Here is a 258,335-nt window from a genome sequence, read left to right as displayed (position 1 = left end):
TAACGTTTCAGGTTGAACATCCTTCGTCTTCCCTTCCTGGTAACCATAGCTGTCGTTAACGAGTATTCATTACCCTCTCTAAGCTGGCACGAAAGGCAATTATGTCACCTGAACAACCTTCATCTCCACTCCATTCATAGGCATTTCCCTTGTTCTCTCTACCCTTCCCTTTCCCTGCAACTTGAAACCCACCTGTTTTCTCATTCTTACAGCTCTAATAAAGCATAATTGACCTGAAACGTTAACTCTGCTTATCTCTCAACAGATGCTGTCTGACCCACTAGGAATCCCCAATATCTTCTCCAAAAAAGAAAGATCACACTGAAGCTGCAAATTATCAGTACCTATCATCACTGCAAGATCTTTTAATAATCATTATATGCATTTCTCCTAGTATAAACATCCAGAGAACTTGCAGCAGTCAGAACTCTTGATGATTTAAACAAATTACAACGCAACCTCGGTTTGCTATGAAAATGGGCATACATCTAGTAGATAACATTTGAAATGATTGGATGTAGTCCTGTGTAAATGGATAGGGATAACTCCTAGTATGTGTATAATGTACAAGGCTCTGAACAAATTCCATTAAGAGCAACTGGTGTTATAGTCTCTAAGGATTATAAAATGCTCAGAAGTTCAGTAAAACCTAATAGAATGTATAATAATGGAATGTTTATATTTTTTTCACCTATCATAAGAGCTGACACAATGAAGGTCAAGAAATTGGATTCAACTTGAACCACCCATCATGGCTGGTGGACCAGCTGGTCTTCTTGCTACCTTTCTTATATATGTTTAGCATTTCTATAGTTGGTCCTGATAAAGGATGTGGTGACTGCTTGATGTACTCTTAGATTTACTGAAGAATTTGGGAAAAATGGCATGAAAAACCTTGCAGTACAGAGTAAAATATAATAGGAAAGAAATGTAAAGAGAACAAGCAAAACATGCTAAAAATAACAATGAGAGCAAAGCAGAAACAGATTGCAAATCACAAGATCACAAGACAAGGGAGCAGAAGTAGGCCTTTCAGCCCATCGAGTCTGCTCCAAGGAAAAGGGAAAAAAGAAAAAGAAATGAGAAATGGGGGGGGGGGGGAACCTAACCCCAGTTTCGGGCTTATCCCCATATCCCTTGATACCCCGACTATTTAGATATCTATCTATCTCTTCATTAAACGCCTCCAGTGACCTGGCTTCCACTGCTGTACATGGCAAGGAATTCCACAAATTCACCACCCTCTGGCTAAAGAAATTTCTCCTCATCTCTGTTTTAAACCTGTACCCTCTAATTCTAAGATTGTGCCCTCTGGTCCTGGACTCGTCCACCAAGGGAAACAGCTTGACCGCATCTACTCTATCCAGTCCTTCCAACATCTTAAATGTCTCTATGAGGTCCGCTCTCATTCTTCTGTACTCCAGTGAGTACAGTCCAAGAGCCGACAAATGCTCATCATATGTAAGCCTTTTCATTCCGGGAATCATCCTCGTAAATCTACTCTGAACCCTCTCCAAAATCAACACGTCTTTCCTAAGATATGGGGCCCAAAACTGTGCACAGTTTTGAAGAAGTTCAGAAATGAAGAAGAGGTAAATAATCCATGGAAAGCCTTGCATGGATGGAGGGGGAGGGTTGATGATGTGTGAAGGGAGGGGTGATGGAAGGGAGCCATAGAGAATGCATATGAGGAGCTCAAACAAAGTTTGTATGTATCTTCCAGGGATCTTTTCACAGACTATCTCTCTGGAAGCTTTTACAAAATGCTGTTGTAACCCAAAGAGCAGCCACAAGGCACAATCCTAAATGGAGTGACAGTTTTAAAGTAGCAATCACTGTCCACAACCACTTACTACAAATTCAGTGTAACTACTGGAAATGGCATCTGGAACCTTAAGTGAAAGACAAAATCAACTATTTTCCTTCCTAACCCATCCATTTTAAGGATTGAGAAATGTCTAGAGGAATGACAAAGGAGGGAGAGTTGAGGTCAAATCAGAAAGAAATCAAGAGAGGGGAAGAAATATTGTCATAATAGTGAGAGGGAAAGAAATGGTACCGAAAGAAAAATAAGTTAAAAAGATTAACTGTGTGTTTTTATAATCACCAACATCAATTTATTACATGCAAAAATTAGACTAAATGGTTTATCCTTGTTCGGTTTCTGAGCCAGTGAGGTTGAATGGGCATTACATTAAGAATTAACCATTAAAATGTTGCAGGCTGTTTAATTAACTTCCTATGGCTAAATTACTCCCAATGAACTGTCATTTGTCTTTCAGTGTTGTTTTTGGTTTACATCATTAATATTTATTCATAGATCACAGAATGATCTTCACAGCATGCCAAGGTGTAAACATAAGGCATGAGATTGCAAATCACATAAATATACCATTTAAACAAAACCATAATTCTTTATCACTTGTACTCCAGATGGAAGATAAACAGTACCCTTTTATTCATTTTCAGAATCTGGGAATCACTGGCAAAGGACAGCATTTATTGCCCATCACTAATTGGCCTTTAGAAGATAGTAGTGCTCCACCTTTTCAAAATGCTGCAGTCCTTGTGCAGTACTCCCATGGTGTAATTGGGTAGAGTGTTCCAGGATTTAGACCCTGTGACAATGAAGCACCAATGATATATTTCTAATTCAGCATGGTATGTGATGTGGAGGGGTAACCGCAGGTAATAGTGATCTCATGCCATGCTACCTTCATCCTTCTTGGTAGCAGAGGTCATGCTGCTGGAGTAGTCTCAATGAATAACTGCAGTGTATTTTGTTGATGGTACAAACCGCAGCCACTGTGCACCAGTAGTGGAGAGATTGAATGTTTCTCCTTTATAGGGTTGAGCTTCTTGAGAATTTTTGGTGCTGGACTCATTCCTTGAAAATGGAGAGCATTCTATCACACTTCGTACATGTGAGTTGTAGAGCGTGCAAAGGCCTTGGGTGTCAGGAATTAAATTATGCACCATAGCGTTCCCAGCTTCTGACTTGCTCCGCGAGCCATGGATGAGTTTCTGTTTAATGGCGATCTGGTGGGTGACTCAATGATAGTAATGCCAATGAATGTCAAGGGTAGTTGGATAGACTCTCTCTTGTTGGAGATTGTCTGATGCATGGGTTTTTTTCTTTGACGGGGATTTTTGAATAGAACTGAACAATCATCAGCAAACATCTCCACTTCTGACCTTGTCACTTTTAAAGCAGCTGAGGATAGTTGGGCCTTGGGGACTAGACTGAGGATTTCTTGCAGTGAGGTCCTGGCACTGGAATGATTGACCTCCAACAACCACAACTATCTACCTTCTTGCAAGGTATAACTCCAATTCCTTTGGTATCCATTGACATTAGATTTACTTGGGTATCTGGCTGGCAAATTCAGTCAAATGCTGCTTTAATGTTTCTCTTACTCCACCTCTGGAGTTCAGCTCTTGGCTCCACATTTGGACCAAGGTCATGATGATGTCTGGAGCTGAATAGTCCTGGCAAAACTCAACCTGGGCATTGGTGGGCAAGCTATTGGCTGATAAGTGCAATTTATTAATACTATTGATAACAATTTCCATTACTTTGTTGATGATTGAGAGCAGAACTTGGTTCTGATCTGATCAGTTGGTTCTTACGTCAGATACAGACTGACAACTAAACCCCATTGTTTAATACAGGGGTAACATGTCCTTGGTATTCTTGTTTACTAAGGTTCAATCGGATAATCCTTTTTGTCACTTAACCACTGAAGCAGTTTATTGACTCCTCCCAGCTCTCCTTTAGCCAGCATGTCTCTGTGAATGCACATATCACATTGCTTCACAGGGATACATATGAGCCTTTCAGAAAAGAAAACAACATTCCTACCAGTGTAACAGACAACACTTTGGGTTTGTACATGTGACCCATTTTCCACTGTCTGCTAATTTTCCACAGTTGGTCCATAAGCTTTATATTGGGCAATTTCAAAGATTCCACCTTAAAGCAACCTAGTGTCTTCACTTCACGTATTATGTCAATGGTCAATTTATGAACAAGTCCAGGAAAAATAACATGGAAGTTAAGGCGAGTAGCTGACCATGCAACATAAAAAGACAGGCAGTGTAAATTGGCCAGAAATTTATGGCAGTTTTGCAAAAGGGAAGAGACTTTCATTAATATATTATCTTTCACATCTTCACAGATTAACATAGCAGATAATGAAGTAAAGTATTGGCATTGTTGTAAAATAGGAACAATGGCAGTCAAATTGTCCACAGCTGACTCCCACAAACAACAATGAGATACAAGCTAGTAAGGTAAACACCTCAGCTATAATAGCAGGATGTGACCAGTGGTGTCCCATAAGTTCTGTGTTAATGCTGCATGTATTCACAACATATCCAAATTTATGGTGCAATGATAATAGCTCTGTAGATAGTGAAAACAGAAGGCTTAAATTACAAAGAGATTCTAACAGATTAACAGTGTGGGCAAAGCTGTCGTAAATGGGTTTTGGTGTGGGCTAAAATGAAGTCATCCACTTTAGACCCAAGAATGGAAGGGACTACCATCTGGGTGGTGAAAATCCAGAAACTGTGGAGCTCCAGAGAGACTTAGGAGTCAGTAAACACAACTGATTAAAATGTCTTGGGCAACTGCAAAAAGGAATCAAACTGCATAATGGAATGCAATTATCTTTATAGAAGATTGGAGTATGGGTGAATGGAAATTCTGTTACAGCTTTACAAAGCTTTGACCACATTTGCAGATTGTGAGCAGCTCTGGACTTCACTGTTTCAGAAGGAAATATTAAATTTGGAGTGAATTCAGCATAAATTTTCCAGATTGACCCTAAAGGTTAAATTATGACAAGGCACTATACGATCTTGGTTTGGAATTTAGATTAAGGCCTAAAAAGGATATTCCTGTTTTTCTGTTCCTAAGTGCTCTTAAGTGCTCTGGCCAAAGGCCACCACACTTTAGAAGAATATGAAGATCTTTGAGATGTTCAGAGGAGATTTATGGGAATGGTTCCAGTAATGAGCAACTTCAGCTACGAAGATAGACTGGAGAATAAAATTTTGGAAACACTCAGCAGGTCAGGCAGAAACTGTGGAAAGAGAAACAGAGTTAATGTTTCAGGCTGAAAACCGTTCATCAGAACTTAGAAAGTGAAGTTTGTTTTAAATTAATAGAGATGGTGGTGGAGGGAAAGATAAAAAAAAAGAAATAACATTGATAGGGTGAGGCGAGGGTTGCCACTGATTGTGCTATTTCCAGAGCCAGCGATTGATAATGAGGAAAGTTAGAGACTGAGTAAACAAACAGAAAGAACATGTCAGATTTCCAGCATTTGGTTTATTTTGGTTTTCAATTATTGAGAAGCTGCGTTTGTTTTCCTTGAAGCAAATGAGGGGAGTTTTGGAGAGGTGTGCAAGATTATGACAAGGTTAGATAGAAGGTACAAGCACTAGGGGATATAGATTTAAATGATTTAAGCAAGAGATACAGAGGAATATGAGAAAGGACATTTTTACACAATGAATGGCAACAACCTAGAACTTGCTGCCTAGGAGGGTAGTAGAAGTGGAGACAATAAATGATTTCCAAAGGAAATTGTATGGGCACTTGAGGGAAAAAACTTGCAGGACTGTGGGAATATGGTGGGGCAATGGTCAATTGGTTTATTATTGTCACATGTTCTGAGTTATGGTGAAAAACTTTGTTTCGTATGCCATCCATAAAGATCATTTCATTACAACAGTGCGTGGAAGTAGTACAAGGGAAAACAATAACAGAATGCAGAATAAATTGTTACAGTTACAGAGAAAGTGCAGTGCAGGCAGTCAATAAGGTGCAAGGCCACAACGGAGTAGATTGTGAGGTCAAGAATCCATCTTATCGTACTAGGGGACCGTTCAGTAGTCTTATAATAATGGGATTAATTTAGTTACTCTACAGAGAGCTGTTATGGATAAGTGGGGCAGAATGGCCTCCATTTGTGCCACAATGACTGTATGTCCAATATATTTTTTTTATTTGTTCTCAGGATATAGAGACTGTTGTTTTGATCATGGCTTATTAACCATTCCAGAATTTTATTGTTGCTTGAATATTAATTCCCCTACTACCATGGTGGGATTGTAACTGACCAATAATCCAGGCCACTGAATGTGAATTCAGTAACCAAACCACCACGTTACTGTACCTATCGGGGATTATAGCTCACTATTTTAAACTAGTGAAACTCAGTTATGGAAATAATTATTATAAATCCAAAACAGAAAATGCTGCAAATACTCAGCAGGTGAGACGGCATCTGTGTGAAGAGAAACAAAGTCTACGTTACAGGTCAGAGACCTTGTTGAGAACTGAAAATGGACAAACAAAGCTTGGAAAGCTGCAGGAAGGGTGAAAGAGGGGAATGCCTCTGAGGAGCAAATTGGGGTGACCATGGGGATAAACTGTAAACAAGGTTATCTGGTCAATGAGTGAATGGGAGCAGTTGAGAGTGAGAATATAAATAAATGAAGATAGGCAAAAGAATGTGAAAGTTGTAAAAATGCAGAGCAGGAAGACATGCCCAGAAGGTCAGTCTTTTATTTTTGTTTGGGTTTTATATGGGATAGACAAACCACTCTGCTGATTTATCATCAAATCACAAAATCATTTATTACCTTGTAAACCACCAAACACTGTCAATGGTTTATGAGCTCCTGGGTATAATTGTGATCGTTTCTCAATTCTTTCCCCTTGTGCATCTTCCTTTTAATTTTCACATCATTAATTTATTGCAATACACCTTGCAATTCAGTCTTCATTGATAAGATTTATTTTCACAAAGCCACATGGAGAAATTGTAATATTTTCTGCATTTCTTAAATTAGAAAACAAATGACCATCCAAATTGATTGTGTTTTTATGCCTGTGATGGAAAAATGCATGCAGTTCCCTTCCTTACCAGTCTGTGTCAGTATAATGCTTCCTAAAGTTTGTGGAACAAGTAATTCCTATCTCAACACCCTTCACTGAATGAAAAACACTATGATGCTGGAGGAACTCAGCAGGCCAGGCATCATCTGTGGAGAAAAGCAGGTGGTCATTTCGGGTCAGGACCCTTCTTCAGGACTGAAGAAGGAAAAAGGGGAAGCCCAATATATAGGGGGGAAAAGAAGAGCAGTGAGAAGTGGACAAAAGAGGGGAGGTGGGGTGGGCACAAGGTGGTGATAGGTAGATGCAGGTAAGAGATAGTGATAGACAGGTGCTGGGGAGGAGGGGAGAGCAGATCCACCAGGGGATTGGTCAAAGGTAAGGAGGAAAAAAGCGGGTAGAGAAAAGAGAGATAGGCTGGGAAAGGGAAGAAAAGAAGAGGCATGGTTGGGGGTGGGTGTGGGGGAAAGGGGAGTTGTGGGGATTACTTCAAGTGGGAGAATTCAATGTTCATGCTGTTAGGCTGCAAGGACCAAGACAGAAAATGAGGTGCTATTCCTCCACTTTGCACTTTGAATTCTCTTGGCAGTGGAAGAGGCCGATGACTGACATTTCAGTGATGGAGTGGGAGGGACTTGAAGTGACTGGCAATGAGGAGATGCAGACCACAGTTACGGACGGAGCGCAGGTGTTTTGTGAAACGGTTACCTAGTCTGTGTTTGGTCTCACCAACATAGAGGAAGCCACGCTTGGAGCACCGAATACAGTAGATGATATTAAGGGAGGTGCGGTAAATCTCTGTCTCACCTGAAAAGACCATTTGGGTCTCTGGATGGAGGTGATGGTGGTGGTGTAGGGGCAGGTGTTGGACCTGTGGCAGGGGCAGTGGAAAGTTCCCGAGGTGGGAGCGAGATGGGTGGGGGGGTGGGAGGAGTGAACTAGGGAGTCGCAGAGAGACCGGTCCCTGCGAAATGCAGAAAGAGGTGGGAAAAGGAAGGTATGCTTGATGATGGGGTTCCATTGGAGATAGCAGAAGTGGCAGAGAATGACATGTTGGATACGTAGGCTAGCAGGATGAAATGTGAGGACAAGGGGGACCCTATCCCTGTTGAGTCTGGGACGGGTGGGGGTGAAAGCGGAGGTGTGGGAAATGGCAGAGATGAGGGTACGAGCTCTCTCGACCACAGTGGGGGGGAAGCCATTGTTAGTAAAGAAGTCGGACATCTCGGATGTCCTGGAGTGGAAAGCCTCATCATGGGATCAGATGCGGCGGAGGCAGAGAAATTGAGACAAAGGGATAGCGTCCTTGCAAGAGACAGGATGGGAGGAGCTGTAAATGAGGTAGCTGTGGGCATCAGTGCATTTGTAGAAGATGTCGGTGGATAAGAAATCTCCTGAGATGGAGGTAGAAAGATCAAGGAAGGAGAGAGAGGTATCAGAGATATGATCTCTGATATGATGATATGATGAGAGTTGATGAGAGATGCCCCAACCATGCCTCTTCTTTCCTTCCCTTTCTTATCCTATTTCTCTTTTTTCTACCCCCCTTTTCCTCCTTACCTTTAACCCATCCCCCGGTGGATCTGCTCTCCCCTCCTCCTCCACACCTGCCTATCACTATCTGCTACCTGCATCCACCTATCACCACCTTGTGCCCACCCCGCCTCCCTCTTTTGTCCACCTATCACTGCTCTTCTTTTCCCTCCTATATATTGGGCTTCCCCTTTTCCTATCTTCAGTCCTGAAGAAGGGTCCTGACCGGAAACATTGACCGCCTGCTTTTCTCCACGGAGGCCACCTGGCCTGTTGAGTTCCTCCAGCGTCATCGTGTTTTTCATCTAGATTCCAGCATCTGCAGTCCTTTGTTTCTCTACTCTTCACTGAATGCACAATACCAGATGCTAGATGCATTTTGGTTGTTTATGGTTAGGGTTAGGGTTAGTTTATATATTCTCCATGTTATAGCATGTAATGGCATATGCAATCACTTCTGAGTAATATATTATAGTATTTTCCTGCTTGCCCATGACATAACATTGTTCTAGGTTTGCATGCCAGTTTTATAACATAAACAGTATACATTATCTATGTCTAATAACATCTCATGGTGATTCAGAAAATGAGCATTTTTAGTATATCGGTAGGTTAATACATCTAAACTTTAATGTATTATCCACAATATAGGATATGCAGAACTGTATTTAATGACCTTTTCCTTCAAGGCCACAAAGATTAAAATCAAAAAGGCACACAAGTGAGGTTTTTTTGTTTAGTCATTTATGAGATGAGGGCATTGCTATGAAGGCCCGAATTTATTGCCCATTGAATTTAGCCTTGTAAAGGTAGTGGTGAGCCACCCACTTGAGCAGTTGCCATCCTTCTGGAAAAGGTTATTGAACTGAATATTCCAGGATTTTGATCCAGCAACAATGAAAGAATGGTGATCTATTCCACATACAGGCTGGTGTGTGACCTGGAGGGGAATCTTCAGGTGGTGGTGTTCCCATGAACCTGTTGCCTTATTGTTTATGGTGATAGAGTTCTGGGTTTTAGAAAGTAACTATAATGTACTTTGTAAGTGGAGTACACTCCAAGCCTACAATGGAGTGAATGTTTAGGGTGGTGGATGAGGTGCAAATGAAAGGGTTTGTTTTGAAGTTGTTGAGTGTTGCTAGAGATACCATCACACTCTTGACTCCCCAAACCCTATGACATAACATTGGTCTATGTTTGCATTGATATCCCTAGACCTCCCTAGGCTTTGGGGAGTCAGGCATTGTGTCACTTACCACAGGATACACAGCCTCTGATTGCTATAGTATCCAAAGTCTTCATGTGCCTCATCCGGTTAAGATTCTGGTCAATGGTGACCCCTGAACTTTATGCTGGGAAACTTATTTTTGATAAACCATTGAATGTAAAGGTGGGTATATAGACTCTATTGATGATGGTCATTGCCTGGTACTTATGTGCAGGACATGTTGTTTGAGTTCAAAGGGATCAGGTATGCGTTTTCGTGTGAGTTAGAGATCCCTATCTTCTATAGTTATGGACTTTTGGGTTTTACTACAGTCCAACTCACTCTGAGCAATGGCAAGGGAGAGTCAATAGTCAAGGGTGAAAGTCCTCAGACATCACACATTACTCAATTCAAATTGTTAAACATAGAAGAGAGCAACACAGGCAGGCTCCATCTGAACCAGGGTAGAGAGTTTATAATCAATTGCCAATCCCCAAACTTCTCTCAGATATATTTACATTAACAGGGCAGTCACCTATGTTTTAAATTAAATCTTTGTTTTATTTCCATTATAGACTGTAGCTCACAAAAAAAATACTGCTATAGATTTCCTATGTAGTCCTATTTTGCATTAAGATAGCAGGTTACATTATCAGCTCAGGAACCGGCTGCAACCAGGCAGCATATCCCCTAATCAGATTTAGATTGTTGTGCCAAAACAGCTTTCTCTTTGTCAGAGTTTATGAATATGCAGGGATCTTTCAACAAGCTGGTGTTTAATATTTAGTGGGAGCAGGTTACAGTGCCTGCACTGTCTAAACATAATAGTTAACTCCAGCTGAATTGAATATTATCCATGAAAGCCAAGAGGCCCTGTGGGCAATTCCAAAACCAGTTTGAACTTTACTAGCCTTACACTGTTACATCTTATTATGGTTGACAAAAGACAAATGTGCAGAAAACAGAACTTAGATAAGTCAGACCTCCAGCATTCTCTTCACCATTTTGAAACTCTTCCAAGATTGGGAGCCTGACTTTTGTCTAACCCACTCCCACACCCCCACAGAGCCTCCATATGGACAACACTCTAGATACAATGTCTGCTATGACTCAACTGGTAGCACTCTCACTTCTGAGTCAGATGTTTATGGGTTCAACTCACACTCTAGAGACAAGATAGAAATCCAGACCGACACTTCAGTATTGCAGGTTGGAGTGTGCCTTTTGTGTGAGATGTTAAAGCAAACCTCTCTGTCCTCTCTGATGGACATAAAAGAATCCATTGTGCTATCTTGAAGAAGAACAAGGGAGTTCTTCCCAACATCCTGCTCAGTACTTATCCTATAATCACAAAATTAGATTATCTGGTTTTAATGTGTTGCTTACTGCAGGTGCTTGTGGTGTACAATAGGCTACTGTACTTCATATATTACAACGCTAACTGCTCTGCTGACTGTAAAATGCTTTGGGGTGAACTGGGGTGATGAAAGGCCCTACATGAAAGCAAAGCTTTCTTTTGACTTTTTATTGTTATGACATGGACCATATAGCATTCTATCAGCCCCCGTTTCATTGCCCCTGATGAAGGCAGAAATCAAGTGCATCAGGACTGGATTCAAGTTGCAGTGGAATCCAACATTATCTAAAATGCTACTTTTTCCAAAGCAATTTACTGCAGAGCAATCAATGGAAAGAACATTTGGAATGGCGTCTTTTAATTATATTAAAAGTTCTTCATCTGGTGCCATTTTCTCATTTATTGTAGCAGGGGATTAGCAGTTGGCATTGGTGCTTGCTCCCTGTATTTAATAAAGCCCTCACATCACAAAGCTGCAACAAGCTGTTCCTGAAGAGTTTCCTTTTCCACTAATGGAATTAAACCCTATATTGCCTCCTTGAAGTTAGAGTTAAATTTGCAACATCTTCCCATCAGTAACATTCTGAGAGCTTAGTAACATATAAAAAAGAGTAGGATGGAAATTTCCTTTCTGAACTCAGGAGAGGAATCTGGACTCGGGCCAACATCTTTGTCCCATGGATTTACCCTGACTTCATTGGAAACCCAGGGTTTGAGCTAGTGGAATAGGTGACGAGACTTGGCCTCAGTACAGGAAAGAGCCATTACTTCAGCTGGTCTTGGATCAAACCATTCCATGTTAGCTCATGGAATGTGTCTGCAGTCTTTGCTGAAACTAAATTGCAATAACTTTAATTAAATCTAAGCAGATTAACCAGTCAGCAATAGGTGGAACATGTTTATGGAATTCTATTGTGTCTGTAAGAAAAATAAATCATTCAATGGGAAAGGAAAGATAAATAGAGTGATGGAAATATTGGCCAGATGCTAACACTGGCCACTGTGTTCAGATCACAGAGTGGATTTTCCTTTTTGGTGCTTTTGGGAATTGTCATTCTTCATGAAGCAGAAAAAGTTCCCAGCACGTCAATTTTCAGACTCCTTGCCTCAGCCTGGGACTTCCTAATAAATCATTGAACCCAGGTCTGTTTCTTCCCTGAATTTCAAGTGTAAGGCTTTTGTTATAGAACTATGCAAATAACATAGGTCAATGATCCTGGACACTACTTCAACAAAACTGAAAATTATTGGTCCTTTTCTGTTGCATCAGCTTCAATATGATTGCAGTACAAATTGGATTTTAAAAGTTTAAACCTCTGTCAAGACCCTTGAATTCTCTTTGATACGGCATATAAATGGCGTGCAACCTATCAATATTGAAAACCCAACATACACAATTGGCTTTTAATGAGACTGTCATCCCCTATACTCTTCTTGGTAGGAATGTGAATGATTGGATCAGGGATTTAAGTGGCCCCAGACTATATAGTATCTACTCCAGTTTCTGCTACCAATATATGGCATAAATAGCTATGTCCTAATTTTGGAGAAAAAATTTGGGTCCCTTTCTGAAAATAATGAATACTGTTTCAATGTGAGGCTTTTATGATTTAAAATGCAACATGCAAGTACTTGTTTGTTTGATGTGCCAGTGAACTGAGAGGGATGCTTATCCCCAGCCTGTCTCTGCATCTGACAATAACAAGTAATAAAACCAGAATATACTGGCAACATGCAGCAAGCCAGGCAATTACTGTGAAGAGAAAAAAATAAGTTAACAATTCAGGTTATACATTCAGGTTCATGCAAGATTATTAATCTTTCTCCCCACAGGTGTTGCCTGACCTGCTGAGTATTTCAAGTATTTTCTATTTCCATTTCAGTATACTTTAATGCTGCAAATATAAATGTAATGGATGTCTTTATTTCATTATGAACCAAGCTACCTGCATTATGTTGTGACAGTAAGTGTTGAGTTTATGCATTTTAAGCATGCCAGGGAATATAATGTGAAATTAAGAATTTGTGTCAACAGCTCTTTTAATGCATAGAGTCTGCACACCATATCAAAAAACATAGATTTTCTAGTCTACATTGTCTAATGCCAGGTTTAATCCACTTTTTCATGTGAGTTAATAACAATGTTGCTACCAGTTAACATTTTGATACCAAGATCTAAGCCACATATCAAAAATATTATGACAAAAAGCCATTAGCTTAGCTAGTTGCTGTTTATCAACTAGCTAATAACTAACATCTCAAAATCAGGTAAGACAATTGGCTGTTAAGTTCAGTTCTTCATGGAAGAATCAAAGGGTAAACACTGTACAATTCCTTGAATATGTTAAATGCATAATTTATTTTTGTTTTCATATTACATATTATAGAAATGCGTAATGAAATAGAATGTGTCCTGGACTACCTAGTCCTTGCCCTGGACTACCACCAAAGGAACTCACTTTTTCAGGCTTTGGAATTTGATTAAGATTACTTCAGAAGCTGACATTCTATACTTATGTAAGAAATAAGAGGATAACGAGGGAAAGGGTAGGACCACTTAAGGATAAAGAAGGGAATCAATGTTTGGATGCAGTGGATGTGGGTGAGGTTTTGAATGAGTATTTCTCTTCAGTATTTACCCAGGAAAGGGACATGCAGGATGCAGAAATTGGAATTGAGGGCGTAAACATGTTAGGGTATTTGGAGGTCAAGGAGGAGGTAGTGTTATGTCTCCTAAACTGTATTAAGGTAGATAAGTATCCAGGGCCTGTTGGGATATACCCCAGGTTACTGAGGGAGGCGAGAGCAGAAATTGCTGGGGCCTTGACCAGTATCTTTGTGTCCTCTTTGACTATGGGTGAGGTCCCGGAGGATTGGCGAGTGGCTATTTAAGAAAGGAACAAGGGAAAATCCAGGGAACTATAGACCGATAAGTCTCACATCAGTTGTAGGGAAATTGCTGGAGAAAATTCTTAGAGATAGGATATACGAGCATTTGGAATCCAATGGCTTGATTAGGGAAAGCCAGCATGGTCGTGTATTACTAACCTGGTTGAGTTTTTTGACGAGATGACAAGAGAGATTCATGAAGGTAGAGCTGTGGATGTCATCTATATGGTCTTCAGTAAGGCATTTGACAAGGTCCCACATAATAGGTTAATCAAGAAAGTTTGGACGCATGGGGTCAGTGGAGAATTGGCTGTGTGCATTCAGAACTGGCCTGCCCATAGAAGACAGTGGGTGGTGGTTGAAGGGACTTATTCGGGCTGGAGGCCTGTGAGTAGTGGTGTTCCACAGGGATCTGTACTGGGGCCTCTGCTGTTTGACCCGGATGAATATGTTGATGGGTGGGTTAATAAGTTTGCAGACGATAGCAAGATTGGTGGAGTTGTGAATAGTGTAGAAGACTGGCGATGGATACGGCGAGATATAGATCAGTTGCAGATGTGAGCAGAGAAATGGCAGATGGAGTTTAACCCAGATAAATGTGAGGTGTTGCACCTTGGTGGATTAATGTCAAGAGGCAGTACATTCTTAAGGGCAAGATCCTTAACAGTGTTGAAGCGCAGAGAGACCTTGGGGTGCAAGTCCATGGTTCATTGAAAGTGGCTACACAGGTAGATAGGATGGTTAAGAAGGCTTATGGAATGCTTGCTTTCATTAATCGAGGTATTGAGTATAGGAGTCAAGAAATTATGATGCATCTCTATAGAACTCTGGTTAGGCCGCATTTAGAGTATTGCATACAATTCTGGTCACCTCACTATAGGAAAGATGTCAAGGCTTGAGAGGGTGCAGAGGAGGTTTACTAGGATGCCCCCTGGATTAGAAGGCATGTGCTATCAGGAGAGACTGGGCAAACTTGGGCTCTTTTCTCTGGAGCGGCGGAGGCTGAGGGGTGATCTGTTGGAAGTGTATAAAATTACGAGGGGCATAGATAGGGTGGACAAGCAATATCTTTTTCCCATTACTGAGCAATCCAGTACCAGAGGGCATGCATTTAAGGGGAGAGGGGGTAGGTTCAGAAGAGACGTGAGGGATACATTTTTTACTCAGAGAGTGGTGGATGCCTGGAATGTGTTGCCTGATAGGGTGGTGGAGGCAAGTTCATTGGGGGCTTTTAAGAGGGGTTTGGATGGGCACATGAATGAGAGGAAAATAGAGGGATATGGGCATTCTGTAGGCAGGAGAGATTAGCTATGTCGGCACAACATTGTGGGCCGAAGGGCCTGTTCTGTGCTGTACTGTTCTATGTTCTATGACATCACATTATATTACGATATGAGCTTAGCCTTATACCTTTATATGAAACTATTCATCCCTGAAACCACATGCAATCTATTCTGTGATGTGCCTTTCTTAAGCTATACTATAATTGAGTTAGCTTCAAAATTAATTCCTCAGCATAAAGTTTCAGTAACGATATATCATCTGGTTGTTCCGCTCCATGGAAGTTGTTCCTCAGCTTTGTTTTCCCACTGTGTATTTTTATTCAACAGTCAAATCAACAGATGACCAAGCCAAGAAAGATTTCTAGTTTCAATCTTTCCAGTGGAGTAGATACTCCTGTTCTGGTGGCCTGCTATGCCTCCAGTCACTTACTGATCATTGTAATAGATCATATTTTCCTGACAAATATTTGGACAACTTAGATTGCTTTAATTGCATCTCAGAGCAAACATACAAAGTGCTATATAATTTCCTATCTGCTTTCTCTTCACACTCTTGGTACATTTGAATCAAATTTACAAAATGTTTCTGGAAATCAAGTAACATTTTTTGAGAAGAATCTCGTGTGTGAAATCAGCACCCTGCTGAGCTGAACTGTGTCATAGGCTAGGACAATGCAAGCTGTAGAAAAGTAGGCACAGTTCTCAGGAAAAGAGATTCCTTTATAATCCTTTAGAGATGACTCTCATATGATCCAGGAACATGTGGCCAAAAATGTAAGTTTATGCATTTTCTCTTTCTGTTGTTCGATAGGGAGAAAGGAGCACTGAGTACTCCTTGTTGTGAATACTTGCTGCTAAAATTGATTTAATTCACAATTTGAATTAAAGTTGGAAGAAGTTTATGATTATGAAGCTGTCCCAATATTTCACCTTCATCAAGAAGAGGAGAGAAGCAGATGAACTCAGTCCTTTGATATTCAAGGTATTAATTTAAGTTAGAATTACCACATAAAAATGGTTTTAAAATGTGATTTTGTCCCATTGCTGTGTGATTCCAGAGTATTGTTTTATACAAGGTTAGTAACAAATTATCATCTAATAACAGTCAAACAAAACACATGAACAGAAAGTTTAGAGGGATAAAAGTACAGTATCTTTGGTTTAAAATATGACCATTACTGAGCTAGTAGATGCAATATATGGTGACCAATATATTTACTGTACCTATGATTTAACAAATGAGTACTCTCTGGAGAAGGGAAACAGTACATTTAACTGATTCAGAATAGTTCACCCTCTGAATCTTCTATGCACAACTGAGTTGTTGGTAGCAAGAACTTAAATTAATGTCTAGTTGTCTCAGTGAGTTATGAATGAAATATCCACGTATTAGGCACAAGTGAATTATTAAGCAGCAATTAACTAAACTAAAAATATTTATAGCACTGTGATTTAGAATTTGTCATCAAAATTTGAACTGGTAGCAGTGCTGCTGTTTATTGATTTGAAATAAATAAATTAAACAGAACATTAAAACATTGGCAACTTTAAAATCCAGGCTTGTTTATCCTTGTGTGGTATGCAGAATATGTGCATTAATAACTTGTGACATCAAGTTCTTAATTTAATGTTAAATCTCCTGGCCTGGCATATCTTAAGCATGAAACCTGTCACAAAAGCAAAATATTGCAATCCAAAATAGTATGTTCATCCAAACAGTTGCAATCTGATTACAACATTGTGCTAAGCAATTCTGTATCTACATTTGAAGATTAGCTGTGTAGAGGTCATTTCAGGACTTGAAAATGTTTTTTCATTATTGGAATATTTTGAAAATGGGGAGAGATTTAGCTCAGTGTATTGGATTGAAATTCACATTTGACTAATAAGTGAACCCAAGTGAAGTGAAAATAAAATCTCAACCTTTTCTTTGCCTGTTTTTATCAGAATGAGTCAAAAGGCTAAGAATTCAAGCTCCTTCAAGTCCTCAAAAATATTCACTAGACTGACTGGCAGTATACTACAAAGGAAGTTCCACTTTGTAGCCGATAATTAATTCTAAAAATTGCCCCTGAAAACAGTCACTAAATTTCAAAGTAATTAATTGTCATTGGAAAGTTTGAGGTATTTCTGAGGTTTACAATGAAATATTTCTTTTATTCTTTATATTTTAGTTTGTTGTCAATTGTAGCCAAAATTCTATTCATTGGTTGCATGCTCTTCATTACCAATGTAGTTTCAATACAAATCAAACTTAAGTGTCGACATGAAAGACTATGTCAGAAAAATTTTCAGATAATAACAAAACAATGTAAATGAGAGTAATTATTTCTTAAGACGATTAAGTATATAAGTTCTCTACTCCCTCTGCTCATTAGACTTTACTTGTGTGGATGCCAGTGCTCGAATTTTTTTGCCTTACAACTGATAACGTGTTAACTTGTGAAATTCTCAGCATTTTATTTGATTTTTTTTCCTCTGAGGAACGTTAGTGTTTCAGTCCACTGTACTGGCTGAAGTAAAGAGCAAACAAAACCCTCGCATCCCCTCCTCCACAAAACATAATAAATGGTTGTCTGTTTCCCACATTTACATTTTAATTTATCACTGGCAGTTCCCCAGTCTTACAATTTATCAGTTTGTTAAATATTTCAGATTCTTTGAAAGAGCACGATTCAAGCCGTTGCAACAACATGCATTTATCTTTTATTTCAAAAATATATTTTATTCATATTATATAAAGTAAATGCAATATACATATTGTCCTTTTAATGTTGAAAACTTGGTTCCTAATTTGAAGATCAGGAAAGGGAGCAGAGTGGGAGGGGGGTGATCAAGAGCCTTGCATTTTGAATACAACATCTAAGGGGGGAAGCTGATGATCATTTTGAAAGGAATTCCAAAGCATGGATAGAAGTATCAATGAGTGATGGAAGTAAAAGTAGAACTGGAATTGCACCATGGGGCAGAATTGGAAGAATAAAGTATGGTGAGTGTTTCAAAGAAATTGAAGGGCTGGAGCAAAATAGAGATAGTGAGGGATTAATATAATTCCATATCTTAGGGTGATGTGGCAAAGGACTAATGTGCACATGAAGAGAATAGAAGTCAAGAAAAATTCTTGAGTGTCACTTGAAAAAAGAAGTTATTCCTAGAGCTTCACTGGCTTATGAATCAAGTATGGGCTACCCCGTGGGCTGGATAACAGGTAAAGATGAAGACTGATTGTGTCAAAATTGCAGAAAGGATTATTGGTTGTTAAAGAACGTTGTTATAGAAACCATAACTTGTGACTGTGGTTATGACTAATTCACTGCCACAAGAGGGCAAGAAAACTGAGTAATAGAAAGGAAGCTCTTGAAGGAAAAATTGGCCTATATCTGGACAATGAACAACACGTTCAAGGAGCTTGGGGAAGTTTGCAAGATTAAAAGGTTCAAAGGTGAGTTTTTATGGAAATTTGATGACCATCATTTTGAGAGGAAAGGTGAAAATGTCTGAGGGAGAGACAACATCAGCCACCGTGAGAACCATAAGGGGAATTCAAATTATTGTGAGTATGTTACAATTACAGGTATAAGAGCAGAAGTTAGACCTCATTCATTAGAAATAATAGGAGAGAACTTTTGGAAGATGGAGAGAAACTAGAAAGAGATGAATTTTCAATGTAAATAATCTGAAGAAAATATAATGATGTATTTAGGATGAATCATGCTTATCTACAGCCGGCTCTCCATAGGGAGCCACTAGCTATCAGATCTTTGATAAACAAAGGACTGCAGATGCTGGAATCTAGATGAAAAAAACAGCAAGACGCAGGAGAAACTCAACAAGTCAGACAGCATCCGTGGAGAAAAGCAGACGGTCAACGCTTCGGGTCAGGACCCTTCTTCAAGACTGAAGATAGGAAAAGGTGAAGCACAATATATAGGAGGTTCTATATATTGAGCTTCCCCTTTTCCTATCTTCAGTCCTGAAGAATGGTCCTGACCCAAAACATTGCCCATCTGCTTTTCTCCACGGATGTTGCCTGACCTGCTGAGTTCCTCCCGCATCTTGTTGTTTTTTCATCAGCACTTTGATGTTCAGGCCATCTCAGAACTTCATGCATTCACAATGAAATATTTCAGTCAGAAACTTTCTTAAGATCAGATGCCAGCATACTTAATCTTTTGCTCCACTGCTAGACCTACCATTAGGAAAGGGGAGGAGAGGATCTGGATGCACTTTGGATCTGGCCTCTCAGCTTTACACCAGGAGAACTGGTGCTGGAATGATGACCCCATTGATTTAGATAATTTCAGGTAAAAGTTGACTTTTTAAAGTCTTTTTGGTTGCATGTTTTTACTTATTTGTTGTTCTTTTAAAGTGTATTGATTATCTTTTTTAATAATGTTATTTATTTTTGCTTTTTTATTTAATTAACTTTATTTGAATAAATGGAGACCATAGGCTTTTCACAGCTGCAACCTTTACACTATCAGGGATTTCCAGGGAGGGCCTTAGCAGTAGGCCATGTGAAGCATAAGCACTGCTTAAGGGTATGGAGTATTGTTTATCCCTCCAGATCCAGAATATAATTCCAGGTGGGCCCTAAGCCTAGGAAGCAGGATGATTGGGCGCACCAGAGATTAAATGTGGATAGTGGTAAATGTGTGCTCAAGTCTCTGTTGCTGCTGGTACCTACCCCACACATACAGTTCCACTGAGGCTAATGTGTCAAAGATGAGTACAAGCTACAGCTGACACTTGCATGTATATTTAATGCAGGCAACACAAGGCAAGTTTTCCCTGTTATGTTTGTGACTTTGATATTAGAAGTAGTGTTCTGAATGTTCCATCCTACAGTAGATTTTCAGTTTATCATTATGCAAATGACATTTAACATTACTGTACTAAGAGACGCCATAAGATCAGATCCTGTGATTTGCCTGCAAGGTATTATGTGGAAATGACTGATACAGGGAATGTTTTGTTGCATTTGTCTGGAACACACATAGCAATTGCATAGTAGAATAATGCAACATCACTCTATTCATGAGCATGATTCAGGTTTAATATACCAAAGTATTTGTTTTTAAGGAGAAATAATCAAAAAATGGAGAAAGCTGTTGTACATCAACTAATATGGTGCTTTTCACACTCTCAACGCTGAAGGATTTTGCTGTGGGTGAATCAGCAGTACATTCACTCTACATCTGACTCTGACTCAGCAATGATCGGGACAACTGATGCATGCTTTTCACATTGAACGATCAAGGAGCCTTGGAGTTCATTATTGAAGAGGTGTTAAAAGTATTCTTTTAAAGTCACTCAATCAGGGAAAAAAAAATGACCTGATGCAATAATAAACGTTCTTGGCTGCTTTCCCAATGTGACAGTTAGGACATTGGACTTCAGATTAAAGTGCAACATATGGTGCAAGGATTTCACAACAGTGATGGTAAATGAATATGTCAGGTTGTAAAGTTTACAGAATCTGGCAGAGTAGGAGAGATGGCCTCAGTGATTAAAGATGAAATTACTTTAATGATGAGAGAGATATAATGAAAGGTAAGCAGGTAGTAGTTAGAGGACATAAGAAAGGATTTAAAACTGGAGTGGGAGTTGTCTCCTGGTCTGATGTGAGTGGCAAGATGTATAAGTATAGAGGCAATGGTAGAGTGGAGTCAATGGAGAACTTAAACTCATTTAGATTGGGATAATCAAAAAAACTCTTGAATGAGTTCAGCATTCTCTTCAGGAAGAGTATATCTAAGAAGCAGTCGGTAAGCAGTCCATTTTAAAATCTATTTTTTAATGACTTAAAAGATGGAAGCTGTGGCAACATAAAGTAAAAGAAACAGGACCAGAAATAGACCAGTCAGCTCCTTGAATCTGCTCCGCCATTCAATGAGACCATGAATGATCTAATCCGTCATCTATGCCACCTCCCTCCCCCCATCCCCATATCCATTTTTCCCCTCTAGTTTAAATGTCTGCCTTGATTAGTTTCAATGTCATCACCTTGGCAGCTCTCTGTAGTAGAGAATTCCAAAGACTCACAGCCCTCTGAGAGAAAATAAAATCATCTCATCTCCACCTGAAAAAGGGTAGCTGTTTACTCTGAAAGCATGTTTCCTCGTTCTATAATTCCCTCTAGGGTACAGACAATTAGAAACAGTGCCTCAGCTATGAATACAATGAATTGAATAGCAGATCCAAGGACTAACTGATCCCCTCTTGTTTCTATCTTCATAATTGCCTGGGAAAAAGCTTGAGGACGACCCAATAGAAATCCAAGGAAGAATGTTAGTTCAGTAAGAATTCATCACAACATCAGACGTTTATTTAAAATTATTTAAGTATAATTGGCAAAACTAGGAGAAATGGATTGTGCAATATGGATAATATCACTGTTTAATCAAAATAGATTAAGTGTTAGGCGTGATTATTCCTTTAAATGTTCCAACTCAAGCAGATCCCTGGGGACGTGGAGACCTGATAATTTCCTCCCTTAACATCTCCATCCCTTTACTTTCTCTCTGAGGCTCCTTAAGTGAGTGTCCAAAAGAGACTTCTTAAAACTTAACCTTATAACTGAGACTTATATCATGTTCTATCTTGTCTTTGCTTAGCTTGTCAAAATGTGTTTATAAATGAATGAAAAGATCTTGCATCCACAGGAACATATATTGTTCTTATTCTGTTCATTTATTTTGGACTTCAGCTAAAATCTTCACTTTTTCCATTTCTGACTGCTGAGAGCTTGCTTTTATTCATGATTTCTAATAATCCTTCTACAGGACCTGCGTTATGAAGTTGCGCAAAATATTATGACTTTGGCATTGCTGTTGATATCCCCTCAGGGCTAGACACAAGGCATGGATACAGAGCAGGTTGACTCTGTGCTCTTTAGTGTTTGCTCCTGCAAGAATGAGAGCTTCTGTGGAAAGTTACCAGAGAGGAAGTAAACCAGAAGGCATGTAAACTAGCTTCCCCACAGCTGCTCAGTCAGGGTTGTATTTTCCAGTAATTAGTGATAGAATGAATCTCATGGAATCAAACTAATCCTTAAATGTCTGAGAAAGAACCATTGAAATGCTTCCTGTGAAATGTTGTCTGTCATTCTTTGTTATTTGGTACCTTCAAAGCCTGAACCCTTCATTCAGTAGCTCTGTATGGAGTTGACTGTCTTGAATAGATTTTTCATGAAGATGGAATTTTCAATGTTTGCAAAGCTATTTCTACCTCCACTTCTTGGAAAAAGGCAGGGCATAATTTCAGTGCATTTTTGATGCAGATTCTGAATTGAATAAAGAAGGAAATTGGCAGCTGATGGAATCTGAATTTTGAGTATTTTATTGGTAGTTGCATCTGCAGAGAAAGGAGCTTTTTGGATGGTTTTACAGAATTGGCGTTGATTCCTACTCTGACTTAACTTGCATTTGACTAATCAGATATTTTAGTCAAGTGATATGTTAGTACGTTAGTTTTAAAGGAAGTTTTTTTTTGTTTTATATTCACGTGAAGTATGCAAATCTCAAATGTACGTTTTTGGAAATAGCAGCGATCTGCTGCAGTTGACTGATGCAACAAAATCAATTTCTATTGGAATCATCTCAGCCTAATCTTAAAATGACACTTACATCATACCCTAATCAGAACGCTTCAACATGTTGGAGGAGACGAACGAAATTACGGTTTGTTAGCCACATTGTTTCTCATGCTGTAATTGTTCTTTTTTTAAAAAATAAATGCGGGAAGGAGAGATAAAACACCAGCTGGCAGACAATCAGAAACACTCGAAAAAACAGACCCACTTGTGTTTTTTGTTTGTTGGAGAATAAAAGCCTACAAGAACAGTCAAATCCTTTTTACGATTTTCAAATTCAATTAGTCTAATTCGTTTATCTGCAAACCTGGCTCTCCTAAATAGCACTCGAGCTTTAATAAACCCACGTTAGAATGAAGTGACACAAAGCGGACTTGAGTGTGTTCAATTCAAATTGTGTCACTGGTAGAGTGAAAACAAGTCTCATTCTGGCGGCAAGTATATGATTCACGAGACTGGTGGTCTACTGTTTAAGTGTGAGATGGCGAATGTGTGTGTGTGTGTGTGTGTGTGTGTGTGCGTGCGTGCGTGTGTGTGTGTGTGCGTGTGTGCGTGTGTGTGTGTGAGTGAGTGAGTGACTGGTGAAGCCGCGTGAATGCTTGGGTGAACGCGTGAAGGCAGATTTTTGCCAAATTGGACTGAGTGCATGAGGGCGGGAGTTCATTTTACTGGATTCAATGGGCACAGCGGTGTGGTCCACTCGGTATTGTTCAGTGCGCGTTTCCATTGGCTTCCTGTCAATTTTTGACTAGAATTTTTTTTATTCCAATTTACTTGAAACATAACTGCCTACAAAAGTATATTCTAAATATGATTTTTAATGTGTTGCATCCGTTTGACAGATATTCACAACAAGCCACTGGAATCCGCTCAGTATAATTTTAACACTATATGCACAAAATTGTTAATCAGATAATCAAAATTCCACTTTGCTCACTGTAATATTTCGCTCGATAGAAGCTGGAAGGGTAAAGGATTGCTTCCAGATAATCACATTGTGCAAATGACTTTTTGGCAATTTAGTTTGTTGGATGCGATCAGTGAGACTGCAATGAGTGGTTAATCCCAAGGATCGCCTGGGCTGGGCTCTTTTTGGTTACTGCTTTCTGACGGTCTCCGGTGACAAAACTAATTCTAAATGTTCGACTTGCGGTGCGTCTGATCTTTCAGTGTGCCACTTCTGATATTTGCTCCCCATCTCCATTCTAGCCGGAGGGTAGGCGCGACAATGGCGGGATGGCGCCGGCGAGTTCTAGTCGCTGTCCTCTGGCGGACGGTGCTGAAACGGAGAGCGGTCTGGGGCCGGAGCGCCACCAAAAACTGGCCTACCTCTACCATCAACACCATGTGGTCAACAAAGTCAACGTCTGCATCAAGTACACAATGATACTGTTCAACTTCATGTTCACCGTCCTGGGCTCTCTGATACTGGGGATTGGGATCTGGGGACTCATTGACAAGGAATCTCTGGACTTGGATAACATCAACAATCTCAGTACAGACCCCATGCTGGCTTTCGTGATCGTGGGACTAATGGTTGGCACCATGTCCTTCTCGGGATGTGTTGGGGCGCTGAGAGAGAACCAATGCTTGCTGAAATTCTTCACGGCGGGGATTCTGATATTAGTGACCTTGGAGATAATCGGCGGGATGGCGGTTTACGTCCTGAGAGATAGGATAGAACAGTACCTGGAGAATGGAATGATTCTGGGTGTTAAGAGATACCAGGATGATCTAGACCTTCGTTTTATAATAAACGAAATCCAAAGAGGGTTAAAATGCTGCGGGGTCGAGTCCTACCACGACTGGGAGCTCAACCTGTAAGTACTTACTAAATCTTCTGATTCACATTATAAAGCTGCAACTGGTCTGGGCTTCGGGGTATTTGGATAATCTCACACCTGCATTACAATTTCCAAAGAAACCAATCTTTTTGGTGACATTTATTAAGTGTCGACTGCTGATTCCATCCAACAATAGGTGTCTGGTCCACGTAGCACCTTTTGTCGTGTCAAGCCGCCACAAAATACCCAATAACTGTCTGAAGGTCGATTGGGAACAAAATGAAAACATCTCTGGGAAATGAACAGGCCAAATCAAACAACTCCCACTATTCACAACATGCAATTCGCTTGGATACAGATGTCATTTAAATTATTTGTTTTACCAGCCCATTACCATTTAACTTTTCTGCCCCTTAAGTACGTTTCATGAGGCACTTTGCTGTTCCCTTCGCGGCGCACGCACCACCCTCAGGGTGACAAAGAGGCAACATCTCTGGGAGAAGAATTCTCAGTAATTCACCTTGTAGATATGACGAGTTAGAAGTTGAGGATCTGGGACCGAGTTCAAGCAACTTCTCATGTTATGCCTAAAACATTGATGTTATTGTTTTTAAAGTATATTTTGAATTTTGAATCCCTCCCCCTGTACATCTCACGCACGCACACACGGTCTCCGCCAGCACTGTGAATTATAATCCTTTGCCTGGGTTGGGAGGAACACTCTACAACCTATAGGTGAAGGAAATTGGTATTTGAGTGAGTGGTTCTGGCAGAGATTATCTGGGGATCTGTAGCTTTGTTTTTTTGTTTCACAATTGCCGCAGACTTAAATACATAATACACAAATTACCCGTTTGCAAATTGAGGGAAATCAAAATTCTACCAACAAAATGATATACTGGTGTTAATTACGATCATGTATTTAACTGACTATTTAAAATGAACAATTTGACATGAAACTGGCAGATTAAAGCTGGCAATGAAGCCATTGAAAAGGGGTTTTAAAAGATTTATCAGATGTAACAATGCCACGACAGGAAAGGTACACACTCGGCCTCACTCACAGTCACGTGTTTGATTCACTTAGATTGGCTGTTACTCGCATCACCGTGTTCGCCGTAATAGCTTCTGTCATCTTCCTTATCTGCAAGTCAATGGTACATTTTATAAGAACAGACAGTTCCAATGACGTTGGTCATCTCAAAGCACAAGAAGTTTTCTTCCTGATAACCCACTGCATATCACCATTGACAGCAGCTGTGGAACACGCTGAACCATAAATCTTCATGCAGTGCTCCATTGAAAGAGGCAGATGAGGACAAATGATCTTTTGTTGAAATTGGAGAGGAAATCAAGTCATTCATTTTTCTGTTTTAAAAAGACCTTGTAAAATATTTCTGCCCTGCTGATGTGTTTTCCTTTGCAGGTATTTTAACTGTAGCTCCCCCGGCATCCATGCTTGTGGAGCTCCTGCTTCATGTTGCATCAACCCACAAGAGAACGGCACAGTCATGAACTCTCAGTGTGGCTTTGGCACTTTACATATGGAGGAAGTGACAGCCCAGAATTATATCTATCTCCGAGGGTGCATGTCACGTCTCACCAGCTGGCTAACTAGTAATGCGGGCTCGATTGGTGCTTTCGGAGTCGTTCTTATGATTGTTCAAGTACTTGGGCTCACTTTTGCAACAAAGATACTGAGTGACATCGAACTAATCAAAGCACGTTGGTAGCAGAGAGATACAAAAGGTATCAAACAGCCAGCAATAGAGGGAGAAATGTGTTGAAAACATGATTGACCATTTATATTTTTGTTTGCAATGCATAGCATGCATCTTAGATGAAGTTTACATGTAAAGTCTAGACATTGTTGCCCTTGGCTAAGCCAATATCTGAAATCAATTCTAAGTTTTGTTGAAATATTACTTAGCTAATTAATGATTATTATAAATGGAATTAAGTATGCCAAGGAGAATTAAGTATGTGCAAATTGAGAGAAATTAAACTTATTGAACATTTTCTCAACTATTGGGTATGCTTCAGCTTTGTATATACAGCATAGCTTTACTCACCTTTATTTAAAAAAAATGCATGTTTTATCACAACGCCTAAGGCAAACAAGGATTTGCTTTAGAATAATACCGTACTGTCCATGTCCAATAATATTGTCTATTATTAAAATTTCTAACTGCCTTCACAATTCAACATGTAGCTTGTAATGAGAAGATTGAATTATTTTTGAAGGCTGTTGTCTCAGGAGAGTGCTTTAACAGTTACTTATATAAGTGAAATGAAGGGGTGAAACGAACCTGCTAATAATCTCGTTACGTTATTTGAGTTCACAGACTATCTAAAATTCTACTAATCAGATTAAGATTAAAGAACATCTGGTGAGATTTCTCAATCAGTTTTAATTAGGTGATGGCCTATGTCAAAATGCATCAGAGCTGAATTCAATTCTCCCCAAAACAGACAGGAGGAGTGTGATATGCGATTAGCGTGCATGCCTTTGATGGCCAGCCACTTCCTGCTGACATGTTATTACAATGACCTCAGCCTCTGGTCAGAATGAACCATGTTGTTGATTAGCTGGACATAACAGTTGGCAGACAGCCTGACCACCTCCATTTGAAGGCATGTTTGAATAACTGTCATTGTGAACAAGGTTTGAGATATGAATATTAAGCCCAGCAGTACTAAATCATTGAGTCATAGAGTCACAGAACCATACAGCACACAACAAACTCTTTGGCCCATGTATCTGTGCTGGCTATCAAGTACCCATCTATTCTAATCCCATTTTTCAGCACTTGGGCCCCTAGCCTTCAAAACCAGGGCCCTTCAGCTCTCATCTAAACAATGCTTAAATGTTGTGGGAGAAACTGCCTCTACCTCCCCATCAGGTAGTGCATTCCAGATTTCAATCACCTTCAGGGCGAAAACATTCAGCCTCAAATCCTCTCTGAATTTCCTACCCTTTATTCCTAAACCTGTGCCTTCTGGTTATAGGCACCTCTGTTAGGGGAACATTTTCTTTCATATAAACCCTATCTATGCCCCTAGTTTTATTTATCTCAATTAAATATCCCCTCATCCTTCTCATCCAAGGAAAACAAATGCAGATTATATCTTCTCTCTCCTTGGCTTAAATGCTCCATCCCAGGTAGTATTTTTCCCGTGGCAGAGAAATAAGTTGCTTCTAAATGTTTATAGTTGGCATATAGTCCATTGGCCAGAGGTTATCTAGAGTGTGTTCATCCACACTAATAACTCACTTCAATCAACGTCATCCAGCAGAAATCAATATTTAAATTTTTTTCAGTGGTGTCAGACATCTACAGAAACCACTATCATGTTCAAAGGTTTACCAGTGGAGCAGGGAAATCCACAGCTGTACTTTCCATTTAAATGACAAGTATATTTCTCTCCCCCAAAGAACATCCACTTCAATTATTAGCCTAGAAAGCATGACAGTGACTTAGCAAGGCACAACTAACTGTTCATAAGGATATTTCAAACTCGTTAAAACTGGCTTATTAACTGGAGAGAATTTTGCCCACAAAAAACACATACTTAAGACTTGCAAGGTTAATGGAATATAAATCATGTTGAATTCTAGCAGCAGTGACAGGTCCAGTTCTGCAGGTTCCATTGGTTAGTAGATTGATGTGTCAACATCAATAATGCTCCTGATGACTTTACGTTCAGATATCAAATTATCAACGATTTGAATTAAGCCCATTGGTTGTAGAATCACAGAAAGGTTACAGCATGAAAGGAGGCCATTCAGCTCATCAAGCCACTGTTGGCATCTTACAGCCAACAAAATGCAAAACAGATGATACTTATCCCTCAGTTAACCAATAGGCCATTATATGTCCACATCAGAGACTTTGCTGGATAGGGAGTAGCTGGCCAATAGGCAAATAGCTTCTACCTTAAATTAATGCAGGAAAATAGCAAAACTGTGGAGCTGCTCATTCTGTTCTTTAAAGGAAAAATCAAACTCACCTCCAGTACTTTCAATGAAGATCCAAATATTTTATAGAACTTCATTTATTGTATTTGCATCTCAGTTATATTCCTTTATTGCAGCTGCAATATTTAACAGTTTGAATCAAAGGAAAACAGGGTAAAGCAAATCTGAATTATGTTTCATAATATACTCTGAGCAAGTCTAGTATAATAACAACCATAACAGTTTCAAGAAAATGAATTTGAATGTAGTGAATTTATTACTCACATGCAAAGATGGAGACTCTTGTGGGCTACATATTAACTGTAACATTGATTTTAAACAAGTTAGCTATATTCTTCCCTCCCTTTTCAATCAGAGGTTCTTACTCTAGAATGACCTAGTGCTTCACTGAAAATGAACAGAAAATCCTTCTCAAGCATCAAGCTAAAGTGCAGTTATCAGCCAGTGAATGGTGAAGGAATTTTAGATTACTATGTACACTGAAATAGATCTGGATGAAGTGCTTCATGTGGCAGGTTGGCCCATTTCTTGTCAAGAGGGAGAAATCAAATTGGCGTGAAGTCGGCAGTGCATCCATTGTGGCCAACTGAACACCTTAGAGAGAGGCCGCCTTGCCAAACTACATCGTGAAAAACCATGAGCAAGGCGAGCTAGCAGTAAATTAAAAGAACAGGTGGGAAAAGCAGATGGTAACAGGCTGCAATATTTTCGCCACTGTGTATAAACATGACTCAAAATATGTTCTAGGTCATTTTTGCTGAAGATTGATTGGACTGAGTTTGCAGAATAAATGCACATCCATGCATACAGTAATATGCCTATCTTCACCTCTCAGTGAACTCAGCCCTTCTGATTTTCCTTATTTGTTTGCAAAAGCTCTTGCTAGTCTTACTGTATACTCCATCTCAGCACTGCTGTGTCTCATCTTCCTCCCTCTCCTGTAAAGGAAGAAATAAAAGGGTGTTGTGTGAAAAAGGTTCTTTTGGGATCTTAAAGATGAAGGACTCTGGACACAGGCTTTGGATCTTAAAAATAGTTTAATCGCAAAGGCAGAATGAATGGGAACGAATGCACACTCACACATGCACACACACACACCCACCCACACTCACACACCCACACACACACACACACACACACACACACACACACACACACACACACAGAGGGGACCACAAACGTGAGGGGGGAATCGCAATGAGGATGAGGTACACACACACACACACACACACACACACTCACACAACAAACAAGGTACAGCTTATCAAGGGATAAACACTTCAATGCCTGAACACCTTAACACTCCCTGGAATCTGACTAAGACACTCCCAAACCACATGGTGGTGCACATTCTTACCAGTGGTCTCTGCAGCGTTGTCTCACTATTCCTGGGGCAGTCAAAAGAGGAAGAGCCAGGAATGTGCAGCACTCTTTATAGTGCTGGAGGGCTGGGTGGAGCCCGGCCAGGTAATTTAGACAGGCCAATGGCTTGGGGGTCAAGGACAAAGGTGTTTACCAAGGTCAATGGTCAGACAGGTTCAGGAACAAAGGTGCTCTCCAAGGCCAATCCCTATGCCCACACCTGATGGGTGGGGAGGAGCCAAACCTTGATTGACAGTGGTGTCACTTCTGATCAGACAAGCAATGCTGTCCTCTGAACAGAGGGGTCAGTGTTGTCACTGTCACAGGACAGCCATGTACTTTCATACTGCAAAAGGTAATAGCTGAAGATATGGAAAAGAAACATGACATATATCCCATGACTCAGGCTGATCTTGTATGACCCTGAACAGCTAGTTTAAAATTAGCTATCAGGGACAAAGAGCAGTCAGCCACATATTCTGAGGGAAAGTATTGTTTTGCTGGGCAAAGTATCAAAAGATAAAAAAATCTTTTATAAAAGGATTTTATTTTTGTTCAGAGTGGCAGCTGTGTGATGATTATTCTCCTTTAAACCTCCACTACAATGACTTTTCCCTCTCATAGATTGAATGAACTTCAATTCTTAACATTCTAGCCAAGTATATTAGCAAAAGTTGCATTTTATAATTGTAATAACTCTACAACCCATTCAATTTTTCACTGTCAAAGTTGAACGTGCTCCTAAGAAAATGTATTTTTGTTTTGAGATCGGTCAGTCCTGCTTCTATTTTACTTCCTGAACTGTCAAGGCCATTGATTTAGTTCAAATGTACAAATCCATTAATACTAAGAATTTTATTTATGTGAGAATCGTACTTTTGTTCCTTATCCAAAACTGTGATACCTCCAATACCCAATGACTGACTGCAAAAAAACAAAAGAAGCTGTTTTACAGATATTTATCTTGCCAATAGTTGCCATTTCTTCATATTCATTATTACACTTTCATTTCGATATTAATGTTTTCAAATAATTTTAACATTCTTATTTCCAGCCTCACATGAAGAACTAACAAACAAGAAAGCTGGAGGAACTCAGTGGGTCAGGTCCCATCCGTGAGGGGTCTCGACCTGAAACCAACTGTCCATTTCCTTCCACTGCCTGACCCGCTGAGTTCCTCCAGTTTCTTGTTTTTTTTGCTCCAGATCCCAGCATCTGCAGTCCCTTGTGTCTCCAGCAACTCTGTTGTTACTGTTCTGAATCCCTTCCCTATTCTGTATTTATCTGTATGTCAAAGTCTATGCCATTTACCTCTCCAGCTCCTTCCTTTCTTTGGAGCTGCACAGTTTAATCCCATCTGGTCCATATAATCCTTCCCTCCTCGACATTCCCCTTCACTGAAGGCTAAGGTACCCATCCTGGTTTTTCTCTCCCTCTGCAATATGACACGCATCTCCCCTTGCACCGACTACAAGTTGCTGAATGGACTTTAGATAATTAGAACAAAAAAGGTAAAGTCAAAAGGAAATTAGAAGCAGAGCTAATAGGGAACTGAGGGAATCAAACTACAATCAGAAACAATAAGAAAAACAAATTTGAAAAGTAAAAGGTAAAACAGAAAAAGCATGAAGTATTAAAGCAAACGCAGTTGGGAATTACAGATGTCTTTACTTATAGAAAGAGTGCCTAGAGTCATATAGTGCTTTTGAAATCAATTTAACCTGGCATAAATCACATTTGCAATCACTTCCAGGTGGAATTGTGCTGATTGAGAAAATGAACAAGGCACTTCCGGCTGAGATCCATGTGAGCATACCTGACATTTTCCCCACACAAGATGCTGTAATGACATAGATTTTTGTACAATGCATGTTTCAGCCTGCACCAACACAAGTTAGAGCTCAAAGCTCCAGACAAGGACAGTTGTGGAACAATCTCAAGAGAACTAATAGCACAGCATTTTACATTCTTGATAAACTTGCAAATTCAAGAGACGTTCTGCTGATACCTGGAGACTTACAGGGCAGCTTCAGAATGGACTGCAGGCTGAACAGACACCTCCCAAAATCCACAGAGTACATACTTTTTGCATAGTTTAGCTGTTCAGCTACTTATTTAATGAACTTCAGTGGTAACACCTCTACCAGCACTCCATTATTGGAATCATTGAGAAAGGTGCAGCAGGACACACAGGGAGAGCTGGGAACCTTGGAGTAGAAGGCTTGGATTTGTCCATCTGGCGAGCCTGTTTCCAGACGGTCTTCGGAGACACCACATTGTAGCTGGAACTATCCCTCAGACAACGTATTCGCATGCACACTTGTAAATCTGCAATAACAGAGATATGTGAAATATGGGACAATTGAAAGCCACACTCTCATGCCTAGACTGCTCTGGTCAAGGAGATGAAGATACAGCCACACTGAATTTCCAGGGCACTGGATCTTTCCAGGCTACTGCAGCAGGTTTTTGCCACATTTGTCAATTCACTGCTTGTTGCATCATCTGAGAGAGTACCAAGACTCTCTCCTCACAAAGGACTGGTTGTATCTTTATTGATTTCATTAAGAAGGAAGTGACTTCATGTGCACTGGGATTGGCCAGTGGGATATTAGTTTAAAGTTTAGAGCTCTTCCCATACGTTAGAGATAAGTCAAGCTGGATCAGGGCATGACTGCACAGAGGCAGAAAGTTGTTCCCTGGCCTCCATCTGTGCTTCCAGGACACTTCTCGCCCGAATTACAGGTGCTGCATAATGGGATTGTTAGTGAGGTCATGCAAAGAGTCCAGACATCCAGAGTGGACCTTTGGGCTCCACATAACCTTCCGCGAGAGCTTGGAGATGGAGTCCTCCATGCCCTTTGTCATCTCCTGCATTTGGAGAACTATTTATCTGCTGTGCATCGCCATCAACCTAGTCACAAAGGTATCCAAATTGTAGTCTTTCATCTGAGTCCTCTGGGACCATTCCTCCAGCCAACCCTTACAGAAATTGTCCTTTGCCTTGGGCCATACTGCAGCTCACTTGTGCACCATGCCCGCTTCCTTCCAGGCTATGTTGTTCATACATTGCAGTGCAGCCTCTGAGGTGGTGCTGTGAGGTGTCAGGATGGTCATCATCACCATCCTCTCCCTTCACTCCTGCTCCTTCATGTCCTGCTCCACCTGCTCAGTCTTGAGCAGGAGACTTCTCTTTTGTACCCTGCAAAGACAAAACAGAGAAATGCACATACACGATGCACCCAAAACACCTTTACAGGGATGCAGCAGCAACAGACAAGAAGATATATTCTGCAAATCTGTTCAAAAGGAACTTAGTAATCACATTGATATATTGTGAGGAAAATTATCTGGAGATCTCCTGAGGTGCCTTGCACTCAGAGACCCTTCTGCTCTGAGGTGCAGAATGGTGCACCCTCCTGTCAGGTGACCCTATTCCTATGTTTTAGTCGAAATGGAGCAGATGAAGGACATTGAATCGCCATGTGTGTATGACAGGTGATGAGGAAATTTGTAGCACAGGTGGATCTCTTCAATTACTTCTCTGGCTCTCCCTCTCCCCAGCAGCTTCTCTCTCCTCTACAGCAGAGTCTGTTGTTACAGAGAGGTATAGTGTATAAAAGTAGGGAGGTGCTGATGAGGCTCTACAGGGCACTAGTGAGGCCTCATTTGGAATACTGTGTGCAGTTTTGGGCCCCATATCTTAGGAAGGATGTGCTGATGTTGGAGAGGGTTCAGAGGAGATTTACGAGGATGATTCCCGGAATGATAGGGCTTACATATGATGAGCGTTTGTTGGCTCTTGGACTGTACCCACTGGAGTACAGAAGAATGAGAGGGGTCCTCATAGAAACATTTCGAATGTTGAAAGGAATGGACAGAGTAGATGTGGCCAAGCTGTTTCCCTCAGTGGGTGAGTCCAGGACCAGAGGGCACAATCTTAGAGTTAGAGGATACAGGTTTAAAAGTTGAGGAGAAATTTCTTTAGCCAGAGGGTAGTGAATTTATGGAATTCTTTGCCACGTACAGCAGTGGAGGCCCGATCATTGGAGGCGTTTAAGGGGGAGATAGATAGTTATCTAATTAGTCAAGGTGTCAAGGGATATGGCGAAAAGGCCGGAAATTGGGGCTAGAAAGGAATAGTTTTTTTTTCTCTCATGGACGTTCCCCCATTTCTCATTTCTTTTTTCTTTTTCTTTTTCCCTTTCTTTTCCTTGGAGCAGACTTGATGGGCCGAATGGCCTATTTCTGCTCCCTTGTCTTGTGATCTTGTGATCTAGCTGCCACGGGGAATGTGCCCTTAAGGGCCGTTGCTCTTCTTTGTTGCACAACAATGTGTTGGCAGCTGTTCCATATTGGTTGACATATGTAGATGGCATTTAATCCATCTGTGTGTAGAACAATCTCTTGGTTTTGCATACTTGACCAGTTTCACAATTGGCCTGATCTAGCCCTACTGTTAAACTCAAGGGTATATTTGTGCTGTAAAATAATAAACGAAATCCAGTTTCTGTGCAGAAATGTTCAAGGACAGGTGGATACAGAGCGATAATGTGCGAGACGCACCCACATTTGGAGATAATGTCAAGGATAGAGTGGATGGAATGAAATAATGACTTGCATTAAGGCAGTGACACTGATTGACACAAGCAACATAAAGGGTCCCATTAGACCTATAACAAATAGAAAGAGAAATGAAACACTACTGGTGACGAGGAAATTTGTAGAGCAGGTGGATCTCTTCAATTTATCATCGAAAGGCTGAGTAAGGAGGCTTCAAGCTTCCTTAACATGGTTTAAACCAAACACCATTTTGAACTAAACTTAATTATGCTGTTTTGTGATTTATCAAGCTGCCAAAAATCACATTCAACCAAATAGGGAATTGAATGTGAAGGCCATTGACATCCTTCAAAAAATGTTTCCAGAATCTTCACTTAAACTTTTCATTACTTCTTTTGATAATCTATAAATCAAAAGAAAGTTGTCTAGAATTTTGAAAATCAGAGTCAAAGCATCACCCTCTGGTTTCAAAGAGAAGGATAAAAACTTGTTTAAATTCTTTTTTCAGAGTGTGTGCTTCACTAGCCAAGAATGAAAATATACTGTAAAACCAAAAATTCTGGAAATACTCGCTAAGTCACGCAGCATCAATGGAGAGTTAAAAAAAAAATTAACTCTCCATCCAGGTCCCTCTGTGAGTATTTCCAGCATTTTCTAATTTCAAATGTCACATTTAGTTCAACACACAACAAGAATCTTTGTTTCATTTGGGAAAGAATTTATTGCTCAGTGAATAAATCAGTGCTGCTTATTTGGGAAGTTGACAGTCTGCTCTGGTAAAAATCTGCCAACACTGATATGATTTAATAACCTAGCAATTCATCTACATAACAGTCTGACTGAGAATTGATAAGCTCATCTGGCAGATGCCTCATGCTGATGAGCAAAGGTCTATGGGTCTGTCCTCGGCAGATAATTGCTCTCCTTTGAGCATGCGTTTGTGACTGGACAGTTGAATTAGTAAATGCAAATGAGCACACCACAGGTTTCAGATATTGAAGCCAACATGCAGCATGCAAAGATACACAAGAAAAAATGAACTAGAAACAGGAGTTGGCCACTCATCCCCTCTGGCCTTCTCTGCCTTGTTACCTCAGCTCTGCATTCCCATCTACCCATGGTAACATTTCATCCTCTTGCTTATCTATCTACTTTGCCTTAAAAATATACTCTTCCATCGACCTTTGAGAAAGAGAATTTCAATATGACCCTCCGAGAGAAAAATTTCACTGCACTTCAGTCTTAAATGGATGACCTTTACTTTTAAGTTCTAGATGCTCCCTCAACAGAAAAAAATCCTCTCCACATCAACACCTCAGGATCTTATATGTTACAATCAAGTCCCCTCTCACTCTACTAGACTCCAGTGGATACAAGCCTAGCCTGTCCAACCTTCTCTCACAAGGTCTGTCCCCTCACCCACCATTCCAGTTACAAATCTAGTAAGTATTCTTTGGACTGCTCCTCATGCATTGACATCCTTCCTTAAACATCACCATACATGCTACTCTATATCTGGCCTCACTAATACAATTTCTGGCTACAATGGGAATTCAGAGCTTATGCAGTGGTGAATTCTGGAGACTAACCTACAAATCACCCATGCCAAGAGTAAATTACGTTGATACTTTATCACTTCAGGATTATCTTGTAAAATTTTTCACATCCCGATTTGCATCTCTTTTTTTTGGCAGTCATTTCCGATTTGTACTCTGTCACACTAAGCTATTATTGAGCCTTCCTAAAAGGAATACTTTGGCTGCATTTTCTACTGAGGCAGCAACTTTTAAGACTTGTATTGACAGCATCATTTTCAGTTGGTGCATTTTATGTTGAGGCAGTGGGTTTCTCTATTGGAAACCCCCAAAAATGTGTTACTTGGAGGAAGTTGAAAGGCAGGATGCCAGGTAAGTGATGATCCACTTTGCAGAAAGTCTGCTGTTTCTATTACTCCTTACCCTGATCTACAAGCAGATGAATGCCTCCCATCTTGTGGAAGGGATTTAAGTTTTATGGAATATTATTCACTGGAGAATCTGAAACAGGGTCAAGCTCTTAAATATTAAACACAACAGTGTGTTAAAAACTGACAGTATGCAATTGGTGAATTCTGGAGACTAACCTATAAATTACCCATGCCAGAAGTAAATTAAGCTGATACTCTGTCACTTCAGGATTATTTTGTAAAAATGTTCACTTCCTGATTTGCATTTTATTTGGCAGTCACTTCTGATGTGGTGCACTGTCACACTAAGCAGATCGCAATGTGTGATGTCAACATGCTTTGTTCCAGTTATTAAACCCCATTCCCATCAAGAAAATGCACCATCATTCAGATCAATAAGATAAATCCCAGAAACCCCAAGGTCAACAGGGTTATCCTGGACTCTAGCGTAGCAACAGGCTACTGTTAAACTAGGCAACTGCATGTAATGACCACCTGGCATGACGAATGAAGAAGCTATGGCTTTTAACAAGGTATGCAAGCTCTGGAAACAAGTTAAGATTAGGGCTCTAATTGCAATGATATAGCCAGAAATTATTCCTCATAGTAACAAGGAATGATAGATCGAAAGAGTCATGGCCAGATATTGGAAAAATCTTGGCCAGAGCCAATCAAATGAGATAATCTGATTGGAACCAATAAATTGTTCAATAGAGACAATGCAGTAATGTCAAAGCTTTCTTCTGGGTTTGTGTGGTGCCCAGTCTGGCAGGAATGATGAATGAGTAAAAAGTGGGAAGTGTGGTCATCTCTAATGGGAAAAAGAAGACAGTCACAGACTTGCCACTGTCCTTGGAAAATCTGTTACCTGTTGAGGTACATTTCTGTCAATCACATGTAATCGTACCATAAATTATCTGTCTGCTCAATAAAGTTGTGATCAATAATCTCCTACTGAGGTTTGCAGGTAATTCATTTTAAAATCTAACACCAGTGAAGGTTAGAACAGCCTTCAATGTCTGACAGTGTACTGGCTGCTCTATAATGGGCCAAATCTTGCTGCTAGTGGCCTATGATTCCAAAGGGAACTGCTGGCATTCAACCATTTGAACTGAAGCAAGTCCTGAACTGATGTGCACTTGCTGGAAGTCTGAGACTTACAGATTCAGGAAGCTGTAAGGAGGTGGACCTCTGTCAAGTCACACCTGGTGCAGTATCTAAAACCCTCTGATTTCAAGGAACTCTGGGTTAGGATGAAAAGGGGAATTACTTTGCTTCAGTTTAATATTTTTAATTATTTCTAAGAACTTTAATGTGCTTTAATTAACTTTTTATTTATAATCATATTTTTAATAATTTGGTGTTATTTATTTCAGTTTTGATGACTTTTAAATGTCTTTTAAAAGATGACTTTTAAAGGCCCTACACACCTAACCCAGGAAAATGCAAAGTTCCCAAGCAGTGAAGCTGGGTGGCAGGTCTAATCCAGCACATTGCTGCTCAGTAAATGTTGCATGAGATTTCCAGGCTGCATCACCATGTGGCTCAGTTTAAAGTTCCTGACTGGAAATAGTCTATCTTGAGTTGACTCTACAAGAACTACCTTTCCTATTTCGTTCTCTCTCAATTACTATCTATAAAAATAGGAGAGGGTGAAAGGCTGTAGCCTCCAGAGGAAATCAAATTTGCCTTTCGGTGAGGGGGGAGAAAATAAACAGAAGAAACACCCCAGAAAATACACATCTGCTATAGAGGAATGAAGGTGTAAACTTACTGAGGCAGATTCAGTCTTTGACTGAACATAAAACAGTACAGCACAGGAATAGACCCTTCAGCCCACGATGTCTGTGCTGTATACAATGCCAAGTTAAACTAAATCTCTTCTGCCTGCACATGATCCATATCCCTTCATTTCCTGTATATTCATGTGTCTATCTAAAAGCCTCTTGAACACCACCATCGTATCTGCTTCCATCACCACCCTTGGCAGCACGTTCCAGGCACCCAGCACTCTCCATGTATATAAAAAAATCTAGCCCCGCACATCTCCTTTAAACTTCCCCCTCTCACCTTAAATGCAAGTCCTCTAGTATTTATCATTTATACACCGGGATTCAAACATATGCGTTAGTCATTGCTTTACAAAAGCCACACAACTGCAGATATTGGAAATCCAAAACAAAAGCAGAAACTGCTGAAAACACTCAGAAATGAGGAAGGGCCTGCACAAAGGGTCATTGACCAGAAATGTTGATTCAGTTTCTTTCTCTGCAAATGCTGCCAGATCTGCTGACACTTTGTTTTCATTCCACACAAGCAGAATTAGATTACATAGAACATTACAGCACAGTACAGATCCATGATATTGTGCCGACATTTAATCCTGCTCTAAGATCTATCTAACCCTTCCCTCCCACATAGCCCTCCATTTTTCTGTCATTCCTGTGGCCATCTAAGAGGCTCTTAAATGTCCCTAATGTATCTGCTCCCACAATCTCTGCCGGCAACGTGTGCCACGCACCCACCACTTTCTGTGTAAAAAAACAACCTCTGACATCCCCCTTATACCTTCCTCCAATCACCTTAAAATTATGCCCCCTTGTGTTAGCCATTTTCATCCTGGGAAAAAGTCTCTGACTGTCCACTCGATCTATGCCTCTTATCATCTTGTACACCTCTATCAAGTCACCTCTCATCCTCTTTCTCTCCAAAGAGAAAAGCCCTAGCTCACTCAACCTATCCTCATAAGATATGCTCTCCAGTCCAGGCAGCATCCTGGTAAATCTCCTCTGCACCCTCTCTAAAGCTTCCACATCCTTCCTACAATGAGGCAACCAGAACTGAACACAATGCTCCAAGTGTGGTCTAACCAGATTGTTCTTAATGCTGTCATCCTGAGCTGAACTTATAGGAGACTAGATCTTCTTCTGTTTGTGTAGCTGGGAAATTGAGGCTGAAATGCCCTTGGAATTCTTTGGTTCAGATATTGACTAACCTCACACGATGACAAAAGCAAAATCTTCAATGGGCTAGTTCAAGCAGGCAGTGCAATATATTGCAATACCTTTTCTATTAACTTTCTAGTGAAATAAATTATTTACTGTATTTCAGAGTGTTCATCATGTCCCATTTAATAATGCAGCTAATAATGGCCAAAAACAAGCTTTGTCCATCTGTGTTTACCCAAAGTAAAAAAACATTCAAAACAACATCAGAATTACACTCAACCATTTAAAAGCTCCAGCAGAGATGAAGTAACATTCTTTTAAAATATGTCTCCTTGTGTCTGTGCACCTGAGAAAATTAGTTTTATTAAGAGCCTGCCCTAACCAGCACAATTAGTAGAGTCTTGCAGTTCATGGGTGGGGCTGATTCAAGCTAATTAAAGCATCAAAATTAGATTGCATACATGGTTTGCAGTGTATCTTAAAAGCCCTGATGTCTTGCAAGGAGTCTTCAGGAACCTGACTAGAAAACTAGTACAAACAAGTAGAAACACTCACTACCGCTGCGTCAATGTATATAAGGCTTCTTTTCCACAAACTCGGTTGACTCCAGGCTGGCTGCAGCATGGCTGGTAGTAATTGGTCACATTGAATACAATTCAGCTGTAGCCAGGCAACCCATGTACTAAATTCCTCCCTTCCTTCTGCTGGGTGTGTTCCATGAGGTCTCAACCTATCATGGAAGACCTTTTGTCCACATCCCTCGGAAAAGAGAGTAAATGTGGTTTAATTGTTTAAAACTTCCTTTGGGGTTAGGGAACTAGTGTGTTGATGGAGGAGGAAAATTGGTATCACAGTTCCTACAGTCTAAAGTTTGAGAGAGTGGCTAAGACCTTTACACAGGATATCCTTTTTATGTAGTGAGTAGTCATGATTGAGAATGCCTGAACATATGGTGGATCCAGATTCAATTGTGACTTTCAAAGGGAATTAGATAAATATTTCATGGGTGAACTTATCAAAAGCACGATGGGTGTAGAGCAGGGAGGGGATAGAAGAATGAAATTGATCGGGTTAGTTTACAAGAGGTATTGACTCTGGACCAAGAGGCTGCCTCCTAAGCTGTAATAATTCAAAATGGCAAAACAAACTTTGGCCAATATGCCTTTTGCAGTTAAGCTTTTCTTTGGAGAAAGCAAGCAGCTGGACACAAAACTGGGCTGTATTGAGCTATGGAGACATTAGCAACTTTGTGTATTTGTTTAAAACAAGATCTTGCAGCTTAAACATACAGGCAGCCTTGAATTACCAGTGAAACCCCCTATGGGGATTTTCATAATTTTTGATCCATCAAAGACTTTGTAGTGTAATCATTTTGTCTTGGATGGGGTACCTTTTTGATCTGGAAATGTTAGGCTATGGATGTGGGCACTGATCTGCTAATTAAAACTGGTGCCAATGAGCACATACAGTGAAGTATGAGACGTATATTTTGGGATATAATTACAGACCTGGCAACTGCCACATTTATCAGATCCTCTGTATTTATTCCAACTTCAGTATATTTTGGGCAATGTTTCCTTGCAGTCTCTCACTGAAGACCTCTAATGTACTAAAGTGGACACTGCTTGTTTTGCAAATATTTTCACCTTATGCCTTATCTCAATTCACTTGAAACTCTTCTTTGAGCTGTCTTGATCGTAGTATAACCAATGGTGCTGAAACTTTCTTTCCAAAAAAGTGGTTAAAGTCAGAAATCAGAATAAAATGTTCATCATAACTTCTGAAAATAAAAACTTTATTTCCCAGAAAGTATTTCCATAAAAAAAATTGTACAAACGCAGGCAACATTTTACAGTCAATATATTCGCACCCTATTCTATTTAAACATCATTTTGTGGTTGATAGAGTGTCAGCTTTGGTTCAGTGGTGATGCTCTTGCCTTTCAGTCAGAAGGTTGTGGGTTCAAGCACCACTGTGGAAACTGAAGAACTTGGTTTAGGCTAGGACTTCCAACCACTGTGAAAGAAGTGCTACATTGGTGATGGAACTATATTCCTGGATGAGTTTTAAATCACATGTGTCTAAATCTTTGGGATCGGAAGAAAAGACTGCAGACAAAATAGTTGCTAGTACTTCTATGTGCACAATACACTAGCTCATGGATGCCCCCAGGCATGTGCAGGGGTGCCAAACATTTCACGGCCCTTGACTGATACCATTTACAAATTTCTACTGTACAATTGAGCCCATGAGGTCTTAACTGGAGGATCATGGCCTGCTTCAGCATGGGTTACAGGGCCCTGCTCTACCTCAGCTACTACAGGAGAGTCCAGCAGTTATCCTCTTTAATTTTCTATCCTTTTTAATGGCCCCCACACCCTAGCCTTCTATGTCGCCAGCAACCACCCCCCCCAACATGATGTACACTGACCCTTTTATCGCCAACCCCCTTTCATCATCCCAACCCCATTTGCCGGGTCCACCTCCACCATCTGCCCAAACACCACTAATTATCTGCCAGACAGCCCTGCCTCTGCAATCCCTTTCTTGACATCCACCTTGCCTATCACTGCCAGACCCCTGATGATATCTTTCCTGACTCTCCCATTCCCCCACCCGTGAGATCCACTCCCCAATTCACTTAATCTTCAATCTCTATTCTCCCCTTTGGTGGGAGATCACCAAGGTAAACCCATGGCTCCCTGTGGCTTGTATACCAGAGCATCCTGTTCAACTGCAAAGCCAAGAATTGGAAGGAACCATATTTGGGCGAAAAACATTTGGGGTCCCTGCTTTAAACAAGGCCTTGTCTTTTCTTTCATGAACTTCAAAGATACTATATTACTATTTGAAGAAGCAGCGGCCTGAGGTCCTGGAAGGAACAACATACATACGAGATTTCTTTCTCCTTTGCATAAATGGAAATTCTAAATGTCATTGCTGATGAAAATAGGAGGTGGGGAATGCTTGCTGAGAGCCATCTGAAGATAGTCACCCTTCAAAATCATATTTACAACAGTTTACATTTATACAAAGCCTTTAAAATAGGAAAAAATGTGCAAATGTAATCAAATGGTGGACACTTGATATTAGAAGTGGTGATTATCAGCTTAGTCAAAGAGGTGAGTTTCAGAGTGTTAAAGGGATAGTGGAGCTGACATGGAATAGGGAAGGAATTGGGAAGGACATAAGGCCTAAGTAACTGAAGGCATAGCAACTGATGTGGAGTGAATGAACCACTAGAATGAGCTCACCTCTATATTTGCTAGAAGGTCAATGCACTGAGATACTGAAAGTGAGGTATTTCAATATTTGTTTTAAAACATGGCATATGATTCTGCCTGAACAAGTCATGTTTGCTTTAATTTTAGAAGCATTTCAATTGTACGAAAGCTGAAGCTAATAACTTCCATCTATATACTATTAAAATGATGGTGATGCATGCTTATAAGCTTTAATGCACACAGTGCTTTTAAACAACCTTGATTTCTAACCTCTCTCTGTAGTTCTGAAGAGCTGATTCACTACTGTAGTTGATTATAGTAGTCTAATGAGATAATAAACTAAGGCTCTTCCTGCAATCCCAAATGGATCAAAAAAATATCAAGGCATTATTTCAAAGAATAGCACAGAAAATCTCCTCAGTAACCTCACTATCTCTGCATTTGACCTCCTGTACTCCAAAGATGTCCGAAGTAAACGAGGAGCAGCATTATGTCTATTGTCTCGGCATAGTGCAGTCTTTGGGATCCAATATTTAACTATTTCAGGCAACCAGCCTTTCCTGTTTGTGTCAAAACAGGCCAGTTTTCCCCTCTCCACAGATGCTGTCTGATCTGTTGAGTATTTGCAGAATTTCCTTTGTTTTCTGTAACCATGGGTGTTCTGCATCTCACAGTTTCAACATATTTGTTTGTTTCTCTTTCTCTCTAATTGCCCCCTTTTATTTATTAACTTTGCGGCACTGAAAACAATTATGTTACCTTGACAGACTTGATCTCCACCCTATCATAAACATTCCTTTTGTTCTGTCCACTCCTCCCCCTCTGCAAAATATGCTTGTCTTCTCGCTTTCCCAGCACTGATGAGGGTTTCTTGATCTGAAGTGTTAGCTTTGTTTCTCTCTCCACAAATGCTGCCTGACTTGCTGAGTGTTTCTGCTATTTTCTGTTTTTGTTTTAGATTTTACAGCATCTGCAGTTTTTCTGCTTTGATCCTCGATATCCCTTAACTGATAACCATGAAAAAAGTTATCCATTTGTAGTCTTAATAAAGTGAGGAATATTACTATGCATGAACTGGTTGCTGTGTTCCTGACATTGCAATATTAACTAGATGTCAAAATGACATAATTGGCAGTAAGCTCCTTCGGGTTATCCTGTTATATATAAAAAAAGGTCTTTTTTATTTCATGACTTAATCAGTTGCAGCTGCTGACATCCTTTATCTGTCTAGGAAGAGATTCCTTAATTCTGTCCCCTTGATAAAAATGATTTATTTGGTTTCACATCAAGAAAGTTGGATGAGAACCAATTCAAGCTTAAGCCAATTGCCTGGCTCTGGTATGTCCCTGAACTAACAAAAGTGGAAGCAGCTGAATGACCTCAGCTACAGAGTTCAGTTATGGATGATATAATTCTTTATAAATATTTTTAATGGATCTCCTTGAGAATGAACTGCATATATTGGAAGGAAGAACTCAAATTGAGTCACTCAGTAGGCGTCCTTGTACAACTGTTGCAGAAGCAATGCTGGTCATTCATAACAATTAATGCCTTAGCAACAACTTTCTGCATTGCGTACAGTGGGCCTGTGGGAATATTGTTACCCCAAACTTTGAATCATAATTCCACTTAGTGGGTACTTAGTGAGATTGTCAATCAAATGAATTGGGTAATTTTAGTTTCAAACATTTGGGTGTAACTAATTTAAAAGTTACCAAATTTGTAGGAATCATTTACGGCCTATTTAGATTCCATGCATCCAGTAAGTGGTTCTGGAACTCAATTTTTAGATTAGGGGCCTCACACAAATGGATAAATTTCATCAGAGCTTGTGGGAATTTTTGGTGTGAGATTGTCACAATGAATGCAAGCAAAACAGTGCAACTTGAAATCATCATCCTTCCTTGTTAAATTGTTAAAATTTGCTGGTGTATGACTTTTAACATTCCTTTTTCTTTCTAAACTTCATACTTTAAGCTGTGAACTTCTGATGAACTTGTTTACAAAAGAGATCTGCAGCTCATTTTTGAAATCACCAAATGCTGGGGTTAAAGGCTCAGCTTAGACAAGTCCAGCTATAATTTCCACATCATCGGCCCTGCTTGAGTGCCATCCTTATTAGCATATGAGGTTCAGTTTTTCAATGATACTTATGTGATATGTGAATTCATCCAGAATCTAAATGAATATGTGGAGCATCTCACTGGTGCTAATTGCATTTTTCTTGCATTATGCAGAGTTGCCAAAGCCCAAAATTCCCAATAGGGCCTCTCATTTATAGAATTTGTCACACATTGGGTATTCTATATCCTACTGAGTTCTGGAAAAGTTGAATATGCTTAAAGGCCTTTGAATTGCACCATAACATTGAGCAAAAGGATGAAAGTGAGCTTTGAATTTACAAATTAATATCTGAATGCTCTGGTGTCCCTCTATCTTTCACTATAGTCTTTTGAGGCCCTAACTTGACTCTGCTTTCAATGACTGTCACTATTCCTTCTATTTTTAGTACTACCATTGTCTGTAGCTTTCAAGCAGTTGGATATGAGCAGAAAAATCATGAATGAGAATAAGCACTGTAAATTATAATCCTGATTTCAACAAAATACTACTATCATTGAATTATAAAAATTGCAAAACCACATTACTGCAACTGCTCTGCTTTTGAAATCACCAAATGTTAAGTGGTAATGTGCAGTGGTGGCCATAATTGTTCAGCCTTGATCTTTCTATCTGAAAACTCATTCCTAATATAATTTGCTGCCTAGTGCTTTTGAAGGAAACTATTGCTGGGTTATCCAGGGACTGATTCTACTCCGATAATGTACTATTACTTTTCTGTATTTCTGCAGAGATTCTGTATAAACATTAAATAAGATCTTTACATAAAGTAAAAGGAGTGTAAATGGAGGGGAGAAACATTGTAAGAAGCAGCTGATGGAGTGAGTAATTGAGTCAATCCTGTGCTATATCCAACATTATGCACAATCTTTATGGGGAACTTTAAACTTCATATAGACTGGGTGAACCAAATTAGCAGGAATATTGTGGGTATGTAATTCATCGAAGGGTACAAAAGATGGATTTCTAGAACCCCATATTGGGGAGCCAACAAGAGAACAGGTACTTTGGATATAGTATTGTGAAATGAGAAAGTGTTAATCAGTGATCTGGCAGTGAAGGGGCCTTTAGAGAAGTAGGATGATAATAGGATGGAATTTCATATATAAATTGAAAGTGCATTCATTCATTATGAAGTCAAGTTCTTAAATCTGAATAAGCAAACTATGAAAGCATGAGATGTTAGTTGTTGAAAATCAAAAAAAACTGCAGATGTTGGAAATCTGAAACAAAAACAGAAAATGCTGGAAAATCCAGCAGGTCAGACTGCATCTGTGGAAAGAGAAACAGTCAATGTTTTGGTTCTGTGACCCTTCATCAGAACTGAACTCTGACATAAGGTTGCAGACATTAAGTTTTGTTTCTCATTCCACAAATGCTGTCTGACTTGCTGAGTTTTCCCACATATTCTGTTTTTTGTGTGAGTTGTCTATTTTAGATTGTGAAATGACATTGAAAGGAATGATAGTGAACAAGCAATGGCTAACCTTTAGAGAATGAATACATAATTTACAAAAATATGTACTGTATGCTCTTATGACTAAAAATTCAACAGGTCGGTAGTCCAGCCATGGTTAGCAAAAGAGGTTAAAGATGGCATTAGATCAAAAGGAAAGACAAGACATAGCAAAAAAAAGCAGCATGCCTTAGGAATGGGGAATTTCTGGTTTAGAAAAGAATGGCCAAGCAGGCCTAGCAGGAAACATTTGTTATGACCGTAAAATCCTCTATAGCTATGTAAAAAGGAAAAGATTAGATAATATTAACCTGGTCTCCCCCATAGACTGAAAACTGAGAAATTATTTTGGGTAATAATGGGCAGAGAAATTAAACAAATATTTTGTGTCAGTCTTTATGGAAGACAAAACCTCTCGGAAATAATGGAGAACTGCAGACCTAGAGTACACATGGGGCTTAAAGAAATTAACGTTAATAAAATATTAGCATTGGAGAGATTAATGAGACCAAAAGGTGATAAATCCCAAGGACCTACTTCATGGGGTTTTGAAGGAATTGACTATGATTGACTATGTTTGTCATCTTCCAAAATTCCATTGATTCCAGAATGGTTACCACAGAATGGAAGGGAACAAACATAATCCTGCAATTTAAAAAAGGTGGGAGAGAGAAAGCAAGGAAATAGAGGAGAGTTAGCCTAACATCAATATCAGAGAAAGTGCTCTAAGCAATGGTTAAGAATGTAGTAGAAAATAGTTATGAGGATTGGGCAGAATCAACATGAATTTATGAAAGAGAAATCATGTTTAATTTATTGTCACAGTTTTTTGAAGTTGTAATTTGCAGTATAGATAGGGGTGAACTAGTTGATATGGTGTATTTGGACTTCCAAAAGATCTTCAATAATGTACCACTCAAGAGACTATTAAACAAAATTAAAAATTGGGATTGATATACCAGTGCGGATTGAAGATTACTTAATGGACAAAAAGCAGAGAATAGGAATAAGTGCATCATCTTGGGTTGGCAGTCTGTGACCAGTTGGGTGTTGCAGAGATCAGTGCTGGAGACCCAGCTATTCACAGTTTATATCAATGATTTGAGTGAGGTGATCAGGTGTAATATATCCAAGTTTGCTAATGATACAAGGCTGTTTAGCAATACGGCCTTTGAGGAGAATGCACAGTCTTTAGGGAATGTAGACAGGTTAAATGAATAGATATGGACAAGGCAGATGAAATATATGGTGGAAAAATTTGAGGCCACCTACTTTGGTAGGAAACAATAGAGTCGCAGAGTACTTTTTTAAATGGTGAGAAATGGAAAGGCATTGGTGTCCAAATGTCTACTCCTGCTTCTATTTCTTATATTTCTTTTTCCTATCCAATACTGAGTTCTTGACTCAGCCATTAAATAAACATGTTTATACATTTTATTTTTCCTTCCATACAAATTCATGGATTTGTATTCACTTATGCGCTGTTGAGAGTTAATGATTGAACATAAAACTCAAACATTTGTATTTCATTTTAGACATATATGCAACAAAATAAAAGGAATATATACATCAATTCAGCCAAAGCTGCACATTTACAATCTGAAGGATCGAAAACTGCAGTCAATTATTTGGAGACAACAATATTTAACCTAGAGTGGAAAAGGCAGAACAGAGGAAATGCTATGGGTTTCCTGTACAGACAAAGCAAGCTTTCTCAGTGGATGCGTCCACATACACAGTCAGTGAGGAAAGTTGTATGTCATCTTCAAAAATCACTTGTCAGCCATAAAATTTGAGAACTCTCCTGAGCTTGACAGTGCTCTTAATAATCTTTCAATCTCAGTGTTAGCTCTTTAAATATAATTCTCATGTTTTGACATACATTATTTATTTTGCATTGTAACATAACTTATTTTTGGCAAAAGGCAGCCTCTTTTAATCCCTAAGTCTTATGTCAAGAGTAGGTGCTGAGTTTCCATCACTTTGAACAGCTTTTCCTGGCTCAGCTACAGTTTAAGGGACTGTAGGGAATCCAATTCCAACAGTTCAAACAACAGTCATAAAGCTTTAAAGCTTTAATGCTTTAATGCAACTCATACACCATAAGTTGTTAGAATAATGTGGGAAAAAGGTAACAGCTGAAAAATGGAAATGATGCCTGGTTAATGCAACGTTATTTTCTGTCTCTGGTTTCAAGTCTCAATCTTGGGTTTTTATCCAGGTGAGATTTTGATCAAATAAGAACAAAATGGCTGAAATGGGTCATAGTAATTATGTTAAACTTAATATTCTTCATAGGTGAAATTATGGTGGAAAGTATAACTGCACATTGAATTGGAAATATGCCATTGTACAATATCAGTATCTTCAAAGTATGCCAACAAATCAATTAACTTATTTTCTCTGCCTATGCACGCTGCTTGAATGTTGCCTTTAATGCAAAAGGCCTGCAATATATTTGCACAAAGGTTTGATTTGCAAATTGCGTACCACCTTCCCTCTCATTCCGGCCACCATATGGAGCTAAAGAATCAGCTTAGAAATTTCAGCACAGCAGCACAATTTCCCCCTCATGCATTTTATTTTACTGCATCCACAGCTCTAAGGAACGCAAGGCTACATTGGGTATTGCAGCACATGTTAGGCCCAAATCCATCACTGAACATGAAATTCAAGCATCTCCAGCGGTTAGCCTGATTAATTCTTTGCTGTCAGAGAGAACCCTTTGTAAAAGCCCCATTTAGGAAGATTCTGGAGATCTATTCTGCTTCATCAAGCACATCTGCTGAAATGCAGTAACTTTGATGGGAGCTGTCAGTGTCTTCAAAATATTTAAGAGTTGTATTGACTTTAAACTTCTCAGTGCTAACAATCTAAAAAATACATTAGCAGTGTTGTATTTTGAACACTGACAAATGCAGCAGCTCTGCTTGATATTTACTATTGATTTCTGTAATGTTTTCACAAAAGCATGAAAGCAGAGTTGCCCAGAAATTTTACTTTAGCCATTTTTGATGGGTTAAATTGGTGCTGCATGTGGCGTTAATGCCAAGTCAGAAGTCACAGCAAAATGTGGACATTGTTGCTTTCAGAAATTGTTATTGTGGTTTGTTCCCCTTTAAAGAGCATTGAAGGCCAACCTGTACATTTCAGAAATGGTAGCTGAAAGTGAGGCAGCATTCTCACTGGGATCTCTCTGGGTTAGCCACAGACTGCCACAGAGATGGGAGAGAAAAATGTGAGAGATGAAGGGATGGTGGAGGTGAAGGGGCAATTGTGGAGAGCAGGAGGGGAAGTAGGAAGCCTGAAGTGGAAGAGGGGCTCCTGGATGTCCTGGGGGAAAGTGTTCAGGACTATGGGTCATGGCACAACACGGCCGCAGATGATCCCAAGCCCTCACAACGATTGGCAGTTTGCAGTTCATGGATTACAGCACCAATTACTTTAAATAAAAATTATAGGAAAATTTTTAATTATAAAAATAATGTCATGAATGGGCTACTTTAACACATGCAAAGATAGCAGCTTTCAGCATATTGCACTTGTTTTATTGTGAGTTATTTACAAAGGTCATAAGACATGACTTTTTGGTCCAATTTCTGTTGTTAAGTAATTAAAACATTAGGTGCATGTTGATGGCATTATCACGTATTCAGAACATAGAACATAGAACAGTACAGCACAGAAACAGGCCTTTTGGCCCACGATATTTGCGTTAAACATGATGCCAAATTAAACTAAATCACTTCTGCATGTAGATGATCCATATCCATCCATTCCCTGCATATTCATATGTCCTCCAGTACTTGACATTTCTACCCTGGGAAATAGACTCTATGACTATCTACCCCATCTATACCTCTCATAATTTTATAAACTTCTATCAGATCTCCCCTCAGCCTCCATCGCTCCAGAGAAAACAACCCAAGTTTGCCAAGCTTCGTCTCGTAGCTCATACCCTCTAATCTAGGCAGCATCCAGGTAAACCTCTTCTGCACTCTTTCCAAAGCCTCCACATCCTTCCTGTAATGGGGCGACCAGAAATGACAGGGAATTGACACCTGCATCATGCATATCATGAACCAATTTTCTGATTGGTGGAACATCAACACGAAATAGGCACAAAACATTTTTATGCCAAATGGCTCAAGTATCTATTTAAAAATTTCTAAAAGAGTTAGTGGTTTATTGCAGAGGGGAACTATATACATGATGCGATCTGAAACTCTATATTGCAGATCAAGTAAGTGTGATGTTGTTATGTTGTCGCAACAGAAGTACATGATAGAGTATGACCATTATCCAACAGGATCTCAGCATGAATGCGTACATACATACACAGAAAGTAGTGTGCTTAAAGATATAATAAATATTCTACTATTCCCTGTAGAAGAAATGATCACACTTTGTAAGGAACAAAGGAATGGTGTTACAAATCTAGCATGCAAAAGAAATTGAGACCAAAATAAACCTCAAAGGAAATCTGTTGACTTTCTGACTTGTTGGAGTGGTCTTGATATTATTTTAATAATTTTTGTTAATCAGTTTCAAAGTGAACAATTTAAAATGGGGAGACATAGAAAGGGGGTGTCATGGGTGCTAGTGGGAATTTAGACATTATGAACATTATTCACTTCACTCTGTGTATGCCCAGACTTATCATTGTTTAACCACAAAGTGAATCACCTGTACAGAATTTATCTTCATTTTAGCATTTTAATGAATGCGTGAATGGACTTTTCCAGGTTGTGGCTTCAATAGTGAGGAAACTGGGTTATTTGTCAGGTCAGTGGCAAACCTCCTTGTGAAAATCAAAATTCCATAGCTAAGTGCGCTATTTGATGTGCTACAGAGCCATACAACCTAATAGGTTTCAAATTTCATCCAAGGTTTGCAACCTTAGCCAGCACCGCAGGGCATCCTTTATAGGGGCCTCATCTCTGAGCTAATAGAGATGCATGGTTTACCCTATTCCTCTGTAGTGAGGTTACCTAATACAAGTATAAGTTGTGTATACAGTAACTATGTTGACTTATTGATAGTGCTTCCCACGTGTGATTAAACTACTGCACCAGCCCACTACATGGCTTGGAACAAATAGGTATCTGATTTGGAATGCTGTACAGCACATGTAACAAGATGAACTGAAAGCTATATTGTCATTTTCTGGCAATTGTTACATGTCATGACTTTGCTAACACACACTCCTTCCCTAATATTTTTTATAAGTGAATTGTGAGCACTTTGATCTGAAATCTATGTAATGTTTACTGTGCCGAATATGTGTAACCAGTGTCTATTAGTTTATCTATTTAGCAGCAAAATACCTCACTGGCTTCCTGTCAATCCAGAATGGGGAGTATCAAACTGTTGGTCCATTGTATATGGGCTAAGAATTCTTGGTTATATTTTACAATTAAATAATTTATCAAAGAATAAATGTTGACAGGTACCCACATTGTGGGGAGTAACAATTTACATACACCACATAACGGTTGTAAAATTTTTGCTTCCAATTGTTTCAGACTAACTCTCATGTGGCAGTGAAGCACCTAATCTTGATTCCTGCTGTAGGAGGACTTCTAACCACAAAAAATATTGTTTTGTATAATTATCTTTATGGTACTGAGCAGAATTCCTTTGAAAAAGCCACTGAATTTTAACTGCCTTATACCTTCAGATGATGATGCCCTGTGAGAGCCTCTCTTCCCCCGTTTGTCGCATATAATGGATCTATTTTTCCAAATAACAGCATTACAAATAATGTATTTATAAAATTTAAAAAAGCCATGTTGCAATTATTATGATAATCCAGCATTGACATTTTGAGCAGTGTGAATTGCCATTAGAACATAGAACATAAAACATAGAACGCTACAGCACAGTACAGGCCCTTCGGCCCACAATGTTGTGCTGACATTTTATCCTGCTCTAAGATCTATCTAACCTTTCCATCTCACATAGCACCTATTTCTCTATCATTCATGTGTCTATCTAAGAGTCTCTTAAATGTCCCTAATATATCTGTCCCCACAACCTCTGCCGGCAGTGTGTACCACGCATCCACCACTCTCTGTGTAAAAAAACTTACCCCTGACATCCCCCTTATACCTTCCTCCAATCACCTTAAAATTATGTCCCCTCATCTTAGCCATTGTCGCCCTGGGAAAAAGTCTCAAGTCTCTATAGGAGAGAACTTCAAAAAGAAATTAAGATGGCAAAAAGGGACCATGAAATGACTTTGGCAAGCAGAATTGAGAGGAATCCTAAAACCTTTTTTAAAGTTTATTAAAAGCAAGAGCTAGTTGCTTTAACTAGGCACCCTATCCAGTACTCATGGTACACTATTTGCATTTACTTGATAAATCTAACCTTTAACAGGACACATTGAATCTCCTCCCCTCCTCCATCCTTTATTCCACGGTCCACTGCCCCCACCTACTGGATTCTTTCTCCTTTAGCCCTTTGCTTCTTCTACCTATCACCTCTCAGCTTATTACATCTACCCCCCCCCCCACCTACCTTCCCCCTCTCACCTGGACTTGCCTATCACCTAAACTCACCCATCACCTGCCTGCGTGTGCTCCTCCCCCTCCTCCCACCTTCTTATTCTGGCTTCTGCCCTCTTCCCTTCCAGTCCTGATGAAGGATCTCGGCCCGAAACGTCAGCTGCTCATTTCCCTCCATGGATGCTGCCTGACCTGCTGAGTTCCTCCAGCACCTTTTGTGTATTGCTCCAGATTCCATCATCTGCAGGATTTTTTGTGTCTACACTGAATTGTATTATTTGCTTTTCATGGCGCACTTTGAGGGCCTGGCTATCTCATCAACTCATGGCACAGGTGATAGATGAGTATTTGGCAATCACTTTGGATGTGAGGAAGAATTATTATGAACTTTCTTGTAACTTGAGTTATTGCCTCTAATGAGCAAGGAGCAGTAATGCAAACAAAGAACAGAAAGATGAGCTGAGTTTGATAAAACAGGTCATCATTTATGCACAGGAATTAAGTCTAACACTGATAGATGTAGATTGTGATCAGGGGGATTTATGAGATAAAGGTGAAATATCCTCTAATGGAAACATGATGATGACTAACATGCCTAGGATGCTCCAGGATATATGCAGCAGGCCAATGGCTCCCCGGCTCAGTCAGGGGACATGAAAGGATTATTCAAATTTTTTTTTGCAATAAGAAATAAGCTGTTCCATTGACCTGCATCCCAGATTCTCACACCATGCAAGTCTATATCACAGGAGTCCATTTAGCCCACGATGTCTGGGACAATTATTTGCAAAAGTCCTGCTCTGCTCTTCTCCATAGCAATCCCCCTGCCCCACACCCACAGTATTGAAACTTCTTATTCAAATATTTATCCATTCTTGCCTCAGCTGCTGCCTGTGGTAAAGCATTCCTTGCAGCTAACACTAACATTGACAGAGTAAGAGCCTCTTACACTCCTGCTCTGTGGATACAGGAAATTATTAAAGTGCATCACCAAGACTTTTTTGCTTAATATATGGAAAGAAATTAAAGCTGCCCATTGCAATGATGAGTAATTACTGTGGAAGTACAGACATTGTGATCACGCCGTCTATTTTCTCACTAGCTTCAGTCTGGAAAGAAATTCTGTCCTTGGCATAGTGAGCTTCTACTTCCAATGGCTTTAAAGCTGAATCTGAACTGCTCCATCTTGGGGCTCAATAGCTAAGTGAAAGCTTGACTCTGTTCCAGCAATCCACTTCATTTAAAAACAAAATAAACATTTTAGTGAGCCAAGCTTAGTCTCCATTGCTGGTTTATACTTTTGCCCATTCATGGTCAATCAGTGGAAAATCTAATGTATCTTTCTTACTACTGAGTGAAATCATATCCCACTCATACATAGGGTAAAATTCTGCAGCGATACTTTTAACGATATTTTCACCAATATTACCAATGCTGGAACAGTCTGAATGGGATCCAACAAGGAAAGCAACAGTTGTAATGGAATGAGTTTATAGATAATAATGGCAGAGTAACAATGATTTGAAGATTGTATTGAATGAATGTTAAGAATTAACAACTGCAAGAAGCATTTACTAGAGAAATACAGTGTTAACGGTAATTCACAGTAAGCACTTTTCTGTTGCTGGTAAGAATCATACACTGTTCCATACACTGTTGGGAAATTGAGTATCCTATTTATTGGACTGACTTGTACTGAGTTCCTAGAACTAGGAGACAATATTTCTTCTATTGAGCAGTAATAATTCCTGCTCAGACTGGATTTCTATCAATCTGGAATGGGAAAATCAAACATTAGATACAATTTGTAACAGCTAAAAACTCCTAATACATTTTGGAAATAAGTTATTTACAGAAGTGAAAATATAGCCAGATATGACTGTATTCCATTTCCATGATTTTTTTAAATGGAATTAAATGATTTACTATTGGTGCTTGAGAAAAATCATTTCCTTGGGCAGGAATAACCTGGTATTCACTTCATTTAAGCATCAAGAAACTGCTAGACTAGCAAACACATGAGTTGATAACATAATTTCCATCCAAATTACAAGTACTGCCATTAAGACAAAAACTGTCACAAAGTTCTTCCCTTGTCTCTCTCCTAAAACAAAGGAAACAGTTACCAATATTTGTCCATTAGATGACGTCACTTTAACAGACATGTAACATTCGACATTACTGTGATATTAATTATCATTTTAATACAGGAATAAACCAATTAATTTTAAATGGACAATGCTTTCCCAATGTAGTGGACAGAGGGATCTCCCATAGCGTATTAAATTTCAACTGTTAATGTCAGCTGTTCCTAGGGTCTAATTTATATTTTGTTTTGGGCATAAGTCTTATTCATTTTCCTCTACAATATTGCTAACTGGAATAAAAATAAAACAATTCAACCTCAGTTGGCTGTTTAGTGGTCAAACTTATATTTTACATTTTGCACAGCTTGATTGTAGTAACATTAAGCATAGAAAACAGCCACTGCTTGCTAAACTCCTATACAGCATTGAAGCAGAATCCCACAGAATGGGATCCTGTCAGATGAGAAAGTTGAGGCAAATATAGAAATTAAAGTGAGCAAGTCCAATAGGCAGGACAGGGAGGGGCAGGACAGAGAATGAGGAAGGTCTGATGGGCTAAACTGCATTTATTTTAATGCAAGAAACATGACAAGTAAGGCAGATAAGCACAGGGCATGCTTAGGCACATGGGATTGTGATATTATAGCTATTTACAGAAACATAGTTGAGGGGTGGGCAGGGCTGGTAGCTTGATGTTCCAGGGTACAGATGCTACATGCGTGGTAAAGTTGGAGGTAAGGGAAAAGGGGGAGTTGTGTTTTTGATTAGGGAGAACATCAAGCAGTACTTGGACAGGATATTCCTGTGGCAATATCCAGTGAGGCTATTTGAGTGGAACTTAGAAATGAGAAGGGAGTGATCACTTTGATGGCATTGTACTATAGGCCCCCCAGTAGTCAGTGGGAATAAGAGGGACAAATACGTGGGGAGATTGCGGTTGGTGTAGGCATAATAGGATTGTAATAGTAGGTGCTTTTAATTTCCCTGATGCTGACTGGGACTGCCATGGTGCTAAGGGAATAGATGGGAGCATAATTTTTTATGTGTATTCAGAAAAGCTTTCTCAAGCAATATGTAGATGGCCCTACTAGAGAGGAGGCAACAGTCAACTTCTTGGGAAATAAGGCTGGGCAAGTGGCAAATGTGTCAGTGGGGGAGCACTTTGGGACCAGTGACCATAATTCTATTTGTTTTAAAGTAGCTCTGGAAAAAGTTAGGAGTGGTCCACAAATCAAAGTCCTAAATTAGGGCAAGGTTAATTTTTATTGCATTAGACAGGAAGCTGCAAAGGTTAATTGGGAGAGGCTGTAAGCAGGTAAAGGGATGTCTGGCAAGTGGGAGGCTTTTAAAAATGAGATGGGGAGAACTCAGGGCCAACATGTTCCTTTTAGAGTGAAGGAAAAGGCTGGCAGGATTAGGGAATATTGGTTGATGAGCATATTGAGGCTCTGGTCAGGAAAACAAAGGAGGCATATGTCAGGTAAAGGCAGCTGGGATCAAGTGAATCCATTGAAGAGTATTAGTGATGTAGGAGTACACTTAAGGAAATTAGGAGGGCAAAAACAGGCTATGAGATATCCTTGACAGATAAGATAAAGGAGAATCCTAAGAGATTCTGTAAGTATATTAAGAGCAAAAGGATAACAAGGGAGAGAATAGGTCCCCTTAAAAATCAATGTGCTCATCTACGTGTGGATGGGAGATGGGCAAGGTCTTAAATGAATACTTCTTGCTGTACTAGGTGTTGGTGGTCTTGAGGTGCATAAAGATGGATTCATCCCAGGGCCTGACCAAGTGAATCCAATGACATTGTAGGAAGCAAGGGAAGAAATTGCTGGGACCCTGGCTGAGATTTTTGTATCTTCCTTAGCCACAGGTAAGGCACTGGAAGACTGGAGGGTGGCTAATGTCATGCCTTTATCCAAGAAGGGCTACAAGGACAAAGCAGGGAACTACTGGCTGGTGAGCTGAACATCAGCGTTGGAAAAGTTACTGGAGGGGATTCTGAGAGACGGGATTTATCTGCATTTGGAAAGACCAGGGCTGTTTAAAGATAGTCAGCGTGGCATTGTGCATGGGAAATTGTGCCTCACAAACTTAATTGAGTGTCATGAAGAGCTAATGAAGAGAATTGATGAGGACAGTGTGGTAACTGTTAACTTCATTGACTTTATCAAGGCTTTTGACAAGATTCTGTGTGGTAGGCTGGTCCAGAAGTTGAGATTGCACGGGATCCATGCTGACCAAGCCAATTCCATATAAAATTGGCTTAGTGGAAGGACTCAGAGGGTTGTAGTGCACGGTTTTTCAGATTGGTGTGCCATAGGGATCGGTGCTGGGTCCCCTGTTGTTTGTCATATATATTAATGATTTGGATGAGAATATAGGTGGCCTGATTAGTAAGTTTGTGGATGACTCCAAAATTAGCGGTGTGCTGGTGAATAAGATTGTCTAAGGTTACAGTAGGATCTAAACCAACTGGGAAAGTGGGCAAAGAAATGGCACATGGAATTCAACTCAGACAAGTGCGAAGTGATGCAGTTTGGGAAGTTAAGCCAGAGCAGGATATACACAATGAACGACAGAGCCTTGGGGAGCATTGCGGAACAGAGAGACCTAGGAGTACAGGTGCTTATTTCTCTGAAACTGGTGAAACAGGTAGGCAAGGTGGTGAAGAAGGCATATGGCATGCTTGCCTTCATCATATTGGGCACTGAGTACAATAGTTGGGGCACTATGTTTCTTCTGTACAAGATATTGGTGAGACCTGGAATATTGTGTGCAGTTCTGAGCACCATACTATAGGAAGGATGTGATTAAGCTAGAGAGACAGCAGAAAAGATTCACAAGGATATTGCCAGGACTGGAAGGCTTGAGTTATAAGGTAAGATTGGATTGGATGGAACTGTTTTCCCTGGAGAGTAGGAGACTGAGAGGTGACCATACAGAGTTTTATAAACTTGTGAGGGGTGTAGATAAGGTGATGGTCACTGTCTTTTTCCCAGGGTAGGGGAGTGTAAGCCTAGAGGTCATAGCTTTAAAGTGAGTGGGAAAAGATTTAAAGGGGACCTGAGGGGTATGTTTTTCACACAGGGGGTGGTGAATATATGAAAGGAGCTTCCAGAGGAAGTGGTAGATACGGGTACAAGTACAACATTTAAAAGATGTTTGGACAGGTTTATGCATAGGAAAAGTTCAGAAGATTATGGGCCAAATGCAGGCAAACAGGATTATCTCAGGGGCACCTTGGTTGGCATGGATGAGATGGGCCGACAGCCTGTTTCCATGCTGCGTGACTCTATGACTAGTTGAACAAAGGGAGAAAAAAACTAAGTCGACAGCTAAGTGTGCGTGGGAGGAGAGCATCAGAGGTGTGGGTCACCTGAAATTGGAAAAGTCAAGGTGCAGTAAAGAGAACTGTCAGAGATCCTGCCCATTGGATGAGACTTTAGAATGAGGTGGGGCACAATTTCACAGAGCAACAGGGTGTTATTCTTTATGTCCTTGTCGATGTTTATCCCTCAGTCAACATCAAAAAGAAAAACAGGTTAACTAGTTATTATTAGATTGTTTTTTCTAAGAGTTTGCTGTGTCCCAAATTTCCTGCTGTGTCAATGACTGCACCTTCAGAAGTATTTCATTAAGGACAGAGTACTTTGTGACAACCTGTGATCATGAAGGGGACTATATAATTACAAGTCTTCTTAAGTCTTGGGCAGAAAGTAAAACAGTGCTGGTATTCTGCACTACACCTCCTACCATGATCAGACAATTTGAAATAATGAAAACTAAACCTGACGCTATTTTCGAATGTGAAAGGAATTGGATGACAGTGCACAAGCAACCTTTGGTCCTGGCCGTCAGTCAACCACCATATTCCCAGTGTGGCTAGCATTTCGTCTTTCTCTTGGTATCATTTAAACATCCATAATATTTTTCTTTGTGTTTTGAAACGTATTGATTCACAACATTGAATACTCATGTTGACAAATTTACTACCTGCATGAGAGATAATAACGAAATGAAAGGATTTAAAATGATTTTTTTATAATCGACTATTTTATTGGCTTTCAGCAGAGTAAACCTGGATGGAGGTCAAATGCTTCCAAGAATTTTAGTTGCATTGCCAGGACACAATGACATTTTCACTGGCAAGATGACACAATTCAAACAGAACAGTTCATGGTTTGTTCAATAGTTTGCATCTTATTTATTGCATTGATCAAAAATTAATATATGGCATGTAAGAGTTAGATGGCAGTGTTGATATAAAGCCAAGGTCATTGTTAATAGAAGTGCATGATTTATTTCATTTATTTTAAATAATTTAAATAATTTCCTATTTTAAGTAATTGTGTAGCCATTAAAGATTTGCTATGATTTTATAATGTACCTCATTTTAATATTATCTTTGACCACAATATTACTTTCCTTAATATGGTAATATCAAATTATATATGAACTACACAAATTTGTTTGCAGCATTTGTTTAAACTTTACCCACAGATAGATATCTTGATTATATCTCCTTTCACCATAGGTTGTCTGAAATGATAGGACTTGTAGAAACAACTCCAACGTTATGATGTTCTTTAAAAAAATGGTCCATTAGACTGAAGTGACTTGAGACCTGACACAGCATTTAAAAGCTAACAATTTAATTACAGGCAGGTCAAATTGAATTTTCTTGGCCACATGATTGGTCTATTCTTTACTTTCCTCTCATCTTTTCTTTCCATGAAAAGATAAGAGGAATGCTTCTGACTCAGTTAAATATTCTTTGTGGCATGCGGACTAACAGTCCCTAGATGGGGTGTCTCAAAGCTCAGTATATTATGTACTAGTCTCATAACAAATCATACAGTCAAATCCTTGTTCTACGTGTGGTCCCACTCATTGAAATTCATAGCACGAAGGGACAATGGATATTCAAATTAAATTATGTTTGTGGCCAAATTTTTCAACTCTGCAAATTCTTTTGATCTGCTAATATTCTATGGGTACATCCAGTTACTGCTCCTAAATTTTAGCAAGTATTTTCTAAATCATTTAACAATGCCCCACTGTATATGATACAAACATAACTTCATAAAAAGCTGACAAACAAATCTCTTCTTTTCACGCATGCCTTATGATCGGTGACAAGTCTGTAGTCATGTTATGATCGTGAATTGTTAACCAGCTGTAACTCACAAAGTTAACTGTTTGCCAATTTTTTGTACTTGATTCCATTTGTCACTCTTTTCCAGCTAAAGTGTGTATTTATATAGTACCCTTAATATAGAAAAACATCCCAAATTGTTTCATAGCAGAGTCATCAAACAAAATTTGAGAAAAAATCACATGAGATGCTAGAACATTAAGCCCTGTCAAATTACATTAAGCCCTGTCAATAAAATTTTGAAAACTTGCAGATATTATAAATGAAAAATATTACACTATCCTTTAACCTTCATTGCCTTCAGGAAGGAACCTAGCATCTCTGAATACCATTTCACGCGGGAGTGGCAAAATGACTGCATTATGTAAATTTCTGTGTGTCTTATTATGTAAATTTAAACACAGTACTTAAAAAGAACTCCCAGCTCCTACCTCACAACTAATTACCCTGGTGTGTATTATGGATAGGATTTGGTGCAATCTTCACTTTAATCTCCAGTCTCTCCTGCCATAGACTATCAGAAGATTCAGCTAAGTCCACATTCATTCAGTACTCTTATCAAAAGCTAAGTTTACTGGTGAGTTAACAGTGAATAAGTGAGTTGCCATTTCCTCTAATGGGAATATGAATGTGTCTTAAGTTCTCTAAAGTGACTCACTCATTTGATTACAGTGTTGTGGGCCAAAAAGCCCATGTTGGTATTGACCCCCTGAACAACTTGTTGCTATTATTAAATTTTGATTGGGAAGTGCTTCTTTCCTGACTGTTTAATCATCATTATTTCTTAGTTTGAAAATTTAAGTGCAGTGTTGATTGAACATCTCAGTGACCCTGCTAATTGGCTTTCATTGTTTGATTAATATGTATGTATGTATCCATATATTAAACATGCATACATGACATGCTATGTTGGCGCCAGAAGCATGGCGACACTTGCTTGTATTTCACTGTGTGTTTCGATGTACATGTGACTAATAAAGATATCTTAGACATTACATCTGGTGCCATGTCTCAAATTTCAATCTGCTGGGTTATCTTGATCATTTTAGGATGAAAATGGGAAAATGTGCTGATTATTTTCAAAGGAGGTTAGTTGATTATTAATTTGAAGGAAACCAGGAGTTGGTTCAACATTGATTGATTATGCCCTGTGTAAATAATGATAAAGGTTGCAGTGTGCTTTTTTTATTTAAAGAGGAACAGATTCACATAAAGTTGCATTAAAAATCCTAGAATTTCGTTCAGGTACTATTAAAAAAAACACAAAATGGCAGAATATTTTTGATCTACTTATGGCTGCCCAGTGGAATTGGTCAGAGAAAAGGCTGACAAAAACTTGCAACATCAGCCTAATAATAATCTCCAAAGAGATTTATTGTTGCATAAATGATTCATTTAAATTATTGGTATTTAGTATTTCTAAAAGAAAGCAGCTCTGGTAGATATGATATTCATAATATTTACTTGACTGTCAAAACAAACTCAAGAAATAAGAGTTGTTTATTCTTCTCTTTCCCTTTCCAAAGTCTATTATTCACATTTTAAATTTACTTTGATTGATAAATGATATACAGCATCATAGTTTTTTACTGCTCGGTTCCTGTAGGAGGTTTGGTAGTTTTCACAGCAGAACCAATTTAGCAGCGGCATATTATAAACAACTAGAAACTCCTGGGACAAGTCCTCTAATACATTCCTGTACATTTCTTAGAATGGCGTTGGCGAGACTTCATGGAGGAGGGAAGATGTCTGCCTCCAAACCTGACTTGACCATGGCCAATCCGAGAGCATCCTGAACCTGGGTGCATCTAATGTCTTCCATAACCACCCGATCTGAGTGTTGTGGTGAAGAAAACAACCTCAAACATGCAAATGATCTGATGAAACAGCAAATTACCTAGGAGGTTAAACAAGTAGAGTTGTCAGAAAGTCCACTGAAATCTAGCTGCAATGCTGAAATTAATGCATACAATCCTTGTTACCAGGAATCAGATGTGACGCATTTCCTAACGTATAATTAAATAGCAAAAAAAAGCCAAAAGTGTTTTTGCTCTGGTTGATCGGTTCTCCAATATACACCTTGCCATCATTATTGCACAAGAGTATAAAATGACTCAGGAGTTCCAAGAAATTTTGGAGGAGCAGATGAGCAGAAATCCTCAGGATAAAGGGCCTCTGCATTTATTTATGTGTTGAAGGGGGTGTGGGCGTGTAAGATTTTCCCAAGGGCAGAAACGATGTAGTGTCACTTTAAGAAGGTTCTGCGTCTCAGCTGATGAAGCGTGGGTCGTGTTGTGACAGACACTCTCTGGCAGGCAAAGCACTCACCGGCTGAGACAAAGCATGTGGACTAGAAGGAACAGATTCCTGATCGTCTTGTTTCTCTCGACGGCCTTCACGGTCGACCTGCTCTTCAACATTTTACCCAAGTTGCAGCAGCAGCGGCTCAGCCGCGGCCAGTGTCCGTGCGCTGAGCTGCGGGGCACACGCCCGAACCCGGCCAACGGCAGCAGCGGAGCCCAGGCACGTTGGCAGCTCAGCCCAACTCTCTCCAAACTCCGCCAACTCTTCTCGCACCCCTTGTACCGAGTGCAGTCCCTGACCCGGGGGCTAGGCGACCTCCTCTTGGAAAAAGCCGCTGCTGTCAAATACTACGATTACAAAGCTAAACGGGCCAACAGGTAAGCTGTGGGAAACGCGTTATCAATGCCTGGAGACGGTGAGAAATTGTAAATGTAAAGAAAGTCAGCGACTTCTCAACGCCGCCAGCCACTCCTGTTCATGGATGGTTTGGTTTAGGTGCTGTGCTTACATTGAGAAGGTAAACTGTCACTGTATGAGTAATGTGTTTTAATACAAGTACTCTAAGATGTGTTTTTGTAGTAGTTTAAAAGGTTGGAAATTGCCATTCAGAGAAAGTAATTCCCGGTCCCGTTCAATGAGTATGAGGCTCAGGTTTGACGATAACCCCCCTAGACCTCAAACTGCCTTCGTGTGTGTATGTAAGACGATTTCAAGTGTGCCTCTGTGTGTGGGTAACACTAATGTGCAGCTCGCCATTCAATTTCAAATGGCCCAGTTGCCAGCGTGTGACAAAGGTCATTCTGTTGAGCCACAAATGCACAGGATACAGGAAGAACTCAGCGAGTCAGGCAGCATGTGTGGAGGGAAATGCACAGTCGACGTTTCGGGTCCGGACCCTGAACCGGTCACCACACATGCTGCCTGATCCGCTGAGTTCCTGCAGCAGTTTGTTGCTCCAGATTCCAGCGCCTGCAGTCTCCTGTGTCTCCATTCTGTTGAGCCGGTGGGATTCATTTTTGTTTCATGGATGTTGATCTCACGGTAGACCACAAAGGTGGCGCAACAGCTCACTGCTGCTCACCTCGAGTGAGTTAATCGGTGTTCCAGAGAGAATCAGTTCCAGTGAAACAATTGACGTGAGGGGATTGGTGTAACTGCTCTGAGAACTGATGGAAGTTTATAAAATTCTGAGAGGCATAGATGGGGTAGCAAGTTAGAATCTTTTTCCCAGGACAGAAACGTCAAGTACCAGAGGACATGCATTTAAAGTGAGAGGGGAAAATTTTAAAGGAGATGTGCTGGGCAAGTTTTTTTACACAGAGAGTGTTAGGTGTCTGAAACAGGCTGGAAGGGGTGGAGGTGGAAGCAGATAGGATGGTGGTGTTTAAAAAGCTATTAGACACCCAAGTATGCAGGGAATGGAGGGACTATGGATCATGTACAGGCAGAAGAGATTTAGTTTAATTCGACGTCATGTTTGGCGTAGACATCCTGGGCTGAAGGGCCTGTTCCTGTGCTGTATTGTTCTATGTTCTGTCATAGACTTTATGGGCTGAATGGTCTTGTATGTTGTTGTGAAAAGCTGTTTGCCCAGAGATTGAGGTGTGACCTGTGCTGGGACATAAAACCTGAGTACTTTAGATGGTGTGGCTTTTGAAACTTGCCTGTAGGAGACCCAAGCTGGGATCATCAGCCTCACCGAGGAGAAGGCTTCCTTTCCTCCACCAATCAACCAACCCCTTTCATACCTCAGTCTATACACCATGTCAGTGACGATTGAAGACTGGCCAGTGGAGATGGGCTGATGTTGGGGAACCACTGCTTTTCGAGGAAGCTACCTTATTAGTCATTTTTACAACACATTTGGCCAAACTCAAAAAATACATAATGTCCATAGATCTCCCTGAAGCTTATGTGTGTGAAATTGATTAATGCCACCTGGTTACTTTTCCCAAATATGATAGATGGCAATGAGCAAACCCAGCCAGTCAGTTATGTCACAAGTTCAAATAACTTCTGCACAATGCACTTTCAGAACTTGGTAAACCAGTTTGAAGCATAATTGTAACGCAGGATGGAGGTATTTCGCCATTGGCTCATTACACTGGAAAATACGGTTTAATTTAGCAGAGTTGACTTCTTAATTCTCCCGTGATAACTTGCAAATTTATGAGACAGTATGTACAAAAAGTCACTGTTCATAGTGCAGTACAGAATATATTCTTTATGTACTGTACGTGGCAGTCCAGGGTGCCTCATTACACTTACATGGAACACAGTACAGCACAAGAACAGGCCTTTCAGCCTACAACATCTGTGCTGACCATTATGCCAATTTAAACTAAACCCATCTGCCTGCACATGGTCTATATCTCTCCATCTCCTGTCTGTTCACCTGCCTGTCTAAATGTCTCTTAATTGTTGCTATTGTAACTTACCTAAAAGATTATATTATGTCAGCATCATTATATGAATTACATTCAGCACTGATGGTCCAAGGATGTTTTGTCTGGGTTCCAGCCCCTCAATGTGTGATGGTGGGAGAGGCTGAACTTAAGGCCTTTCCCCATAGAGCCTCTTGTGACAACTCAACAAAGACTTAGTGTGTCCCAAGTACCTTGGAGTGTGCCAGCCTACAGTCTGAGTTCATGGACAGTTTCTGGCACTGGAAGACTGGGAAACTTTGTGCAGATCTAAGGGTGCCTTTCACTGAGATGATGGTCTTCCTGCAGCAGCTGGTGTTTGTTTCATTCTGAATCTTATAACGTGGAGTCCTGTGTTACACAGTTGTTTAAGATAGACCTGCACAAAAATCACTGCATCTCTTTACTAACCTCCTTTGCAAACGCAGAAGGAGATGCCACCAAATGCTGAGTCTGCAAATCCTCCAGATTCACTGGAAGTATAAACAAACCAAAGTCAGTGTCAACATCCCCAGCACTGAAATCCTAATTACACTCAGTCAGCTCCATTGAGCTAACTACATCCTTCGCGTACCCAGCACCACACTCCTGAAATGGACACCCTCCTCTGAGCTCAATGATCACTAGAAAGACAGAGGAAAAGATTCAAGGATGCGCTCAAAGCCTTCCTAAAAAAGAAGCAACATCCCCACTGACTCTTGGGAATAACCATTCAAAGTGGAGAAGGAGCATTCGGGATGGTGTTGAGAACCATGCGTCGATGTCCTGGGAGCTACTGAAGCCCTGCATGTGCAGCAGAAGGAGTGCACCACCTCACCCACGACCCACTCACCTGCCTCATCGGGCACCTTTTGCCTCATCTGTAGAAGAGTGTGAGTTCCCAAAATGGCTACATCAGTGGACTGCCTATGAGGGAGTTGTACAGAAAGAAGAAGTACAGATCACTGCAACAAGACCAGACCCATGCTTCCCAACTCCAGGGAAAGGTAAAGCCTCAGCACATAGTGACACCTGGTGTTTGCAGACTGAGGGCCTGTGCACAACCTGAGTCAATCACACAGAAAGATCGTCACCAGGATAAGGATCACATTGAATAGATAATCTGGAGATTTATATATCACATCTCTGTGAATTGATTCTTTTTCAACCTTTAAATGAAGTGGAAAATGTATCAGATAACCAACTGGTACAGCATGGGAGCTAGGTCAACATATTGTTTCCAAAATTAATGTACTAGCCATCGTCAATATAGTGATTTTGAAAGACTCGATAGTCATTACTGTGACAATCAACTCCATCTGGGTTTCAGAAGATAGATTTAATCTCCTTGCTGCAACTTATAGCATGCATGTATCAAATCCACTTCAGTGGTCTCATTCTCCACTTGCACATATATTACATTGGAATAGTAGTAAAGCAGCATGCTAACAGCATCCTTGGTAAGGGAAAGGTGTAATTTGTGTTATATTAAAGAAGATTATTGAGCAGGTTATTTCAAGGGTGCAAACTTTTATCTGCTGGAAATTGACTTCTTTAACTTTTTTTCTCACAAACTCCTGTTGGGGGCAAAACTCACCTCATTTGAAACATTGAGCATTGATAACTGGAAGTTAATCACCCGCATAAAAATGCATTCTCTTTGTTTCTTTTTACTTAAACAATATTTTAACAACACTTACTAATATGGGCAGCGGTGAAATTAAGAGCAATATTACTTCCTTGCCCAATCAAAACTTGGTGTCTAATTCTTAAACCATATTCGGGAACAATAAACAAATAATAACCTTTCACCCTCATAAAAAAATGTCATTTATTCCTCAATTGCCAATCTGTGTAACAATTCAGCAAGCAAAACTGATTTCTATTCCCAGATTCTTAACACAAAATGAAAGCTAATTTGGTCTCTCTTGCTTTGTTCAGCCCAACAGCCTGATTTTTTTCCCCTCCAGTTTCTCCAATCAGAAGTCATTGTTTATGACTGACAGCAGTAAATACTGACTAGAATTTTACTGAGGTCATCAACAGTGCATCTTAAAGCTGAGGACAGTGTAGCATATATATTTTGTGAGCAATTATAGTTGAAAACAAACCGTTGCCAAAATTTGTTTCATTATACCCTTGAGCTGAAGTATTTTCAAAGCAGGAAACATTTTTACCTTTTCTGCACAAGCATGTATTTTGTGATGGCAACTGTAGACTTTGTTCTGGATTCTGATTTAAATCACAGGAAGCACTTGGCCACTCATGCCTATCGATTGACTTTTAAAGAGGTTTTTCACAAGTGCTGGTTCTTCAATCAACAATATCCTTTCAGACCAATAACAAAAGATATTCATCAGAAGGAATCATGAGAGGTTCAAATGATATCATAAATTGTCAGACTGAAGTTTAAGAGGCAGATAATATTTATTTAGCACCTTTTCTAACCTCAGGTGGTCCCCAAGCAATTTACAGACAATTTTTAAACAACAGTCACTGTTGTAACTTAAGATTTGCAGTCAATTTTCTCACTATCCAGGCCAATACTTAACCCACAACCAACTGACTGACACCTGAGACAGATTTTCTGGTTATATTACAATCAGTGGAATAAGAAGTTTTTGCTTTTCTTTGACAAGTGTCTTTGACCCTGAAATACCATTTATTTTTATGATCGATTTTGTATTGTTTCTTAAACATAAGAGGAACAGTGTGTTACCCCTCTGTGATCTCTGCTGCTCTCCAGCTCTTCAACCATGTGCTCAACCAGACACACAGACCTTTGTCATTTCACCCCTCACCTCCCAGCCTCTCACATCATTCCCACTTTCCCTCCTCCTTCACCTGCCTATCACCTCCCTCACCTGGATCCGCCTATCACCCGCCAGCTCTTGCTCCACCCCTCCACCCCAACCTTTTTTATGCTGGCTATCTTCCCTCTTTCTTTCCAGTCCTGAGGAAGGGTCTTGACCTGAAACGTCAACTGTCCATTTCCCTCCATAGATGCTGCCTGACCTGCTGAGTTCCTCCAGCTTTTTGTGTGTTGCTCCAGATTTCCAGCATCTGCAGTCTCTTGTGTCTCCAGTCATTACAATTGCTTTCTTGGACACATCTCCCCCATCCCCTTCACTCTTACCACCAACAAGTGCATGGATCTCATGGGTTTCTTTGTTGCTAAGGTTGAAGACATCTGGTTATCTCTATCTGGCACTTCACCTCCTGAACCCCCTTCTGCTGCCCACCAGATCAAATGTCCACCCTCCACCTTGGCTCCATCTATCTCTCCTCAGCCCTCTTCACCACAAACTGATACCACCCAACATTCCATCCTGCTCCCCATGTTTGCTGATGTTGTTAATAGTTCCCTCTCCTCTGATACTGCCCCTCTCCTTTATATCTGCTGTCTTCACATCTCTCCTCAAATGATTTGGCCCACCAACACTTCATCCATCCTTGAACCATTCAACCTTGCAAGCTACATGTTATCTTGTAGCAAAAATAAATAGGGATCTGTTGGTTAATTGCTAAAGGCTCAACTTTACCATATTTGTACTTATGGTTCAGCTCTCATCACAGATGCACAATGACTCTGTGTAGAAAACACATAATGCATCTCCCAGCAGCTTGCAGCCTGAAGTGTGTAATAAACACAATGAAAGCCATAGGTTGGAGCTTTCAGTGTAATTAAGAAACAAAGATGAAGCATGGTGACAATAGTCAACGGAGTAAAATTCCACACCACAGGAGTGATGCAAATACTGGTTTTAACTCTAAACAAATCTACACATGCCTCTAGCAATTGTGTGTAACAAGTACGTGAACTGGGGCTGGCGGCCATCAATGTGACATAGGCATCAAGAAAAGTTCAGCCAAGGTCTAAGCTCACATTCGAAGGTTTTCTAAAAGGTATGCACGATGAAGAGAAGGTCAGATATTGTGGATAGGAAGAGGAGATTAGATCTTTTCAACAATGGGGAAATAATTGAGTCATTGAATAAAATTTTTGAAAAGACTTTCAAATATTTCAGACATAGCTCAAGCCAAGAACGTGTCACCAGATGCAAAGATACGAGTTCCAAAGCCAAGGCAGGAAGGAGATGAGCTGTTGTTACTTTCCTTGCAAGGCTCAGAACTCAGCTGAAATGTGTGAGTCCAAGAAAATGGGTGAAAGGTTGATGAACCAAATCATTTGGGGCTCACCATATCCAGGCATGCAGAAAGCTTAGAATGGGAAGTATGACCTAATGATTGCTCAAGCTATGGATCCAGCCAGAGCACCAGACACTGCAAGTATACAGGTGACAACTCAAACAGTCAACCTTGAGATCAGTCCTGGGAAAAGAAGAAGAGTTGATGCAGTTGATCAGCAGGAACAAAGGATTGGACATCAGATGGCAAGACAGCGTGCTGGAGCTCTGGATGACCACATGGATTCTCTGAAAGGAAATTGCCTTGCGTATGGATTAAGCTGCAGATGATGTGGCAAGCTCAACCACTGGGAAGAAAATATGCAGATCACACAAATGAAATATATAGAAGAAACACCAATGAAAGAATAAAAGCAATGGAAAAAGAATGAAATGAAAACATATCAAGGAAAGTGAGAGAGAGTTTGAGGACACTTTGGATATTGGAATCATATATCTGCAATGGAAAAACCAGACGTGGAAATTCACACTACCATTCCGATCAGAAGAAGGGTGAGAAACAAACACATGATCGTCAACCTCAAGCTAAAACTGGATATGGTAAATTGGTTTATTATTGTCACATGTACTGAGGTACAGTGAAAAATTTTGTTTTGCATGCCATCCATACAGATCATTTCATTACAACAGTGGATTGAGGTAGTACAGGGGAAAAAAAAAACAGAATGCAGAATAAAGTGTTACAGTAACAGAGAAAGTGCAGTGCAGGTAGACAATAAGGTGCAAGGCATAACGAGGTAGATTGTGAGGTCAAGAATCCATCTTATCATATTAGGGGACCATTCAATAGTCTTATAACAGCGGAACAGAAGCTGTCCTTGAGCCTGGTGGTACGTGCTTTCAGGCTTTTGTGTCTTCTACCTGATGGGAGGGGGGAGAAGAGAAGATGTCCGGGTTGGGTGTGGTCTTTGATTATGTTGGCTGATTCACTGAGGCAGTGAGAAGTGTAGACAGAGTTCATGGAGGGGAGGCGGGTTTCCGTGATGTGCTGAGCTGTGTCCCCAACTCTCTGCAGTCTCTTGTGGTCACGGGCAGAGCAGTTGCCACACCAAACCATGATGCATCTAGATAGGATGCTTTCTGTGGTGCATCAATAAAAATTGGTGAGGGTCAAAGGGGACATACCAAATTTCTTTAACCTCCTGAGGAAGTAGAGGTGCCGGTGAGCTTTTTTGGCCATGGCATCTACGTGGTTGGACCAGGACAGGCTATTGGTGATGTTTACTCCTAGGAACTTGAGGCCCTCAACCCTCTCGACCTCAGGACTGTCGATGTAGACAACTGCATGTGCACTGCCCGCTTCCTGAAGTCAATGACCAACTCTTTTGTTTAGCTGACATTGAGGGAAAGGTTGTTATCATGACACCATGTCACTAGGCTCTATATCTCCTTCCTGTACTTTGACTCACTGCTATCTGAGATATAGCCTGCCACTGCGGTATCATCTGCAAACTTGTAGATGGAGTTAGAGCAGAATCTGGCCACAGAGTCATGAATGTATAGGTAGTAGAGTAAGGGGCTGAGGACGCAGCCTTGTGGGGCACCAGTGTTAAGAATAATCGTGGCAGGAGTGCTCCTGCCTATCTTCACTGATTGTGGTCTGTTGGTCAGGAAGTCAAGGATCCAGTTGCAAAGGGAGTTGTTGAGTCCCAGTTCCAGGAGTTTGGAGATGAGTTTGCTTGGAAATGAAAAATATTTATACCACTCAGGTTATAGCAACAAATATTCCCTGCAAATTTGGAGGATGTACAGTCAAAGGAAAATATCTTGAACCAAAGCAATAAAGTAATAATGGGATATGGAGGAGGTAAAAATTGTAATGAGCCAAATCAGACGAATGCAAAAATGTTAAAGAAATGATCGGCACGTTCTGTGTCACAGAAATGGAAGGAGCCGCTCTTCTAAGCCTAAGAGTTATAAGGAACCACAGCCAACCTCAGTAAAACACAAAGTGGAGGGGAAAACACTGAGAAAGCAACGCATCAATCAAGAAGTGCAGTGCTGTATGCATGAGACTGAGTTTAGTCAATCCCAGAAATTGTCACAACTGTTGTTGAGATGAGAGCACAAAAGGGCAAGAAGGAACTGATAAGCTTTCTAAGACTGATCAATATATGAGATCTCTCATTCTGTACATGTCAAAACAGTGAGATTTAATGCCAAACAGCAGTGGTCACAAATCAAGCTTTACCAACTTAACGAGGTGGTGTGCACCAAGACAAGTCTGTTGTGCTGCAGTAAAGCAAATCCTGTCATTTTACAGATAGTACCTCAAAGCATCTACAAACAGTCCTAACATAAAACAGCAAACAAAAGTATTCACACATAAACCATCAGGGGTAGGGACAAGATTCACCAACACGGAAAGTGAGCTGCTGGCAGCTGTCATATGGATGCAAGAAGCTCTGCTCTTATCTCTTCAGAAGGGAGTCAGTAGTACAGAGTGATCACCGACCCTTAAGGCAAAACTCCAGGAAAAATCTATGTAGAGCAACATCAAGACTACAGGGATTGCTCCTGGGCTTCAGATGTCATGATTTCACTCTGAAATACAAAGCAGGAAAGGAGGTGGTGCCAACAGATCCAAGATCTCATATGAACTTATGGGAGAAGTATGAGATGAGAGACCTAGGTGTTAAGGTTACCTAGTAAATGTGACATCAACAAAGCTAAGATCAGAGGAGGGACAGAAAATGCTGAGGAATTACAGATGTTTTCTCAGCAAATAATTTAGGGGTGGCATGAAAAACACTGCCAGCAGTAAGACATCATTGGCCGTTCAGTGATGACATCTCACTGGAAGATGTTGTTCCATTGGCTGCATCCAGAATAATTTTATCAAAAAGGTGCAAAGAGAAGTTACACTCGAAGTTACACAAAGGCCATATATGCATAAAGAAATGCAAACTGAGAGCTAGGTCAGTTGTATACTGGATTAATATCCACTGCAGCAGAGAGAGGATGGTGCTGGCATGCTGTGTATGCCAGATGTAGAGAAACACTAATGAATAATGGTATCTCATAGCTGTAGACAGGTACTTCATGATCATGTTCATTAAAAGGCTGAAATACTTTAGAACTACAACAGTAACCAATGCAAATTCTGCTTACAGTACAAGGGCTGCTTGAGAATCAGGTATGTGACAATAGAATCCAATTCCCTTCCTAGCGATTTTAAAACTTTTGCAAAGCGATGTGGGCTCAACATTGTGACCGCATCCCAACACTATTCCATAGGACATGGTTTTGTAGAGCAACATGCCCAGCAGTTAAGAGCATCCGTCACTGTTTGACAGCAGGTGTAATTTCAACAACGGGGGTAACAGGCACCATATCAACACAAGGGCCCAACACATCAGAGAGGGATGACATCTAAGTCCACAAAGTGGAGACACATCTTACCATCTGAGTGATACTATAGGTGTTGTATTAAGAGACATAACAATTATAATAGGGTGTACGTTAAGTTTCAAAACATACTATCAAAGTTAAAAGTTAAAGAAAGACATAAAGAAAAAGATGTTATGTTGTTACAACAATGATTAGAGCTCTATATTGTACCTTAGTACACATTAGTGCGTTTTACCTTCTGCAGAAAGCAAATTGTATTTCTTGGTAGCATGGGGCCTGTGTGTTGTCAATAACACAGTGTAATACATAGATCTGATTCTTTAGTTTAATTAAGAAATAACACTCTGGGAGCAACAAGGAGTATGAAGATATAATATTATGTTTTGGTTTTCCCAGAGCTCTGTTTCTGAATTACAATTGAAGACTCACTTTAAGATTTGGATCATAAAGTGTAATTAAGAGCACCAATGTCCCTTTCCTCTCCTAAATCTTTGAATCACAGATTCACTCCCATCTTTCCCAGAATTTGTTGTTTTAAAGCCTTCCTAGCATGTGTCCATCATTCCATAGTACCAATACAACTTCCATCGTCACAAATACCAATTCTATATCATTGTGGCACAGGTAATCCATCTTTCCTTGTCCTTCTTGACCTGAGCACAGTTGATCTCTTCTACTCTCTACCATCGTCCAGCTGGCTGGGAGTGCACCCATCCAGTTCAACCCTTGTCTCTACAGCCACGTGAGAGAATCACCAAGTGGTTTTCCTTTCTGGGCTTGCAATGTTATCTCTGGTTTCCCTCAGGTCTACCTTTGGCTCTTTCTGTACATTTGGGGCTTGAATTTCTCAGTTTTTATTTTTGTTTCAGTTCAAAGATGAGTTTTTAGTATTTATTAATCATTAACAACATCAGTTAATTTCAGCCATTAAAAATTTCAATCGATAAGATGCATTGACTTTCAGTTTCTTCAGTTATTATAAGCACAAATAAGTTAAAATAATGACGAAGCCCTGGCTGAAGTGATGTCTGTGTCAGCTACATGTTGAAGCCATTCTGTGATTTGAAATCTATGCCCTGATGGTATAGGAACATACATGCAGAATCTCTGCCACTTACTAGTCACTGTGACGAAGGCTAGCCTTTCTTTTAAGGAGACAGTGGATTTCATCATTCATGTTAGTGCTTTATTCAAACATGTAAAGAGGTTCTGTGCACTTTGCAATCTACTAGCAATTGGGTATTGCATGAAATGTGATCCAGTCAATCAAAAGATATTGTTGGATTTCTTTCACCAAAGCTGTTAGCTGCCTGGCTGAGCACTAGAGGTGATCACATTTCTGCAGGGCACCACAACTGCTGCCACACTATTTTTCAACTTTGGCAAAGCCTTTGTTTTCTTTTGCATAATCACACACATTTATACCTCATGTATATTTTCACTACATCACGTCACTGACCAGTGCATCCCACAAACAAATGAGATTGGTCATGTAGTATATTGGGTGTGTATATACTTTTAAGAACTCTGTGCACCGTGTGGTATGACTTTTGATATATTGCATCAGCCACTGCTGCTGTTAGCCACAATAATGGATGATGGGAACACAGTTCTCTCCTTTTTTCCTGATTTACTTATCAAAAATGTGCAGAAGAATCTCTGGATATTACAGATCAGTAGTTTTAATGCATGTTTTGAAAGCCATGTGCATTAGCCAACTTTAAATCCTGCGTGGTTGCCATTTGTTGCCAGCACACACATTTATCAGGTGGGAAAATAAACAAATTTCCAAGTCGGCTTTCAGAGATGGTTCTTCAGTTTTCATCAACTTAAACCCAAAGCTTCAAACTCTTCCTGTATGTTATCAGCATGCTGACACTCAACATCATCTGTGGTTTCGCATGAACAATAATTACCACACCTCTACATCATCACCACTTCTCTTGACTTCTCCCCTGACACTAGCTTGTCTGACACACAGCATTGCATGAATAAAATTCTATTCAAACTAAAAATTGGGAAGACTAAAGTCATGTAGTTTCTGCCTTGGACTCCGTACCATTGTCACCAACTCTTCCCCTCTCTCCACCATCCGTCTAAAACTGAGCTGGTTATTCGTTATTCTCAACATTGATACTCTATATGAGCTTGAGATGACCTCAGGCCTACGTATCCACGCCCCCCATTTACATCTTCAAAGCTTCACTTGACTCCTCTTCTGTATCATCTCATCTGGTGCAGAAACACTCTTTCATTCCTTTTGTTACCTTGGCCTCTATTTTGCCTGTGCACTCCTAGATTGCCTTTCTCATTTTGCTCTCTATAAGCAAAATTATCCAAAATCCCACTGCCTGTGTTCTAACTCATGCCAAATCCCGTTGACCCATTACCACAATGCTTGATTCAGAGTTGAACAGTGCCTTGATTTTAAAATTATCATCCTTGTTTTCAAGTCCCTCATGACACCATTCCTGCCCATCTGCAGTCTCCTCCAATTCTAGAGGTATCTGCGCTTCTTCAGCTCTAGCTTTCTGATCATCCTGGTGGCTGTGCCCTCAGTAGCCTTGGCCCCAAGCTCTGGAATTTCTTTCCTAAACCTTTCAACCTCTTTACCCTTCTTTCCTCCTTTAAGGCAGTCTTTAAAATCTACTTTTTTGAGCAAACATAGTCACCTGCTTTAGGAGGTCTTTATGTGGCTTGATGTCAAATACTGTTTGATGACATTTCAGTGATGTGCCATGAGACATTTTGTTAAGTTAAAATCAACACATAAGAAGTTATATTTATTTTTCTCTGCTTTCCTGTTCTCTTCTTAATATTGCAATTGTGTAAAACGCATAGACAGAAGTAGTCTATTGTAAAGACATAATTTGATGCTTACTAACTCAATTTTCCCATTTGAAGTTGTTTGGTTTTACACTTCCAATGATTTACCATGGGGAAAATTCAAGCTAGTACATACTGTAGATACTCTTTTCTAAGCTGTCATTTCACATTGTGAATGCGTGGAGCTAGAGGAAGCTGGTTTAAGGTATTAAACAGATATCAGATGGACTGAGACTTTATGCTATTAATTAGAAATTGGCTGCCAAATCTTTTACAACTTGGTTTTAATGGATTGACTTTGTAAGATTTTTTTTAAGGAGGCAAACTGATGACCTCTTTGTTGTGATCTTATTGTGTAATCAACATTAGACTTTTTTTATATAAACTGAATGCAGCTTTATAAATAAGTTGAAAGTATAAAAAGAGTCTCAAAATAGATAGAAATATTTTTTAATGTAGGGGCAGGAATTTTGCAATGCGTAGGAATTATTTTCTGAAGAAAATGGCAATCCATACATGGGACTATAGTATTGTTCGGTTATTTGCTGTAATACTGCAATCTCTGTGTTGATTCTGCATTGAAGTTCTGGAGATAGTATCTACAGCTGTAGTGAAGCAAAAGACTCTGTGTAAGAATCACAAGATTCATTATACCTAACCTATCAGGTGTGGAGATAGTGAATACATTAGGCTTGAACAGGTAACCAGATCTCTCCCTTCACTAAACTGTAGAAGGAGCAAGATTCGGGAACCATGACTATGTGAAAGAAACCAAGAGAAAAGAAACAAAAGACTGGTAGAAATCCACAAACAAAATCAAGACCTATCAATAAACTTTCATTATCTCATTTTCTCAACACTTATTTCCAAAATATCCATGTATTGCTCTCAATAACTTGTACTGATATAACACCTTTAGTGTAATTAAGCATTCCAAACCCTTCACCATTGTCAAAGCAAAATATTTGACTCCAGGCCACATTAGCACAGGTAGCCAAAAAGTCCAGCCAAAGAAGCACTTTAAAGAGCCTCTTAAAGGAGGAGGACAAAGTAGAGTGGAGGTGAGGCCTAAGTGAGGAACTCCAGAGCTTGGGGTCCATGCAGCACCAAGAGGGAGGGATTAAATTTGGGAAGTGCAGAAGACTAAGAAACAGTACAGTGACTTTATAGGGTTATGGAGCTGCAGGTGGTTGCAGAGGTAGAGAGGGATGAAGCATGAGAGGACCATTTTTGATTAATTTTGATGAGTGTGCTTTGAAATGCTCATGTGAATTCTTTGCTCATTAGCCATCCAGGACATTTTATGAACATACACACAGGCATGTATGTGGGTTTTTTTGTTGTTGGATGGTGCCACAGATGGTGTCGTACTGTATCACACCTTTCCTCTCATATTCAACTGGCAATACCTCAAACTCCCAACAATAATGAAAATCAAAATTCTACAGTTGATGGAAATTTGAAATGCAAACAGAAAGTGCTGGAAACACTCAGCAGATCAGGCAGCATCTATGGAAATAGAAACAGAATTGATGTTTGAAGTTGAAGACCTGCCATTAGAATTGTTAACTCTGTTTCCCTTTCCACAGATTCTGCCTGACCTGCCGAGTGTTTGCAGCATTTTCTCTTTGCACCTCTACGATAATGATTGCTGTTCTTAACTTTCCCAGTACCATTCAATCAGCTTTAAAAAGGATTATGTACTGATTAAAATATCAATCTCAAAATGATTGAAGTGGACCTCATTTGAATGAAATGGTTATAAATTGTTGCACTTTTCCAATGCTAACTTTAATATTACAATAAAATCTGAAGCAATGTCATTAGTTATAATTTTCTCACCCTGATATCTACTCACAGAAAAGACATGTATTTTGCATATACACGGATTTGCTATGTAATCAAACTATCAGCCGATACAACATAAGGAATTTTAAGCCTGTTGATCAACAGGTTAATCCAACAATATACAATATATGAAGTAAAAGAGCACAATCGCTTCATTTTTCCATCCTAGGCAAGCCAACTTCCACATAGATCAGTTATGGAAATCAGGACCCAAAGGATATAATAGGATGTGATGGCACAGTATGTTCCAGAACATCTCAGAAACTGGAAGTACTGAACAGGGGATGACGTGGGAAAAGGCACAGACAGAGATAAAAATAAAGACAATTGCTCTCCCAGGACAGTTAGTGACAATGTAAGTAATTTTGACTCTGCGCTATTGTAAAAAGGGATCAGCAGCTTGTTTAAAATGGCTGTAGACATTATCCACTATTTTGTGTGAGCTCACAAAGACAACATTATCCCAGATGTTTTTGATGTGAAATTGGAGCCAATCATTTCCATTCCAGGAGAGGGTTTCAGGGGGATAAATGGAGAAAACCTGAAGGCCCTGAATGCCCTCACTATCATTATTACATAACTATTATGTTAAACCAGTTGATGAAATTTGTGTTGAGGAACTAATCATACTTTATTTGTTGTTAGCACACTAATTATACATTTCTGCAGTCTCCATAAATCATTGATGCTCCACCCAAGCTTCATGGGGCTCAATTATGCAGGGACAAAATTCATCCATTGGCTTAATGCCTGGGAATTTTCTACTTTTACACCACTTTTGCACCTGGAAGAAGTTATGCCACATAAACTAGGCAGCCCTCTGATTCAAACCCTGAGAACTTGGAAAAACCTCCAAACTTTGATTGATGATCGCTGCTTACACAGGTGTTTTTTAAGAAACATTCCTAACATTTTTTATACTCCCTCACTCCCCACACATACACTCAACTACACACATACTCTGCACGTCTCTAAAGAAGGCAGGTCGTGTCCCATTGGAAGACCTCCCAGAAGCAGTTGGAATGGTAACACATTGAAGTGAGTAGAATATTAGTCAGTATGGCAAAAGAAGTTGGCAACGAGCTTCAGAACGTCCTTCTTCCAGATGACTAAGCTGGCACTTCTGGATGGTTTGTTGGCTGGATCACCCAGGAGTATTTCACTGATTCCAGCAAGATTAACAGCTCTTCCTATGAAAACTTTACAGTCCCACTGTGAGATGCTGCCTTTGACAAGTCTGCCTTCAACTGGATGTAAAGTTTACAGGCACCTTGAGGTTGTGACATCTGCTTTATAAACGCAATTTCTTTCTTTTGAACATCAAATACATCTTCAGAAACTTGATATGAACTTGAGGTCAGCCCAGAGAGCCTGCAATTTAACAGGACTTGCCAATCATGAATAGAGTATCATTAATGACAAGTGTCCACGTGAGCTTGTAAAGGTTTTTTTTGACAAATCAACCAATATCAAAGTGCTGTTCACAGTTAGATTCTACAATAGTTAAAATGATTAAAATCTTTCCCATTAAATATATAGTGGGAATCTGATGATGAAAATATATTTGTCTGAGCAAACATGATGCATACTTCACAAGATTATTGTTCAAATGCCTTGCAATATTTTATCTTCAATCTGTTTATAGTGAATTGTATTATATTTGCATAATTGATTCCCAATAATCACAATCAGTGTTAGGACAGGATCTTTTATTGATATGCTAGCACTAAATTCTGGCATATATAATTCAGATCTATTTTCCACTTCCATCCATAACCATAACAATTAGACACACTAACAACAATGAGAAACATTAAAGAAAGGGTAAGACAGTGACACAGCTAGTAGTGTTGATGTCTCACAGCTCTAGTTCAATCCTGACGCCTCTGGTGCTGTCTGTGTAAAGTTTGCACATTTTTTCTGTGACTGCATGGGATTCTTCCGGGCACTCCAGTTTCTTCCCACATCCCAAAAATGTGTGGGTTGATAGATTAATAGGCCACTAGAAATCACCCCTAGTGTGTAAATGAGGGGGAATGTGAGGAGAATCAAATGGATTAAATGGATTATGACAGGATTAGTGTAAAGATGGGTGTTTGATGGTTGATGTGGACACAATGGGTGAAAAGGCCTGTGTCTGTGCTGTATCCCTCTATGACTCCATACAAATCTATATTCTGTGACCAAAATTGCCAAAATGAACATGTTTGCTGATTAACAATGGATGCAAAGAATAACTGTGACCTACTATTTGTTCTTTGAAGGTGTTGAAGTTAAGGCAACAGCTCTTGCATTGGAACTTGCCAGTAAGGAGTTCATCTTGCAGCAATGTTGTTGAGGCTATATGGCACATTGGTCACCATTCAGTGCTAACCTGGTGCTCAGCACATCTGAGGATGAGCAGGATAGGGCTAATCGGGGTAATACAGTGGGTCCAAGGGACTCTGTATCTGCTCAAGGCTATCCCGCAACTCCTTCAGATCCAGCTGTTGAAGTCAGAACATCAATGTCTCGATACACAAATCTATGCAGGTCCTGAAGCAAAGGGTTCCATCCTAGTAATGTGCAGATGATCAGTGACATCAGTCACGATCCCTGCATCCTGGGAGGGCTCTGGTTGCTCCACCATTTGAAGGAGAAGATCATTAGCCAGGATAGTGCAAAGCCCACTACCATCTCCAGCCCTATATTTGAGCTTGGAGCAGAGTATATTTTTGTGTGTGTGGACACTAGCCTTATATTCCCTGTTCCCGTTGGCAGTGACATGGCTGTTTTCGGTTAGGCTGTCGGAATGGGGAGCTATCATCTTCCTTAGCCAAGTCTGGCACATCTGAATCTGACCCACTATCTGGCTTAGGTTTAGCCATTTGACAGGACATGAGGTTCTAGATACACTGATATTGGTATTATCCGAGATGCAGAAACTTCAATTGTGCCTGGTCTAGCTACACTACTGCTGCCGAGTGTTTCCTCAGCACACCCACCAATCTGCGAGCAAGCAGATGTCTAAGCAGCCATGCAATCTATGCCTTCAAAATGGATTTTGCCATATTGAAGCCAGAAAAAGACATTCAGATCCAACAGAAACCTGAGTGTTTACAGGAGGCACTTTTGCTGGCATAGTTTCTCAGAGCCTGCTAGCTCTGATGTGGTGTTAGCACTAACCCAGACTGCCAGAGCCTTAGAAGGTTATGTACAGTTGCTAGTCGTGAATTCCTCGTGCTTGTAGTCGGTCCCTACAGGCTGCCAGGCAACCCTTCTAATGACAACAAAACAATTAGAATCCCTTGAAATCTGAACCCCAGCTAGAAAAGTGCAGAAACAGTGACATTATATTTTTGCATGCCATGGGTGAACTGCTGACAGATTTATTTCAGACCAGGATCATGCAGTACATCAGCAATAAAGCAAGCTTTTTAATTAGAGACACAAAAATATCTGCAGATGCTGGAATCTGGAGCAATACACAGAAAGTGCTGGAGGAACTCAGCAGGTCGGGCAGCATCCATGGAGGGAAATAAACAGTCGACGTTTCAGGCCCAGTCCCTTCATCAGGACCGGAAAGAAAGAGGGCAGAAGCCAGAATAAGGATATTTTTAATTATTTGTTCACAGGATGTGGATGCCACTGGCAATGGCAGCATTAAATGTACATCCCTAATTACCTCTGATAAGAGTCAACCACATTGGAGTTATATGTGGTTCAGGCAGGAAGAATGGGATATTTCCTTCCCTAAAGGACATTAGTGAACCTGATGGGTTTTTACAACAATCCAATGGTCTCCTATTTTCTGCTACTAAGATTAGCTTTTATTTTATTTAACTATTTCAGTTTAAATTCCCCAGCCACCACTCATCCTTATGATTAATGGTCAGAACTCTGAGTTAATCACTATATTTCCATAGTCCTATCACCAAGATATCTTGTGAGCTTGGCCCAGTTCAAGGTTTAGAGGCAAGTGGGACTAGCTTAGGTAGGTACCTTGGACAGCATGGACAAGTTGGGCTGAAGGGCCTGGTTCTGTGCTGTATGACTCTCTATAGCACTGTGGCTGCCAGCTTCAAACTAATGTATGCAAAAGTATCTGAGACTCAAAAACTGAGTTTCACATTTTCTTCTATTTCATAAGATTTCATTCAAAATCTAATCTACAGAAAGTAGAAGGAGAGTTTTCCTCTGGGCTTAGCCTAAATCTGAGAATTATATTTCTCAAAAAGAACATTTAGCATAAATTTCTGTCAGGTTTTTATCCTAGGCCATTATTGAGCAATTTCTTTTGGTATTTGTGGTCTTTTCACTCCAGCTCAGTTTCAATGATCTTAAATGATGGGAGGATTTGAAAGTATCATAGCAATAAGAGAAGAGAAGGATATGAGGTTATCCAAACTTAAGGAGGAAATGCTTTCCATGTTCTTGCCCTTAAAACATGGAATGTAGAAGAACACAGCACAGGAACAGATCCTTTGGCCCACAGTGTCTTTGCGGACCATGATGCCAAATTAAACTGATCCCATCTGCCTGCATATGGTCCATTTTTTTCCTTTCCCTGCCTGTTTATGTGCCTGTCTAAATGCCCTCTTAAACGTTACCATTGTATCGGCTTCTACCATCTTCTCTGGCAGCACATTCCAGGCACCTAGAACTCTCTATGTAGAAGAAACTTGCCTTGAAAATCTCCTTTAAACTTTCCCCCTCTCGCCTTAAACCTATGCCCTCTAGTGTTTGACATTTCTACCCTGGGATAAAGACGCTGACTATCTGATAGAAATACTTCTATCAGGTCACCCCTCAGCCTCAGATACTCCAGAGAAAACAATCCAAGTTTGTCCAACTTCTCCTTGTAGCTAATACACACCAATCCAGGCAACATGCTGCTGAACCTCTCTGCGCTCTCTCCAAAGCCTCCACAATGTTCTTACAGTGTGGCAACCAGAACTGCACACAATATTCCAAATTGGGTCTAATCAATGTTTCGTACAGCTACAACATGATTTCTCAACTTTTATACTCAAGGCCCCGACCGATGAAGGCAAACATACTGTACACCTACTTTACCGCCCTATCCACTTGTGTTACCACTCTCAGGGAACTATGGACCTACACCTGCAGAAACTCTGGGACAGATAAACCAAAGAATTTCTCATTATAAAATTCAGCCTTGCTGTTTACCGCAAGAACTTCCCATAAAACATTTCCTTGCTGCTTATTAGTCTTTGTTTCACCTGGAAGAAAACATCCTACTACCAACACGGTAGTGTAGTGGTTAGCGTAACGCTATACAGCGCCAGAGACCCGGGTTCAATTCTGGCCACTGACTGTAAGGAGTTTGTACGTTCTCCCCGTGTCTGCGTGGGTTTCTTCCGGGTGCTCCAGTTTCCTCCCACATTCCAAAGACATATGGGTTAGGAAGTTATGGGCATGCTATGTTGGCACCAGAAACGTGGTGACACTTGCGGGCTGCCCCCGGAACGCTACACAAAAGATGCATTTCACTGTGTGTTTTGATGTACGTGTGACTAATAAAGATATCTTATCTTACTTTTCAGCTAGAGTTCTGCTTATGCCTCTGGGTTACTCATCTATTTGTCATTACATTTTAATCTTCCAAATCCTAATTGCTGATCCCTGATGCAGGCTTGTTTCCACAGCAATGTGAAACCAGTGATAAAAATACAAGCCCATGAACAGTGAGATAAGGGCCAGTTTGTGGTTTTATGCAGTTTTGGGCACTGTCAGACCAGTACTGTCATTACGTTCATTAACTTAATGTGCTTTCTTTTACATGCTGTACACAAAGGAAAAGAGCACGAACTGGGAATGTCACAGGTGCATGGTACAGCTCTCAGGCTTACCAGTCTTCCAACTGGCTGAAGTTCCACTTAACGATAGATCGTTATGCACTGTATCCACGAGCTGACCCCTTTCTGGATCTTCTGCTTGAAGATTTGGCCATTCTTGGTATCAGTGAAGTTGGTAAGGAGTCCAAGTACTGCTACTGATAGAGAAAGATATTTTCTGACTGCAGTTGATCTGAGTTGGTGCAAACAGTGACTCACACCTCAAGAGTGAATGCACAACACCAAATCATGTGATCTACCTGATTTATACTCCACACAAGCCACTTCCTAACCTGCAGTTGATTTCAATGTTATGTTGCCAGTGTATAAATGGTACAAGCTTTGGTAAAATCAGGATACATCTTTTGCTTAGCCTGTTAGTATTTAGTCACCTACATTCGAGAGGTTGCTCCAACTCTCTATGGATCAGACCAGGAAGACATGACGTGACACACTCACCCATCCTCCCCCATCTCTCCTTCCCCCACCCAACCACATTCCCTTTGGAGAGACTGAGTACTACTCTGACCTTGCTTTGGGCACTCTGGGCAAACATTTTGCCCCTGCCCACGCAGTCAAATAGCAGGATACTGCTCAAGCTTTATTGGGTGCTCAGTGTGAGCATCTTGAATCAGCACAGCCATTGCGAACCATCTCACCAGTCAAAACATGAAAATGTGACCTTGCTCAATCAACACCCTCTTATGTGGAAATACATATAATTTCATTGTTAGACTGACTTTCCACCCTGATCATCACTCTGTTAAATTACTTATTCACTGGGTGTGTGTGTGTCTATGCTGCAAGTGGAAAGTTCCACCGTTTCTATGAGTCACATTTCAGTGGCAGCTGTGAGTTCAATAGACTGAGGGAGGATGAGTGAGTATATTATGAGACCAGCTCATCACAAAGACTTGCTGTGAGGTTTGTGCAAGTTGTACAGTAAACCTTTGGTTACTGTAAAACTTGCAGTTAGAAATTAAGCAATAATCAGGTTTTGTTACAACTATTACATGACATTTAAAAGATATTGTTTCCACAAATAACCATTTAACAGGCAATATTAAATCACATTATAAATAGCAATAAACATCACTGGCATAGCTATTCTGTGAATTAATAACAGCTCATTCGGAAACTGTCAGACCTCCATTCTAATCCATAACATTGTGAGAGTCTTTGGAGATGAATTGGGTCTCAGTGATAATGTAATCATCAATTGTGATCTTTGGAATGACTTCACCTCAGTAGAAGAGTAATTACTGTTGAGTGAATAAAATTATTGATTGTTTGATGAGTGCAGACTTAAACAAGTTGGTCTGAGCTGAGTTCAACCAAAACAAATAAACTGATTACTAATAAGCTAAATAGCCCATGAATTTGTGTGCTGTTTAATATAAAAAAAAGTTCTGACTAGCCTTCTTAGTATGTCAATATTTTAATGCCTGCTCAGTGGCTTGTCAATGCTAAACAGTTCATTGATTATTTTAAATTCTAATACCAAAAACTGCAGATTCTTGGAATCTGAAATAAAACAGAAAATGCTGGAAATACTTAGCAAGTCAGGTATATCTGTAAAGAGCGAAACAGAGTTAGCATTCCTAAATGATGACCTTTTTATCAGAAGTAAAGATACACTGATAAAAGGTTGCTGACCTGAAAATTTACCTCAGTTCCTCTCACCACAGATGCTGTCTGACCTCCTGAGTTTTTCCAGCAATTTAAGTTTAAAGTTTTACTATAAATTCTATTTACTCATGTGTGTAATGGATCCTAAAATGGATTATTAAAGTAACAAATATATTCATGGAATGAACGACATTGGTATTGGCTTGAAGTAAAGACACCAGTTTTTTCTGTCTTCAAGTCGCTGAGCCAAGAGCACAGAACCAAGTCTTTTGTCCTCCCATGTTAATGCCAACTATAAAGCACCCATCTATACTAACCCCAATTACCAAGATTCAATCTGTAGCTGGCCATGCCTTAGTGAGTCATGTGCTCATCTGGATTGTTTAAATGTTGTGAGAGTAGCTGCTTTCACCTCCCACTTAGGTAGTGTGATCCACATTTCAACCACCCTCTGGGTGAAAATGTTCTTCAACAGAACCCCTCTAAACCTCCCTTACCCCAAACCAATCTCCGTTAGTTTTAGGTACTTCTCTCAATGGAAAAAGTTACCTATAATCTACCTTATCTGTGCCCTTCATAATTTTGTATACCTCCGTCAGCTCTCCCCCTCAACTTCCTCTGTTCCAAGGAAAATAAACTAGAATACCCAGGCTCTTCTCATAACTGAAACACCCATCCCAGGCAACATCCCAGTCAATCTTTGCACCCTCTCCAGTCCAATCATGTCCTGCCTTAGTATGATGGACAGAACTTCTCACAGTACTCCAGCTGTGGCCTAATCAGTGTTTTATAAATGTGCACCGTAATCTCCTTGCTCTTATGTTCTATATGTCAGCTAATGAAGGCAGGCATTCCATATGTCTTCTTCACCACCTTATCTACCTGTGCTGCCACCTTCAGGGATCCTTGGACTTGTACACTGAGGTCCCTCTGTTACTCAATACTCCCTAGGGTATGTCCTCCCAAAGTCCTCACACTTACCAGGATTAAATTCCATCTGCCGTTGCTCTGCCCATCTTACCAACTGATTAATTTCATCCTGTAGCCTCCTCACTATCAACAACACCATCAATTTTTGTGTCATCTGCAAACTTACTGATCATACCTCTGACATACCTCTGGAATTGATAAACAAACAATAAGGGTTCCAGCAGTGTTACACCACTGATCAGAGGCTTTCAATCACAAAAACATTTCTCTACCATCACCCCTCCCTCCTATTACCAAATCAAATTTGGACCCAAGTTACTAATTTGCCCTGGATACAAAGGGCTCTAACCTTTTGGGCCTGTCTCCATGTGGGACTTCTCAAATTTCTCAGTAAAGTCATATAGACTACATCAACTGGAATGCCCTGTCAATACATATTGTTATCTGCTCTCAAAATTCAATTGATCAGATAGGATCTCCCCTTAATAAAGCCATGCTGACAATCTTTGATTAATCCCTGCCTTTCCAAATGTAGATTAATCTCGAGCCTTAGAATTGTTTCAATAATTTCCCTACCACCGATGTCAGAGTCAATGTAATAATTTGTCTTATCCCTGCTGCCCTTTTTGAGTAAAGGTACCACAATTTGCTGTCCTCCAATCATTTTGCACCTCATATGTGGCCAGTAAGGATTTAACAATCTCTGTCAGAGCCCCAGCAATTTCCTTCCTTGTCTCCCATAGCAGCCTGAGATGTATCTCATAAGTCCTGGGGATTTATCCACCTTTAAGTTTCCAGAGACAAGCAACACCTCCTCCTTTTTAATGATTACATGTTCTAAAATTTCACCAACCCTCTCCCTGAATTCTCCAATGACAATATCCTTCCCCTTAGTGAATACCGAGGAGAAGCATTCATTTAAACCCTACCTCTGTTGTCTGGCTCCACAAACTTGTCACTTTTAGGACATTAATTGGGTTTTAGCCAATGGGGCTGAAACTCTTCTCTGCAGGCGTTCTACACAAAGTATGGAGGGGCTAAAATATTAATGAATGGTACCAGTAAGTTGATGATAAGAGTTATTGCCAGTAACACAGAAGTCAGTGGTCAGCTGTGGAGTTTGGTGGTGGCAATGCATAAACTCAAATGTTGATTTTCCTTTTCAGTCTATTTACTTATTCGGAACAGAAGCAGCTTTCATCAAACTTTGTCACAAGCTTGCACCAATCAGATATTTTTAAAGTTCTAAATTCTTGTATATCTCTGTTTGGAAGCTTTTCTCTTAAATTAAGGGGAATAGTTATCCATATTCCCATATAATCTATGTAAAAATCAAACTTCTGAAAATCGTATAATGCCACAACACTGCAGCAACCAATCTGAACCAATCAGCTACACTACAGATTTATGGCTGGCAGCACCCTATCGTACTGCTTGGTGACAAAGCTTACCCATCAAAAGAGCGAGAGTTCTGCTCAACTGCACTCAGATGTGGTACATGCATGGGATTGGCAACTTTCTTCAAAAACTTAAATATGCTCCATTTTAGTTAAGAATCCAGGAGGTCAAAATGACGCAATGGGCATTTTTTGAGCTGGAATTACAAGCTGTGTGTTGATAGGCTTGAGTGGTATGAGATGCCACCCCTACCCAAGGAGTCTTGCTTTGCTGTGGTGTGGAAACAGACTTGTCTTGTACTATGAATCCGTCCTGTCACTTCTTCGAGTACTCCAAGATGTAAACTGCTTCACTGTATCCACAATGATAGTCTATTTACCCTTGGGATTACAGCTTTCATTTAATAAATAAGTTTTTTTTTACATATTTTGCAGATTATACATATGATGAAAAAGCTCTGAAGGGGAGGTGCAACTGTAAAGAAGGTAGGAGAGCATTTAACTTTCTTCATCCTGAACAGTTTTCTTTCATTTCTAGAAGGAATGTTGACCTTGCTGTGACCTCACATTCCTGTTTGATTTCAGGTTTAGCATAAGATCTAAAATAATTAAATTTTAATCATTTTAGATCCTTTACAGTCATGGGCTAAATGAGGTGACTTTGCATTTCATTTTAAACCTCAGAACTAGGTGAGGTAACTGAGAGAGTGGTTGATGATGTTTTGGAATTTGGACACTCTCCCTCACTCTTTTCCTTGTGCAATAATTGGAGTGTTTGTGCTGGTTTAAAGTAAACTTTGCAGCTGCTCAGACCAAGGGAAGGGCAAGTATGAATCGATAGAAGAGCAACTTGACTTTGTGTTGTTTGTGGTTGGAGTTCTCTGGTACAATTAGTACTGCTATAACTTTTTCACATTCAGCTATGGTAAGAAAGTCTGCTGACAATTTGTTCAACCAGCTCCTTTTTATGAATGGGCTTTTGTTTGAAGCATTTGGCTCTGTGGCCCTTGATCACTGCTAGCATTGCAGATTGCGTCAAATCAGTTTAACTGGAGTCTATAGTATGGATGTTTACTATAAATACATGACATTTCTTTCCACCCACACAAGTATGGTTTTCTCCTTGGCAGAAGGATGTAAACACTTTTGCAGCTGATAAAGTGGTGTTTGTCTCTAAGAAAAGTGGAGAAGTGGACCTTGTGCCCAAATGTGCCCATATCAGATGTTTGATTTGATATGGAGCAGAAGGATAAAGGCTGGAGCCAAAACTGCCTGTGTGGGTCTGTGTATTACCCAGTATAGGGTGAATTAAATTCACTAAGTGGACTGTCACTTCCTTATCTGATATTTAACCAGTAGTAGGTTACCATTGTGGCTGAATCTTACAGAGCAATAGCCTGGAGTAGAGCCAGCTACTGTTCTGGGCGAGATGAGGTTTCCTGTACTCTGTTCTATTTTGCCACGACATAGTCTTTTTTTTACAAAACTGTGTGACATTTGTTTCTTACATGGGAAATGGTTTAAATTCAGATTAAAATTTCATTCCATTGGAAGATAAAATTTAGAAAAATTATTGAAGCAATTTTGTTGAACAGCCATTTAGAAAAAAATAGCCAATCCTAATAATCTTACATGTTTCAATAAAGCGATCTCTCATTCTTCTAAACTCTAGACTTTATTGGTTCAATCTGCTTTAGCTTTAATCTAAATAATCTCTTTGTATTTGGAATCCAACTAATGAACCTCCTCCATGATGCCTGAGAAGGCAACGATTTCTTTCCTTCAGTAAAGACCAAAACTTACTTTTATACCATGCCTCTCATAATAATGACCAACATCCCATTATCCTTCATAATTAATTGCAATGCCTGCATGCTAACTTTCTGTGTTTCTTCTGCTAGGACACCCAGATATTTCTGAACTCCATGATTTAAAAGCGTTACACCATTTAAGTAATATTCTGTTTTTCGATTCTTCCTACCAAAGTTGGTGTCTCACATCATGCTCCACCTGTCGTGGTTTTGCCCACTAAGTTAATCAATTAATGTCCTTTGTAAAGTTTTGTGTCCTCCTCACTACTAACGTTCCCAACTATTTTTGTATCTGCAACAAACATTGATACAATACACCTGTCCATTTCTCCAAAACCTTGTACTGTATATCCTTGAGGCCCAGCTCTACTCCCTGTGGCACCTGAAAACTGACCATTTATCCCTGCTATCTGCTTTTCATTGGTTAACTAATTCTCTATCCACACCAAAATATTACTCTCCGTACCATGAACCCATATCTTTCTATGTGGATCTTTATTGCAAGCCTCTTGGAAATCTAAATACATGGCACCTGCTGGTTGCCCACCCCACCCTACACTGGTTCCGCATCCTCAATGAAATCTACTAAATTGTTCAAACATGATTTCGCTCTCATAAAACAGAAGGATGTGAGGGCTTTGGAAGGGGTGAGAAGAGGTTTACCAGGATGCTACCTGAATTCGAGGGCATGTGCTATCAGGAGAGGTTGGACAAACTTGGGTTGTTTTCTCTGGAGTGGTGGAGGCTGAAGGGAGACCTGATAGAAGTTTATAAGATTATGAGGGGAATAGACATAGTAGATAGCTGGTATCTTTTCCAAGGGTTAAATGTCTAATACTAAAGGGTACACATTTAAGGTGAGAGGGGTAATTTCAAAGGAGATGTGTGGGGTAATGTTTTACACAGAGAGTGGTGGGTGCCTGGAATGCACTGCCAGGGGTGGAAGTGGAGGCAAACATGGTAGAGGCATTTAGTAAGCTCTAAGATAGGCACATGAATGTGTAGAGAATGGAGGGGTATGCACATTGTATAGGCAGAAGGGATTAGTTTAGTTAGGCATTTAATTACTAGTTCAATTAGTTTGGCACAACACTGTGGGCCAAAGGGCCTGTTCCTGTACTGTTCTGTTCTATGTAACTGGTGATATGATTCAGACCGTTCCTGGCAATATCACCTGTCTCACCTGCCGAAAAGTGAACAGATCTCTTGTTCTAATGTAAGCCCAACTCAATAGAGTGTTGAACTTGTCTCTCAGTGTGCTTTTGCGTATGATATTCAGCATGCATTTTTCGCATTATTTCCCCCCACTGTGTATTTGACCTCAGTTCTATTGCGTATTCTAGTTTTAAGACTGATGCAAAGGTCATTTTGCAAGTGAAATCTTGCCTTTGCCTTTGTGTTGAATCAAATTGTATTAGTGGGCACAAAGATAGCGGTTTTAGGGCAATAGGTGCCTATATATCAAGATCTAAAGATCCACATAAAGCAATATATAGGTTGAGCATATCCAAGGTTGATATCCTTCCACTCTGAAACAAAAGGTCATGATATAACCATACAGCTATCTGTAACCTGATTTGTATGGCGCCAGTTGGGAATTTTTTCCATTCCGAAATGCAAAAACAGACTCCACTTAGCTTAATTGTTTGGGATTCATTCCGCAGAAGGCTGCACTTTTCCCTCAATGTAAGAATTATAGTTATAATCAAAGGATGAGAGATGTGGGGAGAAAATGTAGATGTCTCACTAAAATAGAGTGCCTCCTCTCATTATAAAACCCAAAGCAGTACCTCTGTTAGAAAGCAACAAAACTTGCCAACATTTTCATTCTGAGTTATGATTTGACGTGGATAGCGTGTTGCATCTGAAGTTGCTGTTCTAGTGAGACTTGTATATGTTATATGAACACAATTTCATCTGTTAGAAGTTACCTTATGTTTTTCTCCACAAGTTGTGAAACCAAGTGGAGCCCATCTGAAAGTACTGTTAAAATTTCAGAACTTTGGAAAAGCAATCTTCAAACCTATGAGGTAAGTTAAGTTACCAACACCCATCAATAGAGAATATATTCACTTCAGTGCCTCAGCTGAAAAACAGCACCTCCATATGTGGAGGACTCCTGCTGTACTGCTTTAGAATGTTAACCAAGAATTTTGTGCTCAAGTCTCTATCAGTCTCTTATGAGTTTTCATAATGGCAGTAGACTTTGCAACTACTCCCAAGTTTAATAAAAAGATTCCACCGCCTCTTTATAATGCAGAAGTAAGCAATAGTGTTGGAGTCAATTGCATACACTGCTACATAGGCTCAGGATTTAAAAGATGTGCGCAAAGTACAAAACAACTCACAACAAACGACGACTCCAGTATGTTCCAGCACATGACACACTCAAGCCCATCTGCGGTGGGCATCTTCAGCTGCTGGCCACACAGCAGTCTGCACAAGGTCAGGAGTAGCTGAGGAAAGAGATAGGAAGGAGCAACTGGAGAACTAAGGATAGCGAGGTGGGCACCATTATGCATCACCCTTTCATTTATTGTAGGATGAAGGATCCACGACACTAAGAAGGGTTTTGTTCATTTTCTCAGGCAGAAGCGAGAAGAGGAGACTCCAGCGGATGTTTTTTATTTTGTTGACATTCAAAGACATAATGCTGAAATCGCTGCATTTCACCTGGACAGGTAAGGCCCTGGTTTACCCTGTGTAAGAAATCTAATGTCCTAACTTGGGAAAAGGATGAATTTTATGCTAAATTTCTAGGATTCTGTGTACTTAAAAAAATAAGTGATCCACAAAACACATCCACCCATGAAAACAACTGGATGGAAAGGTGATTTTAATTCAAATTCACGTTATTTCCAAAACCGTATCTGTGGAATGAGAAGTTCACTAAATTGCTGCATTATCTGTTCCACATTATCCATTTACCTACATCCCCTTCTGCTCCTACAGCAGTGAATTGAAGCAGCGTTCTTCCCTGACAGAAAGTGTACTTGGAGGAGTACAGCTGGTCTTTTACTTCCTCTGTCCAATGTCAGTTTACAACATTGCAATCCTCCTACTCCAGCATGGGCCTTGTATTCAGTCTAGAGATCAAGAAGGTAAAATTTAATTTTAGTAGAGTCACTGGAATGAAAATTCAGTCAATGCTTGCAATGGGCAGCTTATTGCCTGTTTTGTGTCTGTGCCAAAAGTGCATTTTACACTTCCCCCACACCCATCCCTGATTGACTCAGTCCAAGGAATCAGAGTGCTCTCAAGTCTGACACAGTTTGGCACTAATTTAGCTGTGAACCTTAAATTGTCCAGTGGCAGAGACTGATAGATTGTATGTATGAAATGGTGCAATGTTGGACAGGGCTGGCACTATTGTGAGCTCTGAGTTAAGATAATAATCTGCATAGTAGTGAGGCGAGAAAGGGGAGATTTCCACACTTTATCATTGCCATTGGCTAACCATAAAGCTCTAATGGTACTCTTGTCAATGACATGTAGAAGGGCATGTTGCAGTGAGGATATTGTAACCCTGCAATGGGACATAGAAAGACAAGTTGAGTGAGTGGGCAAAATCTTGCTAAATGGAGTTTAGTGTGGGAAAACATGAGGTCATGCACTTTGTAGGTCGAATCAAAGGCAGACTAATTTCAAATGGAAATGAGTGAAGTTCAGAGGGATCTAGGTGTTCTTCTGCATGAACCACAAAAAGTTAGCAGGCAGGTGCAAAAGATAGTTAAGATGGCAAATGACATTTCAGCTTTTATTCAAAGGGGTCAGAGTTTAAAATAGGGATCTTTTGTTACATTTGTACTGGGTGTTGGTGAAGCCATACCTGGAGTACTGGCACAATTTTCTTCCCTTTCACTTGAAGAGCCAGGTGCCTACTCCTGCTGCTAATTTGTTGTGTTCTTGTCATGGTTTATACAGAGACCATAAGCTATAGGAGCAGAATTAGGCCATTCGGCCCACTGAGTCTGCTCCAGCATTCAATCATGGCTGATTTTGTCAACCCCATTGTCCTGCCTTCTCCCTGCAACCCCTAACCCCTAACCCCCTTACCAGAGAATTTCAATCACAAGCACCGTCAAGAGGCCCTTAGAGTTATTCATCACGAACAACAGTGCAGTTGTTCAGAATTCTAAGAGTTCTTCCAAAACCAAATGGATGCAAAACAGCAGATGGACTGGAGTAGACACACACACACACACACACACACACACACACACACACACACACTGAGGCGCGCACACACACACACACACGCACGCACACACACATGGCACACTCACACAAAGCATACACACACAAACATACATGGACACATGTGTGCACACATACAGACACACACACACACACGCAAACTTGGCACACATACACAGACATGTGCACTCTGGCAGTCACATGCACACACTTGGCAGAGACACACACATGCACAGACAAAAGCAGGCATGTACACACATATGAAAGCAGATACACAATTACATCCTAAGCTTGCATTCCCAAAGACACATATTTCTGCATCAAAGGTTCATCTTTCAGACATGCCATTTGTTGTATTTGTTGATGAATTTGTACTTTCTTTTAAAGAATTCTCGATTTCCGCCGAGTTCCCCCAGTGGCTGGTAGAAGAGTTCACCTAAGTAAAGAAATTCAAGACCTGACCCAAAATGAGGATTTGAAAGGGAGTTTTTTCACCTCACCAGGTAATGAAGCAAGAGGCCAAACTCTGCCCTCTGTAGATCAAGGCAGAATATTTATGTACAAGGCAGAAGCTCAATAGCTCTTTTGTTTGCTTCTAACAGATGAGTTAAAAATAATTTAGTCATCATGCCATATTTTGGCCATAATTTCTAACCTGAATCAGGAGGCACAAAGGAAGGGAGGACAGCCTATAACTAGGAAGGAAGTGTAGGTTTCACGTTGTGGTGAGGCAATAACTTTTAGTGGCAACGTTTAAACAGTTGAACATTTACACTACAAACATGGATGTGACATCACACTGTTGAAGCACATTCAAAATATATAAACAAACAATAATGTTATTCTGGTATCCCTCTCATATGTGATGAGCAGTGCAGGCACTTACTTGCAGACGATGCTGGGAATTGGTTCAGAAGTCTAGTCAGACTAGTTGATTGCTTTGTTTTGTCCTCAACTCCTTCACCCATGTTCTGATTTCCTTTCCCTCATTTAAATCTCATAATCCCTCTCCCTGCCCCCCCACAGGCACTGATCCCAGCCTTCTCCCTCCACTTGTGTCCGCCAACATCTGCTCAACCACTTGTCCTCTCCCCATTTCTGTTCTCTGCCCAATCCTCTTTGGCTTTTGTCCCCGCCCTCACTCTCCTCCCACACTCTCCCTTTGATCCTATAGCATTCACCCCTTTTGATTTTGTCTCCTTGCTCAGATTATCCGATAAGAAGCACACTGATTTCAAAAATTTTATCTCTAACTTTTCCCTGTTCTGAATGTCTTCAATCTGTGATGATACAAAGGTATTTGTGCTCTGCGCACATGCACAGAAGGAGAGCGGGGGAAGGTTTAAAGGACATGTGTGGGGCAAGATTTTTTACACAGAGTGTGGGGGGTGCCTGGAACAGGCCACCAGGGGTAATGGCGGAAGCAGATATGAGATGGGTGTTTAAGAGGCTTTTAGATAGACACGTGAATTGGCAGAGAATGGAGGGATATGGATCGTGTGCAGGCTGAAGATATTTAGTTTAATTTGGCATCATGTGAGGTGCAGACATTGTGGGCCAAAGGGTCTGTTCCTGTGCTTTACTGTTCTATCTTCTATGTTCTATGACTCTTGTGCTTTGTACCACCACTAAGTCCTGGCACTTACACCTCCCCAAAACACATGCTCACTGAATCAGAGACTTTTCCAGGGACATTGTTTGCCTGGGAACAAGGGACCTCCTCTGGAGGACTCATCCTTATGTTAGGTATTAACTGTAGAATTGGACAGAACCAATCAACCTCTGTGGGAAAAAAACCATGCCATACCTACATCATAAACTTTTCTTCATAATGTACCCCAGTTGTTAGTCTGAATGAACGATTATTTTTCTAGTACTTTAAAGAGAGATGCTGAAACACTAGCCTATTCTGAAATCTTCACTAAGACAGTCAAATTGTAAGGTCGTCAGACCTCTGCTCTCAATGTCTAAATTCAGAAATAGTTTCTTTAGTGTAACAGCCAACTTACATCAACTTTGTACTGTGCAAGTACTCTGTTCTGGTATTCTTTAATTTTATGTTCTCTTGATAAACGCTTGATGCATTTCATCATCTTTCTATAATGCAAAACTATTTCACCATCTGAGAGGAGTTCTACACAGCAAAAATGGATATTCAGACAACCTTGTAACATCTTAAATTTGGCAACTCAACTAAATAGATTACCTAAATGACTGAAGCAAGATATTTGAACCATCAATACTCTCCTTTCACATGCCAACTACTTTCCTATTATTTAATCTCTGAAGGACAACCAAATTACAACAAAGCCAAGATACTAACTCTCTAACTCTCCTCAATAATTTATGAACCAGATGGCTCTGTAAACATCAGAATCATCTGGCTGCCTCTGGCCCCACCCCATCAGAGATATTGCCTCTGTCCCATTCCTCCCTCATCCACCCTTATAACAAGCTTGTTTTCTCTCTTTCTGGGTTCTAATGAAGAGTCTTCGATCTGAAACATTAATTCTGTTTTTCTTTCCGCAGATGCTGCCTGACTAGCTGAGTTTTCAACATTTTCTGCTTTTATTTCAGAATTTCTATCAGTTTTTTTGAGTACAAACTATCTTTCCATGCCTGCACCATACACACCATTCAAAGTTGGCCAATGCCAATGAACAATATACCCATCCAAAGACGATTCTTAAAAGAGGGAACGATTGCTCAGACACATTTTTAAGAATCCTTTACAGCACCTTCCTGCTTGGTAACACAGGCATAAGGTGTTTATTTCTCCTCTGCCTTGTCCTGTGTGTCTAATAGATTTCCTTTTTGGTCCCTCAATGCTCCCCCTAACAACCATTTCTGAAGTGACAGAACCTCCCAGATTCCATTCCAGCAGAACTGATGATCCTTTTTATTTCTCCACTCAAAGGTTTAAACCCGTATGTGGTCATCAGGACCTAAGGAAATGAATAATTATGATGTTTCTGTTCTTTTACAGACCACAATGTTTGTTTCTATTCAAAATGCCTTTATTCCTGTAAGACTGAGTATGCAGTGTGCGGGAGACCACACCAGGTGGAAGGGTCTGTGTCTGCCTTCCTGCCCGACCTCTACATTGCCCAGCGAGAACTCATCAAGAACCCATGGAGCAGGTCCTACACATTTGCAGATAAAGCAGAGTAAGGCTTTAGGTTTATTGTTATGCTTGATTTGGCTTCAGGGAGATACAACAGCCTTTCTATTCAGATGTTTGCAGCAGAAATGAAACAGGTTTAGTTAGTGCCAGTAACAGGAGGATCATAAGAAAAACAACCCAGCTTGGCCCTTTTCCATCAGCTCAGTGCACAGGTTGCAGCTTGCATGTTTTCTCCTCAATTTTTTTAAATTACCTAAGAATATGGACTTGAAATATTTGCATTGCATTGGTAAATAAGCAAGCATCTACATCAATGACAGCAGACATAACTTAAGGACAATATAAAGGCCGCCTCACCCTCACCAAACCACTGATGAAAAGCGTCTTTATTTTCCGATTGTATCCATTATCGTGGGGTGTAGCTGAGAATGCTCTGGCATCTGCTGACATTGTGGCATGGGCTGCTGTGCCTCATTTCAGAAGCTTGATAAATGAATGCCTGTGACAGTGCTTCAGGGTTCGCTCATTACATTGATGCATTCCTGCTGTGGATTATACTGAATGGAGCTGCCCACTTTATTAGGAGATTATATACTCATGCCGTTGGTACCCTGCTGGACTGCCAGTAATTACATCTGAGCCCCAATGCCAAGTTATTTCCATGCTCATGTTTCATCCCTGCTTGTTCTGCATTCCTTCCAGTTACTTGAGTTAGGGAATCGTGTGAAAGACAGGAAAGTATGAGAGAGATTGCTCATAGTAAACCTTCTGTTGAGTGTCCTTTCTGTTGTCAGCCACCATCATGGAGGGGAACTAAATGACGTGCTCACATGAGGGAGCTGCAGTGTGAAGCAATAGATAGTGCAGGGAAGTGGTGCAGTGCATTGATCGGATCATCTTGCTGAGAGCTGTGTTAAACACAGAGCTTTTAGCAGTTAGAATCAGTAATCGGTGCCCATTTACAGTCTGCCCATAGAGTTATGCATCTGTGCAATGGAGTTATATTGCTCTCAGCTGGAATCACATAGGATTGTTCTGATTGATGAGTGATGTTGGACATGAGTGGCTGGAAATGCTAACCCCTGCACGCCCTTTGAATGCCAATCAGTTTATCTCTCTCAGCTGATGCGACTACTCTGCTTCCCACTGCACCTTCATGTTAACCAGCAGTACAAAGGGCTAGAAAGTTGAAGTAGTGATTACACCAGCAGGGAGGAACAGAGACAAGGAGAAAGTGGAGGGTATTAGCCACATGATAGCTTCCAGGTTGACGGATGGTAAAGAAGGTGTATGGTATGCTTGCTTTTATTAGTTGAGGCATTGAGTTCGAGAGTTAGGAAGTTATGTTGCAACTTTGTAAAATTCTGCTTAGGCCACAACTGGAGTATTGTATTCAGTAGTGGTCGGCCCATTATAGGAAGGATGTGGAGGCTTTGGAGAGGGTGCAAAAGAGGTTTACCAGGATGCTGCCTGGGTTAGAGAGCAAGTGCTATAAGAGGAGGTTGGACAAACTTGGGTTGTTTAATCTGGAGCAGCAGAGACTGAGGGGAGACCTGATAGAAGTTTATAAGATTATGAGGGCATAGATAGACTAGACAGCCAGTACTTTTTTCCCAGGGTTGAAATGTCTAATACTAGAGGGCATGCATTTAAGGTGGGTAAGTTCAAAGGAGGTGTGCGGGGAAAGAGAGTGGTGGGTGTCTGGAATGTGCTGCCAGGAGTGGTGGTGGAGGGAAATACAATAGAGGCATTTCAGAGGCTCTCAGATATGTGAGTGCACATGAATGTGCAGAGAGTGGAGGGATATGGACGTTGTGTCGGCAGAAGGGACTAGTTTGGTTAGGCATTTAATTACCAGTTTACTTAGTTTGGCAAAACATCATGGGCCGAAGGGCCTGTTCCTGTGCTGTACTGTTCTATGTTCAGTCTGTAGATGATCCAGATTCTGCAGCAAGCCGTTACAGTGAGTGGGTAGTGGAGCTTTTCAGTGATATGTACAGAACAGTGCCTATGCCCCTGTAAAGGAGAAAGTGAAACGTGTAGAGGGAGCATTTATATTATCTGATATGTCAGCAAGATTCTAGACAATTCACTGTTTACATTGGTTTTGTATATGTTTGGAACTTTGACTATGCAATGTGATGACGCAAGCCTCTCTATTCTCTCTGTAAGGGTTCCTTCTCACCCTTGCAGTGGCAGCCTCCCTCATACCCACTGTTGGTAGATTATATTGTGGGTGCTTATCTAGGTTTCTCCTCCAGTGCCTCTTCCTCTGACTTCTGCTCCTCTCCATGCTGATCTAAAGGTTCCAGGGCTCCATCCTCCAGATCATGTCACTGCCTGTGTATGGCTGGATTGAGCAGTATCCAGCACATAATTATGAAAGCTGTACACCTGCACAATCACTTGGAGTATATTGGAGGGGGCTCCCAGACTGATGGAGACCTTTTATGGGACAATGCAATTCTTCACAATGATCCTTGTACCTGCGTGGCTTTCATTATAGTGGTGTTCCACATCAGTGTGAGGGAACCATGCATGAACAAGGGGCCAGGGAAAGAGAAGGTCATCCTTGTTCCCCAGGATCCATTCACATGCACACTGGCGGTCTTGGAAGACGTCAGGCAGTTCACTGTCCTTAAGGATGATTATGTCATGGGTATTTACCATGAGGAACAGCTTCTAATGATCCAATACAACCTGTGCATTCAGTGAGTGGCAGCCTTTTCTGTTAATGGAAAGGTTGAGGTTATTGAGTGGGCCTCATGTAGGCACATGAGGGCAGTTCAATGGCTGTCTGCACTTGTGTGAAGCCAGCAATTCATGTGTATCCCACTGCGTGACCTCTTCCTCACGGAAATCAAAATAGGAAAGGTCATCCTCTGTAAATAAAGTGCGAGTGAGCAGCAAATTGGGTGACAAACCAGCAGTCTCCTATGACTGCTTGACCGTGCAACAAAGGTAAGCTTGACTTCAATGGAGAGAACAGTCCTGGCAATGAGAGTTTAACATAACGTCTTCCCTGAATAGGTCACATATTTCCAGCATGACTGCCCTTCAGAACCTGAGGCTGTAAAGATATTGTTCTAGATATGAAAAGACTCTGTGAGAATAGAGTCTTTTCTGTGGATGTGTGTGTGTCTTGGGGCGAGATGTCATCCCACCCTACGTTGCTAGTCAACTTATTCATTCCCTCAGTAAAAGATGGTTCCCGTTCCCCATTGCCTGAGTATTTGAGCTTTTAAGTGCAAGAACAAGCCCTCATAATGGCTTTCAGCAGGGTCTGTGAGCTTTGCGTGATGCTTGAACAACCTAAGGTGATTTGTAAAGGTGGCTGCTCTGATGTCCCACTGCCTTTAAATCACAAACAAAGCTGCAAAGTAGTACAATGTACTCCGAACTGAACTGCGAGTGAATCTCAAAACTGGAGCTCTGCTCCCAGAAAGTCCCATTGGTAGTGTTGAAGCTGGAAGAGAGAATCATGGTCAGCAAAGATGTTCCATCCTGTGCTAGTTTTCTTTGCTAGGGTGTTGTTCATATTTATGCATAAACAGAGGCACAGTGGGTCCAATTTCTAGAACTTATTTGCATAATCAATGACTACTGACTCAGTTAATATCGTGATGTGTGATTAACAATATCTTTGAGCATGAGTTCAAACACTATTCTAATTGCTTGCTATTTTTTCCCTTTAGGTGGGAAACCAATCCAAACTATTGTAAAAAGATCAAAAGAACTCCTCCATACAATGAAGGCAGTAGACTGTTGAACATCATCGATATGGCTATTTTTGACTTTTTAACAGGTAAATGTTTGAAAGGAAAGAAATCTCCAGTGATGGGGTTGAGTTCCATGAACTGGGCAAAGGTGTTTGGCTTGCTAACTCAAGGATATAGTTGATGCCAGAAACAGTCTGTGTTTAGATTTGCATTTGTAAAGCACACAGTCTGTCACTCTCCTAGAAATTACAACATGGAACTGAGCTAGGAATGCCCTTTTTGTATTTCCCTGCCTGTGATGAGCTCCAAGGATTGCTATAATTGTCCACAGCACCCTTTATCAGTGTCCTTTCACTTCTGTTGGCCTGTGCATTAGGAGGACATTAAGCTGTAGCAAGCTAACCAGGCACAGTCATTAGCTCTGAGGTGGAATCTTGTTCCTTCTTGAGATTTAAGGAATTTCCTTTGGGTCACCTACACCTTTATTGCAGTCAATGGAAAGTTGCCTTGCCCTTCACCAATCTTCTCACTTCCTCATGTCCAAAGCAACTTGCTTGGTTTTATCAGGAATTGGGAAGGGTTTCAGGAAGATCAGAAAAGCCTGCCGAGTGCCTCCATCTCTCAGAGATAATATTTCACTGATGGATCCAATTCAGCAGTTTACATAAGCCAAGATAAATGTCACCTGATGCCAAATTTAATTCTCCACCTTAAAGTGACTGCTTTCGGCCCAAATCTGAATAAAAGTGTGTGCATGGTTATAGAAACTCCCAAGGCATTGTAAGGAAATGAATATAAGTAAAAAAATTCAATAGAATCAAGGCATGTTATTTCAGCTTGTAATAAAATAGAAAGTGATGAAGAAACACAATGTTCAGAGGACTGGTCCACTGCTTAATTTCATGACTTATCCCTGCATTCAAATTTTTTCAGGAAAAGAAATATCTGTTGCCATTGTGCACAACTCCTCTTTGAGTCTGCTTTCTTCATCTCTATTCCAAGCCCCACTCTTTGCCCAGGTAACTGGATCTAACCCTCCCCAAAACAGTTTCTTTTCAACTATGTTATTGCTCTTCATTTTAGACCCCTTCACTGAGGTTTGGCAGCTTCTTATTTTGCTCATGAGTCTGTTGCTGCAGCCTTCAGTGGCAAACAACAAGGCCTCAACCAATTTTACTCTTGTTCCTTCACACATGTTAGAGAAAGAGAAAGACAACGTGAAATCCAGAACTGAGGCCGAGGTGGGGAGGTGAGAGAACCTGGCAGTATTTGATATCGTTTAAGAAGTTGTCCATTCAGGACAGAGATGAGAAGAAATGTCTTCACCCATTCAATCATGAGTCCTGGAGTTCAAGAGGACTGTAGAAGCTTAGTTGCTGAGTCAAAAGGTTTTTGAATATGAAAGGAGTTGTGGGTTAGTGCAGGAAAGTGGTGCCAAGGTAAAGGTATGATCTTGTTGCATGTTGGAAGAGGCACGAGGGATCGATTGGTCTCCTCCTGCTTCTGCTTCTTTCATCCTCATGTACATTGTATTAGTCATGCACGTGCAACCTATGCTTTAAAGAACCCAAGAAAAAATTCTAGTGTAATGGCATGGAAATGGTTATAATCACACTGCATTCTTGGGAAAGTCCTTTTTCAAGCACAAAACCCTGACTAAACAGTGGTATATCATTGAATTTCTAGGATATTCTTTTTTAATTGTTGACAGAAGGAAAGGCAAACTGCCATAGGACTTAAGAGCATTGCTGCATCCAAGAGAAAAGACCTTGGAGCAATTCCGAGGATTCAGCTTAGATTCAGTGATGAATATTTGGAATTAATGATGATCTCTTTTTATCAGAAATTGTGTTAAGTTTATTAAACTGCTCAGCTCAAAGTGAATATTTCAAGAAAGGATCTTGGAATATAAAGACAATTCTGGTGAACTCCTTTTCCTGCAGTCAATGCTTCTAAATTTGCTTCCAGGAAATATGGATCGACATCACTTTGAGGTCTTCACAAAGTTTGGAAAGGATGGCTATATCATTCACTTCGACAATGCCAGAGGGTAATAGCTTTAACAATTTATATTTAAGTATAAAATGTTATTAATATAATCTTAGTGCAGAATCCAAAGAGAGCAAGTAAAATATTATTATAACAGTGAAGAAGGTTATCTAAGATTTCAATAGTATCAACTGGGAAAGTGAGCCAATGAATGGCAGATGGAATTTATCTCGGACAAGTGTGAAATGTTGCATTTTGGGAATTTAAAGCAGGGCAGGACTTAAACAGTGAACGACAGAGCCCTGGAAAGTGTTGAAGAAGAGAGTCCTAGGAGCACAAATACACTATTGCCTGAAAATGGCGACACAGGTAGCCAGGGCGGTGCATTAGGCATTTGGCACATTTGCCTTCATCAGTCAAAGCACTGAGTAGAAGAGTTGGGACGTCATGTTACTGCTGTGCAAGACATTAGGATAGAGGTCAAAAGACCGTACATGGAGTACTGTGTGCAGTCCTGGTCACCCTGCTAGAGAAAGGATGTCGTTAAGCTGGAAAGGGTGCAAAAAAGATTCACGAGGATATTACCGAGACTGGACAGCTTAAGTTATAAGGAGAGATTGGATAGGCTGGGGCTTTTTTCCCTGGAGTGTAGGAGGCTGAGAGATGACCTTATGGAGGTATATTAAATCATGTGGGGCGTAGATAAGGTGAATGGTCACAATCTTTTTCCCAGGGTACGGGAGTCTAAAACTAGATGTGAAAGGAAAGATTTAAAGGGGACCTGAGAGGCAACTTTTTCACACAGAGGGTGATGACTGTATGGAACGAGCTGCCAGAGGAAGTAGTAGAGGCAGGTACAATTACAACATTTAAAGGGCATTTAGACAGGTACATGGATAGGAACGGTTTAGAGGGCTATGGGCCAAACTCAGACAGCTCAGGTAGGCAACTTGGTCAGCATGAATGAGTTGGCTGAAATGCTTCTATAACCCTTTTCAGTAAAGGACTCCATTTTAGAATCTGAATTCTCAGATAATATAAATATACCCTGAGAAAGGATAACAGTGGAAGACTACAACCAAGGCTTACTTTATCCAGGTTTTGCGCTGTGATTTGTTCTTTTTGATCCCCTTGTTTACCTTCAGCTCAAACAATCTGCATTAGTAATCACTGAATTCAGTAGACTTCCTATAACTTTTGATCAGAGGTGCTAGACTCAGAATTGAAATCCAGTCTTCTGTGTTGTGTTCTAATATTGATAAACATAGAAAGAAATATGATGGATCAGGCTTTAAAAAGGATCAATATTGAGGCATTTATTATCATTAAGGCACGGTAGCGTAGTGGTTAGTGCGATGCTTTTACAGCGCCAGCGATCGGTGTTCGATCCCCGTCGCTGTCTGTAAGGAGTTTGTACGTTCTCCCGTGTAAGTGTGGGTTTCCTCCAGGTGCTCCGGTTTCCTCCCACATTGCAAAGACGTATGGGTAGGTTAATTTGGGTTCAAAATGGGCGGCGCGGACTCATTGGGCCGGAAGGGCCTGTTACCACGCTGTAAATAAAATTTTAAAAATTAAAAAAAAAATTTCAAAACAATTTCTCTTAACATGAAGGGATCAGGTTTTTCTATACACAGGAAAATGACACTTGATCTTATGCTTATTTTTGGACCCAGACAGAAAAACCTCATGTACACAGGTAAACATAATTACTTACACACACAAAATTTGGCTTCAAAGTTCTGTAGGGAAGTTCCAATCTTTTATGTCAGTGGAAAGTCAGCAAAGCTGCAGAAAAGTTTTAAATTAATAAAATAAATGAATACTCATACTGTTTCAGCAGAGATTTTGTCAATGTTAGAGCATAAGGTTGTGAGATTTATGCAGAAATTCTCCCCATTCCTTTCTACATTTACAGTTAACTCTCACTGTTTTGTGTGCTATGCAAATATGGGAAAGAGCAGGAATATGTGTTAAGTCAGAGGATGTGCTGTGATTGTATTGAATAGCAGAGTAAGGTAGAATAGTCTGCTCCTATTTTTCTGTGTTTCTATGTTTCTATATTACTTTAATTTTGAAGTCCCCAGAAACTCGATGTTGATCATGCTTTAGACCAAGAAACCAAGCACAGAACTAGAGACCTGCCCATTGAGCTGCAATTCCAGTTATGCCAAAGGAAATATTTTAGAAACTGTTGGAAGTGGCCTCCTTTCTCATTGGTTGTAATCATGCCACTGCTTCTTTACTGGAAAACTAGGTCAACTGTGCTTTTCTGATTGGGATATGAACAGGACACTTGGGTAAATCAATTTGTTCAGTCCATCATCCCACAGATTTCTACCTTTGCCACCAGCAATGATAGACTCTGCCCAAGTCCCATGATATACTCCAAACTGCATGAAGGAACTTATTTCCTGGTTGAAATAATACAAACTCACCTACTGGATCAAATCTCACCCATTCCACCTGGTGTTGGGATCATTGGAAATTGACAAGATTGGCAAGAGGCTGTTAGCATTGGGTAGTTACAATTGTCTGTGTCTCAGTTGCTAGCACTCTTGCCCCTGAGTCAGGCAGTATTTATCCCTCGATCAATATCATTTGCTATTATCACATTGCTGTTTTGGCAAGTTTACTGTTTGGGCATTGGCTGGCATGTTTCTTATGTTACAACATGACTACACCTCAAATTTCAAAAGTACAACGTTGACCATAAATAGCTTTGAAGCATCTTGAAAGGGACAGGAAAGATGCGCTGTCATTACAAGACATTATCTCAGTGCTTTGCTGCACTTTGGAGAGAGCTTTCATGAAAATGTTACAGAGAAGCTGACAAGATACGGCGATCGTTGCTGATCAGGACTGGAAACCAGAATCAGAAAATAAATATAGAGGTGTCACAGAATCTCAGTGCAGGTTATTGCTATGCAGTCTAAACCGAAAACGCTTCTGCTGACAATTATCAGGCTGAATGTTGCCCAGTTGTGCTGCATGCAGACACAGAATGTTTCATGGTTTAAGGAATTGCAAAAGAAACTGAACACTGTGTGACCATTTGCAAAGATCCCCACTTCTGACCTTACAACAGAAAGCAAGCCATTGAAAAAGCAGGTAAAAGTATTTGGGCCTACGACACGACTCTGGAGAGAGCTGCTGTTGTGATATCTTGGGGCTGGAGTAATTGGGTTCCAACAACTGCAACAATCTTCCTTTGTGCTCAATGATTCTAAACAGCGGAGAGATTTTCCTGCTTCCAGCTGACTTCACTTTCATTAGGATTCTTAAATATCTCACTTCAGCATTCCAGCTTTGTTGTCAAGAGCAGTCACTATCAAATCACCCAAGGCATTCAGCTCTTTTCCCCATGTTTGGCCTAAGACTGTAAGCTTGGAGTCATTTCATTCTGGTGGAAGCCATAATGGAGTATTGGTTGTGGTTATTTGTGACTAAGTACCAGGTGATAATACTATCAAAGGTATCTTTCTTCACTTTACTGAAAATTGGTAGTTGATTGTTAGGCAGACATTTCTGATCATAGAACAGCCAGTTTAAAAATAATGAGGTTTTTTTTAAAGTGATCAATTTAAAATGTATCAGGTTATTTCGAATCTAAAAGCTTTGCTGATCATATTCTATACACAGCTAGAATATGGCAGCATCCAAGCACTGCTTTCCACTCACTGTTTTATTACCCTGCTGTATCCCTCATTATAATCAGCACTTGGCTAGGTCACTCTAGTCACTAACAAATATTACCTGAGTCATTTATAGTGGAATTTACAAAGATTTCTTGCAGATCGGCACTGCACCATGTAGTATTGTTGCGTCTATCCTGTCACAAAGCTACCTTTCATATAACACTACTACTCTGTATTTATATAGCACCTTCACTATGGTGAAGTGTTTTACGGTACTTCCCAGGTGCACCTTTGAACAAGGTTCGACATCAACTCACATCAGAAAATATAAGGGCAGATGAGCTTAAGCCGAGGTAGGTTTTAAGGAGCGTTTTTGAAGAGAGAGGTTTCGGGGGAATACTAGATTTCAGGGGTTGACAACTGAAGACATGTCTACGTGACCTAAATAAAATTGGAGATGTCTCAGAGGCCAGAAATGGAGGAGTATGGGTAACTCTAAGGATTGTTAGAGGTTACAGGTAGAGAGGTGAGACTACAGAAGGATTTGAATGTTAATTTTAGAACTAAGGCATTGCTGGACCAGGAGCCAATATGAGCCACCAAGGACAGGAGTGATGGATGAACAGGATGCTGGAAGTTAAGATGTGGGCAAGGGAGTTTTGAATAATTTTAAACGTCCAGGGTGAAGTATGGGAGGCTGGCTAGTTAAGTCTAGAGGGACAAAGACATGGAAGAGGTTTGCCACTGCAGATGAGCTGAGGCAGGACAGAATCATATAATTGATTAGCCATTCATTAAAATGTGTGCTTATTTTAGCAAGGCAGCAGCCAGTCTAATGAATCACTGAGAACTTGTACAGTAGACACCTATTAACATCAAACAATTTCTGACTGTGTGTCACGCTGATCAGAACATCTGAATGTCAGTACTCTCCTGTCAACTTTGACAAAGCAGTCCATAACACATTTCTTTCTTTCTCTTAGGTTTGGGAAACACTCACATGATGAACTCTCCATCCTCGCCCCCCTGACCCAGTGTTGCAGGTAAAGTCATGCTGTCAGCATGATATATAAATGATGGAAATTGATAAGATAAGATATATTTAATTATTAGTCACATTACATCAAAACACACAGTGAAATGCTTCTTTTTGCATTACTGAGAATGTTCTGGGGGCAGCCCACAAGTGTTGCCACTCTTCCAACACCAACATAGCATGCCCACAGCTCCTAACCTGTACGTCTATGGAATATGGGAGGAAACCGGAGCACCCGGAAGAAACCCACGCAGACACGGGGAGAACGTACAAACTCCTTACAGACAGCAGCGGGAATTGAACCTGGGTCGCTGGCACTGTAATAGTGTTACGCTAACCGCTACACTACCATGCCGTGAAATGAGATCAAAATGATGTGTCTATGCTTCAGGCACAATTTGGACTGATTTAGCAGAGGGCCAGTCTGCATTATATGGGTGTAAACTGCACCATTGCTAATTTTACTCCCCAAGAACAGTGATGAGGCACAGTGCATATTTTCAATGTTAGACATACTTCTTGGGCCTTATAAAGACAATGAATGGACACACTCCAACTTCTTCTGATTGAGTCTAATGGCTTAGTACAGCAAGTGTGAACTCTTCATGTGTTTGAATGTGAAATCTTTCACTGTGATAGCATAGCTTGTGTAGGAGTCGTGAAATCCAGGCAGGAATGTCCTGACTTCTATATTTAACTGCATAGGTGCAGATGATGGGTGTTACTCTCCCACTTACTTGGTAACAGTGTTGTTTGCAGAGAACCTCACTATTGTTCTTGCCACCAAATCTGGGCCCTCATGTTCCAACTGGTAGCACTAATCATTGTATTGTCTGTTTTATAGAATAAAGAAGTCAACGCTCTTGCGTTTGAATCTTCTGTCACAGCCGGGGTATCAATTAAGTGACGTCATGCGGGAGTCCCTACTTCTCGATACCCTCAGTCCAGTTTTAACAGAGCCTCACCTACTTGCACTCGACAGACGTCTGCAGGTAATACTGAAGGCAGTTCGTGAATGTGTGCACCAGCATGGAGGTGCTGATGTAATCATGGACGATGTGGGAGATGAATTTGATGGCATGGACTTCAACTCCAGTGTGCTGGCCAGGTAACAGGCCACAAATGTCAAGGAAAGGGAGTTCTATGAAGGCAAGGACTGCAACTTGAGTGAGGATAGAATGCTCCCCATATTTAAAAAGCAAGCTCTCTATTGCTGTAGACACAGGAGCCTGCAGATGCTGGAATTTGGAGCAACAAACAAGATACTGGAGTAACAGAGTGGGTCAGGCAGTGTCTTTGGAGGGGAACAGGCAATTAATGTTTTGGGTCAAGACCCTTCATCCAGTCCTAATGAAGGGTCTCGACCCGAAACATTGACCGTCCACATCCCTCCACAGATGCTGCCTGACCCGCTGAGTTCCTCCAGTATCTTGTTTGTTGCTCTCCATTGATGTGTTTGTATCAAATTCTCAGGCCAGTTTCAGCTCATCCCAAAGCTGTACTAATGCTGACTGATTTGCCTCAATAAGTTTTCCCCTCCAGTTTCAGAGTGTAGCCTGCTGAGTCACCTGGCACTTGCTGTGCTTTGCTGCATTGGTTCAGTTCTTGCCAGAACCATTAGGTGGAGCACCTGATCATTGGTTGAGTGTTGCACTCAACTGGGTGAATGAGTCACACTGCCTGTCTTGCCTGGTGAGTGTGGACTTCCCTGCTGAAGTTGGCATATCAAAGCTGCAACCCTACCCTGTCCACCTGGTGTAATTCCACCCATAGGGCTATGACCTCAACAGTTACAAATCTATAAACTGGAGGTGGGTGAGAGGAGTTCCAGAGTGACATACGTACTTTGCTTTGCACTGGTGAAAACTTATTGGAAGCTCCCATCTGCATGATGGGAAGGGTTAGCCTGGGCAAATGAGCTTTGGTCTGGGCAAGAGGATTAGTCTGAGCAGAGGTTTGTCCTGTCCATTACAAATGCTGGAAATCAGAAATAATAATGGAGAATGCAAAGGAACAAGATAACAGAAGGTCAGATGACATCTGTGGAGAGAGGAAAACAGATTTAATGTTGCAGATGGATGACCTTTTATCAGAGCTGATGAAAATCATTGACCTGAACTGGAGACAAAAGAGACTGCAGACGATCGAATCTGGAGCAAAAGGCAACCTGCTTTAGGAACTCAGCAGGTCAAGCAGCATCTGTGGAGGGAAGTGGACAGTCGACGTTTCAGGGTGAGACTCTTCATCTGGTCTGGGAGGGTAGAGGGGAGATAGCCGGTATAAAGAGGTGAGGTGAAGTGGCGGGGCCAGAGCTGGCAAGCGATAGGTGGGTCCAGGTGAAGAGGGGTGATAGATGAAGGAGGGAAGAGTGGAAACGGCAACAGAGGCTGGGAGGAGATCGGTGGAGGCAACAAAGGGCTGCGGATGATGGAATCTGATAAGAAAGGAAGGTGGAGCTTGGAGCCAATAGGGGAGGTGAGGTGTGTAGTTGGGAACAGTTGGGGGGAGGGAATCCTGTGGGACGATGTGTGGGTAATAGGCAGATGGAGTAGCTGAAGGAAGGGAAAGAAACAGGGAGATCGGGGGCTGGGGGGAGGTGAAGTTGGGTGTGTTTAGGGGAAACTCTTGCCACAGCGGGTCAGCTGACCTGCTGAATATTTCCACCATTTTCATCAGGACTGGTGAAGGGTCTCGACCCGAAATGTCGCCTGTTTATTTCCCTCCATAGATGCTGCCTGACCTGCTGAGTTCCTCCAGCAACTTGTAAGTGTTGCTTCATGTCCCAGCATTAGGTCTGTGGCCCTGCAGATCGCGGTTCTCCAAGTTTACATGGAAGTACCTTTTAAACGTGATGAGAGTTTCCATCTCTATCAACTCTTCAGCCTGTGAATTCCAGACACCTACTGCCCTCTAGGTGAAATATCTATTCTCCTCATCCTGCCAATTATTTAGAAATAACTTAGAGTTGTGATACATCTAAAACTGGAAATTTTCTAAGTGTACCACCCCAAGACTGGGCCAGAGGTGGGGCAGAGGAGTTGGGCCAGTTCAAAGGAAATTCTTAACTAAAATGTTGTTAAATGAAGGAATGGAAGACATTTCTTTAGCTTCCTTAGCAGATACGAAAGTAAGCAGGTACTGCATGCCAGAAAGAAAGAGCCTTTTGAAATATACAGATGGGTTAAATTTACAGTATTAGCAATACAACTGTACTGGTTAGAAATCACCCCTGGATTATAATTATTTTAATAGCTGTTCTATTCTCAAGGACCCAGAAATTCTAAGGTAGGACCAATCAAGAGAAAAATAATTCAGCCAGTAACTGGCTTCAAAATGTATCTGAACTCACAAAGGGATTCCTAAAGGCAACCTTTAATGGCTGTTTAATCACTGAGTTTAATTGTAGTTCCAGTTTAGCAGTTCAAACTCGCAACCATGCCCCTGTGCATGCTTTCCATTGGTGATGTCAGTGAAAGTTCAGGTAGCAATACGTTGGAAGTTTTCTGCTGTATTCACATCACATCTTAAACATGTCCTTGACATAATATAAGCCTGTCATTCTTTTCTGCTTCAATCAGTCAGAAGCCCTGATACTTCCTTTACATGATCTGAGCAAATTTTTCTCAGGTAGATTTCTCAGGTCGAGACCCTTCACCAGTCCTGATGAAAATGGTGGAAATATTCAGCAGGTCCGCTGACCACTGTGGCAAGAGTTTCCCCTAAACACACCCAACTTCACCTCCCCCCAGCCCCCGATCTCCCCGTTTCTTTCCCTTCCTCCAAATCACACACCCGCATGACCTCACTGGATACAATTTACAGCATAGCAAATCTCCCAGAAATTCAAAAGCATAAGATTTACCAGGACACAGCTGTCCACCTTTCCGAATTGTGGTTTATGATGCACGGTTTATCCACAGTCTTTCACTTTGTGGGAGGTGTTGAGGAGGTTTCTCCTTTTGTTTCCAAAATTTCCAAAGTAGCCTTAAGTTCCAATCTTTTGTGAGACTCCTAGCGTCCATCAAGCCATTAGCCTTTTTCTCACATAGCTGCCTTCCACTGTGTTACAAGCACCCAAGGATTTTCCCATCCTGACTGGAGACAATCTTGGCAACTTGATCACATGTTATGACATCTGACCACATGATATCTGATCACATGCTCTGATCATGTGATATCCGAACATGGGTCATCTGATCACACAACATCTACCTAAGGTTGTATTTACCTTAAGGCAGTTGGATCTTAGGCCTGTTGTTGGGTATCTTTGCTTTTGGTTTTGCACCACAGATCATGCGCAAGACATCCTAATATCATGCATGATGAGCAAAGAGGAGAGGAAAAAGGAGATTTCAGGGAGAGGGTAAGGGTTGAAGGATGGGGAAAATAGGCTTTGATGTCCTACCTGTCACTAGTAGTAACCTATAACCCACTGAGATTCACCCTGCCACTATATTGCATTAAGGCGGGGTCAGACTATTCAGATGATGCACTTTCCCACTTCCACTGAGGAACATAAGAAATCAAAGCAGGAGTTGGCCATTTACCCCCTCATGCCTGCTCTGCCAGTCAATGAGATCATGACTGATCTTTTACCTCAGTGCCATTCTCCTGCACTAATCCCATATCCTTGATTCTCTTCATATTTAAAAATCTGTTGACTGAATTGTATGTACTCGGTAAGTAAGGCTCACCAACTGCCATGTGGAGAGAATTCCAAAGATTCACTACGCTGTCCTCTGCCTGAAGAAATCGCTCCTCATCACTGTCATGAATGGCTGACTTTTATTTTGAGACTCTGACCCCTGATTCTACACACCTATTCTGAGTAAGAGTGTCAGCAATGAACTTGAAGCTTCAATCCCAGCCAATCTGAACTTGGACTTCAGAGGTTAAAGCAAGGCAGCATAAACCAACGTCCCCATAGTCCACTCTCTCCCTGTTCTGCAGGCCACTGATACACAATTCTTCAGACTTTGTCTTCTTCCTGATCATCAATCCCAGCCCTCAGCAGGATGTGGCCTTGAGCTGTGCTCCTCTGATCCACAGCACCTCTACCTGATGTTCTAACTGTGCCTGTTCCTGACATACTGGCACCACTTACCTACAGCACACACATCTGGATGCAGCAAGCAGCAGTGGTCTATGGGGTGGGCGAGGCAATGACTGTGAGCAAATGACTGACTTGTCAAGGCACCAATGCACAAGTGCAAATTGACAATACACAATTTTTTCTGCTGAGTTACCAACACTAGAGCTTGGGGAGATGAAGCAGTGAGTTCCATGGACTCCAGATGAAACTTGAAGCATTGGGTACCCTTTATGTGGGGTAAGTCACTGACAGAAAAATGCACTGCCCTGCATACTCATGGTCACAGCAACTACACTTCTTTCAGGTTCAGAGTTCACACCCATCATCCAGCTTGCACACGTCAGAGCACAGTCATTGGAAACTAGAGTTACCTTTTCTCCTCATCAGCAACCTTTGTCTCCATCAAGTGAAACGTACAATATCCTTGGATTCACCCTGTAACAGGGAGGCTTGTAATATATAATTTGTAATTGTAATATATAATAATAATTAAGCATTTTATGCATTGAAAATGTACTATTTATTTTTAGAGTGAACTAAATGTTCTTTTGATTGTAGGAGGATGACAATCTCTCATGAGGGAATTAAAAAGTATCTTTTATTCACTGATTCTTGTTGCCTCTGGGAATCATTCTGCTGATTGAACTTCTTTCAATGTCTAATCAGTAACGTTTGAAAGTTGTCTTATAAATGAAGATGTTGTGTCAATTAGTTTTTATCCAATTGCTGTATATTTTTTCATGTCTTGCTGTGTGTTGAATGAAGGCTGCCGAATCTGAATGGTGAAAATGTTCAACTTTCCTGTATGGGGGAGAAAGCTGGTGGAAATCTCCATCGCAACCCCAATTAATAAATGTGGGAACAGGCATTGGCATGCACTGTGCAGAGCAGACTTGTCATCTGTGTAAAACAACTGAAGATGGTTCAAAATCATTGGCCTGGAATTAGTCTCCCAGGTTGGAAATTTTTGTTCTAAACTATGATCAGTTCAATAATCAAAACACTAATTCAGGCAAACCCGCAGCTTGCACAGAATTTGCCACATTGTAAGTGGATACAATCGTACATCGGCAATTACATGCAGTTTACAGAGGAGACTCCTCATCTGTGCAAACCAATGAAAGGTAGTTTTAAAACACTGACTTTGAATCACAGTGATGCTGTCAACATTCACCATCATACTTACTGTACTTGCATGATAAGAAGTTGATACCAGTTCATATTTCAAAATGATTTGGATAATTAATCATTTCTAATAATTCCATTTTTCACAATGTCAAAAGATGTGCTTGAATTACCTGAATAATTCGGAACTTAATACCAACAACAACTTCCATTAATACAGAGCAAAACATTGTAAGTCACTTCCCAGGATTGTAGTCTAAAAAAACCTTGGGTTGGACGAAAAAAGGAGATAATGCAAAAGACTAAAAGCTCAGTCAAAGAGGTAGGTCTGGAGAAGCACGTGCAAGAGACGCAAAGAGGTTCAGAGAGGGAATCCCAAAGTTTAGGACTCTGGTACCTAAAGACCCAGCCACTGATGGCAGAGCAATTAAAATGGGAAATGATCAAGGGGTCAGAATTGGAGAAATACAGATACCTTGGATGTTTTCAGTTCAAAATTAATATCTAGGTGAGTTGCCAGAATACTTTGTCTGTTGCTCTCATGATACCTTCCTCATCAGTTGCTTTGTAGAGTAACTTAATTGAGTAAAATTATTTATACTTGCTTTGCAGAAAAGAAGACCAGAACAAAAATAAGTTTTGTTTGTTTTATTATACACATGTTTAAAGTTTTTTGTTATAAATCTTCATTGTGAACCATAAGCCCCTTACCAGCTAAATGAAAGTTTAGAAATTAAACAAATTGTCTCTCTTATCCACAGTTCCTAGTCTGAGGATCACTCCTCTCCATGCTGTGGAACTGTTGCATGTCACTGAATTGAGAAGTGTAGAAAAGACAAGGAAGCTCCTCTCTGTTATTGCACATCACAAGTGGACCCGGCAGGGTCCCCAGTGATCAAGAATCCATAGCGCAAAATATCCCACCAGTCCCAGCCCCAACTGGTCTTCATTGGGCCGGCTTAAGGGAAGGATGCTTGCATAGTCCAGAAAGAGTGAGAGAGAATACTGCCTCTTTAATGCATGCAATATATTAGTTTTTTTCATTTACGTGCTTTGTAGTCTTGTGTGCCAGCTGTGAGGTTGCCTCTCAGTTGTCAGTTGAGTGTTTGTAATATTTTGAGGGAAACCTAGAAAAGAAACGATGTGTTTATTATATTCTGGATTAACTGCTTGATTGAGTTGTACTACTTGTTCAGAGATCTGAGCATCAAGTGTTGGCTCTTCACCCATGGAAATGGGTTGACTGCTGCTAAGGTTGATATCACCTTCTCTCTGTTGACTAAAACAGTCCTAAAATGAAAGGTTGATAGCTAGTCTCGACCATTCCTGGGACTCGCACATATTAAGCATAAAACATTAAAGTCCCCATTCCCATTTCTGTAAGTTAAAGGTTTGACAGCATGAAATCTGACACAATTCAGTCTGAAAGAATAGGTAGCTCTTGCCACAGGTTGAGGCTATGGGCTTTGTCGGTCAAGGGTAGGGGAACATTCACTCTGCAACCAGACCTGAACAGAGAGTGATAGCCGCTGACGGAGAAACCCATGTGAATTTTTCACAGGTCCTGGTGAACAGGAGAGGTATTTTTTTCAATCACATGATACATGAGGTGGTATAGAAGCTAATGAAAATGCATACAAGGTTTTACAATGATGGCATGTTGGAATTTTAGCACAGTGTCAGGTGTTGCCTATTACATGTTTGGCCTCCACACTGTAAAAGATACCACATCGTTAGCTGAGGATTCATTGGAACAAAAAGCTATTCCTCTTGTCACCACTAGGTGAAGCACTACTCCTTTCCAGAATCTGAGTGCCAATTGATATTTGTGTCAATACCGAGTGTTCCATTCAGCGGTGACCAAGTTAAACAATTTACTGTTCTTACGTTTGATTATAACACAGATCATGGATAGGTTGAGTGAGTGGCCAAAGATCTGACAAATGTAGTATAATGTGGAAAAATGTGAAATTTTGCACTAAGGCAGTAAAAGTATAAAAATAGTTACCTATATGGTGAGAATACTAAGATGCTGAGTGATCTGGGTGTCCTAGTGTGTGATTTGCAAAAGGCTAGTACACAGGCACTCAAGTGATGAGGAAAACCAATAGAATGTTATCATTTATTGCTGGGGGAAATGAATCAAATAAGTAGGAAAATTATGTGTCAGTCATATAGGGCTTTGGTGAGGCAACATTTAGAGTACGCTGTGAAGTACTAGTCTCCCTACTTAAGGAAGGATGTTAATACATTGGAAGCAGTTTAGAGAAAGATGGCTAGACTAATGCCTGGAATAGTGGATTGTTTTATGAGGAAAGGTTGGACAGGCTAGGCTTGTAACCACTGGAGTTGAAAGTGTGTTTGAAACATCTGAGATCCTGAAGGGTCTTCACATGGTGATTGTGGAGAGGAAGTTTCCTCCTGAGGAAGAACCTAGAACTAGGAGTCACTGTCTAAAAATAAGTATAACTTATTTAAGACAGCGGAGGTGAATATTTTTCTTTCTGAGGCTCCTGAGTCATTGGAACTCTCTTCCTCAAAGGACGATGGAAGTAGAGTCATTGAATATTTTGAAGGCAGAGGTGTATAGATACTGAATAAGCAACAAGTGGGGGGATACTACAGGTAGATGGGAATGCAGAGCTGAGGTTACAATCAGATTGACCATGATCTTATTAAATGGCAGAGCAGGCTTGAGGGCCCAACTGGTCTAATTCATCAGTTTATATAAAAATATCAATTGGGAATAGCCAAGTGGCTGAGAGTTTGCAATCACAAGTGTAGAATTTGACTGCTTTGAGACTTAGCATCTCAGGATGCTTTAAAGTGGGACTCAACCCTTGGGTGGATCACAGGTAATTAAAAAAATTGGGTCACTATCTTCACTCCTTTAAATAAACCCTGGTCCACAGACCAGAGAATTTAATGTTATAGCATTGGATGGATGAACCACTTGGTTACAGTTTGTCACCCAAAAAATTGTTTGAAAACCATTGTTTTAAAGGATGGTTAAGCCTTGGTTTGGTGACAGGAACACACACAATGAAGAAGAGATTACCACAGCAACACATTAAGTTTTACATGATCCCATATGCAGGATCCTGCAGAACCAAAAGCAAGTACTGAATTGAAAAGTTTCACAAAAGGGTGAGGACAGCAGATGTTTGTTCAGCAGTATTTAAACAGAAAGCAATCGGGATATCTTTAATAAAGGCACGATGTATTATTTGCATGATAAGCCCTCTACTCAGAACAACAAAAATAGGCTCCTGGATGAATGAATAGAAAATAAGGAATATTCTTCATAAATCATTCAGGAGGAAGGGTGAAGGTGGTAACTCAGATGAGTGTAGAAACACTTGTAGGATCACGTTAGATAGATGGTCAAAAGGCCAAATGGAGATTGGAATAAAGCAAAACAACTGATGCAAATATGATTGTAGAAATATTTGCATTACTTTGAGGTTGGCCAGAGAAGAGGTAGATCCAGCAGCTCAAGACAATTGGAGAAATTTATGGATGGTGCCAAATTAGGAGCCAATTGACTCTGTGGAGAGAGCTCAGTTTGTACAAGAGGATTAGACCAATTTTGTGAATAAGTTGAACAATGGTACCTGCAAATTGATAATAAACAGAACAGAAATGGGTGATGTGTGTGCTCCATGAATGGTGCTAAAATAAACCTTTAATGATAACTTCATTGTTCAATCTACACTGGTAACAAAGTTCACTTTATACACCACCTATTTATAGGGGCAATCATGAATGAATTCCATGGTCACACATACTGCAGAATACCAGTTTATCAAAATAAATCAAGATTTGTGCCAGGAGTATGCAATAGATCTGCTAGGTGATGTACACTGCCACACACCCGCCAAAACGACTGCAGGTTTGTTTGCACTTGTCTACTGCGAGCAAGTCAGAGAAGGAACATTATGAGTTGTCTCGGTATTCCAGGGGTGATCTCACCAAGACACCTGCTTCCCATTGCACCCCAATGACTCCTGTTGGAACATGTGCATTGTGAGGGATACCTTCTGTGACCAAAGAGCAGATTGACACTCACTGCCCAAGGCCATCCTCCTAAGGGTGATATCTAGGGTGAGGTATGACAGCTATCACCACTTCTGGGTTTGTATATCTACGGCAATTCACTAAGCTCAGAAGAAGAGCAAAATTGTATACAATAGAAAGCATGCTTATATCTGTAACAAAAATCATCCTCGCAAGATTTATTAATGAATCCACTCTGTGGGTATTCAAATACTAAAAGATGTTAAATTCAGTCAAAAATTCCTCAGAATACTCATCAGAGAGATCATAAAAAAATTAGTAATCTGTGATTCTAAGCTCAAACAGTGGATTCTGAACTAACCATGACCAGAAGTGAACCGATTGAACCTTTAAATGTTTTGATTTAACCAGTGGGAATGATTGGTTTCTCACGTGCAGCTTGTTTTTTTGCCTACCAGCATTCTTTAACTCTTGCTTGTGGAACTTCCTCTGAATCTGCCAAAGATAATGCAATAGCTCCACTGGTAAACAAGGCAGAATTACTAAGATCTGCCAGAGAAATAGCAGAAGAATTCTGGACCAAACAACATTTTTTTGCTCCTGATTAAGCTACTGTGAGTTCTCAGATTCTGTCAGGTTAATCCAGGGAGCAGCTGATCCAGGGAGCAGCTGATCCAGGGAGCAGCTGATCCGGCTTCAGACAAGCCTTGGTGGAGAAGGAAGCAAAAACCAGGTGGTGGGCCCAGCAAGTACTTGTTCATCTCCTAACATCAGAAGGAACAGTCAATGGTAATCCACAACTACTGTGCCGTGTGGATTTCTGTGTTAAATGACACTTGATCTGAAACATTGGAGGGTGGAATCATTTTGCCTGGCAACTGTCATTTTTGCAGGGAATTACCAGTTGGCAGCTGTTGACATCTTAGCTCGGTTCAGATTTCCACACAGGCTTAGCCAAATGCAGAATTCTGAGAGGAAATGGAAGTCAAAGGCCAGCATATCAAATATCCTGCTCTGCCTCTAGATTTCTTCGATAGCACCTCCCAAACCTGTGATCCTATCACCTAGGAGGGTGAGAACAACGGGGGAATGGGAACACCACCACCAAGTCACACACAATGCTCTCTTGGAAATATCATCATTTCTACATCATCCTAGAGCTTCATTCTATCGGCACTGAACAGGAGAGTTTGTATGGTATCCTGGCCGATAGTTATTCCCCATTAAAGAGAGGTGATCTGGTTGTTTGTTTCATTGATTTTATGGCGGCTCATTTACACAATTTGGTTAACGCACTCCCTGTATTACAACAGTTATCCTTAATGGCAATAGCTTTGGATGTTCTGAGGTTACGAATAATGGTATATGAATGATTTTCTTATTGTTAGTGTGCTTGAAGAATCCAGTGTTATGCTGAAAAGCAACGAGATGCCATGTGTTCTTTACATCACTTCTCAGTTCTTTTGTTTGCCTGACACATTTGGTTTAATCAACTGTTTGCTTAAAATTGGTGTTATCATATCAATTCTAGCATCATCCTGTATAATAAATATTGGGCATGGATTGGAAAATTATATGAGTCTTCTGACATCTAAAAGTGTGTTCTGCGCTGATTGTTTTCAAAACACTTTGACGCATAGCACCCTAGAGTATAGGCTGCACAGCATTGACTCCATTAGACATTTCAAGTGGTCTCTCACCTTGGATGATGTAACTTTGCTAGCTCTGTGCAGTTACAGCTTAGATGCTCTCTGATGCTTACAGTGTGAACAGTGAGCTCTTTCCGACCATATCGATAAGTTATCTTTGCTATCTGTGCAAATGAAGAACAGTACTATTCAGTCCATTGGGCTTCTATCAATATTTCCTTAGAGCATAAATGTAAAAAAACACAAGAGATGACATCAGCAGTGAAATAAATATTCCTCTAATAAAACCTTTGAAGAATACATATATGATTCACTTCCGGTGCTACACTACATATGTCCTGCTTTTTACTTATGTTAGATATATGACACTTGTTTTACATCTTCTTAGGCAGTGCATGCCAGATCTCACAACTCAATGAATTAAAAATCCTTTTGATAATCATCTTAACATTGGTGTACATTGTATGTGAGCTAGTTGTAACAGAAGCAGCTGCTGTGTTCCGTATTCCACAGCAACACAGGGAGAAGTGAATCTCAAAGCAAAGGCTAAACGGAGTGCAGACGGGAACTTGGTGAGGGTGGAAAACTAGGTACATGGGAAGCAGGTGTGAAGTACTTGAACTAGGAATAACCATAAGTAACTAAACATATAAATAAATGATCAGAATGATTAATTACATTCAAGAGAATAAAATTAACAAAGTAAAGGATGCCAACTTTAAAGGGAACTGAATTATATTACAGTAGATGAAAACTTTTTGTACATTAATACTAAATAGGAATTAGGGAAATACTAATGAAATGTATGCATATAATTCATATATTAAAGTATATACATAATACAAATGAGAAATACAATATATATTGTACATGTGAAACAAGTGGAATGATGGAACATGTTCCTCAGTAATTGTTGTTCCGAGTGGGAACTTCAAGCTACTCCATTTGTAGGAAATACATGCAGCAACTTCAGTTCAATCTCAGTTTTTGAGCTTGGGTAATGGCTGGAGGCTGCAGGGAATGATGTCTGGCACTCCGAGTATCAGGGAGTCAGACATCATTGAACAGGGCAGACGGATTTGTTGGGAAAAGCACATCAAGGGACAAACCACACTAATAAGAGTAAGGTTGAAGTCCAGCAGGCAGTTTCAGGAGTTAAAGAACAGACTGAAAAGATTGTATAGTCAGGTTCTGGTGTGCATAAATTCAGTAAGTTAAGACAGGTTAACCATGGGTGGGGAAATAGTGCAGGAGATAACACTTCAGATTCTTGGGTATTGAAGCTGATAACAGATGGGTGGATTGGGCTTCAATGGAATAAAATCTAAGCTGAGACACTCCAACGTCTCATGATTATTTTAGATATCTTTTATTAGTCACATGTACATCAAAACACACAGTGAAATGCATCTTTTACATAGAGTGTTCTGGGGGCAGCCCGCAAGTGTCGCCACGCCTCTAGCACCAACATAGCATAGCCACAACTTCCTAACCCGTACGTCTTTGGAATGTGGGAGGAAACTGGAGCACCCGGAGGAAACCCACGCAGACACGGGGAGAACGTACAGACTCCTTACAGACAGCGGCTAGAATTGAACCCAGGTCATTGACGCTGTAATAGCGTTACGCTAACTGCTAACATTTGAAGAAAATTTTCCATAAACCCCAGTCTGCCCACTCTTTTTCCAGGTGCTCTGGTTTCCTCCCACATTCCAAAGATGTACGGGTTAGGAAGTTGTGGGCATGCTATGTTGGCGTTGGACATGTGGCGACACTTGCGGGCTGTGCCCAGAACACTCTACGTAAAAGATGCATTTCACTGTGTGTTTCGATATACATGTGACTAATAAAGATATCTTACCTTTAAATGGCATTGCTGGTTATTATTTACTAGTTCTATGTGCTAAAAGAGTGTAATTCCAGCAAAAGGATATATTTTTTGATTCCAGTTATTGGATCTAAATTAGGAAGTTAAATTTGCCTTTATGTATGTCCAATGTAAGCATATTCATTAGACAAGGACATGTTTCAATACGTGCCAGGTTGCCTAAGCTTGGTCAATACTGAGTAGGTGTTGTGCACAAATGTGGTTAGGACAAGTTCCTTTCTTGCTTTCTGTCCCAGACCCTGTAGGGCTTACAAACTGAACTATCCAAACACAAAAGCAAAATATTGTGGATGCTGAAAATATGAAATAAAAACAGAATACTGGAAATAATTAGCAGGTCAGGCAGCAACTATTGAGAGAAAACCGAATTAGTATTTCATGTTGATGACCATTCATTTGACCTGGGAGGAAAAATCAACTTTAAATATTAACTCTGTTTCTCTCTCCACAGATGGTGTCTCACCTGCAGATTACTTCTAGCACTTTCTGTTTTTACTACCCAAATACAAATCTATTTTCTAGTGGAAACAAGTTATTCAATTCTTCTTTATACTTCAAATTTCTCCACATGTCTCTTTTCCTTTAGTGTCTCCCCCGTAGAAATCCCAGCCACTAACGAGTTGAATTGAATACTCCTTACTGTGACCACAATCATATACACACAGTTTACGCGCCCCCCCCCCCCACTCCTTCTCAGGGCTGAAATTTAGGTTGTTGCATTAGCCACCCATGTGTCTTCATGAGTTCAAGTACCAATTCTTTGTACCTTTCCGAATCTCCAAGCAAGTAATGACGTCAGTCTGGTCAGTTGGGGCAACTCTCTCTCTGCATTCTCAAAACCGGAACAGAATACCCCATTCTTTGCCCCCTATCTTTCAATCAAAATATTCAAAGAGTTGTAAAATATCTCATGAAAATGTTTGAATGAAGGAGTGAGAGTTGTCCTCCTTCAGCAAACACCAGCACAACACATTAACTTGTCATTGATTGAATTTAATGTTTGTGGAGTCTTTCTGTGACAAAATGGCTGAAATGTTCACCCATGCATCAATTGTAACACCTCTTCAATTATTGATAAGGTAAGAGGAGGACAAGCTAATGTATTATATAAATGTAAGTGCCCTCTCTCTAATCTCCCGCCAATCCAGAAGCAAGATAATGCATTCTAAGTAAAGAACTGACATACTTAACACCCAGATATTGGATTTCAAGACATTGGGGCATGCTCTTTGCTGAATACCTTAGATGTGGCTATTAGGTAGTTCTGTTCTATTTCATTATGGTCTCAAGGTTTTGACTTTACAAAGCTAAAAGCAAAGTGGACTAGAATCGGGATGGGAATCAAAAAACTGCAGATGCTGGAAATCTGAAATTTAAAAAAAATGTTTCCCTGGAAAGACAAACAGAGTTAACGTTTCAGGTTGGCTGCATCTGTGCACTGGAACGGCAACAACAAACAGTTTTGACTTTTAAGGTAGAACTATCTCAGGAAGAAATTTTCAGGCTACTGAGCAGTTTTTCAAAACCTTATAAAAAGCTCCAGTTACTGAATATAAAAAAAAACATCTCACTACGTACCTGAAAGGGCCTGTAACTTGCATGAGATGGAATGCATTTATACGTTTTGGTGTTACAACAACCAGAGCAGCGCTGTATTTCAACACACGATGGCCACAGAAAGAATCCCACTGAAGTGGGGTCCACTTTGTACCGAGGAACGTCAACCGTAACTGCTCTTGTTTTGCATCCAGCTGCTTTTGTCCTGAAGTGTACTTTGATTATGAAAAAAGAAAATGGAAAAATTACTGCTTTCACAGTACAATCTCACCTTAAATTTCCAACTCCCAGCCTACCAATGCTGATACCATAAGTCGAATGTTGCAATGGTTACGACAACAGATGCTTTTTCTTCCAGGGGACAGACATACAATTTGCACACATCAGCCTCCACCAAACCCTACTGTTCCCAGAGAAAAAATACACAAGTGTACCTGTTATTTCTGCCTCATCCAGAAGTGGTGCTGTTTTATCTCACTGCCTGTTCCAACAAACATCTCTATGACCAATTGATAACCATTTCCTTATGGAACCATGTCTTTTAATAAAACCAGGAGGTCTGCTTTAAAAGAAGTCCTGCCCTTTTATATTTGATAAAATTACTCTAACTTACTTCTCTGGAATGGAGTTGAATTTTATCTGTTACTTAAGAAAGTAATTTGCTAACTTCGAATTCCCAGTGACACACATCAGATGTTTTCAAGAGTAGTAGAAATACAGCACGGAAACACACCCTTTAGGCCATCAAGTCCACGCCAACCATCAAATACCCATTTACATTAGTCCTACATTAACTCTTTTTTGTTATTCTCCCCACATTCTCATCAGCTCTCCCAGATTCTACCACTCACTTACACATTTTACAGTGGCCAATTAACCTACCAACTCACATGTCTTTGGAATGTGGGAGGAGACTGGAGAACAAGCAGACTCCACACAGACAAGACTGGACGGGTCAGGACCGGACAAAGGAACATAGTCAAAGTACAATATTTTTCAATTTCCATGAAGGTAAAGACTTAACAAAAGTTTGAGTTGACATCTTTCAGGAAGGACGACATAGATCTCCCTGGAGATGACAGTAATATATATTTGCTAATACAGTATCAAAATGGAAGAAATCCACAAGGCCCATCAAGCCACTGCCCGCTCTCTGCAAAAGCATTTGTATCAGCCCTCTTCCCTTTTTCCCAGCAGCCCTGCAATTTTTTCTCCCCTTTCCATCACTCTTTCAGTCCGTAAGTTCCGGATCATGACTACTCGATTACAGAAAAATAGTTTCTTCATATCAGCTCTTCTGCCCTTTGCCTTAAATCGGTGTCCTTCAATAATTGGCCCTTCTTCCTAAGGGAACTCTTTCATCTCCTTCACTCTGTTTCAGTCCTTGACAAATCTCAACACTTCTTTCACGTCACCCCACACCTTTTTTGCACCAAGGATGACAATCACAATTTCTCCAAACTGACCCCCTACCCTGTGACAATTCTACTAAATCTTTTCTGCACCCTCGAAGGATCTTCACATCCTTCATATAGTACAGTGATCAGACTGGATACAATATGTCATTGTTTTGTAGAGGGTTCAACATTACCTCAATGTTTTTGGTCTTTACACCTCCAATTAAAATCACTTTCTGGCCTACCAGCATCAAATATTCATGCATATATATATCAAGGTCTCTGTCTATACTCTCCTCTTCATTTGAACCATTTATATTGCTGTCTTTCCTCATTCTTCCTGCCAATATATATCACTTTGCAGTTTGCTCCATTAAAGTTCAGAAATCAACTTAGTGAATTTTCTCTGAACTGTTTCCTTGAAAGTATAACCTTTCTTAAATAAAGAGAATGAAACTGCACACAGGCTCCAGGGATGGCCTCACCAATACCCTTTACCAACAAAGCAAAACTTCCCTTCCTTTGTACTCATGCTTTTTTCAATAATTCGCTTTCAAATCCTTAATTGTCCTCCTAATTACTTGCTGTATCTGTAAGGTAACTCTCTGCTTTACATAGGAGGACATCCAGACCCCTCTGTTCAGTAACATTCAGCAGTTTCTCTGTGTTTGAATGTTATTTTTCTTTTTCATTCTTTCCGTTAAACATCACATTTCCCCACATTATACTCCACATGGCAAATATTTCCCCACTTATGTAACCTGTCTATATCTCTCTGCAGACTCGATGTGTTCTCCTCACAACTTGCTTTTCCATCTATCTTGTAACGTCAGCAAATTTGGCCTCAACGCACTCAGTTCCTTCATTTGAGTTGTTAGTTGTTACAGTCTAAATATAGATTGTAAATAGTCAAGGCCCTAGAAATGATCCCCATGACACCCGTAGTTGCATCTTGCCAACTGAAATCAACCCATATATCCTGACTTTCTGTTTGCTGTTAGTTAATAGAAAATTAATATATATCAAGTGGTGGTTAGGGAAGTGACTCTTAGGAACTGCAAATGCATACATCCTCCAGACCAAAGAATAACTGTTCACAACTCACTGTTGCCTAACCTAAGTTTTAATGCCACTGCCCCCTTTTATTCCATGGGCTTCAATTTTACTAATCTTATTGTGTTATCCATCATCTTTTCAAGATCCATATAAAAAACATAACACATTACCCTCATTAATCCTTTGCTCCATCATTAAAAAAAAAGCAATCAAGGTAGTTCTTCCATAATTTGGCTTTAACAAATCTATGATGGCTTTCCTTTATTAATTAGTTTTTATCCAAATGACTATTTCAGAATGACGAATGACAACTAATAAAACATTAGTTTTGTCTCATAATGAGCAACTGTTTCTGAATCTGCTTCCAATAACTGCGAACAGTGCTTTAACATTTAAAAGTATTCCTCAGCTAGCCTGCATGATACTATGCAGTTGCCACAAGCAAGTTGAACATTACATCCCTAATTCTAGTCTTACCTTATTTTCACTCTTGGTTGAGGGTATTGCACTCAGTGTCTAGCGATGATATGTTCTGCTTTTACTGGATCATTTACCCTAAAGCTGAACTTACCTAATTTGAATCAATACCACTATATTTGGATCTCTTTTAGACTTTAATTAAATGCTTCTCATCCATTTTATGTAAATCACAGTAGTGCTGCTTTTAACTACTGCCAGCATTCTTCTCGAAACATTCTCTAGCAACAACATGGGATGTTACTGAATGACACTGTTTCAGTTTGAAAATCCAGATGTTGAGGAGGAAGTGTCTGATTTTGCTAACTTTCTTTAAACTGTGCTGTGTTTATGTGGCTTAGCCACCAACTGAATTACAGCCCTTTGGATGCAGATGCCCTTGTTATTATCCTATTTATAATTAGTACACTGTTTTTAACTCAGTTGGTCATCTTGATAATGTACAATTCTCACTAGTATCATGTTACAGCTTCCTATTTTCAATCACCAAATTGTGTTCAACTATATTTCTTAGTCAGAATTAAAAATTGATTATAGGTTTAATGGACTGGTTTTCAATCTGGTAAACCATAATTCTTTAAGGACCGATCTCTATAAATCTAACTTTGGTCTTTGTAAAGACAGGCCAACCATAAGCAGATGCATGGAATTTGGCTACAGACTAGTTTCAAACCTGGAACCAGTGTAACGCAGCCCAAGGATCACTAGAAATCAGACTGCCTTTGCTTAACGTGGCCAGGCTGATTGTATCTGTCAGATCTCTCATTGCAGCTTGGCCATTGTGCCTGCCCAAATGTCAGCCCAATGTAAGGTAGTTCCCAGGGAAGGGAGGTGGGAACAAAGTCAGGGTGAGGAACAGAGCCTGTCTGCTTCCCCTAATTGAAACAAAGCCCAGCTTTCTGTTGGCAAGTGTTGCTTAAATGGTAGCAGATGCTGAAAAACCATGAGGGTCACAGGCTCAAGGGAAACTAATTTCTGCATGCCTGCCTCCAACAACGATAATTTGCATTTGAAAGGGATATTAAATCTGCACACGGCAGATTGAAAAATATCCTATTGCAAAAACAGATGCAACAAGCCCAATGTTCACTGCATGGAATCACAGTCACCTGCAAGTTACCGCTGCTACTCCAATCAAGTGAACTCTTTATTTGGTTCTGTTCAGTTTAGCCCTTGCTTAATTTTTGCAGTTTCAACAATAGTATATTATGTGTATCAGTTTCTGTAGAAACTCTGTTCTGCTGCAAGATGACAGACACATCGTGTCTGTAATCATGTACAAACAGGAGCAACCTTTCAAAGTGTATTTTGTTGTTGAATCACATTGGAAGTGCATTGGAAGGGTCCCTAGGAGCTGGGTATTCTTCCCTATTTCAATTATAAAACATGATGTATTTGGCATAACCAGCTATAGCCAAGAGATGATACAGACCTGGAAAGTAGTGGTGTCTATTCTGGTACAAACTAGATTAGGTTAGGTAAAGTTCTAATTCCTTTGTGGAAGTTCCAACATCGACTTGCAATTCTGCCAATTTTTCTAAACTACTGCACTCTCTCAAAGAACCTACCCTGGCATCCATATTGCCAACCTCATAAACATGCTCGTTTCAGAGAAACCTCAAATGTTACATCTGAAAGTGTGTCCATTGCTGAGGATTCAGAAACTTGTTCTTGCGATGAAGTAATTCTGACCCAAGCATTAGCTATCACGGGAATACTCCTGCTTTTAATAAGAATAAAGTTGGCTTTGAAATTGTAGCCAAGTACACTGATTATTTGTTTTGATAGAAAATGGATAAAAAAACAATCTTATACGTTGAATTAAAGTCCTCCAAGTTATATATATTAAAGGCAGATTTGGCTCTATGCAGTCGGTGGCTTTGTCAATTGCCCATAGAGCTTCTCACAGGTCTACTTATTTAAGCTCTTCAAGGTCTGCTCCTTGTTCACCTCCAGAACCATGTCCTCTAGATTTATGCTAATTGAGTAGGATCAGAAAAGAGGACTGTCCCTTGAACTCTGTTGCAAACAGATAAGAATAATATTAAGTTGCAGATCTGGAATCAGAAATATAGGATGTACTTCCTAGAATCAAACGACCATACAGTCTTGACAGATGGAAAAATGCAGCTTCTGAATAAAATGGTTAATTGTCCATTAAGTTTGCGGCTGAAGCCAACATGTTTTCAATTCTAAACTCATGTAAAAGGTCAAAAGAAAGACAGAATGAGGCCCCAGAAAGTGGAAATAGTGCCTGGCTTACTCTCATCCAACAGTACTCGAGGAGAGAGATGCTCCAGTTAATGTGCTCTTGCTGTTAAGCAGGAAATGGAAGCTGAGCATGAACTGGTAGGAATACTAGCAGACCTGCTTTAAATGATGGCTGTTGGTTCTGTGGTGAAGACTCTTGTGGTGCTACTGGGTGATGCAACGGGGGCGAGTGTTCATCATTGCGGGCCATTTGTCGAAGGTATTCGTGAGAAGTTTTGTATGAATCCAGCCAATGTGACACACCTTAAAAAACACAAAGCACAAAAAAACCTGCTCAGTTCAACTAGCATGTAATGCCAAGTCCAAATTTGCCACGAGACATCATGTGGCTGTGAAAATTGCTCAGCTGGTGAAATCATAGCCCTGGGCTTGCAATCACAGTCAGCGGTGAGGTAAGAAGATTCCAGACGTTGTTGAATTTGATGCAACTTGAATCGTTAACAGCATCAAGGAACCACTTTTCATCTAACATTATTCTATAATACTACAAAAGCATCAAAGTTAGGAGTTCTGGCATCAACAAGTCAGTCTTCTCTATTTTGTATGTAAAATTCATGGCACAGTATCAGTGTCTGTGAAAGGACTTTTGACTTTCACACGTTTGATCGTTCTCCACAAATTGAGTGCTTTGTTGATTATTAAAGGAAATGCAATTGTTAAGAGTCTATGATCTGGATCAAAGAGTTTATGGCACTAGTTACTGGTAGGCCCTGCCTAAGTTGTGGGATAAACTTCAAATACTGAAGCTGAGCTGCAGAGAAGAGAGGCAAAATTGTGGAAAAGTAATAATCAATTTCTAATAATTGTAGTAATTTGCAAAAAGTCAGTGGGCATGTTCACTTCTAAGGAGGAAACAGCTTAAATTCTTTTTTATAATTTTTAAAAGACTTAAATTACACCATTAAATCATGGCTGTCAAGTGCTTTACTTTAGTAATTGTTGTTTTTATCAAAGCACATACCTCGGTGCTTTGTTGTTCATTGCTCCAATCCAGGGACCTGACTGGTTTGGTTTATGGACACCACTGCACCTCCTGGTCTGGACTCTGGGATTGGGTGGGCAGGTGGTTAGCCCAGGGAGTGATCGAGAAGAAGGTCAGTAGAGCAGTGGAGCTGTGTTGCTATGCAAGATCGCAATGTAAGTAGGGCCTTATATATGTCACTTAACAGGAGGGATGATTGTTGTTAAAAGGCTAAGAGCAACACGTGAATGCCTCACAGCTTCAGGTATCCAGATTCGATCCTGATCTTGGGTGCTCCCTCTATTGAGTTTACGTGCTCTCCTCCTGACCATGTGGTTTTTGTCTGGGTTCTCTGGTTTCCTCCCACATGCTGTGAATGTGCTGGTTGGTAGGTTAACTGTTTATATAAATTCCCATACAGTGTGAGTGAATGGCAAGAGAATCCGTGGGAATTGATGGGCACATGAGAGAGAACAGGTTACAGAGAAATAGGTAAGGAAACAGGACCAATGTGAATGCTCAGAAAGGCAGCATGGAGTTAATGGACTGAATAGCCTCCTTTAATGATGTATGGAACAAGATGATAAACATGCATTGGGTCACACCTCCTTTAATCCTTATTTGATCGGACAACAATAGATGTTAAAGATCTCAAAATGAGAACATTTATGACATTTCCAAAATGACTGGAAAGTCAATGGGAATCTAAGTGTAAAGTAATATAACTTTACTACAATATATGAAATACTTAGTGAGGGAAGAACAGGGCCTTGAAATTCTGCAATAGAGGTATGAGCACACAAACACATAGTGCACTCTTAGTGAATTCTTTTATGTTAACACGTGTTAAATGTTTATTTAAAATTATTTAATTTCTCTGTGAAAATGTCATAATCTCAATGCTCAAATGTCAATCTAATTGAAAATTGGTGACATTTTTTCATTAATAGATCTTTGCACATACAGGGAACCACAATACAAATTTTAAAAAAATCAGTTTCCAAGTCTTTGGAGATCATTCAAATAGTTCATTCAGCTAATATAAAATGCTTTCTTCTGAAGCATCTTCAAGGGGATGAGATTACACCTGATCAAATACATGAGGGTGAAAAATGTAAAGGGTGGGGAATCATCTGTGATCAATGGTGGTAATGCAATTAGATTCAGTATGTGAGAAGATTGTAAGATAAAAAAATAAATCGAATATGGCAGATTTTTACAACTGCTTATAGTCAGGATATTCAAAATTAGAAGTAGTTTAAGCAATTAATAAATAATGATGGTACAGCTAACAGGAGTACTCATTTTAGACAAAAAAAAGATGAACTTCCTTGGTGCACATTTGGCTTCAAGTTAGCACAATGGCAATCCTAATAACAAGCTGCATCATCTGACCCCTAACTGAGACATATAAGGCAGGGTAGATGTTGAGATGTTCTCACTATTGGAAGAGTCTCAAATAGGGGAACATAGTCACAAGATAAAGAGGGCATTCATTTTAAATGGAGGTGGGTAAAAAATATCTTTTCAGAGAGTGATGAATCCCTGGAGTTCCCTGCCCCAGAGAGTTGTGGAGGCTAGATGATTAGAAATATTGAAAGTGGAGGGAGATAAGTTTTTGACAGATTGGGGAATTAAGGGCTATGGGGAACTGGCACAGAAGAGGAGTTGAGGCTAGTGTGGCTCAGCCATGATCATATTGAATGGAGAGGCAGGCTTGAGGGGCTTGGTGGCCTATTCCATTCCTACTTGTATTTTCTTGTGATACCTGAACAAAGATAATTCACTGCACCTTTGCCACACTGTTGACAGTTGGCCTGCCATGCTGAACCACTGAAAGGACCTGGATACAGGCACTTAATGCAAGACAATCCTGCAAGGCAGTACTTAAACTGGCAGGGCAGAGCTAGTTAACTAGGGATATAGTACTGAAAGTTGTTCTGGTGAGGTATACAGTTTCAGCTAAGTTTCAGCAGTACTTGAAATATACTTCAGGGTCTTTTGGTTTCCTGCCAACCTTCAGCTCAATGGTGAGAGGCATGAGGTAGAAGGATCCCATTGGAGAATGAATGCACATTCCAGAAGAGGCAAACAGGAACTCTGTTTATGTGTATTTCTTTGTTTGTTTTAGAGATTCTTAAGCATAGTGATGAATTGTTGGGTGTTTCAGGTGCCCAGCTGACCATAACACAGAAGCAGGAGCACCTAAATACATGAAGATATGGTGCGGCTGCAGTGGGGTTTGCTAAACAATGGGTGGGCAGAATTAATGGATGTTGTACCAGAGCTTCCTTCACATTTGACTGGATGCAGTATATAATGATGGAAAATAAATTTTAATTGTTAATACTGTTCCAAAATGTAGGAAGGTCAAGAACTATTTTTAGACTTGTTTCCTTGGCACTGAGAGTTGAAAATATTTGTGTCTGTAAAATAGAAGCAAGCCAAGTATATTCAATGTTTCATTTGTTTAACTTAGTCTGAACTCCTGGCATTTGGTTTCCATCCCAGTTTTACTTTTCTCAATCAGACATTTATATGGAATTTGCTTGAGCATGGAGCTAATGGGAAAAAGAGATAAGTAAAGGTATATATATATTTCCCTCTCCTTAGTTGGCTCCTTTACTTGATAACTAATGCTCCATTTCTTTTGGTCTTGCTTGCTCCATTCTCCAAGCCAACACTATCTTCTGACAGAACCATTTTCCACTTTATCAGTTTGCTTTTCATTCATTTTCTCCCATTTCTTCAGTGATGCTGCTGGTGGGAAGATTGAGCAAGATAAGGTCGAGAGAGCAGTCTCCTCCAGGCAAAAGGGCTAAGCAAGTTTAGGCAGGAAGCATAGACCCAGCAAGAGAAAGAACTCGACAAGACCAGGCAGAAAGGGGAACAAAAACAAGCAACCAGCTAAACAAAGGGAAAGTCCTAGGAAGCCTTCTATTAACACGGGGTGGGTTGGGGGCAGAAGGGGGTGAATAACACAAACCCAAACCCAAACCCAAACAAGTCTTACCCTGGCCAGGGTGATTTTTGGTAACATTTTGATTCTGAAGAGCAGAAACACAAAGATTAAGAAATCCGATGTGCCCCAGCTGAAACATAGCTGAAGAAAGAGTAGCTCTCTGAAGCTATGCAGCATCTTTGAATTAGTGGGTCTGATAATGAGTGCATAGATCTTTTTATTAACTAAATTCCCTGCTGCAGCAGCTTGTTAAAAGCTTAAATTGTTACTTGAGAGCTCAAGATCAAAGTGGTCATTAGCAACAAACTGAACCAGACCACAAAGGCTCCAGAAGATAAAGATCCATTAAAATATTTGCAGAGAAAGCACCCAGTATAAAACCATATAGAAATAAAGAACACATCAGTGTAGTTCTCAATAGCAATAATTAAGTTCAAACACCATCATTGGATCTTTTATGCAGAGCCTTTTTCCTAGAACTGCTAGCTTTTCTGTGGTTTACTGAAGACTTTGTAAAGAATTCCCAATCCATTTAGGATCTCTTGGACATAACCAGGAAGCTGCTGCGGAAGAATGTATAATAAAGAGGAAGAATAGATGGCAGTAAGGAAAAAGAGGTGGTATTGATGTTGGAGCTTGTACATCTCGATACAACATACTCCAATCAGGGAAACCCATAGAGATTTAAATCCAGATCAACTCAAGTGCTTCTGACCACTTTCATTTTTGCAAAGTTGCCTCTCTTTGTTCTGGATTGTGAAGTTGTGGTGGTACAGAAAGTTGCAAGTTAGATAGATGGACAGTACTCTCTCATGGGTTTCATTCAAGTGTTTTACACATGCAATAATATTGTGCTTATTCCCTGCATGCAAAGAATACCTGGTATTCCATATTTATAGAGTTAGTCTGCACAATCATGATAATGAAATTACCATGAGTAGGAGTTTTGCTGAGATTTAAAATTAAAACTTGGCCATAGCCAGTGCAAACCCAACCCAAGTCTGCATATTTATCATTTATTTTATACCCACTTATACAGAAGTATGAAAAGACACCTGCTACACTGCACACAAATTGCTGTCGATCAGGAACAGTAAAAAATGCTGCAATACTAATTAAGTCATCCTGACACTGACGTGGGTAAAGTATTAAGCTGAGCTGATATAGCATGGTCAACCTGTCTGACCCAGAGCAAATACATCAACCTCGGACTGGGTAGCCAGATTCAAGCAGTAATGTCTTCATTGTTGTTGGTTGAGAGATAAACACGAGCATATGAAAGTAACAGGCAGGAAAAGACCAGGGTGACCACAGTCACAGTGGCTGAAGCATCCTAGTTAAACAATTTTTGCTCCCATTCACCCATGAAATCACCTGGATGTGTAAAAAACAGAATTTCAAATGGGCCCATTAAGGGGAAAATATGAAAAACTTGTGACTCATTTCAACAAAAAGATAAAGCTGCTTGTTTAGGTCAACTGATCAAGCAGGGAACAGATACAAATGCTTTAAAAATAGCATACTTTTGCAAATCTCTATCACCACAGAATATCCAAATATCTTTGCCTGACAGTAAAACCACATGGAAGACAGGAAATCTCAGCAACATGATCACCAAACACTGTACTCATCCAGTAGTTTTCCTTGCACCATTGTCTAAAAGCTGACATTTCTCATTTCACTCACTAGTTGGTCCCATTATACATGCATTACAGCATTTTACTGAAGAAATTGCAACAATTTATTCTCAATGAAGCATTTCAAAACCTTGCAGACTTCAGTAAAATGGTAAGAAACCATGCCATTTGCATCAACATGATTTAGTTACAGTTTAACAGAATATCAACATTAATGTCCATAAGAACACAATATATATTGTTTATTGCCAACAACATAATCCATATACCCTATACAATGTGAAAATAGAAAGACCAGTCTGTGCCTCTAATGAACCAAATGTCTGAGAAAAGCACGTCTTTCACTAGGTTCCATACAGACCACAGATAAGCTTAGCTCTCTTGGCAGGAGTTAATGGTTACTTTCAGAAATTTTCAGCTGAAGAGTTATTTTAAAATATGTTTTCAGCCAAATCAATAGTTCAGCAGTCATGGGTTCACTTTCCCACCATGTAAGGTATATAATCGACTTCAATCACCCTGGGAAACTCTAGGCTAGCCACAGAAAGTGATCGTAAAAGCTGCCAGCTAAAATCCAACCGTTTCATTCGTGTCCTTTGGGGAAGGAAGCCTGCCAACTGTACTTAGTCTCACCTACACGTGATTCCAGTTGCAGAGCAAGTGGGAAAATAGGAATGGGTAATAAATACTGGCACTGGAATTTTTTGAAAGCAGATAAGGAAAAAAGCTCTTAATTTAAATAGACAAACAGCAGTTGGGGGTGATCAGTCTGCATCAAAGATATTACACCACATAATGCCTGGATAATTCTGTGCCAAGTGTTTTCATTTTCTCTGCTCTCTTTGGCATTCCCTTGGGATGACTTGCTTCCACTCCAATTCTGTGGGTTCTGGGTCACTGATGAGGCCATTGTGGAAACTGCAGAGACTTCGACAAAGGGGCAGGCGGTTTCTGATGGGATGGCTGGGTGGGTAGTTTTTGAGATGGTGTGCTTCTTCAATCATTTATACTGGACTTCCATCTGTTCCTATTGCATAAAATTGAGATTCTCAATGCCAGCCTGAATGTTCTTTCTCCACTTTGAGCAGTGTGAGTCCCAGCTATGGTGAGGATGTTGCATTTTACCAGGAGACTTTAAGCACATCCTTGAACCTGTATGCCTGGTAGTCTCTTCCCATGACAGAGCTCAGAAAAGAGGGACTGTTTCGGGAATCTGATGCCAGGCATGCATATAAGGTGGACTACCCTAGTGAGTTGAATTAGCACCTCAAGGGTGGGGACATAGGCCTGGGAGGATTTGAATTTTGCAAGGAAGTGTTGGTGGTATCTTTCCAGTGCCAAAGAAGAATTTGTCAACGATGTCTGCCTTCACTGATATTAATTCCTGAATAATTAAACTCCTGAGGTACTAGAGCAGCTTATATCTTTGAGTAAATCAATGTTTCCTGTGTTATGTATAACAACAGTCATTTAGTAATGCTGCATGAGATCTTTGAAGTTCAGTTAAACAAACTCATTGAGTCAGAGGCTTTGCTTCACATTTGAAAGACCTTTGTCCAGATTTGTTCATGTAATAGATCAGTTCACAAAATCAGGAGGACTGACTTCAGCCAGCACAACTTCACTTCTCCTGTCTTAGATTCTTCAGGTTGTTTACATGTCCCCTGTCTTTAATTTAACCACTTAGCATATCCCAACACCAAATCATCTATTCCTGAACAGACTATTTTGACAGGTTCTCCTTTCCTCAGAACACTGTCTTCCCTGGAGCCTGGGTATTTATCAATTACTTTGTTTCTGCATAAATATGAGCTTACTCCTCTTTCTACCTCCCTCTCTCTAATCTTACACCATCCTTTTTTTCACAACCAGTGTGTAATTAACTGTACAAATTTATTGTGTTGCCACTCCAGCCTTTTGGTTTGCTCTGTTGGCAGCAGAATGCTCAGTATAGCAGCTCGACCATTGATTTGTCAATTAAAAAGGTGCAATTTCAAATCAGTTAAGTAGATTTGTGATGCTACAACTGCAGGAGAGGCTCAACCAACACTCAGAGACAAAAATCAATGTACAATATTATTTTTTAATAAGTAAATATAATCTCACATTATGCCTTCGTCATACTTCCAGTGCTTTTTCTGTCTGTGTCTGCATATCACCCATGAATGCAGGTTTAAATATGAATATGCATTGTTCACCTTGCTATTCATTGCATTTAAACACACAAGGGTCCATACATTAGGCTTACCTGTTCTGGATCTAGATGTGAAACGAGCAGAGTCTGTTGAAAGAGTATTAAAAAAGGCAATATAAATAATTGGGATATATTTGTGAAACATTCGTATAGTTGAATAGAAGTGTCAATTTGTGGAGATGTCACTTCGCTATGTAATGATCATCAGCCATTAATACAAGATTTTATTCACCTACCCCAACATAAGCTGAACAATGACACAATGCTAAACTTCCATTCTTATAAAAATTCCCACAAGATTAATCCCAATAAAAAGCAAGTATCAGCATCTTTGAAACCACACATAATACAGTTTTTTTTAAATAGTCAAAGCACACCTTGAAGGATTTAATATTAGAGAAATGAAATAAAAGAACTCAGAGGCATTTTCAAATGGCATAGTGTGTATAAGTTTAAAAAGTACGTTTAAAAGGACTGAATTCATGTACCTCAGTGATGCACCTCTTCACATGCGAAAGGCTGAAGCAAAGAAGGAATTTTAATGTTTCAGCAAATTACACATCTAATGTCTCAGCAATGTTACAGTTCGGCTGCTCTGTGTTACTTAGATTTATTGCCTAATCCATTACTCCCTCACTAAGGCAGGTGATTTCACACTAGACATTAATTATTAATCATTGATGTAGTGTTGACACAAACACCTACTATATTTAATACATCAAGTATGATAATTCAAAATTTGTCAAAAATCCCCTTGGATGGTGAGCACTTTCTAAAGGAACCACATGTATCTGTGAGGACTATACGTATTATTTAAAATAAAAGGATGAGTCTGATTTAACTCCATGCCAAGTCTACTCATATATGGTGAGCCTAAGCCAAAATGTTGTTTAATGGTTCAGGCCAATGGGATTATTTCACTCTTTAATCGCAATAGGAGATTGGAATTCAGCCAAGTTGCTCCTTTCACTGAATGAAAGGGGACAACAGAGATTTTATGGTTTGGATTTACCAACAAACTGTCTTGATGAAAAAAATATTTAACAAAGAAAGTACCACAGGTTGAAATTCAACAATTCTTACTTTGCATAAGTTTTGCCACAGTGATATTCCTTCTGCTCAAAACACGTGGAATGTTCAAATCTTATAAGAAAGCTGCTGCTGAATATCCTGCTCTTTTCCCTTGGGGTAACTTTAGTCCTCCCTGTTCGTGTCAGGATTTGCTATCAGAAAGTCTCAGAATCTTGGGCTGAAGTTACGTTGGATAAAATAGGTACAGAAGTTCGTAATATATCCACAACAAAGGCAGTACCTGCATAGAAATTCCAGTGCAGCCTAAAGGTTGGACCAGAAAGGTGCAGATGCAGAGGGACTGCAACCTTTTTTGGTCGTAGCCAAACCCAGTTGTAACTGAGGCCTGCAAAATATTGAACATTGCTATGATCTCCCTCGTCACCAATCATTGGAAGTGATTGCATCCATCTCTCTGCCGACACAGCTCTCCTGGCCTGGAGAGGGGGAAACGGCAATTTCCCTCACATCCAAGAGGAGATGATGAGAGAGACTGTAGGATTAGGACAGGGGTCTGACAACACATGGAGCAGGTGCTGCCTGTCCCAAGCAATGGCCTGCGCACACTGTGCTGGCCAGGGTGCAGCCTGAGCCCCACATCTCGGCACTGAGCAGCTGCATCATTCCTCTGGCCCAATCAATACAAGCTCTCATGGGTAGCATCTCCACACCAAGATGGTAGGCTATTCATTGCTGGGGGAGTGCCAGAAGAGGGCAGGGATTGGCAGCAGGTTCCCAGTATATCAGCACACTGGCTGAGCAGATGGATTTCTTTTACAGAGGGGTGTGAGTGTTCAGACTGGAGAACCAGAAGCACAATTATGAATCAGCGCTCTGCAAGGTAGCACCAAGAGTAGCACCGGTGTAGTTACTCAGCCAGACAGTATTTGTTCCTTTCAGACTATAATTTATACCCCATTTCAAGAACATTCAAATAAATTCAAAATACTACTTTCAGAATAAGCATTTCCTAAAAAAGGTAACCCACATCCATATATGGATTTTCATTGTATACAAATTACTGACATTTCTTAAAAGGTTTTCTTTAAAGCTCCAGTGGATTTGTAGGATAATTCATGTGAAATTATTAATTTAACAGTATGAAGTATTTTCAAATATTCCTGTTTGTGAGAAAGACTGTTTTTGGTCTAAAAGTTAAAATGAATTATTCAGATTTTTTAAAAAACTAATACTTATTTTGTGATACTGTCAACTCTAATTTTCTCAACATATTGGAACCACAGCAATTATCCCAATTTATATTTGTCAGCCCAAGTGCAGTTAAGTTAAGAAAAGGGAGGGAGAATATCAGCCAATGTACCAAGTTCCTCGCCAAACTGGGTTCTGCACTGAGCAACCACTTCTTCTGTGGATCCAACCTCATGTTCAGGAATTGCCAACCAAAATTTCCCTGCCTCTCTACCTCTCCATCCTCTTTTAAGACTCTTCCCAATAACTGCCTCTTTAATCCTGTTTGATCTACCCTGATATCACTCGAAATGCCTCTATGTCAATACCTTTGCTTGATAACAATGCTGTGAAGTGCTTATGGATGTTTATTTGCAACAGTAAAGGCACTCTACAAATGGTCAGTGTTGTTGTTGCTCCTCAAATCCTCTAACCCTCACTCTGCTGACTGGAACACTGCACCAATTGGGGATTGAGGGTGAGAGGGATTAAGGGTGAGAGGAAGAAAGAAGGAGGCAATGGGAAAGTGCAAGGGTGCTGGGCAGCTGAGGAAGGCAGTCTCAGGGTGGGTGATAGGAGCTGTGGAAAACACTAGGATAAAGCAGTTAGCTCCTTTCCCTTCTGTCTGACCCTTCCCCCCTCCTTTTCCTTTCAGTTCTCTGAATCTCTTGCTAATTTCCAGGCATCAACCGCTCAGCCTGTGGGAAAGCACAAATACCAGAACCTCTGCCAGGCAGAGTCCAAGACCCATAAGCTTCAATAGCCATCCACTTCATCATTTCATGCGCTCTCTAAGCCCAGAATCTCCTGAATATCTTAATAAACCCCAGTCTTTGTCTACCCATCCTTTCTCATGCCTCCCCCACTCTAAACTTCCATTCCTCTGGAAGGTCTTTGAACATGTCATAGCTCCATTTCCATTTATCCCAAAACCCTTGTGTGAACTCCTTCAATCCACCTTCTCTGCTGTTAGACTAACTTGTTTCCTCTCTCAGTTCTGACGAAGGGTCTCTGACCTGAAACATTAACTGATTCTCCTTCTGCAGGTGCTGCCTGAACAGATGAGTGCCTCCAACATTTTCTGTTTTTATTTCAGGTTTCAGCATCTGCAGATTTTTAAAAAAATCCTAATTACACTCAGTTGGCTCCAATGGGCAGGCCATGTTGTACACTTGCCCAACACCAGACTCTCAAAACAGACACTCTGTTCCAAGCTCTTTCGTGGCAAGAAGTTCCAAGGTGAACAGATGAAATGATTCAAGGGTGTTCTCAAAGCCTCCTTGAAAAATGTGGTACACTCCACGCCAATTCCTTCCAATATGCAGAAAATCAAATCATATTTTCTATATTCCTGTCTGGTTTATGTAATCTTTACTCATAATATAAACTTTGGGGTCCAGCTAATACTTTGCTGACTCTGAACTACACTTCATCCTAATATATCTTTGGCGATGACCTGTGATCAAGACTAGTTGGAGCATTGGAGCAAGCCACAGGAGGAAACCACAGTGACTAAGTGAGGGAGTATTCCTTTTCCTCTTGCTTGCACATAAAGGTTTTTCTGTAAAGTCATGTTTTATATTGGTGGCCACTGGCTAGGTGGCAGCAGCACTGAACATTTGGAGTGGAGGAGCCTGAAACTTGCCCCATTCATCACTGTGCAAGTTTTGTGAGGTTCTAAGGCAGACATTAGGTAATTCATTTACATATTAAAAGGAACGTACACCTGACACATACCAAGGATGTCTGGCTCAATAAATTTTTGGGTCAGATATTTATCAGGCAAAATTATCCTTGTTTGTACTTATTTCATGTGCAAAATAGGTAGAAAATGGTCTACAGCTGACCTGGTTAGATGCAGCACTGAATGTGTGCTAGGTTGTTATATTAAGCTAAGTTAGGCTGGACCAAATGGCATTCCTGACCTGTAACTACCTTGTGATTTGTAAATACAAACTGATCTTCCCATCCAATCAAGTATAATTCTTGTGGAGGGAAATGGCCATCCCGACCCAAAATATCAACTGTTCATTTCCCTCCGTAGATGCTGCCTGACCCACTGAGTTCCTCCAGCTGCTTGGAGTTTTGCTCCAGATTCCAGCATCTGCAGTGTGTTATGTCTCTGAATATAATGTATTTTTTAGGACTTAGAGACGAAAACATGGCTTTCATTTCAGTTTGTTGCTTAAGTTAGAATGTGGTGTAACTTTAATCACTTCAGGGGAATGTAAGAAGAGTAAGCAGTGAAAAATTATATAAGTCAGATCATTGAATTCCTAAATGTTGAGCAGATCATCACTTTGTTGGACGTATCCATTTATGCATTTGAACACAAGGTGGATCTCAAAAGTAAGAAAAAATGATAATTAGCTCTTCAGTAAATTTGATCAGAACGATGAAGTTCATTGAGGACATTCAAAATAAAATGTTAATATTAATAACAGTGTTAAATGCATGTTTCCTGCTTTAGCTTCTTTAGGCAGTGTTATAAGCTGGAATCAGTAAAAAAAGTAGATTTACTACAAATAGTACACTCTTTTAAACTCTTCCACTGGCTTAGAAGCAAAAGATCCCATTGGTCTTATGCAATCATGTTAAAAAGGTCAATCTTCCACGTAAGCTTCAATGAATAAAGTATTCCCCCATGTCACAGTAGTTTGGGTAACGGAAATTCACCCTAATGGAATTCACAAATCACTACCAAAAATATTGAGGTATAGAATAAAAATTCACTCCTATAGAAATTATGTGAGAAAAAAAATTACTAAATAAACACAAAATAGAAAGAAACAACAGATTTTGTCAACTTTTTTCAAGGGTTCACATTAAAATTTCAACATAGTTGGTTTTCTTGGAATGCAGCCCTTCCATAACAAAGGGGTGCACTGTGTTCTCTTAATTATTCACAACTAGACGGAGAAAAGCTTAATGATGACAAGAGCATGGAAAAAAAACTGCCAATAGATACTCTAATGTTGTTTTAAAAACAATGTGGTGAACCTTGCCTATCAAAGCAGATATTAATAGCTGTTTTAGACACAGTTTTAATGAAATGACCTGTTTGTTGTTCTAAATTAAAGACTGAGCTAAACTGACCAAGTTAAAGAATCATAGAGTCATAGAATCATCAAGAGTCACAGAGTCATACAGCATGGAAACAGGCCCTTTGGCCCAACCGATCCATGCCGACCAAGATTCTCAGCTAAGTTAGTCCCATTTACCCACATTTGGCCCATATCCGTCTAAACCTTTCCTATCCTTGTGCCTTTCCAAGTACCTTTTAAATGTTGTTAATGTACCTCCCTCAACCACTTCCTCTTGTTCGTCCATTTTTTACAAGACATGTTTGCCAGTTTGGTTTTAGTCAGGCCTGAATGAACAGGCAAGTTTCCCTCAGGAGGCAAAACTAGAAGTGTTACTTTTATAGATCAATGAGGATTATGGAATGGCCACGCTGAGAGAGATAGAAGTATTCCAGCCTCCCAGTGGAAGTCACATGGAAGAGGATGACACTGGAAAAGGAGGGAAAGAGAGGAGCAGCATTAGATCTTCCCAATCCCTCACCCCTTCCCTCTCCCTCCCTTTCTTTCTAAGATGGATGATGTCTCAGTGCTAACTGGGAAAGATCCTAGCGCAGAGCAGCTTAATGTTGAGGTGGCCTTGATGGCCATGGGATGAACTTTACAGGGCCTGTACTTCATTGGTATGGCTCAGCCATTAGTTATTCAGTGAAGTATAAATGCTGACAGCTGGTTTTCTCTGACGTGCCCCAGATGGGAGCCATGTTGCCTGAGTACATTGGACTGAGACTGGTGTACATTAGCTCTCATGTTCACAGATCATTTCCCATCACGAGTGCTCATTCTCAGGCAAGTCACAGAAGGGAAGTTGACAGGGTGAGCCCTATTGTCATACACTCCATTCTTGCTCCTTTCAGCAGGCCTGGAGTCAGAAAATCCACAGCAAAATTAGCTTCAGGAAAAAGGAAGCATCAGGAAACCAAATAAAACAGGAGGCCGGTCATTCATTGCTGATATACTGACATATTCCTAACTCCAAAACAGAAACTTCCTTTAAAAAGCATTACTAATGAGCCTCAACTGCTCAGTGGTCATGCACAGATATTATACGGATGAGGCTAACTCTGAACCCATAGAAGTCATTCCACCTGGGAATGTGGCCTGTGAATGCTAAAACAACAGTCTCAGGTTCCAAACCCCAGAATTAAATCTGCAAAGCTATGAACCAGAAACTCCAGGTCTCACCACCAAGGTTAGCACAAGACCCTGAAATTTGCTGCAACGTGTTTCTTTATCACAGCAAGTACAATATTCTTCACCAGCCTTTTTCTCTGAATGGGCATAGCACATCAGGAGTCTGGGCTGCCCTTCTATAGTTGTGAAGAGTTCAGCACAACAGATTATCATTTGCTCTGCAGAACATTTTGTTCATTCACTGAGAACCCAGCTTCTAGACTTTGAACCCACCATGACCAATGATTCAAATGCGCAGAAACATAAGAAGGTGCAAAGAGTAGTGGACTCAGCCCAATACATCACTGGCACATCCCAACCCACCATTGGTACTATCTAGGTGAGGCACTGCCTCAAGAAGGCAACATCTAACATCAAAGATCCCCACCATCTGGACCATGCCGTCTTCTCACAGCTACTATCTGGCAAGAGGTACAGAAGCCTGAAATCCCACACCTTTAGGTTCAAGAACAGATACTTCTCTTCAACCATGCAGTTCTTGAACCAACCTGCACAACCCTAATCACTACTTCAGTATAGCAACACTATGACCACTTTGCATTACAATGGACTTCTTTGTCCTAATTATATTCTTTCTTGTATAGTTTTTGTGTAATATAAATAAAATTTATGTTTTTCTTGTGAATGTTGTGTACCTGATGCTATGTGATGCTGATGCAAGTAAATTTCTCATTGCACCTGTGCATACATGTATTTGTGCATATGACAATAAGCTTGACTTTGATTTTGACTTGTATTTGTTTAAGGACACCTCAGCTTTGTTTTTCTGTGTCTTGGGAATGACTGAAAGACAAACTCATGCAGTTCAGTTGTCCCATTGTGGGGAATCCCATGTATCTTTGTGAGGCAGAGAGTTCCTCATCCAGGTGGATTTTTAACCTGGGGGCAAACATAAAGAGATGTTCTGATTACACTGCATAGACCATTACAAAACAACTCATCAGTCAGGCCTCCATTCCAAGTATAGTATTATCAGCAGTTGGTATGTCATTTGGGAAGATGTTGTGTAGAGAATAAACATGGGTTAAAAGTTCTGAAAATGGTGTAAATAGTCTTACTATTAAATCATCTGTGGCTTCTATGATTCAAGGAATCTGAAAGATTTAGATCCAAATCCAAACTATCAGGTTAAAGGCCTATTCATTCTGACACTTGCTATTGTAAACAATGACGAAGCAATTCAAACACTATCTTCGATACAGATCCTCCAAAAACATTTACCTTGAAACAGATTCAAAAGGTGCATATTTAGTAACATTAAAAGATTTAAAACTTCCTAAACAGATTAGTTATCAAAAGAAGGTTTAGAAAATGCACTTCAGATAATAAACGTTGAATGCAGGAAGGCTTTCCCATGCAAAGTCTCCAATTGGACAACACAGAGGCACAGCAAGAATAGAAGCTGCCTCACAACTCCAGCAACCCAGGTTCAATCCTGACCTCCAGTGCTGTCTGTGTGGAGCTTGCACATTCTCCCTATGGTCACATGGGTTTCCACTGGTTGCTCCAGTCTCCTCCACATCCCAAAAGTATGCAGGTTGGCCACTGTAAATTGCCCCCTAGTGAGCAGGTGAATGGTATAATCTGCGGGGAGTTGATGGAAATGTGGGGAGAACAAAATGGACTTGGTATAGGATTGGTGTAAATTGGTGCCTGATGGTCAGTGCAGATTTAGTGGGCCAGACAGTATATTTCTGTGCTGTAGGACACTGTACGACTCTATCTATCATTCTAAAGGACAGCAGTATTAATTTAAATTGTCACTTAGTCTTTAAACTATAAAATGCTTTGAATAGGATTCACATTCATTATAAAATGTATCCTATACGTGTGAGTAATTGAGTAATGCCTTGGGCACGAGCAGTAAGTTGTTCTGACAACGAATTAGGCTCAGCAGCTGATCGTGCTGCTCAGATTTTGGAATGGCCCTGGTGTGGTGAAAGGAGACTGCTTCTGAAATAATTTTTACATAACACCATGGAATTTTCTTGGTATGTTATTGTCTGGAGAGATTGTTAGTGGGTGAGAAGTAATGTTGCAGCAAAGAATCCTCTGTGTGTGCCATTCTGACTGTGTGGGTCATAGCAGCTGTAACTTCTGAAGGAATGTGAGCTGAGGAATGATTAAATGGCCTGTCCATGATTGTAAATGTATGGAAGGAATGTGCAGCCTATTCGGTTAGAGATTTGAGGCACTTTTTACTCCAATAAAGATGACATGATCAAAAATATTATTTAACGGTGAATAAAAGCAAGAGCTGAAATTTCATTAAAATATATAAACTTTACAAGTGCAACTACTGTCACCTGTCTTGGCTATACTGTAACTGTAACAGCAGAACTAGAGCTTTATCAAACTAAAAGAAAGAGTCTAATGAGGAAGACCAGAAATATTTGCATGCCCATTAAGTTTGCAGCAAGTGTCAACATATTGATAGTGAAGTGGTTTTATCTGGGAGTATTCTTCATTTGGTTTTATTGCTGGTTGATGGCAGAAAGTTTATCATAAACATTTTCATGGACAATAACTTTGACATGAAGCACAGGGCACAGAATGGTGTGGTAATTCAATGATAGGGCGGCACAGTGGTGTGGCTGGTGGTGCTGCCAGACAGATCCAGGGATCCAGGTTCAAATCTGATCTTGGGTACTGTCTTTGCAGAGTTTGCAAGTTCTCCCTGTGACCCTGTTTCCCTTGGATATCCTGGTTTCCTCTCACATCCCAAATATGTGCTGGGAGGTTAATTGGCTACTGTAAATTATCTGTAGTGTAGGGTGACAGTGGGAGAACTGGGGGCAGTTGATGGGTTTGTAAGAGAGAACAGGCTATTAGTTGGGGGATTGAATCAATGACACCACTCTGATAGCCAGCATATACTAATAGGAAGAATGGCCCTTTTCCATACTATAAAATATATGCGAGAAATATATACGATGGTTGCTTACTGAGAGGAATTAGTTGTGAATAGTAAAGGGTTATTAGGCTATTGTGTCTTGCATGGGAATTAATATTCAGTGTTTTTTAAGTAATTAACTTTTTTAGCTTCTTAAGTAATTTGTTCTTAATGCCTGCCTATCTTAATTCATCAGCACCTTTCAGAAGAAAACTGACAAGTCAAAAACAGTACAGAATATCAATTCTCTCTGTAATGTCTCCATCAAACATGGAACTCTCTCCTGTCTACGTCAGAGAGATAACAGACATTGCTATCTTGTCTGATCATGATGCAAAGTCAAATAGCACTCTTATTTAATTCTTTTAAATGCATTATAATGAATAATTAGAGGTCTTTCATCTGTTCAGAGGGTCACCTCCTCCCCCTTCCCTCGATTACCTGTCTGTTCCATTTAAGCACCTCAAAACAGTGATCATATTGAATTAACTCCCTCAGCTGTCTCTGAAAGAAATTTCATGGTCTGGATTTATGATCAATGTCTGCTTTTAATTGTGAGGTGTGTTTAGATTTTTACAGAGAATAGACATTCCAATGTGTTGATGTTAAAATTCCCACCACACTGGTGGTTTCCCTTGTAGAAATTTCCTGCTGTGCTGTGTAGTTCTTCCACAAACTTTGACAAGTAGAAGTTGCTCTATGAGAGTGGAATTCCCCTTCAGTAATATGTTGCTACTGAGACAAAAGGTAATAACCTACTTATGCTTAACATCTGTTCCCAAGCAACCTTTAATTATAAAACAGAAAACTTAAGCAAGAGGCAAATAAGAGTTTGCATCATCTGGAGTTAGACATATCAATGTCAGTGGATTTGGTAAATTGATATTCAGACTGATTGCAACAAAAATAACAGCTTGATTTCTTGCTGAGAGGTTTCTAATCAATACCGTTTTGAAAAATCATCATTATTTGGTATAAATTATTCATCAATTTTTACAGATAGTTTGCATAAAAATACATATTTATAGTTTCTGGAAGTATATAAGAGTTAGAGAGGTAACACAGGGGAACAGCATAGTGGCACAGCTGGTAGAGCTGTTGCCTCACAGCTCCAGAGACCCAGGTTCAATCCTGACCTCTGGCAGTGTCTGTGTGGAGTTTGCACATTCTTCCTGTGATCATGTGGGTCTCCTCTGGTTAATAGGTCACCGTAAATTTCCCCCAGTGGGATTTGTGTAAATTGGTGCTTGATGGATGGGCACAGACTTGGTGGGCTGAACGGCCTATTTCTGTACTCTATGATTCTTTGACTGTATTGGAATATTTCTGTTTTTATTTCAGATTTCCAGTATCTGCATTTTGTTAATTTTTGTAATATTTTTCACTTTCAGTCACGATTGTGCAGTTGGATTACACAACTGAATGTTCAAAATTTATTTTCTGGAATGTTGTTCTAATGCATTGGATGTTATTTGTTAAATTCCATGGCTGGCTTCTCTACAGTTAAAGGATGATTGAAAGTCCAACACTAGCTTTTTCTTTTCTCTTAGAATCCTGCTCTAATAGCTGACTTGTTCCTAGAAACTGGATTATTGTGTACAAGTGCAAGACTGAAATACACACACCCTTCCTGCTCACTGTCCCCACCTCTACTCCGCAAAAGAAAATTCTATTATCGGTTGAAAACAAATGTGAAACAGCATTAACCTGACTTCCTCCTCAAAACCTAGTGCGAAATGGACTCTGTATGTGTCCTGACAGGAGCAGTATCATTTTAATGCAGTTACCACCACTCTGTTGTCTAGTTCTTGTTTAAGATTTTCAGACCTTAAAGACACAATCACCACAGTGGCCAAAAACCATTAAGATGTAAGCTGGAATAGTGGAGAGGACAGCTGCTTGGGACATCTTCATAATTCTGCATGTTTGCTCCCAGGTCAGATCCCATCTCCTGTCACACCCGTTTCCATACTTGTGCAACACACGGGGTGATCATTGAGCTACACATAATATTATCTCAATTTTTACGTTTTCCAAAATGCACTTGTTATTTTGAACACAGACTAAGCAATTTGGAACGTTTATGAGCAGTCTTCAATGAATTTCTGGGGCTGTCCTGATATCTCATCTAAAGCAAGACACGAGCGTGATGCGCTCCTGGTTCTCTAGGGAGGGTTCTGCAGAAGTTATTGTGCAGAACTTTGAGCTCTACTTCATGTCAATTCCATCTATAAATTCAACGATGACACCACTGTTGTTGGCAGAATGTCAGATGGCGACAAGGAGGTGTACAGGAGTGAGGTAGATCAGCTGGTTCTGTGATGTTGCAACAACAACCTCATACTCATTGTGAGCAAGACCAAGGAATTGATTGTGGACTTCAGGAAGGGGAAGTCGGGAGAACACACACAAGTCCTCATTGAGGGGTCAGCGGTGGAAAGGGTGAGCAGCTTCAAGTTCCTGGGCGTCAACATCTCAGACCATCTATCCTGGGCCCAATACTTTGATGCAATCATGAAGAAGGCATGCCAGCAACTCTACTTTATTAGGAGTTGGAGGAGATTTGGTACGTCACCATAGACTCTTGAAAATTTCTACGGATATACAGTGGGGAGCATTCTGACTGGATGCATTACAGCCTGGTATGGAGGCTCCAATGTGCAGGATTGCAAGAGGCTGCAGAGGGTTATAGACTCAGCCAGCTCCATCACGGGCACAACCCTCCCCACCATCAAGGACATCTTCAAGAGGCAATGCCTCAAGAAGGCGGCATCCATCAATAAGAATCCTCACAATCCGGGACATGCCCTCTTCTCATTACTACCATCGGGGAGGAGGTACAGAAGCCTGAAGACCCCCACTTCACATTTCAGGAACAGCTTCTTCCCCTCCGCCATCAGATTTCTGAACCGTCCATGAACCCATGAACACTACCTCATTATTCCTCTTTTGCACTATTTTGATTTGTAACTTATAGTAATTTTTATATCTCGCACTGTACTGCTGCCAGAAAACAACAAATTTCAGAACATATGGCAGTGATAATAAACCTGATTCTGATTCTGATTTTGAAACTTGTATTGCACTATGATTGACGTCATTCGAAGCATAAAAATGTCGAGTGTGCTAATGGGGAATCCAACCAGAGCAATTTTGCAATTGGCTCAATTTTGGAATTTTAGAAATAATCTCTATCCCAGTTTACTCCAGGTGAAATCAATCATGAGTCACCTAGTACTGATGAAAGCAATGCTATGTGATAGAATGTCAAGACTTCAGTTCTTTATCCAGGGTGAGGAAGTATAACCCTTGCTGTCAAAGAAACTCATCAAAGGGAGTGTAATTTCACCCTCTTTTTGGACCCTGCTCAAACAGAATACATTGTGGTAATCTGTAATTAATGGCAACCAGACAAGAATATTGCAAATGAATTTGTTTTCAGTGTTTTGTACAGTTCCTGCTCCTAATGATGAATTCTGTGAGTGCAACAGCATCTTGCTCTATTAAGTACTGGGCATTCATGTTATGCATAATAAGTATTTTAAGGCAATGCCGTATAAATATAGTTATATCCACAATTCACTACTAAAGGGCTTGTCCTCCTATGGCTATCTTGATAAAACTATCAAACCTTTCAGTATTGTTCCCACAGGCATCATACGGTGCCCATGAAATTGATGTTAGTTACCACTTTATGCCAATGTGTTGAAAATAGAAGTTGGTCACCACAACCACACCACACTACTCAACACTTTCTGCATGAGAGTTTAGAAAAGCTTTTGCAGCTGATTACACTCTTCACAGATATCAAACCCAAGAACTTTACTGCTTTCAAAACAGGAAAACCACAGCACCTGCTTCTAAGCTGCTGGGAACCTATAAATCCAGTAGTAGCACCAGATTTCTCAACTTCCAACAGACAAACTCCCAGCCACCGATGCTTCAAAGCCTCAAGTTTACCTACATGTTGTTAATAAGATATACCACCTAAGTACATTTGGGGTCAGTCCCCTGTAACATTCTTTCCACACCAGCCAATCTCTAGTCAAGTGTTTTCCACACAACCACTGTAAAATGGACTTGGGATATTGAGATGCTTTAATCTCATTTTGGCAGCAGATCCTTACTGATTTCTATGGCTAGACTCTCACAAATGAAGGATAGTGCTTTCAACTGTACCATTCAAAAAATATCTACCATTATGGATTACATTTCATTGCTTAGAATTTTGCAATACAGTAATCTGCCATCTGGCCCACTTGCACTATGTTGCTGATTACAATCCATGAAATTACTTCTATCTTAATGTCTCCTGAGAACATATCCTTCTATATCCTTTTCCCCTCATCTAACTTGCTCTTAAATACAACCATATGCTTCACTTCATCCACATTATGTGGTAACAAGAGCCACATTCATATTCCTCCCTCAGTAAATAAACTATCCCTGAACTGCTTACAGAAATTATTAGCAACTAATATGGACTTTAGATTGGGCCCCACCAGAATCTAAAATTGGAAACATCTTCCCTTTGTCTATTCTATCAATATTTTTCCTAATTTATAAAGACTTCTACCAGATCATCTCTCCCTTCCACAGAAAAGCATCATGGCTGGTTCAGTATCCTGATAGCTTCATCCTCTCAGTTCTGCTGTCATCTTTGTAAATTCTTGGTAATATTTCTGTAGACCACTGACCTTTGGCCTCGACACCCAAGAGAGTTTCTAGATCACTGATACTTCGGATGTCTGCTTGTGCAATCATCTTCAGGACATCTTCTGGGAGACCTTCCTCTTTGTTCATATTTTTTGGCATTTCCTGTTTGAGAAAAAAACTGTTACAAATCCAAAGATAAATAAATGTTAGACGTGGATCAGGCACTATTGCATTTAGAAAGCACTGGGTGTCGGTGATTTAATGTTTAGAAATCAAAAGAGAAAGGGAGGACAAAGGTTGCTACCTATGATACCTAACAAAATGAACCAATGAGCAGGACGTTTAACTACCTATAAGTTAATGTAAGTCAAAAAGCTTTGTGCTGCAAACATATAATAAATGAAAGACAAAGACTAGCTGGTTTGCTGAATCTTTCTGCATGCTGCAGCTAAGCATCATGAAGCAACTTCTCCAATCATTAGCAGCATTGTAATATCTGGGATCTAAATGTCATAGGGAGAAATAACATTCTTGGAAAAACTTCTCTGGCTCTCTGACGATCAGACTGAGCTTGAGGACATTACAGCCACAATAGGCACAAATCCCTGCATTATATCTGTCTTCTGTGGGAAATGATATCAGCCACAAAAAGGAACTTTACCGGCTTCTTTCTGAATTTGTGCAGTAAATTGTGAAGCTTTTTGCTCGGTAATTAGCAACTTCTGTACAATCCTTTGGCCTGCAATGAAAAGAAAAGCCTTCTGCACCCAACCTGGTTCCATCTTAATGCAGCTTGTATACCTTCACCAACCTGAGCAATTCAAATAGTCTATCCGCAAAGACAGCGTCTAATTAATTACCTGCATTTAAAAGCTTAAATCAAATACCCCCACTTTTCCAGAATGAAAAGATAAGACTCTCCAAGCTAATTTTGCTTTCAATGGTGTATAAACTAGATGTTATTCCAGCTATCTTCCTATCAATGTTTTCCGGAGTCTTCATAACACCCAACTTGTGAGATCAAAACAGGAAATGCATTCTAGATAAGGACTACCTAAGGTTTTGTTAAAGAACATCACAACAATTTTTGTGTCATTGGATGTATCTATTTTTTTACTAGTATTGTTGTTGTTCCAAGATATTTCTTACAAATCTTTAGAGATTCATATAATATACCAAGGCTCTTTCTTATTAAACTGGCTTTACTTTGGAAGTCTGTTTGGCACACCTGCATGCGGAGTTGGTTTTGCCTTGTGGATTTCTGTTACATAAAATACAATCTGGAGGACGTGGCTCTTGCTTCATCATAAACAGATATAATTTGTGATTATTGTTTTCTCATCCAAGATTATATAATTAGCACAAATTACTTTGTCATTCACGAACTGGCAGACTCTTTCCCGAACAGCTTTACCCTGGTAACTAATAGATTGTGAAGATCAATAGCCCTAAAACCAATCTGTATAGGTCTCCTCAAATAGTAGTTTCTATATAAAATCACTATGAATAACAAAAATATAAAATGGTGGAAACATTTGCAGGTCTGACACCATCAGAGTTAATATTTCAAGTCGAAGAACCTTCATTAGAACTGATGAAACACTAACTCTGTTTCTCTTTCCACAGATGCTGCCTGGCCTGCTTAATGTTCCCAGCATTTTTGGTTTGATTTTATTTCAGGATTTCTAGCACCTACAGTTTTTGAATTTCAACAATAATAAACCTCTGCGAGGAGAATGCAGTCAGTTACTTGTATCTAAAGGTGGATTGGCCCTCTTATTGCATTAGAATCTCTTATGGGGAATGAACAAGGATCTGATGCACATTTTTTGACAATTAATAATTGCTTCTTTGGTATTTTGTGGTCAACTGGAGAAAAATGGCCATAACATTGTGCTCAGTCACCTCTATTCTTTTGGTATTACTGGTGCAAATTTGCTTCCAATTTTCTGTGTGAATCATGGGCACATATTTTCACATGACTTGCAATGCCTGGTAATTTGAATAGGACAATACATTGTCTGTCACTCACACATGCTGAAGGTGTGCAGAGTAAACAACTCTTTTCAGTTGTGTAACACTCGTTTGATTCCACTGCTGCCAAACTGGACTTCAATGATCCCATTAACACCTCTGCTGTAAGTAGCAGTACAAATCACCTCCCCTAACAGCATCACTATTTAAAGGAGCTCTCATTGGCTTCTAGATCTTTTGGCGATTGATTAGAAAAAGAGAAGCCTGGAGAGAAGTGTGGTATTTACTATTGTCAGATGTGGTAAAAATTTCTTAAGTCTTTGGGGAATGGTGTGGTTAAGGCTTGGATTTCTCAAATATTATTTTTAGCCACATCCTTTTCCTTCCAGACCATTTTTCCTGCACACCCATCAAGCTTTGGATATAGAAGCTTTCATCAAAATTCTCAGCAGAAAAATCCATGTACAATCTTGTCCTCATGTCTCAGGCTACCGTTGCCTCCCTGCCCTGATTGTAAACTGCTTATGCCCAATGACTCACCATATGCAGATCCTACCTCTAAACTACCCTCTACAATCCAGAGCCAATACCTGAGTTGATGACTATGTGTGTCAAATTTATCCCTATCTTGTTGCTCAACTACCATTGCTTAGACAGGTAGGTGCTCAAGGCTACCTTAAAGAAGAAAGGCACATGGTTGAGTTGCACGTTGAGGGGAGGGATATACACTCATACCATCAGTATCTTGTAAATAGAAAGAGACCGAGTGATGAGGGGTAGGTGGGATGTGAGAATAATTAGGTATGAGGGTATCATCACCTTCAATGACGTCTGCACCCATACTGGTCTGGTACCCCATGGCAGTCGATCCAGTATCCTCCATTGTTGCAGACCCTGTTTTCTGCTACTCGGCTAACCGCACAAGGGCTTCCTGGGTTCCAGTTGCAAGAGGCTCCCTCTCCTTCTCCACCTCACTGACCAAAACCTCCAGAGCTGTGCCTGCAAAGGTGCTCACTCTCATTTGTTATCTGCCACGGCCTCAAGTAAGCTCTTAAAATTTGTGGAATGACATCCACCAGCAGACTGAACAATAAACATCTCCCCTTTAAAATATGCAAGCATGGCTTTAATCCATGCCAGCTGGATTCAGCCAGTGCTAACCACTTTCAAAATTGGACTCATGGTCTGTGCGAAGGAAATAAACAAAGCAGTTAGTGCTGCCTGGATATTGAAATCATTGTAATGAGTTCAGGGTATCCTGCACCAGGTCAAACAGACAGAGGGTGATTCCAGATCATGATCTCAGCACATATTTCAACTGAGCCTCAATGTCTCTTGACCCCTACACATTTCTGTCTCCCTCTTCATCTAACACAAGCTTTGTTTCCTTCTGCGTCCTGATACACAACTCTTACTCTTTACGTTACCTTCAAGAATTTTCTCCTTTGTTCTGTATGGAAAATAAATATTTGGGCATGCAAAAGAAAATAGAATTGCTGCCTGTCATTTTAAATTCATCACAAGATCACAAGACAAAGGAGCAGAAGTAGGCCATTCGGCCCATCGAGTCTGCTCCGCCACATCACCATGAGCTAAATTATTTTCCCATCTGGCCCCAATTCCCGGCCTTTTCCCCATATCCCTTGATACCCTGACGAATTAGATACCTATCAGTCTCCACCTTAAGCACCCCTAATGATCGGGCCTTCACAGCTGTATGTGGCAATAAATTCCATAAATCCACAACCCTATGACTAAAGAAATTTCTCCGCATCTCTGTTTTAAATGGGTACCCTCTAATTCTAAGACTGTGCCCTCTTGTCCTGGACTCACCCACCATGGGAAACAACTTAGCCACATCTACTCTGACCAGTCCTTTCAACATTCAAAATGTTTCTATGAGGTCCCCTCTCATTCTTCTGTACTCCAATGAATACAGTCCAAGAGCCAACAAATGCTCCTCATATGTCAGCCCTTTCATTCCAGGAATCATCTCCGTAAGTTTTCTTTGAACTCTCTCCGACATCGGTACATCCTTTCTAAGATAAGGGACCCAAAACTGCACACAGTACTCCAAATGAGGTCTCACCAGTGCCCCATAGAGCCTCATCAACACATCCTTACTTTTATGTACTATTCCTCTTGAAACGTATGCCAACATAGCATTCGCTTTCTTTACCGCCACCCCAACCTGGAGGTTAACCTTCAGGATATCCTGCATGAGGACCCCCAAGTCCCTTTGCACTTCTGTATTTTGAATTTTCTCCCCATCTAGATAATAATCTGCCCGTTTATTTCTTCTTCCAAAGTGTACAACTGCACATTTTTCAACATTGTATTTCATCTGCCATTTTTTTGCCCATTTTGCAACCTTTCTGTTTCTTCAACACTTCCTGCTCCTCCACCTATCTTGGTGTCATCTGCAAACTTAGCCACAAAACCATTTATTGCATAATCTAAATCATCGATATACAGTGTAAAAAGAAGTGGCCCCAACACCGACCCCTGTGGAACACCACTAGTAACCAGCAGCCAACCAGAACAGGATACCTTTATTCCCACCCTTTGCTTTCTGCCTAATGTAATTCCGTGGGTACTCATCTTATTAAGCAGCCTCTTACGGCACCTTATTGAAGGCCTTTTGAAAATCCAAATACACAGCACCCACTGCTTCTCCCTTGTCCATCCTACTTAAGATTACCTCAAAAAATTCCAATAGGTTGGTCAGGCAGGATCTTCCCTTAAGGAAACCATGATGACTTGGACCTATCTTGTCCTGCACGTCTAGGTATTCCATAACCTCATCCTTGAGGATCGATTCCAATAACTTTCCAAACACCGATGTCAGACTAATAGGTCTGTAATTTCCCTTTTGCTGCCTCCCTCCTTTCTTAAACAGTGGAACTACATTTGCAACCTTCCAGTCCTTCGGAACCATGCCAGAGTCTATTGATTCCTGGAAAATCATCTCTAATGCCTCCACAATCTCTAAAGCCACTTCCTTCAGAACCCAAGGGTGCACTTCATCCAGTCCGGGAGACTTATCTGTCCTTAGTCCATTCAGCTTCCCGAGCACCTTCTCTATAGTAATCTTGACTGTACTCAATTCTATTCCTTGAGACCCCTGACTATCAGGTATACTGCTGATGTCCACCACAGTAAAGACCGATGCAAAATACTCATTTAGTTCCTCTGCCATCTCTTTGTTACCCATTATAACTTCTCCAGCATCGTTTTCAATCGGCCCTATATCTACCCGTGTCTCTCTTTTACTCTTCATATATTTAAAAAAACTCTTAGTATCCTTTTGTATGTTATTTGCCAACTTCCTTTCATAATTCATCTTTTCCTTCCTAATGACTTTCTTATTTCTTTCTGTAAGTTTTTAAAAGCTTCCCAGTCTTCTGCTTTCCCACTAATTTTTGCTTCCTTGTATGACCTCCCTTTTGTTTTTATTTTAGCCTTAACCTCTCTTGTTAGCCACATTTGTGTCATTTTTCCATTCATAATTTTCTTCTTGCTTGGAATATACCGATCCTGGACTTTCCTCATTTCTTGTAGAAATTTCATCCATTTCTGCTCTGCCGTCCCTCCATCTAGATTACTTTTCCAATCAATTTGGTCCAGTTCTTCTCTCATGCCACTGTAATTTTCTTTGTTCCACTGAAATATTGATACACCTGATATCAGCTTCTCCTTTTCAAATTTGAAACTGAACTCAATCATATTATGATCACTACTTCCTAAGGGTTCCTTTACCTTTAGTTTCCTAATCACCTCAGGTTCATTACACAGCACCCAATCCAAAACAACTGATCCCCTGGTGGGCTCATCAACAAGCTGCTCTAAAAAGCCATCCCGTAGGCATTCCACAAACTCTCTCTCCTGAGATCCAGTACCTTCCTGACTTTCCCAATCCCTTTCATGTTAAAATCCCCCATAGTTATCTTGACATTGTCTCTCTGACACGCTTTTTCTATTTCCAGCCGTAACTTGTAGTCCACATCCCGGCTGCTATTTGAGGGCCTCTATATAACTGCTATTAGGGCCCTTTTACCCTTGCCATTTCTTAACTCAACCCATAAGGATTCTACCTTTTCTGATCCTATGTCCCTTCTTTCTAGTGATTTAATATCGTTGCTTACCATCAGGACCATGCCACCCCCTCTACCTACCCGCCTATCCTTCCTATACACTTTGTACCCTTGGACGTTCAGCTCCCAATCACATCCATCATTAAGCCATGATTCGGTGATGGCCACAACATCATATCTTTTAATCTGTAGCTGTACTACAAGGTCATCCACCTTATTTCTAATGCTATGTGAATTTAAGTACAGTACATTCAAAGAGAGAGTGAGAGAGAGAGAGAGAGAGAGAGAGAGAGAGAGAGAGAGAGAGAGCAACAGAGACAGAGAGACAGAGACAGAGAGACAGAGACAGAGAGACAGAGACATAACCTTACGTCACTTTACTGGGAAGCTAATGACTGCTTGGATACTGTTGCATGCTTTAGAACCCCAGAAAGCCATTATTACTATTGGGGCTATTGTTACTTAATGTAAGCTAAGTGATACATTTCATCTTCAGAAAATTTGTTTAACTTCATGGTAATATTTTAAAACCTCAATGACCTGCTTGTGGTCGTTTTCCATGAGTCACCATATGGGACAGGGATGGTCCAGAATCCCATTAGCAGAGCTAATGCATGTCACGACAGAGACATTTTGCAGCTGCAGGAGTCTTTCTGACTGCTGTTCCAGCAGCCAGCGAATAAACTGGTATTATTGTACCATCAATTTCCTCTCTGTCTGTCTGTCTGTCTCTCTCTCTCTCTCTCTTTGCTTTAACCTATCAAGCAGACAGCTTCATCAATAGCTTATCACCACAGCAACCATGAGCTCACCTTTTCAGAGATATTCTCTTTGTTCTATCCACCCCTCCCCATTTTCTCTGTTTGTTTTCTCTCTTTCTCTGTTCTGATGGTGGGTCTTTGACCCAAGATGTTAACTTAGTTTCTCTTTCCACAGATGCTGACTGACCTGCTGAGTATTTCCAGCATTTTCTGTGTGCACCTCTGCAATAGTGATTGTGGTTCCTAATTTTCCCAGCAATCAGTTTCAAAACTAACTCCTATATACCTATAATTCTTTGCTCCTTTAGTTACTAAGTAAACAGAGATTCATTATAAATTGAGATTTACAATATGCATTGATGTCTTAGGGTGACTTAAACTGATTGATGCATATCAACTTCAGAAATTTTGTTTCAACTTCATGAGAATAATATTCCAAAACCTCAATGACCTGCCTGCGGTCTTTTTCCATGACTCACCACATGGGACAGGAATGGTCCAGAATCCCATGAGTAGAACAATGTCTCTAAAAATTCACATCTGTTCTTACATTACTTTTGGCAAATCTACTAGCTGGCAACTCTGGCACTGCCTGGATGCTTTCATTCTGGCCTTGATCCTTTGTGAGGGTAGAGTCTCAGCTCTCCGTTAGAAGACTCTGCTTTATAAATCAGGAGCTCTTGTTTTACAGATCCGGGTTCATATCACCAGAATAACCAAAGGCTAGGTTTGGAGAACAGAAGAAATTTCTTTAAAATATATTTTAAAGCTACTTCCAAAAAGCTACATGAAAGTGAACTTGCTTCTCTCTTTCCCAGTTCTGACAAAGGGTCCCAGATCTGAAACATTAACTGTTTCTCTTTTCACAGATGCTGCCTGACCTGTTGCATGTTTCCAGTGTTTTCTGTTTTTATTTCAGGTTTCTGGCATCTGCAGATTTTTGATTATCAATAGGTAGGAATATGATCTGCTGCTTTTGCGAAGAGAGGTAAAGTTTCAAAGAAAAGGCAGCTCCACTTCCACCCAATGCACCCTCCCCAACAATCCACTCTCCTCTGCAAGAACCAACAAGTCTTTATGGTTATTCTGGTGCCTTTATTAGGGATACATATATCCCCACACACCAGCAAAGTCTTGATCACAGTGGTGTCTTTCATCCTGCACCAATGCACTTTCACCCCAGATCTGTAGCTGGTGAAATCCTAACACAGCAAATGGGACTCCACCCTCGGTGCTTTTTTTAGGCTCATATCCTTCTGAAAAATTATGATGAGAACATGCAAAAAACAGAGGCTATTATTATCTAGCTTGCATGCATGGATCAATCTAACAAATGTACCCACCATTAATTAATGAAAAATTGATGATAATGCTGTACAGGCCTTTTGCTTCAAGATATCACTTTACTTGTAATTAAATCCCGGAGTCTGTATGAATGGTTCTACTGTGCAAGATTTTCTGCTAGCCAATGTAATGAGAGATATTGTGGTCACCTTACATATTCTCTGATAATCAATTTACTGTAATGTTTGAATGTTAGACCCAGTCAGTACTAACCCCAAGTACTGCAGAGAATAAAGGCCTTGCTTTCAATCTGTTTATGGAAACGGTTGTTTAACAATTTACACAAGCAGAGGTGTTCAGAAAAAGTCTCTTTCCCTTTCAAAGAAATCCTTTTGCTGAGGGAATCCCACCACACCCCACCTCCATCTTATGAACAAATTTATCAAGAGGCTATGAATAATAACAAATAAAATGTTTAACTATGTTTTCAATTCAGAACTACCATTTCCTTAGACTAGGTCCATGGTGCCTTTCTGTAAAAATAATAAACTTAAAGAGTTGTGGTAAACCTCTTTAACTGGCACAACCCTATAACTTGGTTTGGGCCTAATGGCTAATGAATGGTTTAAAACTACATATGGGTTACATCGTTGTCTTTTCGCAATTAAACTGCCAAAAGAACAGTATTTGTTTTGATGAACAGAATCTTCAAAATGAGAACTGAGCTGTGCATTAAAAGTTTCAGTGAAATGAAATCCTGTGAAGGTGCAAGCTGTTGACTTCACTGAAAGGCCCTGACAAAGCTTGCATACAAACCTTCAACGGTAACAAAAGGTTTCGCCTCAGAACTAATAAAGATCACCCCTAGTGATATGAAGCACGGCTCTAGAACAACAAAGTGGGAACCACACACCACTTCCTCTAGTGCTGCAGTGAACTATAAACTACTTGTACAACTAAGTACATGATACATGCTTCACTAAACTTACCAACAGAAGTTTACTAGGCGGTATGTCATTGCTGGGAGAGATGTAATCAAATTTCAAACTGGCAAATCAACATAGATAAAGGCTCAGAATGTGTGAATGGTGCATATTTTACTAAGTTGGCAGTCAGGGCACTTCTAATGGCTGCGTTTTCACCCAAACACCAGATTAAAGAGCATAACTCCAAGTGATCCAAGACTAAAAGATTGAAATGGCATTCAGGAGGGCTGCAAACAGATATTATTAGTGTCAAGTATAATATCTACAGAAACAAGGAATGCTATGTTCACAACATAGGCAATTTAATACCACACAGAATCAGAATCAGATTTATTATCACTGACTTATATGATGTGAAGTTTGTTGGTTTGCGGCAGCAGTACAGTGCAAAGACATAAAATTATTATAAATTACAAAAATAAATATATAGTATAAAAAGAAGGAATAATAAGGTAGTGTTCATGGGATCATGAACCGTTCAGAAATATGATAGTGGAAGAAGCTGTTTCTGAATCATTGAGTGTGGGTCTTCAGGCTCCTGTACCTCCACCCTGATGGTAGTAACGTGAAGAGGGCATGTCCCGGACAGTGAGGGTCCTTAGTGATGGATGCTGCCTTCTTGAGGCACCGTCTCTTGAAGATCTCCACGATGGTGGGGAGGGTTGTGTTTGCAATGGACCTGGCTGAGTCTACAACCCTCTGCAATTTACCGAATTGGTAAATTGATAAATTGGTAAATTGGTTTATTATTGTCACATGTACTGAGGTACAATGAAAAACCTTGGTTTGCATGCCATCTATACAGATCATTTCATCATATCAGTGCATTGAGGTAGTACCAGGGAAATCAATAACAGAATGCAGAATAAAGAGTTACAGTAACAGAGAAAGTGCAGTGCAGGCAGACAATTAAGGTGCAAGACCATGACGAGGTAGATTGTGGGGTTTGTGCTGTACTGAATTTAGCTATGAGCAGGTTAAGGGATCCAGGTACACTAATATTAAGGTAGATAAACTGATAGCACAGGAACTATAGTGCCTGTAATTTCTGAGTGTGATGCTTTTTTCCAGTCCCAAAATGAACTACAGGTCCCTCATATGAAAAGAAGAGGAGACATTGGCAATCATGAATGGATACAGTCATCAATACCAAAAACAACTTGGGAATGTAAGAGTGCGCAGGACAGGGAGCCCATTGAACCCTGTCCTTTCACAGACCATGTGCATCATGTTCAATCAATCTTAACACTACTCCTGCTTTAAATATTAAGACTGAATAGCTTGCAATTTTTAGCAGGAAACCTGATTGCATTGACCATTGTAACATGTCACTTTCAATTAAAATATAAATGTGGTAAAATGAGTCAAAGCTGGGAAGTGGTCACAGGAAGTAGCACTCATCAGACTTTTTAAAAAATCACAAGTTGGTCAGGACAGCAGCAGCTAAACTCCTTCATTCAGTCTCTTTTTCTTCATATTCCAATCACTCCTCCCATCCCCAGCTGCTCCACTATCGGTATAGCAAAGAAATCTCAACAGGCAGCATTGTCCTGGACAGTGCTGAGCATCTTGAGAATTGTTGGAGCGACATTCATCCACGGCAAGTGAAGAATATTCCATCGCACTCCTAATTTGTGCCTTGTAGATGGTGGAAAATCTCTCTTGGGCATCAGAAAGTGATTGACTTTCTGCAGGATACCCAGCCTCTGATCTGTTCTTAAAAGTCCCAGTATTCATGCAGCTGACCCAGTTGAGTCTCTGGCCACTGCTAACCCCCAGGATGTTGATGGTGAGGGAGTCAATGATGGTAGTAATGCCATTGAATGTCAAGGGTAGATGACTGGACTCTTTCTTGTTGGAGTGGGTCCTTGTCTGGCAATTTTGTGGCACAAATCTTATTTATCACATCAGCCCATGCCCAAATCTTGTCCAGGTCTTGCTGCATGCAGGCATGGACTGGTTTATATGCTGAGGATTTGCACATGGAATTAAACATTCAATAATCTTCAGCATACATCCCCACTTCTGACCTTATCATGGAAAGATCACTGAAGAAACAGCTGAAGATGTTTCAGCCTGGGGCGCTTCTCTGAGAAATTCCTGCATTCATGTTTTGGGGCTGGGAGGATTGACCTCTAACAAGCACAACTATCTTCCTTTGTGCAAGGTGCAACCATTGAAGTATGGTTGCCCATAAACTTTGGTTTTACCAGGGCTCCTTGATACCACACTTGGTTAAATGTTGCCTTGATGTCGAGAGCAGTCACTCTCACCTCACCTCTGGGATGCAGCTCTTTGTTCCATATTTGGACCAAGTCTGTTATGAGATTTGGAGCAGACTGATCCTGGCACAACCCAATCTGGACACCAGCGAGCAGATTATTGGTGAGGATGTGTAGCCTGATAGACCTGTCAATGAGACCTTCCATGAATTTCTTGATGATTGAGCATAGACTGATAGAGCTGTAGTCAGCCAGATTGGATTTGTCCTGCTTTTTGTGAATACCTGAGCAATTTTCCACATTATCAGGGAAATGCTGGGGTGGTAACAGTGCTGGATCAGCCTGGCTGGAGGCTCAGCTGTACTGGAGCATGGGTCTCCAGTACTACAGCTAGGATGTTGCCTGGTCTCGTAGCCTTTGCTGTATCCAGTGCCCTTAGCCATTTCTTGATAACATATGAAGTGAATTGAACTGGCTTCCATGATGGAGGCATAATTATGAGGAATCTCAGATGGATCATATACTTGGCACTTCTGACAGAGTGTGGCTGTGAATGTTCCTGGATTCAGGGTCAGTAAGCAGCAAAGAAATATTTGCAAAAGAACAGTCGGACACCACACAGTGCAACACAAGAACAATAAGAAGTTAGGCAAACAAAAAAACACTATTGCAAATAAATTGGAAAGTTACAGTCATATTTGCACAGCTCTTTTCTACATAAGCAACTGAGCCAAACCACAATCCCAGCAATCTAAAATTAAAACTATTTTTAAAGGCCATATTTAATCAAATCTGTATAAAGGGCTGCACTGGAATTAAAATGATAAATTATTTAACAAATGCTGGGATGTCAGAGTGACTTCACATGAAATCATGCATCTGTGGCTTGAACTCAAATGACAAGTCACCCCACAGGCTTTGCTGTTTGCTACTCATTTCTTAGCACATTTCACTTATAAACTCATATACTGTATACTCGTTAAGGAACAATAGAATAGCTACTAAGCCACTGGCTGCTTATGAAAAGCTATCAAATATGGGAAGAAGACAGAAGCAAAATGTGAACAAATTACAGGAAGGTGCAACAATTGGGTAGTTATAATGAGTTAACTTCAATTATTCTCACATAAACTTGAATATCGCAGAGGAATTTAGGTTGAGTGGAAGCAGGGAATTCCTCAAGTGTCCAAAAGAGATTTTCTGTATCATTATATTTCCAGACTCACGAAGCAGGAAGCAGAGTTAGATCAACATCTAGGGAATGAGAAACTTCAATGAAAGGTCTTTGATCTGTACTATTAATTCTGATTCTCACTCTAAAAATGATGACTGCCTTGATGAGTAGAAATCTCAAAAGGGATGTGCAGCCAGGGTTATTGTAATATAAAGCAACTGATCCAACCTTCACTATATGGATTGAGATGTCTATTCATTAACCAATCTGAATGAATTTTGTGGAACAGTAACCAGGTGTATTGATGAGGGCAGTGCAGTAGATGTGGTTTGCATGGACTTCATTCAGGCCTTTGACAAGCTCCCATACGGGAGAGTAGTTCAAAAGTTTAGGGCCCGTGAAAGTTGGTAAAATGGATCCAAAATTGACTCGCTGAATGGAGACAGAGGGCGATGGTAGAGGGTTGTTTTTCTGATTGGATGCTGGTGACTAGTGGTGTTCCATGGGGATCAGTGCTGGGACACTTGCTATTTGTGATATATGTGAATGATTTGCATGTGGATGTACGTTCATAGATGACATGAAGGTTGGTAGAGTTATTGACAGTGTGGAGGGTGGTCTTAGGCTACAGGGTGATATCAATGTTTTGGTGAAATGAACTGAGAAATGGCAAATGGAGTTTAATCCAATAAATGTGAGGTGATGCTTTTTGGGAGAACTAATGAGACTTGGGCATACACCGTGAATACTAAAGTCCTAGGGAGCATCAAGAAGCAGAGAGACCTTGGTGTATGTCCAAAGATCCCTGAAGGTGGCAGTGCAGGTAGATAACATGGTTAAAGAGGCATATAGGATATTGGCCTTCATTGGGACATTAAATATAGAAGTAAGGAGGTTATACTCCAACTTTATAAAACCTTGGTCAGACCTCAGCTGGAGTATTGTGTGCAGTTCTGGTCACCATACTATAGGAAGGATGTGACAGCATTGGAGAGGGTGCAAAGGACATTCACCAGGATGTTGCCTGGGATGGAGCATTTCAGTTACGAGGAGAGACCAAAGAGGCTGGGTCTGTTCTCCCTGGAATATACTGCCCGAGAGAGTGGTGGAAGCAGAGTAGCTGACAGCATTTTAGAATTATCTAGAGGAGCACTTGAATTGCCTGGTCATTGAAGGTGATGGGCCAAGGGCTAGAAGATGGGATTAATACACATGGGTGCTCACTGGTCAGCATGGGCATGATGGGCCGAATGGCCTGTTTCCATGCTGTATGTCTCTATGACTCTATGATTTGTTTTTATCATAACAAAGTGTGACTCGGCCATGAGGGCAGCATGGTGGCAAGTGTCTACATACTGCCCATGGGTGCGGTATCACAATAGTTCCTCCCATTACATGAGGATTTTGAAGATTGACGTCCCTCATAGGAAATGCAAGTCCTTGTGCATCATCCATGACCTTGGCCTCTTGTCTCTGATGGTTACAGAACTCCTGTCAGGTCTAGTTGTGCATGGCTAAAACAGTTATAAAGCAATGTATGAATGTAAAAGCTGAGTCATGCATTGTTACCACAGAACCAAGACTTGTTTGAAGTTATAACTCTGCATGAGTAGAGAGAGAAACAATACCCTAATGTTTCACTTTTCTGTATTCCATGTTTCCTTACAACTTAGAAGGAGGCCATTTTGGGCTACAGACTAAGACAGCTCACAGACCAATCCCATTCCACATTAATTTTCTCTGTAACCTAGCAACTCCATCCCCCACCCTCTACTGCAGATTCCACCACCAGGATCAACTTACAGCAGCCAATTAACCAACCAACCAATGGTATGTGAGAGGAACCCAGAGAAGTTATTGAAAACCAACATGGTCACAAGGAGAACATGCAAACTCCACACAGACATCACCAGTGGACAGCATCTCCTACCATTGACAAGAGATTGGTCTAAAGATCCAAACATAAATGATGCAAGACGTACCACAGTAGCTTCACTCTCAATTCTGTCCAAAGTTAAGACACTCAGCTGTTAGTATTGACTGGCCCTTAATAATGATGAAACCCTTGAATAATCACATTCAGACAAATGTTTGCCGAGCCCCTCACTGTTGTTATGGTGTGGCTACCTCTCTGACTGCCTCCCAGGTGCAAGTAAATCTAAATGTGAAAAGAAAGGCCAATATTTAGTTTACTCTTGGCACCTAAATTATTGCATTAAATGAGCCCATGAGGCAACTGAATTTAAATAATCTTCAATTTATGCGAGCAGTTTTTGCCCATTATACCTCAGAGATTTGAGACTGCCATTACATCAGCTGCAACTTGTGGAAGTGACCATGGCAACATATCTGTTTTGTAAGTTAACTTCAATGCCCTAATTATTCCATCTATTTGGCATTTGAAACGCTGGTTAATGGAAGGAGCTGCTTGCCCTCCAGGGACGGGTACTGTTTGCAGGGTAATGATGTTAAAAGCAGCTGATGTGTGGACTGACTAGTTTGAATACAGTCTAAAATGTGAGACAGGCATCGTATTGTGGTAATGTGTGAGTTTATCTCTGAATTTGTGACCCAGATTTCAATATTGTTGGCAGAGGTGACACTTTGAGAAAGTAAAACCCATACTCAACTTTTGAGCACTTCTATAAGTTGAAGATAATTGCTCCACTCAGTGTGGCCCATTGATGGGGAATGGAAGAATAGCAAAGAATCTTGCAATGTGTCCCAAGCCTCCTATCAATAACATTGATACAGTTGTAAGCACACATGTCAATGAGTGGGCTGGACCCAATGGAACTTTGCACATGAAGAAAATTCGTCTGTTAGTCATTCTTTGACAGTATAATCAAATGACTTGTCTCTCCCGTACTACCTGCCATTGGACTCTTCCACTGTCACCTGGTGTCTGATAGTAGCCAGGATCTTCCTCTTCCTCTCCTCTCCTTCTCTCTCCTCACCCTTCTCATCTTACCCTTTGACTGTATCCTCATGGTGCTCCTGCCTTGTCTTCTTTGCCCTCAGGCAAGCACTCTGCTTGTCTATTGGCTAGGTTGTGTGGTGAGCCATTGATTATGCATTAGGAGATCCTTTCTGTAGTACTGAAGGGCCTGGAGTGGTGCAGAGAGTGAAGTCTCATCTTTAGGAGACCATTAGAGATCTCCACCAAGCTCCTTATGCTGACATGGCTTTTATTAAAGCAGTGCCCAGATTCAAGGCTGGTGATGGCACAGGATGGAGGAGTCAGAGGGCAGGGGACAGCCCTCACCCTCAATATCCACCCACAAGGGCTACATGAACTGTGAAAAATGTTAGGCAGCTGTGATGGTCTTCAACTGAAGGAGCCATGAGAGCTTATCAGATATCTTGTAATGACGGTGAAGAATTTTCTATGATGGTCAACCCCAACCTGAACATTGAGTGAGTGGAATACGTTGTGATTTGTTGACAGCTGCAGGTTCTACATTGGGTCTGAAGCACCACTTGAGTGCGGTCTATAAAGGCCAGACCCTTGGCAATGCTGGCAACTCCCATCCCACTCTACCTCCCAGTGAAGTAGAGAAAGTCATCTCTCCTCGTGTGGAGTATTAATGACTTCCCTCTTTCTATAATGAATAGCAAACAATGAGGTATGGCATAGATCAGCCACAAATAAAAATAAAAACAAGTGCAGAGGCTGGAAATCTGAAACAACTATAGAAAATGCTGAAAAAACTCAGCAGGTCAGGCAACATCTGTGGAAAGAGAAGCAGTCAATGTATCAGGTCTGCAACCCTTCAAAGACCCAAACAATTGACAGTTTCTCTTTCTGTGGATCAGCCACAGCTGCCTTGAATGATCTTGAGGCTAGGAAGTTGAGAATAACAATTGACCTTGGATATCAGAGCAGCCCAGGTATTGGCGAGAGCTCTGAGCAACAATTGTTTTGGTAAAGCATAGCCTCCAATAGACATTGCTCCTTAGAGAGATTGAGAAGGGAATGTGGCTCATTGTGACCCCAAATAAGGTCTTCAGATGTGTGTCCTTCCATACCTCCTCTCAAGGGATTCTCATGCAACTCCTTTGATGCCTGTGGTCTGGTTCTAAGTCTTCAAGTAAAATCAGGAGGTAGACCCATTCAAGCATCCATTGCAAGTAGATGCCAAGTTCTATAACAGTAGCAGAAGTGAAAAGAGTCCTCAATAGTGATTGGGATTAGGGTTTAGACTGAACAATCAATCTCCAGAGTGCTGTGGAACAGCGTGAAGAAGATGGAAGTCAGGGTGTCAGACCCCCTTTGGTTCCTGAGCCTTCAGAGCAAACAGGTTGGTTTCCAAGTGGTCAACATTGGACATACTGGATTGAACTTGACCCAGGGAAGCTGGGAAACTATGTTGCACATCATTAGGGCATGTTCCAAGCTGGAATTGCATCACCTGCACAAGCATGACTCGTTCCTGGAGATTACCTGTCAGGTTTTCAGAGTGAAATGATTGTTATCATGATTTCCACTAGGAAAAATCAAATTTCATTCAGGTTGTGCCGAAAATGACCTTGAATTTCTTGGTCATCTTCTTTTAATACTTCATATCATCTGGATTGGTTGTTTAAATTTGTTTACTTATGTGGTACCAGCTGATTTTTTTAATTGATTCATGGAATGTGGACATCATCAGCATGGCTAGGATTTATAACCAATCCCCAATTTTCCTTAAGGAGACACCACTTTCTTGAATTATTGCAGGCCTGTACTCCTGAATGGAATTTCCAGAATTTTCTCTCAGCAGTGATGATGCAATAGCCAATTATTTTGAAGTCAGTATGATGTGAGTTTTGGAAGGTCCAGAGAGGTGATGATGTTCCCATAATGTGGCTGTTCTGTCCTTCGAGCTGGTGGTAGAGGTCATTGGTTTGGGAGGTGCTGTGGAAGAAGACTTGGTCATTTGCTGCAGTGTGTTTTGCAGATGGCACGTCCTGCTGGAATGCTGTGTTGGTAGTCAAGGGAGTCACTGTTTAAGATGGTGTAGGGGGCGCCAGTGAGGAGAAAAGCTTTGTTCTGGATGTTGATCAACTTAATAACTGTGGGAGCTGCACTTGTCTGGGTAAGGGAAAGTATTCCATCTGCTTTCTGACTTGTGGCTTGCTCATGGTGGAAAGGCTTTGGGTCAGTGGTCTCACTGCAGAATACCCAGCCTTTGACCCACTCCTATTGCCATGGTATTTATGTAGCTGAACCAGTGAGGTAGTTAGATTTCTGGTCAACCATGATCAGTGCAACCCTACATTCTCCCTCCCCCATCCCACCCAGCCGGATGTTAATGCTGCAGGCAATCCACTCACGTCAAGAAGGGATGGTTAGACTAATCATTGCCTGACACTTGTTTGCTACGACTGTTACTTGCCATTAGTCAGCCCAAGAAATTCCACCTCATCTGAACAAGTATATACGATTGTGACACTGTTGCAATGTCACAGAAAAGTAACTAACATTATATCTGAAGTTTATATGAAAGAAAATTAAATGAAGAGGAAAAGTGCATAGAAGGAAGAGAGAAATAGGTAGATTCATTTACACTGGGACTACAGGCAAACCAAGAACATACTTTTGCATATTAGCCACAGTAATTTCACATCTATTATCCAAGAAATCTTAAAAGTAATCCACATCATCAGCATTCAGACTATATTGTTTGCAGAATAGCCAGAGGGATCCTTGTGTGAATTCCATCATTTGTTGACACGCATACAGAGGTCCTGTGTGGGTGTATGTTTAGCTTCATGTACCATGTATTGTGAAGCTCCTAAGCAACAAGAACATTAGATGCAGGATGCAGGATTAGCACTGCAGGTTAAACAGGACTGAATCTACTTGGATCTTAAATAAAGGTGATGAAACAAATACCAGAAAACATGCCATCAGAGTCATTGTCATCAAAGACTGCTTCAAACCTCCAGAGTACTTTTCAAACTAATTCTTTGCCTCACGTTTGTAATACCCAGATAACAATGGAAGAACAGGCAGCACAACGTAGACATTCCATAGAGTCATGGATTCACAGAATTATACAGCATGGACACATGTCCTCTGGCTCAAATCGTCCATGCTGACCAAGGTGTCTTCCTGAGCGAGTCCCATTTGCCTGCATTTGGCTCATCTCCCTCTAAACCTTTCCTATCGATGTACCAGTCCAAATGTCTTTTGAGTGTTGTAATTGTACCCGCCTCTACCACTCCCTGTGGCAGTTCATTCTATATACCCAACCCCTCCGATGCCCTCTAAATATTTCCCCTCTCACCTTAAATCTATGCCCTCTAGCTTTAGACTCCCCTACCTGTGAAAATCCATCTGATCTCTGCCACTTATGATTTTATAAAGCACTATAATGTCACTCCTCAGCCTCCTTCAGCCCAGGGAAAACAGTCCCAGCCTATCCAGTCTCCCCTTGTAACTCCTTCAGTCCCAGCAACATGCTTGTGGATCTTTTCTGCACCCTCTCTAGCTTAATCACATCCTTCCTATAGTATGGCAACCAGAACTGCACACAATATTCCCGGTGCGGCTTCACCAACATCTTGCACAGTTGTAACATGACGTCCCAACTCTTATACTCAATGCATCGTCCAATGAAGGCAAGCCTGGTAAACGCCTTCTTCACCATCTTGTCTATCTGTATCGCCACTTTCAGGAAACTAAGTACCAAACACCCTAAGTCTCTCTGTTCTACAACACTCTCTGGGGTCCTGTCATTCATTATGTATGTCCTGCCCTGATATAACTTCCCAAACTACATCACTTCACACTTGTCCAAGTTAAATTCCATCTGCCATTCCTTGGCTTACTTTCCCAGTTGATTAGAAGATTTCCCACATAGATATCTTTTTTAAGGAAAATTAAGAAATAGGATTCTTACAAACCCTGAAGAAGAGAAAAGTAAAGAAAATAGGAAATTGTAACTAATATACATTTTTATAGGAAACTGTATACGTGTGGCTTATATATCCTTATGAAGTATCTTCAGACTCTTACAGTCGTTGGAGATGCAAACCGTCTCATGTACATTGTGTATTAATGTACTTTTCATTTCACAAGTTAACCATCAGTGAGCACACAGCTTAGGCAGTGGACCAGGTGGAGAAAGGTCCTGAAATAGGACTGTTCATTTTTTTGAATAATTTTTTTATGGGTTTGTGGTAAAATCAAGACATTGACCTCTGGTTAATCGGATAGAGAAGAAACTTTGAGATGGTAATTACTATCAGTATCAGCAATTTCATGATTAATTATGGAACAATTCCATCTGTTTAACAATATTCCTCTGTAGCATAATTTTACATGACAGTGCCCAGTACATTTTAAAAGATTTTCATTCTATGGTAATGTGATGTTTGATATGACCATAGGAATAACCTAACTTTATCCAGAGAACACCATCCAGAGATGGCTCACTTGGGTTGAAACTTAGATCTTTGACATTTTTTTTCAGCAAAAACCTTGCAGTGCTTTAACAATAACAACAATATCCTTGTACTAATAAAAAAATGCAACTAAATTGGATAATTATCACCATCTTTAAGGTACCTCAGTTTAATATGCTTCAAAAAATGTCCAAAAGATTTCCAGTCATTTTATTGCTGTTCAGCACATTCACATTGTCAACAGTAAGACAACATTTTTATTCTCCTTGTAGTATTTCTTTTTACACACTGCATTTGATTTTTCCAGACACCGCGTAACTTGAATAAGTGGAAAAATTGCCGAGGCAAATAATCAGACATTGGCCTCAATCTCCTGCTTAAAAGCCAACAGGTCTGCTCAGGACTCACTTAACTGGGCAAAAGTTCAGGACTATCAAACACAGACTGAAGGCCAGCTTTCTGCCCTGGTTAAGAGCAGATATCAGGTCACATCACAGAGTGCAATGAGAGAACTGCGGATTTCCTCAGATTTCTCGGCATTTCGGCAAGGAAATCTGCTAAGTGCACCTGTACCAGTTAACCTGGTGTGGATCCAGCTGGTCCATTAATTTCACTAGGAAGAAACAGCTGTGGGGTTATGGAGATAATGGTACGTGCATGTTAGGGTTTTATTTAGAAATCAAAAATTTGCAGGAATTTGAAATAAAAACAAAAAGTGCAGCAAATACTTAGCAGGACAGGCAGCATCAGTGAAGAATGAAATTAGTTAGTTTTAGATCCATAACACTTCATCAGAACCGGTGAAATGTTTTAGGTTGGAGAGAGGGGGAGATTGGAGGGAACAAAGGGATTTTCTATGATAAGGTTGAGACCAAGGTTGTCCAGGTGACACAATGCTTTCTGAGCCATGCAGTTCATAGATGAATGCGGATAGTTAAAGAATAAAGAACAAAAGGACATGTTGGAACTGTGAGAGGTATAACATGACAGCTGCTGGAAACCTGAAACAAAAGAGAATGCTGGAAATATCCAGCAGATCAGGCAGCATCTGTGGAGAGAGAAAACCTGAGTTACAATGATGACCTTAAATCAAAATTAGCCAGTTCTGACTCAGAAAGGAAAAGTTGGTTATCTGAAATTGCTGAATTCATGATTAAATCCTATGAGCTGCAACATGCCTAGATGAGGTATTGTTCTTTGAGGTTAGGTTAGACTTTGTTGGAAGAGCGTAGGAGGTCAAACTGAGAATGGAATGGAGAATTAAAGTGACAGGCAACTGGAAGTTGAACGTGGACAGAATAAGGGTGCCATGCAAAATAGTCACCTAATCTGCATTTGGCTCCAACGTGTAGAATAAACCACATCGTGAGTGCCAGGTGCAGCACATGGATTGGAAGGAGTACAAGTGAATCGCTGCTTCAACTGGAAGGAGTGCTTGGGTCCCTGGAGAATAAGAAGGCAAGTGGTAAAAGGGTAGTTGTTGCATCTTTTGCAATTACACAGGAAAGTGCCGTAAGAAGGGGAGTGGTTGATGGACATTAAGGAACAAACCAGGAAGTTACAATGCTGAAAGGGGAAAGATGTATCTGGTGGTGGAATCTCATTGAAGACAGTGGAAATTGCAGAGGAATGAGAAGGTTGGTGGGGTGGAAGATGAGGATAAGGGAAACCCAATTCTTGTTCTGGTTGGGAGGAGAGGGGTTGATGGCAGAAGTGAGGGAAATACATAGTTGAAAGCCATGCCAACTATGGCAGAGAGAAAGCCCTGATTAAGGAAAAAAAAAGAAGACATCTTGTTGGCACTGGTGGGGAAAATCTCATCATCAGGATGGATACAACGGAGATGGAGAAACTGGGAGAACGGAAAGGAGTCCTTACTGGGAGCAGGTTGCAAGGAGGTGTAATCGAGGTAGTTGTGGTAGTCTGTGGGCTTGTAAAGGATATCGATTGTAAGTTTCTCCCCTGAAATGGAGAAAAGAGATCAGGAAAGGGAAGGGGAAAAGCCAGAGATGGAGCATGGAGCATTATTTTTCCCACCCTGACACCTGAAGGTGAGAACAGGGTGGAAAGGGGCAGCAAAAGTAATAACATTTTTGCGTTCTGTACGAATACAAAAAGCGACACCAATAACTTCATCAATTTAGCATAGCATGGGCCCATGCCAGTTCCCATAGTTACACCTCTGATTTGGAGAAAAGGAATAAAGTTAAAGGGCATAGTTCAAAGTAAAGATGACTTCAGCCAGGCAAAAGTTTTAACATGTGGCAGCAGTGGAATTCCATGGCTTCTGCTATACTACTTTCCTGCACCTTCTGCCTTTATTTTAACTTATTATTTGTCTAAATCCCACTGATTTAAATTGCTTTTAACAGTGGTTTTTGGTGTTTTAATTTTTTTTAAGTTTATAATAATTTTAGGTTTTTTGATCATTATTTTTAATAGTGCCTGAGTGTTTTCGAAGGTTAGCTTTAATGGCTAGTGAACACCAGGGCTTCACCGGCTGTCAAGGCAACCCAGGAGGCGGAGCCTGCCACACACGCTCAGAGGGGTCCAGTACTATTCCTGGCTTCTCTAAACAACTGGAACGTGGAGTCCTGATGGAAACTTGTGCCAGCTCCAAGGGCAGGCCACTGGCAAGCTTGGGCAGCTTGCCAATTGGTGGTAGATTCCCTCTCCCCCTTTGTATATTAGTAGTTAATGCCTCTATGTGCTAAGGTTTATAAGATTTAGTCTCATGTCTTCTTTCCTTTTTCTCTATTAAACAGTTCTTCCTAAACTATGTGCTTGGGAAGGGGCCAAAAAACTGCAGACCAAATGGCAACATTGTTTAAATATTCTTAAAATGCTGTTTTAACCCCTGTGAATTTCTGGCCTGTTCTATGAAAAGTGCACAACTAATGAAGGTTTTACATGAAAATAACAATTAACTAATCATTTCAGCTTAACAAATAATAGTCAAGTGGGAACTTTGTGTTAAGATGCTGAATTATCAGTTAACAGGAATGGTGGCAAATTGAGAGTATACAGTTCATAATAAACACTGAAGACCTTGGCATCGTACTCACAGGCCAAACTCTGCTTCCCATGACCCTCTGGAATAAATTGCCTACTTAAACGGCTCCTTTTGGGATTTAATTGTACAATAAATTTACTGAGCCAGATTTTGCAGTACAAATAATGGTAAAGTGACCCGGAACTTTCATTAACTAATCATCATGAGTAAACATCGAATTTAGGAAGCCAGTTGTCAAAGATGCCCTGCTCCATCATAAACTGGATGATAACAGTATCTTGCCGAGAATTCAGCCCTTGAAGAATGTGGAATAGTAGGAATATGTATTTATCTGATATGCCTTTGTTAAACTAATGAAAAAAGGAGTTTAATAATCCTAGTCTAAGGAGTACTTCTAATGATATGATGTCACAAATATGGCAAGACAACTCCCTGGCACTGAAAAGTAACTTGAAGAATTGTGGGATCCTATTCATTCAGACTTAAATATGCATTGGAGGTTTGTTTTTTTAAAAAAGCTGAAAATCTATTCTTTCTTTCCCTCTTTATATTTCACTTTTTGCTCCTGATATTGAATTATTTTTTCTAATTAACACTTCCCCAAAATGTTGACAATCCCTTTCCTCCCACAGATGCTACTTGACCGCTGAGTTTCTCCAACAGATTGTCTGTTGCTCAAGATTCCAGCATCTGCAGTCTCTTATGTCTCCCCACCATCCATCCTGTCCAGCCCTTGAAGTATTTTTCATGTCTCAATGAAATGAAATCTCACTGTTCTAAACTCTAGAGAATAGAGAACCAGCTTACCTACTTGTTCCTTATATGCCAGACCCACCTTTCCAGGAATCAACTTGTGAACCTTTGCTGCACTCCCTCAAGAGCAAGGATTTACTTTAGGTAGGAAGACAAAAATTGTATGCAATACTCCAGGCATTTTGTATTCTCACTCATGGCTGTTCTCTACTAAATGCTTGCTCACCCATGTAGCAAATTACACTTTAACGTCAAATCTCATTTTACAAATGGAAACAGAAATAGAAGTGGACACTCATATTTTCCCTTTGGGATAGTATATGTAAACAGAGTTTCATGATTCGCCCAAATGCTGACCATAAACCAACTCAGTAACACATAAAAGTCTGCAGTTTGTTACTACTCATCGATTATTTAACATAAACAATTTGGACATTGAGCAGTGTGCATCACAGACACCAACAAAATATACTGCCACTGTTTTGTGCAATATGTGCAGAAACACTAGAAAATTATATATAACAAAATTTGTGTACAACTGGACTGACTACAACTTGCACAGCTTGGGAAATTGCAAGTAGTTTTCTTATATCACAACTATACATACAACTACACTTAAAAATTGTGCAACAGTTAGCAGTACAGATCAGAAATCCAAAAAGAGTAGGTGCTCAGACATGCAAGCAAAGATTCCAAGACATTACATGCTGTTAGGTCTAAAAGCAATATTTATTACCTCAGAGATGGCAGTCCAGAAACAGAAGAGAGATAGGAAAACAAGGAGCTGGGATTTCATGTTGCTTTCTGTTGTTTTCTGCAAAAGATCCATTTACTGCAACTATGTGGTGTTGAACTGAATTATAGTCTAGATAATTACAGGTATTTAGTCCCCTTTTTTCTGAGCTGCCCAGCAATGTTTGTAAATGAGATCCTCACATACTTCTTCCGCACTAAACCTACGCCCACAAAAAGCCAATGGAATTCATTAGTGAATACTTCCACTTTTAACTCTTAGACTGCTAAAGGGCACTATTCAACATATAAAACTGTGCTCCCATGGTAGTCATTTTCTTTAAAAAGGAATCATTTTACTTACTTCTTAAAGAAGATAGAACTTAATGAAGAGTCAGAAGCTGAAAAATGTGATTGTGTAGCATCCGTTATTTGGCAATTTGCCTCCAATTTGGCTTCCAATGTGACTCACATAATCATATGGGGGAATGGCGCGAACATGTGACTCTGTCATATACTGAAAATGTGCAGAGCATGATGGCAGCCAATGTCCAATGCTGATTTTACACCAGTGGAACCACTCTGGAGCTCAGGAATGCTGCTAATGTCACATTGCCCAGGTGAATCAAGCACTTAGAAGCACTAGGGATCCCTCACTCAACCCCATTAGTCACAAGGAAGGGAAGGGAAGGTTTGTTTTGATTGATTTCTGCAGAGTGTTTGAGCAAAGTTTACATGGCCTTGTGTACCAGGTGCTCAAGGAGTTGGTGCTGGCTTCAAGGCTTCTGTGGTGCTCAGTTGATTCCAAGCATGGATATATCAGTGGCTTTTCTGCTTGGTGTGCAGCGTGATTGGGGGATATCCTGCAGCAAATGGGATGCCACAATTTCCTGTCCCTAATCCCTATTTTGTAATTGGGATGGTGAGCAAGGGACCTGCAGCAGCTTGAAGTCAGTGAGAGAGGTTGCAGGCAGTAATTGATTCTGGTAATGAGTGGCAAGTGATAACAGTCATACCCTCTGCCAAGTGGTTTTACTCTCTCAGCTCAAGATTAAAGTTTATAAAAAAAAATAGTGACAGACACACATACAATGAGTTATGGAGTCATACAGCACAGAAGCAGGCCCTTCGGCCCACCAAGTCCATGCTAACCTTCAAGTATCAATCTATATTAATGCCATTTACCAGCACTTTGTCTGTAGCCTTCTTTGCTTTGACTATTCTAATGCTTGTCCAGTACTTGTGAGAGTGCCTGCCTCCACTACACATTCAGGCAGTGAGTTCCAGATTCCAACCACCCTCTGGGTAAAAAATTTATTCCTCAGATCACCTCGAAACTTCTTATCCCTTACTCTAAACCTATGCCCTTTTATTTTAGACACCTCTGCTATGGGGAAAGATTTCCTACAATCTACTCTGTCATGCTGCTCATTAGTTTGTACACCTCTATCTGGTCCTCCCCTCAGCCTTCTCCACCCCAAGGAAAACAAACCCAGTCTCTTCACACATCTGAAATGTTCCATCCCAGGCAACATCCTGGTGAATCTCTTCTGCATCATCTCCATTGTATTCATGTCCTTCCTACAGTGTGGCAACCAGAACTCCAGCTGTGGCCAAAACAAAGTTTTATAAAATTGCACTGTGACCTCCATAGTCAATGCTCCGGCTAATGAAGACAACGTCCAGATGCGTTCATCACCGCCTTCTCATCAGCTCCCACCAGATTCTACCATCCTGCACTAGAGGCAATTTACATTAGCCTACTAATCATACTGGGAATACATTACCAGGCGAACAGAGGAAATGATTCAAGGATATGTTCAAGGATATGAAAAAAAAGGTACATCCCCACTGACTCCTGGGAATCTCTGGCCCATGACTCTTCAAAGGAGAGAGGGACCAATCAGGACGATGGTGAGAAAACTGAGGCCATGTATTGGAACACACAGAAGCACTGCATAAATGGCAGAAGGAACAGACCACCTGACAAAGTACCCACCTGCCCATTCCATCAGCCGGTTCCTGCCCCATCAGTGGAAGAATCTGCGGTTCCAACTGACCACAAAACGGGAGTGATAGCAAGTCATCCTTGTCATGAGTGTTTGCCTAAATATGAGAAGGTCGTTGGTGGTCCCTCTCGCCAGACCGTGCCAAGAAATTTTTCACATACCTGCAATCAAAAAAAAGTGAGCTTTGTACCTGATCTTTGTGACTTTTCTATCTCCTTGAGTTTTTAGCAACTTTGCACAAATGATAGACAACTCAAGTCCATGATAGCCGATTGGAGTTCGTCCATGACATTCCCAGGTTCTAGAGGGGAAGTTATCTCCTCCACATTGTCTCACTTATTAAAGCAAACATCATAAATAGTTCAATGTGAGGTATCAGATTATATGTTAGCCACCATAAATAAGTGTAATAGGCCATTTAATGACAAGAAAGTTAAAAGGAAGCTTCCCAACTAGATCCAAACTAGCTCATTTTTAACACTGCTGGTTATGAACTAATGAACCTGCAGAGTTTTGCCAAAACTTTAATCATGGCTAAGCATGTTGGAAGCAGTGCTGCAATGTATTAATGTCTTTGATTTTAATAAAGGCAATGGTGCAAATCCAGAACATCTTCACTTGATCAGGTGCATTCACATTGATTATATAGGGTAAAGTTTCCTAAAAAATATTTCCAATTATCAAAAGTGCTGTTTGATACAGCTTTCAACAGAAATCTTTTTAAACTTAAGATGGGAGTAAATTGATGATAATCCATAAAAAAACAAAATTAAAACACCTAAAGTATTGCGTCACATACATCATTGAACACCACATTTTCTGGCCTACATGCGGCTTTTGCAAAAATATCTTGGAGATTTTAAATAATCTCTTCCAAAGTCATAGGTAATTATAACATTAGTATAAAAGCAAGTGGCATTTAAATTTACCAAAACATTCCAAATAAACTACAAAATCTCTGTGTGATTTACAAGGATCCCTTTTTTGTAAGTTGACAAAAGCTCCACTTAAAATCTGAAAAATCTGAAATCAATTTTCAGAATGAGTGGGTTTGAGTTTAAATAAATTTGTGTCTATTTTGCTGCAACATAGTTTTATGCACTTTCAGGACATTGCTACAGAATATACCCTGAATTCTTATTATACAAGGAGGCTTAAGTACTGACTGAAGTAGCGAACAGAGCTCATTCAAGGAAAGCCAGATTTATTTAAAGAAAGTTCTCAGGTTGTCTTGCTTGTGTGCCACACTGTGCTTTGTTTAAAGGTTCATTTATATCATTGTAGTGACATTGTTGGTCTTCAATACACACACATTCAACAAACCCTAACATTATAACACAAGTTATGTCAAGTTCAAATGAGCTTTAATATTGTGACAGAAGTCCCTTATGAATGGACTTCTAAGGATGTTCAGGACTGGAAAATATTAGCTGTGAGAACAGATTGGATGAACTAAGACTGGAGAACAAAAAAATTACAGATGTTGAAAATCTGAAATAAAAACAGAAAATGCGGGAGATATTCAGAAGATCTGGTAGCATCTGATGTTGAGTTATGGAGCTGAAATGTTAACTATTTCTCTCTCCACAATGCTGTCTGACCTGTTGAGTATCTCCAGCATTTTCTATTTGCACACAGCAGAAAAGCTTAATAGTAGCAGAAATCCTCATCATTTTCACTTGAAGAGCCATAACCTTCTTTACTTTCATTTCTATTCCTCTAGAAATATTTTATAGAGCCTTACTGAGCAGTAGTGCAACTTTTATTAATTGGTGTACCTGTACACCAAGGATCCATTGTTCTTCTAAGATACCTATACTTGCCCCATCCAAGTCATGACTGATCTTCCTGTTCTTCCTATCATAATGTATTACCTTGCATCTGTCTGGGTTAGCTTTATTTAACAATTATTGGCCTATTCAGCAAGCTTTTTAGTGTACTAGAATTTTCTTTGCAGTCCTGCTCAGCACTGACTACTCCCCCAGTCTGGTATCATCCACAAATTTAGAAACTGTGTTTTAGATTCCAAGGTCTAAATCATTAATGTAAGTCATGAAGAGCAATGGTCTAATTACTGATCCTTGTGGAACGCTACTGCCCTTCTTCTTAGTCCCAGTCTTTTCTAGCCAGCTAGCTATCCATCCAGCACTTCATATTATCTGACTATCATGGTAACTACAAAGGCTTTTAACAGTCCAGATAAACTACATCAACTACATTTCCACTGTCTATAACCACAGTTATCTTTTCAAAAAATTCAATGCGTTTGAGCAATCATAGTTCCCTTTTGAAATCTACACTGATAACTCATTATTATGCTTTTTATCTCAAGATGTTCTTCAATTCTCACTTTTGGTAGGGATTCTGTTATTTCCTACCACAAATATTAAGCTGACAGGTCTACAATTCCCCTTATATGTTCCATAATTAAATACAGTAATTATATCTTAAATAGAGTAATTATGTTAGCTGTCCACCAGTGCTTTGCTATTGCATCCTTTTCTAATTAATTATTAAATATGTGCAGTAATACTTCTGCTCTCCCTGCCTGGAACTCAGTTCAAAGGCAATTAGGAAGGGGCAATAAGGGATGGCAATACAAAGAGGGAACATGTCCTTCTGTTGTTCTCCTGAAAGAAGTCACTCTGGTTGTGATGAGAATCCACATAAACCTCATCTTCTGCCAAGTGGCAAATGTTGGAAATGTTTGTACCTAGAAACCAATTAGTGGTAATCCCTCTCCTCCTTTGAATAGGATGACAGAGAATGAGAGAAGGAACCTGGCCACAGTGTCGAAAATTGTTTGTCTGCTCAAGTTCCCATACTCTCATTAACTGTTAATATGTGGTGCTAACCTATAAACAAGAACATTCTCAACACAGTGAAACATAACAAATTCATATTATTAAACACGGACATTAATCTCTGTTACATGAACAGAAAAGGAAATTATTATTTTCCTTCCAACAAATAATGTTTCCTTAATTATGAAGTGGTAACCTATTGTAACTGTTGCAAGGGTTTTTATCTGATATAATCACAGAATGTGGACTTCGTCAACAAGCCAGGATTTTGTGGCCTTCAGCAATTACTCTTGAGAAAGTAGCATTGCTGTTGGTGAAGGTGACAGGAACCTTCCTTAAGGTATTCCCACAGTGCTGTTAGGTTTCCCATTGCTTTAATGTATTCAATGGTCTGCTAGCCTGTTTAAGAGGCTGTTAAAAGCTAAACCACATTGTTGTGGGCTGGAGTCACATAAAGAGCAGACCAGATAAGGAAAGCAGATGTTCTTCCCTGAAGAAACTTTGTGAACAAGCTGTTTTTTTTATGACAATCTGATTACTTCATGGTCATCTTTTCTGATACCATCTTTTTATTCTGGATTATTTAATTAAATTAATTTAAAATCCCAAGATGCTGTGGCGAGATTCAAGTTCATGTCTCTGGATCATTGCTCCTGTCTCTGTTCAGAGACATAACTGTCCCTGGTCAACACTCAAAAAGGCAAAACTTCTAATACAATGAAATTCTGAAATTCCCTTGCTTGAAAAAAGTAATGAAATCCAATATTACCATTATCTCATTAAGTAAATATTGTTCTTTTTCATGTGAGATATGATTAACTAATTATAAACTCTACTGGTAGATCTGACAACTGGAAAAAACACTCTTGGACACATTTTGAAGTTCCATGAATTTGCTTAAGGAATTTTCATTTCTCACTATCTGCTTTTGGTTCCCTGGCAATCACATTACAAACCAACAACAATCATTTTGTTCAGATGCATAAGTCAACCATCATGTAAAGCAATATACGTAACATTTTGCACCTTCTCCCATGGTTTGGAAGAGGTAACTGGCTTCAAACGATATAAAAAGGAAAGACCCAGCTCAACCCTCTGGTCTTAGGTTCAGTATAAATAGACATGACACAATTATCAAAAATCCATCTTGCTTCCTCCAAGGATAACTGTACACCACTCCCACATGTATGAGGAGTTGAATACTTAGCTTGAGATCTAGCAAGGTGCAAGGGTTACAAAATAGTTTGATCAATTTTAGACGTTTGGCATGAGAAGAATAAAATTAGTAGCAAGGATCCCATGTTGTGGTGTTTTCTATCTTATGCTTGTATGCTCCTGATCTTTAAGTGGAGCAAACTGCAGCTCATCCAGGGATGTGGTCTGATAGTGCAAAGAGACTGGAGGGATTGAGGTGGTGGTGAAGGAGATGTGTTTGTCATCAGTGTAACTTGAATGCCAATTCTTTCTAATGGTGTTATCCAAAGAGCAGCAAATAGAAAAGGATGAGGAAACACTTGGGTTTCCAGAGATAACTGTGGAGTGATTAAAAGGGAAAATATTGCTGGAAATGCACTGGTTATTTTTGGATATAAGGGAACTGACTAAGCAAGAGTAGTTCCATTGAACTGGACAATGGGGTAATGTCTTGGATGAGAAAGCAGTGGTCAGCATGTCATAGACTTCCAGAATAATGAGAAGGCACAGTGTGCCCATTGAGACATTGAGTAAGACCATTTCAGCCTAGTACTGGGGTGAAGACTTGTTTGGAAAGGTTTGGATTTAGAATTGGAAAATAAAAATCAAATAACAACTGATTCTTGAAATCTGAGAATAAAAACAGAAAATGCCAGAAACACTCAGCAGGTCAGGCAGTGGTCTGAGTCCCTTCGATGAAATGTGAGGGAAAGTCAGCAGAAGATTCACGGCAATCAGATACCAAAGGGTGGACAGCTGGAAGTGTATGACTTAGCCAAAAGTTTATTCCAGGCATGGAAACAAAAGGAACTGGGATTGTCACTGAAAAGATACAAAAAATATTTTGGCAGAAAAAAACTTCATACCCATATCTTCCTTTCTTCATGCCTAAATCAAAAAAAATAAAGTAATTAAATTGTAAACATGTATGAATGAAATACTGAATGACACAACTGAACAGAGATCTGTAGCAGGATACTTATTTTAAATACAACAATTAATAGAAATTCAAATAGTGCAGAACACATTGCTGCAAGACTTGGGAGAGTACAGATTGTGAAACTGACTTTGTTTAAATGTTCTAAATGTTCAGCAACAAAAAAATACAGTAGAGTTCTTACTTTGATGAGATTATTCATTAGATTATTGGACAGAAATAATAGGAGCAAGTTGTGAGGTCATGTATTCTTGACTACTAGTGCTTTCATTCAGTGTTTGCCAATTTCTACAGCTCAGATTTCAAACGAAGAACATCATATGAAGAAAGACAGCTATTGACTGTAATTTAAATTAATGGAACTTGAGCTTAATTGATGAGATGTAATCCACTAAATTGGACAAAGAAGAAAAGCTTGAAAAATACTTTGTAAATTGGGGAAAATATAAGAAATTTCCCCATTTGATAGCATGTGATTCAGCCAAATAATATGTTGATTGCAGTATCGTCTGGAGACATTGATCATGAGAGATTGCATGATGCCTCCTTCACCACCACCTCAAACACTCCAGTGTCTCTGCATCGTCAGGCTACACCCCTGGATGAGCTGCAGTTTCCTCCACTTAAGGATTAGGAGCATGCAAACATAAGATGGAAAATATTTTCTTTGAACCCCACCACAAAGTGGGATCCTTGCTACTAATTTTACTCTTCTCACACTAGAAGTTTAAAATAGATCAAACTATTTTGTAACCATAGCATCTTGCTAGATTTCAGGCTAAGTATCCAACTCCTCATACATATAGGAGTAGTGTGCAGTTACCCACGGTGGTAGCAAGATGGATCTTTCTTTAATTATTGTGCCATGTCCATTTATACTGAACCTAAGATTAGTATATCAGAGGCTGAAAGATCAGAGGCTGAAGTTAGGTCTTTCCTTTTTATATGGCTCGAAGCCAGTTACCTGTCCCAATCCATCAGAGAAGGTGCAACTGCTACTGATATTGTTTTACATGATGACTGAAGGCTTACTAATCGAAAAGACTCTCATCCAACTATAATGACAGCTTTGCAGAACATCCCTGCTCAGTCCACAAGAGTGAACTTGAGCATCTAATTACCTCTCACTTTACTCCTTCACCCAACTCCCATTCCGACTTTCCTGCCTTTGACTTCTTAAATTCCAACGAAGCACCACATAAACTTGGGGAACAACATTTAATCTTCTAACTGAGAATGTTACAAAATTCAGGACTCAACACTTCATTGAACTCAATAATTTCAGAGCAACACACAAAGCAATAGAGGAGCTCAGTGGGTCAGGCAGCATCTACAGAGGGAAATGGACAGTCAATGTTTCGGGTCGAAACCCTTCATCTGGACTGAAAGATAGGGGGGAGATAACCAGTATAAAGAGGTGGAGGGAAGGGGTGGAACAAGAGCTGGCAGGTAGATCCAGGTGAGGTGGTGGTGATATGCAGATGGGGGAGGGGCAAGAGTCTTGACCCAAAATGTCAACTGTCCATTCCCCTGCACAGATGCTGCCTGACTCACTGAATTCCTCCAGCACTTTGTGTGTTGCTCCTGATTCCGGCATCTGTAGTCTCTTGTGTCTCAGTAATTTCAGATACCAGTCTTTCCAATTTGTGTCAGAACTGGCTAGTTCTGATGTAAGGTCTTTCATCTTAATTTAGTTTTTCTCTACTCACAGATATTGCCTGATCTGCCGGCTATTTCTAGTGTTTACTCTTATTTCAGATCTTCAGCAGTTGCAGGATTTGGCATCTCATAGTTCCAGCCCTGTTTGTTTTCTCTCTCTCTCCTCTTATCCTCATTCATCTCCAGTTAATTATCTCTTCTCCAGACAGATAGCTATAATTATCAAAACTTCACCTCCCTCTCTCAGCTGGCAGCATGCATTCTCTCTTGGTGCCTATCCTATCACAGACACTCCTTTTGTTCTCTCCAGTCTCTCCTTCCTTGCAACTGTTTTCAAAATTTTCTTAGTTCTAATGAATAGCCATCAACCAGAAACTTTCACAGTTTCTTTCTCCAAAGATGCTGCTTGACCTCCTGAACACTTCCGGCGTTTCCTGTTTTTTCTCAGACTTCCAGTATCTGCAGGTTTTTTTTGCATTTAGAATTCCAACCAAGTATCTCCGTCATATATTGACTAGTGTTTTTTTTTAAAATTAAGCTCCGTGTTCAAACTCTACTCAATGACCCAAGCATCCCTTACTTGATGCTGCAGCTAATCGGTAGATGGCAAGTCTTGGATTTGTCTGAAATGTATCTTTTACACTGTGAATCTACACCTTAACTCCTTATTGTCCTGATATGTCTGTATTTTTTAAATTAATTCATTTTCCAGCTGTAAGCATTGCTGCCAAGGGTAGCATTCATGCCCATCCCTGGTGACCTTGAACTGAGGCTTGTCAGGTCATATTCAGAGGGCAGATAGAGTCAAGCAGATTGCTGTAACTCTGAAGCCATATAAATACCATACTAGGTAAGCAACCAGATTGTTTTCTCTCAGTGACATTAGGGAAATGGATAGATTTTTAAACAATCCAGCAGTCTTATGTTTACCATCATTGATCCCATCTGTTTATTCCAGATAACATATTAACTGAACTTAAGTTATACAGCTCTCATGATTAGGGTTTATCATTCCTATTACATTTGACATACATCATCCAAGTACCATTGAGAACTCATTTATGGGTTTTATCCAATAATTTATCAGATCAAATCATTTTAACATTCTACTCTGACCCTTCTTAAATCGCAACCATGGTCAGACTTTTATCCAGTGTAGAAACAACATTTGAGGATTTAAGCAACATATTTTGTAACTTACCCTCACAGTCTTTGCTTTGTTTATTTGGTCCCCACAGTTGATTACTCTGTCAAAAAAATATAGCCTCTTTCAGTATCAGCCTTTGCTTGTTCTACCTAATACAGAAATTATTTATCTCTATTTTTACTTTTCAATAGCTGTGGCTTAAGTTTGACCATACAGAACCTCATTTGCAATTTTATTATAAGTTCAGTCTAAAAACAAACTGGGAAGCCGAATTCAACAGATTTTATGTTTATGAATAAGAGTTCCCAGCTGTTTGGATCACTGCAGTTTCTTGAATGTGGTTAAAAACACAAGGCTCCAATTGCCCATCTTGCATTGGCAACATAATAAATTTATAACAATTGTTTTAGTATATTCTTCATCCAGCACACTTACTTAAGGCTTTTAAATAATCCATCATTTTTTTCCCTGCAACAAAATCTGAGCAGTTCGGTGGCTTTTGTTAAAAACACAAAGCACTGCCAACTTGTGGTAGACTTTCTCCATTTCTCCATTGCTAATTCAGTTACACCACACACATCTTTTAGTAATCCAAATGCATTAGTATACATAAGCCTACATGACTGTCTAAAACCAGAATCAGAAAAGGCTTCATTGATTTACTTTGTAAGTTGGCGCATCATTATTCTGGCTCTTGGCATTCCAAGGTTATCATCAATCCACCTTTGGCAGCAGTGCTCTCAGCAGCAGGAGTCCTAGATTCAGGAATTCCTTCCCTAACAGTCTCTATCTCTCCTCCTTTAAGATGGTCTCAGAACCCATCTCTGACTATGTTTTCACCTTACAGTGATAAATTTTGTTTGATAACTTTCCTGTGAAGAATGTGCCTCATTAAATATGCAATATACTGTAAATGCAAAATGTTGTCATTGCTGCATATTTTAAGGCTGGATCTTGTATCAAAGATTGCAAAATACCTAAATCACAACTAAAAATTAGTGCATTTCTCACCATCATAGGACAAGGATGCAATGTATGCCCAATACTTGTACAAGGAAGAGAGAGAAGATTACAATTAGCTGATAGTGGCCACACAACACTGAAAGAGATGGCTGCATGGTTTCCATTGTTTGATGATTTCCTATGTCTGGAATCTTTATCCTTGTTATCTGGCTGCAGTTGGAATTGGGTGTCCATGTCCACCCCACAGTCTAAGAAACAGTTTATAGTGGTGATACCATCACAAACACCAGTGTCAAGTACACTTACAATGCTCTGAGATGTTACCCAATCTTTAAAAATATAATTGCAGTGTATTCCAGTCATTCATATCAGAAAATACAAAGAGAAAATATAAAGGAGAGAACATTACATCTTAATACAGGTGTCAACATCCCTGTAGCTGTGACACTTTACTCTGTACTCTGTTATTGTTTTACCTGTACTACCTCAATGCACTCTGTACTAACTCAATATATCTGCACTGTGTAATGAATTGATCTGTACGAATAGTATACAAGACAAGTTTTTCACTGTACCTCGGTACAAGTGACAGTAATAAACCAATGCCAATACGGTTCCTCAATTATATAGAATTTTTGTTCACATCTTAGTTTGAACTTTAGTGTTTTTTTGTTGCTATAGCACTGTCTCAGTTTGTTAATTTAGCTGAAGATTAGTCACATTTACAGCGGCTGCTTCTGAAATTCATTTTTTCCCACTATAGTTATGAAGAGAATGGAATGCACATACATTTATTTGGCAAAATACAAGTCAAGCCTATGCAATAAACTGAGGTATGGTCAGACAAAGATATAATTATATTTTCCAACTGGCCGTGTTATAATTCAGGCTCTTTCCTGCATCGGACAGCCACCTCACCTACTTGCTATGAACCATTACACACAATGATGCATTTATTAGTGTAGGATGCCACATGAACAATGAATTCTTTATTCAGTTGATTAATTAGAAATAGCATGATAAGGCTTGTACTTCCCTGGTCTCTCTAATTCATGGAGAATTAACTGATGGACCTGATATATTAAGTTATAAAGAAAGTAGCTGAAGCAAAAATCAAACTATGAAGGTGAGACTTAAGAGAAGCAACCGCACTTAAAAGCTGCACACTCTCCTGATAACAGTATGTTTTGCTATTTTGTCATCACTAGGCAATGTGAAATGTCTCCCTAACGCCACTGTGGAAGCAGCATTATCTGCAAGAATTTATCAGTGCAGATAAGTTTGAGCAATAAATACAGACTTACAAATGTTTCTCATGCTGAGAAACAAAATATTTTATTTGAAAAGTCTTCAAGCAAGTAATTCTCATTTGGAACATTAATGAGAAAATTCCACATGAAAGCAGAGAGTTTCTTATTCAGATTAGTAACACTAGAGATAAGAGAAGATACCTTTATTAGTCACATGTACATCGAAACACACAGTGAAATACATCTTTTTGCGTAGTGTTCTCAGGGCAGCCTGCAAATGTCGCCATGTTTCCGGCGCCAACATAGCATGCCCACAACTTCCTAACCTGTATGTCTTTAGAATGTGGGAGGAAACCGGAACACCCAGAGGAAACCCACACAGACCACGGGGAGAACGTACAAACTCCTTGCAGACAATGGCTGGATTTGAACCCGGGTCGCTGGCGCAGTAAAGCATTACACTAACCACTACACTACCGTGCCTGCCCTAACACTAACTGGAAGGTACTTAACAAGAGAGTGGTGATATGGGACTCTCAACTAGATTTCCACTTCTATGGCTCTAAAAGTCTCATTGTAAAATAATGATCAGAATTTTTACTATAGATGAACCTGTCTATCCACCAACACAAGGCTCAAAGAAACCAATCAGCCTCACCAGATTTTCTTGTACACAGGAAGCAAAGCAATTCAAGAGAAGATTAAAGAGAGCTTAAGGTGTTCACAATCATATGGGCTTTTCATGAGAGACCCTCTTTCCAGTGGCAGAAGATTCTGGAAACAGCAGACAAAAACTTAAATGTGATTGGCGAAAGAATCAGGAAAAGTGGGTGAAAGAGATTCAAGACAGAATTGGATAAACTCCATCTACAAGTTTGCAGGTGATACCACCGTTGTAGGCCGTATCTCAAACAGCGATGAGTCAGAGTACAGGAAGGAGATAGAGAGCTTAGTGGCATGGTGTCATGACAACAATCTTTCCCTCAATGTTGACAAAAGAGCTGGTCATTGACTTCAGGAAAGGGGGTGGTGTACATGCACCTGTCTATGCCAATGGTGCTGAGGTCGAGAGGGTTGAGAGCTTCAGGTTCCTGGGAGTGAACATCACCAATAGCCTGTCCTGGTCAAATCACGTAGATGCCGCGGCCAAGAAAGCTCACCAGCGCCTCTACTTCCTCAGGAGGCTAAAGAAATTCGGTATGTCCCCTTTGACACTCACCAACTTTTATCTATGCACCATAGAAAGCATCCTATCTGGATGCATCATGGCTTGGTATGGCAACTGCTCTGCCCAGGACCACTAGAAACTGCAGAGAGTTGTGGACACAGCCCAGCGCGTCACGGAAACCAGCCTCCCCTCCTTGGACTCTTGCTGCCTTGGCAAAGCAGCGAGAATAATAAAAGACCCCACCCACCCCGGACATTCTCTCTTCTCTCCTCTTCCATCAGGTAGAAGATACAGGAGCCTGCGGGCACGTACCACCAGGCTTAACGACAGCTTCTACCCCACTGTGATGAGACTACTGAACAGTTCCCTTATACAATGAGATGGACTATGACCTCACGACCTACCTTGTTGTGACCTTGCACCTTATTGCACTGCACTTTCTCTGTAGCTGTGACACTTTACTCTGTACTGTTATTGTTTTTACCTGTACTATCTCAATGCACTCTGTACTAACTCAATGTAACTGCACTGTGTAATGAATTGACCTGTACGATCGGTATGCAAGACAAGTTTTTCACTGTACCTCGGTACAAGTGACAATAATAAACCAATACCAATAAATAGTTAAAATTAAATTCCAGAGTTTCTGGAAGGAACCACGAGCACATATGGATAGCTCTTACAAGGAACCACCCAAATATCCGATGTATGATTCTATAAATCAAGTCAAACTTCATTTTGGTACTAATTAGGTGTGATCTTGAAAAGATTCATGGAGTACATGGCAGAAGGAATTAAGTTCCAAAAGAAACAACAAAGGAGTTTCATTTTAAACTCCAGTGACCCACTACCATACATAGTTATATGGAATGAGAGTCCCTTTCCATTTAAAAGTGCTCGGTTGGCTTACAGCAGTGACTAATGATGCTATAGCTGGCAGGGATTCCATAGTAGACAAATTCCATCTGTTCCAAAAAAATCAAATCTCAGTTTATGACACCAAATGTTAAATATAAATGAACAACCTATTACAAATACAATATTTTAAAAATAATTGGAAGTAAGACAATTGCCTACTTTTCTGCAGGCACCTCATATCAACTAGCAATCATTATTCCATGGAGAGATACATGTAGCCTATTGTAATCATTCATGTGAAATAGCATGAGGACTGGAACGTAACCCACATCACTGCAAGAAGAAATAGTCCAGTACCTACTTTAATGCAATGAACTTTTACTTTATACTTCAATCTTACTAATCAGGAAAATATAATAAGGGTTGATTGAAGCAAGAGCTTCTTTGCAGAATATGCAACTGGAAGATGCACAGTGCCAAAACTGGTGATGAGGTCATGTTATAATAGAAAACATTTCAAGGTGTAAAAAAGGAAAATGTGAAGAAAAATATTGGCAGAAGTAGAAGAAATCAAAAAAGGAATGGTTCATCTTCAGTAGATGCAGACGAGACACGTGGGTAGATTTTTTGCTCTATTCGATATAGCTAAAAAGGATGAAACCCTGAAAAACCTGGTCACCTTGCTACATGTACACTGTGCAAAAAGTACTGGGGTAGTAGCTGAGAAACATCAATAATTATTTTAACACGGTTCTCACAGCTGCTAGTGTTGGCCATAATTGCATTAAGAGCATAATTGCTACTGGAGTAAACCAGTGGACAGCAAACACGAGAGAAGAGGGCAAACTGTAAAGGCAAAAACCATTGTAAGGAACCTATCTCATCTTCAAAAAATGTATTAATTTTATCACAGAGTGCCTCTCAACACTACCATTTTTGGGTTGCTGGTTTAATCAGCAATAATGCCACCATGAATCATTAGAGCATAATTGCTCTGGTACAGGAATCAGGTCCTTGTGCAGCAACCCCACTTGATCTCATGCTTTTACCCCAGATACCTTGGAAGTTGTTTTCCCTGATACAATGACTTTAAAAGCATCGATTTGACCATTACTAATACTTTTGTAGACAATGAGTTCCAGATCATAACTTTAATTAACAAAACATCCCAAGGTGCTTCACAGATGTATTAACAAAATTCGGAACCAAGTTGCAGAGCAAGGTATCAGGGCACTCAGAAACATGGTTAAAAAATAAAGCTAAGGAGTGCCTTACAAAGCAAACAGGTGGGGGAATTTCAGAGAAGGGATTCCACAGATTGGCCCTAGTGGTGTTGGAAAAGACTGCCTTGACTTGAAATGTCGACTCTCCATTTCGCTCCGCAGATGTTGCCTGGCCTGAGTTCCTGTGCTTTTGCGTTGATACCTACAATGCTGTTAGGGAGAGAGCTCCAGGACTTTGACCCAGCAACAGTAAAGGAACAACGATATATTTCTGAGTCATGATGGTGTGTGGCTTGGAAGACAACTTCCAGGTAGTGTGTTCCCACACCTTTGCTGCCAGTCCTTCTAGCTGGTAGAGGTCATGGGTTTAGTTGGTGCTGAGGAGTCTTAGACTGAATATTTAGTTAGAATATTAAATTACTGAAGCAGGAACCAAAGCAAGCCAGTAAAGGGTGATGGGTGACTGACATATTGCATTAGACACACAGTTTTGGTTTGTTTTTCCAGAGGGTGGAACAAGGAGAGCCAGTCAGGAGTTTGCTGAAAGAGCCATGCTAGAGGCAAAAGTGGGAGAGAGGAAAAAAAAGATGAGCTGAAGCTGGGACAGAGCTGGAAATTGTCTGCTTTAGTGAAGGCTTGGATGTGGTTCAGTTACTTTGTGGTTAAATATTATAAAGTTATGAATGACGATTCAATTCCTGACAGAGGCCAAAGGCAACAGTTAGGGAATGGAGCTTCCTTAAGAGCAAAGGACAATGGCTTCAGTTTATTAATATTTAACTGAAGGCAACATCTAATTCAATGACAAATCAATCGCTGCCAATGGATCAATGGTGGCGATATGACGGATAAAAGGTTGAGACACAGAGCTCAGTGTTGCCAGCATACATGTAGAAATTGTTTTCTGGATCACGTTAAGCAGCACTTTGTAGAGAATTAGGAAGGAACCAAAGATGCAGGAGTGGGGAAAATATTTTCTAGGTTCTGACTGCAAATAGATAAATAAGCTGTTGCCTCACCTAGTTGGAGAGCTGCTGGAGGAAGATGGTATGATGAACGGTGTCAAACACTGCAAAGAGTTGAGAGTGAGGGATTGATTACCATTATCAGTCACAAAAGACATCTTTATCAAACTCACTAGTTTTTCAGCTGTCATTGAAATGATGGAGGCAAAGTTCTGGGTATAAACTTAGAGGCAGCAGGTCAAGAACTTGAATCAGAGTTTGGAAAAGGAGTAGTAGTTAGCAAGAGAGATATTTAAAGGCCACTTTTTGATAGTGCTAATGGCAAATTTGAAGATCAGGATAAAGTGGAGATTAAAGTTCAGGCATCAGAACATCAGGGCCGAATGGCCTGTTTTCTGTGCTGTGGTGTTCTATGGTTCTACAAGTCAATATATTGTATTTTGGCCTGGTAATACAGAAGGATTACTCTAAATTTCATGATTTTCTGCTGAGCAGATCAGTAATGTGGGCATTTAGAATGAAAGCAGTGGACCCTGCACCTATTAAAATATTTATTGAAGATGGCACATGATTCCATGGTCAGTTTTAGACCAAGTATATTTAAAAATTTTCAAGTTCAAGAATACTGGCTGGAAACCAGGCATTAATGTTTTACTTGATTTCATTTGTAACCAAGTCAAGCTAACAGAAAAACCCATTAGTACCATCCAGGAGTACTTATTTGGCAAAGGTGGTAGTTTTGACACTCCATTTTAATGGAGTTTTTAATGATCTCAACATTAACCCTAGGTGGGGCTTCTTTTTAAAATGGTAATATATTTCCCAACAGATTACAGAAAATGCTTACTGCAGTAAACTTTACTTAAGAATACAAGTGCTATAGTTATGCATCACTATCAGTTCAGAACAAAGAGGGAAACAGTTTTCTTTTTAAGAATTAATTTTTATTGCTTGACCCGTCATTAGGACACTATAACAAAAGGATTATTTTTAGCACATACAATAAATCTGGGAACAATACAAAAATGGTCCTTAGATAATCTACATATTATCACACTATTTCCACTTTGCAATTTTGTTTTTGTAGGTGAGCTAGCTGAGAATGTCTCTAATTCCCATATAAGATAGCTAAGGCAAACTACATCAAACTGTGGTCATTTGTACATACAGTTCTGATTGCACACAAAAGTTAAAGCTTCAACTGCATCAGATTATTCAATAAACTTAATATCAGCTACTTTGTAATAAAATCATTTAGGTAAATAAAAACTTTAAGGATGTGCAACAAGCCAAAACCAATCTGTTAGTTGTCAGGTTTTTCTCCCCAAAATGAGAATGGTCTCAAAAAAAGATATTTATTACTGGAACACTACACTAACATTCCTACAAGCAATTTGGGGTACTGGGAAACTGTATCCTGGAATGATTTTCTACCAATCTGTCCAATTACCCAAAAAAAATACCAGAATTCACGTGTCCAACACTGAACAATCTGGAGAGGATACTTTCCAGCAGTAAACTGGGTTAATTTTGTCCATTCCAGAAATAAAACTCAAGCTTGGTCTCCGCTCAATTTCCAAGCTGGAGTTTACACTGATGAAACAGGAGTTGGCTCTAATTAGAAAAAGTATACTGCAGTTCAACAGCAAGCTGACATTGAATGTCACAAACAACAGAAGGCTGCAAACTAAGAAATTAGATGAAATTCATTGTCACAGCCAATCTGCTCCATGGTCATGATACCATGGTTACCCAATAAGCATTAGATGCCAAATCAAAAAACAAGTTTAAATTAACATCTCAACCCTCCAATGAAATGCAGCTTTCCACTTCAAGTGAAAGTTATTACATGTTCAATGTAGAGTTTCTTCATGGATTTTTATGCTAGCACTTTCTTCAACCTACACAGGCAAGTGCATTGACACACATTAAAATAAACTGCAAGTACCATCAAAAAGTTTGTATTGTGTGCTACATAAAAGGCAGCCTAAATGGTTTTTCAAGTTTTCATCAGGCATAGCAATATTTAGTACATGATAAATCTGGTTTATTTCCCCCTGGAAATATTAGCAATCTATTGGCATCCTATGCCCAACCCTACTTCACAAACAATTTAGTTTTGGCTTGCTGTACAATCCAAATAATAATTCTAGCCCAAGTCATTCTATATAGAATAATGAATATCATCTAATTACAGCTATGTGGAATTAGTAAAGTGTGTATGTAATGGATGCATATTTAACACAAAGCTGTGAAATACTGAAATGTCATTAAGACTCAGCAAAATTTCCTCCTTTCTTGAAAGCCTCAAAATAAAATGCACTTCATGCCTTACTAAAAAGCTGTTGTACATTTCAGAATGCCAATATATTGGCTAGTTGGGATCGTCCAGTTTTTGGTTTCTGCCTTTTACTACAGTGTCTGGGTTTACATTTGCATAATACTGGCTGAGCTCTGGTGTATGCCAATAATGGAACAGCAGCGCCAGCTACTGAGAGCTGCAGGAAAGTGCAACTATGATTAAATACAAAATAATATGGGTTCTACAGCACTGCACCAACTTAATTATCAGCTATTTAAATAGCTATCATATTGCATCATCCTAGTCTAATGCAGGACAGTTAGTTAATACCTATACATGTCCAATGCTATTGGAGAACCAAGAAACAATGTATATATTATAAACTGGGTCAGAACTGCAATAGGATTTAGTGATGCCAGCCTCCCATCATGTGCTGGTCAAGTACTAGTGCATGGAGTATATGCATTAGTACCAGTGATGGTGCTGGTTTGTTACTAAAAGGAATGTTTACTTTTTTGCCCTTGGAATGAAATTACATATGGTTCTTAAACAAGGTTTCATTTTGCAACCCTTTCTCTAGCTCTGTCTCAGCACCAGATTGAAAACTTATAACACATGGCTAGGGAATAAATCCACAGATTATCTAGTTGTGCCAACTAGAACTCATCTTCAACATTGGAGGTTACTTGTTACAAATGATTCAGGGTAAAAAAGGGTATTTGGTAAAAGTAACTGTCAATACATTAACCACATCTACAAAAGAATACTTTTTAATTCTAACTACTTTCACTGATTACCAACTGAAATTGATATTTCCAATTTTATCAGCAAATAGGAACAGACATTCACAGAACTGACTATCCCACATTAACAGAAAGGGCACAATTCAAATTTTACCTCATGTCACTGAATTTAAAACTGAGTAAATATACATCTTTGAAACCAAGTTATCTTATTTCTCATCGTGCAGAAAGAACTAAAATATCTGGCTCTTTTATCCTCTTTCAACATCATAGATCCATACTCAATTTAGGCTGTAGAATTTTCCACAGCTTATGCCAATATAAATCCACAACTAGCCACCAGAAAAAAGTTTACGGGAAGACTGTTTTAAGTCTTTGTTGCTGAAGATGGAATGACTGTAGCCTCTACGAAGTGCTCCATCAGAATGGACAACTCATCCAAAAGCAAAACTCACATTCAGAACTGGTAATTTTCTGGCTACAAATTAATTCCTCACCCACAATTACATTAGGGAGACTAATAAAAAAGGCTCCACTAATTCACAGTTCAAAAAAAATTCTGATATGGGCTTAGAACTTGATATTTTATGCAATAGGCATGTGCTTTAAATCTTAGCAGATCCTGCAACCATAAAGTTTGATCAATACAAAAACATGCCAACCCATGAGGTAAATCCCACAAACTAGAGCATTGCCAAATTGTAATGATGCTGAAATATCATGGTTTATTTGTTTTGTAACCTGGTGTGTATAAATCATAAGTGTATATTAACTAATCTTTCTCATGCAAGTATCTGGCTGTCTCACCCACTGCACAAAGGTATCCATTATTTAGTAGACTACCAAATGTGATCAAAATTAAAATGGACTTCATTTTCTTTTTTAATGGTCTAAATATAACCTCATGTGCAAATGGAGTATACATTTGGCAAATATGCAGGGACTAAGCAAAGCCTAAAACCATATATAAAAAAAATGAAACAACTTCAAATTATTTTCAAAAAATTAAAAAAGGTAACATTCATCTCAAAGCTCAAATGTTTGTTACCTTCAAGACCAAAAGATCTGAATTTAGTCATTTTCCTCCCTCAAATCTGTGCCAGGTACAAACAGAAAATGCTGCTTTCAGTCCTAGCCATGAGGCATGTTTTGTGGTAATTTGCACACCAAGGGTTTAAAAAGTCTTCAATTTTAAAGCTGCTCACCCAAGCCTAAACCCAAGATGTTCAACGCGCACACATTCATGTGATTCAAGACATGAATGCATTTCAACACCTTGAAACAGAGCAAGCTAAAGGGTTCAAAGATCCTCTGCTCATAACCAAAGCTTATTACTGTGTATTAATCACACTGTTTAGTTAAAACAGCAGAGTTTTAATTTTAATAAACAAAACATGAGTTCTACACCAAGCAAAAAGGAAAATACAATGAAGCTGGATTGACTGTTGAAAGCTGGTGCAGTGTGAAAAAGACAAAGCAAATGTGGCATTAAATGCTACAGAGGGAATGCTTTCTCTGATGGACAGGAAGCTGTGGGACTGGTGGTGGTCTGCCACAGGAAGCGGCACTTCAGACAGACATGAGGCAGTTTGCTCTGGCGGATGCTGCAGCAGAGTAAAGGAGGATTTCAGACAGACAGTGATACAAAGCTGTTGTACTGCTGGATATTTCGTTTAAGTATGTCTGAACAAGGACCCAGGACACGCTCAAATCGAGGTCTGTCTAATTTCACACACTTCAATGGACCACGTGCTACCACTGTGGCAGCACGAGGACGGTTCATCAGAAGAGCAATTTCACCTGAGGAAAAAGAAAAGAAATCAAATTCATTCATACTTTTGAGAAATTTCCAAAAGAACCAAGTCTCTATACCCTTCTTGGTCTAGCATGCTAATAACACAAGCTTTCCAGATTTGATCTCCATTGTTTGCCATTGGCCAACTTAAGCTAAGACTACTCTTGGTTTGAGGACAATTGTAGTAGTCAATTCTCTTGTACACCTCTCATAGTATTCAGTTTTGCATACAAAATTCCAATTATTTCTAAAACAGATTTTATATTAAATCTAAATAATATATTAAAACTCACCAAAATAATCTGATGGCCCCAATCTTCCAACTTCTACGAACTCTTCATTTTCTGACCTGCGCTGCAACACAGCTGCTGTACCCTACAAGATATATGAAGTACACTTGAAGCAATAATAATGTTACCATTGCTGCACATCCATACGAATATTCTCAACTTTGATATTGTAAACGGAACTAGAAATACTGTTCAAATATGTCTAGAAATACACTGCCTGGTAATGGGGTTACCAGAAAAAAAGGACTCATGGGCATCTTTCATATTAATTATAGCAATAGCAGTAAAGGCATTATATGGTGAAATTTGCACTGGAAGAAAATACTGGCAGAACTTCTTCACTAAAATTAAACATTTTTAGGATAATATTTCAAATGAGTTAAAAGAGCCAGAACCAAGACATGGAACATCAATATTAAAAGCTTCAAACTCACTGAGACCAGCAGTGTGCTTATATTACAAATAGGACACCAAAAACATGACCAAAATGCAAACATTTACGATTTTTTACTACTACTAAAAAAAATGCAAGCCACTTCCTGAGCCTGATCACCAGGTCATGTATACAGAAACTGTCCCAAAGTAAAAATAACCAAGTTGTATCCAATACTTCACGTCAAGTAAGATGCAAATAAATTGAGGAATTTTACAAAATTAATCTCCAACTGACTTTACCTGACTGCCAGGAAAAAATGGTGATGCCAGAAGATAGAAGAACTGATTCCTCTCTGAAGTCAAAATATCAATGGAAAGCCTCAAAAGGAAATACCCTGCATTTAAATGTGCTGTGGCTTGAAAACAGATGCCAAAGATGTACAACAGAGAATCAAGCCTTAATAGATGCAATACACAGTTTGTCAATTCCAGGAGATTACGAATTTGGGTTTTAAAAATAGTACAAGAATCCAAGGGCTACTTTTAACCATACAACTGAATAGCTTTCAGCAGGGTGCCTCCAACAACACTGAAATTCTCAGAAACCATACCCAAGAACTTGAGTTTTGAGCATTTTTATTTGAAGTAATTAAGCTTCTGGAAAGGTGGTTCACAAAAAAATGGATTCCCAGTCCAATAGAACATCACATTCAAACCACATGCAAAGTTCCTTTGGCAGCTTCTAGACAGATTAATTGCAAGATGGTTATAATATACAGTATAACTGATTTCTAGTGCTCTGATAAACTGGGAATTCTTTGAGTGGAACTCAAGTAGCCACAGATCAGGTCATTGGCGTTTTAGTAATTATAACACTAAATTCACTGACAGAATTTAAACAACCTGTGGCAGAAGGCATGTTCTGAACTAACAAAACATTCTTGTATAAAAGTAAAATACAGCAGACCTTAAAAGATGACAGAATACTGCAGCCAAGAAACCTCTTGTTCAGAAAAGCAAATTAAAATGCAAAATTCTGGGAAAATTGTCTAAAACCTCATTAAGGGACAGATTATGTCCAGACTTTTGAACAATTACTTTCCCTCCAATTTAGGCAGTATAAAATCAAAGAATTCCTGAAGTGGTAATGACTAGCAAAACAGTCATAACCAACAGTGGCTGCTAATCAGAATTTTGACATGTTAGTAAACAAAAGTTTGTTAAATATTTATTCTCTACTCAAATGGGATATATTGTCATATTAATTATTCCTACCTCCAAAATAATGAAAAATTCATCACCAGGTTCTCCTTGCACCACAATCTTCTGTCCATCTTCAAACTGCACTGGTTCCAATGCATCAGCCACAGTCAACCGTTCCCACTTATCCAGTGATTCTGGTCAGGGAGGGGGAAGGAGCAAGGGAGAAAATTTTCTTCATATTTTGAACAGCATGACTTTTTTTTATTGTATCAAATAAACATAAATCACAAAATTTTGACACTAAGTTACCAAAATATTAATAATCACCCCTTCAATACATCATTAATCAAAATTTTGTTTTAATTATGGCATTCTCAGAAATTAGAGTACAGCGAAGCACCTTAGCAAATTTTGTTTGTTCTCTGCTAGAGTGCTAGGCAATATGCAGGATTCACTGTTTCAGTTGTAAGTGAGAATCAAAAAAATAACGGCAGAAGCTGGGTATCTGAAATAAACATAGAAAATGCTGGAAACACTTAGCTGGTCAAGCAGCATCAGTGAAAGAGAAACAGTTATGTTTTTGGTCCAAAACCTCTTGTTTCCAGCATGTCGTCTTTATTTCACACCATTTCAGGGAGTGGATTGTCCTCAACAGGGACAAAAAGCCACAATTTCATGATCATAGTAGGTAGGGCAAGTATAGGAAAATGAGAAACAGCATGCCCACTTGCCAGTTCAGGTATATGCAAGAAAAAATTCAATGGCATTTATTTCCATCGTATGCAACCCATTAAAGCAGTTTAGTGGACTGTCACACACTCAGTGATGCAAAGTATACAACTGATCACATTCAATATGGTTGCCAAATTTCCCCAATAAGTAGAAGTGACCACACTTCAGAAGATGCATTACTGGGTATGAAACACTTTTGGACTCTGACAATTTCAAAAGGGACCAGAAATTCAAATTCCATAACCCTCCTTTTGAAAATTCTCAATCAGCTGGACAAACTTTTACTCATACAAAGAAGTAGTCCATTTTCTTCCTACCTAATATGGAGACCTTACTGAGGAACTCTTCATACATCTTTCTTTTTCTCAGCGTGCTTCCCTATAAAAGGATTATAAAATTACCAGAACAGTTCACATCCAACATTTTTATATTTCAAAGCTTTTTGCCCAGATCTTGAAATTTTAAGTGTTTTACTAACAGAATAACTAATACGGTTTAAAGGATCTTTAAGACAAATTTCACATATCCTTTTGTATGTCAAGCAATCCCCTGTGGTATTGCCAAGAGTGCAGTTTTCAGGCAAACCAAGATAATTTAACCTTACATTTTTATTAAAATTTAAATGTTCAATTTGAAAATATGGATAATTGCTATTGAATGCCAGTGTGCAAAATGAATCATTGATGGGCATGTACAATTACTGTATAACATTTTTTACAGGAGGGTTTCATTACTAAATCATCTAGCTGTCTTATCCTGAGTTAGTAAACAGCAGGATCCCACTAATTGAACACTGGGTTAGTACAAGTAAAATAGACTTCTCAGAATTGGTGAGAATTGAAAGGGGCAGTTCAAATATTTTGGTGGGAAAAAGGCAAATCTGACAAACTATTGGGTCCTGAAAATTATCAATAACATTGTACAATATTTAAAGGTTTTAAAAGTGTGAAGGATTTCAATAACATGAATTGCAAGATCTTTAGTCGTCTAACCAGAAAGTTTCTGATTGTACTTCACGTTAATATAGTAAAGAATGCAAAATATTGAAAAGACATTTTGCTTCATTATTCACAGTATGTAGTCCAACACCGGTACATTAGGGAATTAAATAATTAGATAATTATCCTAGAGGATGAGGTCATGCAGCTTGAAACTGAAACTTTGCAACCCATGTTATGAAAGGACACTCACAATGCTGTTGGCTCAGCATTTCAGGATTTAACCATGCAATAAAGGAACAGCAATTGCAAGTTGATATGCAATTTGGCATGGAACCTATAGGTGGTGTTATTCTCATGCATGTGCTGCCTTGAACACCTGGGTACACTGTGTTTTGGGAAGTTCTGCTAGAATGGCCCAATGCATTTTGTACACTTGGCCACACTACACTGATGGAGAAGGAAATGGGTGCATTTAAGCTGGTAATTAAGCAGCATGGCTATCAAACAGACTGCTTTGCACTGGGTGGTGCCCAGCTTCTCCACCACAGGCTGGGATGCTCTTGCAGCCAACCCATCCCATTAGCTTTTTGATGGCCTACCAACATTCAGGACTAAGTGGGCATGACTACAGAGCTTGGACCTGATCTGTTGGTTGGGGAATCACTTAGCTATTTGTTGCATCGTAAGCAGTTTTAACTGGGGAAAGGTGGTCAGTGTTCAAAGCCAAAAGAAGATACAGGATCAGAAAGACAGCATAGTTTTACACAATTAGTAAAAGCCAAGAGGTAATGCTGCAGCTATATAAGGACCCTGGTCAGACCCCACTTGGAATACTGTGCTCAATTCTGGTCACCTCACTACAGGAAGGATGTGGAAGCCATAGAAAGGGTGCAGAGAAGATTTGCAAGGATGCTGCCTGGATTGCAGAGCATGCCTTATGAAAGCAGGTTGAGGGAACTCGGCCTTTTCTCCTTGGAGCGACCCGATGGAGGTATATAAGATGAGAGGCATTGATCAGGTAGATAGAGGCTTTTTCCTAGGGCTGAAATGGTTGCCACAAGAGGACATAGGTTTAAAGTGCTGGGGGGAGATGTCAGGGGTAAGTTTTTTTTTACTCAGAGTGGTGAGTGTGTGGAATGGGCTACCAGCAACGGCGGTGGAGGTGGATACAATAGGGTCTTTTAAGAGACTTTTGGATAGGTACATGGAGCTGAGAAAAATAAGAGGGCTGTGGGTCTCTAAAAGGTAGGGAAATGTCCGGCACAGCTTTGTAGGCTGAAGGGCCTGAATTGTGCTGTAGGTTTTCTATGATTATCTGGATTGCTCCGGCCAAGAATGAAACTCAACAACATAACGGTGAAATGAATGTCTTGCAGACTTCTAGGATACATTTTTGGATGCACGTCTCTTGCGATCACCTGGCAACTGTCAAATTCAAATCACATGCATCAAGGCAAATTCATAAAACAATTTATTGGAAAGGCAATATAAGTTTTTCTTACCATCAAAATTCTCCTATAGCTGTCTCGATCAATACCCCATAACTTCACGTTGGTCTTTGCTCTGACAGTTGCAGCTCTTGGGGTTCCATAAATCAATGCAAGTTCTCCAAAACTGCCACCCTCTCCAATACTAGTCACCCATTCATTGTTAACATAAACCTAAAATCAAAATAAGCAATACCAATATGAACAAACAGATGCTGGAAACACTAAATGCTGGAAGCAATCAGCAGGTGAGGCAGCATCTGTGGCGAAGGAAACAGATTTGACATTTCAGGTCAAGGACCCTTCAACAGAACTAGAGAAGTGAATAATGAAGCATGTTAGAAGTTGCAAAATAGACCATCTACGATGGGATGCAGACCAAAATTGTCAATTTCAATTACTTTGAAAATGGTTAGAGACAGAAAAAAAATAATTGAAACAAAAAAGGTACAGCCACAACTATGAAGAGCAAAAAGGGTGGTTATCCAAAATTGTTAAGTTGAACATTAAATCCCTCAACTGCAACTTTCCCAGAAGGAAGATGAAATGCTGATTCTCAAGCTTGCATTGGCCGCAGTTGGAGCAATAGAGGCAGAAGTTAGAGGGGCACAAATTGGGTTGCCGCTTTGCAATACACCTCTGTACACTCTGTAGAGGTAACCCTGAGCTTTCAGGTCACTTGTTACTTCAATTCTATCCTATTTTGACCCATCTTTGGCCTCATACATTGCTCCAATAGCACCTCATCTTCCATCTGGGAATATTGCAGTCCTTGGGACTTGATACTGAAATGAATAATTGCAGGCAACCACTTCTCCCTCCCCCCCAATTCTTCATAGATGTGGCTGCATCTTTGTTTTTTCTCTTCCTCTAGCTACCAACTTCTAAATTAATTTTAAATTAACTGTTACCTTACAACTTTGGTCTGAACCTCATTAATAAAATATCCACTATTCTTGCCACCCCTCTCCCCCTCCACAACTTAAAGAGCATACAGGTTTCCTCACTTCTCCAGTTCTGATAAATGATCCTGACCTAAAACATTGACTCTTTCCCCCAATGTAGTTTCTGCCTGACCAGCTGAGTGGTTCCAGCATTTTCCGCTTTTGTTCAGAATCAAAGTATTCTGACTTCTACCATTTGGAGTTCAATTATATGGACATTTGAGAGATCAGTAACATTTATTGGGCACGTGGACAACATTTTAATAGTACAATGGCAATACCAAAACAGTCAGTGCATGTCAGACAACAGGTAAGCTTCAGAAAAATAATTTGGTTAATTTTGAACACACACAACTACTTCTCTCAGAAATGTTACACTAGATCCAAATTCCCTGTAAAGTAGGGAGGGTTGGAAGCAGCCAACTTAAATACTGCATCAAAAATTACCAGTGTTCCAGAAGCACAATTTACCAAAGCAATATCAACATTATATGTAGTAAAAAAAAATCCTCATTTTCAGTTTTGCCATTATTTTAAATTTATGATCAACCAATGCTCAAAATACTTCTGAAAAAGTGTAGCACTCGCTTCTTCTGCAATATAAGAATGTCAACATGCACATTTCATATATCTTTTCTATTTCGCAGTCAGAAACACACAACCAATTTACCAAGAGGAGTTTTGGGGAGAAGATATTTTGTCAACCTTTGAAATCTAATTGACTATTTGAACAGTGTATTGGTTGCAAACATTATACTGGAGTCATTAATGAAGTGGTATTTCATTAATATAAGCAAGCAGCATTTAGATTTCTGCATTTAAATCTGCATCAAATTGGTGTGCACAATTAGTTAACAATTTATTAGCATTAATTTGCCTTGTTCATCAATGAAACAACCATAAATGCATTGGGGACCAAGATTCATAAATAGACAAATCACAAGAGAGGTACAATTCAGCACACACACTTTAAAACAGCAGTGCAAAATAAGTAAATCACTAATTCCATTGAGGAGGCTGCAAACTTACATCCATCTCTCCTTGATCAATAACATAGAAATTATCCCCTTCATCGCCTAAAAGAAAAATATACATTAAAACCATTGCAGTGTACAATAAAGCAAATAAATTGAATTAATTTTTGAAAAATTCATCCCACTACCAAAACAAAAAAAACAAGATATCAACATTTTGCCACTAATCAAGTTTGCATCAAACCATTTCCCTCAATCCCTTGTGTTACGAGCCAGGTTGCTACTTGGTGAATGTCCCTTTAAGGCACCTGAACAGTAGTGTGGCTTTGTCTGACTGCTGCAAGTGGGAGCAAAAAGCTTCTATAACTGGAATGATGCAGGTGTCTGAAGGCTGATTCACTGAAGGAACAGTTCTCAAAGTTCAGTTCCGTCAGTCACGAAGTAAGACGATGAGCAAAATCTTCTGACACCCATGTTAAAATGTAGGGAAAATGCAGAGAGGAGTTTACGAACTCCACAAGTTCCACGATGGAACCAATACAACGCCCCAATTGCTGAAGTATCTGCCACACTGAGGGCACTTGATACGTGGCCACCCACAGATATATCTGATTCTTGGTACAGGTTAATGCAAAGTGGACTCCACAGATTGCTCCAAAAATTCATGTATGGATTGTTAAGTAACAGTCAACGATTGTGCTTCACTCACAGATAGAGGCTGGCAGTCAGTGCTACCAACTCTCACATGTGTCTCCCTCTCTTTTCTGTCAGTGTCTGCAGTTGCCAGCACTTCAGTGAATCCACCTTCAGACACCTGCATCATTCCAGTTATAGAAGCTTTTCACTCCCACTCACAGCAGTCAGACAAAGCCACATACACTACCGTTCAGGTGCCTTAAGGGACATTCACCAAGTAGCAACCTGGCTCGTAACACTTGCCATAGACTCAAACATCTAATTCTTCAAGCAGATTTCTGGCTTTCACCCCTTTTTATCCATTGCACAAGAAACAGTTTCTTCATCTCCCCACTCATACAAAAGCACCAGACCATAAGCTAATTAAGTCGAACCACATGACATGACCACTTGACATTTAGTGGCATTTCCATCTCCAAGTCCCTGATCAAATCCTGGGGTTACTATTGACCAGAAACTCCAGTAGACTAATCACAAAAGCTGTAGCTACAAGAGAAAGTCAGCAGCTGGATTTCCACCATCTCTATAAAGGCACAAATCAGGGATATGATGGAATATTCTTTATGATTGCAGTTCCAATATGTTATGATGATCAACAACATCCAGGGCAAAAAAGCCCACTTGGCTGGTATCTCATCCACCACTTTTGCACCATAACTGCAGTCTGCACAATTTGTAAAGTGCACTGTAGTTACTTGTGGAGATTCTCCAACTTCAGCTCTCAAACCTGTGACCGTGATCATGAAAAACAAAGACAGCAGGCACAGGTGAAAACTAGTACCTGCCAGTTCACCTCCAAGTTGCAAACCATCCTGACTTTGATACATTAACACTATTTCTTCAATGGCATTGAGTCTAAATACTGGATCTCTACACCCAATAGTGTCTGAAGATCAGCAGCAGATCAAGGTAGGGCCTCATGAACATCTTCAAAGGCAATCAAAGCTGGACAATAAATGTTGGCCTTGCAAGTGATGCCCACATCCCAAAAAAAAAATGGTCACCCCACCACCCCATTCCAACACATGCACCAACTGCTAGCCACTTTCCAAAACCCTCACTAGTTACGTTTACCCTTCAGAAGCTCTCTATTCCAACTCAGTCTCTTATAACCTCTCCAACCATTGCACCCTTCCCCCAGGCACTCAAGCTTTTTCTTTAAAGAAAACCTCAGAGGAATAAGTGGCTATCTGCTCCATCTCTACACATGGAAAAATGCCCAGCTGTTCCTTACCCAGCCACTTCCTCTCCCACTCTGTCCCAATCCATTTGGATTTCTTTCTAATATCACTAGCTTCCTCTCCAACTCTGTTTATTGACAAATTCAAATGATTTAGACTATTTACATATACATGTCATAATAGATGACATTCTGCTGCACTTGGTGCTTAATATCCTAACAAAAGATATGTTTTAAATTTTGATTATCCAAAGTGGAGACAAAGAAAAAGCAATTTTGTTCCAATCTTTCTCATTTTCTTTTCTTATGATATTGGTGAGAGTAAGTGGATCAAAGTATCCATGCTAGCTCTCCACCCATTCCCATAGCTGCACTTGATTTCCATGTAGCAGATTCTCACAAGCCCATTAGTAACCCCCACCTAATTAGAGGTAATTTACACCTACCAGCACATCTTTGGGATATGGGAGACAACCAGAGCATTAGAGGAGATCCACATTGTCAAAGGAAAACCTACAAACTCCATATAGGCAGCAACAGGTTGGGTTTGGACTTGGATTCCTGGAGTTCTCTTCCACCTTTTGTTTTATGACTATCAAGACATTATTTTCCTTCAAATGAAGTTAGATTTTTCCTCCCAATTTTACATGGTTGTCTTGCTTGTTTTCTCATTATATTTGAATGTTAACTTTAATATCACATGCCAAGGAAAACAAAAATGTTACAATAATGCCAAGTTATGGGCAGAACTAAAAGCAATAGTGAGCTCTATTGCAACTCACACCAAATAAACTTAGTATTCAGAGAAAAGCTTGGACAACAAATCAACAAGAATCCCCCTTCCAATAATTGGTGGCTTGGATGGAAAGCTAAAAATCAAATGTCTTCACTTTGGCTCTATCTATCCTTCAGTTTAGAAACATGAGAAGTAAAAGCAGAAGCATAAAGGAAGAACCATGCTGTTAACCAGTATTAAATTCAAATTCTGTTTTCTTCCATTGGTCTCAATGTGTTTTTTTTACCTTGTTGTATGACTGTTTCACCAGCGATGTATGTGACTGGGAACATTGCATCAAAAATATCACTATAAAAGAAATAAAAATGTTAAAACTTGCACTTAGCAAATGCAGAGGTAGATAGCTTTTCAAAGTTCTAAGAATTGCAGATCAAGTTCTAACAAAACAAATGCATTCATCTCTGACGGCCATTCCCATCAGAACAGTACAGCATATTAGAGCACCACAGATATCATGGACCATTACTCTGACGATTTCAAAGCAGCACTTCTAACCCAAAGACCAACTAATGGGGCGGGAGAGGGAGGAGAGAAAATGCAGATAATTAATAAAAATATCCATAGTGACAAACCTCAAATAAACTAATCCATATATGAAATGGTTCAGCATTGGAGGGTCTTTAGATCAAAGTGTCTCTTAAAGTCTAAAAATTAAAGATCAACTTTAACCCAAAAGTAATGTGCAGACACTAGGGATCAAAAGAATGAATAAACATTTTCTCTAGTCGAACTAAAAATCAATTCCCCGTGTCCATTCATGAGAGCTTAAATTTGTTAAGAAACCCAACCCAATTTACAATCAAAGAAATACTTCTGAAGTACATGTAGGCAATATATCTGCTGTCAATTCTATGAACAGTAACAGAGATCAATAGCCACTGATCTATTGCAAAATGCCAAATGGAAGAATGTTTATCAGAACTTCCCTTTTTTTTAAAAGAAACAAAAGACTTCACTACAGAATTCTGAACATCTGAACCAGAACAGGTTGCTGCTTTACATCTTAGGCAATACAACACTCTGCACGCTCCAAGTCTTAGGTGCATTCTGAGATCTTTAAGTTAAACTCAATCCCACAAACTTGATTCAAAAACAAGTACTGCCAAATCACTGAAGCCAAGACAAACTAATTACATAGCCCAAAACAATCTTTACATTCATGCCAAAACCTCTTATATTAGAAACTCCTCACCTTCTTTCATTGTCATCCAAATGAGAGAAGAGCACATTCTTTTCAATGGCTTTAGCCAGGGCAGCCATAGTCTTGTAATCCTTAGTAATTACCTAAGTAGTTACAAAATAAATACGTTCTGCTTTTAATAGGGTGACTGGTAAAATACAATACATTGTAGGGTAGCCTTCTTGTTTTGGGTGCTATGGGAAATTCTGTTTGTTAAGATTATAGCTTCCAATAAAAGTAATTTGCAAAACCACACACAAAGATTAATAATCTAATGAAGTAGCATAAAATTGTACTTGTTTCCTTTCTGTTCTTTCCACAAAAATACACTGCTTAAACTGGATTTACAAGTGGCAAGGACTTTAATCAGCATCCACCTATGAGAAGCCATAAAGATGATTGACAATTACTTAAAAATTGTACTGAACCATTTGATGTCTTTAAATGTACACAAATTGCTAAGTTTTGACAACCAAGCCCAATTTCATTTTTCAACCACTGAGAGATTGCACAAACGTGTGGATTCTGGCATAATTCAATTGGATGTAATATTCTTGATCCTGTGCCCCAATGTGACTATATCTGCCCAACACACACACTGATAGTACCAGCTGAAAATCTACCCTACCAAATAAAACAAGGCTTTGTTGCTGTAATTAACTAGTTTCCAACCTGATGTGAATGTGCTTTAGAAAAGTCAACAACACGAGCAATTATATGCAAAAGAATTACAGTAAATATCTTAACATTTGACCAGAATGCAGACCTACCTTTCTTACATATGATGCAGCATCTTCCTCAGTGTAAACCTCAGCACTAATTGCCCCTCGGCGTCCTCGCTCCTTCATTACTGGGTTCATGGGTGGAGGGGGAGAGATTTCATCCTCACGAGAGTCAGATCGAGAACCCGATTTCTGCTGATTGTGCATTTGTTTGGCCTCCTCCTTTTTTTATATAAAGAAAAAGGGGGAAAATGTCATTTATGATATAGGCATAAAGCCCCATACAGCCTTCATCTGCAGCAGATCCTTGTATAAAAAATATAAGAGCAAGTACCATTATTTGCACTAAATCTTTGCCATGCTCTTCATAATAGAGCATAAATGTTCATAATAGAACATAATTGCAAATAAAAATCAATATAAAACTGGATGAGAAAGAAGAAACACTTCACCACTCTCAGTTATTTGAAGGAACCGTCTAGCAGCAATTTCACACAAGTGCTGCAGGTTTGACTGGAAATACAATTCATGGTTCCCTTCAACACTTTGGGCATCCAGTGCAATAAGTCAGTTTCCAGAACTTAGCCAAGCAACAGCCAAGAACCTATTCGTTTTGCAAACCACCTACATTTTCTAATCACCAAATCATGTAAAAGCCCAGCTGCTTCAGAGAAGGAAAATCTGCCCCCCTTACCCAGTCTGGCTTATATCCAACTCCTGATCAACACCATTGTCACTGACTCTTAACTGCCCTCTGAAATGGTCTAGCAGGCCACTCTGTTGCATCATAAACATTTCATTAAATTACAAGGACAAAGCCAGACAGTCTTAAGACTCCATCACAGAACTATGATCTGTCCCAGCAGACCAGACTTGCCCAAGTTATCAGTACCCTAAGTATACAAGTAGCAGCCGCCCTGGGAGTGCTCAAAATTGACTCCTAATCCTTCAAAGCTTATGACAGTACATCAAAGATGGGCAGGCAAATCTTTTCCTTATTATCACCCATTTCCTTTCTCAGCTGATGAATCAGTGCACTATACTTGAAAGGAAGACTGAAAGATGCAAGGGCACAGAATGTACTGAGGGGATAACTTCAGGAACTGATCCGTGATGACACTACTAATGTCGCACTTGAATATAGGCATTGAAGAACAGCCACAAGACAGGGTCAGTAGCAGATAGAGGAAAAACTAACATTAACCTACATCATGTCATCAAGGTGAATGCACCATCCATCCCAGTTTCCTCCTGACAGCCAATCTTCAATCCAATTCACCTCATGTGCTAGCAAGAAACAACTAAAAGCATTGTACTTAGCGAAGGTTATGAAACCAGACAACACCCAAACACTCCAGAACTAGCTCTACCTCTACCTCTAGGAGAGTTCTTAAAATATAAATCTGAACAGTGGTATCTACTCGACAATGTGGAAAATTGACTAGAGATGACACGAGAGTGACAGCACTCTGAAAGAGTACGGCATCAAGGACTGAGTAAAAGTCAAGGAGCATCAAGGGGAAAACACTCCAGTTTTAAGTCATATCCTTGACTAATAAAAGGTTGTGTTTTGCCACAAGATCTCTATTCCATCATATGATAAAAATTGGGGATGCTCAGTGATTGTTCAATTCCACTTACAACTCTGCAGAAAATGTAATAGACCATGCCTATGCCTGGATCTTGCTGCATAATCAGCATTTGGGCTAATGTCCCAAACATACCAACTGTCACCAATAAGAGAGTCAAAATACATAACCCTGACAGTATTTCATCACCGACCTCCTTCTCACCCATGTCCTCTAGCCCACACATATACACAACCATCAACATCCTGACGGTTACTACAGTCCAGAAACCCAACTGAGATTACCACATAAATACGGTGGTTACTATAGCAGGCCAGAGGCTGGGTAGCCTAGAGCAAGTGGCCCTACTCCAGATATTCCAAAGTCTGACTGTGATGAAATACTTCCCAATTATGGCACTTATTCAAGAACCTTGACAAGGCTATCTATTTGATTTGCACCCAATCCAGCATCCTTAATCTTCATTCCCTCCACTATCAGTGTTGTACTGTGCACTGCAGTTGCTTACGTACTTTACTCCAATAGCATATCACAAACCGAACACTTCTACCAATGAAGGCAAGGGCAACAAGAGCAAAGAAACACCACCAGCTACAGGTTACTCTCCAAGTTACTCACTATCCTGACTTGAAAATACATTACCATTCCTTCAGGGCTATTAGGTTCAAATCCAGAAATTGATTAGTCAATAACAATTTGAGAATATCTTCATTAAAAAGGACAGCAGCTGAGAAAGCTAGAACATCACAACTTTTTCCAAGAACAATTACAGGAAGGGCAATAATACCAATCTTGCCAGCAAAGACCACATTCCAAAACAAAAGTGAATAAAAATTTCAGATGCATTTTACATGCTTTGTCAAATGGAAAAGCTGGGTATATGGTTTTGTCATCTATAATGGCAGTTCAGTCCTAATAAGCACCTGCCTTTAAGATTAACTTTCCAAATATTACCTTCCTAACCCCGACCCAATCACCGGTCATTCAAGTTTTCTCCAACAAACAATGACCAACCACTTCCATACCAATTCACATGCACTAAAATTATATAAGAACTTTAAACAAATTCAAAGCTTTCAAAAATATATTAATTTGGAACCTAGTGGTGCCGTGCAGGCCTTCTCACACTACCAAGGCACAAGTCAAAATTCAGCCCTGCTTCCCTCTGAATATAAAAAAAATGAACAAAAACCCTTTACCATCACAAGGAAATAATAGCCATCACTGCAAAATTCCAATCATTCTCACCAATAGCCAACAACACATGCCACGTCATTAGCTCAGGCCCACCTATGACCTTGTATTTAGGATTCAATAAAAGTTTAAAAATCAAGGACAGATTCAGAGAAAACAGTATTTAATGCACAATATTTTCTTAACATCACAGCACAACTCAATGAAGTAATGTTTGCATCCAAAACTATAACACAGTAACACATTTGTTAGTGGTTATACCAGTTTATTGTAGTGTCTTGGTATTGCTGGCTGTATCCTTAGGGAAAAAAAAAATCAGAATGTAAATAAATGAACAATCTGTAAAAGTATTTATTCCATGAGAATTTCTCAGAATTGCACCCAATTTATCAATGCTAAATGGATTAAAAATGTAACATGCTAATCCAGCAATATCCAACATTTCGGCAAACTTTCTGTGCAGACAGTTGAAGTTTTAAAAAATATTGAGACAATGTTCTGGTATACAAGCAAATCTGCTCCAAATTGTACAATGACAAGAACCAGTAGTAATTCTGCAAAGTAAAACAACAACCTGTTAACTATCAATACAATCAACTCCTAACCATCAATCTGATGCAATTAGAACATAGAGCAGCTCATCAACCAATGTATCGTGCTACAAACTTATCATACCTTATGTATCATAAATTAATCAGCTTTGTCATTAATTATGCGTGATACCAGAAAGACAAACTTAAAACAAAAGTCAGTTGCTAAAATACTAAACATTCTACAAAATCATGAAAGTTCATCAGCAAAATTTGCAAGCTACATCTTACTTCCATTTTCCCAAATTGATGAGCACCATACAAGTTATTTCTGAGAAGTTCCAGTATTTCAATTTATTGTCTTAGATTTAAATCTTGCAGAAACAAGGTTCTTTAAATTCTGATTACAAGAAGCATGACTTGATCAGTTCTCACTTTAAACAGTGAAAATGTTTTTGCATGTTAAGTTTTAGTGAAATATAGACATCCAATTAACTGCATGACTGACAAATGTTTTATCATATTTTAAAAGGTATACCATGTCAGACACCATTTCCTCTTAGAATTACTAATTACAATTTGTTTTACTTTAATTAGGCTGCCAGCCAAATTTCACGATTTTTTTTCTTAAGCCATTGTAATTGGAAAGAGGAAAAGAAGATTTACCTCAAATTTCGTTCACAATCTTGTTTAGTTAATAAGTTAAGATTTCAGGTCAATGACCTTTCAAGGTTCACACCAAGTATTCCCAACATTTTGCATTTTTATTTCAAACTGCCAGCATCTACAGTTTTTTTTTGCCTTTCAATCCAAGTTTATTCAGTGCTATTGACAACACTAGGTTTTAAGAGAAGCAAAACTGAAGATTTCCCCAAGTTCATTCTGTGACAAAGTTTGAAATATTGTTTGTTTACTGTTTTGGAAATCAAACTTCCTTTTTTCTTTTTCAATCTTTTTATTAATTTCAGATTAGTACAAAATAATATATATAACATTAGTAATAATACATATGGTGCAGAGATCAGGGTAAAAATCATAACAGTTAATATATATAAAAAAAATCATGGAGTAAAAATAAGTAATCTAGACCTCTTGCTCACTTATTAAGTGAACATAATATAAAAGGAAAGATTGAAAAGAGAATTATACAAGAAAAGAACCCCCAAATCAAAAAAAATAAACCAAAAGAAACTAAAAACTTCGAAAAAAAACTGGACCGATATTTCTTCAATTAAAAAAAAATTATGTCGTCAACTCCACTCCTCTGTATTCAAGGGTTATTGAGAGGGATCTGAAAAAGGTCAGCTCATATCAAATGGAAGTATTGAATAAATGGACTCCAAACTTCCTCAAATTTAAGCAAAGGATCAACAGTACCACTCCTAATTTTTTCTAAGTTTAAACATGCTATAGTTTGAGAAAACCCCTGAAAAGTGGTGGGACGTATTGGATCCTTCCATTTGAACAAAATGGATCACTTGGCCATTAATGTGACAAAGGCGATCATACGACGAGCAGAAGCAGATAAATGGCGAGATTCCATCATTGGTAACCCAAAAATTGCAGTAATAGGATGAGGTTGTAAATCAATGTTCAATACAGATGAAATAGTGTTAAAAATGTCTTTCCAGTATTTTTCCAAAAGGGGACAAGACCAAAACATTTGTGTCAGGGAAGCCACCTTCGAATTACATCTGTCACATATAGGATTTATATGATATAAATGGGCTAACTTGTCTTTGGACATACAGGTCCTGTGAACCACCTTAAACCGTATCAAAGAGTGTCTAGCACACATTGAAGATGTATTAACTAACTGAAGAATTTTCTTCCACATCTCTGTGGGTAAGAGTATCTGGAGTTCTTTCTCATTCTTTCTTAATTTTATCAAGTTCCTCTAAATGTATTTTCATAATCCGATCATAAATTATTGCTATCAGGTCCTTCTGATAAGGATTAAAACCTAAAATTTTTTCCATAATTTCAATTTTATATGGCATCGGAAAAGAAGGTAAAGTAACTTTTAAAAAACTTCTAATCTGTAAATATCGAAAAAATGTGATCTAGGCAGATTGTATTTATTAGACAACTGTTCAAAAGATAAAAAAGTTATCAATGAATAAATCATGGAAACATGTTATTCCCTTCATTTTCCATAAGGAAAAAGCTGAGTCAATTCTAGATGGTTGAAAGAAAAAATTAGATTGAATAGGACTTGATAAATTAAATTTATTCAATCCAAGAAATTAACAATAATTGAAACCATATCCGTATTGTAAATTTAACTATTGGATTAGTCATTTGTTTACTTAATTTAGTAAGTGCAAAAGGGAATGAAGCTCCTAAAATAGAAACTAATGAAAATCCTTGCATTGATTCACTCAAGATGTACCCAGCAGGGGCAGTGAATTGCATCTAAATCTTGTGCCCAGAAAATTAAGTATCTAATATTAATTGCCCAATAGTAAAATCTAAAATTAGTCAAAGCCATACCACCATCCTTTAATTTTTGTAAATATTTCTTACTTAACCTTGGGTTTTTATTCTGCCATATATATGAAAGAATTTTAGAATTAATAGTGTCAAGACAGGATTTCGAGATAAGAGTTGGAATCGCCTGAAAGAGATACAAAAATTTTGGTAAAATATTCATCTTAACTGCATTAATTCAGCCAATCAATGATAAAGAGTGGGGACCATTTAGTAAATAACTGTTTAACATAATCAATTAAAGGAAAAAAGTTAACTTTGAATAAGTCCTTGTGTTTCTTGGTAATCTTAACACCCAGGTACATAAAATAATCAGTCACTAATCTAAATGGTGATTGCCTTTAAATTGGGACTTGCATGTTTCATGGGAAAAATTCACTCTTATTAAGATTTAATCTATAACCAGAGAATACACTAAACTGAGCAAGTAGTGATAATACCGCGGGGATAGATTTGTCCGGGTTAGAGATATAAAGTAACAGGTCACCTACATAAAGAGATATGAGTCCCAGGAAATCAAACTACATTTTCTTTAATACTCAATTTTCTGATTTTATTCTAAGCCCAAGGAAATAATGTTATTTACCATATAGAGATAATGGCAATTATATGTTAACATAATAATAGTAAATAACAAAGTTGCTAGATCTCAGTACAAAAAATCAGTAGATTAAACTTCACGGAAGAGATGACAGTTACATATATACAGTATTTAATACCACAAAGCATTACCAAGGACTTTACAAGAGCATAACTAAATATCAGCTACCTGACAGATGAGACAAGAGATTAAAGGTTTGTTAAAAAGAGTGCCAAGAAGGAATTTAAGAGGTTTCGACGTGGGAATAGTGCTTAGAATCTTAACAGAAGAGATAAGCATCGATAGTAGGACGAATGAAGGAGAAATGAGGCCAGAATCAGAGGAATGCAAACGTGAGAGTGTTGCAAGGACAAAGGGTGAAGGCCATGAAGGAATTTGAGAGAGTGATCACTGCAACGGTGATGAACCAAAAGCCAGCATACATAGGAAAGCACACGGATGATACTGAACAGGTCTTGGTGTGAAAGCACGGAAGGCAGTGTTTCAGATGAGCAATTTTAAGGAGGGTGAAAAGACAAGAGACCAGACAGAACATTGAAATAATCTGGAGGTAATGAGGCAGCACAGTGGAGCAACTAGTAAAGCAGCTGTCTCACAGCTCCAGCGACTCAGGTTAAATCCAGACCTCAAACGCTGTCTGGGCAGAGTTCGCATGTTCTCAGTGACTGTGCAAGTTTCCTCCCACATCCCAAAAATGTTCAGGTTTGTAAATTAACTGGCTACTGTAATTGCTCCTAGAGTGTAGATGAGTGCTGAAATCTGGGGGACAATACAATGGGTTAGGATAGGAATAATCTGGATTATTCCAAGGGCCCATTTCTGTGCTCTACCTTTCTATGACTCTAAAACATCTTTATGAGATTCTACAGCAGATAGAACTGGAGTGGAGATGTCTAATGTTAAGATCTGGAAGTACTCAAAATAAAATGGCAAGTCTTAATTTAAAGTCTAACTGGATGCAATGGTTGCACATAATATAGTTTAAACCATAGCAGAAGACAAGAGGGAACAGAAGCAAGCATACATAAGGTATTAAAGGTAAATTAAAGGCTTTTTCTTCCACCCCACAATATTTAAGTGAAGAAATGTTGACTTAACAAGGACTGGATAATGAACAAAGTATTCAAAAATATAGAGGCAATAGAGATTTCAGAAGTGTCATGGTAAGTTAGAATACACTAGTAAAACATGATCTTTGGATGAGGTCACCAAGGGTTAGCATACATATGAAATTGGAGGGAGCCAATGAAAGCTAGCAAAAGGTGACAGTTCAGATTTGTAGGCTATGACTGGATAGGACTGGGAATTCATAAAAGCAGACTATCACCATGAAAATTCTATGAAATAGCAAGATTTTAATTTTTCACCATACCACAACTGTATATAAATGATGCACATTTCATTCACTTAAATTCCAAGTGCAATGATCTCCTGATCTTTGAAGGGTCTAACTAAGATACACCATTCGAATTTGTGGACTATAGATCGTACTTTTGCAGTTAACCAGATAACAGTTTTATTTCATAGCCGAGAAACCCTCAGTTTTAACCTTGTTTGTATGTGCCTTCCCGCATGTTGTGACTATCACAATTTATTGTCCATGGTACCCGTATCCTGCTTTACTGTTTGTTCCACCGGGCTGAGCAAACTGTGCAAAAACGTAAACAAGTCCCTTCCCACCACCCCCTCCCCCCCCCCCCATTCCCCTTTAATGCCTGCAATGTTTACATTGCACAACACGTTCTCCAACTAACCACCCCATATTAGATGCGCAAGGCAGCAGGTTAGGCCAACAACGTTTGCCACCAGTACGACAAAAACAAGATTACTTTTGCTCCCTGCGTGGAAAGGAAACGCACTGCACTCCAAACTCACTTTCTCGAGTTTCTCGAAGTATTCCCTGAGGTAGGTGATGGGTTTCTCGGGCCTGGCGATACAGAGCTGCACGATGCAGTCCTTGAGGACCTGCTGTATGTTGTGTTTGTGGACATACTGCTCGCACTCTCGCAGGCTGCGCTCTTCTTCCCCGCTCCCCGCGGCCGCCATCTTAACCACCCAGCCGACGCTCCCTCTCACCGCCGGTTAGCCAGGCCCTGAGCGACCAGTCGCCACCCCCGCCGCCGCCTCCCCCGGCAAAACAAAAAAAATATATAAACTCGGGGACAGCAAGGCGATTCCTCCCTCCGTCCGGCGGGCGGGCAGCGACTTGAGGCCAACCGAGCGTTCAAAGTGGGCAGCTGAAGGGGGCCCCGTTTGTGCAGCGGCACAGGGCGAGTGCTCCCAGTCACCGTCACTGTCACCCCTCACCGGAAACCAGCCGCGCCGACTGACGTCAATCCGCCTCGCTCTCGGCAGCGCCGCCCAGCCACGGGGAGGGGAGGCGAGGACGGCAGGCTGCCCATGCACACATCAGGCTGCTCTCACTGCATCACCGTTCCATGCCTGCACGTAGAAATGTGCCTCGCATGCTGCAATGGTCACGGGTGCACAAGCTGGATATTGCATATGTGACAATAATTTACCAGTTTATCTGCCCACAAGATAAGATTTCTTTATTAGTTACCTGTACATGGAAACACACAGTGAAATGCATCTTTTTGCATTGAGTGTCTTGGGGGCAGCCCGCAAGTGTCGCCACGGTTCTGACGCCAACATAGCATGCCCACAACTTCCTAAGCTGTATGTCTTTGGAATGTGGGAGGAAACCTGAGCACCTGGAGGAAACCCACCCAGACACAGGAAGAACATACAAACTCCTTAGAGACAGTGGCCGAAATCGAACCTGGGTCTCTGGCGCTGTAATAGCGTCACGATAACTGCTGCACTACCGTGCATCTACCCCGACTACTCTTGTCTTCATTGTCCTGGGTGTCATCATGGACCACAAGTCATTAATGCAAGAGGCTGGGGATTCAGAGATGAATGACTCCCCAAAACCTTTACACCATCTGGAAGGAACGTTAGCAATGTAGTGGAATACCCTCCTCTTGCCTGGATGAGTGTAACACTCAAAAGGTCCAAGACCATGCAAAACAAAGCTGCCTACTTAATGTGCAGCAAAATAAAAACAAACTGCTGGAGGAACTCAGCAGGTCAAGCAGCATCTGTGGAGGCAAAGGGATAGTTGACGATTTGGGTTGGGACCCTGCATCAGGACTTCACCCCATTCCCCACCCTAAACATTTACACTCTCCTTCTGCAGTCCCAACAGTGTGTATGCCATTTACAAAGTGTAATTTGCAACTTGTAAGGCTTCATCTCCAAAGCTGTGATCTTTACCAGTTGGGATGCACATGGGAACACCATCCTCCAAGTTCTCTTATAAATCATGCACCATTTTGAATTAGCCCCTTAGCTGTTTCTTTATTATTGTTGGCTCAAAGTGTTGTTCCTCCCAACCAGACAGCAATGTGGAAGAATGCTCACCACTTCCCATATGTGAAAAAAATCCACATATTAAATAAACATATATGCATTCTGAACTACAAATACGCAAATACATTGCATGCAATACAGCACAGAAATGGGCCCTTTGGCCCATGACATCCATGCTAACCCTTTTGCCAACCTACACGAATCCCATTTCCCTGTATCTTTCTATACCTCACCTATTCAAGTGTATGTCTAAATGCCTCTTAAACATAGTAATTGTATCTGATTCCACCACCTCCTCCAGCAGTGTATTCCAGATATCAACCACTCTCATTGTAAAAAAAAACTTACCCCCCAAATCCCCATTAAAATTCCTTCCTCTCACCTTAAGCCTATACACTCTTGTTTTTGATACCCTACCCTAGAGTTAACCTACAAAGCGTCAGTTATTAGATGCACATTCTGAACTGTATGGACATTAGGCCCTGCTTTTGACACCAGTTCTAATGTTCTTCTCCCAGTAAAGATTTACTCTCATACTTTTTCTTTGGAATGACTACTACCTCCACATTCACAAATTCACTGATTCAAAAAAAAAATTAGCATCAGAGGAGTTCTTTGGTTCAACATTCCTATGCCGATTGAAAAAAGAGCTATCCAACCTAATTCAACTCTCCTGCATTGTCTATACCCCTGCAGGTCATGGTCTTGAAGTGCATATCCAAGTGCTGATTAATTGTGATTAAGATGAAGAAATATTTCCTCAATGCCCTCTAATCTCTCAACTAATTACTCCAAATTAATGCCCTGGGTTTTTGACACCTGTTAAGAAAAATAGTTTTTTTTCCTAGTTACACTCTCTTGGCCCCTTATAATTTAGATCCATAGATTCATAGTTATACAGCATGGAAACAGGCTGGAAACATTTCATTTAGGTCTTCCCTCAGCTTCCTGTGTTTCAAAGTAAGAAACCTTAGCTTGTCCAATCTTTCCTCTTTTTTCTAGTCCTGGCAACATCTTCATGAATCTGCTCTGCACCCACTCCAATGCAATCACATCTTTCATATAACACAGTTACCAGAACTGTACATAATACACAGTACTCAAACTGCGGCCTAACTAAAGTTGCATACGGTTCTAGCATAACCTCCCTGATCTTACATTCTTTGCCTCACCTAATAAAGGAAAGCATCTGTATTTGTTTTTCAACATTTAATTGACCTGTCTTTCTGCCTTTAAGGATTTGTGAACAAAACAAAAGCATATGTTCACCTATATGTGAGCATCAATACTCATACAGCAGAGCCTAGTGTTCAGTCATCTTGGTCCACCTTGCCCCAGTATCAAGGTGTTGCTCTGTGAAGCCTGTGTGGTAGCTGGTGTGCAACAGCCACCTCATATTACAGGAAACCACTCACAGGCAACTTCACTCCTCAATCTGAAGTTCAGAACTGTTGTGGACAATCCCAATAATAACAGATCTGAACACTGCTCTGTAAACATAATTCAGGAACTTAGACACCTTGACATTGACATCACTGCACTAAGTGAGACAGCATGGGCAGGAAATGACTAGTTTAAAGAACAAGACTACACCTTCTTCTGGAGCGGCAAGCCAGAAGAGGAATGCTTTGTACATAGTTCCAGCATTACCTCTCTGTTTATATATTCTATACCTGTTGCTCTGGTTGGACGTGAGGACGTGAAGGTAGAGATGTGGGTTTTAAGTAGACTTTTGACAGCAAAGCAAGTATGGGTTAGTGGATAGTTCTCTAGAACTGGCATTTTCTATCTCTTTCGCCTTCAAACAGAAGTGGTGAATGAATGAGCATCACAACAAAATAAGCTGGTCTGTGGAATTAGTGAGTGCAACACACTCAGGTCATAAATTCATAAATCCCAACTCTGGAAACTTCAGATGAGGCAAAGGAGAATTTCTACACTGATTTTGAATAAGTCCTGGTCTGCATCCCAAAAGAATACAATCTGACCCTCCTGGTCAACTTCAACACCAGGACAGAGAGAGATGCAACTCTCTGGCAAGGCATGATCAACAAGAAAGGAGTAGGGAAGGTTAACTCCAACCAGGGTCCTTTTCCTGATAAAATGCTTCAGGCCTGGTCTTGTCATAACGAATACCCTGTTACATCAGATCATCAAGTATAAGATCTCATTGCTGCAGACAGGTCCAAGTATTGGCACCTATTTTGTTATATCATTATTGGAGCGATATTGCCAGAATTGGAAATTGTAGCCAAGAGGAAAGATTGGCCTCCTCAACATCATTTGCTTCCTACCGTGCCTCAAGCCACTTGCTTCTAAAACCCTCATCCACCTTTTTGACCACCAAATTCAAATATACCAATACCTGATTCCCATCTCTCACCCTCTCACCCTGCAACTTGAGCTCATCCAAAATATCTTTTATCAAACCCTGCACATTTTCCAGTATTTTCCTACTGACAGGCTTCTGATTTTAAATTCTCACCCTAATTTTGAAAGTTCTTCATGGCCTTCCACACACCAACTTCTGGAACTGCCAGCATTAACCCATTCCCAAACCCTCAATTCCTCCACTTCTGGCATTTTCTATCTCTTCCAGTGCTGAATCAATGATCCATCTCAGCTTCCTCCTGAGATCCCCACCATTTCAGAAGCTACTTCAGTCCATGTAATACCAAACACAGCTGAGAACACTAGGCACAGCAGAAAAAATGGAACCAGACAACATCGCAACTATAGGATCAAAACTTTACCTCTAGCAAAGCTGTTCCAGTACATCAGCAACATTGACATCACCTCAACAATGTGGAAAATTGTTGTGTATGTCCCGTACGGTGCAGTTATCAAGTACTGTAATATGACTGTTTGGCTGTGCTATCAAACAGTTCGTACTCATCTGGATCTATAACCTTCTCACTCATGCTTATTTTGGCTTTGGCCAGGACTACCTGGTTCCAGTCCTCAGTTACAGCATTGATCCTAATATGGATCAAAGAACTGAATTGTAAATGTGAAGTGAGAGTAAGAGCCCTTAACAGCAAGGAAACAAGTATGGCATAAAGGACCCTGGTAAAACTAAAGTCGATGGAAATCAAACCTGGTGTTATTCCTCATATAAAAGAAGATGTTTACGACCGTCGGAGGTCAATCATCTAATCCACAGGATTGTGCTGGAGGAGTTTTTCAGGCTTGTGTTCTAGCCCCAACCATCTTCAGCTACTTCATCAGTGATTTTTTTCCCATTATAAGGACAGAAAGGTAGGTTGTTCACTTATGATTGCATATTGTTCAATTCCATTCATAACGCCTCACAAAATGAAGCCTGCATGCAGCAAGTCCAAAATGGGCTGATAAGAGGCAAGTTGCATTCACACCAAACAAGTAAGGAACAATGTCATCTCCAATAAGAAAAGCACCTGTTATTTGCACTGCTGAGTCCCCCACCATCAATTTCCTTGGGGAAGTTGGGGTGGGGGTTGCATGGGAAGGGGGAGTAGCATATCCCCATTGACCAGAAATATCTGGACCATCTACATAAACACTCTGGCTGCAAAAGCAGTTTAAGGTCAGTATATACTGTGCTGATTGATATCCTACCTCCCCAGATCTTTCCAGCATCTGCAAGGCACATCAGGAATATAATGAAAGACTCTTCCCTTGTCTAGATGCGTACAACTTCAGCAACAGTGAAGCCTGGGACCATCCAAGGCAAAAACAGCTCACTTGACTGGTTGCAAATCCACCAGCTCAAACATTCACTCTCTTTTCCATCAATGTGCCATGGCTACAACGTTGATCATCTCCAAAATGCACTGCACTTTTTTGGCAAGACTATTTTGACAACACCTCTCAAATGTACAAACTCTCTGGAAACACTAGCGCTAGCAAGTTCTCCTACAAGTCACACACTAAACCAACTTGCAAATATACCACAGGTCCTTCATAGTAACTGGATAAAAATCCTGCAATTCTATCTCCAATTGCACTGTCAGAGTTCCTTCATCTGTAGGTCTCCAACAGTCACCACCACTTTCTAGGGACAATTAGGGAGGGAAATAAATGCAGGTTTTTCCAGCAATATCTTAATTTCATTAACAAATAAAAACAACTAATACTAGAAGCTTCCAGCTGCCTAAGCCTCTCAGTGCAGCTTTCAGACCCTCTTCTTAGACCATCTGTAAAATAAACGTTTCTGAGCAAGCTCAATATCCACACTTAGATCACATCATTGCGAAGCACATCTATGTTAAACATGGAATATAAATACACGCTATTATAATGGACTTCCAGTGAAGTTGTTTAATGAACTAATAATTTTTGTCACACCTGCAAGATCCCAACTGAATTCAGAAACTTGTTTCACAGAGCCACCTGTTGGCAAGAGCTGACAACTATATCGTTACAGGTAAATGTTTACAACTAGGATATAACTCTGGAGGTTTACATGAGTAGTTCCAAAGTTAAATGTTGACACAAGCAATAATTGTGATTGTAGGGTGTGCAGAATATGGATGATTACATCTTGATTAAAGGCATACAAGGTACTAATCAGTATTATGTATGAAGATGTATGCATGCAGGCACACCTGGAGACAAGCACACTTAAGATAAGGTCAATTGAGCAACTGAGATACATGTTCATGTATGTTTAAATTAACTCATCTTCAACAATAGCATTTACATTAAACATAAAGAAATCGGTATATGGTTAAAGTTGCATAAAAATTGCTTTAGTTTAAAAGATATAGGAACCTTCTGAATCTCTAGCTGAGTATACAAAGAGACAAACAAACAGATAAAAATAATTAAACAATATTGTAAGCACATTTATCTTGTATAAAGCAAATTTTGTATGGTAACTGCATTACCAGGTCTGTTCCTATGCATTGTGAATCCAGCCAATGAATTTTCACTGTTTTGGAAGTCATTGAATTACTTGTTACCTGAACCAATAACACACATGGGATAATTTCTCTGTAATTCCTCTGCACCTCCACACAAAATGTTTCTGTCTGCAGTTAGAGTCATGGAGTTATAGAGTTATACAGCACAGAAACAGGCCCTTTGGCCCAACTTGCCCATGCCAACCATGGTACCTATCTGAGCTAATCCCATTTGTCTTTATTTGTCTACTGCACTGCACTTTCTCTGTAATTGCAACATTATATTCTACATTCTGTTTTCTTTTTACTACCTTAATGTATATGGCATGATCCATCTGGATGGCATGCAAACAAAGCTTCTCACAGTATCTCAGTACGTGGCAATAACAAACCAATAAACCAATTTACCTGCAGTTGGCCCATATCCCTCTAAACCTTTCCTATCTACGTACCTGTCCAAATGTCTTTTCAGCGTTTTAATTGTTCCTGCCTCTACTACTTCCTCTGCAGCTCCTTCCATATACCCATCACCCTGATTTGCACTTCAAATATTCACAATTCTTCAGTACCTTAACTTTTAATTTTCAGTCATAATATGAAAATGATTGACTACTATTTATTAGATTTAAGTGACTTTAATATACTAAAAAGTTTATCTAAACCTTTAAAAGGAATGGTTTACAGAATATATTAAAACAGAGTTATAGTCAAAACCACTTTCAACTGGCCTGTTCTTTCTCATGCCTTTTGATTTTCTTATCTAAAGGCATCTACAAGAATAGTCCTAAGTTTTTCACACACTCATTTTTTGGTTGATTGATGATGGAGATTTCAGCTCCCCAAACTTAGTTCATCCTGAGAAAAACTAAATTAGTGGCACATTATTATCTTCTCTATTGCTTTGTCCAGCTTTGCAAATTTAGCCATAGTGCACAGTCGTGTTGCAATACAAGTCCAAGCTAGTTTCAATAAGTTTGCAAATTTGCAGTACATCAGACAATTGCTATATTGGTGAGGCTGTTAGTTGCCAATATGAAGTTCAGTCATCCAGCAAACATGTCCTTAAACACAATCCCACCAGCACTATTTAAAGGGAACACCAATTACTTTCAAGTTAGTCACTACACATTTGTTACTTTCTGAAGACCTCAATTAGTGCCAGTGATGATGCTGGCTTTTGCACCATTCGCTGGCAAATGGTGCATAGGCACCCACCAATCTGCCTGCGGAGCACTGGGAGACCATGATCTGCCAATATCAGATGGCATAGAGTGATTGGCTGAGGTTTTCTTGGAGATATTTGTGGGATTCAGGCAAGACCATACATTTCAGGCAGGACAGCTGCTGGAGCAAGAGGTGAGGGCAACTGGCGATGAGGGAGCTGCCCTGCAGAAGGTGATTGGTAGCAATTTTGGGCCTGATTCTGTGAGAGTGCAAGTAGCCAGCAAGGAGCGAGAATATTGTGAGGTGACAGAAGGGAGCTGAGAGGGAGGGGTCAGATGAAGGCAGTTAGAGGTGGCAATACAGAGATAGGGAGGAAGAGGGAACTGAAGCAAAAAGGAGATGAATAAGCGACAGGACCAAAGAAGAGGATGAGGATGAGATCACGTGTGTGTATATGTGTGAATGTACCTCCTTCTCATTAGATCAAGGCTTTGCTTTGTCAGGACTGCATAATAGCTGGTGTATAAAAGGCATCCTTTGTTGTAAGAATTCATGGGCAGGCATCCTCCACTCAAAAATGAAGTGGAAGCAAGCCTGGGGTACTGCATAAGAAGAATAGAAGAAGAAAAAAAGATACGGAATTTTTTTATTGTTGTTGGACTGAATTGAGGGAGACAAGATGGCTACTGAATGAATCTATTATGTTTTATGGACTCAGTACCTTACATAACAATTTAAGCTGATCGATAAAGAAGTGTAAATACACTTAACATTGTCCATGAATTAAAAAGTTATGAGTTTCGTTACTTAAGTTGTTCAAGGAGATTTTAAAAATGTCAAAAAAATCTTACTTTTCATTTCTTGTTTTTTTTATCTTTCCTTTTTTTACTCTTTTTATTTCTCTTTCTGGACCTGATTTAAATTGAATTCACTCTCACCATCCCTTCCTTTACTGTTTTTTAAAACCCTTAAATCTCATTGGGATGCATTGTCTATCCTGTTGACCTCACTGATGTGTTATCAACTCACATTTTCAGCAATTATATTTGCACCTTATTGTCTGCCTGCACTGCACTTTTTCTGTAACTGTAACACTTTATTTTAATTCTGTTATCGTTTCCCCTTGTACAACCTCAATGCACTGATGTGATGAAATGATCTGTATCGATGCCATGCAAAACAAATTTTTTCACTGAACCTCAGTACATGTGAAAATAATAAACCAATTTACCAACTTAACAATTTAACTATATGAGTTTTTTTTAAACCTAAGTATCCATAGGCAAGTGTAACTAATGCAGAATGCTGTGAGAGGCCTTGGTCTTGCAATATATAGCTTTAGAATGCTAATAGTGTGTTCTACCTCAGTGTTACTAGAACTTATCTCCCAATCAAATCACTATCCGTTGCTGTATTATTAAACTATTTGTGTCCGTTAAGTGGCTAGTTATCAGCTTGAGAAACATTGGAGAATCCTTACAGAAGGTGCATTTGATTTTTTTTCCCTCTCTCATTGTGAGGTTAAAAAAATGCACCTCAGCAAAATGCATATTTGAAAAGAGCAATTTTATTCATAGTTTGGAAAGAAAACCCTTTTCTTTAGCATTAAGAAGTTTGTTAGCCTTCCGGACAGTAAATTCACAACCATGCCTTTAGTATCTCCACGTGGGCAGATTATTTCATACAGCAGTGGAGGAAGAAGTGGAGCAGTGGAAATGTCAGCTCCTGCAGTATATCTCTGGAATGGGATTTTGAAAGTTGGGATACCTGTTAAGATGGCAAATCAGGAACCCATCAATATACAGGGATTTGGCTATCAGTAATACATGATGATTGATTTGAACGAAGACTTAAATTTTATTCGAACATTATTTGCTGCTATAGAAGGACAGCAGGTCCTTTATATATGTGGATCATGTGATACAGGAAAGATATCATTTTCTCATCAAACTATTACATTTTTTAAGGGGTTTGACTGGATGAAAGTTGGGAGAAAGTTTCTCCAGGATGAAGGACTACAACTAAGAGCTACAATCTCAGAATAAAGGATCACCCTCTTAGAACCAACAAGAAGAGAAATATCTTTATTCAAATGATTGTGAAGCTGTGAGTGTTCTACCACAGACGTTGTGATTGTTCAGTCATCAAGTATATTCAAGACATCAAATACATTCTTGGATGCTAAAGTAATTAAGAGATATGGTGGTGGAGTGGGAAGATGGAGTTAGGGTAGAATATGAGCCATGTTCTTATTGAATGGAAGAGTAGATTTATAGGCTAAATAGTCTACTCTTTCTCCTATTTATTATGTTCTGAGTAAAGTGTGAGACAGAAATAAGTTTTGCAGAGGAAATGGGAAGTGGATGAGTTGTTGTAAGTTTAATTGCTGAAGTCTGGGTTCAAATTGATTCAAAACTAAAGGGATGAATTTTCCATCTGTTGCCTGTAAAGGTCATATGCAGAAGACTTTCGAACCATCTCAAAATTTTCTTAATGCCAATAAATCTACATTCTAGATTCATCACAGTAAATAACTTTAATTTTAGTCTCATAAAGAAGCATTCTAATCCTTAACAACACATTGCCTTAAGTGGCCAATATTATTACAATGTAGAAGTGTAGTACAGATTCTTACTACTTCGGTGTCTCAAAAATATTAACTTTATGATATCCCGATCCTATTTAGACTGAACTGTGCAGATATGGCACCATTTCTTGATCCACCTGTGATATATGTAAATAGCAAGTCTGTAGATAGAAGATATAAATATCAAGAATTATCTGCAAGTGTAGAGAAAGCCAGGTATTGTTTTGTATTTCTTGTACATACTTTTATGGATACATTTTGTTTTTGAAATATAAAATAAATACTTTTCCTCCCACTTGTGTTTAGCCTAGTGGTCCATTTTTTCTCTTGAGAAAATAGTGCTAATGTGGGGTGGGGATGGGAGTGATGGGGTGAGCTAATAGCGGTCTTTAAAATTATGAAGGGTTTTGATAGCATGCCTAGAGAGACAATGTTTCTACTTGTGGGGAATGTATATGTAGAGGCCATCAATGCAAAATAGTTATCAAGAAATCCAATAGAGAATTCAGAAGCACTTTCATTATGGGAGCGGTTGAAGTGAATAGCGTATATGAATTTAAGGGGAGGTTAGACAAGCAAATGATATCAAAGGGAATAGAGGGTTACATAGATAGAGCAGGAAATAAGGGAACATAAATGCCGAGGTAGATGGGTTGCTCTGAAAGACCGGTTTCTTTGCTGCAAATCCTTTATAATCCTCTGTAAGTGCTATATTCAGTTTTGCTACTCTTCTGATGTCATTGAGCCATGGCCTGGGAGGTGACGATAATAACTCTGACTCTTTTAGCCATCTTTATCCAGGCCAATTTTGTGCAATACTAAGATGGCTTATGGAGAACAGTTGCTTTCTTTGTTGCTTTACTTCCTCTATTAAGATTTCAAAGGAGGTATCAAAAAAGAGAATAACATTCTTACAATTCATCTCTGCAGGAAAAACCAGTTCAAGAGTTCCCAATTTAAAAAAAACACGCAATAAATACAACCTTGCTTTAAGAGAAGCAATCTGCTTTAAGTAGACTTTGGGAGTAAAACTGGAAATTGTTCACATTAGGTCAGTTGGATTTATTTGAAAATGCAGCTTGAAAGTAAAAACTTTCTAGCATCATCTCAAAAACATCAGAGGCTTATGCTGCTCACCTGATTCATGGCTTGAGCTAAAATTAGGATTTTAGTGCACCTCACCATAAGATGCATCCTGATATATGGGAACAATCTGATATTCCTTGAACGGGAACAATTTGAGCCACATCATACAATGTGGTATTCTGTGAGAATAAATTATGTTTCACTCACTATAATGTTCAATAAATAAAATAATAGCTGACCTAGAAAATCAGATCATGAAAATTTAATTAAGATTTTGTTTAATTATATAAAAAATATTATTATCACCAATTAGTAGATGTAGTTGGATGAGGCAATGAGGCATTAAACTGTCACAAAGGCCACATTCCTAATGCATCCATATTCTATCTACGGCAATAACAATTATTGCACCACATTCTGCATGGGATTTAAGCAATCATTTGGCTGCCTGTGGTTTTAATTAGCCAACAAGCCTCCATATCAGACAGATTGCATCATTATCACCAGGCTAACACTTGTTACCACAATGTAGCATGGAAGCATTCCTGATGATCTGCAAAATGCCCAATAACATGTTCATTTTAGATCAAAAGTCAGCAGTAAAATTTTTTAAAAGACCATAATTTCAGATAAACCAAGGTTAGCTGCTGTGATCGTTAAGAACAATAAGCTTGATATTCACCTTACTAATAAAAAAAAGGAAAAATGAATATATTTCAGCATAATTAGCATTACAAGAGGGAACCTGAGGGAACCATTCCTGCAATTTGTGAGAAAGAGATTTTGTTAGTGGCTATAGAACTGTGAGAATGTATTATGCATTCATAATACAGATTTTCAAGCAGTAAATAATCACTTAACAAATATAAATATCAAAAAGTATGTTAATCTAGCCCTGAAGTATGCAATTTAGAATGAAAATGACGAGCAAGAAAATGCTGATTTAACAACAGGGTTTGAAAAGTGCTGAAATTTCCATACAGAAGTATCAGCACATTTTTGATGGTGGTGGAAGGCTTGCAGATGTGTTAATGAGACACCAACTACCACTGACAGAAAGGACACTGTCAAAACTGCTCAGAAGATCTGCCCTAGGATTGGGAAGAAACTGTATACATTTAAGGAAAGGAAGTAGATACTACTGTAAATAGAACCACAGATAATTCTCACACTCATTCTGCTCATCTCACTGTCTGGTTACAATGGGATTTCCACCAACTTTCCACCAAAAAGAAATCAGAGGAGCTCTACAGAAATTCCACCTGGGAATTTACTGTATGTATATGAATAAAACTGGTAATCATTAATAGGTACTATACTAATGCAGAAAAATGTTAACAAGGAAGTAACAAGTGAAGTATTATATAAAGTGAGAAGCATAGAACCATGAGCAATGCAACATATAATGATGAAAAAAGGGTTTAGACTTCCCCTGTTTCAATACCTTCTGCTGTTGTGCATGCAGGTGGGGTGAGGGAATGCAAGTGGGAGTTATTGTGTAAGAGGATAGATTCTATGACAATAAACAATTTGATTCCTGTTAATAATGTATCCAAGAAGATACCTTTAGAAGGTATTGAGACATTGGAAATTGTGGAGAGTGTGGAACCTACTCAACATTCACCATATTAACATAGGATAAGTAAACATGTATATGCATAATGGACAAACACATGAAAATACTTATAATGACTATACAGTTCCCAAATGATTACATTTCTAATGTACCATCTACCTTTTTCAGAGTAAGAAGAATTCAGCAGGCCATCGAGTACACCCAAATGACATCACATACTTTAGCAGCAACTATTGCCACACTTAGTTTAAGCAAGCACCAACACATACATACACCATAGGAAAATTACATTGTATTAAGAATGAGGAAATACAGCAAGTGACATTTACCTTTAATCAACGAGAGAGATACTGGTTGCTCAGGGACAACTATGCTAAGTTTTATGAGAAGTAGAACCAGGCAGTTTATTTTCAAACATTATTATAACAGCAACACTTACCTTTGTGCACTTTACTTTAAAAGGCAATTGGTTGTGAGAGGAGCCCAGCAACTAGGAACGCCTTGCAAACTCCCATGTGAGTCATGACTTGCAACACCAGTCATCTCTCTTATAATTTGCTATTCCGCATGTTGCATAATTACTGATGTCTGCTGAAAAGACTTCATTTATGTAGGCCAGATACCTGAATGAAAGCTTTTCCAACATCATGGGTGTTCTCAATGCTGCTATAGATTCTTTGGGATCTAAGCTTCAAGATGCAGTCATATCTGTGTTCAATTTACTTGTAGAAAAGTGAGGGATATGTACACCCTCATAAAGGTGCATTGTGAGGAGATCTTCACCAAGAAAAGCTATGTGGAACAAAGCAGTTGAAGTCAACTGAAGCTTACAACAGCAGCAATTCTGTGTCTGAATAAATGTCAACATCTATTGCTTTTGCAGGTATGAGAGTACAGCAATCAAAGCAAAGGCACCATTGTCACTGCAGCAGTTACACAAACAGCAATCTGAGTTTAAGAAACATTTCATGCAAAAGATCCCAAAATACATTATGAAAGGATGCAACAAAAATAAGCTGATAGAGGAAAGGAACAATTAGGAGGGATAACCATTAGTTTTATCGAAGAAGTGGGCTTGAGGAGGCTTTTGCAAGCAAAGAGCCGGGTAAAGAAATGGAAATGTTTGGGGAGGGGCTTCAGGAGTGCATGGGTGAGATGTTTAAAGACCGTCACCAAGAATAAAGAGCAAAGCAATATTAGAGATTAATTATATTATTAATTTGCTGCTACACTTGGCATTGCTTGGGTTATTATGCTGTCAGTCATGATGTTTGCATTTCTTTCCATGCAATCGGGTTTTATAATACTCCTTGTAAATGAAATAACTTCTAACTTAAATATATAATTATTCCATTGAGGTTGAATTATGTAGTTCAACTAAAGTTACCAATAAAAACATACACCCTGAAAATAAATGTGTATACAAAAAGTACTTTCAATATAGTTCTCTTTAAGTAGGTATGTACCTCTGCACAATGTGTAAACTTACTTGATTTCAATGCTGAAGCACTTCAGAACACACTATATTTCTTTCTTTTGAATCCAGTGTAAAAACATACAGATTATTTTTGTCTCCAACTTTGAAGCAACAAACATATAGCTGACCATGAGAAATCCATTGGATTTTGCGATTAAGGCCAACAACCTTTAATGATTATCCTTGTACCTTGTTAATGACTCTAGCAAACAGGGAACTTAGGTTGTTTGAATTGAACAAGCAGATCAGATGGGATAATAGACATTTTCTTCAACAGTATTACCAGCCATTGTTGTGGTCATTGTTGCAGCCTCAATTACATGTGGCAGTAATTTCTGAACTGATAATATTGTGTCATTGCAGTGTTGGTGGATCCAAATTCCTGAGGAGCATGATGGCACAGCAGGTGGTGACAGAGAGTTTAAAAATTCAACAGGAAAATACTGTATATAGCCTCATTGATGACTGTCACACTGTCAATAGATTTATAATGTACAGGTTGTCTGGGAAGCTTTGAAAGAATGTCTTTATTCATGCCCTGCACTGCATCATGTTTTGGTGCTACAATTATTCTTTCACATAACCATTGATAATTCAAATAGCGTTGAATGACATGTGGGAAAACAGCTTGATCAGATCATGAAGCGATGTCACAAATCAGCCCAACTTTTTCATCAAAATCAGTTCTGCTGAGTCTTTGTGTTTAATTTCCCCATTTCCCAATTTGAGTAAATTAGAAGCAAACTCTCTAGCAGATGGATCACCTGTCAAATGAGCTCACACATTTGCTTACGGGTGTAATTGTTCAACATTTTCCTGAATATATAATTCTTTAATACAGGCTTTCAAATTCATCTGCTTTAGTACTCATGGAATAATTGGTAGCATTTGACGAAAATCTCCAGCTAGCACTAAAGCAACACCTCCCATTAGTTTATTATTGTGTCTAAGATCTTGCAATGTTTGACCTAATGATGGCTGATTTATGAGCCATCATATATTCATCAAGACAATAAGTTTGCAATCTTTTAGAATTTTTTCCTTTGTAGTTCTCTGACCAATGTTTCATGTTGGAGTCTCCAAAGCTGTCAAATTGAAAAAGGAAGTTTAAAAGCTGAATGTGCAGATTTCTTCCTGCCTGATGATGCTATGTCCAAGGCAATCATGTTTTGTCTCCAAACATTAGCCAAAAGTAGATTAATATGGAGGTTTTCCCCATTCCAACAGCAGCATCCAAAAACAAATGATTCCCTGCTCATTGTAAACAGCCTCTAATAATATGCGAGGTATTTCTCTAGTATTTCACTGAACTTGGTTCTTTCTCTTGGATATATTCATCTATTTGGTTTAAATCATTACTGGTCTTCCACAGAAACTCGGTGCACCAATTTTCAGTTTCTCTTTATAGTTCAGGCAGACCAGAAGTATTTAGGTCAGATCCACCCTAATATTTAGTACCTCAAAATCTCAATGCAGATAATTAACGTTAGGTTCCCTTTGGGCTATGGAGGGCCTGGGGCTCTTAGAAAAACTCAAAGTGAAGTGCACATTCTTATGCTAAAGCTAATTTACATGCTAATTTTCAGATCTCTAGTTTGTTTCGTTACTGAGCAATGCGCGGGACACATGGACATTCTACTTTATTGTATATCTTTAATTAATAATTAGGCATGCGGGAAGAAAAAGTAATTCAATTGTAGAGAAGGATGGAAATTCGAATTTAAGATGATGGTGAACAGGAAGCCAGAGAAAAAGGTTGATGGGCATGTGCAGTTGAGTGTGAGAAGATATGTGTAGCAGAGCCCTGGACAAACTGAAATTTACGCAAGCGAAGAACGAGATGAGCAAAAACATTGGAGTGATCGAGACGAGTAAGTCTAATGTCAGAAAGTCTGAGGAGAGTTGAAGGCGTTAAAGGAATTAAGATTGGTTTAATCAATCGATGGATAGCATGTCTTAATCCAGGAACCCCTCGATATTGCACTGAAGTTTCCGCCTAAATTGTGGGCGGTTCGTACAGTATGCCTGAATGCACAAAAGTCGAACAAACAACAGCTGGACACAACTAGAAATGTATAAGCGGGTTATATAAACTCACTTTTAATTTAGCTTGCTTTCTGTCATTGTTTAATTGTGCCGAAAGTAAGGAGTTGTTGTCAAAAAGCCAAACAAGTTTATGACAATATCTGTCTCTTAATGCACTCGCTGTAGATTCCTGGAAGGTACCTGTGGCATTTAAGTTGAAGACAGTTATAACATTCATTCGCTATTCCTGATCGTGAATCTCGGTTGATAGTCACTGCAGATCAGCGTGGACTCGGTGGCACAGTAGGTCAGACCTCCTTGGTGGAGAAATTGAGGGGGGATTTTTGAAAATGTTAAGATATTTGGATCTTTTGGGGCGTACGAGCAAAATAAACAAAAAAACGTTATCAGTGAATAAAGCCAGTAAAAAGAGTCAAACACCTGCTGTAAAGTGGCAACCCAATAACAGAATGGCTTTGTTCCCATGCTGGTTAACAATATAATGTCTTCCGCAATTATTTTGATGCGCGTCCAAATGAGTAAATTTGCGACATTAATATTTAATATTGTCAGCTGAAGCAAATTCCTCCCGCGGTTAAGCTAATTTTTAAAGAAAAGCTTGCTTATGTTTAGGGAAAAAACAGTATTGTCAAAACTCTAAATTTGTAGGTGATTGGGACAAGTCTCTCACACTTATACAAAGATTACAAGAAAACTTTGAAAACATTTGATTTTAACTGAAGGAAATATGTTGGTCAGGGGGATTTAACGGGGCAGCGACGGCGGGATGTTTTTGTTCGTTCGCGTTGAGTTAATTAAGTTGAGGAAGTCTGGATAAGTGACTATCGTGAAACACTTGGGTTCATTTTATATCGAATGGCACCAAAGAACGTCTTGTCCCGCTCCGTAAAGCAATTATAACTCTTTTGGAAGTTATGGTGTTTCGAGTGTTTATCCTTTGTCTGCTCGCTTTTGATTGATTGCAGAGCTTGCAGTGCTGAAAGGGTTAATCTGATGCCTCCTTTCTGAACGTTCTCCATTCACTTGGCGACCGCTGACCTGTGCCTAGCAACGGTCGGTCTAGGAGAAACCCGATTGGTCAGTTGGTGCTGTGGGTGACGTCACCGCCCTGGGGCCGGAGTGACGGGGAGGGGGGGGGGGAAGCGGAGAGAAGCGGTGTAAGGATGGAGGAGCTGAGCGCTGTGGGAGAGCAAGTTTTCGCAGCGGAATGCATTCTAAGGAAAAGACTGAGAAAGGTTGGGGGGAAAAGGAGTTCGGAAAACAGGCTCACGATTTTGTTCGGGGTTTCATTCGCAGCTTCGCGTGAAAATTGATTTGTTGTTGTTTATTTCACAGGGGAAGCTGGAGTACTTGGTGAAGTGGAGAGGATGGTCTTCCAAGTGAGTGGCATCAGGTTTAACAATACAACAGGAGCAGCGTGCTTCCAACTCCAGCATCGGGCTGGGCTCAGGGCTTCCTCCTTTGTTTCCTCTTTTTCTCTCTATTTCCCTACATCTTATTTCTTCTCATCACTTCTGTTGATTAAAAAACGTGTAGTGTTTGGGTTTGCCTGCACTTTGTTTTGCAGGCTCCAACGTGTTGTCTTTGCCTTGGTTGCTTTTCCAGCCTTTTGATCTTTAATTGTTAATTTGGATTACCTTTTGTTTTAATGTATCTAGGATTTTTTAAATGAGTTTTCTTCCTCTAATAGTTTTCCATGCATTCTATATCTTTCTTGGATGTTTGGAACTTCATTTTGTAACTTTATGATTTTGTGACTTGAAATTATGACTGACTTTCACTTTTGTTAATTAGGTAATATAGTTGTACAGATTCTTTTTACATTATTTGTTGTTTTGTTGACCACCTCATCAATATTTGTTTTACTTGGTTCATACAACATTTTGCATCTTTCCAATGATGATGGAAGTATTTTGATGCCTATAAAAGTAAGAAAGTAATTAGGCTAAAATACAAAACCTAAGCATAGTGGATGTCTTATACAAATATTCTGTTCTGAATAGGATAGGGTTTTTTGTTTGTTGGTGTAGCACATCAAATTATTCATGCTGGTTGTTTTTTTTGTATCATCATGCCTTCAGATTGCTTAATGCATTAGTTCTGGGTATTATTTCAAACTTTTACTTCATTTTCTAAATTATGCTGTGATCATACTCTCATTGGGTGATGTAAAAAAAAGAAGCAAAACAAACACTGATGCAGTTTGATACCAACCAGCCTCTTTTGTTTTGATGTTATCTGGTGGCTTTAAAATAACAAACTGTTTGTTCCTTCCATTTTACTTCCTTTCCATCTGACTCCTACAAAAATAAGTCATACAGGACCAAGTAAACTGGTTACAATATTGTCTTTACTCAGCTTTTATGGAGTTACTGGACTTGTAGAAGAAAGAATGCAGTGCATTTGATTGGAGCTGTTGAAAACTGTAATAGAGTTTGTTTACTAAAATCTTTGGCTTGATGTGAGTGTGAAGTTGTGATCCAAAATCAAATCAAATCAAAAGAGACACAACTGGAGGTGGAAGGGGTAGAATTAATGCAGGAGCTCAGACTGTGCTGCAACAGAGCTGCATGCCATCTAATTGAAGCAGAACAATAATGGCTTAGTTTGAGAACTAGTGTAAACTATCCTATTTATGTCGCAGTTATAAGATGCAACAGACATGGAATTCTGGCTGAAACATTCCACTTATTAACTAACCTGCAGCTACTTCCTATCAGCCACTTAATAACCTGCAAGTAACATTATCTTCCATCTCCAATTCCTTAAGAGTTCCTCTCTTCTCTTCCTCTACATAATCCTTTGTGGTTTTCTGCATGCCTTTCCTACTCAAAAGAACAGTTTCAAATCTAAATCATTAACACTATATCATTTCTGTTAAGACAGTTTCTTTTGTTTAGGGAATAAGAGTTCTATAATGAGTGAAAAATGACAGTCATAATCTTTCTAAGGTATTTGCTAAGGGGCAATTCTTTGTTTTGAAAATGAGTTTTATTACAGCCCAACTATCTAAAAGTTACAGAGCTAAAATTTGCATTCTATTTACTCACTAGTAATCTTGAGGTAGAAGCTTGTTGACCAGTGATCTCATTGGAAGCTTAGTGTGTTCAACATTGAACAAAAATAGAACATTTTTTCCTTTCCTAAACCTGTAGGAACATTTTTCTGATCACATTGAAGGACCTGGGACAAACAAATCACCCTAATATTTATCTACAATCTTTTTGTAACTTTTATTATTAACAGAATATGACAAAGAACCATTATCCATCATGGCATTTTAAATATACACCAGGAGAAAGAAAAGAAATTAACTCCTTTAAAATTCCCCAAATATTACTGTTCTTTATGTACACAAATGTGATGCATGAACAAACATTAACAGGTTGAAGGTGCAACCTATGTTTTTTAAAGACATTGTTTTGTTTTTACTTCAAAACTCTGCCATGATTTGTAAATCTGTAGCACTTGACTAGTTAAATTGTTGCAAGAGGTTCACCCATTCTGCTTATGCGTGAAGTCACTATTGTGTTTAATTCTGTTTGACGATTGTGGGGATGATAAAGACCTTGGGACTTGAATGTCACAATCCAACATCCCCCCCCAGATCAGTTCCCAGTAAATCAAAAGAGGTGTTATACTCAAGAAAATTAGCATCACACCTGTCACAGTTAGTGCCTCCTAAACACCTTTTTACATGTTTTTCACAATATAATGGCCTAGGGAAGCATTAAGGTGTTCACGGAAAAAATAATGTTGCAGCTTACAGAAAAACTACAGGGCATTAATCTATTGGATAGAAACGGTAGACCCATTGGTCTGGTTAGGAAGTACCGATTCAATGCATTATTCCCATGCATATTGTGGGGAGAGATGTGCCTTGCAAAGACAAATGTTTCACAGTTTTGTCACTGGCAGTAAAAGTGTACTAGGCTGTTGAGCATCAATTGCTGTGCAATGTGAAAGTGTGTCATGCATGGATTTATAATTACAATTATTGTGACTGCTGTGAAGAAGTGGAATTTATGTATGCTGTGGCACTTTCTTATATTTACATTTATGCTGGGCTGGGCCTTCTGCTCTGAGTTACTGCAGCCCCAGCACACCCTCACTTACCTAGCCTGGATGTGGAGGGCTTATCTGCTGGATGTCCTTGTCCTTGTGTCCAGCAGCATGATCTGAATGGTGATTGAGCCACAGGTGTTGCAATATGAAGGCTCTATTCCCAAAGTGGCCCAGCACAAGATAGAGCTTTGTATACTATCACTAATTTTAACAATATTTTGGTATAACTGACAAATGCATTTAAAAACGTGAAATAAATTAACTTTTAAAAAGTTTTAATAATTAAAAACTCAAAGCACAAATACTTCAAAACATTAAATAGACACAGTTATTTTAAAAAATGACTTTGCCCTCCAAATTTGCAGGCCCTGAACCTATTGGAATCATTGGGGTTTCAGATCCTGCTCCGGGCTTGCCTTACGCGGAGCCTGAGTGGCAGTTTCCCCAGTGTAACTCTGGGAAATCCCTGCAAAACTGGCCCCCTATCATTGGATTTTAGGTGGAATCCAGTGACAGAACGGAGTGATATATTTGACCCTCTGAACCTGTCAGAGAGTTCCTGACTTGCAACCTGTGCACAAGAGTCCAGAAATTAACTTGGTTTGAATGGCTCAAACCATGATTTGGCTCAATGACTTTGAGTTGACTCTATAAGGGCCTTTTTATATTCTGGACTTCCTTCCATTATGTACTATGATGTCTGGGAATCTGAGCCTCCTTCCCACACTAAGCAGGCTGTCACAATGATTCATCATCTCAGATCATGATGCTTGCAGCACAGAATGTGAACTGCAGGTAAAATCCAGCTGAGGAGTTCTCAAAGCCTCACTGCTTCAACCATTTCCTGTACCCCTTAATTTCTGTCTTTTCCTTGGTTGGATCTCCACAGTTAAATTCTGTTCTATCCCATTATCATCAAAAATGAATAATATTCTATAAACTCTAGTTTAAGCTAATTACTGGGAATACTACTTCCACAGATTTAAAGTCTTAACAAGCTTGTGCATTGTGCCTTCCTCTAAATCGGTTGATGGCAGGGAATATCTGCTGTGACTGGTACTGAGGCCTTTGTTCCCAATGTCAGTGTGTATGGGAAGCCAACTCAAACATTTCACTCAAAACTGCCACAACTTAACTGGGTGAACAAATAGCAAAGCAACAGATTTACATTTACCATTTTCTTTGATTTAAGTGTGGTACTGATTTTTCAAAGGACTTGTTTTTTTTAGATATTGCATTAAACCAAGTTTGTTTCTGTCTGTAGAAATAAACAAATAGGATCTCATGATGTTGGTTGATAAAGGGCAGTAGAATTCTCTCACTGGTCTGGCCAGTATTTAGTCAGTTCTGTCACATTTATGCCTCAAAAAAAATACCTTCAAAGATGAATGAATGTTCATTTTTCATCTCCTATTTATGAGAACTTCTGTATATAAACTAGAGTTGTACTTATCAGCTGTGAACTATACTACAGAAGTAATTCATTAGCTATGAAGTGCTTAAGACATCCTGAGTACATACAAGTTGAGCATGACACAGTTTGATAATGATAACCTTCCACGCAGCATAACAAATACATTTTTATGTTTGAACATTCTCCTCAAGTTCTGATGTTGCCTGTACCATTGGAGAAAAATTGATTTATCCTCTTGGAACAATTGGAGTGCAGAGATCTGGGAAAATAAACAGTACACTGTGCAAAATATTTTTTTAAAAATTGCAAATACAGGAATCAAAATAGAGTGACAGATCTGAATAAATCTATATTTAACCAAAGTTATTTTTCCTTGTTTCCATTCATATTGATTCCTCATTTTATTTTGCTTTCCTTATTTCTTTTCTCTACTTCCCCTTTATTTCTTTTCTAGCTTCCTTATTTTCTCATCTTATTGTCTGACGTTCCTGTTTCTGCTTCTGAACTCTATAATTTCCTAATAGTCAACCTTCATTTCAACTTGAATCTGCAGTTTGTTTTTTCTTACCCAGACTGGTGCAGTGCTGAAGGTTACTTTGTTGCATTCTCCTGAAGCCTTCTCCTTCACCCTTCATTCCATTCCAGCCAAACAGGAAAGAAAATAAATATTTCCCGCACACACTAAACAGTCACCTCATCAGGCTGGTCAGGCTTACCGCATCTCAAATAGTTGCTGGTACAGCTCTGCAGGAAAAGCCTGAGGCTTCAGTTGGGCAATTTAATGGATGCAGTACAATGACACAGGGTCCTAGTGCCTGCAGTTTAATTGAAAGACTGGCATCAAGATGTGATGTTACGTTCATTATTTTATTTCTGAAAATATTGCATAAGCACTGAATAAGACTGCTTTCTGTGTAAATTTGTATTTCTGATTAATGTATTTAAATTGAGAGTTTTTATTGCAATATGAAATAAGGATGCCTCAGTTATTATTGTGGCATGTTAATTTTTGAATTACCTCTTCTGCCTTACTGTAATTTTTGTCAATACTCACTTATGTTTTCAGTTTTCTATGATTTTTCATTGTTAAAATCTGTTTAAAAATACGTTCAATATTTGAAATAGAATACAAGTGATCAGTTGGGGAATAATTGTTATACAGACTGGAATATAATATTTAATTAACTTTTTTGAAAAATGACTTCAAAATCTACATTATTTGTAAGTGTCTATTGAAATATTTTTGACTAGGATTAAAATTCCATTATTAAATGATTTTATTATTAATTATTAAATGAATTAATTAATTTCATCAATTTTGCAACTTCGGATTAATTCATTCAACTCCAGATGGCTGCCCATTGCAAAGGCTACATGTTTTTACCTTTATAATATCAGTACCTGCCTTCACCTTTATGATATCACTACCTGCATTTATCTAATGCTGAAACCCTCATTAGTATTTTTGTTACCTCCAGACTTGACTATTTCAATGTCTTGCTGACCTGTTTTCCATAAATTTGGTACCAAAACACTGGTGCACATATCATATCCCATACTATCTCACTTATCTATTGCCTGTTCTTGCTGAGCTATGTTGACTCCAGGTCCAGTCATTCTTCAAATTTAACAGCATTATCCTTAAATCCTCGATGCCCTTGCCTTGCTTCACTGCAATCTGTTGGAGTTCTGCATCTCCCTTAACCTATTCTGAATCATTTTCTATAAGATTCATGGAATCTTCATGTTCAGTCTCTGGAAGTTTCTCCCTAAATCTCTTGGCTTCCCAGCAAAATTCTTCTAAAATTCAGCTTCTTGAAAAAGCTTTTGGTCATGCTGCCTGTTTTCTGCTCAATGCCCTAATTCTCCTTCTAGGAGATTTTGATGTAATAGAGACAGTGCATAACTTGGATTGCATTACATTTAAGTTCTCGTGGCAGTATACAACAAGTGAAATGGATATTGAACAAGATAACTGCAGTGAATGTGCTTCTCCATCATACACTATGAATGGGTGTCCAGAGCCAAGGGCCACATTCTCAAGATAATGGGTTGACCACTCTTGACTGATGAAATTTCTTCATACAGAAATGGGGAATCTTTGTAATTCTCTACTGAAGAGGGCTGTGGAGATTATTTTCTGAGCATATTCAAGATAGTGATTGATTTTTAGATATTAAGGGAATAAAGAAATATGAGGATCATGCAGGAAAGTCACTGAGGTCAATGAACAGCCATGATCTTATTGAATGGTAGAACAGGCATAGGGACTAAATGGCTTACTACTTTGCATGAAAAGTAAGTTTTTACTAATTTTCAGTGATGTCTTGCATGCTCATGGGTATTGACTTTGGGAGTGATGTACTGGTTTGCATTTTAGTTGACAAACTGACAATGCAGTAAAATGTTAGACTGTTGAACACTACTATCAGAGGTCCATGTAAAACTCTGTAGATGTAATTCTCCAGTCATGGGTCTGGACTGCAAATAGTGCCAGTTCAGTAGCAACATGGATGAGAAATTTATTGAATGATAATCCAGTATAATAACAAATTTAACAGCTATTTAAAATAATAGCACAGTGCTGGGATGAGGACCTAATGCTTTTATAGACTTGTGGTTTTGGTCCACTTTGATCTAGGTCAAAGGTGCATTTGATAGTTTTGTCAATGGCAAACCGTGTTAGCTGGAGTTGGCAGTTCCTTTTGGAGCCGCCAGCTTGCAGCCGTTGAAACTTCAAGTCTTGACTTCCACATATGCACTGCTAAATGCTAAGGTCCAAGACTTGCTCAATGACATATGGTGCTGCACCTGTCACTGTGTGCCTTTGCTGGAGTCAGACCTGGCATAGAATCTAACATCTTGGTGATTTCAGTGGGGATGGTAGGCTTGCAGGTCAGGAGGCAGAGGGGATGATGTTTATTTTATAATTATTTTACTTTCGTTTAATGTTCTGTTTTTTAATTAATGACATTTGGAAAATCATTTAGTTTAATTGTTTTTAACGTTGAAGACATAAAACCTTTAGCTTCTATTAAAGTGCACTTTGGGGTTGAAGGGACAAGGAATGGGACATGGTGGGACATGGCAGGCAGGTGGATTCTTCCCCACTGCACTATTTGGGACCTTTTCATGCATCCCAAGGATGTGAAGTACTCGTGGGACTGGCCCTGTGTGCGTGTTTGTGTGTGTTACGGTGACTTTGGGCAGTGGGCTGGTCCGGCAAGAAGTAACCTTTTGTTTAATGGGTAATCTTAGATAAGTAAGAATGATTTATTAGATCATTATTATGGCAGAAATGGTCAGTAAATCAGTGAATTTGCATGTAAGCATTACATTCATTATTTTAATTGGATAAAGTACAACCTCCTATTTTGATTTTCCTTATTAATGAGACGCTCTATTTTGCTTTTCTGACAGACATAACAGCTGGGAGCCCGAAGAAAATATTCTTGATCCACGACTCCTGCTAGCTTTTCAAAGGAGGTAAAGATGTTTGAATGTTACTGTCACTTTCTGTTATTGTCTCCTTTTTCCTTGACCCTATTTCCTCTTCTACACAGTGGAGCTGTGAGGATGACTGATACCTTCTGCCAATCCTGATGTCCACTCACATCCACTGTGAAGTAGAGAAACTCGGTTGTCCACCCAAGCATCTATTTCAATTCAGCTCACTTGATCTGTGACGCAGCTGAGATGGGGAACTTGCTAGTGCATTATTTCATGCATGAGCAGCACACTGGTGATGAATAATAACATGAATATTTGGTTGCACTGGGAATAACAATGGAATTTTTTAAATTATTTTTGTTTATTGCAGCCAACAAGAGAAAGAACTACAAAATCGTAAACGAGGCAAGAGGCCCAGAGGCAGGCCCCGAAAACATGTGGTAGGGTTGGCTTTAGTTTTGTGTTGATTTCAGTAGGACTGGTGCTTAAATTAGCTTAAGACATTATCGTTATAAGGAATGGTTGCAACCCCACTTATATCACCTGAAAGAACTTCCGACTGCACTAGAGCCCCATGCTCCGGATCTTTGGACTCCATGTTGGACTGCCAAAGGCAGGTTGTGCAAAAAGATTGGGGGACTTTGTCTTGGGCATGGTGGCCTTAATAAGCCAAGGTGGTGATCCAAAGACTACCCCTCTTGCAGGACTATGTTTGTGTATGAGTATCCCTGGAAGGAGAGCATGTTGTGTCCTCTAGGCCTTCCGTGATTGGTGGGCACTACATAGATTGGAAACATCATCAACATCTGAGGCAATTTTTATTTCAATTCTGCAGAAGGAATTATTACAAAGAAACCATTGAGCATCACATAAAATCTGTATTGTAAGATTGGATAAAAAACTTTGTTTTAATTTAATTTGAAGGATTACAATGTTATCTGTTAGGCAGGTAAATGATAAGTATTTAATAGCAACCAATACCAATTTTAGATCCTGTCCTGGTTTGTAAAGAGCTTTCTAATAAATATTTAATGACAATTTTTCCATGGTCCTACTTTCAGATGATAACTAGAATTTCCTGGTTACATTTTAATTAATTCAGCAATGAGCCACACCTGGTTCATTGAATCATTTAAAAGGAATAGTAATGCTCACTTATTTAAAATGCACATTCACTCACTTAATTGTTTCCTGAGATAAGGGGCTTGTTTTCAGAAGAGAAATTGAGTAAGATTGGCCTATATTCAGTGTAGTTTAGGAGATCTGAGAGATGGTCTTGTTGAGACATTCAAGATTCTAAGAGGGACGAACCAGGAGATGTTGAGATGTTGTTTCCTCAGACTAGAAAATCCAGAATAAGGAGGTGGAGTCTCAGGATTGGTGGACAGGCATTTAAGACTAAGATCAGGAGAAGTTCTTAATGTAGAGGGCTGCAAATTTTCTACTGTGAATATTCAGTCATTGGATATATTCAAGGCTGAAGTCAATAGATTTTTGAATACTAGTATTCAAAAAATCTATTGTTCTCAGCCTTAAGTATAGGTAGGAAAGTGGACTTGAGGGAAGGGATCAGCCATGATCTTATAGAATGGTTGAGCAATTTCAAGGGGCTGTATCATGACTGTAGCTATCTATATGTTATGTTTTCAAATTTATCTCCTTAACAGATAAATAAAACAGTTTTGATCAGATATTCTTTATAACTGCGCAAAATAAGCTCAAAGAGCAACCATGACAATCCCATTGTGAGTGCAGTACTCTTACAGATTTTTTTCATTATTTTAACATTTGGAAGGGAAAATATACATGGCAAATTGAATTCAACACAGAAAAATATGAAGTTGTGCACTTTGTGAGGAACAATGAGGACTGGCATAAAAAAGCTAAATGGTTCCAGAGTAGAGAGATGGGATTATGTTTAAAAATCTTTGAAGATAGCAGGACAAATTTAATAACCTTTCTAAAACAAGCATACATTATTCTTAGTGTAATGATGTATAACAGACACAGATTAAAAATAACTTTCAGAAACCAGCTTTATGAAGTAATTGTTCTATGATGTTGCGTGTGCTGCCTGAAAAGGTGGTGGAATCAAAGGGAGGAAAATATGCAGTAGTGCATGAAAAGAATGAAGGAAATGATAGGTCTTTAAGAGCTGATACAAACAACATGGTTTATATGGCCTTCTTTTGTGTTCTGTCATCAACTGCATTGCATTAGATAATTTTTTTATATTCATTTTTATCACTATCTTGGAGGTCAAAGTAGAACCATCAGGCCACATTTTGTGCCAGCACTGAGCATTGCTGATGCAGTTCAGCTTGTAAGTTTGCACCTTTAGTATTAATGCAGACTTCTGAATTTTCTATTGCTAGTGGGAGTACTGAACTGTTGGCATTTCCCAACAAGATTTGGACTACATTGATATTTTTGATGTATAATGTAATTAATCAATATATTAGCATGTATGGGAATGAAAAATATTATTTTCTTGGTAACATTTTTAGTTGCAGAATCATGCTGCCCAACTCAATTGATTGTCTGGAACAGTGCTTTAACAGCATTCACTTTTACTTCTGTACATATAACAACTTCCCGATTTAATTAAGCACAAAAATCCAGAAGTTCCTGTCTGAGATATGTGGTTCTGCCTTAGGCATTGTGAATAGACATTGTGCTATGTGGCACCCAACTTCAAATACATTGCATTAAAGAGTTAGAGTTGTCAGTTTGAATTCATGGTTCCCTTTATAACAGCCTGATTATTGTGACACCCACTTATTTGCAGTTTTTGGCCACACAGTGTTGAAAATCAACTTTTTTTTAAACATATCAATAGCTTTTCAGCTTTTAGTTGTTTCTTGGAGACTTTAATTTTTTGATAAAGTTTTTTTCTCTTTCCCACTCTCTAAACTCATTCCTTCTTTCCTTTATGCATTTTCTCTCTCTGTTTTGACCCCGATTCCCTACTCTAGCTTCCACTGTCTCACTTAGATTCTGCTCAATTCACAAATAATTCTTCAGTTTACAGGGTTGAGGTTGATGATGTGAGTTATTGCTTCATCGTTAAGATAAGTCAAGCTATCCTGTAGAGGGCACCGTACCATTTCTGGACCCAATTGACCTGGAGGGAAAAATCTCATCAAACTTAAATAGTCAAGTGCAGTTCTAACAAATGGACCTCATGGCATATTATTTTTACTACTTGTGTATAAAATACTACCTGGATCAAGCGCTTGGAATACTGTTGGATGGGAAAATCCACAATGAAGCCAATTCAACTTCCCTTCTGCTTGTGTGAATTGGGACAATAGTGCAACATTTTTATCTTTCATCAAGAAAATTTGCTGCCAAACACGTTCAGTATATATACCAATTATTGTCCAAGAAGTGGTAACAGTTGTGAAGGTATAAACTCTGTCAAACTCACTTGAAGCTTTACAGATTAAAAAATAGACTAAGATGATATGCTTTTAAGCCTCTGTTTCCCCTCCCACTCCCTTCACCTTTTCTTTTAAGCAACACTTGAGAAAAGTAAAAGTCACCATCTTATGAAAAGATTCCATTGAAGAACTAGATTGTTCCATAAGATTAAAAGATAGTGTTCATTACCAGCACTGTCAGCCAATGAATTAGAGGTGGGGTCAGTGCTGTTTGTGACTGCCAGAAAATAGTCTTTTGTACAAACAAAGTAAATTCACTAAACAGTCTATTTAAAGATCAGAAAAAAAAACAAATCACATTGACTTCTCCCAGTAAAACCAGTGTAATTTCTCCTGAAAATGCATTCTAATACATATAAATTTTGAGCATAAAATCATTCTCAGTTACAGAAGTTGGGTCCAGCCTTTCACCTTCTGTCCTTAAGGAGAAACTATGTTTATTCATACTCGCATCAAGTTGCTTCAAACTGTATGTTTGGAATGAAGCACTGAAATAGTTGATTTGAAATTACACACTGTAAGCTATCATTGCACCTGTTGACGCGAATTGGTGTGGAGGTTGGATGTTAATGCAGCAATTGTGATAGAGACCCACCAGCAGACATGATTCAAAGACTAAGAAAAAAACATTTCTCAGGAACTTGAATTGCTGGATATGGCTTCTGATCATTCTCTTAAAGTGTCACCTTGCTGACATATCTGATATGGGGAACTCCAATTATGTGGTACATCTGCCTTCCAAATCTGCTTCATAGCACAAGATGACTGTGCTATCAAGGACCTTTGCACAAATGCCTCCACTTTTTAAATAGATTTTCCAAGTGAAAGATATTCTTCACCTTCTACTTCTGAGTTAAAATTATTAAAATGGGTTTTGGAATTAACCCCATCTACAACGAGAGAACTCAAAGAAACTGGAATAAAAAATCACAAAGGAAGTATGGGGAAAAGGGAAAGTGATTAATATTAATTATTACAGCTTTGACAATTATGGCAGATGGATCATGATTGCCATTCTCAGCTTAACTGAACTTTCTTTTCCTGGTGTGAAAATTACAGACTACTCTGTTGATGTTCTGCAAATACCAAAGTTGTATAGACTACCCCCAAAACTTCTAAAGTTTAAAAAAAGAGACTACAAAAAGAATGTCAAAATTATTTGGTCTCAGGAATGTGACAGCAGGAATTTAAAACCTGGCCCTTCCATCAGAGATGCTGTCTACTGTATTATTACAGACCTTGATTTAACACAGCTGGTACCTCACAGGAGTTGGTAACATCTAATGCACGATCCAGACAATCAATCTCGGTAGCTGCTTAGCTTTACAAGAAAGTTAAATCATCTGTGAATGCACCTACATGTTAAAACTCACCCCCTCACTGTCTGAAGAATGATTTGTTTTATGTAAACAAAAAGCCAAGTACTTACTTGACTTGATGGTTTTTGCATTGTTTTACTAACATTCTAAGAGTGATTTCTTAATTCCTAGTTGTGAATGCTTAGTTGTTGAATTTGGAAAAACAAGGGCTTTTTGGCTAATGTTAGTATGGGAAGAGAGTTTTAAAAAGCACTCCTCTTTAAATTTAAAGCTTTTCTCTCCAGTATTTCAGTGTTGCACATTATTTCCCAGTGGAGTAATGAAATAGAAAACCCATGCCTTCACATCTGCCAATATCTCTCTGTAACTAACTTCTAGTAGAGACACTCCTAGACAGCAACTTTGGGTGACTTAGCATTTCTTTTGCTCAGATAACTTGGACAAGATGATGCAAATCAAAGAGAAATCTTTAACAGCTGCATGACAAAATGCATTATAAATGACTGCATTTTAGCTGTTGCTCAGCTGGCAGTGGAGTGGGTGGGCTGCCCACCCAGGCACCATCAGTAGAGGATCAGATCTCATTAATGTACAGCTTTATGCTCACCCTCCAAGTTGGTGCCTGGCTGCAGTTTGGCAGATAAGCATCAGTGTTGTGAGGAGGGTAACCTGGCCGCTAGTACAGTGGGATTAGCGGAGTGACGGGGATAAATTAATGTAAATCACAGTCTACTTTTTCTCTCTCCCTCCTTTCTTTCCTTTTGAGTGTTATGGTAACTTCATTTTACCTTATTTCTAAATATAATGGCTACTGTACATTACCTTTTTCAAAACAAAAATCCTGTACTTTGCTATTTTTTCTCAAGGTTTTCTAAATTGTCTATCTCTAACACAATGGTGCACAACTTTTTTGTGTGGTATGAGCCAGACTGATAATCAGATTCACTTCTGAGAGCCATTCAAGCAAATGCAGATGTCTTGAACTTCTTGAGAGGAACTCGCCATCGTCATTCCAACTTCACTTTATTACTTGACTCCTCATGGAGTCCAGTAGCAGACCAGCTTTCCTGCAGTCTCCCGGCAATTAAGCTGAGAAATCTGAGCAGGGAACCTATAGTGCATTAGATCTGATGCAGGTTCAGCAATCAATTCGTTTCAATGGAGAGGGACTGTTCTGAGGGAGGTGTGGTTCAATTTATTTACCATTTTTTAACCAATTGAGTTAATGTAAATGTGTTTAGTTAATAAGTGAAATGTATTTAATCTGTGTTAGGTTTGTAAATTTCTATTTTGGTAGTAGTGTTCATGATTTTTGATAGTTATGAATTTTTGTTATGTTCATGGATTAAACTTGGATGAAAATGTAATGGGCTGATTAGTAAGTTTGCAGATGGCACAAAAATTGGTGGAGTTGTGGATAATGAAGAAAGTTGTCAAAGGATACAGCAAGATGAAGATCATTTGTAGATATAGGCAGAGAAATAGCAGCTGGAGTTTAATCCAGCCAAGTGTGTGGTGTTGCACTTCGAGAGGTCAAAAGTTGGGAGGGCAACTCTATACTGAGTGGCATAAGCCACAACTGGGAATCCTGATTTGTTCTCATAATATTTTCGAGGAATGATTTTTCAGTCTAGAAGTAGGTGATTGCCAGATGTGTTGTGCCAGTGAGTGAGGTTACATTACCCCCAATGTATGTCTGAAAACTTCATCCCAAAATTAATTACTATACCCTGCAACTGGTAAATTGGTGTGGTTTTGACTGAATGCAAAGAGTGGATAAGACATTTAGTCTCCAGAACTAGCATTAATGATGTCCACAATTCTTGTGCAATGTTCAACACTTGGCTAAATCCATAAATGGTGCAGATATGCATGGCCCACTGGAGAATTGGAAGTAAACTTTGTTATTGTAGTAAATTGCCTTTGTCATATACTTTTGATGTTTGAAGTAAAATCATTGCATTCAGTAGCATTCCTGCAGCAGTAATCAATGTATCTTCAAAGAAACAAAAATGACAAATGCTAGAAATATTCAACAGGTTGGACAGATACTTTTTTTCATGTTCAAATTCTTTATCAGAATGTTTTCATGGAGAACCCAATTTACCCATTCCCTTTATGGCTGCTATCTGATTTCTCAAATGCTTGCAATAATTCCTGGTTTTGCTTGATTTTTCAGGATTTATTATTTTTGAGATTTTTTTTGTCTTGTATGAAATTTTCCAGTGACAGACTTCTTGTTTTCCTGTTTACTTTGCACAGGAACAAGAAACTCCTCTTTCATCAAAATCGAGCAGTTCTTCTGAAGATGATGAGGAAGATACAGATGATGAGGAGGAGGAAGAGGAAAGTGATGACCAGACCCAGTCTGCATCCCAGAGCAACGATCGTCGGGAAGATTTGGACCGCATCCCTCCGAAACGGGCACAGACAGAAGTCGTCCATAGTAAAGCAGATCTGAAAGACTCTGGCAAAAAGAAACGCACCAGCAAAGTAATTCGGAGTGAACTTCGGAAGAACATAAAAATTAAACCAGGAAAAGCTTTAAAAACACCTGGGAATGATACAAGTGGTGACTCTGGAACAGATGAATCATCAAAAGAAAAACTAAGTAAACCAGACGGACCTGTAAGTGAAAATAACTCCAGATCAGAGAAGAGTAACATGGGGGAATCTCCGAGCACCACTGGTGGAATGTTAAATTCAAGCATCTTCAATTCATCAAAAGCCAGTAATCAAAGGGCAGCTTCACAAACTGCAAATCGTGCAGGATTAGGTCAGCATTCTTCCAGCATACTTTCTGCCAGTTCAATGGCACTGACTAAATCTGCCTGTGAACAGCAGTCTGTAAATACACCAGTGTTAAATCCACAAGGAGCAAATGAGAAAAATAAGGTTGGATTAGTTAAAAATCCCGGAAATACTAAAAGCTCAAATGAGTTGTGCAAATCTGAATCCGACTCAAAGAGTTTGAATATTCCTGGAACAATGAAGACCAATTCTAGTGTTTGTAGTTCAGCTAATCCAGGAACAAATTCTCAAAGTCTGAACAGTCAAAGCTCAAGCACCCTAGGTCGTAATTTGCCGACTTCAAATTCTCAGAACACTAACAATTCAGGATTAAACCTTCATGCCTTAAACCTGCAGAGTACCAATAAGATGGGGTTGAATTCCAAGAATGTGCCTAGTCCAGGAGTGAATTCATCAGGTTTGACTTCAAAGAACAACATAAACAATTTGTCGTTTGTGATTTCCAGGAACTCAGCTGAATTGAACTCTCATGTTGTTTCTAACAAACTTCTAAGTTCACAGACTGCCAATAGCCAGGCATCATGTGAGAGCAGTGGAAATGGGGTCGAGAAGGAGAATCAGATGAAAGAAGATAAGGAGGTGACGGACACTGCAGTCCATCATTCTGATAACCGAATCAGAGACAGTGACAAAAAGGATGTTTCATCTGACACATCCAAACAGAGTGGCAGCGTGCCAACAGAACTGAGCACAGGTGAGGAGACGATGAGTTCAGACTCGGACCATGACTCTTCATTTTCCAGCATGGCTGCAAACCCATCCATTTCCGTCCAGACAAACCAAGACTGGAAACCCACTCGCAGCTTGATCGAGCATGTGTTTGTCACTGATGTGACTGCCAATCTGGTCACAGTGACAGTGAAGGAGAGTCCAACTAGTGTGGGCTTTTTCAATATCCGCCATTATTAGAGTTATTGGGGGGAGAAAATAAACTCTAGTAATCAAATGTTAGTCTTCCACTAGAAATCAATTTTTTTTCATCTTGGTCTTCGTCAGCTCTTGATTTGTCTTTGATGGCTATAAGTACCATTTACAGTAATGCCCAAATTAGTTTCTTCCACTTCAGCAGACAAAACTAGTGCATTAAATAGAAACTAACCTCTTTGATAGTAAATCTGTTTTTTTTTAATTAATAGCTTACTCAGTTTTCTAGCCCATTTCTCATGGACTCAACTTATATAAATTATGTATTCAAATTGAATTCCTGCAATGGAATGTCCTTATTTGACTACCTTTGTCAATTTTATTTTATAAAATGAAGGTCAAAGAATAACAAATGATTTGTTTTGATGCCAGAGGAAGTGAAGCCTAGGGAGATAAGTCATGAAGGATGACCGTGACACATTGTGAGGATGTAGTCAGTGTGAGAAACTTTGTAAATATAGAAGGAAAGGTGAACAGGGAGAAATAGTGTAACTTGCTGCTGAAACAACTCATGGTTTTGTTTGATTTGTTTGTCAGGAAATGCGAGGAAGTTATAAATCCAGGAAAAAGTGTATATGCCTTACTAGCAGCAAAAGGATTGGTGTTGACTGAGTTGTAGAAAGTCAAAGCAGCTGGTTGTTATTTCATTACCCTGCCAACAGTAGAGCAGAGCATAACCCATAGTTGTTTAAGTTTGGATTACTAAAATTAATTATCTGCAGAATCACAGAATGGGAGACCAGTTTTAGAAAGATTGTACACAGTAGAAGCTTCCTATTGAGCTACTTCAGTTTGGACAGAAGTATATTGTTCGATGATCTGATATAGGAAATTCAGCAGAGCATACACAAAGGTTTTGGTTAACATTTCATAGTGTTAATGATACCTATACTTAATTTTGTTTTAATTCACCACCATTATAGGCTCTGTTTAAGCCATTCTTGAGAAGATGTTTAAGAAATCAAAATCTGCCTCCAGTGTATTCAATGATGAAATAATTTTAAGCTAGTTTTATTTGGCAGAATGGTATGGCAAACAGGTTTAATAGTGGGATAAAGTATCAGCCTTTCAATCTTTGGGCAAATATTTAATCATTCTGGATCTTTTCAATTTTCTCAATGTTAATTAGGTTTTAACAACTTTTAGATTGCACTCATCATTTCCCAAAGACCTCATTCTTTTCCAGCCTAACACTATCCCATGCAGTTGTTGTGGACTTGCACCATGGAACATCAGTTAAAATAACCACTACAAAGCTAAAGTGTCAACCACCAAAGTTTGCACCCCTGACTCTAGTGCTATGAAACAGGTCACAGGGACAGGAAGAGATCTTTCAGTTCTTGTAACATGTCCATTATTCATTTAGGTTATAACTTATCCATGCCTCAATTCTTATCACTTGACACCCTTGCCTTATCTAATTTCAGTTGACTCTATCCACAGCTTTTTTGGAGTGGATACAGTGGCATAGAGAAGAGAATTACACATTTTGATTGCTCACAGTATGGGAAAAATGCTCCCTGATTTTCTTCCTGAACACCCTAACTCTAATAAGATGGTCCATTCTTGTTTTCAATTCCTTCCCTATCCACCTTATTAAAATTTATTGATATTTTAGTTACTGTTTTAACTACCTCAAATCAGATTATCCTTCAATCTTCTTGACTCATGGAAATGAAATCCCAGGTAATGCAACTTTCTCGTTATTTAACTCTATGCCCAAACATCATTCTGGTGAATCTGTGCTGTTGTGCCCACCCTTCTGAAATCCTATGCCCAAAATTGAATGCAATGTTCCCAGATAGGATCTGACTAATTACCTGTACATCCAAGTCCAATATTCTATTTGCCTTTTTAATTACTATTTGTAGTACAATTTTTGAAATTAAGTAGCTCATAGCTCATAATGATCAAATGGGTGAGGCACTATTAAATCGTGTATGATTGTGAAATCACAGCTGACCAAGGGGAGAGAACAAAAATGAGTAGGAAGACTAATGTTTCTTTCTATTGAGGTCTCGGATAGCTGTAGACTTGACCTTTAGGCTAACTCTCAGCAGTAGGTTCAGCATTAACTTAATTTTTATAAAATTCAAATGTGTATCAAAGTGCTACTGTGAAATTGTTTTTGTACTCAAGATTTCTCAAAGAAGCAAAATGTAGGTAAATAAAAAGTCATTTCAAACAGCAATGAAGTCATTATTTGGCACAGTGTGGGCTGTCTTTCTCCATAGGCTTTGGGTAACAAAAATGCAGTTTTCTGGTTGACTCCCTGCATCCAACTATGTATGGGGTTTTCTAGAACAAAGATCCAACCATGGAATGATTTGAAAACAAAGATGAACATCTTAAAGCCATGCTTTCGTTTAACCAAAAGTCTATGTAGATCAGTGAGTGCAGAGCTAATAGGTAAACTTGAATTGAGATAAGATGAAGGAAGCAGAATCTTGGATGAGTTTAAATCATGAAGGAATGAAGATTGGGGGCTGTCCAGAAATGAATTGGAATAACCAAGTTGAGATAGGTTTTGGCAGTAGGTGAGGTGAGCTGAGACAGGGTTGGATTTGAGTGGGACAACGTGAGGACAGTGGAAGTAAACATCTTGGTGATGTGGATGTGTGATTGAGAGTTCACTTCGAGGTCAATATGACACCCAAGATGGAAGATGTCTGGTTCAGTCTCCAACAATTGCCTACAAGAGAGATAAGGTGGCAAGGTGGGAGCCAAAAACAGTGACTTTGGACATTTGCAATATTTATCTGGAAGAATTTTTGTTCATCTGTTACTGGATGTCAGGCAAGCACCCTTGACACGTTGGAGACAATGGAAGTATTGCAGGTTGGTAGTGAGGCGCAGCTGGGTTAGTTGAACATAACAGTGAAATGGGCTGTTTTGTCTTCCAGATGTAAAGCAAAATATCTGCAGATGTTGGAGGTGCTGAACAGGTCAGACAGCATCTGTGGAGAGTGCAAGAGTTGATGTTTCAGATGAATGATATTTCATCTAATCAAAGGCTAGCATGTAGATAGGCAGTAGGAGGACGCCAAGGATAAATTGTTGGGGGGCACCAGAGGTAGTAGAGGGGGAGTGGGAAGAGAAGTAATTGCAGGTGATTCTCTGCATATGACTGAAAGGATGAGAATAGAACCATATGAGCACAGTCCCACCCAGCTGAGCAATAGGAGAGGCACTTTGAGGGGTTTGGTGTAGTCAATACATAAACACTGCAGACAGGAGAGGTTGATTGTCACAATCAAATAGAATTCTATTTGTGACTTTAAGGGCAGCTTTTGTACCATTGTAGGTTAGGAAACCTGCTTGGACGATTTAAACAAATAGTTCAGGAAAAGATGGGCAAATTTGGGAGGTGTCAGCCTGAACATTACATAGGGGTAGAGCACTGAATCCTTGCAATGTTAGGGTTTATGGTTGCTAGTTTCCTCTAGTATCTCACTCGGGCACTGGGTCTTAAATTTGTGAATTTTGAATGGGAGGCATCAGCAAGATTAATTTGTCATGAAAGCAACACAACATCTGACACTTGGTTCACAATATCCAAACAAGTATTAAAGTTCTGAAGTGATGAAGCACAATTTTCATCTGGAAAGTTGTAACAAACCTGAAGCCCTGCCCCCTAAATCTTGGGTAGACACTTCTGGGTAGTTAAGGCACCTTTCTGGTCTGTTTAAATGATATGGTTACCAGCCAAGTTAGGTTCGTTTTAAATCTTTACCAGCCTATTGCTGTCTTTTATTCCACCTGATACGTAACAGTGGAAACTTTAAACTGAAAGATAACCGCTCCCACCCCCAATGGTTGCATTAAATTTTGTTAAAATGGGAACAGACCGCAAATTCAGCTCCAGCCCCCAATTTCATTTCCCGCACGTTAGATTGTGTAGGAGTTTCCCTTTGGGAGAAATAGGTTGTCAATTTTGTAAGTCAATTATAGCAGTGTTCACATGGGACTTCTGCCTTTACTTTGGATTTCCTGAGTTCCCCAGGCTATCGAAAGGTAAGATGAAACCAGTAACTGAGGGGGCTGAAGGAAAATATGCTATTAATACTTGCTAGTCACAGCTGTTTTTTGACCAAACTGAGCAAAGGAGTTTGTTAACAATACTTGGACTAGGAAGTCATTACATAGCAATCATCTACACTTCAGAACAAGATGCCAATGTATGTTGTTAATTTTAATGTGCTTCCAGCTAATGGTTGCTTTAAACCTCTGGTTATAAGTATCCCTTCTCACAATGGACCAAGCAGTCTGCAGTTGTGTAAAAATGCTGATACCTTGAGCATTAATTTTTACTCTAATTTTCATATCCCTCTTTTTCATTTTAACCCGCCTCATGATATATGTGCCTGTGTAAAATGTACTACTTGCATTGTTCGCTCACCTCATTGTGGTGTAAACCTCCCTCATTGACTATAATTTTCAATCCATTGGGACATTGCTTGAATGACATTGTTTAGGCTTGCTGTACTCTGTTTGGCTTTGCATAATGTGTGACCTCAATTTCTACAACTGGAAACAGTTTGTTGCTCTAAACTGCCACAACTGTGCCAAGCGATTCCCTTTACAATGATAACAGGGCTTCCTACCAGACCCACTTCTCACACCATTCGTGATGTCATAGTCCTGCTATTGGTCCTGTTGGGACCATATTGCATTTACGTTAACACTTGCTGAAATTCTTGCGCATTTTTAAAGTTATTTCCATTAGTATCTTGCAGCCTATTTTAAATGTTAATTCTTGGATGTTAAGTGACAAACTCGATATGCTCATCTTTTCATCCATGCACCATTTATCTCTGTGTGTAATCCAGAAACAGACTGCAGTGCCTCTACAGATCTTTGAGAAATTTATCACGTTACTAGTTGCCTCTCCCAAACTGGTTATGGGTTGCCAGCTTACGACTGTCCACAATTTTTGATGGTGTTAAGTTGAAATGATTTCATAATCTTTTTAAATAAATTGAACATTGATGTGGGCGCGAGTTAGCTAATGTTGTATAAATATATGGTCTTTTTTCTGTTAAAGGGATAATGACTTGCATTTGCATATGGCCACCACTTCAGTAATATTTTCTTACATGCAAAATCACATCCACCCTTTCACATGCGAATTAAAGGATGCCTTACTATATTTGGTGCTTATGTTTTACTTGTACTATGACTGGCCTGCCACTTTGTAATGTCAGCCATTTTGTAATGTCAACCATTTTGACAATTACTAGACTTGATTTTTTTTAAAAATCTTAATCAATTTTGTATGTGATGCTTTTTCTTCCTATAATGCATTTAAGCCTTGCTGTGATTAATTTTGAGCTGCATACTCATTCTACCATTTGCAGAGAATGATCTTGTTACTTACAAGGGCTGAGATTCTCTGCCCTCTACCATGTCATTGTAAAGCACGTGTTCTCATTCTGCTCTTAATCTCCAAGGAAGTTGATTGCAGATCATATAGAATTGCACACATGAGACTTGAGGAGCTCAAACCAAGTATGTGTAGTCCATTTTGGGGGTTTTTCATAGCTCATCTATTGAACCTTCTCCAAAGCAGTACCGCAACCCAAAGCATTGAACCTACCATTACCCCTGATGCCACAGAAAGCAGAAGCACAAGGAAAACAAAGAGTAAAGATTTACATTTTTGCATGGCTATGTACCTGATTCATTGATTGTTTTACACGGTTGGGTTTCTGTTCTCTACTGAATCACACACTAATCAGCTGCAGCCCTTACTCAACTTCTTGCTCAGCTGCCAAGTAGGCTTTTCAGGTGTGTGGTGACGTGTCACAACACTGGTGTCTCAGGTGGTAACTGTTCAGAGCCTGGTGGAAGAGACCTGCTACCTGGACATGACATGGATTGACCCCAAGCAATGAAATAGCAGGGGGTGGGGGGGAGTTAGCATCTGCTGTGCAGTGGTATGATGATGAGCATGGTGCAATGTGATCATTTTGAACATTTTTTTAAAATGCACCTCTACTTCTGTCTAGGCACTGAAAGCATATTTTTAGGTTTCCTTTATTTAGAACATAGAACATGACATAACAAGAACAGGTCCTTCAGTCCACAGTGTCTGTGCTGACCAAGATGCAAATCTAAACTAATTCCAGCTGCCTGCATGTGGTCAGTATCCCTGTTTCCTGCCTATTGATGTGTCTATATAAATGCCTCTTAAACGTTGCTATGGTATCTCCCTCTACCACATTCTGTGGCAGTGCATTTCAGGCACCTACCACTGTGTATGTTTTTTAAAAAAAACTTGCCTCAAAACTTTCTCCCCTACCTTTCTGAGCAGCCTGCAGGTAACTGCTTCACGTTATGAAGCGATCAGTAAGGGTGTACTGCAGCTAGATGAAAATATCAAGGTAATTGCCTGAATCTTGCACTCGCCTGCATAACTATCACTGAGGGTGCATACCAACTGCACGTTGATAGAGTGGAAGTCCATGTAGTTGATGTCACTGGTTGATTTCAGAGTTCCTTCATTAGCAAATGCCTGCAATTGATGACACCCTGAAACCTGTAGGAACTTGGCCAAAGTCCCTAAACCCTGGATCTGCTAATTCTGACAAGCATTATTAGAGGAAGTGTTGTCATATTAAATGGCCCAGGTAAAGAAACTGTCATCTCATATTTTTGCGTGCGAGGTTCCTAACGTGGAGCTTCCAGAGGCAAAAATCTGAGTATAGTGGTGACTTGTGATTGTTAAAGGCCAATGTGACCTGCTCTTTCACCAGGTTGTGAGGATCTACCACCTGAGACACTGATATTCTCACGTTTTAAGGAAACTTAACCTCTGACATTAGACCTATACTTCTTTTACTGTCAGCTGTAGGTGATGCTTATCTTGATCCTTGGCAAAGGTTCAATTTAACACCACTAAAGCAGAACCTTGGAACTCACAGTCCAAGGGTTAAATGTGCAGCTATCAGGAGCAAAAGTCTTCACTAAACTGAATCTGTCCCATGTTTATGCTCAACTTAATCTTCTCAGAGGGTCAAAGTTTCTTGGCAATGAACACTCTCAAGGGGTTGTAATTGTATACCAAAGTATGAGTAAAATCATCACCTAATATGTTCCAAGCAACATGGGATCCAGCATAGTTTTAATTAGAATAACATTCTAATTGCAACAGCAAAAGAGTGTGCAAGTCTGTAGACTCTGCAATGGGTTTTACTAGAAGTAAGAACCCACTGAGTACAAAATATTTACAGGGGGCTACTCAGATCCTTGCCTTGACAGTGGAGCTGCTTCAGGCCAATATCTTTTGGAGTCCATGTGGACAAGACCAAAGACACTTCACCAGCATCTGTCAGACATAAGGTGACGTACTGACTGAGGCAGAAGTGGAATTGGGTGAGAAGTGACCTGGCTCGGGTGAGGGTGCAGCTAATGGGCCAAGGCCAATTCCTTCTGGTTCCTTGCTGAGGGCATAATAGTGGGAGATAAGTCTATCAGAGCATCAGTAAGGTATTTAAGTCTTCACTTTGAATAGGAGAATGTAAATGGCAACCAACACGACATCAGAAAAAAATCCCATGTAGATGATCAGAATTCTAGGCCTTGCTCCATAACTTCATGAAGCAGCATTCCAGAAAATGTTTTAGCTGGGACTGTGCCTAGCTGAATACTACTTAATGCTCCACTGTTTGATGTTGATTGTCGAGGTTTAAAGCATGCTCATTTCTAATAATTATCCATTCTACCAATGTATTATTTAAAATTGATATGTCTGAACAAGAGAATTTTTGTGCTCTTGAGTACCGGAGTAGAGAGGCCTTGCTCCACTTGCATAGGGCCCTGGTGAGACATGCGTGGAATGTTGTCTGCAGGTCTCTATACCCGAATAAGGATATACTTGCAATACAGGGAGTGCAGTGAAGGTTCACCAGATTGTTTCTTGGGATGCAGGAATTGTCTTATGAGGACAGATTAAGTGGATTTGGCCTATGCACTATGGAATTTAAAAGAATAAGAAGTGAGCTCATTGAAACTTAAAATCTTTGACAGAGTAGATGTGAGAAAAATATTTCCCATTACAGGGTCAGTTTTAAAATAAGGGGCTAGCTATTCAGAACACAGATGAAAGGAAATTTCTTAGGGAGTAGTGAAGCTTTGATCATTCTCTAAACAAGGGGGCTATGGAGGCTAAGACATTAAGGAAATCCAGAGATACATTTATTGCAGGAAAATGAGTTAATAGATCAACCATGACCTTATTGAACAATGGAGAATGTTTGAAGAGCCAAATGGCCTACTTGTGGTTATTTATCTTCTGACTGCATATTACTCAATGAATTAACTCCTGCCTGAGCAAGGACCTGGACCTGCTGCAATTTGCCTACTGCCACAACAGGTCTACAGCAGATACAATCTCACTGGCTCTCCACTCTGCTTCGGAGCACCTAGACAACAGCAAAACATACGTCAGGCTGCTGTTTATCGATTTGGCATTCAACACCATCGTCCCCTCAGTACTAATCAACAACTTTCAAAACCTGGGCTTCTGTACCCACCTCTGCAATTGGATCCTCAACTTCCTCATTGGGAGACCACAGTCAGTGCGGATCGGTGATAACACCTCCACCTCGCTGACAATCAACACAGGCGCACCTCAAGGATGCGTGCTTAGCCCACTGATCTACTCTCTATACACTTGTGATTGTGTGGCTAAGCACAGTTCAAATGCCATCTACAAATTTGCAGGTGACACCACTGTTGTTGGTAAAATCTCTGATGGTGATGAGGAGGCGTACAGGAGTGAGATAGATCAGCTGGTTGAGTGATTTTGCAACAACGACCTTGCACTCAACATCAGCAAGACCAAGGAATTGATTGTGGATTTCAGGAAGGGGAAGTCGGGAGATCACACACCAGTCCTCACTGAGGGGTCAGCAGTGGAAAAGGTGAGCAGCTTTAAGTTCCTGGGTGTCAGCATCTCAGAGGGCCCAGCGCACTGATGCAATCATGAAGAAAGCACGCCAGCAGTTCTACTTCATTAGGAGTTTGAGGAGATTTGGTATGTCACCAAAGACTCTTGAAAATTTCTATTGATGTATAGTGGGGAGCATTCTGACTGGTTGCACGGTATGGAGGCCTGGTATGGAGGCTCCAATGCACAGGATCATAAAAGACTGCAGAGGAGTATAGACTCAGCCAGCTCCATCATGGACACAACCCTCCCCACCATCAAGGACATCTTCAAGAGGCAATGCCTCAGAAAGGTGGCATCCATCACTAAGGACCCTCACCATCCAGCACATGCCGTCTTCTCATTACTACTATCAGGAAGGAGGTACAGGAGCCTGAAGACACACACTCAATGATTCAGAAACAGCTTCTTCCCCTCTGCCATCAGATTTCAGAATGATCCATGAAGCCATAAACACTATCTCATTATTGCTTTTGTTTTGAATTATTTATTTTGTAATTTTTATTAATTTTATGTCTTTGCACTGTACTGCTGCTGGAAAACAACAAATTTCATGTCATAAGACAGTGATAATAAAATCTGATTCTGAATTTACGCATCTTAGTAAAGCAACTTAGAATATCTTCCAAATGGCAAAGCTGGTGAAGCAAAAGGATTTTGTCTAAATTTATTTTGGTAACATGCTTCAGATTCGAAGGCAGAGCAGTACACGTGGCACATCAAGGCAATACCCGCTGGCAATCCACACTGGTTGTAAATGAATAATAAGGTGAACTGCAAGTCAACCGCCAATCTACAGCCATATGATGGACTCTTTAAACATCAAAGACTAGTCTTTTTTGAGATGCACATGGAATACCAGAACAGCTATTTATTGAAGGTCATGGATTCAGTACCAGATGAAATGCAACAGAAGTGGACAAACACTTGCCTTCCTTTTCCTCTCAAGAAATCTTGTTCCTCTTCTACTGCAAGCATCAAAGATATGTGATCTTGAACATTTTGAATGTGTGTGAAACAGTTCTTAGGAAATGTAAGTGAAAATATAAATCTCATAATTCTAAGTATCAGATCTACATGACAACAAAACCCGATCTGAAAATAAGAATGCAGAACACTAAGATAACTGAAAATCACAAAGGTGCAGCTCCCACTTGGCTCTCTCATGGCCATATTAACCACAGACTTTTTAGACCCTTTCAAAAGAGCAGCTTGCTATCAGAGTGAGCAAGTTCTGTAGTCCACTGTTGGACTTATTCAAGTTACATTTCAAATGCAAATTAATCTTCGCCTGGTCAGCTTCCTCAGCCGACCAGAGGAAGGTTAATTTGCATATTTTTCTTTACATGTTTGCTTGTTTTTCTTTGCCACAAAATGTGGCACATTGCAACACACACTCAACGTCACATAAGCAGTGATTATATTAATTAGTTGGTAGGAATATTATCAAGTAGCACAGAAGTTATGCTGTGTGATTTAAAGAACAAACACTCAGTACACTTATATTAAATTATTTTATCTGCCTGTTTAGTTATTTTGTTCTGTTTAAGTGGATTAATGCCTTATTAACAACAGCGGGCAAAGTAATTTCATGGAAACATGATAAGTGCTCAAATGTCCACAATTCATATTGTAATTTCAAGGCTAAAAGAAATAAAAAGCCTAATGCTTTAGTCTCAGAACATGTTGACATTATCCTACCCTTTGAAAAAACCTTTGATCTTCTAAACTAGTACTAGATTGCTTTGAAAGTCACTTCAGCAGATTTGATAATTGTGCCCCAGGGAAAAACACATCAAGAAAGGTGATAGCCTTGTCGAGATCTGTACTTTTTTCACAATATTTCACTGGAATTAAATGCCCGCAATGAATACCTGATACATATATTTAAATGCAAGAACTACAAGTTGTTCCTGAGCCTT

General features: G+C 39.7%; 5 protein-coding genes across 9 annotated transcripts; 3 read left to right on the top strand and 2 right to left on the bottom strand.

The window, feature by feature from the left end:
* Window positions 1-24,006: 24,006 nt before the first annotated feature.
* LOC127580114 (tetraspanin-10) lies at window positions 24,007-26,287 on the top strand. The gene is made up of 2 exons (XM_052033327.1): window positions 24,007-24,590; window positions 25,981-26,287. Exons 1-2 carry the CDS (start codon window positions 24,007-24,009, stop codon window positions 26,285-26,287), a joined length of 891 nt encoding a protein of 296 aa, XP_051889287.1.
* Window positions 26,288-62,045: 35,758 nt separating this feature from the next.
* fam20a (FAM20A golgi associated secretory pathway pseudokinase) lies at window positions 62,046-111,867 on the top strand. 2 transcript variants are annotated; one of them, XM_052032662.1, is made up of 12 exons: window positions 62,046-62,590; window positions 82,646-82,821; window positions 87,077-87,127; window positions 90,404-90,482; window positions 91,041-91,133; window positions 93,037-93,152; window positions 95,636-95,816; window positions 99,469-99,578; window positions 101,461-101,542; window positions 106,100-106,159; window positions 106,997-107,144; window positions 111,803-111,867. In XM_052032662.1, exons 1-12 carry the CDS (start codon window positions 62,253-62,255, stop codon window positions 111,821-111,823), a joined length of 1,455 nt encoding a protein of 484 aa, XP_051888622.1. In that variant the 5' UTR covers window positions 62,046-62,252; the 3' UTR covers window positions 111,824-111,867. The 2 variants fall into 2 exon arrangements, with proteins under 2 accessions (XP_051888622.1, XP_051888621.1); XM_052032661.1 differs by lacking the exon at window positions 111,803-111,867 and having other exon boundaries at window positions 106,997-108,696.
* Window positions 111,868-113,036: 1,169 nt separating this feature from the next.
* On the bottom strand, window positions 113,037-179,792 carry LOC127579976 (platelet-derived growth factor subunit A-like). Of its 3 annotated transcripts, XM_052033086.1 has the most exons (8): window positions 179,776-179,792; window positions 174,902-175,072; window positions 148,559-148,679; window positions 134,490-134,522; window positions 126,778-126,924; window positions 121,502-121,695; window positions 118,087-118,199; window positions 113,037-113,496 (listed from the first exon to the last, which is right to left on the bottom strand). In XM_052033086.1, exons 3-8 carry the CDS (start codon window positions 148,674-148,676, stop codon window positions 113,457-113,459), a joined length of 645 nt encoding a protein of 214 aa, XP_051889046.1. In that variant the 5' UTR covers window positions 148,677-148,679; window positions 174,902-175,072; window positions 179,776-179,792; the 3' UTR covers window positions 113,037-113,456. The 3 variants fall into 3 exon arrangements, with proteins under 3 accessions (XP_051889046.1, XP_051889045.1, XP_051889047.1); XM_052033085.1 differs by lacking the exons at window positions 174,902-175,072; window positions 179,776-179,792 and adding an exon at window positions 172,907-173,092; XM_052033087.1 differs by lacking the exons at window positions 126,778-126,924; window positions 174,902-175,072; window positions 179,776-179,792 and adding an exon at window positions 172,907-173,092.
* A 10,209-nt stretch (window positions 179,793-190,001) lies between these two features.
* LOC127579794 (cAMP-dependent protein kinase type I-alpha regulatory subunit) lies at window positions 190,002-227,026 on the bottom strand. 2 transcript variants are annotated; one of them, XM_052032728.1, is made up of 10 exons: window positions 226,954-227,026; window positions 205,488-205,661; window positions 204,730-204,821; window positions 203,764-203,825; window positions 200,921-200,967; window positions 198,963-199,121; window positions 196,837-196,897; window positions 195,860-195,981; window positions 194,213-194,294; window positions 190,002-193,924 (listed from the first exon to the last, which is right to left on the bottom strand). In XM_052032728.1, the coding sequence occupies exons 2-10, from the start codon at window positions 205,644-205,646 to the stop codon at window positions 193,752-193,754; spliced, it is 957 nt and encodes a 318-aa protein (XP_051888688.1). In that variant the 5' UTR covers window positions 205,647-205,661; window positions 226,954-227,026; the 3' UTR covers window positions 190,002-193,751. The 2 variants fall into 2 exon arrangements, with proteins under 2 accessions (XP_051888688.1, XP_051888687.1); XM_052032727.1 differs by lacking the exon at window positions 226,954-227,026 and adding an exon at window positions 213,719-214,268.
* A 4,154-nt stretch (window positions 227,027-231,180) lies between these two features.
* On the top strand, window positions 231,181-250,488 carry cbx2 (chromobox homolog 2 (Drosophila Pc class)). Its single transcript, XM_052032726.1, has 5 exons — window positions 231,181-231,272; window positions 231,373-231,416; window positions 238,937-239,002; window positions 239,337-239,406; window positions 245,991-250,488. Exons 1-5 carry the CDS (start codon window positions 231,201-231,203, stop codon window positions 247,446-247,448), a joined length of 1,710 nt encoding a protein of 569 aa, XP_051888686.1. The 5' UTR covers window positions 231,181-231,200; the 3' UTR covers window positions 247,449-250,488.
* The last annotated feature ends 7,847 nt before the right edge of the window (window positions 250,489-258,335 follow it).

This window comes from Pristis pectinata, chromosome 18 (assembly GCF_009764475.1).
Source record: "Pristis pectinata isolate sPriPec2 chromosome 18, sPriPec2.1.pri, whole genome shotgun sequence".
Lineage (NCBI taxonomy): Eukaryota > Metazoa > Chordata > Chondrichthyes > Rhinopristiformes > Pristidae > Pristis > Pristis pectinata.
The sequence above is the reverse complement of the archived record's forward strand: the minus strand, read 5'-3'. Positions and strand labels throughout refer to the sequence as shown.

Excerpts from the sequence above, each read along its gene's own strand:
- LOC127580114 (XM_052033327.1), top strand. The coding sequence starts at position 24,007 with ATGGCGCCGGCGAGTTCTAGTCGCTGTCCTCTGGCGGACGGTGCTGAA. Across the intron at positions 24,591-25,980 it reads CACGACTGGGAGCTCAACCT|GTATTTTAACTGTAGCTCCC; the intron begins GTAAGTACTTAC and ends TTTCCTTTGCAG.
- fam20a (XM_052032661.1), top strand. The coding sequence starts at position 62,253 with ATGTGGACTAGAAGGAACAGATTCCTGATCGTCTTGTTTCTCTCGACG. Across the intron at positions 90,483-91,040 it reads GCAATCTTCAAACCTATGAG|GCAGAAGCGAGAAGAGGAGA; the intron begins GTAAGTTAAGTT and ends TCATTTTCTCAG. Across the intron at positions 101,543-106,099 it reads CACTTCGACAATGCCAGAGG|GTTTGGGAAACACTCACATG; the intron begins GTAATAGCTTTA and ends TCTTTCTCTTAG.
- LOC127579976 (XM_052033085.1), bottom strand. The coding sequence starts at position 172,999 with ATGGATCTTTTGCAGAAAACAACAGAAAGCAACATGAAATCCCAGCTC. Across the intron at positions 121,696-126,777 it reads ACAGCCATCATTTAAAGCAG|TACACTTCAGGACAAAAGCA; the intron begins GTCTGCTAGTAT and ends TCATAATCAAAG. Across the intron at positions 118,200-121,501 it reads CAAGTTACAGGCCCTTTCAG|ATAGCAAAGATAACTTATCG; the intron begins GTACGTAGTGAG and ends TCATTTGCACAG.
- LOC127579794 (XM_052032727.1), bottom strand. The coding sequence starts at position 213,889 with ATGGCGGCCGCGGGGAGCGGGGAAGAAGAGCGCAGCCTGCGAGAGTGC. Across the intron at positions 203,826-204,729 it reads TTGGATGACAATGAAAGAAG|TGATATTTTTGATGCAATGT; the intron begins GTGAGGAGTTTC and ends TTTCTTTTATAG. Across the intron at positions 196,898-198,962 it reads GCTATAGGAGAATTTTGATG|GGAAGCACGCTGAGAAAAAG; the intron begins GTAAGAAAAACT and ends ATCCTTTTATAG.
- cbx2 (XM_052032726.1), top strand. The coding sequence starts at position 231,201 with ATGGAGGAGCTGAGCGCTGTGGGAGAGCAAGTTTTCGCAGCGGAATGC. Across the intron at positions 231,417-238,936 it reads TGGAGAGGATGGTCTTCCAA|ACATAACAGCTGGGAGCCCG; the intron begins GTGAGTGGCATC and ends CTTTTCTGACAG. Across the intron at positions 239,407-245,990 it reads GCAGGCCCCGAAAACATGTG|GAACAAGAAACTCCTCTTTC; the intron begins GTAGGGTTGGCT and ends TACTTTGCACAG.